This window comes from Rhipicephalus microplus, chromosome 3, assembly GCF_043290135.1.
Source record: "Rhipicephalus microplus isolate Deutch F79 chromosome 3, USDA_Rmic, whole genome shotgun sequence".
In the NCBI taxonomy this organism is placed as follows: domain Eukaryota; kingdom Metazoa; phylum Arthropoda; class Arachnida; order Ixodida; family Ixodidae; genus Rhipicephalus; species Rhipicephalus microplus.
In genome coordinates, this window is record NC_134702.1 from 90,343,619 (window position 1) to 90,630,316 (window position 286,698).

At 46.4% G+C, this 286,698-nt stretch overlaps 1 protein-coding gene across 1 annotated transcript; it reads left to right on the forward strand.

The window, feature by feature from the left end:
• The first annotated feature begins 58,604 nt into the window (after positions 1 to 58,604).
• Positions 58,605 to 235,374, forward strand: LOC119172423 (uncharacterized). Its single transcript, XM_037423527.2, has 7 exons — positions 58,605 to 60,627; positions 137,427 to 137,694; positions 161,038 to 161,184; positions 212,818 to 212,894; positions 213,769 to 213,929; positions 223,748 to 224,865; positions 233,858 to 235,374. Exons 1-6 carry the CDS (start codon positions 60,077 to 60,079, stop codon positions 224,572 to 224,574), a joined length of 2,031 nt encoding a protein of 676 aa, XP_037279424.2. The 5' UTR covers positions 58,605 to 60,076; the 3' UTR covers positions 224,575 to 224,865; positions 233,858 to 235,374.
• Positions 235,375 to 286,698: the final 51,324 nt, after the last annotated feature.

The following is a 286,698-nucleotide window of genomic DNA, read 5'->3' on the forward strand; positions in this document are numbered from 1 at the left end:
GGGGGCAAGCGAACATTGGCATGTTTGAGCTGGACGCAGTAATTTCTCTCTCTCTCGCTTTCCATAGCATTGCGCAATCATCCACGCAGGGAATGGGACCTTCACCCACGTTCTCCGCAGCGCAACGCTTTTGTTTCTACAAGCGACAATGACGGTCCTGCGTGGAACAACGAAGTGCCCCATAGAAACGCATCAATGAAACACGGCAACTCAGTGGAAACGACAGGTCACTTCGAGCGCACGACACACTACTCACCACTGTTGCGAACGACGGACCGATCCCACCGCTGCCACCACTGTTGCGAAGCCACCTCCGAAATCCCACCTTCGAATACCTCACAAGAACTAAAAATTTCTGCTTCCTCTTCCTCTGAAGCATTCAACAGCTGATTTACGACCGTTTGATGTTGAACTTTGGGTTTCATCAAGTTGTAAATTTTCTTCTGCCGCCTTCCTAATTTCACTTCATAATTCGTATCGGGAAGCTTCGATATTACATTGGCAGGCCCTTCCCAATCAACCTCAAGCTTGTTCTTTTTGAACGGCTGCAGCAGCATTACCTGACTTCCTACTTCAAAAGCGCGTTTCTTCACAGATTTCTCGTAGTGCTCCTTCGACAGCACTTTTGCCGCGTTTTTGTGGCTTTCCACTAACGCTTCAATCGAGAGATCCTCACGCTGCTCTCGAATGAGCGTCTCTCGATCAACTCTCGGCAGCTCGCTCCAACTTTCCGCTACAGGCGAGAGCGTTGCAACCCTCTCGCTCTGACTCAATGGCGCCATGTCGTCTCCCCCTACGCATACCTCGCCGGCCGCTTCCGCGACGGGCCGCTCGCGTGACCACTCACATGACTCATGCGGAAAATTTCCTTTCTGGGGTTCCGTCGACCCGCCGACAAGAGGCCCGTGTACATGGACGCGACGGGGGCGGGCTGAGTTGAGTGGCGGGTTCAGCTTACCTCGACGCGCCCGAGTTTATATGAACTCACACGGACGAGTTGAGGTGAGCGGTGATCGCAGCGACGCTTTGCGTCGAGGCGAGCCGAAAGCCCGCCTTCCGGTACCGGTTTCCGTTCCTCCAAGCCGGCGCTCTCGCCGCTGTAGGCTGCGGTTGTTTACGCAGTTGTCGCTCCGCCACAGCGATGGCTGTCTTGGTATTTTTTCTCAGTTTGCACCAGCTGTACTTTATGGTTGTGTTGGTGTCTTGGCTAACACTGCACAACGCGATGGCAGCAGTGGTTCTATTGCGGCACAGCGCTCGCCGCAGGCGTATCCGCAGCCTGACGCACCGTCCCCTGTTCACCCCTGGCTGGTCTCTCCAGGAATTCACCGTGATTCATGGTTTGTAACGCCTTTCATTTGTGTACCTGATGCTGTGGAAAATCCTTTGAAGCCCTACACGCGAGTCATTTTTTGCAATAGTTGTGGCTTGTCGCTAATACGAATCAAGCGGCGCCCTGAACCTCGTTGAAAATTTTAAATTAAAAACAATAAGCAGTTTTTAAATGAAAATGACTAAAGACCCTCATCAATTGTTGGAACAAAGTGTACAGTTCCACCACAATTAAGTGCATCGTGTTCCTCTTGCCTCATACGCTCACCCTGTTTGGCTAATCTGATTTCTGTGGCTTTTGGACTGGACAGTGAGATCCTTATACGATGAATTTTTAATCTGAGGGCTTGTAATTTCAATTGGAATGCAATATACATTTTTGAGTAAAGCTTCTATCGGCTTACGTAAAAATTCATACGGCCGCATACCATTTTGCCGTAATTTTACACCTCTATTTCTATTGTGCCTCGTTTATGCTTGAAAATGAAAGTAATTTGCTATTTTTTTATATTTCCTTGCAGGATTGGAGCAAATCACTCAGTTTTTTCTCGTTGACTAAAGCTAGCAACGTCGTTATTTCATCATCTGTCCACATGGTGCGTGGAGCCCGCGAGGATGTCATCGTGCCTAGCGCGCGCGTACCGGCCGACAGAGAAAGAGCAACGTCGGAGTGATGGGGACAGGGGAAGCGGAGACCGCGACGGGCGGGAGAGGTCACGAGCCGTCAACTCAGCGCGACCGGTTATACATGCCCTTTCTGAGCGCGGCGAGTTGGGTGAACCTACCCCCTGTCTCCGGGTCGACGGGACTCGCCGCGACGACTCTCCGCCCCGACGCGTCCGCTTATACATGGGGAGGGCGAGTCCAGAAAACCTGTTTATTTCGACTCAACGCGCCCTCGTCGGGTCAATGTAAACGGGCCTAAGGTCACTTGAGAGTTCACCGCATTGAACCAGATCAAGCTGCCGCGATAGCTTCCGCGCTTGCGATCGCGTGAGGGCCATGCACGCTAAGTTGGGGAAGAACGATTTGCCCTGCTCTTTGAGAAGCTGCTCTGAGTTGTTGGAGAAAAGATAAGGAAAACGATCGTTCAGCGCGGCAGACACAGCCGCTTCGGTGCGAAGCTTACCGAACGGGCCTTCAATGACAACCGTGGCGACTGGTAAGCAAACACTCTGCTCCTCGGCGACTTGCCTGATCCACGCGCATACTCCTGTAAAGTCATCCGGAGACACCAATGAAGGATGGACAACGTCCATGGTCGCCGCTGAGTCTCTAAGTGCTCGGCACGTTTTCTCATTCACCTTAATTTCTTGGAGATACGGCTCCAACAACCGCATGTTTTTTTCTGACTCTCGGATTGTTGCGAAGGCAAACTTTTCCTGACAGTTTCTCGCGATGTGTCCTTCCTTTTTGCAGTTGTAGCAGATTAGCGGCTTCCGTTTGTTTTCCGATTCAAATGCCTGTGTGGTAGAAACCTCACTCGATTTCTCCGCTTCTGTTTGCCCTTCCCCTACACTGTCCTTCGTAAGACACGGGTCCTTCTTGAAATTACGGTGCGGAGCGGGTCTCCCTTGATCAGGTTTCTTTGAAAAGCCCTCTTTTCTCTCATCCTTTTCAACGCGCACTGCCCTGCTATGCAACTTTCAGCGAGTATAATACTCCTCAGCTAACTCAGCTGCCTTGTTTAACTGTACTTCCCCAAGTCTGTCCTGCAGCCAAAGCCTGACATTATCCTCGACGCAGCGGTAGAATTGCTCCAATGCAACGCATTCCACCACTCTATCGCGGTCGTCATAAACACATTCGCCCTTGAGCCATTCAATTAAATCGGCCTTAAGACGAAACGCGAAGTCAACGTGTGACTCATTCCCCTTTTCAGCATACCGGAACCTTTGCCTGAAAGCCTCGGGTGACAACTTATAACGTCTCAAGAGCACTTCCTTAACCTCGTCATAGCTCTCAAACGCTTCCCTTGACAAGCAAGTTAATGCGTCGGACACTTCGCCGGGAAGAAGAGCTAGCAGGTTCCGCGCCCAAAGAGGCCGCTCCAAAGCGTTTCGCTCACAGACGTGTTCAAACTTGACGAGATACTTCGCCATGTCCTCGCCTACTACGAACGGTGGCAGTTGGTCCCGAATTCTAAAACCGCTGACCTGAATCGTCGGAGAAGGTACGCTAGGCGCCTGCGAACACTGTAGAATTGCCAATTCGCGTTTCAACTCGAGGCGCTCCTGTCTCTAGGCTACCTCACGTTCACGAACTTCTCGCATTTCGGCCTCCTCGCGGCGTGCTTTGATATCCGCCCAGGCCTCATCGACTTCCTCAGCCGACACTCCCTCATCCTTCATGATCTCAAGGATCGCTTGCTTTCGTTTCGCATGGCCCAAAGTAATGCCGAGTTCCTCACAAATTTCGATGAGTTCCTTCACTTTAAGGTTCTCCATCGTTCACACTAGCCTCTTGCTGTTTGCCCCTGTTGAGAATCTACTTGCCGTACCCACTATAAGCCTACTAGCAAGACGCGCAAGCAATTTTTTCACACTCCCGTGTTTACCCCCTCTGCATTAACTTTGGTTTCAAAGCGCTTCGACTTGGCTTGAAACGATCAAAGCTCCCTTCAATGCTTCACACAGCCCTTCTCTAAACTACTACAACCTGAGCTAGAGTAGTCTGGTGAACTGAGGGGAAAACATCAGGCACTCACCGCATCGATGTCGCTGACGCCGGCCGATCCCGCCGCTACCAACCACTGTTGCGAACGACGGACCGATCCCGCCGATGCCACCGCTGTTGCGAAAGACGGCGACGCCAACACGGTCCCGAAGGCGCCACTGCTTCCAACTCCGCCGGGAAGGTCACCAGCCGTTTGGTAGTGTATGTTTATCAGCTCGCGGCTGCTTCTGCGCAGAGCCGATAAGACGAGCGGACGAGACGACGGTGAGTTAAACAAGGTTTATGTACAGCATATATACAGAGGCGTTACAATTTCGGCACTGGGGCCGACAGAGACTCGAAGAGCCGAGCTCTCCTCTCTAATACATAGGTCAACTTTTCGCCTAAGACCGCCGACTCACACACATGTCGGCTCTCCGACATGGGGACTCCTCTCTCATAGGACTGCCGATCGCGACGCACCGCAGGGCTTCTTTTATAGGCACCGGGTCCAACCAAAAATGTCCAATTAGAAGCGCCGTTGGTCGTCAGGGCAGATTCCTCCAATGGGGTCGCCGCGCAATGCGTCAAACCACCAGACACGAGGACGCCGGCTCGCTGTCACGTGCGCAGCTGACTCAATGCACGTGGGCCAGAGGGGCGCCGCGCGTGTTCACGCCGTCGAGTTGATCGCGCCAGGCGGACTGCGGGCTGGCCTTGACCCAGATTGCCTTTTTCAGAGGCACGGACGTTTGACGAGGACTCGCTGGCATAACACCACGTATACAGACATCCTACAATACTACCGACTTGGAAGGTACACCCTCCTGCACACCACGATTTAACAAGGCGCAATGTCGTCCAATGGCGCCAACTATATACAGACTAGCAGCTTCTTACACCCCCTTCTTATACAGTAGAATTTTTCCAGAACAGATAGCACCAAGGTGGAAGCATTGCTCATATCCGGCGGCACTCATACATATATAGTGTGGACGTGCACGCGTTACAAGACAGACAACACAAACACGCCAGTGTCGTGGGAGTTCCTGTCGCGTGCCTCCGAGCCAGAAGAGCAACGCCGGCTCATCCATCGCGCGGTGGAGGCTGCGGTATTCCAAGGGATCCTGGCCGACCTCCTCAGAAATAGCGTAACCAGTCTCTGTACTGGTCGCCTACATTTTTTAAATTGATTTTTTTTCGCGAGAAATAAAGATACCAGCACCTTATCAGGAAGCACTGATTACTGACAAGCCCATTACCGAGAGGGAAATCGGTACCTACAAGCAAGCATTTCAAAGAAGGGTCACATTTTCGATGATTATTGGTTTTTTGTGGCGCAAAGGCCATATTTGGCCATAGAGTGCGATGTCTTTTGAAGGCTCACATTTACACACCCGCATATCTGTTTCCAGATTGATCGCGGGTTTTGGCGAACAATTACGTTCCTGTTACCAGCGGCAAAGCCTGTATTCAAAGAAGATTAGCTTACTAACTGTACACAATCTGAGCGCAGCACTATATACTTGCATATGTTATCGCTATGAAGGCCGTGCTTTCTTGCCGTGTTATTGCTATAAAGGCCGGACTAACCTGCCTGTTAGTCCTGTTAGTCAGCCACACAACAGCCACCTGGCGGAAGTTCAAGCACTTGCTCAACGCCCATGATCGGGTGGCTGTGTTCACATATGAACACAGCCACACAAGTATACTTGTGAACATTGTTGATAAATTAGCAAATATTTCGCATATTTGAGGCGCAACATATTACGTAAGTATTACGTGGTGTGTTCCTTTTCGAGAAAATACAAAGTAATTCCAGAGACTCTAGTGTTTCTTACGCTGCGCTGAAAATGCGACGCTAAGCAAGAAGTGCTCTGCCGACGAAATGGTGCTGCCACCTGCCAATGACCGTGACTTCTGGACAAGCTCCTATTTCCTGGCATTATCCTGCCAGATGGCGCTCATAATTCACGCTGCGCCCACAACTCATGCTGCGCTGCAAATTTCGTCTTTCGACGACATTTGCAGTGAAGCACGCAGATACGCTTCCATTTTTTTTTTTTCCCAAAGAGAATGCCGGCAACTGATCCTTCGTTCATCACAACGTAGCAAGCGAGCGTTATGCTAGCATGCGGATCTGAAGCTCTTCCTGTAAAACAGCTACCATCAATTTTGAGTTTTGTGACAGCGCTAGGACAGTTGCCTGTAGTAAAAACGATGCTACCGAGTTCCACATCCGCTGTTGACGAGACCTCGATCGCTAAAGACGCGATCACAGCGTCCGCGCAGTTTCGGTTGCTCCCAAACGCATTTGCGCTTATTTCTGTCGCACATACGCGAGGCTTCGGGCTATAGGCGTGCTCCTAGGATCGTTCGAATTATCCGGGTCGTTGCCAAACATCACTGAATGAACGAGAGACTGATTCCAATGAAAAACACACATGCTGGCCGGAACCCAAAAGCACATCAGAATTATCAGATTTTCCGTATTAATGGGGGTCAAATTAATGACCTTTTATCGATTGACAGGCTGACGAGCTCGATTTAAGATACGCCTTGCTTTTGTAATAGATGCTGTGAATTTCCGAATGGCAGTCTCTGTCCCTGATTTGTAATATCTCACACACCGGAGGTCTCACTTACCAATGGATCATCGTAATCTTCCTTGTCACTGCAATTACAAATGGAAAGAACGATATGGGTGTCTACTATAAAAATCAGAGCACGTTCTACGTGCACTGCTTCATGAAATATTATGGTTCACCAACTAACCCATCTGAACACACTAAATGCCCTACCGTGTTTCCAGCTTTCACTTGGGGTGAAACTGATTTTTTTTGTTAACGCATTATTATTTCTACTTTTAACGAGATCACCAACCACTACCAGATTAGTCGCAGGGCTTTTCCCGTGCCACATCGAAATATCACGAGGTCCCAGGCCGTGACTCTTTGGCTCCTGCAGATGAAGTCATAGTCAACACTCTCGGCCTTCAGCAGGTAGACGGAGGCCTCCCCTCCATGTCCCGACTGTGGGGCAGTTAGTGATTTTATGCACATTCTTTGGGAGTGCCCCTCTTTGCAGCACCACACGGATTGACGGAGGAAGAATTTCATTCCTTTCTCAACAGCCACAACTGGTTTGACTGACTCCGGGCTGTCCAGCAGGCCCACGACGTGACGGTGAGGCTTGGCCTCCCGGTCCCAGCGTGGGAGTGGCCTGCAGTCTTGCCCCTTTAAAATGGGCTAAAGATTTTTATGAACCAGAATAAACGTTACTGTCTATCTATCTATACGCAATCACCAGTGTACTGTCCTCGCGGCCTCTGTGATCAGCTCCGGCGCGCCGTTGCAACGGCGCCTGCAGGAGCCAATCGCAAATGCGGTGCTGTCAGACACACTGAATGCTCAACGCCCACTTACTGAACTATTCCGCTTGGGCAGGTTGGCACAGTCAGAGACGTTTTATCGGCAATCTTTATTGTATACCTCATTGAACGAGCTATTCACCTCGAGCAGGCTGACACAGTCAGATACGGTTTGTCGGGAAGGTATCATACCTTTTTATATCCGGTTCTACTCGACATATTCTGACCGAGCATGTTTGGGCGTAACTTCTTGGAGTCTTTGTTGCCACTGCTTCCCGTGAGTGGTGACATATTCACGGTCGAACGCAACAAGAGGTGCCCATGCACACGCTGGTGAACGTTCCGAAGCATCTTATTCGCGCGACACCTTCTTCTGCCTTCTTTTGCGAAACGTCCCATATGTATGCGGGCCACGTCGCGCCAGGCATTCCGCTCGCTTCTTCTAAACATCACGTACGCATGTGAAGTCTTTCGGCACCGCAGATAACAAAGGCCGAACGGTCACTTCGGTGACGACGACGGATATGCTTGTTCGCATTCGCGAGACCACCGCGCGATGAGCTTTCTGGCGGTGTCTTAATGGCTTCCTCCACTTAAGAAACAAGCAAGAAATCAAAAGAAGAGGAAACCAGGGGGGAAGGCGTCCATCCGAGGTGCTGCTACCCCACGCTATCAGCCATTCCGCGCGGCGCCGCTACGCTACATACGCACAGCGTCGCTTGTGTTGGCGCCTCCGCGGCATTTCTAATGACGCCAAGGGCGACCGTGGTCGCGGCCTTTCCGCCACTTCTTGCTTCGCACCTTCGTTGGTTTGTTTGTTTGACTCGCTCGTCCGGGCGCGCGAGCGTTATACGCTTTCCCGCTCTTTTTCACTTCTCTGCGCATGCCTGCATTGAGAAATTGCGCAAGGTTCACGAGTTCACATGTATTAGAGGACTATCTAGATAAGCGGGGTGCACGTATGTATATGTATACCGAGATATAAAATGGAGGGGAGATATACAACGGAAACAAGGCGCCGTTGAGACGGCGATGCCACGTCTGCGAACGATAGCCGAATCGAGAGGATGCAGACCGTGGGGAAGACAGGTGCGCGAACGAAGTCTCGGTAATAATAGCGCCAGTTCGCTAGTTGAATGTTCCCATTTGCTGCGGACCTTACGTGCACGGAATATCGAGCTGTTTCTCCGGATTGTCGTTCATTTCAAGAGCCGGAGATGCCATCACTGCGATAGTGTGTAAGTTCGCGCGTTATTTCATTAAAGGGGTCGAGACACCCAATTTTCGACTATAATCTGCGTTGTGTGGGTTGGTCCTTGTACGTTCACAAACAAGCCGGCGAAATTTCAGCACATTCGGTCGTGCCGGAAATTTATAATCGACTATTTTTATAAACGAGTGAGCAGCCTATAGTGGTCGGGCAACACTGGTGCACTCACTAGCCATGACGCAACGAACCGCTTAATCCGCGAGCTTCTGCGTGGTGGGCAGCAAGGTCAATCTAAATAGGTCGTTAAAGTCGGAACGAAAAGTGTTCTCGAACTCATTTCGACAGACATCCACAACCGCGTGACGACTGAAGCACGACTAGGTGCGGGGTGGGGGGGGGGGGCAAATAGCGAGAAAAAGATAACTAAACGTTTATTTTCAATAGTTTTAATTTTATTTGTTACAATTAGTTGTAGATTACTTTAATAAAGCTTTGGTCTGATATGTGGTTGAGCGAACTTTTTTTTTTCGTTTAGTTTCAGAAACAGCGGGCACATGCAGGCAGTCTGGTAACACGAGCCAACGGATTTGGGGGCGTATCCAGGCAATATGCTAACATAACATAAGCAATATACTAACACTAGGACAACAACAACAACAACAACAACAACAACAACAACAACAACAACAACAACAACAACAACAACAACAACAACAACAACAACAACAACAACAACAACTACAACAACAACAACAACAACAACAACAACAACAACAACAACAACAATATGCTATCAGAGCTTGTGTCGGCGTGTTCTTTGGTTCAGCGCATTACCAGGTCAACGAGACATCGCTCACTTTTCCGTGGTGGTTTAGTGCATACCTACCGAAGTTTACTCATTTTTTATGTGCATTTCATAGCTCCACTAGCTCACAGAATGTGTAGATAGCCTCTCCTGTGACTGCCGACTGCTTTCGCTGACGCACGGCTGACGTGCCCTCGACTTTGGTGACTGTAAACGCGACGGGCTAAGCAACAAGAGGCTGCACTCTATGGCTGCAAAAGCTGTATTTTCAAAGCTGCTGTATCGCTGCTGTAGTTTTCAACGGTAGAGCAACGTGAGTTTTCGAACTACTATGCTATTGTGCTCGTGAACAGCTGTCTCACGATTGCCTCTGCGAAGTCTCTTGTGCATATTGCAAGTACGTCATTTGCCCAATAAAACAACTTTGCTTCTTCAATGCTTGTTATTTTTGTTTGTTTTCTCTCTTGCATGCAATAGCGAGACACAATTGAGGCGCAATAATATTGCGTGATAATACAGGCACGTAGGAGGCCAGCAATTAAGAAAAAAATTCAATTTCGTGCCTTGTAGGCGAAATGAGCTAAGTCGCTAGCGCTTCTGGTTATGACGTCATATGTTAATTCTTTTGCTGTTCTCTCCTCATTTAGATGGTGACGGTGGCAACGAGCCACCGACTACTGGATCCATGGGCTTCTATGGAAGTTACGCTACCAGTTTACATATACCTTGGTGTGCAGTATATGAAGGGTGATTGTTTCATGATCAGCTGCGCTTGCAATCGAGTTGGTTCAGCGTTGTGCAACGTTTCGCTGGAACTGAATGACTTGCAGCCGCTGAAGCAATGCCACTGTGTCGCCCATGCTGCACTGTGGGATGCCAGAGTGTACAGAGCAGGGAGAGTACTAGGATCGCACTTAGTACATGTCTTTCGCCTCAGAGAAAGTTTACATACATGCCGCACGTATACCAAAAGATGCGAAATCAACGGTCAGCACGCGCAGCATTGTTACCATGCACGTATTCTAGCAAATAAAAATCTGCACGCTTTAACAATTCCATTGCGCAAAGTGTGCTCGCGAATGCAGCGTCTCCTAATCGTTAAGCTCGCTTGTCAACCTGGAACGCTTGAAATAAAGCTATTTACCATTGCGGAAGGCCGTCACCAACGTGTGCCACAACACAAAGGTCTTGTTCTTGTTCTTGTTGTCCTTCACTTGTGGCTCACACTCACTGTGAAGGATGATGATAATGAACCTTCAGCTTTGCTGGCACTCGCCCACAAAGGGGGATCGGCCAAGAACCGGGCGGCAGGATCATCAAGTGTGTTAAGTCAGGCATTCAGGTAGTCTCGTAGGTAATTGGCATCTAGGTTTGCCTCATCTTCGACGCTTTTTTCGTCGCTCGAGCTGGTGGCAATGGGGTCGAAATCAAAATGTGCAGGGTACACGACATCGTCGCCACTTCTGCTGCTCGATGAATCATTGCCCGAATCTTGAGCTGATGATGGTGCGACGACATGGCGATGGTACCGGTACTACTTCGCAATACTTGCGACACATGCGGACCACACGGCAAGCAACACAGTGAACACACTGACCGAGTGCCGAAGGTGCCGTTTGGTAGCAGACGACGGCCCTGCTCCCATCGGTTTGTGACGTCACGCACGCCACGGCAAAATGGCAATCACTGGCGGTGGGTGGAGTTTACAGCCGAAGACTTGTATGGCTTATTTTGGACTGAAATAATCTTTCACAGTCGAGCTTTCACTCGTGTACAAGCATATTCGACCACAGGGGAACCACATCCATGGGGCTGTGGTCCCATTGTAAACCTGTATATGAATTTACATTTTTATAGCGTCACCTTCGTTTTCAGCGAGTGCGACCGTTTAAGCGAGTGCACTCAACCAATGCCACCTTGAAAAACGGTTCGAGCCAGCTATACTCCGGGAATGCCCTCTGGCGGCACTCAGTTTCAACAATCGCCTCCTGCCGAGTGCACGGGCGTTTGCATGCTTCTGCCGTTCGAGATAGCAAGATTGCTAAGCCTGCCGTTGAGTGCTGGTGTTTCTTCTGGCGACTGCATGAAGATGAACGTGTTTTTCTGTGTCGGTGAAGTGCTGCGGGGTGATGTAGAGTGCTTCGTTCACTGAGTGTTCGCGTAGTGTATACACTTGCAAATGCTCACAATGGGGCAGTACAGCGGGCTCAGCTGCCATCTATATTCACGACGTGCCGAGGGTTCCAGTGTTTTCCTTAGCATTCTCTCCGTGGTCCGAAGGTATGCGTGTGTTTATACTACTACTTGATTTTGATTTGGCGGTGGCTGCGTTTCCGATGGACTGCGGAAATGTTGTAGGCCCGTGTGCTCAGATTTGAATGCACGTTAAAGAACCCCAGGTGGCCGAAATCTCCGGAGCCCTCCACGATACGGCGTCTCTCGTATTCATATCGTGGTTCTGGGACGTTAAACCCCACAAATCAAATCAATAGATATTGAGTTGCTTTAAAGACACCACGTTTAGCACGTCAAGTTATTTTCGTAACATGGTGTCATGTACGCTTCTGAACCGTTAGCGGAAGCCTTGACCTTGAACGCTTTTAGCTGAGCGGCGCTGACGCTCACCCCCGCTATAACGTATCGTCCCGAGATAGTGCTAGGAACTGCTTAGATTTTCCGTTTTTGACGAGCGCATTTGCCGAGAAGCGGGCTGCTTGGTTGAAGATTACTGCGGCGAAATGAAGTAGACGCCCAACGCGCGCTTCTCGCGGCATCTCACTACTGATGACGAAAACGCGCTGAAATCAGTGCTACGTCCTGAGGACCGCCAACGGTACATGGTATGTATAAGTGGCTTGCTGTTGGCATTCTTCACAACGTACGCTCTGTGGTATAGTGGTTGGCACCGCGTGCTGCAATTGAGAGGTCACTGGTTGGACGCCCCGCGACAAAACTTCTCGTTTTCTTTCAATGCAGTCTGTTAAGAGTTATTTTATAATATCATATCCGGGACGGACCTATATATATATATATATATATATATATATATATATATATATATATATATATATATATATATATATATATATATATATATATATATATATATATATATATATATATACGTTAGTGGAGCCGTAGTGGACCCCGGTATAAAACACTTTTGTGTAATGAAAAGTGTATGTTTCTCCACAAAACCTCCTGTTAGTGAGCGTTCTGTCGCCTCTGGGATAAACTTGTCGATGTGTCGGTAGCGCGCAATTTCTCGGTATGCGCGTATGTTCTCTCTGTTTATGGTTTCGTTGACTTGAGACAAAAAAAAAATAATCGGGCAAGAAAAGAGACAGAATCTCTGACGTATATATTGTAAAAACGGCTATAATAACTAAATCAGGAATCGACCTGTAATTTCGAATACTTAACAAGAAAACGTTTTTATGTCACTAGTGGATTTTCGACTCTTCAATGAAAGCATCGCGGTCAAAGAAACCCAGTACCGATGTCACAAGCGAGAGAACTACATCTACAATTACCTTGAAAATTGATTACTTACCTTCGACAATCATTGTAGATGGGTTCTGTCTGCACTTATGGCGTAGTATAAGGTGACCGTCTTAATGTTGAGTCAATTCCTCCACGCAGCTATACGTTGTCACCGCCTGGACGCTTAACTTGATGACACCGTGCATATAGCACGCTGCGGCTGCTTTGTGATTATTATTTTCGTTCAGCGTGAGAGAAGCAAGTTGTGTGGCTGCTAATTATAGCCACATAGATTTACACGCCACACAAGCACAATACGGAGGGGCCTGTTGTTGGAGGCGGTGCCAAATAATCCTCCTTTCTCTCTTCTACGCCGTTCGCAACCAATGGAAGGGCGAAGATGGTGACCTGAGTACACTACAACCTATAGAGGCAGCGTATGCAGTCGATGCAGTGCATCAGCAGAAGAGGTACAATGCAGGCCCAGTAAAACGATGGGGCTCTGGTTCCATTGTAAACATGTATATGTATTTACATCGTTACAGCGTGCCCGCGGTCTTCCCACACAATGCCGGTGCATGATAAATCACAGCCGAGCCTTGGGGGGGCTTCCGGAACACGAGGCATTGTGGAAACCCTCGCGGCCACCGGCAAGAACGCGTAAAGCTCGATTCACGACGCTACACAGCGCAGCGCCATGTGAAGGCTGTTTTCACGGGATCATCAGCGATAGAAATCTGCGCTGCAGCTGCCCGGCGCATTTGGCAACGCGCTCACAGCAACCCTTTCGCACGTGCGGTGGGAGATGCATAATTTGCATGGCTGCTCACTCTGTCGACTCGCATTGTCGTGCACGTGCACAGCGCGTCGATACGGTCGTGCAGCCACCGGCTATAGGCGGCTATACACACAAACAGCAGCACTTTAACAAACCTTTTCTAAGATCCATCGCGCATCTTCGTAACCAGACCTGGACAAAAGCGCGTCCACGACGCTGATGCTGAAGGAAAACAAAAGGGTCCAGTGACAGGTTGGCGTAGGGCCGGCGTGGAGTTGCTAACTAGGTGGATAAATATATGACGCGCGAGACCGTATAAAGACCCATCAAGCTTTGGGGGAGCGGGAAGGAGGGGGGGGGGGAGCTTTCGTGCGTTCATTTAACTGCCCAACAGGCAACCTTCGTAAAGTACTCAGCTTCATGCTCGCATCAATGTATGTATGTAGCGTCCGATGCTGTAATTATAGACGAGGAAACCGGAGGCGGCTCCGGTGATCCCCGAGCAACCCCCTCACTCTCTCTCTCTTTCGCTGCTTTTATACATCGCGTCTCGAACGAACGTGCGCTTTGAGTGCGGTGCACCGTTGTCTCGTGCACACGGACAGCTGCAGCGTCGAATAACGAGCTCGCGCTGGTCTGGCATGCCAATGAGATGGTATGTAAATCGCCGTGCGTGCGTGTGCGGGATGGTTCTCGTTGTTGTTGTTTTTAAGGGGCGCAGGGCGATTCACGTATCACGTGCTCAAATCAGGCATAGAGAGCGCCACTACAATGCGCAAACGTCGGGGGTGGATCGCCGTTGGCAGTTTGTTTTCGTTTTACATTTTTTTTATTCATTCGACGGCAATACAGATAGTATGCCCGGACGTGCCTTCCCGCTTGAGGGGCCTCGCGAGTGTTGAAGCTGTGGGTACTCGTCCGCATAGGTGCGTAGTACCGGAAGGAGTGGCTATTTGTTTACCGAGCAAACAAAAAGGGTTTCGTCCCTACAAGAAGTGCGGGACGCAGGTGGAATGCTTCATGGTTTCAGCCCGGATCCTGAGAACGCTGACCGATCACATTATAGCTGAGAAAACGGACGACTCCATAACATCTTGAGAGCTATAGCCTTGTGGCGCGAGACATCTAGCTTTATGCCGGTGTTTCTATTCTGTTTTATTATTTCACGCAGGTCATAAACGCCCTTTCTTGCGTTCAGCGACAAGCCGCCGCGGGGGTCTAGTGGCTAAGGTACTCAGCTGCTGATCCGCAGGTCGCGGGATCGAATCCCGGCTGTGGCGGCTGCATTTCCGATGGAGGCGGAAATGTTGTAGGCCCGTGTGCTCAGATTTGGGTGCACGTTAAAGAACCCCAGGTGGTCGAAATCTCCAGAGGCCTCCGCTACGGCGTCTCTCATAATTATAAGGTGGTTTTGGGACGTTAAACCCCACATACCATTAAATCAAATAAATCACTGCGTTGAGCGACAACAGCATCGTAATACCTGCCAGAGTGAACGAGGATGAAAGGCAGCGGTGCAGAGGAGAGCGCGAGGAGGAAACGACAGTGACGAGACGGCAGGTTCCGCTGCGACCATGCGCGGCACTACAATAGTGCATAATGAAAGAATTGGAAGCGCAAACCAACGGGACACAAGAGGAGAGACAAACAAGCGCTTCTCTTGTGTCCCGTTGGTTTGCGCTTCCAATTTTTTTCATTATGAATTTGTACCAACTAGCCCGCCTGTCAAACCTTCTACAATAGTGCGCACCGTCGTTCGGTCGCCGATGACGTCATTACTAAGATTTTGACATCGTTTATGGAAAGAAAGTGCTTCCTGGGCGGAGCCCTGTCTGCGGCTGCTGTTGTGGAACGCACCAACGCGCTGACTTCCACGGCCTCCTTATAAGCGAGGAAGCCGCACCTCGACTTACCGCAAAATCAAAGCACCTTAAACAGATTCGATCACAACTAGTACAACGCCGCATGATCAGTAGTGTAATCATAAGTGCTTATCTTTATGACAGTCTTCGTGTAATTGATTTCACCGAAATTCTGTCACTGTGTATATGATGACGTGAAGTGCCCAATTTATGACATAAGTATAAATGTATATGAAAACACAAGACATGAGCAAACAAGTGATGGACTATTGAGGGCTCTGGCCTAACTAATCCTTGAGTAGATATTAAGTACGGTCAATAGCTTGAGGACTTTATTTTCCACAGAGTCATGCCTCCCCCAGTTTGAATATTTCTACTCGGGTATATTATTGTACTATGAACGCTGCTGGCAGCCAACTTGGTCTTCAAGCAGCAAGTCACTGTCCCTCATATTATCACAAAGACATCATGACAGCTGTAGTGCTCCATTTCAAATTGGGAAGAACGGACACTGTCCGCGGTGTAGGCGTAATTGCACACAAAAGATACGTTCAGGTACTCGTAAAGAAAATGTCTCACTAGATTGTCAGTACACAGTATCAGTGCATTCTTCCAACAAGACCGGCGGAAGGCGTGAATCGTTGAGAGGATTTCCGTGGATTTCAATTTTCATGAAGGTATATATAGTACTTGCGCGTCGATTCACTGGACCAATGCTCTTATAGTATAAAAAAGAAATAATATAATACTGGAAGAAAAAAACAAACTCAGAAATAAGATTGATAGAACATGAGTTGAACTACGGGCATTGCATAAGAGCAGTAAATCACAGAAACAGGAGATTCTATTGCATGGGGGAAAATTGGCGATGTTCGGAGGGGGGAGGGGCATGGTGCTCGGCTTCTTAAATTTTTGAAACACCTGTTTTTTGTTTAGAACAGAAGAGATCATCATCGCGGTCACTGTCTTCTTAGCGCCGTATCAAAGACATGGCATTCTTACACCAGAGACCTGCCAATGGGTTTACTTACTTGGCACCTCGCCATTGGAAAACAAGTTGGTCTCCTTAGCATTTCCGGCACAGCTTTCTGCCTCTTACTGTCTCTTGTATCGTAGAATAGCTGCAGGAGACAGTATATAGCTTACAATAATACTCCACAATTTGTACCTTTTAAATGTGAAGCATTTGTTAGCGAACTTCGGCGACTTTGAGCGTATCTATCTATCTATCTATCTATCTATCTATCTATCTATCTATCTATCTATCTATCTATCTATCTATCTATCTATCTATCTATCTATCTATCTATCTATCTATCTATCTATCTATCTATCTATCTATCTATCTATCTATCTATCTATCTATCTATCTATCTATCTATCTATCTATCTATCTATCTATCTATCTATCTATCTATCTATCTATCTATCTATCTGTCTGTCTGTCTGTCTGTCTGTCTGTCTGTCTGTCTGTCTGTCTGTCTGTCTGTCTGTCTGTCTATCTATCTATCTATCTATCTATCTATCTATCTATCTATCTATCTATCTATCTATCTATCTATCTATCTATCTATCTATCTATCTATCTATCTATCTATCTATCTATCTATCTATCTATCTATCTATCTATCTATCTATCTATCTGTCTGTCTGTCTGTCTGTCTGTCTGTCTGTCTGTCTGTCTGTCTATCTATCTATCTATCTATCTATCTATCTATCTATCTATCTATCTATCTATCTATCTATCTATCTATCTATCTATCTATCTATCTATCTATCTGTCTGTCTGTCTGTCTGTCTGTCTGTCTGTCTGTCTGTCTGTCTGTCTGTCTGTCTGTCTGTCTGTCTGTCTGTCTGTCTGTCTGTCTGTCTGTCTGTCTGTCTGTCTGTCTGTCTGTCTGTGACTTTTAGCTCTCCTGGCCGTTTGGATAATGGTATCGATATCAAACTTGGTATGGTATAACAAGACTGTATGAAGAACATATTTACTAGTCATAACATGACCTCTCTTCGTCCTCTTCATCCCTATGATACTGGTATGTAACAATATATAAGATGTATGAGCTCACCACGAAACGAATTCCGTAAGGATATCCTTGTCAGCTTATTTGTAAAGAAAAAAAAACGAGTAAGGGCTATACTTATTCTACTTCGTAGTACAGGTACGGAAGTTAACACTGCTGCTGTTGTTGAATTAACTTCAGCCTGATCCACAAAACACAGTTGGATTGATTGATTCATTGGGTTTCACGTCCCAAAACCACCATGATTATGATAGACGCCGTAGTGGAGGGCTCCGGAAATTTTCGACCACCTGGCGTCATTTAACATGCACCCAAATCTGAACACACGGGCCTACATGATTTCCGCCTCCATCGAAATTGCAGTCGCCGCAGCCGGGATTCGATTCCACGTCCTGCGGGTCAGGAGCCGAGTACTTTAGCCACTAGACCACCGTGGCGGGCCCCAGAAAACACAGTTGATGCTTTTATTTTATTTTTCTCTGTTTCACAATCGTGCCTCTTTACAGACACAGCATGGTTCTTTCACAGTGAATGTTGCTTCGGTGGAATACGACACGACGTGTCAGCCATGGCCGACCCTGTTCTCCGTGTCTGTAATGACAATCTGGGACCGGGCGCTGCTGGAGTGTGCGTGTTCTATATTTGAAGTGAATGCACACCCTAAATAATACGGGCGGGGGGGGGGGGGGGGCTTTCATGTGACATAGGTATTGCGTACAGTCATCATCATCATCATCATATCGACATCATATATCCACCTAAGAACAAAAGCATTTCCGAATTAAATCCCTTTAAATCCCCTTTACGCTATCCTGTACAAGCCGGTATATAGCATTTTTTTCTTTTTCTTGCATTCAAACTTGTAATTTCGTCACTAAATCCGACCCTTCTGCCGTCTTCGGTTGTGTCTCCCATATCTTGGTATCCTTTTCACCGTTCTGTGTGACCATTGATAATTTGTCCTTCGTATTACTTAGCTTCCACATGTCCACTTTTTCTTAAAATGTCAGCTATAATTCCGGCTGCCGCTGCTATATTTATACGGTAAAGGACAGTTACTCCAAACAAACGTAATTTCTGTGAGGAAGTGTCTTTTTGTCCTACTGGGTAGTGCGAAATGGAAATATCATTGTCGTGAACCATTACACGCTCGTTTCAGTTTATGCTGTTCAAAGCGGAGCTCTTTAGGCTTTTTGTCGCGCCGGTTATTGATTGATAGATATATGCGGTCTAACGTTTCGAAAACCATCATATGATTATGAGAGACGCCATAGTGGAGGGCTCCGGAAATTTCGACCACCTGGGGTTTTTTAACGTGCACCCAAATCTGAGCACACGGGCCTACAACATTTCCCCCTCCGTCGGAAATGCAGCAGCCGCAGCCGGGATTCGATCCCGCGACCTGCATGCCAGCAGCCGAGTACCTTAGCCACTAGACCACCGCGGCGGGGCGAAAACAATAACTATATATGACGGGTGGTCCTGTTACGAGACAAAACTTCACGCAAAAACAAGTGACGGGACTAAAATGTCTAAACAATTAATCAAGAAACTAAAAGTTATGTAACTTCATGTGACAATTAGTGGTGTGACGTAAAATCACCTAAAATCTCGCATGCACCAGGTCACGTAAATAACCACGTGTCTAAAACACGTAACATCACGTAACTACTCACATGAATAAAAATTGCGCAACGTCCCGTAAGTATTTGTCACGTGACTAAAATTCATGCGACATATCGTGAGAACTGGTGACGAGACTAAAATTTATGCAACACCGCGTAACTAGAATCTCATAACATTCAGCTGCGTGAATAAAAATCGCGTAGCATCCCGGGACATTCATTCATGTTATTAAAACGAATGTAGCATCAGGTATATATAACAACTATAGTCACATGGCTAAAGATCAGTGCGAGTAATCGACCTAAACCGCAGACGAATAGCGAAGGCTAACCATACTCGGTATCACAATAAAACAAAAGGCCCCGCCGCGGTTTTCTAGTGGCTAAGGTACTCGGCTGCTGACCCGCAGGTCGCGGGTTCGAATCCCGGCTGCGGCGGCTGCATTTCCGGTGGAGGCGGAAATGTTGTAGGCCCGTGTGCTCAGATTTGGGTGCACGTTAAAGAACCCCATGTGGTCGAAATTTCCGGAGTCCTCCACTACGGCGTCTCTGATAATCATATGGTGGTTTTGGGACGTTAAACCCCACATGTCAATCAAATAAAAAAATAGCATGTCAATACCAATGGCTGGGGATCACTATCAAAGCCTATAGCTACGTCGAAGTCTAGCTGCACTGATGGTTCGACCAGCCTTGTGCCGATAGTGCAAGGTATAACTGTCAGTTCTAGCGCACAAATAAACAGAAAGGAAGAGAGGACAAGCGATAGTGGAATATGCGCGCCTTTAGAGTGTTTCCTTTTTTCTCTTTGTATTACAGCGAAAGCTGATATGAGATCAGCAACTCGGGTTAGGCGCAGTTGTCCGCCGTCGCCGCAGCCACCGGTGTCCGTAACCACATCACGCAAAACTACAAAAAAAAAAAAAAAACCTAGCACCAATGACACAGTGAGGTCCGCTGGGTGCCAGCCCAGTATTCTACCACTGAGTTACACTGGTGCTTCTGACTCGTTGCCAAACTTGCCTTAGGCAGGCTTGGTGTCGGGAAAGCAATCGGGTTAATACGACTTATAAAGCGTTTTACAACAGCGAAAGAACAACCAGTCGTCGCACAATGCGAATAGCGTAACGAGTGGGCCGTCTAATGCTCCAAACCATCACAAACGCTTGTTCTTGTTCCCCTATTAACTGTGGCGCATACCCACTTCAGGCATAATTCCTCATCGTCGTCAGCCACTGCATGGACAATTGACACAAAATACCTTGCAAGTGTTTAGCGGATACAACGCTTCTCAGAAGACTGACGAAAAATAGCATAGCGAATGCCGACCTACTACCCCCCAAAAATATTATTAATGCCCTAGTGGGTATCAAGCATGTGTGCTTGCAGCATTTATCCAATGAGTGTTTTGAAAGGTTCTGAAATGCCGCTCTGAAAGGCTGAAAGGCCGCTTTCGCTGTGACCGTGCTGCGCCGTCCGCGCAGGCCTGGTGTTTTTATTGGTTCGTATAGAAGAATATTCCCACAAGTAACGCTCGGAAATAAACAGATAACAAATTCGTTTCTAGAAACGAAACAAGGTATATGTGTGATCACACCCCAGAAAACTAAGTTCGGTTTTTCGTTCTCGCTTTCCTTCGCTACTTGCCCGACGCATGCCCCAAACTTTTGACCGACGCGAGTCCCATCAGACTCACGTACACACGGAAGAAAGCGCTGACAGCACGAACTCTATATACCCGTATAGGAAAACGTGTCCCCAGATCGTTGTGATCGTCACCCCGGGGCGGCGAAAAACATCGCGCGCCGCTCGTTGTCGCGCGGGGATCCATCATTTCCGCTCGGCTTCATCCCCTGGACGAACCGAGACAGACGGATAAGAGGGAAATGTTATGGGCCGTGGGGTGGTAAGGGGCGCCCCCACTCTGAACGTGCATCCATCCATCCATACATACGCACGACCCATCCTATAGAACACCACACTGCCGCAAAAGGATCGAGGCAACAAGCGAAAGCCTCGTTCTTTGTTATCCTGTTTGGTCTTTCGTCTTGCTGTATCGTTCGTCTGCTGAAAGAGTACCGCAGCTGTGGGTGGCCGTGGTCAATGGGAAAGGGGAAAAAATGCCAGCGATGAAAGTGAAATGGTGAGAGGGGAGGTAAACTTGGCCGGGCAGTGCGCCGGCCCATTAGTGTTATTAGATGGGCGGACAGAACTCGCAAAAGTGCATCGAATCTGACGTGTTTGCTGCCGGTTCCCCTTCCGCCATACCTCGCTTAGATGTAAAAATCACGCTTGTGCGCCAACCCTCTTCCCTCTCACTATTCCTTCGTGTCTTTATGGCATCGCGCCTTTCAACCCCCCCCCCCCCCCCCTCTCTTTCAATCTTGTATATTCGTCCAACAAGCGCAGGCAGTGGGGTAAGTTTTCGCGCACGTGTCAGTTCGCGTTTTCCTTGTGGTATGTATGTGCATATTTTACTGGTTTCGTATACATTTTCGGAGAGTTGGCAGGTGATTCTGTCGTTTAATCTCGTATGTGGCACGTGTTCTTCGAAAAACGATTTATTAGTGTCAAGAACAACGAGTGAGACACTATTGCATCTTTTCCAAGCACTTTCAGTCGAGCGCCTATCTTTCCGTTTTCCTAATACTCATAAAATTCCTTACAAAAAAAAACTAACACAAAATGAGTGGTTCTAACTCAAGGTCAGAGTAATATTGAATAAGTATGCTATCAGAGCATGTCTACTTGAAATCATGACAATTATCTGTCAGGATGGTTCATGAAAACTCGATGAGTTAATTCATCAAAAGAACGGTGGTTTTGTTGCGACTACCTGGGATTGCCGCGGCACCTGGCGGAGCAGACCTCTACAACGCGTGTCTCTCTGCATGGTGGCTTCTGAGATCCACTTTGGAATTCCGTGAAAGACAAACTTAATTTTCACTAATACAACTGGGCACACGAATTCGAACGTGCAAAAGTACCAACCAGACACCTAAGTCAATATGTTGGCAACATATCTGCGTGATTCGCTGGAAAAGTCGTCGAAAGACCATACACTCTAAGCCGAAATTCGGCAAAGTTGGACTAACTGCAGTCGTTAAACCAATGGACGAACGATTCGTCCAACAGAGACTAAATGCGTGGCAGTGCGTATCGTGTGCAAACGCCCGACAATGAAGGGACCAACGGGGAGGGCAAGTGCGCCGCGATCGCCTCCTGTCGATGATGCACTGCAATGCTCGGCGTGGTCGGCGATCATGAAAACAAGTTATATAGGCTGTACGCCCCTGTTAAAGAGAAGCACTATGAAACGAATAGAAGGTGTTATGAGAGGCAAGTAGTATACAACACGCAGTCAGTGCACACAGCAAGCGCCCTCGCGTTGCCACCATTTTGGCACGGGCGGGCCGAAACCAAGTGAAAATTTCCGAACACGGGCAATGCAGATAACTCGCTTTAATGGGCTGAATTAGTTCGAACTACGATGAACACTGACAACGCTAATAGAAGTAAGCTGTTCATGAGCGGTTGTGTACCCACACAGTGACCACAACTTCGAAGCGATATATAGGAAAAGTAGGCTTCGTACGTCATCGGTATCAAGCTGGCTGCCAGTGTGAGTGCATTGTTGGCACAGACGAAGGAAACGTCGCGTACGAATTCACAGAAAATGTAGCTCAGACAAACTTGTGTCTTTTTCTCCATACGACAATCGTTATCAAAAATCCAGCGTGTAGGCGATCGCGGATACTAATCGTGCGGCCAGCGGTACACGCTGAGCGACTTACCGGCACGATGAAAGAACCGTGCCTGCGAACGGTCTCGTCGCTGTAAGTATACAGATATCTACATCTCTCGGTAAGACACCGCCTACATGGGACACTAACCTATTGTTCATTTGTGACTACAAAATAAAGACGACGAAAATTCCACGCGAGCCGCGTGTTGCGATCGCCGGTGGTCGTTTAGCCGTACTCGTCGTAAGCCTAGCGACGCCGTCGGAAAGCCGACACGGTATGGCATCGGCGGGGCGCCTGGCAGGTTCGCCGGCTTTCCCGCATAAGTGCCGCTGCTATGTTTGTGTTTGCGGACTCATGCGCCAGCACTCCGAACGCTGGTTCGGCCGACATGATCGAATGCCAGCTGATAATTTGTATTTTCGGGCTGGAGGAATGTTGAAGATTAGATGGATCCATATTAAAAGATCGGTGCGCATCGGTGCTACGAATTAGCCCACGTAAGTTTTCGCGTTACGGTGTCAATGTTTATTGTTTTTTTAAGGCGAGTAAAAGTCGCCCATTGCCACAAGATGGGAGGTCAAAATACTGTGCTATATATACTCGATAGTCTGTTCTCTGTAGTATAGCGTGGGCAGCCAGTGTTCGCGGTGTTTTAATTTGAAGTAATAGTGCGTATGTATATGTATATATATATATATATATATATATATATATATATATATATATATATATATATATATATATATATATATATATATATGTGTGTGTGTGTGTGTGTGTGTGTGTGTGTGTGTTGCATGAGTAACATACTATGTTCTTCAGTGCTGATTAAATTGCAATATAAAATATACTCCACAAACGCAGTGTCGCCATGTTTTTGCCATTGGTTCAGACAGTTCAACTGTTAGTCCCACTGGAGCATTCTACTGGGACCAACATTTAAACCAAGTGGAGTAAGTGTTTGGGTAACAGTTGAACCCTTGCAGTTACTCCCGCAGTTAGTCCAAAATCGGTTCAAAATCTGTGGTAGCGCATTTAGTCCCCTAATGACCAATGGCATAGCCCACTTCAGTCCTTTTAGGCTTAGAGTGTAGGCGTCCGTTTATGTTACAATTGCCTTGCCGCGATGAGCTTCTCCAATATATGAATAATCGGCCACATCTGGCTGGCAGAATCACCAGTGTATTTTCTAGTAAATGAACACACTTCCTAATATTTACGTGCTGATGTTGCACCTCAGATATGCATAATATTTACTTTTTGATCGAATATGTTTACAAGTATGAACGCGGCCACCATGGCAGGTCAAGATGACTGGGCGTTCAGCAATCACTTCACCGGGTGGCTGAATCGTGTGACACAGACAGACAGACAGACAGACAGACAGACAGACAGACAGACAGACAGACAGACAGACAGACAGACGGACGGACGGACGGACGGACGGACGCACACCCACATTCCACGAGCCATGTACGCAAGCATATTCACCGTAAGTTACTGTAGAAAAGAGTTTCATAATGTACGCGGCTGGCATGTCAAGGTATTCTAATCGTAACCCTTCTATCGTGTTCTTCATACACTGATAACCTCCTTTGCCGATTTTGGTATATACCAAGTGAAGGATGCGATGACAAAGGCGCCCTGAGGTCGGCGGACGGACGGACGGACGGACGGACGGACGGACAGACAGACGGACGGACGGACGGACAAACAGACAGACAGACAGGCAGACAGACAGACAGACAGACAGACAATGAATAGATTAGATAGATAGATAGATAGATAGATAGATAGATAGATAGATAGATAGATAGATAGATAGATAGATAGATAGATAGATAGATAGATGGATAGATAGATAGATAGACTGATAGATAGACTGATAGATAGACTGATAGACAGACTGATAGACAGACAGACAGACAGACAGACAGACAGACAGACAGACAGACAGACAGACAGACGGACGGACGGACGGACGGACGGACGGACGGACCATAATTTCTGCGTTAAAGTATTACAAGCAAGACTATCGCATTTGAAAATAAGTGTTGCTGCCAGATTTTTTTTTCTACTTGTCGCGCGCAGGTTGGGATAAAAGCAAGGGATCTAAAGGGGTCGGGATAATGAATCGCCACAGAGAGAAGGTCCTGAAATGAGGAATTTTCACGGGATTATACACGACGCTTTCCTTCGCCACCGGCCGCTCTGTTTTGAAACATCTGCGTCTGTCTATATTGCGCGGAAGGCGCACAAGTTCTCCGCCATGCAAATAACGCCAACGTGACGTTAGTGGTTAGCCAGGCTGCAGCAGCTAACTGAAGTTAAGAGATAGAGGCATGAGCAAACATAGCATTCGGGTGGCGTGCTAACAATCTTACGCAGACGTCCGCAGAGCAACAGAGAGAGAGAGCGTGGACACATCGTTGTTTAACTTGTTTTTAACCTGTGCACATGTGCAAGATCGTGAAAACGGAAGAAGCAAAGTATATACGTATGAAAAATGTAAAAGTTCTAGAACTTGACAGCTAACTATATACACATTTTCTTTTCTTGCTTTCGGTATACAGATGTAAGCGTCTGGTTGGGTGTACAGTCAGCTTGCGCCTGACTGGTCTGTCAGAACACCGGGACAACTGCTTCCCTTCGAAGCCCCTTATTAGCGTCAGAACACGCGCATAGCTGAAGGCGCAGAGTTCTTTGTTGGGCGGGGGCGAAAACAACTGAACTGTCATGGTGCAGCCGCGCATCGTCAGAGTAGTGAACAAGAGTGTATGTTGCACGTATACAAGGGGAACGCAATAAACACCGTTTGACAAGGGTTTGCTTGCCGCCGCACGTGTAAAAAATAAAAAATAAAAAAGTGCGTTCTTTAGGCGTGGGCACATTGCCAAACGTGTATTGCCAAGTCAAGACTTCTATTCTGCGTGCAAACGGCCAGCGCCTTTAACACAGAGGGCCTGCATGCACCGATATACTTGGCAACTGAAGGAAAAGCTACGGAGCCAAATAGCATGCATCCTATACATTAGGGATCGCAAGTGTTACCCATTGCTTCGCGAAACAAGGGTGTTGTACCAACACTGGCATGGGACAGCGAGAGAAGTTGCTGAGGCTTTTAAATGCGAAGCATTTCTTAGCCAACTTCGGCGACTTTGAGCGTATTTATCTATCTATCTATCTATCTATCTATCTATCTATCTATCTATCTATCTATCTATCTATCTATCTATCTATCTATCTATCTATCTATCTATCTATCTATCTATCTATCTATCTATCTATCTATCTATCTATCTATCTGTCTGTCTGTCTGTCTGTCTGTCTGTCTGTCTGTCTGTCTGTCTGTCTGTCTGTCTGTCTGTCTGTCTGTCTGTCTGTCTGTCTGTCCGCTTACGGTTCGGTGATCTCGTGGTCACTGCCCCGCCGCGGTGGTCTAGTGGCTAAGGTACGCGGCTGCTGACCCGCAGGTCGCGGGATCGAATCCCGGCGGTGGCGGCTGCATTTTCGATGGAGGCGGAAATGTTGTAGGCCTGTGTGCTCAGATTTGGGTGCACGTTAAAGAACCTCAGGTGGTCGAACTTTCCGGAGCCCTCCAGTACGGCGTCTCTCATAATCATATGGTGGTATTGGGACGTTAAACCCCACAAATCAATCAGATTGCGTGGTCATCCCCGTAACTTGGCGTGAACTAAAATTAGCATGAGAGGGTAAGATGCTTTGAAGAATGCAACACGCTGGTCAAGACATGAATAAGGTAACAATCCCGTCACGCACGTCGTCAAACACTTCCCACCAGACAGGGGCACATGCCCATGGGCAGGTATGTGCCGCTGGTATGCGGGTATGTGCCACCGTTGATTGACACTTAGTATCTACCCAGGAGCGACGAGAACACACATAGGCAATATTAACGCACGAGCGTCGAGAAATAGCCGACATCCGTAGCGTTAACCCAGCAACAAAGAATAAATGTCAGGGTCCTAGCTGGAATGAAACCCAATCAGTCTGCGCGGCAATGAAGCATTTTACCACAGAGCTATGCCAAGTCTCGGAACTACTTTTCGAATAGACGCTAATCTTCATGAAACGTCAATAGTGGTTGCAGTGCTGCCTACCCAATTTTAAACATTACATATGTACTTCTTTGATACAGCTTTCACGTCGGATCGATTGATTGATATGTGGGGTTAACGTCCCAAAACCACAGTGAGATTATGAGAGACGCCGTAGTGGAGGGTTCCGGAAATTTCGACCGCCTGGGGTTCTTCAAGGTGCACCCAAATCTGAGCACACGGACCTCCAACGATTCCGCCTACATCGGAAATGCAGCCGCCGCAGCCGGGATTCGATCCCGCGATCTGCGGGTCAGCAGCCGAGTACCTTAGCCACTAGACCACTGCGGCGTGGTAGCCATCACGTTGGGTTAAAATGATTCACACATAGAGTTAATATACTGACTGTATATAAACTCTATGGATCCACACGAGAGAACACAGGAGAAATTTTCCGCAGCGAATGGCGCATCACGTCCCGTGCGCGTCATCGAAATCTGTCATTATTGGTTGGATTGGCGTGGCTAGAAACAGGCTGCTGGCTTAAAGGCCACGTGATTTAGTTTCGCGGCTATGACCAAATGTGTTTCGTGTGACAGTGGAAGAGGCGAGTGGTTTTCGGTCGCTCAAGCGCACTGCATATGAGTTGAGAGTATATGCACGAGGATTTTGCGAGTGTAGCTCCGGCTGGGTGCAGGCGACGTTTCCGCTGCTGCGCCGAATTAAACTAATCCCGTGACTATTCGTTCCGCAGAGATTCGCCCTCGCGTGTGAATCTAGCTTTGACATCAATTGTGGTTAGTTGCCATGCGCTGAAGTTGATTTATTTAGCAGTGTCCAGGGCAAGCATCCTCGCGAGCATCAGCGCTTGATATCGGCTTCTGACATTGCTAATTCGCATGTTCCAGTTGGCATCTTTGCGCAGGTGCAAACAACTGGTTATATAAACATCTGTAATTTTTCCAAATATGTCTGTGCGTACAACACTTGTACATGCATATATTTAGCGTCATTTCATGATGTGTCGCTTAATAAAAAAAATCGCAACACGGTCACTTACCCTCCGCATGCTGCGCATAACGTCGATTCCCGGGTGCGTCGTATGTGCCAAGTTTTTATATACACAAGTATGGCGACACGTGTGTTGGGAGCCCTTCGGTGACTTTGCACCAGCCAGAGATAGGTTATCTCACTGTCAACCTCTAATCTGTCACGTAATATTCTTTTTTGCTAGTTATATATGTGTATCCTTCAATAGAGAGAGAGAGAGGTTCAGGAAAGGAAAATATGCAACTTCTGCAGCCCTAAGTGGGAGCATGGCTCAGCGCCTGTAGGGGGGTGGGGGAGGGCATTAAAGTTGCGAAGAACAGAGAAGAAGAGAAATTACCGAAAACGTGGCGGGTGGCTTCTATAGCCGGTTGTCTAGTCCAGTGTTCGGAAGGAAGCGAAGACCTGGATGTGGTGCCGTGAAGGAAAGAGGAGCCTGCCCTCTGCGTAGCCGTGGGCAGTGTTATGCCTGCGAGTCCACAGCGGACGTCCGTGCCTCTGAAAAAGGCAATCTGTGTCAAGGCCAGCCCGCCTGACGCGAACAACTCAACGGCGTAAACACGCGCGGCGCCTTTCTGTCGCCCACGTGCAGTGAGTCAGCGCAGCCAGCGAGCCCGTCGAGTAAACAACCGGCGTCTTCCTGTCTGGGGGGTGACGCAATGCGCGGCGACGTCACTCGTCCTTGGGTGCAGCCACCTGCAGCGCAGCCTCTCCAGATTCGATGAGAAAGAAGGACGCGGCCCAGCGGCGACCTCATTGGAGGATTCTGACCTCGCGACCAGCGGCGCTTCGGGTTGGACATTTGGGTTGGACCCGGGGCATATAAAAGAAGCCCTGCGGCGCGTCGAGAGACCCCTTGGACAGCAGACCCCTTTTTACAGCAGACCTATGTGTTAGAGAAAAGAGCTCGGCTCTTCGGGTCTCTAAGCTGTCGGCCCCAGTGCCGAATTTGTAACGCCTCTGTATATATGCTGTACATAAACCTTGTTTAACTCACCGTCGTCTCGTCCGCTCGTCTATCAGCTCTTCGCAGATGCAGTCGCGAGCTGAGAAACCTACGCTACCAAACGGCTGGTGACCTTCCCTGCGGAGTTCGAAGCAGTGGCGCCTTCGGGACCGTGTTGGCGTCGCCGTCTTTCGAAACAATCGTGGCGTAGCGGTGGGACTTCGGAGGCCGTGCTTCGCAACAGCAGACAGTGGCGACGAAGTGCAACGAGCAAGACGCTGCGTTGTGTGCGAAGCGCTGGGCAAACACACAACAGGTACTCGATGGTTTCATCTGCCCCGCACGCAGTGCACGCTGGGGACGAGGCTCTGCCAAGCCAAGTAGAAGGAACCTCCTAGTGAAACCCCGGTCAGGCAGCCGGGTTGTATACTTCAATAAACTTCTACTCTGCGCTTGTGTGTGTGCCTTCTCTCTTTGTTCTCGCATTTTCGCCTCGTTCTGTAGTTAAGAAATTTACATGTCAACGTACACGTGAGGGAGTATAAACAAAGTGCAGCGCAGCTCACGTCCAAGGGGAGCCCAATTGGTGCCCTTAACATCACCCACAAAGACGGCAAGAAAGTGGGTTGCAACGCACTTGGGTGCACTCATAGAAGTACAATGTTCTTGCCGAGTGGAACTGCGTTATATGTAATGTATTTCAAGGGGACGTGGTAGGGCGAATCCCCCAAAAAGTCGAGCTTCTAATTTTGGCCGCGAAAAATTCCTTGCGCTCAGTAGAACGAACCTACATGAAAGCCCGACGTTGAGCGGCCGCTCCAAGTGGTTTAAAATGCCGTGCCAAGGTGCACCACATGGCCTCTGGCGTAAGCAGTTGGCGCACGTAAAATTTCGTTTTTCTCAAATTGACTTTTTTTTGTAAATTTTTAACTTCAATGTACCTTTTCTCTAAAAGTAATTAATAGATTTTGATAACACTTTGCATGCATCAGCTTCAACAAGTCGGAAAGAATCGGAAAGAATTGCTAATTTTTTTGAGAAGTGAAGCTGTAAAAAAATTACACAGCTCTATGCTCCCTTTGTGGCATTGTTAATGCAGTTATTTTTTACAGTGAATCCCTGAAGGATGCCCTATTTTTTTTAGTTCAGATATACAAGCTACGTGTATAACAACACGACGATAGTTATAGCGCGAGAACAGAACGATGACAAAGAGACAAGAAGGACACGAAGAACACGAGCACGTGTCCTTCTTGTCTCCGTGTCGTCGTTCTGATCTCGCGCTATAACTATCGTCATGTCATACCAACTAGCCCAAGCTGCCACACGTCTAAGTATAACAACACGGCTGAATATCATTACACTCCTCTAAATGGTTGCAGTGAAAAGGTACATTGAATAAGTGAACCCACATTAAAATTTTGGAGTGGGTCATAGGAACGATAGGCAACATAGACATAAAGAAAAGTATCGCGTGGTATCCAGTGGTATTTTTCAGAGCATGTGAAATAGATGCGAATACTTGCAGCTGGTCCCATAAAATATTACGTCGAAACTGGCATGTACAATTTATCCTACCATACCCTCCTAAGTGATCCACATGATATAACATGAAGCTGTTAATGTGCACCTGGTTCTATTACAAGATAAGCAGCCTTGTTCACGCAATGATGGTTTGGGCCTCCCTTTTTTTTCTATTTATTGCCTATATGCTCACGGAAAGAAAAAAATGACAGTGGAGAAATGAAAATATATCAATATAATGTCTAAAATCAAGACTGAAGGTATTTTTAGCAGAGGGAGCCAAAATATACACGATTTAAATGTTCACTTGGTAGGAAAACATGAACTGTAGGCAATGTTAAATTAAAAAAAACCAAGCACGTCTTCAGTACGGTGCATGGTGATCAATCACGCCGGAGCATGCCACGCTGGCTTGTTTACAACAGTATACATAATGCATACAGTATAGAAGGGCAAGAATAGGCGCTAGTTGGTTGTACATGGTTGATACTCACTACGCGCTAGAATTGAACACTAAAAGACACACTGAAGCACAAGACACACATAGGTAGGTATATGCCTATATATACCTGCGCTTCAATGTGTATTTTAGGGTTCAATTCTTCGGCGTTGTGAGTGTCAACGATGCATACAGTATATTATAATGATTGTATTCCCCCTATCGCATATCGCTCGACGCCAGGATATGGATACTGTAGCTTTCACAGAGTATCAGAAGTGGACACATATTTGAGATGGTAACAACGAAAGTGGCAGTTCTCTAATGCGCGTTTCCATATAGTAGAAGTTGGTGTGCGCGCTGCTGAGGGAACGTTGTATGATGCTTATGGCTCGTCTCTCTCTCTCTCTCTCTCTCTCACACACACACACACACACACACACACACACACACACACACACACACACACACACACACACACACACACACACACACACACACACACACACACACACACACACACACACACACACACACACACACACACACACACACACACACACACGCACACACACACACACACACACGGACAGACATACACGCGGACAGACAGAAATAAAAAAAAACCGCAACGACAAATTTTAATGCACAAGGGACCGAAGAACGGGACTTGTAATATCGAAAAATGAAAAGAGGGAAGAAGAAAGCACCTCATGCGGAAAGCATCGTTAATGGTCTTTTGCGCACCGGTGCAATATTCTCGATAAAAGCAGTCGGGAGGTGCGACCGGATATCATCGTTGGCAATTGGCCCGAACAGTCTTATCACGTCTCTGTATTTCCTGCGAATCGCAGAAGGTAGAGTTGCTGCCGCGCTGTGAAGTATAATACAGGGTCACGCATGGATATTGGCAGGGACGCTCCCTATCGTTGCCCAGAGACACTATATCCTGGTATTTATTTTCCATCACAACGTATTCGCCCGCAGAAACCTGGCCTTTTTTCATCTCTCTTGGGCTTGCGAGAAATGTTCAGATTGCGTACGCGCGTGCGATATCACGTCTGCAGCAGTCTGCGTGAAAGAGTTATATATACATTAAGGAAAAAGGTGTACACTTAAGGGCTCGTTTTTTTTATAATTCTGAGATCTAAAAGACAATAATGCCAGGAAGGTTATTAGATCGAATCTTAACGTAAATGGGAATAAAGAAAAGTGGGTGAAGAGGTGACTTGCCTTGGGCAGGAACCGAACCTTCGAACTTAGAATAACGCGTTCGATGCTCTACCAACTGAGCTACCACGGCGGCCATACCCCCAGACATTTCATATAGGCTATACACATGAATTAAACGTGAGAGTGTCAATCAGCCCCACCAGTAGCCATGGCGGCGAGTGTGGCACACTCTTTTATGAGCCTGTTTGGCGTCACGTAGCACGTGAACTTATTACGTGCTGGCAGCTGACCAATAGTCTCTCGTATACAACCTAACGGCACCAAGTCTGTCAGTACGATACCCTCGTTCATGAATTAGGGAAAGAAATGTATACCTAAAAGCTCGTTTTTCCGTGTTTCACACAATAATTTTGTCACAGGTTCAAGTTTCTGCCCACAGCAACTTTGTTATCCTTTCACACACTTTTATTTTTTCACATTAACAATACAACTTGACCTAATAACTTCCTCTGTACTTTCCTTGGCATTGTCTATATATATATATACATATATATATATATATATATATATATATATATATATATATATATATATATATATATATATATATATATATATATTGTACCGAAGCGTAGTGGCGCCAGCTCTGTGCCAGCGTGAAAGACAACGTTGACGTACGTGTGTGGCTCGTGCTTGCCGGGTTCCTGCCTGTACCAGCTTGTTGCGGCTAACGTTTCTGGAATAATAACCTGTGTTTTTACTCAACCTTGCTCGTTGCATTTGGTGGAGGTGCTGGGTAACGTCCTGGAGCTCCGCAGCCGTAAGCTACCATCTCAGTCCGTGATGACCGAGCGCGTCGATTCCCCACAAGGCTCTTCCACGCTGCCACCTGTCATGTGTTCTGGTGTACTTCGTCTGCGTGACCCACCAGTATACAACGGCACTGAAGATCAAGATGTCGAGGACTGGCTGGCAGAGTACGAGCATGCCAGCACGATTAACAAGTGGGATGACCCTGCGAAGCTGACTCACGTCATCTTCTACTTGACGGATTTGGCCAACCTATGGTTCACCAACCACCAAGCCGACATCCCCGCCTGGTCGGTTTTCAAAGAGGCCGTCACCTCGTTTTTCGGTCGTCCAGCCATGCGTAAGCTTCGTGCTGAACTGGGACTGCGGGGACGATTTCAGCGAAATGGTGAGAGCTTTACGAGCTACATTGAGGGTGTGATCAGCCTCTGTAGGCGAGTTGATGCCAGGATGACGGAGGCTGACAGAATTAAGAATATAATGAAAGGCATTGATGACGACGCTTTTCATATGCTTGTGGCCAAAGACCCACAGACCGTCACGGCCTTGATTCAGTTATGTCAAAGTTTCGATGAGCTGCGCAAGCAACGAGTTTCTACACGTCGCGCTAATACGCAGACAGCTGATATTTCGGCCTTGGAGTGCAAAAGCAGTGGCTCCGACTACAGCGTGTTAATGCCTCAAATTCAGCAGTACATCCGGGAGGAAGTTGCTCGACAGCTTTCTCTTGTCGCCACCATCAACGAGACCCCCACAACACTGGACCACTCACTTCGCCGTGCTATTCAGACGCAAGTTGCCGAGGCTCTCCCTTCGCCCACATCCCCAATATCAGTGGCTGCACCGCTGACTTATGCAGAAGCCGTCCGCCGACCTTCTGCCCAACCGCCGCTCCCTTCATACAGTCCAGCCACCAACTACTACAGGTCACCAGTTTCAGTTTATCCGGTAAATCGGCCCATTCCACCACCTCGAGCACCTGTCAACTCTTGGCGTACTCCGGATAACCGGCCCGTCTGCTACAACTGTGGTATTCCAGGACATGTCGCGCGCTACTGTCGTCGCCGTGGATTCTATTTTAATGATGTGCAGCATTCCGGCAACATACCTCGGCCATCAGAATCGCATGTGACACCTGATTCACAAGACCCCCGCTCACGTCGACCAGACTTCAGCCGACGTCGATCTCCTTCACCCCGTCTTCGGTCTCCTTCCCCCATGCTTCGCCGTTCCAACCACGCCCAGGAGGAAAACTAACAGCCGCAGTTCCTGAGGCAAGAGCTGCGCCACCGAAGAAATTTCCAAGGCCTCATCTTTCGCCCCCTAACGAGATTGCCGTGTTTGTGGACGGTTTCGCCACAACTACTCTTGTCGACACAGGTGCCGCTATTTGTATAATCAGTGAAGTGTTATGCCGCAAACTGAACAAAGTGACGACTCCACTGGTTGAAATTTCTTTACGCACAGCGAGTACGCAACACGTGCAACCTTCTGCCACATGCACTGCTCGTGTTGTGATTCAAGGAGTGCTTTACATAGTTGAATTTGTCGTCCTTCCGCATGCGTCTCATGAAATCATCCTGGGATGGAACTTTCTTTCCGCTAATCATGCGGTTGTTGACTGCGCTCGTGCTCAACTCGTTTTGTTTCCATTCAGCACGACATTCATAGATCTCCCTCGCTCACCCAAAAAGGTGATCGTCGCCGCTGACGTCGTCATTTCTGCTTTTTCGGTCGCCGCGGTATCTCTTTTGTGCAACTCCGTTTCCGATTCAACTGCCCTATTTATGCCGTCACAAGAATGCACTCGTCGCCGGAACCTTGTCGTTCCGTTTGCCGTCATAACACTTGCCGATGGCTCCAATCCGTTCCCTTGTCCCGCAACCTTATTGCATGGCGAATGCATTGGGAGTCTTGACACTTATGATGACATCTTTCCTTTCGATGCTCATTCTGATACGACACCGATGTCCGTGGATGCTGTCACAACTGGCACCACGCCCTCACTACCTGACGAAGACGTTCTGTTGCGCAGCGTAGACACCGGCCTTACGCAAGACCAGCGCAATCAGCTCATTCAACTACTTGACCGTTTCCGCGCCTCCTTCGACCACGGACAACCTCCCTTGGGACGCACATCAGTTGTCGCTCACCATATCGACACCGGTCATCATACTACACTTCGTCAACGCCCCTACCGCGTCTCGCAGGCTGAGCGTGACGTCATCACTCAACACGTCGACGAGATGCTGCAACGTGGTGTTATTCAGCACTCACACAGTCCTTGGGCTTCACCAGTGGTCCTCGTGCGAAAAAAGGATGGCTCCATCAGGTTTTGCGTGGATATATCGTGGACTAAACAACATCACACGCAAGGATGTTTATCCCCTGCCACGCATTGATGACGCCTTGGATTGCCTTCAAGGTGCGGAGTTTTTCTCTTCACTGGATCTGCGCTCTGGATATTGGCAAGTGCCAATGGCTGAACCAGACCGTCCAAAAACGGCGTTTGTGACCCCTGACGGCTTATATGAATTTAATGTAATGCCCTTCGGTCTTTGCAATGCGCCTGCGACTTTTGAAAGAACGATGGACAGTGTCCTCAGGGGGCTTAAATGGCACATCTGTCTTTGCTATTTAGACGACATAGTTGTATTCTCGGCGAATTTCGAAACTCATCTTTCCCGTCTGGAACAAGTTCTCCAGTGCCTTACGGCAGCCGGGTTGCAACTAAACTTCAAGAAATGTCGTTTTGGCGCCCGCAAACTCACAATTCTCGGCCACGTCGTTTCAAAAGAAGGAATATCGCCAGACCCTGCCAAACTGCGTGCCGTTGCTGAGTACCCCAAGCCTACTACCCTAAAGGAGCTTCGTAGTTTCGTAGGCTTGTGTTCCTATTTTCGGCGTTTCATTCGCAATTTTGCCTCCATAATTGCCCATAATTGGAGAATACCTTAGTAACCTGCGCTTCGCCGATGACATTGCATTGCTGAGTAACTCGGGGGACGCATTGCAACTCATGATTACGGAGTTAGACAAGGAGAGCAGAAAGGTGGGTCTTAAAATTAATCTGCAGAAAACGAAAGTAATGTACAACAACCTCGGTAAGGAGCAGCGCTTCGAGATAGGTAATAGTGCACTTGAAGTTGTAAAAGACTATGTCTACTTAGATCAGGTAATAACCGCAGAACCGAACCACGAGATTGAAGTAACTAGAAGAATAAGAATGGGGTGGAGCACATTCGGGAAGCACTCTCAAATTATGACAGGTAGATTGCCACTATCCCTCAAGAGGAAGGTATATAACAGCTGTATCTTGCCGGTACTTAGCTACGGAGCAGAAACCTGGAGACTTACAAAGAGGGTTCAGCTTAAATTGAGGACGACGCAACGAGCAATGGAAAGAAAACTGGTCGGTGTAACCTTAAGAGACAAGAAGAGAGCAGAGTGGATTAGGGAACAAACGGGGGTTAAGGATATCATAGCTGAAATCAAGAAGAAATGGACATGGGCAGGGCATGTAGCGCGTAGACAGGATAACCGCTGGTCATTAAGGGTAACTGACTGGATTCCCAGAGAAGGGAAGCGGGTTAGGGGGAGACAGAAGGTTAGGTGGGCAGATGAGATTAAGAAGTTTGCGGGTATAAATTGGCAGCAGCAAGCACAGGACCGGGTTAACTGGCGGAACATGGGAGAGGCCTTTGTCCTGCAGTGGACGTAGTCAGGCTGATGATGATGATGATGAATTGCCCCTCTGACTCAGCTTCTCTCCCGTAGCACGGACCTCTCTGGCTGGAATTCCCACTGCGATGAGGCATTCACGGCGCTACGCCGGCTACTCACGTCTCCGCCAGTTCTCCGCCACTTCGATCCCAATTCACCCACTGAAATTCACACGGATGCAAGCGGTGTCGGCCTCGGGGCCATTCTCGCTCAACGCATGGATGGCTGCGACGAGTACGTTGTCGCCTATGCCAGCCGTTCACTAACGAAGGCAGAGTCTAACTATTCCGTCACGGAAAAGGAGTGCTTGGCTATCATCTGGGCTATAGGAAAATTTCGCACCTACCTTTGCGGACGCCAGTTTGATGTTGTCACAGATCACGATGCCTTATGCTGGTTAGCGTCCATGAAAGATCCTACTGGCCGCCTCGCTCGTTGGGCTTTACGCCTTCAGGAATACGATATCCGTGTTGTTTATCGCTCAGGACGCAGACATTCAGACGCCGATGCACTATCCCGTTCTCCAGTGCCTCCTGACCTTGCCTGCTTATCAACTGCCATTTGCGATTCGTCATCGTTGAGCATTACTGACATGCCATCCGAACAACGCAAGGATCCCTGGATCAATTCTTTGCTCGACGTCCTCTCTCACAGTTCGTCAGAAACGACTTCACGCTCCCTCTCTCGTCAAGCGAGACACTTTGCTGTCCGTGAAGGCTTGTTGTATCGCCGCAATTACGTGACGGACGGCCGTAGGTGGCTCCTTGTCATCCCTCGTCATTTGCGTTCGGACATCTGCGCTGCCTTTCACGATGACCCCCAGTGTGGCCACGCTGGAGTATTTAAGACTTACTCTCGCCTTCGTCTGAGATACTACTGGCGCGGCAGGTATCGCCACGTTCGCCAGTACGTTCGGTCATGCACCACGTGTCAACGACGCAAGACGCCTTCTCACAGCACTGCTGGCCCTTTGCAACCCTTAACCTGCCCAGCGAGACCATTCGACCGCGTCGGAATTGATATTTATGGTCCTCTACCCAACTCTCTTCGAGGCAACCGGTGGATTATCGTCGCCGTGGATCATTTGACACGCTACGCTGAAACATCTGCGCTGCCTGCTACCACTGCGAAAGACGTTGCGTCCTTTCTTCTTCACCATCTCATTTTGCGACACGGTGCACCTCGAGAATTACTGAGTGACCGTGGACGCGTGTTTCTCTCGAACGCCGTCGACGAGCTACTCAAGGCATGTCGCACTCTCCATCGGAAATCCTCGGCATACCATCCTCAAACCAATGGCATGACGGAACGCTTTAACCGTACCCTTGGAGATATGCTTGCCATGTACGCCTCTGACGACCACACTAACTGGGACCAAGTGCTCCCTTTTGTCACGTACGCGTACAACTCTGCGCCACAAACAAACACTGGCTTTTCTCCTTTCTTCCTCCTGTACGGACGTGAGCCATCATGCTCCATGGACACCATTCTCCCTTACAGGCCTGATGTTTCCGAAGCGACGCCTGTTTCCGAAGCAGCTGCTTATGCCGAAGAGTGTCGTCAACTCGCTCGCTCATTTACCGCACAAGACCAATGGCGCCAGAAAACTGAAAACGATTCGTCTGCGTCTACTGTACACTATAACCCAGGAATGCTGGTTTGGCTCTGGGTCCCGTCTACCCCTTCCGGTCTTTCCCCGAAGCTTTCGTCGAAATACCATGGCCCCTACCGTGTGGTGCGGCAAACATCTCCTGTCAACTATGAAGTTGAGCCCATTGATCCACCTTCGGACCAACGCTGCCGAGGGCATTAAACAGTACTCGTATCACGCCTCAAACCGTGCTATGACCCCTTTGTCGTGTCCTTTCCCTAGGTCGCCAGGTTGGCTCCTTTCTGCGCGGGGAGTAATTGTACCGAAGCATAGTGGCGCCAGCTCTGTGCCAGCGTGAAAGAAGACGTTGACGTACGTGTGTGGCTCGTGCTTGCCGGGTTCCTGCCTGTACCAGCTTGTTGCGGCCTAGCGTTTCTGGAATAATAACCTGTGTTTTTACGCAACCTTGCTCGTTGCAAGTTTGCGTATATATATATATATATATATATATATATATATATATATATATATATATATACGCAAGAAGTCAACGCATTTCCACAAAGTGAATGATGGTGAGTGGGCGCAACTCGCCGATTAGAACAAAGAACGGAGAGATGGATGGACGCACAGACGAACTAACGCGCGCATGGCACGACAATCATGAATCGTGCCATTCATACACTTGATGTACATATAAAGTGCGTTTGTTACACAGATGCATTCGTTTTTCATTATGCAGGTGTCGTATTTCGGTTTGGACTGTACACATATAGGCGGATAAAGAAACATTGTTAGGTCGTAGAATGCTTCGACCCTATAAGAAGTGGAAAATAAAGGCCTTAAACAAGTATTCTCTCATTATTGTGGTCTGTATTGCTTGTACGCTCTCGGGGCAAGCACGCACAATCACTTAACGAAGGCAGGCATAACGCGACAAGTTGTCACTAAATATATATATATAGTTACACACATCCGCTGGCGGTAGCTCTAAATATGCATAGGGGTTATGCAGACGATAGCACTTTTACAAAGAAACTATAAATGCATGTAGAGGTCATTTTCGCATCTAGACTAAATCCGGATGTAGCTTTACTAACGGCCGTCCACTGGCGTCATGCATCTGCACAACTTTTTGACACCCTTATGGGTGTAAAGTGGGCTTTTTACACAATTACACCTTTTTCGAATGAATGTAACACCCTTTTCTTTGCTGGTACACCTTCAGAGAAGGGTGTAATTGGCATAAGGGTGCACTCTTAAAAAAATGGAGTTACGTTCTCTCCATTTAGGGAGGAACGGCGATGTCCCCAATGTTCGTCTTTAAACAGAAAAACGTTGCTCCCTCATCCACGGAGAAACATGTTCCTCCTTATGAAAATCAACATGGCTGCCCCCGGGCGAAGCGAGTAGGCTTAGCAAATGCAACGATTCTCGACTGATAAGGAGTACACGGCACTGAAAGTTACAAAAAACAGTCCCGCTGAGCTTCATATTGAACGAAATTATTACAAAAACTAGCAGACGAACCTGTGGCGGTGAACACATCGCGAAAGAGAGCGACGGAGCAAGCAGGTTTCGTTCGGTCAGCGAAGCCACGTTCACTCCGAAAGGCACGGATACTGCAGGGCCTCACCTGAAGAGTGCATGCTAGGCTTGCTGTATTTATTTCTCGCAGATTCACATAATGTAGCGATGTTATCCATGCGCTTACGGGCCCGCAGGTCGCGAGATGTGCCTCCAAACCGTAGACTCGATCACAGCGAAACCATTCCGACTCAGTAGGGCAGCTTTGATAGATAGATGTTCAACGTTATACAAGTAGCTGGAGGTGTGAGAGCGTCATAGCCGTAAAGTAGGTGGTAGCTGGCGCCATCTGGAGGGACTGGAAGGAAAAAGTTACCTGCCGCGACGTACGTTGTCATACCCACTATCACGGCTCCCTTGCGGATTGTTTGCGCCTCAGCCCATTCAGGATTACTCACTGACACCGGAAGCCTAATATGTGATGATGCAATGCATATAGCTACACATGCACACATGGGCACATACTACACATATAGTACGCAACACGTACGCAAACATATACGCAAGGAGAGCACAATCAACCATTCACAGCAATGGCCCACACTTTGACGTGTTTACTCACACCCTACGATGAACGCGCACCAGCTTATATAGCGATGAATTTCGACTGACCATAGTGGCACAAGGTACAAGTAGGTTTTCTTACACTTTTTTTACGTTTTGTATTGATACCACAACATGCGCACACGTAAATATATTATATCTGATGCTTAGACAAACGTAAGTTTATCAATGGTTGCACAATAATGAACGAAATAATTACTAGAGCTTATCAGGTTTTACCCCCAAGCCATGCATAGAATGCCCACGGCATTCCGAACGCTGTGCCAACTCTCGACCACTGCCACAGTTACTTTTCTTTCTTGAAGCCTCCGAGAGTGCAAACACTTACCGCATGTTAGCCATTTCGGAGGTCACGTTTTTTTTTATTCTTCTTCTTGTTACTTCGAGAGGGCGCAGCATGCAGACCAAACTTTGTCGCCATCGTGGTAGGTGTTCTGTGGTCACGTCGACCTCGTTTAGTTGTTTCGTGTTAACGTTTGCTTATATTCTTTTTACGTGCTTACCACAAGTGTGACCGTTAGCCATGGATACAGTACACCACTAGCCCTTCAATGACAATGTTTTTGATGCGGTAACGTTCGTCCTAGCAGTGTATACGTACGTTACAACGCGGGTCTTGCGAGAGAAATAAGCGATGACCTCGCATCCGACGGTATTTTTTCGTGAGCTATGGCAGTGGCTGTTGGCGTCGCGGCAGCTCTAATACTTGAGTGGAGAAACTATCGCTGCAGTGCGCAAATTTACTATAACTTTATGGAATGTTGTGCCTACATACTTTTCTGTTTCAGATGCCTCTCGCGATTCGCCCCGCATGTCAACTTGCAATCATAGTGCGTGCCACAATTTTGTTGTTAGTGATGTGGCTGCATGTGGTGGTCATTACTCTGGATTCGAAATACTCTTTTCACAAAGGTGAGTGAGCGTTAGTACTTACTTGCTGCGCACAGCTGTTAGTAGAAGTGCATTTTGTGTTGAGTTTCTCACGACAAAGGAGAATCATGGACGAGAAAGGCATACTGCACGCGTGCATAATTCTTTCCTACTTCTCAGTGCTGGCATGGGCGATTCAAAACGAATGCGTTTGAGAATTTGGTTTAACCTACAGAAGTCATTGGTTCACTTTTCACGAAAATTTAGTTATGATGATGTTTAAAACGTTTCTGATGGTTGTAACCTAGTCTGGCGAATAAACGCTCGGTGAAACTTCGCAGCCGGTTTCCCTTTGTGCTTTCACCTGCCGTGGTAGCATAGTCTTATTTGGTGTCGTGTGACGATGCTGGAGGACGCAGGTTCGACTTCTGGCCACGGCGGCCGTATTCGTAGGGGGGTAAACTGCAAAGAACATCCATATGGCGGTAGTGGCACGTATAACTCTATCAATTGTATATAATCGTGCTTTCACGCATGGACTGTAGAGTGGTATCAGGTTTCCTAGAATCTTGAAAAATTAAGTGTGATGCTTTTTTACGCGCCTCGTTGAATGCATGAGTGCTGTTGATGCCGTGCGAAACTAAAAATGCGTGGGCTTACCAAGTATGTCGACACCGAAAAAATTCATTATTTTTTTACACTCTATAAGGTAAACGATAAAGCAAGACTGCTTGGGAAGCAGAGCTCCTTGTATTCGTGACAAATTGGTAGTATGAAACAACACGAGACACACATGGAAATGTGCACGAGCATCGTGCGAGTGCCTGACGATAAAAAAAGAGAGGGTTTTACTCTACACCAATGAAACAAAAGAAAACGTCACTCCTGCATTGCTTACAACAATCTTAGGTGAAAGCAATCGCTCGCGACTGGCCGCGGCCGGCTAGGCTTGGCGTGCGCATGCGCGCGCGCAAGAACCCCGTGATTGAGGTGAAACTTGAACGTTGAAGGAGGCACGGAGCTCGTTTCTCCATTCTCGCTCTCCGTTTTTTTTTTAGAGTGTGTTATTATGCCGTTCGTGAGGGTGTTGAAAAACAGAAGGGTGTACACCTACAATTGTTGCAATAAAAATTGTTCCGTTTAACGTCCCAAAGTTGTCATATAATCATTAGAGACGCCGTACCGAAAGGCTCCGAAAATTTAAACCACCTGGGTACTTAAGGTGCACACATGTCTGAAGGTCCGCGTCCACGCGTCCACATCTGCTCTCGCAGCAAAGGTATGTATATGTCAAAGGAGAAAGAAGCAACAAAAGGGAGAAGGCAGGGAGGTTAACCAGAAAGACAACCGGTTGGTATGTCAGAGGTGCTGCATATAGCCAGGGGCTTCATGTCAAATATGCTGTGGTCATTCTGGGCGTCGGTGAAGGGTATAGCAGTTGAGCACTTTAGCCGCTTCGGTTTCGGTTTTGCCGGTATAATATGTCGGATCTCATCATTCGGCAAACATTAACACGGTGGCTCTTCAAGTTTTCTCGTCTGAACGAAGCGTTTCTGTCACCTACCTAAAGGGACACTTATGTAAATATGTTATTTATTACCATATTTAGTGTATTCATGGCGTGTAAGTTTGTCGGCCGCCATAGTAAACAATAATTTCGAAGGTATATCGAGTGAATAGAGAATTTCCCATCGATTTATGAGGCTATAAGACAAATTTTTGAGACACCCGACATTGCTCCTTATGAAACTGAACCGTTAAGATTCGACTATTCAAACCAGGTAGCTATGCCTTATGCCATGGGTCGTGCATCCCCCTTGTATGTAGTAGTAGTACTCGTGGTCGATGTAGTATGAAGTAGCCACCTCTCGTTTAGTCCTTTGAATGTCCGCCAGATGGCGGTATTTCTACATAATGAACATATGATGGAAATATGCGAGATGGTGGTACTTGGAGTGTTCACTAGATGGACGGACAAACGCACGCGCGGACGGACAGACCAGCAAAGAGAGAGACGGATGGATGAACGCGCGGACGGACAGAACGGACAGATGGATGGACGCATGGATGGGCACACGGATTGAAGCACTGACGGAGGCACGGACAGACGCATGAACGGACGGAAGCGCGAACGGACTGACGGATGCTTCGCCCCGCTGATTATCACTCAGTCCGTGGAGGAGGAGGAATAAACTTTATTATCAGAAACCAGCAGGTTTAAGTGGCCGGGCCTAAGCCTCCCATGAGGGGACGTCAACGGCTTGCCTGCTGCGATTTCTTTAACAGTACAGCTGTTGAAGCCGTGAGGCGTTTGCAAAAACAGGGTGGGTAAGCGCCATCTGAAAGCGGGCATGTCCCAGGCAGCTTTTGACATATCATAACCAATTATACTGTAGTAAAGCAAGGGGGGGGGCGAAATGGGAATGAGGGTAAAGAGGGTGCATGGTTGCAGGGGTAAGGAGGAAGAAAATGGTAGGAGGAGTGATGCTAGGAAGGGGTTGGGGAAAGGTTGAAGCTCTGCATAACCTTGTATAGTAAAGCATAGCAAGTTGGTGGGAAAAATAAGTGGTGGTAAGAAAGAGTGACGTGAGGTTGAGGAAGGGAGAGAGGAGGGTGGAAACGCTGCCAGCACCACTGCTTCATTAGGCTTCGCGTTTAACGCCTGTTAAGTAGGGACATCGGAGCCCCGTATAGCGCAGAGACCACGCTAGATGGCGGCTTGCGCAGCCAAGGAATTTTTTTTTAAACCTTCTATGGCGGGGCACTGTTTTTGTTAACTCTTTAGAGATGAACGCAAGAGGTTGCAGAAGGGACGACAAGAGGAACATGTGATCATGCACCGCGTGCGCACGAGCACGTTGGTTGCACGTGCAAGTGATGCGCAACACTTGGATTTGCCGTGTGTCGGTTGGTGTGAGCGTACACGACAGTGCCCTTATTTGTTTTCGTGCTAGTCAAATTAGTAATTTTTAGTGATTCCGGGTCAATGAAACTTTCTATACCGGCACTTACCACTAACGGAAAGAAGTCCTCAATGGCTATACATTGCTGAAAAAATAGTTTAAATAAAACAGGTTTCAATATCACAGTTTTTATACAACAAAGTAAGTTGATTACCTTATGGACTTCGTTATATCGAGCTTTAACTGTGTTCGCGAGAGTGCATCTAAGTATCTGCGAATATCAGCCACCCACCCTAACAAACCCATACACGCAAGCGCACTCTCAGTCTTTCCCTCGTCACTTAGTCCCTCGGCTCATTCAGATACGCAGTTCTCAGAACCGTCGAGGAAGGGAGCCGTAACGAAGCAGTTTAGAAGCAGTGCTAGAAATGCTAGGAGCCAGTCCCTGCCTGCCTGCCGGCCAACCAGCCTGGCTGCTTTGCTTTCCGGAGCCCGCTGTCGCTCAGCGGGAGTCCGGTGAAGCACGGCGTAGGGGAGGAGTGCGACAGGCGCCGTATCACTGCTGCTGCAGGCTCCTGTGTTCTCGGGCAGGCCATTGTTTCCTTATTCATGAGCTGTGCTTGTGCGCGCACGGCGGGAGCTCATTCTCCGCGTGTCGCCTTCGGCGCCGGTCATACCCGCCCAACTATATAGAGCTACAATGCAGCACGCTGTTTCTCGAGAGAAGGCCGATGTGTATGCGTGAGTTTTGTGAGTGTGTACGCGGGACCACCGTGTGTCACTGTATTCGAACGCTTGGTTTTGCGCTCGTCGCGGCCAGTGTTCTATGTGAGTTGACTGAGTCTTCCTGTGGGTGATTAGCGGTAATTCACGGTTCAGCTCTGCAGCAAAGCAGGCAGAACAAGATAAGTTGAAATGGAAAGTTTACGAAGGTTATTTAAATTGCTATAGTGAATGTCGGAAGAAATGATAGATAGATAGATAGATAGATAGATAGATAGATAGATAGATAGATAGATAGATAGATAGATAGATAGATAGATAGATAGATAGATAGATAGATAGATAGATAGATAGATAGATAGATAGATAGATAGATAGATAGATAGATAGATAGATAGATAGATAGATAGATAGATAGATAGGAAATGTGCATGCCTTGGAAGTTGTGATTGGCTGCCACTTTCCACGAAAGCAAATTTTCTCGAATAAGTTCCGATTAATCTGATACTGTTGATTAGTAACATCGATGCCACTTTATCTTTAACAATGTACCTCCGCCTTGACTGTGGGTGAAAAGGAGAGCAGCCTGACTGACATCGAATTTTTATTTAAAAAACTGCGCATTGTCTCCAAAGACTTAAAGGTCACAGCTATAGTTCGGTACGTTGAGTGAAGTCATAGCGTTGAAAACTACGCTCGTGCTGCCCTATCTCTTGGTCCCACTTTTTTGAGCGCCATGGCTTCAGTAAGTTTACTGATTTTCTTGTTTATTCGTTAACTCAGTCAGTTTAGTCTTGCTAACTGTTGATTTCCATGCATTGATTTTGTTTGTAGGCAGTATTTTTTTCCGCAGGAAACAAACGCTTTTTCAATAAAGACCCATCCTCCTCCTTCTCTCTTTTGCTCTCACTGATTCTTCCCGTTCCATTCGTTGTTGTTTTTTTCTTTCTCACCATGCGTACACCTGGATCCGATGCCGGCTCGACAAGGGCGGTTTCCTTTCTGAGACAGAGCGCGCGTGTAATCGTCCGATTAGACTTCCAGATAACGGCTCACTAAGGAAGCAGTCAAAGCTGCTATAGCTTTCCGGTAAACCTACAAAACGGCTCTTATATCGTCTGTTCGCGAACGCGTGAACAGAATCGAATTCTCGTTGCCGATGGCTCCTTGAAGAGAGGGCACTTATATACGCCCCCAATGCCGCCTGTGGAGGTTGCGCTTGCATTATACATTGCCACTCGTAATATTACGTGCAACGAATGGAAATCCTGGTGTAAGTTTATGCAGGTATTCGTTCACGTATATAAATGCGGTTTTGCCAACAGGGCAGCGAATATTTAAGCTTCGCAACATTCCGTCTATAATCGAATTCATTTGCTAGAGTAGCGAGTAAAGTGGGGAAAGACCCTCTCCCCCCCCCCCCCATACGCTACCAATTGATTTTATATTGCGTGAGTTTATATTACTCGTGTAAGCTCTTTATCATGTACTGGTTAGATTGTGACTATAACCAGAAGTAAACTAGACGAAACATATCTTTCATCTGACCATATATAGCACTTCAAGCAGGACCTGATTGAAATTGTATATGCAAGCGCACAGACCAACATACAAAACGGGGTGGGAAACATCCGTCTCCCCCCTCCCCCCTATTTTCTACTCCGAGGATATTCTTTGCTATGACCCTGCATGTATGCGATATAATATCTAACTTCGGTATAGCATCTATCCAAACCCCAGTCTAGCCATATTTCGTTGTAGCGTCACCAAAATTCAACAAGTAACATACTCCCTTAGCACTGCACGCATTCGCCATAAAATTATGCGAAGGCAAATGCCATCTTGTCTTTCTTATCAATCGATTGCGTTGATGCTGCCCTGCTGCCCCTCCGAAATATTTCTGCGTGTTGAGTAAGTTGTTGAGCAAGTCCGTCCCTGCGTTCGTCCATGCAGCCGCCCCTGCGTCCGTTCATGCGTCCATCCATGCATGTGTCTATGTGTCCGTTCGTCCATCTATTCAACACTCCAAGTACCACCATCTCGCATCTTTTCATCATATAATCCCCATATAGAAGCACCGCCATCCAGCGGATATTCCAAGGACTAAATGAGAGGTGGCACGCGCACACTTTCTTACGACTCGCGCTTCTTGTCTACTTCCCACCTTTAACCACCTCGAGTTTATGGTATATACTAGTTCACTGTATTCATGGCACTGCGGCTAAACGCTCGCTAAACCTTTCAAAAACCAAGGAGGTTACGCCCAGTGAGTATGACGTAGCAAACTTTTTCAGTCAGATAGTGCTCAATGTACATGCCAATGGCTGCTAATGGGAAATGAGAGGCGGAGAATTCGGCTTTTACTTTCTTACGGCTTGCGCTTCGTATCTACTTCCATTTTTAACCACCTCGAGTTCATTAATGGTATATACAAGTTCACTGTATTCATGGCACTGCGGCTCAACGCTCGCTAAACCTTTCTAAAGCAAAGGAGGTTACACCCAGCGAGTATAACGTAGCAACCCTTTCTTGTCAGATAGCGCTCAATGTACATGCCAATGGCTGCTAATGGTGATCGCAGCCTGCGCGTTAACTAAAAGCCGAATGCTCCTGTCTCTCATTCCCCATTAACAGCTATTGACATGTACATTGAGCACTACTTTCTATTGTTCAACAACGCACAGAAGAAGTCTCTCACCGGCACCACCTTGGAGGTCAAAATGTTATACTTGTTACATACTACGGAGGACGAACGAGTGCCGCTATAAGGAGCTTCGCCCCTAATAGAAACTGAATGATGAATTGCGGCTGTCCACAGACAATGTTTTGGCTTTACTTGGACGGCGCTATCACGACCTAATTTTGTTTGTCTTTTCACCTTTAGTGCCATCGCAGGCTGTTATTTTTTTAGTTTTTACCATTCTTTTTCCTTTTCCAAGTGCAGAACAGGTAACTAAAGACCTTCTCTGGTTAACTTCCCTGCCTTTCTTTTATCCTTCCCTCTCTTTCTTTCTCTCAAGTGACTTAGAAATATTCTTGTATCAGTGATTTGAACATACATACATACATACATACATACATACATACATACATACATACATACATACATACATACATACATACATACATACATACATACATACATACATACATACATACATACATACATACATACATACATAAATACATACATACATACATACATACATTAAAACAATTTACACCTGCACGGGCATATCAAATAGCGAATCAATTGTACTAGCACAATTTACGACGGAATCAACGTGGAATGAGACTTTTACGTGTTTGTCGATATCGGAGAAGGGTTCATTGCACAGTGCTAAACAATATTTGATCGCTCCCCGCCGAAGCGAGTGAGGACTGGATCCGACGGGTAGTTTTGCGTTTATTACGTGGAAAAGGTGATCCGCTGCTCGATTCGCGAGAAATCCGACTCCAAAAAAAAAAAAGAAAGAGCAGAAGAAACAGACATGAAATTGGAGTTCGAATTTGGAAAAAGGATCGGGCAATATACTACAGTTTACACAAGACGCGTAAGAGACCGGATTTCGAAAGAAAAAAAAAACCCTGGCGCCGCGCGGCCATATAATTTAATATACGCTTCGCGCACGCGAGTCACGTTTCGGGGATCTCCTCCGCGCGCGCATATATACATGCCGCATTCGCGGCGTGTTTGTACGGTGTCCATACCGACGTCACATACTTTGTCTCAGCGGCGCGCCGCGCGGCTTGTCGAGAGCGTAAACGTTCGGCTTCTTCGCGAGGACCGCGAATGCATGTGCGCCCACGGTGTAAGTTACACCCGATGTCAGCGGCAGCGAGGCGGCTGCGCATATATCTAACCGAAGCGGCCGATAAATGACTGGCGGCAACTGGCAAACGGGTATCGACGCCGGGAACGGCGAGAACAGAGGGAAGGGGTCAGTGAGTTGAAGAGAGAGAGCCAGAAACGGACGGCGCCTTCGGATCGCGGAGGAAAGCGACCGTCAATGGCATTTCGGTATGTCCCATGCAACTCCGGGCCGTTTGCTTTCCCAAAGATGGCACCGCCGATAATTTCGCTCTTTCGTCCGGGCTACAAGTGGAAACCATGCGCGTGTTCAGTGGCTTAATCGGCGGGTTGTGAATCCAGAATATCTCGCACGCTTCCTTATGCATTCGCTAATTGGTTCGTTGGTTGGACCCAAGACGAATGGCTCAACGCACTATATATATATATATATATATATATATATATATATATATATATATATATATATATATATATATATATATATATATATATATACGGGTGATCGGCCACGAATCGCGTGGCAGTGGTATTTTGGAAAAAGAAAGAGGGGGGGGGGGATATTGCCTACTTTTTTGTTTTTTAGATAAACGAAAAGCTCAGTTGTGCTAACGGATTATTAAGAATTGTTATAGAAACATTTTTTTTAATCCACCAGATCCCACGTACCTGGGAATCTCCGTTATGCGAAGCACGTAGAGGGAATGTGGTCGTGTTGCAATTTTTTTATTCAGTGGCACGTCATGAAATGACGCTAAATATATGTACAAACGTTGCACGCACATACATACGTTGAAGAGTTTCAGATCTTTATATAATCAGTTTTTTGCACTTGCGCAACGATGCCAACTGCAACATGCGTATTAGCAATACTAGAAGCTGATATGAAGCGATGCTTGCGAGGATTCTAGTCCTGGACACTTCTACATGAATCAACTTCAGCGCACGGCAACTTACCACAATTGATGTTAACCCGACGCGACGGCTGTGCGAAAGGAGTACATATGTAATGTCTATAAAATTGGGTAGGCAGCTCTGCAACTACTATTGAATTTTCACGAAGATTAGTGTCTATTTGAAAGTAGTTCCGAGACCTGGCGTATAGCTCCATGGTAAAATGCTTCACGGCCACTTAGAATGCTTGGGTTCGATTTCAGCTGGGACGCTCACATTTATTCTTTGCATTTGTGGGGATGATGCTAGTGATGTCGGGTATTAACGCTCTCTTGGTAAAACTGCCCATGTGTGTTCTCGTCGTTCCTGGGTAGATACCAAGTGTCATTCACCTGTGGCACATGCCCGCAAGCCAGCGGCACATACCCGCCCATCGGTATGTGCCACTGTCTGGCGGGAAGTGTTTGACGACGTACGCGACGGGATTGTGACATTTTCCGTGTCTTGACCAGCGCATCATATTCGTCAGACCATCTTACCTTTCCATGCTTATTTTGGTTTACGCCAGGGGGTGACCCCAAGAGCACCCAAACGTAAGCGGCTGGATAGATAGATATATAGACAGACAGACAGACAGACAGACAGACAGACAGACAGACAGACAGACAGACAGACAGACAGACAGACAGACAGACAGACAGACAGACAGACAGATAGATAGATAGATAGATAGATAGATAGATAGATAGATAGATAGATAGATAGATAGATAGATAGATAGATAGATAGATAGATAGATAGATAGATAGATAGATAGATAGATAGATAGATAGATAGATAGATAGATAGATAGATACGTTCAAAGTTGCCGAACTTCGCTAAGAAATGCCTCGCATTCAAAATATGAGTAAAAGAATATATAATGCCTGATCGAAGGCGAAATTCTCATTCACTTCCTGCTGGATTGATTGCATTGATCATTTCTCTTTCTACGTGAGGTTTTCTTAGCTTCACGTGGTGTTGTGCGGCCTTCGAGATCGGCCCATCTCTGAAAGAGTGACGATGTTGCGCGATGACGTCATCAAGCAGCGTCATGTATGGTGGCGTCACAGGGACATCAAGATGACGTTACAAGTTTTGGTGATTGCTCACGTCAAGAGCGGCTTTCTATGAGCCCTTTGTAAACTATCTTGGGGCCACTATACTACAAGTACACTTGCATGGCACCCACTATTTCGTAAATAATCATAACATTTGTGAAATATGGAAGGAACGAGAACGTCATTATTCGTTATTATACGGAGAATCAAGGTACCGGCTACACATCTGCAAGGCATTGTGTGCACTTCGTTGGTGGAATGGCTGATAACCATGACGAATTATGACAGAGCCTCTTGTTCCTAATAGGCTGAAAGTATTAAACGACTCGCTAGTTACGTTATTTCTGTTGTGTGACACTCGATCATAAATTTAATCCCATATGTATACGATGGTATATTACACACGTGAGCGTGATTTCTCCGTAGATATTACAAGGGCTTTCGAGGTGCCGACTACGTCAAAAATCCGATTTTATAAACATTGCATATGCACACATATGATACAGCCGTGATTGGGTTAACGTTAATTGTAACTAGGTGCCATGCACTGAAGTATCTATGTAGCAGTGACCAGGGCTAGCAACCTCGTGAGCACCAGCGTCTGCTATCAGCTTATCGCTTCTGGTGTTGTCAATACTGTTGTTTCTGTTGACATGGTTGCGCAAGGGCATACAGCTGTTTGTGTAAACATCCGCAACTCTTCAACATGTGTCTGTGTTTGCAACATTTATACGCATATTCAGTGTCATTTTATCACCTTTGATACACGGTCACCTTTCCTCCGCATGCTTTGCATAACGTCGATTCCCAAGGTATACGAGGGATCTGCGTACTTTAAGGGGCGAAGCTCCTTATATAGGGTGTTGGTCTGTTCTTCCTCCATTGTTGTCGTGCGTAACCACCGGTGGCACGTATCCGCTCCAGAGCGTGTATGTGCCACAGGGGATGTGAGATGGGAAATGGTGGTACTTGAAGTGTTCACTAGATGGACGCACGGATGGACGGACTGACCGACTAGAAGACGGACGGACAGATGGATGGATGTGCGGACATATGGACGTATGAACGCACGAATGGACGGACAGACGGATGGACGGACTCATGGATGGACGCATGGACAGATGGACGGACGCCCGGATAGACGCACGGATGATCGCGCGGATGGATGGAAGCAAGAACAAACGGATGGATGGAAGCACTGATGGGCTGACGGAAATTTGCCCCACTCATCATCATTCACTCCATGGATATGCTGTGATTTTCTTTTGTGCGTGATAACGGTTACGCTGGCGGCGGCTGACAACCACGGCGTTTGATGATGGCTGTTGTTGTGGTCTCATAACAGCTTTCGCTGCAAAAAGGGAAATTTGTAATAATTTAATTTGCGTATAGAACGTTTCAGTCACACAGTTACAGCTTGGTTATTTTTTTGTGAAAGTTTCTGAAAGGTTGTTACGATGTGCGCTCTCATATTTTCATGTATACATCTGTTAGCAGTTGTTCCTCAAGTGTCCTCGTGTGAAGATGAACGCCTGCAGTTCCCTATATATGGGTTCCCCATCTCGTTCCTCGAGTGAGAAAAGCACATTCAGTTCAGAAACACGTGCTTCAGGAGCATCGCCTAGAACCTCGTCACTCACACTGAGCACATCACCCACAATCCTCACGAAGAAATCTTCGGCAACACCAACCTGGAGGTGGTCTTGAGAGAGAGAGTGTTGAATTGATGTCATTGTTGTCGAGTCGAGCCAAGGCCACGCACCGTTCACCATATAAGAGTCAAAGTTCGGCGAGGATTGAGTGATTCGGAAAATTTCTCCCCCCGTTCCATGGTTGCCCAGCTTGTCCAGTCGACGTTGGATTTTTTTTTTTTTTTTGAGACTTCGAGCATTTATGAGGCCATGAATCGAATTAGTGCGCCTGTACCTCCTCTCAGCTCGCCTTCGAGTCAATCGACTTAAGTCGGCATCAAATTTTGTGCGCTTTGATGTGTTTTAATGACGCTTTTAACCTCTTCCATTCTATTTGCCATTGCCTCCTCCAGATAGGTATAGTGCGATTTAGACGAGAATGGGAGACACACACACAGACGAGTTCTGTGTGTCCCGTTTTCGTCAAAATCACGCTGAACCTATCCGAGTATGTACCAAATCTCCCAAGCTAAAGTGCTATCGCAACAAATACCTCCTCCAGTCCGTACGTGGCACCTTCGCATACCTCAGCCACCTCCGTCTTATACAGTGCCCAACTAGTTTTTCTGTGAACTGAACAAGAGGGATTTGCAACACCTGCGACCTTCAAATACGTTGGAAGGAGGTCATTGCCGTGAGTCTTCCCATCAGTAACCATCGCACCTGTCGAGTGAATCGCTGTGACACCAGTGCCGAATTCAAACTATCACTCTAACTCAGTCCACGTATAGGTATGTTGGACTGCCGTCATGCATAATCTGAAGATTGTGGCATGATGCAAATCGAGCAAGTTTCTGGCCCCTGGAATCAGTTTTATATAGTGCTTCCCTCCTCCCCCAAAGAACGTGATGAGCATTAAAATAACCAGCGATATTCCAGGAACCGGGTGTCACCATCAAGATGTCATGCAGTCTTCCACTGTCAAACTGAACTGGTTTAGAGATGTAGGGGCCAAGAGGCGTGAAGGGTATACATTCTACAACGCGAAGTCACACGTATACTGATTTCCGTCGTGGGGTTGCACCAACTGCAGAGTGTAGGTTTGATCTGTGCGGACATATACAATTACTTCGCTGGGAGCTTGATCGGTTCAAATATGTTTGGTTCGCATATTACTGTATATAGGAAATCTATTGCAGAAAACATACAGCCGAAAATAGGAAATCCGTGATTTAAGTCCTCTGGCATCTGACTGTAAAACCGTCGCACTTCGCACTTGTACACATAGTGAAGGCGGTGGACGAGTCATTGTGTCTACGTAAGGTTGGCAACCACTGGACTCATGAAGGGCGTCCAATACTTGCACTGCGCATGGTGCTGTTGGGGTGTTCATGTCACCTACAAGGTTGCGTATATTGCATCGATTATAGAGACTTTATCATTGTCGAAATTTCACGATCATGCTCTTGGAGTTCATCTGGGCGAGATGCGCAGCGTGGTGGTATACCGGTGTGCGTTGCAGCTTGTCTGCAGGAGTTACCCTTGGAAGTGATGGTCATGCTTCTTCCACAGCCTCCTTTTCAGGTGCAGCATTCGCATGCGCATGTTGATTGTGTTCGGCGTTGTTGATTGTGTCGATTGATTCAACCGAAGCAGTCTTTGCAGGAAGCATGCTGCTGCCAGTATAGGCAGACTTTCTTGATGAGCGTCAGTGACGAAAACGATATCGCCTGCCAACAGTAGTAGCTCCTTCCCGGTGAGTCGAATGGTCCCTCAGAATTTTCTCCGAAAGCGAAAGTTTTTGCCTTACTTTCGGACACTCCTTCAGTGAGGCGTCGTGGGGACCTTTTCTATTCGGGCAGTTGTTGGATATGTAGTCTTACACTTCTCGGCAAAATATTGTGCATCGCAAGGAAACATTTTGTGGAATTTCCACAGATGGTGCTCACATGACCAGATTTCTGACATTTTCGGCACTTGAGGGGCTTATAGGAAGAGAGCGCTGCACAGCATGTCGTAAATCACCGACATTTACATGCGACGACAGGCAATCAATCTTCACGCATCGGGACTTTTTTAGACGGCACCCCTGAAAGATTCGTGGTTCATCCTTGACGAGCTTAATGAGAATCGGCAGGTCTTCACTCGAGATGGTCACATCAATGTCATATACGACGCCTGTAGTTCCCGTGGTCTTTCTAACGGAATGATCGTCAGAACGTCATGTCACCGAGAACGGCGACCCTGCTCAGATAATCTATAACGCAGACGCTTGAGTGACGTCCACCGCGACAACATTCTTCAGTGTATTCACTCTGATGTCCTGAATACTGTTCGGTATACAGTGCCTCTAGCTATGAAGATACCACTTGCCTGTTTACCATTCTGATGGTGATGAATGGTTGGCAAGAAGAGGACGGTGTACTTCGGTTGGCTCTGCGGGGTCTTCCCAGCAGCTGCGTCCATGGAGGCCTCGAACATCCTCCGATTCGCTTTCTGGCTCGGTCCCGTATTCGCAATCAGAACTGTCGGTGCTCTCGGTAGTGTCAATGATGGTTGCCTCGCTGTCACTGGAAACGCAGTTCCACTTCCTTGAGTTTGCCAACACTGACAGCTGAGAACCGGGTGGGCGTGTAGGCGAATCCACTTCCATCTTCGATAAGTGCATGGGGTACTGTATGTTTCCCCTATAATGGTGGAAATAACAGAAATATCTGGAGATGAACTGCAAACACTCTGCTACAGAGACACTTCTTATCCATTTTAACTTGCTTAGTATTCGTACTACTACGGCATTTTAACTCACTGATATTGCGTAACGGTGTAACGAAATTGGATTTCATACGTGTGCCTTCTTCTGCGTTTATGTAACATAAAATTGTCTAAATTGTTGTCTGCCTTTTACTGTCCAACATTCTGGCGCTCTCCGCGTAATACGGTTGGTATTGTTAAATTCTGTAGAGATTTCGTTCATGATAAAGACACACGTACGCGTATCAGAGCTTTATTTGCCACCTTCATGGATGCATGTTTTTTAAAGATGCGGGACTTATCGTGTGTTGCATCATGATTGGCTAAACTGATACCTTACGAAAGATTCCATAACGTAAGACGTTTCTGTCACTTTGGGTCCAGTTGCCCCATCACACGCAATGCCACTCGTAACCTGCGAAACGGTTGGCTGCCATTCCGTGCCTATAAACACACACGGACACGTGCGCACTCAGAAAAGGACCAGTGGCACGCCAGGGCAGCTGTCGCATCCCTGCGGAGGGCAGGGCTACCTGGCATAGGTGTGCGTCTGGGCCGGAAGTGATGCGGCGGCTGTCACCCGGCCCGCTTACATGTTGGGACGTCGCGACACACTGCAACAGTCACACGCGCCCACCATCTGCGCGTTTCTCGAGTCCGTCTTTCGATGTGGCGCGGCAGCGACACCAAACTTGTCGTTCGGTGTCAGCCGAAGGAAAAAAGAAAATAGTTTTGGTGACACACGAACCCCTCACAACGAAGTACACGACCGCGATCAGCACTTCCTAGCACGACGTATCAGTGCTGCAGGAAGGGACGATTCACACTCTGTCGTTCGTTTTATTTGCCTTACTTCAAACTATTGCTCGGCAAACTAGAAGGTTCATGGTTTGCACGAGCGGGCTAGCAGTTTCGAGTTACAGGCCTCCATGGCGGGTGGTCCGGCCAGTCGGTGGAGTGTCTTGCGAGCCGTCGAACCATGACAGCGTGGTTCCCGCGTATACATATATGTATGTCGCTTAGATATTGAAGGCCACATGTGCACGGTTTGGATCTCACGTACACACGGCGTCCCGTCTGGTATACGGCGTGCATGTATATACAAACGAAGCGTACGCTCTTTTTTTTTTGTATCGTATCATTTCGACGCTTCTCGAGCCCGTCCACGGCTCCGCACCTTTTGGCAATCAGGAAAGTGCATATATTTAGCGTGTATATATTCAGGATAGTTTGTTATTGACAACACTAGGATGAGTATCTCTTTTTCATGGCTCTACATCGAGGTTGCTTAGAATGACAGTCGCGTTGACGCAAATCGGGAGACTTGGTGGACTCCGAGAAAGTGACCGTGTTCGGTGCATGACCATTACCGATAGGAAGCTTTCGGACCACACACATTATAACTATAGACCTTCTTATTTTTTTATTGCTATCGTGCTGAATCCTTTTGTTATTGCCTTACTAAAAGGGTTGGCCTAATACAGAAAATTCATTGAAGTTCGGAATGGGGAGGAGAGGGGGGGGGGGCACACGATTACGTGGTTGAAACCTATCCTGTTACTTGGTTAGACAGTCAGGGTTCAATAAAGCGTAGGACCGTGGTCCTCTTTACCAATTTTATTCGAAAACTTGAGTTCTGATGCAACGCGGCTTTCCTGTGGGCCTGCCTAGTTCCCAAGCTCGAGTTATGTCACTAACATTAGCCTGGCATTATATTTTTGTCTTTTTCTGGTTAATCTTTGATGCCATATGGAAGGGGGGTGTGGTGATGGACATGCTACATTGCCACACATGTGGCCACAGCCGAAAGCGATTGCGAAAATAGCAATTATTTTTTTTTAGCATTTACTCTGAAGTAAATCATTACTAGCCCACACCATGGAATCATTACCCGCCGCGGTGGTCTGACTGCCGTCACGAAGGTCGCCAAGTTTAATCCCTGCCGCGGCGACTGCGTTTTCGATGGAATAAAAATGCCATAAGGCCCACGAGCTTAGAATTGGAAATACCTTAAAGAACGCTGCGGATGACGGTCCAAATTTCCGGAGCCCTTCACGATGGTGTCTCTCGTAATCATATGATGATTTTAGGACGTCTACAACCTGAACATTTATTGGCAAGCACTTCATTATGTTGCTCGTTCAAGCAAAAAGTAACTCAATTCATGTAATTTCTTTTTGCAAAGTGTGGGGCACATGTGAATTGAGCGAAAGGAACCAAAGACAGTGTAGATACGTGATGCCTTTGTCACCACCACACGTTCGCTATGGTTTTATGTGCTCTTGCGTGTATTACCAGCTTGCCACCGACATGTATACACGAAATCGACCAGACGTTATATGCAGTTCCGGACAAAAAGAAAAAAAAAGCCGAATTTCCAAGAGAAAAAGAAAAGTAGGAAACAAGTGCCGCAAGGCACCCCAGAGTTCTGATATTTCAGGTTTCGAGAATGTTTTTCAATCAAATTGATAACTTCGATCGATAATGCGGAGTTTAACGTCCCAAAGCCACCATGATTATATGATACACGCCGAAGTGCGGGGCTCCGGAAATTTCTACCACCTGGACTTGTTTAACGTGCACCGAAATCTGAGCACACGAGCCTACAGCACTTTCACCTCCATCGAAAATGCAGCCGCCGCAGCTGGGATTTTATACCGTGACCTCAGGTCAGCACTGCAGTCGAGTGCCTTACCCACTACACCACCACGGTGGGGCGGCAGCAGAACTTGCGTAACTTATGTGGGGCCGAAAGAGTACCTCGACGTCACAGCCTACCTATTTTGGCAACGTTTTTTAAGTTTTTGAACATCTTCTGTATAACGTATAAGGTGCTTTCCAGCGTGTTCCTTTATTTTATAATTTGCTTGGTTGTCGCATATGACTAACTTCAGTAGCTTCGGCACAACTTTGCGCAAGACGGACTGTGTGAAACTTGCTGTGCTCAACTTTTGTAACAGAATCGAAAGTTGGGCTAGTAGGATATGCATGGTATAACTCTCAGTTTAAGCACACGAATAAACAGAAAGCGCTTTCTCGCAACTAAACTGTGCGTCAATGTTCGTATCAGAGAGCACGATTCTTCTTTGAAATCTTTGGGTGCATCGCATCTCGCGGCTCATTGCAGAGAGTGCGGTTGTTATCCTCTTTTTAAGGATACTGAAGTGGTTTTTCGATCTAAAAATAAATTAACTCGCGAGTTTACAGAAGCTTTTCACATAAGAAAAAGAGGGGAACAATGCGTCAGCCAGCCTTCGGTTTTGCTGCACGATAAAGAGTTTGGTTTTCTAGATTATGTCTCCGAGATAATCTGTTTTCTTTTACCCTGTGTTCTCGATGTGCCACGGGTGTACTTTTTTGCCTGCACACGCATGCGTTGTTTTTTAATTGCCTGTATATATATTCTGCCCTTTCTAATAAACAGTTTAGTTGCGAGAAAGCGCTTGTCCTCTCTTCCTTTCTGTTTATTCCTGCGCTTGAACTGACAGTTATACCAACCTTTGTAACTGAGCAGCGCTGGTATGACGTAATTAGTAATGTATCCTAATTATTTTTCAGGCAGGACTAATTTCGTTGTCTGTGACAGAAAGCCAGCGCCCACGTGGAATTTCCATCTCGTATTGCTCTACTTTCGTCGTTTTCAGAACTCAAAAACCCAAGTTCTCCAATTTTCCAACGAAATAGAGGGTCAAGCTTGAAGCCTTGAAGCGAAGAGTGTCCCGCCGACGCCGGGCGGTAAGAGCCTGCGAGTTAGCAGCCTCATCGAGAGATGGCGCCAGCCGCTCCAGTCCGACGCTTTCGTTCCGGAGTTTGGAGCGGAGGGGGGCTGCGAAGAGGGGGTCCCGTTTCTCGCCGGCCGTAGGCCACACGCACCATTCATGCCGGCGGCGCGGGCGAGCCCGTGTGTGGGGCCGGCGACGACGGCTTTTGGCGGCTCTCCCGCAGGGCGGATCGCGAGAGGAGGGCTGGTGCGGACAGCGTAGGCCTCCCGCCAATGAACGGGGTCTTCTCGGCGGTGGCCCCCTCATCTGGGCCTCCTTCCCCGCCCGGTCCCTCCCGCTCGAAGCCGCTACGGAGCACAGCCAGCCACCGCCGCCCAGGCTGTGACAACTTGTTTACCGAACTCTCGTCACCTCCACGAGGCGCGATAAGATACCACGGCCAGCGACCTGCCTCCCTCCCCCCTCCCACTGTCCGCCTTGCTTACTTCGCCCCCCCCCCAACCACCCACCCGTTAACCCTCCCCGATTTCCCGCACCCGTTACCCCAGACTGCCAATTCCGTCACTTCTATTGCTAGTGGAGTGCACAACAATCGCTGGACTACTACCACTACCGACGTTCTTGATTGTTCTATCAGCCAACTTGTCAGAAGGAAAGTACTTGAACTGGAGGAGGATTAGCCGACAGGCCCAGGGTGCATCAACCACCGTCTTCGAGAATGATCGCTCTTGCCCCGATGATCAGCACCCAGATGCGCCGCCAACGATGACTACAAGCTCGGAGACGGGACCACCGGCGTGCATCCCACAGCTGTCCACGCCCGCGCGCCCTCTGCAACACGAATCGTCATTTCTCCAGAAGTGTGCTCCGTGGTAGTGGTGGTGTGCGGAACTGGGCTGTCGGAACATCACTCGCGCTTGAGATTTACGCCAGCTGCTTGCCCCGGTGCAGCGTACAGAGTGATCTACACGCTCGGCGGTGTGCACCGCCGGCCTCCGCCATCACGGCAAGGGGAAAGGCGAGGCGAGCGGCAGCACCGCCTCCAGCCGGAGACGACGGCGGCGGCTCGCCGTCGGCCGACCTCCTACCCTCCTCGTGTCTGCTAGTTTACCGAGGTGCTTGTACGGCGTGGTTGTCTCGTCGCGAGACGACGACGTCCCGGCGTCGCGCCCGAGTAGCGGAGCCGCCTCGGCATCCGCATTGAAGCATCACCGTCGCGAAGTGTGGGCCGGGCGCGGCGAAGTGCGCGTACTTACATCTCATAGCCGAGGGGCCACCTAGCCCTGGGGCCGCCGTGGCCTCGCAGCAGCGCCGAGGATATGCGCTTCGAGCACTCGGACCTATCGTGCCAGAGCGCCATGGCGTTCCATCCCTTCTTCCTGCCCAGTGCTCCCGGGGGACCGCCGGCCGCGGCTCCAGGGTCGTCGGCGGCACCCGCGACCAGAAACACGGACTTCAGCATGCACTCCATCCTGAGCCAGCCGGCGACGGCACCAACGACCACGGGTCCCTTCCTACCGCTGGAGTGTTTTTCCACCGGACCCCCTCCGCCTCCCGTCCCACCTCCTCCTCCGCATCACCTGTTTGCGGGACTCGGTCCAGGTCTGAGCCACGGGCTGAGTACCGCCGCCGCGGCACTGGCGGCTTCTGGTCTGGCACCTCCTCCGGGACTCGCAATGCCCAGGGTACCGGGCGCCGCCATGACGCCCGAGGAGATGCTCACGGTGCAGTTCAGGCCCCCGCTATTGAGACCCGTCGAACCCGAAGACGACGGCGTCCGCGACGACCCCAAGGTGACCCTTGAGGGTATGGAACTGTGGCAGAAGTTTCATGCCTGCGGAACAGAGATGGTCGTTACCAAGTCCGGAAGGTGCGTATATTGTTCTCTTTGCGCATCTATACTATGTCTGTATCGACGAGTGATATACACAGGTACTTGCGCACCCTTCGAATTACATCCGCCTGATCGTATATACTGTCTGCATGAGGTAGTCTTCTGGCATATGGTGCTGATCTCTATAGCACCTCGTGGCAATACGTCAACTAAAGCCGTGGCCATGTTGTGGCCTAAACAGAATGCATGTCGAAGAAGTCGTCACGAAAATCGGCACACTGCAACGACTTATCTGGAGCCGACGATCGACGATACTGTCCAACTGCAGAGTTGTATTGGGCTAATATTTATGTGTCTAGGTCCAGAGGTCACGTGGTTCCTGATTTAGGGTTATTAAGGACACACTTTAAAAGTATATACGCTACTCGCTATCTTAACCTCCGAAAAGTCGTTGGCTGTGCGATGCCATATAGCTGAAGTTTACTAAAGAGTGTTCGCCATGTCCTTGGAGGGCAAACATGGTTTTAATCGTGAAAGCTGCGAGACATCGTTATAAAAACATTTGATGACGCAGGCCGCACCAACTTAAGTTGAATTTTGTGCAGTAGATCTATGCACATCAGTACAGTGTGCCGCGAACAGTTTTTTTTTTTCGCCGATGCATCATAATTGTTTTGGTCATGGCACACATTCACAACAGGCACTTATATTCATCGAAGCAGCACGTCTGATATGGCCACATTATGTATGCATTGGTTATAACTTCACGATTGGGATACCCACGTCCTTCTTTGTAATGCCACCCTATAAAGATGTCATGCAATCTCATATGGGTGTATTGTGTGTCCCCGCATATACATATCTTCGCAAGAAGAAAATACGAACTATATGTACTTCAAATTTTGTGATTCTCTTCTCCTTCTGTGTAGCTTGCTTCGGCCTTCAGGGAACACGTCATAGTACCGAAACAGGTCATATATAGTATGACGTGTAGGTGCGTTGGTATGTTCGAGGTCACCGTCGATGGCTACAATAGCGAATTCAATAGCTTCGAGCTTGACGGCGTGTGAAAAGAGCCTACGTGAAGTCGACGACAAAGGTTTACGGACCAGGCGACCGTGTGCCTAACTGCCTGTCCACGCCACCTCGCTGTGCGCCATCTACCGTCGACCGCAGCGCTTTGCCGAAAGAGGGTCTTGTTACTCTCTGCGGCATATCACTTTTCCGGTGTCGCTGAGAACACTGTTCATTACTTTGTTGCAATAAGTTTTACCGTGTGAGTGTGCTTCAAATGTCTACTTTGATAGCAGAATCAAAGCTACCACGACTTGCTTCTAATCGTGTATTGGGTAGATACCTATTTGACATAACAGTTCTGCTTCTCGAGACTGAAGAACCTAACCACGCGTCTGCCGCAGAGAGCGTTGTGATGTTAAAAAGTGAAATGTGGTGAATATTCGTGCCCATTGGGAATAGCCAGGCCATGGAGGGATGAGTCTTGGGCGTATATGGTGTATATAGCGCTGCAGTCCATGGCCGCTTACGGAAATGCCACGAAGAGACTCATGCAAGCGCTCGCAACGTGCGCAAACGTTTGTGATTGACGCGCGCGATATCTATCAGTACATATGCTTTTAGCTTCCGTTCATGCAACAGCTCAACGTTTCTACAAGTGCGCGTATGCATGTCGACAACTGAGAAAGTGTCCCTTCCACGCAACGTCTTCTGTCCAGTGAGATCTCGAGATCGACCCCTGTTCGATTTTTTTTTCCAATCTCCATCTTTCGGCAACCATTTCCCTATAGCACGCCGCTCCGTCACATCTCTCGTTTCAACGGCGAACGATATATATATATATTTTTTTTGATAAGGCGCGCAAGAATACTGTAAATGGCATGTTTTAAAAGCGGTATCATGCTTCGTGTGGCTTCCTTCTGTTACGTTTTCATACAACGAACTTTATTGAATTCCACTTGCACTCTCTGGCATCGGCGTCTCTGCGCAGAACGAATGGATGGATTTTATTTTCGCACTTCAGTGAAACAGAAAAGTATATCGCTTCGTTCATACACATTATTAAACTTATATGACAGCCAACTACACTTAATTAGTACTTATTCGTGATAAAGGATGTATAGGCAAGCAAACACGGTGCACAACAGTAAAGTCAACGCAAATGGCGTTTGTGTTGTCCCGACTTCTGTCTTGCGTCCGTGCTTGTGCGCTTAAGGTCTTTTATCATGAATGCGAACGTTATGCTGTGATTATTGAGCTCGAAGTGCAGAGAGGACGGCACCTGAGGATATATCCGGTCCATTCATAATTAAGAGCGATGATACAGCAGTGTGTTCGACTGAAAGCGTTGGTTTTCTCGTATATAGTTAACGTGGAAATTGTTAACTATGATACGAGGTATCACGTTCTTCTTTAATGTCCGTTGACGTTACACCGTTTTATAGCTTATCATCCTAATGACACATAATAACATCTCTGACCACTTACGAAGCGGAGAAGAGAAATATCGTTGTAAAAGAAATTCTAAAGTGTCCCCGCCAATTTTCATATTTATTTTACGTAGAAAAGGCGAAAGAAATTTCTGAATGGAAAGCACCTTCAGCCGTTTTCCTGATTAATTTATTCGTGTTAGAAAAACAAGTGCTAGATGCGACAAAGATATATATATTCCAACCAAATAATCAGAAGAATGATAGTAGAAACAAAGGAATTGGGGGATGGATTGTGGAGGAAAAGTTGTAGGCTAAGTACGAGACTCAGAAGAGAAGTATGAAAGCTGCTGTCCACGGTGGTATATACAAAAGCTTTGAAGTTATCGTTTAATGCATATATAGAAACGAGTAGTTCTTTTGTAATTTTTACAACTAACAGTTCACTTTAAATTACACAGCTCGATGAAAATTGTGTAAGTATATAGGTATAGTTCAGTAACGTGAACTTTAAGAAATGCAGAATTATCTTCCCCTCGAAAAAGAAAATTGTTTCGCGCTATTTCATGAAGTTTACGTTACGTTTATGAAAGCTGGTGTAGAGCAATTCACAAAAAAAAAAAAGGTATGTTAATTATGTACGTAAAGGGAAACACGACTATGGCATCATCGAGAGAAGTCCCGACTATGGTTGTCACAGTGATCTGGTTGTTACAAGAGTGCATAGAATGAGTGTACATGTATTTATTGGTGTATATATACCGCTCGCCTAAAAGCCACATCTGTGAGATATATGCCAGATATATGTCACTTTATGCTCTCAGTGACTTATATACCTATATTTTAATTTGATAGTGATTCTGCTCCTGAATGTTGTGCATTATCTGACTGCTACACGAGCCAAGTAAAAGGCTCTGTAAACATAAAAAAATGAATAAACAAGATCAATGAGTAGTTGGGCGTGGAATCATGGCACAAGCTATGGCTAATGCATTCTTCATAGTTAAATAAAAACAGAAGCGTATAACGCATTCTCTACTCTCTTATGGTTTCTATGTTATTCACTTATTCGTTTATAGCTTTATCCTACTCATAGAAATCACTATATGGGAGCGTATTCCGCAGGGGAGAAGCGAGGATGAGCGCTGAAAGTTAAAAAGTTAGAACTAAAATAGATATTATATAGCACAGCGTACAAGATGGAAATATATACAGAGCAACATATAAAGATATATTTGTACAGCAGTTAATACTACTGTGAGGAGCAATATAACTCATAAATAAATGCACAAGTTCACGCAACAATGCGTTGCTTTGACGCATGCACGTTTCGATCAGCGCGTCCAGCGTCCCTCCGCCAGGAAAAGAGGGAGACGCATTGTTGTCTGGTTTACACATCGGTGCGAAATGCAGCATGTCGCATTTCGCGCCGGTTGCCGTCCGACCGCGCCGACGGACTCTGGTCGCGCCTGGCGTCAGGCTATAGATTGCTCGCGTTTTGCTAACGTTGCGTCGCTGTGCCCAGCGGGCGCGTGCGTCGACGCTATATTGGAGTGCCTTCATGATGCACTCGCGGCCGTTTTTCTAGCTCTACATATACCCAGTTTGGTGTTACGTGACGTCAATGGATGACTAAATATATGACTGGTGCAAACATATTAATCCTGATACGCGTGTCATGTAACAACATGACAACATGTCACGCTCATAACGTGCACGCGGTCGTTTCACTAGCTCCGCATGTACTGAATTTGGTATCACGTGACGTGAATAGATGACGAAAGTAAACGACACATCCAAATTTGATAATCATGACACGGAAGTCACGTGTGGCATCATTTACCTCCACCTCATATTGTGCTGATTTTAAAGTGACATATCAACCTTTCTCATTAGTGATTCGCCTATCATCAATTGCCACTGTGTACGTGAGATATGCCTTTTTTTTCCTAAGATGTGTATACCCACAACGTATCGTCCCCAGTCCATCTCCCAATTCCTTCGTATCCTGTATCGTTTTTCGCATTAATTAGCGGTGGTAGTGTAGTTGTGTCGTATGTGTCGGGAACACGAATCAACTAATTAGAAAAACGTCTGCAGATGTGATTTTCATTGAGGAATTTTTTTCGCTTTAGCTGCGTACGATTAAGTATGGAAAGTGGCGCGTATATTTTCGCAATTTCTTTTTTCAGTGCTTTTTTTCATTTTGCCGCCTTTCCGCTTCATAAGTGGTCAGAGAGACTATTCCGGGTCATCAAGCTGATGAGCCAACCGTGAATGGTGACTGATAATAGCGACATATATACAAAATTGAGTGGAAGGCATTGCTACGCAAAATAGATGCCATGGACGCCCATGCTATAAATCTAGCATATATAGCGATTTTGTGGGGAGGACTGTACAAGAATACGTATGTATACTGTTTTCGATACATAAACCAAGACGAAATATGCACTTCCGATCGTGCGAGCATTGGCTCGCTGTGCAAGCATGTGTGGATGATAATTTCCAAGTGAACGTTAAATCAGGCGTGGCGTTATACATAAGTGCGATGCTCCAAAATGCAAAATAACATATTTATATTTGCGCAAAGTCCGTTCCGCAAGGACTATATCGTACCAGAAACTCCAATAAGAGTGCGTGTTTCCGGAATTATTTCCCGAGGGCTGACGTAAGTTATGTAATGATGTAGGCTCTGCCCTAAAGCGTATACTCTAAAGTACGGCACAGTTCAAAAGAGAAGTACAGTTCTCCCGGATGACATATATGGGCGTGGTGGACAGTCGCACTGACTATATATAGCTCAAATTCGGTCTCCAAGACCACCTTTGAGCGATCCAGCTAGCCAGGAACGCTACCGATAAACAGAGTTTTCTTATGCTGCCCCGCATGCAGCCCAGACCAATGACATTAATTTACAGCACATTTAGCGATGTTGTCACAGCCAATAACTTCTTATAAAGTATAAAATCCGTCGAAAAATACATCGTATAATCCAGATTCCGGGCCCACACAACTATAGCGTGAACGACTGGCCAGCGTAAAAGAAAAAACGCTCATTATAGCATGGCTATTGGCAGATTTAGTTCCGAAATCTTTCACGCTCGTGCGTCCGTCCGTCTGTCGTAGTTCCGATAACTCTCGCGCGTCTATACGGACCTGCCAGCGCGCCTCACGCAAAGGTTACAGATTCCATGGCGGGATGCATCGGCGGACGAAGCCACTATACAAGCGAGAGATGGCAGCAGGCACGCGATAAAAACTGGCTGAGCCGTTATCACGCTCTTTCTTTTCCCTGCTGGCCCCGCTGTCTTCATGCGTCTATATGCAAGTGGAACAAATCTTGTATGAATAGAATATAAGCAGTATATTTGATGTACCCATAAGTATATCGGCTATGCTGCAGTTATCAAAAAGGCGATCGATCACTTCTCACAAACAAAAAAAAAGAACAATGAATCGAAAGTCTCTGTTTCCATCCATGCTCAAAGTCGACTGTGGGTATAGTCGTTATGTAGAAATTGACGCCTTATTTTCATTCATCGATTCAATACAAAGAATCAAACTAACATGTATGCACGACTCGATAATCGCACAAAATCTTCTAATGAAAGCTGCATGTGCTCAAAGCCCTCAGGCAGCTGGTCGAACCAGACACCTGAAACCGTGTATTTTGATACGAAATCTAAACATCGGTGTATTTGTGTATATCGATGAGTTCAACTACAAAACCACCTCATTTGCCAGGAACAACTACGTGGGCTGCGCTTTTTATCGAGCTCGCAGCGTTGACAGAGAGCGATCACCTGCCGCGAACCATGCAGGTGTTTTTTTAGAGGCCAGAGAGAATCGATACGTTTTTAATTTCCCTCCCATCTGTCACTGTCTGTGGTGATGCGTGCGTGTGCGATAGGATAAAGGTGGAATCGTGAACTTCCATTACACAATTGAATTTGCGAAAGTGTACGTGAGGCCTTTTGACATGGAACTGCACCGTATATGGAGCAAGCGCCCCAGTCGGCTGTTTGAACATTTTATACGCGCAGCCACCATCGTATCTTTAGGGTTTTGTTTGTTTGCACGCAAGCCCACGTGCACACGTGGACCTGCTCAAACAAGTGGGCGCGCACTCACGACTTCGTGATGCGCGTGGAGCTAAAACTGGTGAAATAATGCAAGGTTTATGTGAAATAATGCATGCATGCCCGATCGTGAGGCTAGATCCCTTTGTTGAAAAAAAAGCTTAGATCAATCTTATATAGCATGTTCTTATCATACCGCGAAGAGGCGGGTACCCTCCTTGCGTCTAGATAAACACTCCACGAAATTGAATTGATACATGAAATGTGTACATGGTACTATCAGAAAATGAGGAAAGGGCGTGTTGTTCGCGCATGTGTGTGTGTGTGTGTGTGTGTGTGTGTGTGTATTTTTTGTTTCGAAATGTTTGCTTATTTTCTTAGTGTGTTTGTTTAATTGATTCCTGAGCGTTTAAATGCGAATGTATATATAGTTGTTGGGAGGAAACTGCGCAAAAGCGCGCGTATACTGACACACAGACACAAATACACTCATACACTCACTCCCCCCCCCCCCCTTCACAGTGTTTTTCCTTCCTCTCCGCCTGTTCTCATGATGATGATGATGATGATGATGATGTATGATGATCCCGACAAAATGATCATAAGTGGTGCTTTATGACACAGGGAATATGGACAGCCTTGCTTGAGCCTTGTTTGAACAAGAAGGTTCTGATTTAATTTCGTTGGCTGTGCAAGAACTGCCTCTCATATCCTCATGGATTTATTGCATCACATACGATTAAAGTCGTACTTACTTTACACTTGTTTGCTATATACAAACGTCAGTCGTGTTTACTAACAACTTCTGGCGCCCAAGGGGCAGTGATAGCCATGAAGCGGGGCGTTCATTGTAGTATCCAACATGCAAGTTTAGTATATACGCTCTCTATACCATTCATCCTTTGTTTTATACTCTCTATCTTTGTCTCTTGTTGTCACGTATGAATGTAGTGTTCATTAGTGAAGAATGATTCCTTCATATGTTCTTTAGGGAACATGAATGAACACTATTTTCCTGGAGACCCTCTGGCTGGGTATCATTTTTAACAAGGCATGCAGATGTGGTCGCTATACTCGGTATGGCTTCATCGGATAATGCACTGCCACCTATTGACAGGACCGCTGGAACATCGTGCCAAGGGAAGCATGGTCATAACTGATGTCTCTCGCATGAAATAACGCATCAGTTTCAACGCCAGCAATGCAGCATATTCGAGCATGCAGCTCTTCCAAAAACCTTTGGACGGCCTGATCGGCCCTTTCAAACTTGTAGGCACGTTCAAACTTCTTTCGTGTGTCGTATTTTAGTACGAGGAACTGTCCGGGACTGTAAAGAACAGCCTTGGATGGTCGGGGAGTGTGATATTCGTAAAGGCTATATAGGGGGCCCACTGCTGCGAATGTCTTGAGACTATATGCATTCGCGTGGGACTCTTGAGTGCACCGAGAGCTGTGCTATCTGCACTATACACGCGCTGTGCGTTGTGTTATGTAACATACTCTCCCCTTGCCGAGATAAATCACACTTATAGCTGCTCGCGCGAAACACCGCGCGGTCTTTCTTATCCCCGCGACAAGCGCCGGTATAATTAGCGCCTCTCGACGTATACAGTGCATAGCGCGCTGAGCAGATGATGCGGTTCGAGGAAGCGCAGTGCGGGTCGCACGTTTCGCGCGGAACAGCGGGGTCGGGTTGCGTCTCAATTCTCCGTAACAGGGTTACTAACCGCGGCGCGAGCCACTATATAGTCGCGACACCGCATGCATAGAGCAGAACGACGACTGATCGAGTTGGAAGTCGGGAAATGCGCCGCGGTTGAATGGACACTGGGATAATATACGTGCACCGCAGTCTAACAACAACAACAACAACAACAACAACAACAACAACAACAACAACAACAACAACAACAACAACAACAACAACAACAACAACAACAACGACGACGACGACGACGACGACGACGACGACGACAACAACAACAGCAACGACGACGACAACAACAACAGCAACGACGACGACAACGACGACAACAACGACGACAACGACAACAACAAGAACAACAAGTACAACAATAACAATAAAAACAATAATAATAATAATAATAATAATAAGGAGGAGGAAGAGGAGTAGGGGGGAGGAGGAGGGTAGAAGGAGACGAGGAAGGAGAATATAAACAAAAACAAGCGAGGAAATGATGAACACAGTCGCTGATATTAGTTCGTTCACGCTGTTGATTCTTTTGTCTTTTCTGTCATCCGCCGCGTAGGAGTAGTGTTTGCGATGCTGGGCTACTCAAACGGAGGTCGCGGGTTGGATCCCGGACACAGCAATCACATAATGATGGAGGCGAAATGATCGAGGTGTAGAGGCCCGTGTGCGTGCGTTATGTCAGTGAACGTTATAACCACGAGATGGTGAAAAGTGCCGAAACCTTCCACTATATACGTCGTCCCTAATATTCATGCATATATGGTAGTTTCGCGATGTCAAACCCCAGTTGTTATTGCATTCCTTTCTCCTATCAAAGACTAGTAAGCATCAACTCGTTTAGCAATCAGTAAGTTTGCAATTAATATTTGTGGAGTGATTGAATGAGTTAGTTAACATTGCAGACTCTTTGCTTGTGTGCAGGTGTGATTGCTGCGGCACACCTGCACACACTGAGCGTGAATTATGAGATCCTTTTCGGTAGTGAGATAGAACACAAGGATAATAATTCTTAATTGAAAGAACAGACCAATACACTCATGCTGATGTGCAAGTGTAACTATACCGGACAGCTGTTGCAAGTGAAAAAAAAAGAGGTGTCGTCTTCATATCTTAATGTTGCTTCAAAATTAATATGGCGTTTACATAACGCAAAAAAAAGAGAGTTCAGAAGAGCCTTGCCATCGCTACTTTATGAATTTAAGTGTTTGTTGGGGGGTTACATAGGAAAACATGGGCACTTAATGTACGGTGGGAACCGTCATCACAAATTATCGCTCGATTTTGTAGGTTTACTTAATTGACTCCGATGGGAGCGCGGTGACTGAGTGGATGCCTAAGTGTCCGCTTTGTGAGCGTGTGAAGCAGCTAATTCGAGTACACGGGCAGAAGACGTCTTTGCTGAGGGCAGGGTGCAGAGGTCAACTGCATTGCAGACGCGATTTCGGGTGATCCTTCAACGCTGAGTCGTGCGCGAAGAAAGCAGTTTCGAAGGGCTATTGTGTCGGGAAATTTGTGCTCTACAGCTTCTCAAGGTAGCCTTGTATACGATGTTAATGATTAAAAGAATTAGCGGACCCTAATTCAACCGTGGGACAGCGGTGTATTGGGGCGACTTTCTGACGGCCCTTCTGGTCTAACGCTGAGTGTGACGAACGAGCAAGCGAGTGCGATGTTCCAACTCTACTGTATGTACAGCCTCCGTAAATATGTTATGGACAGTGCCAATACATTAGAAATGGTGTCGTGGGGCTAAGGTGAGTCACTGGTAAACTAAGGTAAATAAAATTTATGGTAAATTAGTATAGAATGGGCACGCAAACGAATGAAATGTGAATTAACTGTGAACCGAATGTCGGAGGATATTGAAGGTGAATAAAATGTGAATTGCCATCTAGGCGACCGCGGCTCAGCTCATAGAAACCGTAATGACGTGCAGGTGATTGAAATAGAACAATAGAAAGTAATCTAATTTACTTGGAAAGTAAAAAAAATATGAATAATTGTCTTGTCAGGGCGCAAGATATCGCATAGCGTTACCTTATATAAGGCCGGGTAACCCTAAGACGTTAAGCTAAGGACGGTGTGATATAGACTTCAGCTGTGTTTGTGGTTATAGGGCGTCCGGCGCACATCTTCGTGGACCGAAAGATCACGGGTTCAACTCCGAGGTCATTCAATTCCTCGAAACTTTTCGCATTGTTTTTCTTTGTCATCCTTCTGTGTGCATTTGACCGACGTCGGACACGCGATGAGAACAGCGTCAGCGAAGTCTTGGTGTACGCTGGTAAGAAACACCTCTGCGTCAAAAACATCGTACGTTGTTCCCATGAGTAAAATATTTAGTTATGAATATCCATCGCACGTTAACACTTGCACGCGTGGATTTAACGAAACTTCTTTTACATAGAAGGCTGAGAAAATGATAACGATGTGGTGATCGGCGTCGTCAAAAGAGGACTGATATGATTTCAAGATTTTTTTCTTTGATAAGCATATATACAACATCGTCAACAATCTCCACACTCCGGAGTGACGCAGCACGTATATAAAATGTATTATTTCGATTTTGAAGTTTTCATTCCTGGGCAACTGTAAGCCAGCTCAATGGAGCTGGTTAGCAGATGCTCAGGAATGATGTCCCTTGAAGTGCACTGCAATGGGCATCATCCTTATACAAGTGAAGACAGTTCGCGAAATTGGAAGTGATGCGTCCTGCGCGCTGCGAAAATCGCAAAAGTCACTGTCAGGATCACTGGACGACAATTCACTAATCCTCGTTTGCATGCACCACGAGCAGATGACAATTTTTTTGCTATTATGTCACCACATGCAGTTGCTGCCTTCCCGTGACGTCACGCTGCTTTGACACGTCACGGAGAACACAGAGAAGCCACCTTTCGATACCGAAACCGAAAGCGTGTTTTTTTTTTTTTAAAGTAGCGGTAGAGAGACAAAGGAAGAGACGTTTATTATAGGCGGCCAATGAGTTAATGTAGGAGGGTTCCTTATCCCAGGCACCCTCTGGTCTAGACCACAAGTCGGGTTTGCACGACGAGTTGGCGCTGGTCGACCAGGCCCCGACTTGGAGATAGCAGCTTCTCCCCGCTTCACTGAGGAGCTTATAAAAACACATTCGATGCATTCTCAAGCACCACAACACTCGTTTTGAGGTTTCTCGACGCCAGTACTTTTATTTCGAGCAAGAATCCGAAAATTTTTAAAATTTGTGGCAGTGCCCCTCTAAAGAAAGTGGCAGTGGCCCAGTTTATAACGAATTGACCAAGAGCAAACTTATATGTATATTTTATGCTTTTACTAGTAATATACTGGATCGTAATATTGTCACCATGCAAAAACAGCAGCAGTTAAATACAGGAAACTCACTTTAATTGTACCAGAACACTGGCAAACTGATCGGAAGAGAACCTCTTCTTTTTTCTCCCGCTGCGCGTGTTCTTCGTTGTTCTCTTGGTGCTGCATATTCAATGCGGCAATATTGCGAAACACATCGACTGCTTTTTCTGTGTTTAGCAAGTGTATATGGTCTTGTTAAGAATATATAACGGCTGTGTTTTTATATATAAGTTTGCCGCAGGCCACCTGTAACACCTTAAAAAAACGTAAACCGTATTGCTCACAAGAGCAGGTGACGGTGCCTTTACATACCGTACACTCTGCGTATAAAGCATAACTCGTGCTGCGAATTAACATATATGGCCAGATTAAGAAGCCACACAGATATGTGCCATGCAGGGATCCGCGAAAATAAAGGCGCCACGGGAGGCCGGGAGGTATACACTGACGTACATTGAACGTGCTTTCCAAGACAGCGCTTTGCACGAACGAATGATTGCGATGCGTGTGTGCATCGTGTATAGTACATACACGATGCACACACGCACCCATTTATGATCGGCACGACGCTTGCGTGAGAGGGAAGTGCGATGCGCCCTAATGGCTTCCGAGAACCGAGTGAAACTGAGCGCCATATAGTCGGCACCATGCGGAGTGAGCGGCTTGCGCGTCTATGTCCGCATGCCTCCATCTCCTCAAGGCGACCCCTTTCTACACGCTCGCACGTCAAGTGGCGCCTGTCGCGACGATTAGTTATGCGGATTATACGAGTGTGTGAATGGTATACATATAGATATCCGTATCTCTGTGTCTGCGCATGCGCTCTACATACGCGCGTCGCCCGTCTCGAAGGGGGTTATTAAACCCGCAACTATGCTCTCATATACGTCTGGTGTGTGGCTTTGTGGGCATGCGAGTTTGCATATGTATCGCACGCACATGTCTCCCGTCCGTTGCCGTTCCTGCATCGAAGACGGGCGTTCGAAGAGAGATATGCTCGTTCTCGGCGCCATATCGTGCCTTCCAACTGTTCTATAAACACTGGACCTATGCTATCCGTATAGTTCCCTCCACCACTACTTGTACTTTTTGCTATTCAGTACGTCTATTCATAAGGCGCAGATTTCTTCCAATATGTGTTCAATCTCTGACCCGGCGAGTATATAATGTATGACTTTAACGCACGTGACCCTAATAACTACAGCGTCGCGGCCCCAAGCGCCGACGCACGCGATAATGGAAGAAGTTGAGATGTTTAAGTCTAATCCGGTTCTAAACTGTCTCGGCCGTCCGGTGGCGCTTCGCGTGGCATACAGCAAAAACAAAAAAGCGATATAACAGTGATGGAGTGGGGTGTTTTTTACGCTTTTCCTTGTACCCTTTCTTAATCGTTTCACGCAGTGAGCTCTGCTGTTCTGCGGGTGTAGCCGTGAATAAATTAAAGGATTAGTCGCGATTGAAAGGAAGACTCGACCGACTTATCCCGCGCCCGATTGCGAGAAATGTCTCTCCTCTATGAAAACACCGCGATAGCCAAGAAGCGTGCAGGCGGCAGCTGAAGAATGAAGGAGATACACCGAACGTGGTTATGGATGTGCATTACTCACGCAACCAATTGTGTGTCTTGCAATAAACGATGTATGTGTGTTATCACTGCATGGTACATCCGCTCTGTGTAGATTAAATAGACCCCCTGTATAGAGGTGATTATAAGGAAGCTCTACCTTCACAACTTAACCTGACCCAAGCCACTATTTTTTTTCTGAATTCCTGTAGCGCGCTGCTCCTGCAGTGGAACTGCCTCAACCGCATAGTGCTCTCTTAGTAATATTCACGTTTGGGATCGCTAACAGTTCGCAAAGAACCAGCTAAATCGGGTCTTAGCAATGCAGGATATACTGCGAAGATTATTCGATATGGAGCGATCTGAATAGAAGAAAGATACGGCGACTCGGTATATATGCTCTTAATTGTTATATCTATGCGCCAATACATGGACGAAACGTTGTTCTATCTTTGATAAAACGTGTTGTTGGACTATAGTTGGTTCATGCTGAGCAAGAGGTAAACACGCAAACCAGATGTGCACCGTGGATTGCGTGTTTATCACTTCCTCCACTATCTTTCTCAGTTCGAAAAACAAAGGGAGAAAGCGAGAATACGCGAGATTGACAAGCCTGCGCATTTCTATACTCACCACATTTCGTGATTTACAAGTGTCCAATGTATTTTATTATCTATTCTACTTCCTGTCATGTTTCTAACAGCGCTGTATATGGATAGAATTCTCATTCATGTTTTGTGTATGTGTACGCGTTATCATGGCGGCTATATGAGCGTTGAGTAACGATAATTTGTCATCACCACTACCATCTCTATCCAGCCCACAGAAACTAATTATCGTGGTTATATATGACTACCCCGTACGTGTTTTTTCTAATGTAATTTTCTTTTCTTTTCTTTCAACAGAGAGCGAGAATGAATAAACTGAATGATTGCGAGTTCGCCTTATTCGAATGTCCACACGAAACAACGGATTGCTAAGCTTGTCCTGCAGAAGGAAATCGACTTAATACGAATGTCATAAAATGATATGGTATGAAAAACTTTATTATATAGTGTCCTGCAGAGCATATCTCAATACCCAGCGGGCTACTCGCAAATTTCGTACTTTAAATAATTTGTAACTGTTAGAACAACCTTTTCCTTGAGCAGTGGTCGGGACTACACCATATATGCACAACTCATCTCCGGGATGACACGTATGGCATACGCACGCGCACACTATCTATAGCTACGGTATTTAATTACTCGAATGTTGCAGGGTAGCGAACCGCGGACATGCATCTTCCTGAACTCGCTCTCTGTATCTGCTCCTGTCTCATGTCTTCTTGCGTACGTATCACGTATACGATGTTGATGACTTATCAACGCAACGGTTGCGTCCGCGATGGTGCAACGATACATGCCATTACATCGCTGTCTTCTTCTTTTCTTTCTCGAAGAATAAATACGCGTGCTCTTACGGAAGAACTTTAGGGTGAGCCGCCCTCTACACAGAGAATCGATGAAAATCCTCAGGACGAAACTTCGCAACTACTCTGTCGCACTGCACGAGCGACAGCCGTCATCTTTCATTGATCATTGATTGATATGTCTATATGTCTGGTTTAACGTTCCAAAAACCACCATATGATTATGAGAAGCGGCGTAGTGGAGGGCTCCGGAAATTTGGCCACCTGGGGTTCTTTACGTCATCATTCATGGATTGCCCTTTCTGACGAAATGAGATACATTATAGAGATTAACACGTTTATTTGGTGACTATTTGAGTCTCCCTTATATATATATATATATATATATATATATATATATATATATATATATATATATATATATATATATATATATATATATTGCTGTTGTGATCACAATTACTACGTCTGATAATAGGAGCACATCCAACCAGCGCACCACACGCACACACAGGCACCAACGTTTTAAATACGGTTAATAGCGATTATAAAGGAGGGAGCATCGTGGTGGGTCTCCGAAACACGATCATTCGCTCGCACGCTTGTATACGTCGCAGTGTCGTAACTCTCGCATGTAATAAGTTAACGTCCGCGCGCCCGGGCTGCCGCCAGCGTCGTGCACACAGAAAGAATCATGCGGAGGGTCCCGCGCGGAGCGGCCGCAGTTTTTCGGGTTTCGCGGCGGTGACATCGTGGTCGCCGTGTGCATCGAATACACCCCTCCTCCTCCTTCTGATGCTCTCTCTCGGCCTCCTCGTCTCGTTCTATCTAGATTCTTGCTTTTTAGAAAGAGAGAGAGAGAGCCAGAGGCCAATGCGTCACCGCAATGGTCCCATCCGAATCGATTTTGTCATTACGCACGTCCCCCACCGACGTTATTTATGGTCCCGTAATTTGGGGGAGGAGGGAGAGAGTTCCCCACTACGGAAAGCGGAGCTCACTCTCTCGCCTTTCTTCTGCCTCTTTTCCTGTAAGCGCCGCTGAAAGAATGAGCAGAGGAAACCCACCACCACCAGCCCGACTCCGCAGCGCGCAACTCCCGCGGGTCGTCGCCTGATCGTGCTCCTTTTGTGTTTGACGTGGTTCCCTTTTCAACGCCCGAACCAATCTGTCTCTCCTCCTTCTCGTACCCGCGACCTCCTCTCGGCTCTCATCAGTTTCCGTTTGCGTGCGCCACAATGTTTCGTCTTTCCTGTTCGCCCACTTCTTCGTATATATATACGTACACTTGATGCTCGATCGGTTATAACGTTCTCGAGTTTTGTGCGCCAGTTGTCTCTATTGTTTATTATTTTTTTTTGTTTTTTTCCTAGTTGAATATCTTCGCTTTGAAAGTTTTTCATTACTCTTTAACTCGCTCTTTAGGGTCGCTCACGAAATCGCTCACCAGTGGTCGTCCCCTGTACCGTTGGCTTCTCGTCATCGGCGACGTGGTCGTTCGTGTAGTGATTATTGCCGAGTCGTTAGCGCGAAAAGGGTGGAGCCCATCGCCACTTTTCTTTCTTTCTTTCTTTCTTTCTTTCTTTCTTTCTTTCTTTCTTTCTTTCTTTCTTTCTTTCTTTCTTTCTTTCTTTCTTTCTTTCTTTCTTTCTTCTTCTCTTTCTTTCTTTCTTTCTTTCTTTCTTCTTCTCTTTCTTTCTCATCTTTTCTCCTTCCATTAGGGCGGATGTGAAAATTTATCTGAGCAATGCCAAGCAAACAAAGAAGCAAAATAATGCAAAAAGGATATTTTGGAGGTTTTAAACCCTCTAACCACTACAGAAAAATGTCAACTTTGCTTGCGTATGTATACGCGCACACATACATAATACAAACGCATGCACGTACATACATAAAATATGGGTGAACACCACCCTCCCTCCTCCGAAAAACATTTCTGGCTACGCCCCTGCTATGCGTAGTCCCATGAAAACACGCCTAGACAAATGTGGCGAAGCAAATTCGTTTTGGGATGAGAAATAAAAGCAAAAGCTTATAGTCTCACAGGCTCCGAGAGCCTAGGCTTCGCTTGATGGGGTCTGTTCAGTCACATCTGTTCGTCTGCAGCCCTCATGTGCCGTTGCGTTATGTGATATTGCCGCGGGACTTTAGGGCGGGAAAGACAACGTGGTACCTGTTTTCAGAGGATGCGGAAGAATGAAACTAAAAAGAGCACTCATATATGATGCGATGCCGGCTCATGTAGCTTCTAGGTTCGCCGGTCTGTTTCTGGACTGAATCTTGCAAATTGTTTGTATGCGTAGACATTTTTCTTGTAATATATATATATATATATATATATATATATATATATATATATATATATATATATATATATATATATATATATATATACGACGGCTGAAACAATGGCCAAGTCGAATGCTTTCTCTAACTTAAGTTCACTAATAAATGCCAAGTTTTCCTGACTCACTACCACCTTTCCTTATTTTCACTTTTTCGTTACATGTCGTCAATGACTGTAATATTTAGAAGTAATGAACGCCTATTGTCAGCACAAGTGTTTTGCAGAAGAGCGAAACACAAATTTTTCGCTATGCAGCCCGAGAATGCTGGCGGAAATCGAGTGGCGCAGCCTAAGTAGACGTTTAGCCAATTTAATGCATTCAAGGAACCCGGAGAACTGTCTATTTATTTATTTATTTATTTATTTATTTATTTATTTATTTTGTTTGTTTGTTTGTTTGTTTGTTTGTTTGTTTGTTTGTTTAAGTGATTGCTGGTGCCTCGATCACGCAATTTTCGCTAACGATTGCACGTGTTCGAATCTGACCGGCTTCGCGCAGTACCTATACCTGATGTGACGCAACATATGCACACTTATGATGCAAAAATCTGATATAGCACTTGATCTGAAAAATCTCATGAATTAAAGTAAATATTTATTATCTGTACCAAAGCAATTAAATCACGTCATAGTCTTAATCACAAATATTATGGTCTGACTTTTCTGCCCTCTCTTAGGTTTCCTCTCTGATTTATTGGTCAGCCAACAGGCTCACCACCAGATCGCCTTCTCTAAATTATAGTTACCCCCAGCCCACCCACAACGGGGCACAAGCTGCTAGCGTAGATGCCCGAACAAATTTTGTGAGATAAACGTATAAGCTTGGCTACGAACCCTTCCGTAAATGTCAATGCCAGGGCTCTGTGTGAAAATTTCAGTGGGGAGGGGTCTAGACTTTTCTGCCACGGTAAAAATGCTGTGAAATCTCGTTGGTCTGATCCCTGTTCCACCAAACATTTGTCAGCTGGTTTTTCTCGCAATATTATGCTTATCGATTTCTCGATCCTTCATTATAGTGTCCCCTAATTAAGCTATCGCTGAGTGCACACAGCCTACGGCATCGCTACCGCGGCGGCCTCTTTAATTCTTGGCATCGACATCCGTTTTCTTATCCAACCCCGTTAAAACAAGCATCAATCGCGAAGAGCGCGGGGCGGCCGGCAATTTTTCGTAATTGACAACCCTCGGGGGTGTCAAGTGAATCTGGTGTACATGTGTATAATACACCCGCGGCGAACAAGTGTCAAACATCGTATAGCCTAAAGGCGCGTCAGGTACAAGTCCTTCGGATCGCCTGCCAGAAGGGCGTGGCATCAGCACCGCTGCTTTCCCTTGACCACCGCCGATCTGTGTGTAACAAACGTAGTACAAGTGTGTAGACACGCCGCTCGCCAAGAATTGTGTATAGGCCACCCCAGGCATTAAGCGCGAGAAAGAAGGCGTGAAGCGGCAATCGCTCGATACATGCGCCAATGATCGGCAATCAGACCGCGTCAACCGCCTTGTCAGCAGCGTTCCTCCAACTACAACGGCTGTGTTCGTGCGTGCGTGTGCGCCACTCGCTCACGTTCGCTAGCCACGCAGACGTGGACACACCCCGCGCATATTCGCGTCGTGCGTAAGCGCGTGGACCACACATCACTCAGTCGAATCGGACATCCTGCGTGCCCCCCCTACGGCGGCAGCCGCCGTGCTCTCGCATACTGCACGCTTGTCGTTCTTGTCGAACGGGCGTCGCTTAGTGGCACTTTGTAGTCTTGCTGATTCAGTTGCGTGCAGCTCGGTAAATGCTTTCCGCGTGGTTCGTGACTGAGGCTGTTTCACGCATGCATCCGACGTGGTGCGCTTGTGGTCGTGGCGCTTGAGTGCTGATGCGAAGGTCGCGCGATTGAATTCCGGTGGTGGCGACTGCATTTGGATGGAAGCAAGGAATACAGAAGCCCGCGCGGTTAAATTTAGGTGCACGTTAAGGAACTCCGAGTTTTCGACATTTTTGTAATCCTCCACAATACGGTGTCTTTCACAAGAATATCGTTTGTAGACCTGAAACCCAAACATTTATATCAGTTATGTTTAATGCCTGCTGCCGTTTGATGCACATACAGGGTTACAACGATACCTTGATACAGGGCGTATGCTGTATATACTGTCTGTCTTCTGCGAAGACAACAGGCAAGCATAAATCCAAGGTAGAATTAACGTAAGCTAACTGTTCTCTCGAACTGTCACGTTCTTTTTTCCATCTGGAGCGAATATGAAGTCGTATACTCGCATGCTGAAACAGAGGGTGTGGGGGTGGTTCTTGTTCGAGCGCAGTGGTTTACTGTACATGCGTGCACTCCGCACACATGAGCCGCAGCTCGACTTGTTCCATTGGCGGCCGTGACGGCAGAGCCGTTTTGTAGTGATTGCGATAGCAATTATATGGACACTCTGGGCTGGATTTCGCCGCCGGCGTCAGTGTCGCCGTCACTCACCGTATATATAAGTGTGCCTCTGTATGTGAAAACGCAAGAAAGAAAGATTATCCAGAAAAAAATCACAGCATATCCATGGACTGAATTATGATGAGTGGGGCGAAGCGTCCATCAGTCCGTCCATGCTTTTGTCTATCTGTACGTCCGTCCTTGCGCCCGTCCATCCGTCCTTTCGTGCGTCCGTTCGTGCATCCGTCCGCATGTGTGTTCGTCTGTGCGTCCGCGCCTCCATTTGTGCCACCGTTCGTGCATCTATCTATCTGTTTGTCCGTCCGTCCGTGCGTCTCTCCATCCGTCCATTCATCTGGTGAACACTCAAGTACCGCCTTCTCCCATCTTTTCATCATATATTCATCAAATATAAGTACCTCCACCCGACGGACATTGCAAGGACAAAACGAGAGGTAGCTCGGCCGGACTAGAGGAGCGGCATGCGTGCTCTACGACCTGCGCTTCGTGTCTAGTTCCCTCCTTTCACCGCTGCTAGTTCATGGCACTGCGGCCCAACCCTCGCTAAACCTTGCTAAAGCCAAGAAGGTTACACCCAGTGAGCTTAACGGGGCTACCGTTTCTGGTCAGATAGTTCTGAAAGTGCGTCCTTCTGTTACTAATTTTTCAGTAAGTACGAATTCAAGGAAAATTTTATTGTAGATTAGGTCACAGATACTCGTCTCTGCAGGTTATTTCCTCGGAAACAACTATCTTTTTATCAATGATTTACGTGTGCGGGCTTCCTCCTCAGCTCAAAAGAATGCGCTCGTGCCGCTCCTCTAGTCCGGCTCTGGAGGTGGCTGCCTACTACTGCGACGGCTACTAGTATACATGCTTCGTAGATGCACGACCCACGGCTTCACGAGCTTCGCCCCTAAAGGACTCCGGCCCACGGAATCGAACGTGGGACCTTTGAAACGTGAGTGCGAGGCGTTAACCATTGAGCCACCGAAGAGCGCTTTATTCACTGTTCAAACGGCAAGCTATTTATATCTGCCACTTACCGCTGTCGACGGGCATCTCGAGGGAAACTGTCGTGTTTTCAGCATTACCAGCAAGATGGCGCAATGAGCGTGCGTCGCCACATTGTCACGACGCGGCGGCGCGCGCTTCCATCTCCCACGCGTACTTTGCCCTGCCGAGAGGGAGCAGGGTGGACTCTCACGCATGCGCTTATCTCGCGGTGGTGACAATCGTACGTCTTGGCTGGCTTTGGGCTTCCACCGGAGCGATCCTGTTGTATATAGTTACCGGACGCACAAAGGTCACTGCAATCGTTGCACAGTCTCTGTTTGAGAAAAGAGCGTGCTTTTCAGGCACAGCGAAGTAACAACTGAGACGCTTATTCGCATTCATATGTACCTGTGAGTACGTTTCGTGCGCCATTTGTGCGTGAGAAACGTGGCGCACGTTTCGATATGCTTGCCAATCTGCGCGTGGCCTTCCAATTTGTTGCTATCGCTGTGATTGCTCCGCCCTTGCGGCAACGCTGTGATTTTTTTTCTCACCCTGCTACTCCTTTTACGTCGTAAGCAGCACATAATTGAGCAGGGCGGGATAATATACCTACTCAAATTTTGAGGACGCACGCACGACATCATCAGACTACGCTGCCACGTTCAGCAAAGTGATCGCGACTCCAGATTCTATAATCCTGCTTCAAGATTCCTCTGCTAGGATTCATGCGAAACAAAACGGTTTTGATCATTTTAAGCATGATTTAGTGATATGAATCCTAGGCACAACGCCAAAGGAATGCTGATATGTGCCACTATATTTCATGCTCTTTTCATATCTACTACTACGTAATGAATCACCGGTTATGGCTAGTTGTCGGTCTTTTTAAGCTCTGCATTGCAGACGGTGGGACCTATTTAATTTGCACATCGCGTAGACGATTACAGCGGCTTCCATTGCAAGTTCTCAAACGGATAGGAAGATGTGCTTTAATCCAAAGACACAGTACCGACGACGTTTTCACGGAAAGGTGAAAGACGCTTCTCTGCAACAAGTAAACAAAGATAGAGAAAAAAGAGCGCGAAAGTACACGCGTAACTACAAGAGTGCCAAAGGAAGAGGCTGAAGGCGAATACAAGGTTTCATAAGAGACTCACGAGAGAGCGCTGAAACGCACACCTAGTCCACCTCGGGGCATGCAGTGGCTAGGGTGCTCGGCTGCTGACCCGAAGGTCGTGAATTCTATCTTAGCCGCTGCGGTCGCATTTTGATGGAGACGAAATGGTAGATGCCGGTGTACTGTGCGATGTTAGCGGCCTAAAATTTCTGGAGCCCTCCACTTCGACGTCTGTGATAATAGTATTTTTTTTTTGTTTTGGGACGTAAAATCTTAGATCATAGCACCGAGAAAACATTTACGTGTGTGACATGGGTCTATAGCGTTACGTTAGTTCATTCTAAAAACATGTATGACATTAAACCTGACTATTTCATTATTGTTATTGGCCTACAGTGGACACACTACCACTAAATAATGTGATGTGTTTGAAACTCAGTCACAGAACTAAAAGTACAGAAAATCGGAGAGGGTCCGCTATGTTGATGGGAGGAGGTGAATAGTAACCCAAGCAAGCACCGTTTATCAACGCACTGCAATAAAAACTATGGAAACGCATCGCAGTGCACCGCGTTGGATACCCTGTTTCTCCTCCTCTCATTCACTGCCAAACGTCAAACCGCAGGAGCCGCGCCGTCCACGCAATACACGGGCTTGCAAGGCGCTCCTTGGGCCGCCCGAAATCGCCGAGCTCAATGGGGATTCGGGCCGGGCCCGGTTGGTCGGTCCACGCATGCAGCGTGTGTGTGTGTGCGTGTGCGTGTGCGTGTGTGCGTGTGTGTGTGTGTGTGTGCGTGTGTGTGTGTGTGTGTGTGTGTGTGTGTGTGTGTGTGTGTGTGTGTGTGTGTGTCTAATAGAAACGAGGCAAGCAACGAGAGACGTGCCAAGGAAAACGAAAGAAATAAAAGTAAACACAGAGAGAGATTCAAGAAGGGGGCGGCTGTAAATTACGCTGTATATGCGGACCGGTAATTACAGCTGGCGCGCAGCGAGAGGTTGCTGCCGCTGCTTCGATCGCTGCTGCCGCTCGCTGACTGCCTTGTGGCATGTTCGAGGGCGATGCTGACCTTCTCTGTCTGTGCGTGTGTCGTTGGTGTGCACACACAAAGAGGAACTCGTTGAATGCGCGTGTATCGGGAAAGAGGGGGTAGCAGGTATACGCACGCTGGCGAGTTCGGCGAAAGAGCTGGTCGAGAACGGCGTGAGCTTGACGTGAGGAGGAGGCTAGAGGGGAGGGGATTGGGCTATAACTCACGGTCGATAAGCGAGATAGCCGGCCCCGGCTGGCAAAACGCTTAATCAATCGGTGTGTGGCGAAGAAGCAGAAGAAGGGGAAAAAAGAAAACGAGATCAGGCGCCCGCTGGGTGGTCTGCAGCGTGCGCTGCGCAGGTTGCTCGTTCGCTTGTTCGACGGCTCTGGCTTCGGCTTCGCTCGGCTGGCGCGCGCGCCAGCGAGAGCGTGAGTTAGCCGCACGGGTGATGGCTCCGGAGCACGTCTCTATACATCCACACGAGCTTGAGGTGATAGCGCGCGCTAGGACCTCCGTGGCATGCGGTTTGTACAAAGTGTGTGTGTGTGTGTGTGTGTGTGTGTGTGTGTGTGTGCGTGTGTGTGTGTGTGTTGTTTATCAGGCACGGGCTCTGCGGCCTTTAAGGACTCTCGACTCTTTCCCCGCGGATTTTATGGACAAGTTCATGAGCTGCCGGGCGGACTTGTCTGAACAGCGCGCGTTGGTCAGTGCAACTGGAAGTGAGCTCGCCTCACTGTCAGCGTGGGTGCGAGGAATTCATTAACATGGCAGTGCTGTCGATAAGCACGCAACAGCGATGTGCAGCCGGGCCATGAGAAAATCGCACGACCCGTGCTATCTAGACGGCGTGTATTTTATAAGAGGCGCGGCTTACGTTGAGCGGGCCGGACGATTGGGCCACGAGGGCGTGTTTAATTGCGGGCGAGTACAATCAGGCTTCGGAGCGTGTACTTATCGATAGCCTTGAAGCAAAACCTTGTGTACGCTCCCTGTCAAAGGCCGGGCTCGTGGAAGCGCACCGCGTGGAAGTAATCAATAATTGTTCCCGCTCAGACAAAGCCGTGGCTACTGAGAAAAAACTTGTGAACCGAATACAGCGGCAATTCAAAGCGAAAGAATGGGATACCAACGCGTCAATAGTGATTTAGCACACAGTTGCTGTCAACGGCAATAGCTTAAGGGGAGATGCGGGTCGAAAAACGCGATTTTTTTTCCAAAATTACTTATTTTTTTTTATTTTTGCCTGTTCTCATAAGATTAATATATACCTCTACTGTTATGAAAAAAAATAATACAGGTCGAGACCTAACTGGAAATGCTTTAAATTTTATCTAAAGAGCACAAGGTGCCTGTTAAAAGGTCGAGTTTGTGCAGTCTTCGAGCACCTTGCCGCCGATAATGCGCCGCCGCTCGTCATTGTTGATCGCATGAGTCGAAGTGTGGAGCCTCACTCTTCAAATACCAACAGTTTCTCTGGCTGATTCGGCGCAAGAAATAACAAAAAGAAGCACTCTTCTGCATGTTTTTCGAACGCCGCGCCTGGCTTATCACATGGTACGAATCGGGGACCGCCATTGGCCGCTGCGCGCCTGCATGTGCTGTGAAACCTATTTGCGGGGTCCATGCCTTGTCGAGCAGGGCAGCTGAACAATGCTTTTCTCGTGTAATTATCTCCGTTATGAATGGAAAAAAGCATTGCTCGCAAGTGAAAGCCGTTGTGCGGCGCGCTCTGTAGGAATAGGATACGAGCAGCTGGTCCGATTTGCGGCAGTTGTTGGCTTCCAAAAGCCAATGCACCAAAAGTCATTCACACCCGTCAGCCGGAAATTTCGTGATGCGGCAAAGGATGACCTCATCGCCAATTTTGAGAAGTCGAAAGAGCTCACAGTGAGAGAACTGAGCAGGGACGACATGTTGCCATTATGTACGATGGTAGGTGGCACAAGCACGGCTGCAAAATGGCATGACACTGGACTTAGTTTGGATTTCGCAGTCCTGTCGAACTCCTTCCTAGCTTGCAATTGGCACAAGGCTCTGCCAGATGGAGCGGAAGTTTGGCAAGCGTTTCATGGCCCTGTCTGTGAGTGAAATGTCTGTGAGGAGTAGGCTCGAAAAAGCCGAGAGGGACAAACGTGTGTGTGCGTTTTTTTGGGTGCTGGCGTATTTTTGTCGCAGTGGCCACTACAAGAAGGATTGTTCTTTTTGGTGTGCGAATTTCATCTGATTTAATGATACTTTGCATAAGTAAAAACTCAATTTTAACTTTAAAACATATTTTTCTCAAAACACAAATTTGCCATTTTTTTTCCAATGTGCCCCTTCTTTTTCGGGCACTTTCAGTGCTCGGATTTGCATGAAATTTTGCCCAATTTTTTTCCAAAGTATGAAAAATGCAATTATCTAGTTTAAATTTCAATATTTTATTGTATATTAAAAAATTGTATGTATACCTTTGCTAGGGTAGGTGAAATATGAACTTTTGCGTCCATTATTTTTGACGCGTATTACATAATTTGTATGTGCTTCCTAATTAGTTATTTGCACTCTACACTTTATTTTAAGCATTATGAGCTTTGAATGGTAAAATATTACAGAAATTTAAGAATGAAAAGAGGGGGGCAAAAGGGTTAAGGTTTTCACTTTGTCATGTTGCAGAGCTAAAAGTGTGTAACTTGCAAGAAAACTAATTATATATTTGGAATCAGCATAAAAAGTTCCATAAACAGCTCAAGTTTCATTGCTCTATGGTGAATATGAAAAAAAAAAGTGTCTTCGAGTAGCATCTCTCCTTAAGTGTAAAATTTGTGTCGTGAGACAATATAGCTCGGTTGGCAAGTTTTATGATGAACGCTCGCTGGAGGTTCGTCTCTGCTTGCGATATTTTCGTCATGAATCAATGGCCAATGGTCGCAACTAGTCTCTATTTTTACAAACAGACTTACAACCAGAATCCACCTAGGCCACACCTATATAAGATGCAGTTCCGAACGAATATGACTATATTTGAGACCAACGTTCACTACGGCGCGGATGGATTTCGGACGGACGGACGTTATGAGGTCTAGAGGTGCTTCGATCACTCCTAATGAGGATAGCTTTCACCTTCTAATCGTCTTAATAAAATGCTAAAACAGACCACGCGAGGGTGTTCTGATTTTTAAAAAAAATCGAGCCAGAAGTTTTTATTTGGCTTGACATTCTTGCGTATATATAGATTTTATAGTAGCGTGCAGATTGCACTGGCTACACTGGCGCCTACACGGTCACTTATGCTCGTTCCTGTCAGTGCACAAATGTCTGTTTTATTTAAACGGAGTTTGCGCTGCGTTTCAATAATATGCATGTCGTAAGTAAGCCGTCGTAGGTGTATTCATTGGGCGTCAAGGAACGCTTCAATATATAGTTCGCTAAGTAATTGCAGTACTAGTGTTGTTGATTACATTGTTATGAACGCGGATAGCCAGCGCTGCAACCAACAATCGTAATAACCCTATATGAGACATGTATGCTATTTTTTATGCTTTTTTTTTCGAAGTACATAGCTTCAAGCACTGGCATACTTGATTACCACGCAAAATTCATTGGTTTCATTCCAGATCGAGGCATGATTTTTGTTCTTTACGTATACGTCGGGATTCCCGCAAACTGACAAAACTGCCAACCCTGCACTGGAACTTCTGCGACACGCCGTACTCCTTAAAGCACTCGCGTCAAAATTTTCCAACTCCACTCTCGCCGTTCCAAGCCGTTCCAAGCCGTTCCAAGACAGACAGACACTGAACCACGTCTGGCGCACGCCTACATTCCACGAGCCATGTACGCAAGCATATTCACCGTAAGTTACTGTAGAAAAGAGTTTCATAATGTTCGCGGCTGGCATGTCAAGTTATTCTAATCGTAACCCTTCCATCGTGTTCTTCACACACTGGTAACCTCCTTTGCCAATTTTGGTATATACCAAGTGAAGGTCAGTAGGGTTGAGAGCTGGGCTAGTTGGTGAGACATCATTTAACCATATGGTGTAGTAGCGCAAATTCACGGGGACGAAGAGGACAAGAAAACACGACACACGACAGAACCAAGTGAAGGAAGCGATGACAAAGGCGCCCTGAGGTCGGCGGACGGACGGACGGACCGACAGACAGACAGACAGACAGACAGACAGACAGACAGACAGACAATGAATAGATAGATAGATAGATAGATAGATAGATAGATAGGTAGATAGATAGATAGATAGATAGATAGATAGATAGATAGATAGATAGATAGATAGATAGATAGATAGATAGATAGATAGATAGATAGATAGATAGATAGATAGATAGATAGATAGATAGATAGATAGATAGATAGATAGATAGATAGATAGATAGATAGATAGATAGATAGATAGATAGATAGATAGATAGATAGATAGATAGATAGATAGATAGAAACGCTCAAACTCGCCGAAGTTTCCTAAGAAAGGGATTTAAAAATATGCGACGAAGTGAGTGAGTTGTCTGCCGCGAAAGGCTATATATATAGTGAGGCCATGCGGCCTCGCTAGCCTTTTTGTTGTCCATTAGAGGTACCCGGTCCTCTTACCGATTTAAAAGGTTGGTGAATGCGGCGGTCATCTGTGAAACACTTGAAGAAGCACATCGAAGAAAAAAAAAATACGAAGCGATTCTTCGTTGTTGAGCTAACGCGCACGTGCACGATAGCTCCTTAAGTGAGGCAATCACGTCGTAAATTTTCCGCAACAACGGCTCATGCATGCGCGCACTAGAGGAGCCCCGCACACAGAGTGTTTCCGCGGGGAAAAGTTTCAGAACGAGCCCGATATTTCACTGGAGAGGCGAGGGTTTATTATTAAGACGTTTGGACCGCGCACGCGTCGACAGGCGGGGAAAACGTTCGCAGTAAGAAGAGGTATAATTACGGTGTGAGTTTTGCACTGTGGGCCGTAGATATATTGCGGAGGACAAGATTGTGGGCGTGTATACCTGGTGAAGAAGAGGAGCTCCCACCTTTTACGTCTATCTCGCTCTCGCCACGCCATCTCGGAGGCGAGCGGGAGTATATAAGCAGGAATCGTGACGAGATACACGACGTTGTTATCGGGTCCTGGGTGGATAGCTGGCTGTGCCCAGTATGCAGCAGCGTACTTACTTTGGTGCTGACTTTGCATGCGGGTTACTTGTGGGGCGAGTTTTGGGTTTTATGGGAGGCCACCAGACTCGGTTATCGCGGCGTACGTAAATTGAACGTCACTCCTCTCTGAGCGCCGTGCTTGCGTGGAATGTACTGTACAGCTTGTAGTATGTTCTTTAAGCACGATGTATAGTATTTGGTGCGCTACAAGCCATTACACAGTCCAACCAAGAACACATCACTTTGGAAGTACGCAAGGTTTTCTTGTCCCTCTCTATAACCGTGGGATTGAAGGTATATTTAGTTATCCCATTTTATAACTTTCATGCTAGACTGATATATTCATTTTAAAATATTGCTTCTTCTGCCGTGCAGCCTATTTTTAAACAAAACACATACGTCCGTTAAACACGGCTATACATAGCTGTATAATGCTGAGGCTCCTTTGACTTTCATGAATGAACGTCTAAAGTTCGCGCTAAAAGCTTACGTGTAGGGTGGCATGTCGGCAAATCTTGAATTTCTGCGCAGTCTATGGCCGTAAAGCTGCCACTGTATACCAAGTTGTTCGCAGGTAACGTATAGTCCAGCCCATTCAAAGCTAATTGCGCGCGGCATGCCTTGTTTAGGATACAAAAGTACTCCACTTTCTTACATCCCGTTGTCCGTGAACTACGGCTATATATGGCGTCCTCTGCACATCTTCCAAGGGTTGTGTACGTTGGGTGAGTACTACTTCAGTTTGTGAAGTAAGCAGGCAAAAATGTTTTCGTTATTGTGATATAAATTTATCTATGAATATCGCAAAGATCTCGCCACTTATTGTGTTAAGTAATTATCATCTGAGCCCATGTACACACACACACACACAAAGCGAATCCAACTGTAAGGGCAGTGGCTAAAGCAGTTACGAATAAAAAGATATATGAATATAATGCCAGCTTTTGGTTACGTTTGCTCTAACTTTACTAGCGTAAGAATGCGCCGTTACTTTATGGAAGCCCTGGTAATATTGGTTGGCTCGACGTCATTTTTTGGGAATCCCCACATTCGTGGCACCATTCTAGCTGCTGACGTCACTTTAGCCCCTCATAACGTGTCAACAGTGGTGAATATGACGTCATCTCTCCCGGCAAGGGCAAAACCTACAACGAGGGAAAGAGGCATGCAGGCTGCATCATAGAGTTTCCCAAAATTAACTAAAGGGCACTCTGGCGCTGCGATCGTTCAGCGACCATGGGAATGATGGGTAGTGCACACATTTGCCTAGTCTCCGTACTTGCAGGTGGCGAATCGTACTTGCGGCTTCGTTTATTGCTGTGTTTCAGTTTTGTTTTGAAAGAAAAAACAAACCCTTTTCAACTTAGTGACTTGATTCGAAATGGTAAGCCTAAAAGAATATGGTAGTGAAGCGGAAAGGGTGAACATTTGCTAATTTATATTTTCGTGAAAAAACAGCTTCAAGCAACACGAACACACACGGAGCCAAAAGCAGGCCAGAGGTACAAAAATTAGGCAAATGTGTGTACTACCCATCATTCCCATGCTTGCTGAAGCGCCGTGTGTTGCAGCTCCCATAGACACTAGCGCCAGAGTTCCCTCTAGTGTATATTGAGAAACTCTATGAGCTGCATGTATAAGTTGCCCAGTTTTTTTCGTCGACCGATATATGCATACGTGATAACACAGAGGCAAGCCACATTTTAGATTTTTCTGTGCAGTCCTCTATCGTATTGTTAAGGTTTTGGTAGGGACCGGAAGTGTATGCCCCGCGGCAACGTGAAAAAGGCGGTTTGGCATCACGAGTAGCTGCAGGTAGGGCTTGTCTTCTTGGAAATCAGAGCCTTATTAGTGACCTCGCTTGCGTTGCGGAAGCCTATCAGACTTGTGTCCAACTATATTACATTCTTTCGTTCCCGCTCCACTATGAACATGGCCACCAACACCGGGAATCGACTCCGGACACGAAACACCGTATACAAACTGATCGATGTTTGGCCTTTAGTGTGTTGAATGACTAAATAAGCCGAGCGGGTGGGTGAACTGACAACCCCGATAAGGGTTAATGAGAAGTTACAGACAATGATGCCATAGAAAGTACGTTCCTTGGCATCATTGTCTGTTAATTCTCACTGATGCTGTGTCTAACAAAGGGATTGAATACTTCAATATACACTTCGTTTCTTCAACCTCTTTTCCCGCCGCGGTGGTCTAGTGGCTAAGGTACTCGGCTGCTGACCCGCGTGGGTTCGAATCCAGGCTGCGGCGGCTGCATTTCCGATGGAGGCGGAAATGTTGTAGGCCCGTGTGCTCAGATTTGGGTGCATGTTAAAGAACCCCAGGTGGTCTAAATTTCCGGAGCCCTCCACTACGGCGTCTCTCATAATTATATAGTGGTTTTGGGACGTTAAACCCCACATATCAATCAATTTCTTTAACCTCGTTAGGTGGAGAAAAAAAACTATTTAAAGTCAACTTTATAATCAATTGATATGTGGGGTTTAACGTCCCAAAACCGCCATATCATTATGAGAGACGCCGTAGTGAAGGGTTCCGGAGATTTCGACCACCTGGATTTCTTTAACGTGCACCCAAATGTCGGCACACGGGCCTACAACATTTCCGCCTGCATTGGAAATGCAGCCGCCGCAACCGGAATTCGAACCCGCGACCTGCTGGCCAGCAGCCGAGTTCCTTTGCCGCTAGACCACCGCGGTGGGGCTAAAGTCAACTTTGTAACCAGCCCTGTTTAATTTTATTTATTTATTTATTCATACCGTTACCATACATAACAAAACCGGAGTTTCTCAAATGGGCACAAAACAGAACTTTCCAAAATCAATTCAATAGGGAAAGAAAACCTCGCAACTTGACCCAATAAAAAAAAAACATCAAACAAGGAAAAACTGCTACATTCAATACGCGCATTGCTGTCAACTCAGCAGAACGTTGGCGTAAAAAAATCACAGCACACCCACGGAGTGAATGATGATGAGTGGGGTGAAGCTTCGGACGGTGTTATTGGTAAACCCTGAATCTTCGTCCGCCGACCGCTGCTGTCTGTCTGTCTGTCTGTCTGTCTGTCTGTCTGTCTGTCTGTCTGTCTGTCTGTCTGTCTGTCTGTCTGTCTGTCTGTCCGTTCGTCCGTTCATCCGTTCATCCGTCCGTCAATCTACCAAACACTCCAAGTACCGCCATCTCACATCTTTTCATCATATATTTATCATGTACAACTACCGTCATCTAGCGGACATTCCAAGAACTAATCGAGCAGTAGCTACCAACAACTACATACATCGAGGACGCACGACCCACGGCTTAAGGAGCTTCACCCCTAAACGTTGGGAAGATGGAAGTAAATTGCGATGAAGACTTCATAGCAGAGGCCATACATCTTTCACGAGCGACTTACCACGTGTGCGCCAGCTTTCGGTGATTAGTTTTCCAAGAGCCGCGCGCACAGCGGTGGAAGAACATAGAATAAGTTGACGAGAAAATTAAAATAGAAGTGCCCTAAAAGAATGACGGTCAAGCTGTCCGAGCCGCCCTTCTACATAGAAGCACCCCGGACGAAGCACTTCTATCCATATAAAAGCGCATAAAGTGAGATTCATGCATGGTCATTACGATCAGCGAAAAAAAAAAGCGCGCACCACGCACACCGACGGGCGTTTCTGAACCAACCTGCAGTGTCCGTCGGTGGCACCGCAAAATTTTTCACGGCACCGCGGCGCGTCACGGCCCGGCCTCCGTCACGGTCGCACGCACCCTTCATGCGCCGCCTTTCGGTCGCTGAGAAAAATACGTGCTCTCGGCGCGATTCGGCGAGAGAGTTCGCTTATGCTGGCGGTGGTCAAACCGACACGTGGGCGCGAACCTAAACGAAACGCGTAGAAAAATAAAAAAAAAAAAAGAACCCGAGAGAGCAACCGTCGACGCGCCGCCGCCGACGAGACGCGACATGCGCTCCTCCTCTTTCACCGACGCCGAGGCGTCGGCCGACGCTCCATGTAGTTGGCCACTACTGGTCACGCCGTCGCCTGTGCGGTGTGTAGAGTATGTACACTCCCCCCCGCGCACGTCCCGTCCCTCTTGCTCGCTATATACCATAATAATTTGTGTGCGCCAAGCCAAGCCAAGTCAACGTGCGCGGCGGCTCGCTTGTGCGAAGACAGGTAGAAGACACATAATCGCTGTTCTCCTGGGCGCTCTCGCCACCATTTCCGTCACCATTATGAACAGCCATGCAGCGCCCAATGGCTGGGGCACCTTTCCCGCGGTGTGAAAGGTGTTTGGAGAAGCGCCCCGTGTAAAGAAAGGAGTGAAAGAGAGCACACTTTTCATCCGCACGAGGTCCCTCTCCTTTCATCGTACTCTGTCTCTTTGCTTAATTAGGTGACGGCAACTAGATGGCAGGACGAACGCTAACAGCTCTCTCTCTCCTCTCTCGCCCTGGTATTGCGCGCACTTTCTGACGCGCAAAGTCCATTTCCCACGTCGACCTCTGCGTACTGTGTACGAGCGCGCATGCGCGGCTAATTTTTGGATTGAATGCGCAGTGTTCTTCGCTCCGAAGCTTCGAGACGACACGAAAGCCATTAGTTTACCCTCTTTTCTTTTGCCGGTGGCTGTAGCCCTCCGTTTAGGTCTTGCTATAAAGCCGAAGCTCTCAGAGCTGAGAGGAAGAAGAGAATATAGTGCAGTGTGCTCGCATGCCTCGTAAAGCAGCGCTAAATGTCCACACTTAAATCACTCTCCCACGGCTAGGAGAGATAAGCGTGGGAGGGAAAGAGGCGACGGCTGGCACACTATAAAGTGCACGCCGACAGCAGTGTGGCATAGAGTCGGCCATGGTCTCGAGGCACCGATACGTGAAGCGTAGCGTATAGCGTGGTGACAGCATGCGGGCTTTAAAGAGCGTCTCGTCCATTTTGGTTCTTTGAGGTCCTGCCGCTCGCGGTATGACGTAAAGCCCTAAAGCTACATGACGGTGTTGATGAAGCACACAATGGCGCAGGCAGCAAACTGTACAGTGCATGTACGTGTATATACGCGTCGGCTGGTTTGCTGGCCAGGGTATGCGAACAACGAAACGCTTGCTTGCCTGCTTCCCGAATAACGAAGCGATCGGTCATTTACCTGCGTGCGTGCTTGTTTGCTCAATAGTTGCGTGAAAAAGGCCTCTTTTGTGAAAAGAGTGTTATTGTGGCGCAATGTTGGAAATGACTGCGGTATTAAGCTTTTCTAGAGTAATTAGTATGTCTGTAACTCATTCGGCAGGAGCGGTGCCGCCTTTTCTTTTTTATATTTACGCTATATGATTTCCTTTTTCTTTACCCTACAGAAAGGTATATGTGGCCATTAGCACTTGCTATCTTGTTAACGACGTGTTCTCGGGTTTGTGTGGAAACTAAATTTCCGCAGCCTTATAGTGCCTTACCCTTAGTAAAGTCTCGGTTAAAGCACCAGCTGTATCCAGGAAACTAGACAATGTTTGGTGTCCTGGCTATAACTAGCGCCTTAAGGAAGACCCCACTAAGCGTGTATAGCATAGTGGAAATCATAAAGGAACTCCATCATCGAAAAAGGTCGCTGGCTTCCAACGCCTTTATTTTAAAATTCAACGCTTGTGTAAACTGTACTTCTTTTGACTCCCGGCTATTTTCACGGTATAAACTGGTTTTTCTAGACAGGCACTGTTACTCAAGCTGAACACAACCTATACTTAAAGATAAACAGACAGTCAAACCAATGATGGTAAAGGGGGCATTGTTTGAAGTCTCTAACTGTAAAGCAGTAATTATCATCTAAGTGGAAAGGAATAATTTAAGTGGCCGAAAAGTCAACTTAGCGGTGACAGGGACTAAACCTAGAGCACTTATATAGCGCCTGCGATGTTCTATCAATTGAGCAACCGTGGCGGTCCACGTGTTATTGGGTATTTTTGTGCATGTAATCCCGTGAATGTCAGCTAGCACCACTTGTGACTATACGAGCAGATACGAGCGTCCCTGACGCTGGAGTAGTTCTAAACTTACAGTCGACAACCCGGTAGGATTCAGCCCGGCTGGAAAAAGCGATATTGGCATCGATCGCAAGGACGGTGCAGGTGGAATTAACAAAAGTTTCAGTTCGTGAATAATATTTGTCATTGACAAACCGGCTTCGCTAATCTTATGCCGAGCACCACGATTGGCTGAAATTCTTTTCACGAAAGAAATTTTGCCTAAGCTGTTTCTGCGACTACTGTAGTCGCATTCATTAGAATATGGCGGCGTTCACTGCCAAGCCACCTGTGTTGTAAGACTTCTGAAGCAACTGCAGCAATCGGTGAAGCCTGCTTATTCCAATTGATGCACATTAAGGGTGTGCTACAGGATAAAAAGAAACAAACGGCAAAACCGCTTTGCCCGGGGCGTGTCTAATCTCAAACCGACACTATAAATACCGGTGTGCGCAACCCATAAGCTGCCAAAGTCACGATCCGAAGTGTCGAGTGTGCGTATTCAAGTCAGCGTGCACACCACACCCTGCGTAACGTACGCCTTAGCGACAAGTGTTACCGCAGTGAATAGAGACATGAAGGAACCGACGGACGTGTGTGCGTCAGCTTTGGAGTGCCCATGCTCTTACGCGCGCACCCTCCCGCGGCAGTTCACCGCCTGGTGCCCCCATCGGTCTTGACAGAATACGACGAGCACCGCGCCCTTAAGCCTATCTGTAAGCTAGACGGTGCCACCTTTAAACGTGCCACGAGTAATCTCCTTACGGCGTCGGGGTTCGACAGTCCTTTCTCTTTCGCGCGAAGGGGTCGCGTGAGCACGCAACCGCGTAGCTTACGTGCGACTCGATGACTTTTGGGTGTAGACAGACAGCGTTTCGTACTTCCCTGCTTTGTAGGGAACGCAAGAGGAAGATGTGTCTATTTGGCACGGTTGGGTGTGTGGCGTTTGGATGACGTGTAACGTGCGCGTCTTGTACCGAGGACAGAAACTAATCGACGTTTGTGCTTGCTATGTAACTCGGGCGCCATAAAAGGCTTAGCAGAGAAGTGGGAAAGGAGGGTGAGAAGTCGTTGCATGACGATGCACTGCCCTGTATAAAAGAGCAGAGTCTTTGACAGATGTTCTTTATCACATCAATTATAGGCAAGAATATGAGTGACCGAACGACTCTTGCTTTCTTTTATTTACTGGCGCCTGAGCCAACAGACAACGAAACCAGGGAAATGAGCGAAACAATAGCTAGACTTAATCGGCGTATAAAAGTGATAAGGAGAAGTGTATGGGAACGGGAAGGCAACTTGCCTCTTTGATGTCCAACAACCTGAATCCCGCATCACACATTCCTCAGCTGAACCTCACATGCCTCATAACCTCCGATTTATTGTGTATTTGCTGATATGAACGATCGATAGTTCACTAGCACCACTCGCGGCAATGGTGGCGAATTTGAAACGGTCTTACAACCGCAGGCATACCTAAAGTACGACAATTTGCGTGCTTTCTTGTGACAGCCGTAACTTGAGTGATTACGTGATATGTAGCCTTATGTTCTTAGTTACAAGTGCCTTCAAATATGGCCTCATGACGCCGATTTAGGCGAGATACGGCGAGATGCATGCGTGAAGAAGTTTGGCCTGGACGCAGTAAGGTTTTTCTTTTGAATCTCACACGTGTAAATAAATCCTGCGAAGACATTGTTGAAAGTGCATACGGTATAAATTATCCCCGGCGTGGACTACCTATATATCTGGACGGTTAACGTCGTGTGCATAGCGGCCTGCCTATTTCCACGCGTACCATTTCCCGGACAATTATTGCGCCTTCCGGGCTCGACATCACACGCATTCAAGCAGTAGGCCACCTGCGACGCGCATCACGTGTGTGGCCGTGACGACGAGAACAAGGAACGAGACGACAATCTCGGGAATAGCGTCCTCTCACGCAACTCACGCGCTTAAAAATGTACCGAAAGAAACGCAGACTAACACCTCCCACGTCGATGCAAGCTGCACGCATGCGCGACAGTATATACGGCTCTCTATCACGCACGTCTATATACACATGCCACGCGCTGAAGCATCATACAGACGGGCATCACACAAGTGGCCCAGGCGCACGGACAATTGCTCCCGACATCGCGGGACGGCGACAACGACTGCGCGCAGCGCCGCTCGCGGTCAAATCGGCCGAATCCTGTCAGCTGCTGCAGAGTGTGCGCGTACTATACCCTTTTATGCGCCGTGTGCACGCTATCATACTGTGTATACGTTCGTTGTGCGACACGCTCGATTCGCGCGTTCGCGCTAACAACAAGCGTTCGCACGTTATCGCCTGCTGTCGATGGTGCGCTTCTCTCCTCTCATCCGTCCCTGGCGCTAAATGAAAAGGGTTTTCTCTACTTCGCGAGGTGCGCCGGCGTGCTCTCTCGGGCGCGACAATGGCGCATGTGCGTGCCACAAGCCTCTCTTTTTTTGTAAAGGGTGAGAGCAACGCCACCGAGATGTCGGTGGTGATGCCCTGTCCGGCGAATGGAGGCTCGCGCAATCGTCGAAGCTCGACGGACAACACCCTCCGATGAAAAGAAAAAAAAAACACGTTACGCGAAGAAAGAAACTTCTTTTCCGGTTGAACCGGCGAGCATTGCCGCTGCCCGCCACGCAGCGTTGTGTCATCGCGCTCTGCCAGCCGGCAAGCAAGCAAGCTCGCGGGCAAGGCAGGGCAGGTGGGTTGCGTGGACAGCCCTGTCTTTCACGCGCGTGCTCAGAAACCATTGTGCGTGGTGGAGCTGAGGTGAAACTGATGGCTCTTGAATGGTGGGGGCGGAGCGGCTTCAATAGGCACCGCGGACAGGCAGCGATTACACGTCCTATCGCGCCAAGTTGCGGTTTGCACGGCGTGTCATGAAAGGACCGTGCTTCGGCCGGTTGGCTGGCGTGGAGTAGGGCAGTAAAGTACGTGTAGCGCTGGCTCACGAAGGCTTCGGACATTCAATGTGGATCACTTTCGCCGCGATTCTCCCGGGTTTCGGGTTACTGCATCACGTGGTCACTGGCACGAGGATATTACGCAACGTAGTATACACAATGCAGAACTTCTATAGCCATTGTGTATCGAGATGCAGCTTTCGTGGTGCTGGCGTGAGGCTCCATATGTGTGCGCATACGCACGCAGAGCGTCGATATATATTGCGCCAAGAAAATCTAATGGGACAAAGATAACGGTGTGAAGAATACACGCTTGGAAGTGTGTGCTTTTTGGTCTTTCTGGTGCTCGGGCCAAGGTTTCAGTACTGTTGAGTAGAAACGGCCAAGACTCTACAGTCCTCGAATTTATCGCTTACGTGCATTCGGACATTCTGGCTAACTCTCGCCATCCTGTACAATATTTTGGGTGGGTTCATTCAAGTATACAGCGTTTAGCCAGGTATAGACCAGCCTGGTATTTTCAGGCGTATTTGGGGCCATATATAATTTTCTGTCCGTCGATTGAACTCAGCCATACTTTCTAGTCTTCGTTTAGAATTTATTTGGATGAAGTGGCTTGCGACGCATGCGAAGAACTCTGCGGTGTCGACGCTGAATCCCCTGCCGTGTTTCTGGCGCTGAATGTGGTGTGAAGTTAAGTGGCTGTATTGCGCAGCTTTACCTTTCGACAAGAGGATGGTGAATGGAAAGTGCTTCTACCGGGATTTTGGTACACGTTAGAGACACTTTTGTGGTAAAGGTTATTCGCCAGCCACACTGCCGTACGCTTATAGCGCTGCGTACGTATGTCCCGGGCTATTGAGTTATATCATATGTCTTATCGTGCGTTGTAATGCTAACCTTGGTAGCCTACACAAAAGACCCGCTGGACATGAATAATTGGCCGCACATTTGTGTGTTTCGCTACAAATGTCTCGCAAATGCCGGTCCTGGTCTCATCCGCGGCCATCCATGATGCTTCTCTCGTACCATTTCCCTCCTGGCTTGATAAATGCAATGGAGGTTTGTTTGATCAGATTTCATTTTACCACACTATCGCTGCTAATATATTGTCTGTTCGTACCTCCGCGACATGTCTTAGTAATGTTTTGTTCGCTTGTAGTACTGTATCGGCCTCGAGGACATACCTTAGCGCCACCTACGTGATGACGTCACTCGTCATGACGGATGCCGTGATGGCGCCACCTACTTGATGACGGATGCCGGGTTGTGGTGTCTGCTAGAACACCGGATTTCCTGCGCCTTTGCTGTGGACACCATGCGGGCTTCTCTTTGTTTTGAAGCTCGGTGTGTGAAGAAGCGTTAGGACCTGGTAATGAGGGCAAGTAAACTATGAATCGATGTCCCCGGTGCCACTTTCGTGTATATTTTCCATCGTAAAATTGCGACTAAGAACCGGTGCAGCCATGGGGGACGATGCAAGTGGTGTCGCGAAAGCAAAGCTACCGTATTCAGCAACTATACTATCCTATCTGTGACGCCGATATGCAGCGCTGACCTCTCTGTGGAGGCCCTCGCGGCGAGTAACATAAAAAATGTGTAAAGCAGAACAATTTGCGATACATGAATGTGTATTATTGCGTGAAAGGTTCAGTGGCTGTGCGCATGTACTTCTGGTGCGCCGAAGTAGACGCCAGCTGAAGCCCAGCGCCGTCGTCGGCAGATGGCTTTTTCGTGCACGAAAATAGGACATTATGCATGCATAGCGTCGTATTTTCAGCGCAGCCTAAGGAAAAACTAGGATCTTTAGAATTACGTTTATATGCACGTTCTAGTAAACGAGCACTTGACCTAATACTTACGTATTGATGTTGCGACTCATATGGGATTAATATTTCACCCCAAAACTGATTTGTTTAAGTATAGTTTTTTTCCCTTCACTATTGAGCTCTGGAACTTGCTACCCGGCGATACCCGCGGGCTCCCTTTGGAGCAGTTTCTGAGTGCAATATCACGTGCGTGTTAAGTAGATATTTCCATGTTCTTTTGCTTTGTGTGCTCTTGCTCTGTTCATTCTGTATCTTGTGTAGTACTATGAACCACAAATTTGTGCCATATGCTTATGTTTTTGTTTCTGCTTGTTATCACCTGATCATTTGTATGTCCACTCCTGCAATAGCCCTAATAGGGGCTGCAGTATGTATAAATAAATAAATAAAATAAATATTTGCTTTTTAATCGACAATGTTCACAAGTATGAATGCAGCCACCTGTTCAAGATGGCTGGGCGTTCAGACTTTGTCCGAGTGGCTTAATCGTGTGACAAGCACACAGGCAGAAGCACAGACAGACCAAATTGCGGCGTTGGGATATGTCAAGAAAGACTATCGTCACTAAATTAGATCAAACGAAAGTTATAACGAGCGTTTTGTGATCGACTGTTAATATTCGCAACTCAAATGAACATGAGAGGGCGCTGCAGAGTTGCAGCATGGCGGATTCACGGAGGTCACCGCGTCCCCTGTCGCTAACACAAATATTGAGTTTTCTGCAGTGTGACTGCAGTTCAAGCTGATTTGTAGAAGGGGAGCGGGTTGTGGACGTGGAGCATTTTATTTTAGTCGGCACCAGCGGCGCCGCAAGCGCGAGCGGCGTTCTTGATTTGATTGATTGATTGATATGTGGGGTTTAACGTCCCAAAACCACCATATGATTATGAGAGACGCCGTAGTGGAGGGCTCCGGAAATTTCGACCACCTAGGGTTCTTTAACGTGCACCCAAATCTGAGCACACGGGCCTACAACATTTCCGCCTCCATCGGAAATGCAGCCGCCGCAGCCGGGATTTGAACCCGCGACCTGCGGGTCAGCAGCCGAGTGCCTTAGCCACTAGACCACCGCGGCGGGGGCAGCGGCGTTCTTGAAGTGGTCGCGTTGTGTGTGTAATGCACATGGCGCACCGCGTCTCTGCGAAATTTGTTTACATACTTAGGACGCCGCAGCGACATGTAGTCACTGGATACAAAGGCCATGTAATAGGTTCGAGTTAACAAGTGAACACGGTTGCTTCACCTGGAAAGAAGAAATCTGCTTGGCCGTTCCTTTTTTTTCTCCACCACATGCTCTGGAGGTGCCCCTCTTTACAAATAAAAATGAAGAATTTTCCGAAAACGCCTTCCATTTAATGCTCACGAGTCCGGTTCTCATACAACAACTCAAGGCTGTCCAGAAGGCCCACGATGCGGCGGTGAGGCTGGGCCTCCCCGTCCCAACGTGGGAGCGGCCCGCGATCCTACCCCTATAAAACGCGGGTAGAATCCTTCAGGACCCCAATCAAAGTTTTTCATCCATCCATCCACGGGCGGTATCATCCTACCGTGTCCCTACCGTATACGACTGGCGCTTAGACGGTTTGGACCTCAGTACGCAGCTTCCCTATATTGCCGCTAGGTGCCGCATGAATTGCTGGAGTCGTGAATAGTAGTTTGGTGTGCACTGTAAAAAATATCCGTGTTTTAACGTCGGAGCAGACCGTAGAAACTACAGAGTAACATCTGTTTCCTGAAAAATAGCGAGACTGGACGTTTAAAGCACAAACTGTGCTGCGGTTTATGGGAAACAGCAGGAGTTGCCGTAAAGCAGCAGTCGATGTTTCCGTTCTTTCGCTCCTTCCGTAAAACACCAGAAAAACGTATGTCTTCTGTACTTCAAGAACACGCTTCCGTGATTTGTGTGCACGGCGACATACTGGCTGAACTTTGACCATTCCCCCCGTTCGACAATGATACAGTGAACTAGAACAGAAAGTTAAGCGACAGCCATGGGCAATGCCTTGAGAGAGCTGTCGGCGACATACTGGCTGAACTTTGACCATTCCCCCCGTTCGACAATGATACAGTGAACTAGAACAGAAAATTAAGCGATAGCCATGGACAATGCCTTGAGAGAGCTATCGTGGCGGGTGGCTAACGTATACATACAGCGGCAACGCTGCAGTCGCCGACTAAGATGAGGCGTCCCACAGTGTGTAAGGAATGCGCAGATTCGCATTGTACGCTCATGGAAAGTCAGAAAACGAAGACGGAAAGTGTGATAACTGGGCAGGCTTTGATGAGGAAATTAAGCTTAGAGCAACATTGGGTTCGAAGATAGACTAAGAAATACGAGAGAATGAGGAAGAGAAACTGTTCATTAACTCACAATGGAGAAAAAGAGCTGCATGCAGGATCACTGGAAAGTGCCAGTATGGATACATATATATATTCGGAGAGGCGGAGAAGGATAGCAGCGGTAAAAAAGAAAAAGAGAACGTTTCAGAGTTTTTACCGATTAAGGAAGAGGATAATTACAGCATTATGATACTTCACCGCAAGGGAAGCTAAATTTACTATTAGTAGCGAAGTCGGGTTGCCATAAAAAGTTATAAAGCGAGACGATATGGTGGGCCAGCCTTCGTTAGTGTGGTCACACTGACGAAGGCTGGCCCATCAGCCGAAACATTTGTAATTAGTAAAGGTGTTTCGGCGTACGTCGTGCTTTTTCGCTTCCGATATATATATATATATATATATATATATATATATATATATATATATATATATATATATATATATATATATATATATATATATATATATATATATATCGTCGAAAGGCGCTGCACTTCGTTTTCAATCTTGCAAGATTGAAAGCGAACAGGTACTTGTACTGCGTCTATGAGACTTTATTGACAAAAGATAGTGAAAAAAAAACATACCCGTCCAAGAATCCCTGCATATATGTGAATCTTGATGGTGTGCATAATAGTTTACGTTTTTTTTTTTTTCGTCACATCGTGAGAATGCACGACACACAGAAGAAGAGACAGTGTACATGTTCTCCTATTTTCGTTCCTTTTTTTTTTCGTGCTTGCAAGCCTTGACTTGTTTAGTGAGAGCAATCCTATAATCGTAGCTGCGTTGTATAGTTGGCACACCAATTAACACGCAGTCAATGAAACACAGTAATGAAGTGTATTTTAAAAGGGTGCGGTTTGCTGTTTCTTTGTATGAACTCGTTGTTTTCACGCTGTTTCGCACCGTCAAGCCTACCATGCAAGCTCAAGCCCAATAATAAAATTTGGAAGGCTCGGGGAAACGTTTGTTCTTTTTATGAATTCATGAGTCTACTCGGTGAACACCGACGGCGACTTCACTTCGTCACCGAAGAATTCATCGGTTGTTGAATGGTTCTCACTACCTGCGACGAGAACATCGATTCTTCAGAACTATTTCCCTTTACACCACTTTTCCTGAATAACCGATAAATTTTTTGCACCACCATAGCTCTTCCCAACCACAACAGGCCAAAAGAAAAAAAAAAAATGCGTTGATGGTCACACAAAATAACACGACTGCTGCGGTGTGTCCGGCCATCACTGCCCAATAGAATGGGTGCAAGATAGCATCGGTGCATCGTGGTGTCGGCTAGAATACAAAAACAAATTGTAGGCAGGCGCTAAAGTAGTCAGTTTGCCCCAAAGGGAGCGTCGCGAGTTCGATTAAAAGCCGCACCACCCGCCGGTGCCGTTTCAGCTGAGCGCCTCCCTTCGTAGCCTAAGAGGGCGCTACGAGCGTCGTGTACATCAGTCACGGCTGCATCTGCTCCCACAAAAACGCCGGATTGCCCCGGAACTTCTCTTCCTGCCTCCAAGATTCCTGTGCGCAAGGTCAGTAAAGCTGCTAAGACTCTTTTGCAACCAAAATCTTCGGGACTTAAAGCACAGAAGCGAAAAAAACCCCACAACGAGGACGCGCCCGGGGTACGTTCAAGGCTAGGCCTAACAAAGCACCCGCGCCGACCCAACACTGGCGCGGGCGCAACGCCGGCTACTAGTGACCCCAATGCCGAAGTGCCCATGATGCTGTCCGCGTTCGACATGGACACCACACCACCTTTGAGTGCAACAGACAAAGCACACGTGTTTTCCATGCCTGCACCGCTTGCAAGTCATACGTTCATTACTACAAAAATAGGTGTAGGAGACGACAGGGGCAGGAACTATCACTTGGCTGTGTGTAAACTTATTTTGCCATATTTGGCGGAATCTGAGTGACAGCCGTGAGGTACGATTGGTGCTCGCATTTTGCATGCAGGTTGTGTTGCATCTTGTTATTGATTTACGTGCTCAGGACCAAGTAGTGCTAGCAGTTCATTTGTTTGGTTCCTCACTTGTCAAGTTTTTTGGCGCACTCTTCACTTGTTCAGCTCAGTGGTCTCTGGCACCCTACGTGGTCAAGGCAGGCGGCTATTGTCAGAGCTCTCTCACCTTCCTGCGAAGTCCATCACCTGGCACACATCACAATCAGGTAGGCATTTATTTCACCGTTATCGATCATTACCTATCTTATAAACAGTTATAAGGTGCACTCGCATGCCACAGCTCATACGAGCTAGGCATGTAACATGTCTGTCGCTATTATAAGGTGAATAATGAAACACGTGTTTGCCATGCTTGCATCGCTCATACATACCTTATTACTAAATTAGGCACAGAAAACAGTAGGGGTAGCAACGGTAACATTACTGTGCGTAGGCATATTTCAGTGCATTTTGTGGATTTTTAGTGTCGGCTATGAGGTACGACCATAGTGCTCGCACGCTGTGTTGCACCTTTATTGAGTTGCGCATGCAGGAAGCAGTACAGTGAACAGTTTAATTCTTCGGAATTATATGAAGCATTGCTTGCACTCAGCAATAACGGCATTTTTCCTTTGTTAGTGTCACTTAATTGTATTATTGTGGTGAAGCCTGCTGTTGAGTTGCATCTTTGTAGTTTGAGGATGTCACAGGTCAGTTTGTGCACGCACTCATTAGTGATCTCCTCGGTGCCCATGCACATGGCTGTTATAAGGTGCACTTGTAAGCCGGATCAGCAGGAGTCTGCTGTCACGTACACACCAGGCGTGTACGTGTCTTTGTCGTCTTATCGAGCGCAGACAAAGCACTCGTGTTTTCCATGCCTGCATCGCTTGCAAGTCATACGTCCATTACTACAAAAATAGGTGTAGGAGACGACAGGGGCAGCAACTGTCACTTGGCTGTGTGTAAACTTATTTTGCCGTACTTGGCGGAATTTGAGTGACAGCCGTGAGGTACGATTGGCGCTCGCATTTCGCATGCATGTTCTGTTGTGTCTATTGATTTGCGTGCTCAGCAGTTCATTTCTTTGGAATTGCACGACACATTGCTTACACCCGACAACATTGCGAATTTGCACGTCACTTAGCCATACTACTGCTTAACTGCAGCTAATCCAGCATGGGAGTCCTTGTGTGTACCCAAGAAGTTGGTGTATGGCAACAGAATCAAGCGATCGCATATGCGAAGTTTTGGGTGCCCTATCTTGAAGCCACCCATTTCCATCTCTTGCGCGTACTACTGGCAGGCTACGGTGCAATTCATACTTGGTATCAACTGTTTGATTAGTCAATATATCACAAAAAGCTTTAAGTAATTGTTTAAAGTAATTATGTTTCAAGCTAAAATTTTAAAGTAATTGTATTCAATATTGGACCTGGCTGCACTTGAGAGGCTGAAGCTGCTTTCACATATGTGCAAGATATGAACATCTGTTGTCAACATTAGCGATATAATGGATAGCATTACTTAAGTTGTGAACATGTGTAATGTTGGAGCATATGCTAAGCTCACTTTTGACTGCACATTCAGGAATAGCCTTTTAAGAGACCCAAGTTGCGCAAGTATGGGTGCAGTTTTCTGTAGAATTTGTGCAGTTAATGTTACAGTCTCCGTCATTATTTCTTTTCCTTGCGCCGCCTGCTTCAACTTAGTTTAAACATTTGTAGCAGGTCAAGAATATTTATATTCACTGTGCTCTTATATAGAGGACTGCTTAAAAAGCATTGGCTAATGTTCATATGAAATTGAACATAACCTGACATGCTAACCAGATATTGGAATGATTCTACTATTGTAGACTGTAAGGTATTATTACCATTGTAGCAGTGTTTTTATTATAAAATTGGGCGGTCTGAAAAAGTGCACAAGCCAGTGAATGTAATTTAGCAAAATAAGTGCTCTACCTTCATTGCAGCCATAACATCAATGAAGAATGCCCACTTGCCGGCATTGCGCACAGACATTTTCAACATTGACCGACTACTTCGAGCACTACCACTATCACAGCAGTGTGTTGGGCGGTGCCCTTTGCCCTTGTGAGCCTTGTGGAGCTTTGTTTAAAAACTATCAGAGCCTAAGAAGTCACGTCTTCAGACATCACAAGAAGCGATGCAGCAAACAGACTGATGATGCGTTTGTCTGCTCTGTGTTGTCATGCGGGGCGAGTGTGCCTACTCGCACGGAGCTTCTTGGTCACATAGCTGCCCATCTGGAGAGTGGAATTGATGCTGTTATGTGTCCTTTTGTGGGTTGTGGTAGTGTGCTGAGGTCAGCAGGTTCCTTCAGAACACATGTTTCAAGGTATCACCGGGGCAAAACTGCAACACAGTGCACGGAAGTACCTGAAATTGAATCCAGTTCAGATCAAGAGCACAGTAGCACACCCCCTGCTGATGTTGGAGATAACTGTGAAAGGGAGTCTGGTTGTGACAGCGATTTGCCGCTGAACCCCTTTTTTTTTTTATAGTGATGTCATAATCGTGGAGTGCACGCCATTTTCCTGCTCATATGCTTTGGTGTTTACAAAAACAAAAGGAGCCTTTTTTATTTTGCAAACAAAATCTGTTGCAATCAATGCTCTATCTCGTCCACTTCTTTTTTTCTTGTCTATGTGGTTTACGTCCCTACCTTTCTTCAGCCTGAACCTACTAGCCAACAACATGTTCTAGTAAGCTGGTGCAGTAGTTTCAGGGTGGTATTCCCCACCAGTCTGTTTTTTGTCTTCTTTTTTTGGCGTGTCACAGCTGTTGCACTCAATTGTAGGGTGGTAATATAGTTCTACATTTCAATCAGTTTTCACTTTAATATCTCTACAGATGAATTCATCTATTATCAAGTAACTGTTATTTACTTTGATTTTTGGAATAATTGCAGGAAATCTTCCAGGAGAGGATGGCGGCCTGTGCGCCTGCATTATTTCAGATGATGGAGGAGGCGCCGACGAAACATACTATGGAACTGGTGGTGCGCGTGAGAGACGAAGGACAAAGAGAAAAAGCAGTCCAGGTAGCTGTGCTACCATTCCTCTGCGCGCATTTTAAGGAAGACAAGAACTACCTTTACCAAGTATTTGAAGTAAGTTTCACTTTGTTGCATTATGTTAGTACAAAACTGGACAGTAACATCTTTTCAGAAAGTGATGTATTGGTTTGTTGAGAACAGCTTTAGGTTCTAGATTTTATAGAATACAGTCGATCCCGGGTATATCAAACTATGATATATCGAATTATTGGCTATATCAAAAAGTTGAGAGATCCCCTTGAATTTCCCATGCAAAAATACGGGACTGCTGTACACATCTATCGAACTCACGCACAGCAGAACATCCGCTAAATTGAACTCTGAGCCACGCTAAAGCCCACAAATTGCATTTTTCCTAACAAATAATGATCATTTATAGCCACAATTCGACAAGTTCCGATCCCTTTTCGCGTGCAAGTGACTAAAAGGGGGTGCTGAAAAGTGAAACATTGAAACTCCATCTTGCTGATCTAGCTCGTTGCACAGCACTTGTGAGTGCACCGGTATGCTTGATGTGCGATCTGCAGGTTTTAACGTGGGGGCATGGTGATGACCGAGGGCACCAAAACGAAGTGGAATGACTTAAGGAAGTTTAGTGATCTCATTGCGATGTTCGCATTCAATCGTGTATGATGGCATGTGGGACTGAAAAGCGTGGCCTTCGAGATGTGCAACTTCATGAGGTATTTTGGTGCTTCCGGTTTTAGAACGCTCATTTCGGAGGCTACGCTTTTTTCTAGCTTTCCGCACCAAAGCAACAGCTGTCGGTTACAAAATGACAAAGCCACAAGTGACATCGCTATCACCAACATGCTGACGGTGGGAGCTTGCTCGTTTGTGGGCAGCATCGCCTTTTGTGGCTTGTGGACCTGTGTACTTCTCGCCTCGTTACTGATAAATCATCATTTGGAAGTCGGCGCTACACATTGATACGCTCGTAGCGATAAAAATCATAGCTGGTGCTAGGAGCGACCTCAAGTAAAGCACAGTCGTGAACTGTTTCTTTGCGGGCTTTGTGCCAGGTGACGACTTTGAGTGCGTCATGACTGCTGTCAAGGGCGTACAATGCCTCAGTAAATTCTATGCCTTGTTAGTGTTTTCGGGCACCATCTCGGACAGCGAGCGGCTTCATTGGAGCAGAAGACGACGTCGCTGGTTCTGACTGCATGGATGCCGAGATGATGCCCAATGTTGACGGTGCCGTGGAATTATTGCTTTCGCCACCAACGCTCTACGGAGCTTACATTGGCATTCAGTGCCACTCAGCGCTGTTGTGGCCGAATGAGCTGAATTTGCTTACTTGGAAGGGTCCAGTGATATTGAGGACAACTGAAACTTGGTGGCACGCAAAAAGAGAGAAAAGTTTACAGACTATTTTCAAGTGAAATGAAGTGCGATAACTTGCAAAAGTAGATGTTCAGGCCTTGTTCTTTATCATATTGTGAGAGAATCATTCTTTAAGTGCTTGTTAGGATTTCAAAAAACTGTTTTTAGGTCTGAGATGCTCTAATTTATGCCTTAAATACACATATTTTGTGTTTCGACTCATCGATATATTGAACTACATATATCGCGATCCCCTTCGAGTTCAATATATCTGGGATCGACTGAATGCTGTGCAGGTTTTTAGCACAAAACAATAGCTTTTTCAGTTGAATTTTGTGAAAAAAGCTGCTTTTGTATAAAGGAAAATTAAACTTTGACTGCTGAAATCAGTTTTCTTCTAATTTCACAATTTCTGAACTTTGAGCAGACTTAACTTTTTTACACTTCTTAATCGATGTATTTTCTTCCCATAAAGAACAAGTGCAATGCTACCGTATGAGAATTTAGTGACCGCTGCAGCAAAATTTTTTGACAGAACAAATATGCTAAACATCCAAAAATACCTAATTCATGAATTGCTGGACACAAGTTAAAAGGAGGATAGTGTAGCTTTGCATATCTTTTGCCTTTGTGCTTCATTTTAAGGTAATTTTGGTGGCTTTGTACAGCAGCATTATTCATTAAAATTACACCGGAACACGCGCTTTGTCACAAGTATCAGCATTTGAAGATAGTGTAAAAAAAAGGCAATTTTCAATTTTTTTGTGGAACTTACTTTGGTTATCCGCATTGTGTCGTAGTCACAAAAATGTTCTGAAAAAAAAAATACACTGCCCTTGAGCCAACAGTTAGTGCGGGCAGGTGCCATTGTTTCATCAGAGCCACTAGGATAGGGAGTGAAGTCCCCAAGCATCCGACTATAAAGTTCACAGAGTGAATGAGAAGGAACGTAGCGCTGTGAAAAGTGAGACTTCATGCAACAAAAACTGTGTTGGGGCATGGTGCACGCATGGTGAACCACAGTGCACAAACTTGGTTTACTAGCCTTTTTCAGGCTCAATGGGAAAAAAAGTGTTTGTGTGCAATCAGAGTGCTCCACATGCACAAAGCATTAGTTTTTTGCAATGCACTGCAGAACAATGTTTCTCGTCACTTTGGCTGTAGTGCCTCATTACGACGCAGTGAGGAGGGCACTAAGAATGGGAATAGGCCAGAGTTGTTGCAAGATGTTGCTCACTTTGTCCCTTGCTGTCGCACATGCAAAATAATTTTAAGCAATACTATCACCACTAACATTGATATATTGACCTGCAATCATTCAGAGTTGTCTATGATGTTGCTGTAATCCAAAGAGAAAAATGAATCAAAATGTGAGCAGGTTTTTTTGCGTGCTCGCTATCCATTCTACTTTGCTCTAAAATTGTTCCAAGTTTCAAGGCTCCTAGGTAGGTAATTTGTACTTGGTGCACACAGCCTGCAATAGACCAGGAACCATGGTGGAAAACGGAATTGCAGGGATCGCATCTCTGATTTATATATTGGAATGGCCGCAACTGTACATATCTCTTTGTGCTTTTGTGTACATGGGATATTTTTGCTCATCCAGGAGGGAACAAGCATCACTGAAAAGCTTGCCGAGTTGCCATCAACGCCTACAATCATTGCACTGGGTGAGTTCCCTTGTCGATATCATTATGTGTTGATTGTTGTGCGAGGAGGTCAAGTAAATTGATGACATTTTACAACATGAGTGTGAGCCTAACTCCAGCTACAAGGTGCAGTAGATACTTATACACTTAAATAACAGATGTTGTCGGAGGAGAAGAGTGGAAGATGAGGGCAGACCTGCAACTGGGTTTTATTCAGTACACTCATGCAGGGAACCTGCGTTCATTCTGATAGTCTGAGTGAAGTATCACAGACACAATCATTGCTTTTGTTCATTAGGAAAAAAGCCTAGGCAAGCTCAAGTGCCATTGGGTCACAACTGCATCTCAATTCTTGTCTTTGCCAGTAAAGTCTGCCATGGTTTACTAAAAGTAAACAATTCGTATGCATTTAAGTTGGGCAGGTGAGAACCTTGTCTGGTCTTTATCAAGGGCTGGTGTTCCCTACATCATTCATTTATACATTGACCTGTATGACCAATGTTAACATTCCTCCATGTCTGAGTGACTTCGTTATCCTACTTGACGAGCGCACGTCGAACTCAGTGGGGTGGCACTTAGTGCAATCTTGCACACCTCATAGAGGCAATGCGGGGTCTTAGCATTTACCTTGAACGGCACAGAAGAGTAACCTTCACCCACAAACTAGCTCACCAGACAAAATGCTGTGCTTTAATATTAACCCAACTTTAACATCAGATCATACATTCTGAACATATTTACCACGAGCATGTGAAGACTTATTTTATGATTGTGCGTATTCGAAGACTGAAAAAGGCCATTGCACATTTTTTCAAAGGAAGCCTTGGAAAAATTTTGGGAGCGTACAAACCACTAGTAGGGTGTGTAAAATTGCACTAAGTGCCACACCTTTTAGTTTGTTAGTTGCTTATCAAACCAGGAGGAATGTTTACATCAATCAAACAGGCCAATATATATATGAACGGCGCAGGGAACACAAGTTGTTGATTCCTGACAAGGGTCTTATCTGCCTCTGACTTCAGTGAAAGTCCATTGATTACTTGTCAGAAACTATGACAGCCATTACTGGCAAGAATGAAATTCGGAGATGCAGCCTTGACCAATTGGCTCCTAAGCTTGCTGAGGTCTTCTTTTTTTTTTTCAGGAGGAAAATGATTGGGCCAGCGTATTTGGCTCAGATTGTACAAGAATTAATGCAAGTCTATGATGCATAGATGAGGAATTTGCAGACTGTAGCGTGTAACCATACGTGTTCTAAATGAAGCCCATTGACGAGTCTGTACCCATCCTTGTGCTCTTCTCATATGTTTCATTTGAACCACACCTTGATAACCTTAAAGGGCTCCAACACGAAAAAGGGCAGCAGGTGCGAAGGTGGCCAGAAGTCTCGCACAAGTGTGCACACAAAGATAATGAAGTTGGCCCAGAAGCTGCGTTTCAATCAGTGAAAGTGTGAGCATGAATCATACACATTTTCTGATGATATCCGGTTATTAGAGCTGAATATTATCTTGATTGTGGCTTTGCATTTTCAATTTAATTTGTTTGTAAGTATTATGAGCCTGGCGTTTTCTTTTTTTTTGTCCTTCGGAGTGTAGTCAAAATATACTGCTATTATTTCACAAGAGCCAGCACATGAAAATGCACTCTCAATTGAGATTTCTATATACTGTGAATTGTGCCAAGGACATATAGTATGTTGTGAAAAGAGAAAAATGGAAGGTTTGGCCTTAATTTTATCCTAGTTATCAATCTCACTGATGCTTCGTTAAAGAACCCCAGGTGGTCGAAATTTCCGGAGCCCTCCACTACAGCGTTTCTCATAACCATATGTGGTTTTAGGACATTAAACCCCATATATCTATCTAATCTCACTGATGCTTATGTTAAACAGGGTTTGGAAATTCATTCATCTAAACCAAGGGCATACACAGAACTTTTTAGGGGGAGGGGGCCCTTTTTGATCTGAACCAGAGGTCTGGGCAGGCAAATGGTAATTTTGCGCTAAGTATTTCATGGAGAAAAAAGTTTGGGGGGAAGGAGGGGAGAGGCACGGGCCCGGTGTGCCACCGCCTGGCTACGAATAAGTGTAGTGTATATTCACATGATGTTTCTTAGTTCAGGTCAAGCTCTTTCAGTTTTTTTACAGGATCCTCAACCCCCCCCCCCTCCCACCTCAGCATAGTGAAAAAAAACATTCTGTGATCAATAAACAGTGCTTAAAAAATTTCACTAAAGCTGCTGCTTGGGCGAGTTGGTTCATGATTAAAATATGTGCCGTCTTTTTTTGCGCTGGTAAATCTATATTAAGAAAGTTCAGCCATAATTTGTAGCTATATGTGGCACATAGAGCTTAACAGCAGAATGCAAAGTTGAAAATCAGTATAGGTATTCACCCGTGCATTCTGCTATACAATAGCAACAAATATTTCTGAAAATGTAACTGCTCATTCTGAGCATGATCAGAGCCAGTGGGAAACTTCTCAGGAGCGCCGGGCAGGCCCTATACATCCTGTGCATTTTTGCTGATTTTAGGTAGTTTTCTCAGTGACTAAAAGGGATATTCATATAATCCATACATCATTTTCTTCCAAACTTTTTGCTCTTTTAACTTCATAATATAGAATTTTTGTGAATTTTTTACCACTAGAGCTTGACTTTTGAGTTAATTGGCATCTATGAAAATTTGTAACACAATAACGGTAAAGTGCATAGCTTCTATTTTGCTTCAGTAGCTGTATACAAAAAAAATAATCAACTGGTTATCTTAAAATACATGGGAAATAATGGTAGCTAAGTAATAAAAAACTGTTTTGAGATATGGAATAAAGTTCAAAAACAGGTGAAAAGTGATCGCACTGTCAGAAACACTGTTCAATTATTTTGTTTAGTAGTTACAAGCTTGGTAATCACTGCCAAAGTCAATTTTTCGCCGTGGAGCCTCTCGCAATGCTTGTCTTGTTTTTTTTTTTTTGTGAGATGTCATTCAGCTCTATCTGCAACGTATCGTCAAGTGTGGTCAACGATTTCCAGCAAATTCATTGTAGTTTGGCCAAGCTTCAATCCTATCTCAGAATAGAGGCTCGTGTGATACTACCATTATTAAATGCAAAAAAAATATTCAATGTCGCCATTTCTAGGACTCTCACCCTAAACAAAGAAAGGAAAGATTCTGTGACTCAATTCCCATTAACTCAACACTTACACTGAGTCGTTCTCACACATTGTTATTCAGTTGCATCAGAAATATTAGTCCATGTCCATTAGAGCATACCCGTTGTCCCCATGTATATACGTGATTCACCTCGAAAGATGCTGAAAAGGCTGGGAGGTTTAACAATAAAGAGCTTGCTGGTTCAGCACCTCAGTACGTCACAGGGATTTATTCACATTAACAAGAAAACTGTACGGGCTTCAACGAAATTTACACTTCCTCAGAACCTTCTTTACCCCCAGCATCTAAGGTTATCGACAAGCACGGCAAATGCAAGGTGTAATGATGCTAGGAGCTGAAAGTGTTCCAACCTATGTATTCTGAAGGCGGATTGTGAATACAAAGGTGCACAGTGTCTTCGGACTGCTTTAGAAGTTACCCGACAATCTTCTATACACAGCTGACTCTAGACAAGCATTTTGACTTTTGTACGTCAGAAAATTAGGCCGTAAGCATAGAGCGAATGCAAGGGGCTTGCACTAGAGTGTGTTTTCACTGGCTACTTCCTTTTGGAAAAACTGGTTTTGAGCCACCAAAAATGCTGTTTATGAAAAGCACGAATGTGGATGCACAAAGGGACACCCCTCCCCAAATTGCAAAGAAAACAAAGCGATTTTTTTTTTCACATTTTGCTCTACCACGTGCCCCTACTTTTTGTATCAAGGGCCATATACATACACAGAGAAGGCATTATAAAGTGTGTGTAAGTTGCTTCTTGCATTCATTTGATCACTTGTTTTTCACATTCTTTTCAGGCATAAACATGCTGAAGTGATGAAGAATGGTGATGTAGCAAGCTACAGCACATGTATTATATGTAAATAAATTCATCTGTGTTTTGTTAATGTTGCATTATTATTTATATGGTATGCAGCAGCAGGGGTGGTTTACACACACACAGTACATAAAGACTGCATTAGTGTAGGTTGAAACAGTACATAAAATTGGACATAAAACTCAATCATGAGAATCTACAGGCAGCCACATAAACATTCCATTCCATCCCGTAAAACATCGGCTTTTCGACAGTACTGGTCAACAAAAGCTTGTGTTAGTTTTTCACAAATTAAGTTACTACCAAAACTAAGTTTATTTTATGCTCAGTGAAACAACTCTTTCCTTCAAGGCAAAGAAACTACACAAAACCTTAGTCAAGCACAGAAAAGCCATTAAACGAAACCAGGTGTTTTACTGAAGCTTCTGTTTTCATTAATAATAACGGAATAATTTACAGCCAGACTGCTCTACAGCGATCTCCGTTTATTCCTCCTCTAAATACAGCAAATTCTGTATTCCTACAAACAGAGTCATGATGTGTTTGAGATAACAGATTTGCTGTGTTTGGGATAACAGATTTGCTGTGTTTGGAATAACAGATCTGCTGTGTTTGGAATAACAGATTTGCTGTGTTTGGGTTAACAGATTTGCTGTGTTTGGGTTGACAGATTTGCTGTGTTTGGGTTGACAGATTTGCTGTGTTTGGGTTAACAGATTTGCTGTGTTTGAAATAACAGATCTGCTGTGTTCAGGAATACAGATATGATGTGAAAGAGAATACGGAAAAATGTATAACAGAGACTTCGTGATACGGAGCCTGCTGTTACTCATTTACAGAATGCCTCCGGCAACGATTTACCAGCAGCTTTTGCTGTGTACCGAGACATTTTTTTTTACAGTGTGGGCGGAAGACGCTTATTTGTGCAAGTATTAGGGGAGTAATGTTCGGGGAGGTGTCGAGCTATAAGTGAGCTGAAAATAATCTCGACGCCGCTGTCTACAGATTAGAGTGACCACGCCATCCTATAAAGCACACAAATTAAATTTCTTACGCTGTGCCATACACCTATCAATGTACGTCAAGTGCAGCAACAGGTCTGGGCATACCACTTTTCTTAATGTAACCTCTGGGTATACGCGGCGGCACGGGTAATCGAAATCATAACCTCCCGCATCGGAGCTGGATGCTCGACCGCTTGACCACCGCCGTGGTTCATATAAGGACTGTTGTTGAAATCACCTCTGTAAGCCTTCTCACTATCATTTCTTACGTTTCTTAAGCGTTCGTGTAGCTTAACTTTGCCACTAAAATCAATGGCTGAAACTAGATTCATACGTGGCTACAGTCTTAATACACGTCGAAGTTAGAATAAAGTAAAGCAGAAAAAATCGAATTCACCTGCAGCACGAAACCTTCAAAAGCAAACAACATAGGAGCTCAGAGGAAAGTATACATGATGCCTAATGAATTCAGGAATCGGCGAAGAAAGAAAGTCATGCATGTGCACTGTGTGGGGTACATTTCGAAATGGAGGCTTGTCTTTGTGCGGCCTCTGACAATCACGAGTCCATTCGAAAACGTGGTCTACAGCCAAATTTGCAGAACATTTGCTGAACAGCCACGTTTGCATTTCTCGTTGCAAAGCGTTCGTATACAAAAAGTTCATATAATCGCACCTTTCCGTATACAATGCACCTTTTCATATATGTTCCTGCGCGAACCCAGAGCGCATTTTGACCGGGCACGTAGGCTATATAAAGGGAGGCACTTGCGCACACGTGCTCGGGTCACTTTTTGTATATCCATGAAGAGACGTGCACGTGAAATGGATTTGTAGCACAATACGCGCGTCGCGGAATGGCGCTCCCCAGGCTACCAGCACATATCGCAAGCGCTTCATACTTCTCGCACGTATACACTCGCTCATAACATACACTCGTTTAACGGTGTTCTATAGTGGCTAATGTACTCGGCTGCTATGGTCGTGGGACCGAATCCCGGCCGCGGCGGCTGCATGGCGAAAATTCTGTATGCCCGTGTGCTCAGATTTGGGTGCACGTTAAAGAACCACTGGTGGTCGAAATTGCCGAGGCCCTCGACTATACGGCATCTCTCATATTCATATGGTGGTTTTGGTTTTGGGACGTTAAACTAATTAGGCGAACATTGTGCCTTTGAGTGGTGACATTGCATATATATATATATATATATATATATATATATATATATATATATATATATATATATATATATATATATATATATATATATATATATATATATATATATAGAGGGAGAGAAATATATAGGGTGAGTAACATAGGAACCGAGACTAGTGCGTGTTGAATGATCCAATCATGGATCCAATCATGGTCTGTATAACATAAGAAGGTACAGTCATACCAAGTGAAGGACAGAGAGAGCGAAAGAGTTCAGGTGAAGGCGAGCATATTACGCGGGGGGAGCTTGCAGATGTGCCAAACGCGTTCAGCTCATACACCTGGTATGGTGGCTCAAGTGGACCAATGTATGAACGTCAACGCATGAGAATTCACGGTGGAGGAGGGGCCAGCTTCGTTCGAGTTGGGCGCTCGTGCTGCTCCGCTTGGCTTCGCAGAGTCAACTCTGCGTATGGCAGGCGGGTTTGCCTATGTGGCTCGGGTGGGCACAAATCTGGTGCCCTATATCGGCATTTGGAATCCCGGTACGGGATGGAACAGAGATAATTTGTACAACTGAAATATTTTTTTACGAAGTGTGAGAGATGAGAAAACTGCACCGCGACTCCCGAAGGAGGCTGCCATAAGAGCCATTGCCCCTTTCTCACTTTTGCGCTACTTTCCTAAAAGGTAATCGGTAAAGTAACGACTACAGATGTTCAGAGGACAGCTGCAGGACGTCGGTAGCTCTAAATTAATAAATAAAAAATAAAAACATCAACGCGTGTCTTTGTGCTTCGCTTCGAACCCGTAAAAAGACGATATTCTTCTGTCTGGAGGCACTGCGCCATGTATGGTCGCCATCTGGCAATAATGTAGGGAAATAGAAGCTCGTGTAGAAAGCAGAGTCACTGGTAGGTGGCAGCACCGTATCGTTTTAGCAAAGTGTAGAAAACTTCTGCTTTTTTGGACATGGCGTCGCATTGTCGGTGCACCGAATTACTGGGGCCCTTAACATTGCGTATCTGTTGTGCATTTTACGTATCTGTTGTGCATTTTACATAAAAAAATCACATACCCGTAATACTTACATTGTCATGTTGCACGTCGGATATGCGTAATATTTGCGTTTTCGTCAACAATGCTCACAAGTATGAACGGTGCTGCCATATCGAGATGGTTGGGCGTTAAAAAAGTGCTTAAACTTTGGCCGTGTGCCTGTATCACTTCGAGTGACAGACAGACAGACAGACAGACAGACAGACAGACAGACAGACAGCCAGACAGACAGACAGACAGACAGACAGACAGACAGACAGACAGACAGACAGACAGACAGACAGTTTCTGCGTTGAAGTTTCCCAAGAAAGACTGTAGTCTTTAAAACGATAGAGTGAAGGCGGACTTGTATGTAGTCGAAGCATGTCAGCGTTCTATACATGCGTGGGACCCGCGCCCATACTATAATTAGACTTTATACTTTAAGTACTTAGTGCTCACCTCGTGCTTTGATGTTACTAAAGTTTGGGAATTCGAGCACACTCGAATTCAGGGGTGCGGAATAAAATGGCAGTACTTGATTTTTAATAACGATCAACAGAAAAGAAAAAAAAAAGAACATGTAACTTTGTATGGATGTGCGTGCAGGCACGATTCTGGTAATTTTAAACGCTAGATTTTGCACCTATATGCATCCGTCCGCGCACTCGTTTGTAGACGTGAGGCCAGGGAGTCAAGTCAATAAAGAAAGAAGGAAATGGAGAAAAATAATTTAGTAAAGGTGTACTACTGGCCTTGTTGGTACGACTTCTCTGAAGGGATTTAGCAGCGCCGATATTTCTAGATGGGGTAAGACTTCAGAAAGAAAAAAGAAAGCAAGAATGAAATAAATAAATAAATAAATAAATAAATAAATAAATAAATAAATAAATAAATAAATAAATAAAGCATTGTGTAGCAGATGAAAGAAGCAGGGCCGGCACAAGCGTTCGTGACGCCAGATGGCTCGAAAGTGAGAGAGAGAGAGAGAGAGACAATGAAGAGTTGCCCACGCCTCCTATGGGCAAGTATTGTCGATGCATGGCTGCCGACCACGGGTGCGGAAGCCCCTCCACCCCCGCCGCGTCCACCCTGCCGTTTCGACGCTTGTTTTCACAAGGTGATGACGACGTTTGCCGAGCCTTCCATCCTGCACCCGTTGCGTGTTCTCGTTGCTTGTTCGCCTAGTGTATTCAGGGAACGAGGGAGGGAGAGAATTGTCAACACGTGCCAGCCAGTGGGAAGCGAGCTTTTCGCGCCTGTTGACTCGCGCGGTGAAGCAAGCCTTGTTCGCGCGCGAGTATACGCGGAAGCGCTCCCCGCGTATCGTCTATAAATTGCTGCCAAGCCTTTGTTCTTCTCATCGTTCGTTTGTTACCCTTCGCAAGCTTGCCGGCTTTGTGGTAATTGTTGGTTTAGCGTTTTTAGAGAGGCTCTCAGACGCGGCTTCGCAGCGCAATCCGTTTCGCCCAATGAAGCGCTGGACTAATGCTAAGCGGAATTAGTTGCCTCAACCTAATTCTTAATAATGAATACCAATAGAGTGGTCGTTCTGACAAGCTTGGTGATAAAGAGGCAACAATAAGAGCCACGATGTTCTCCTAACGCTCTAATACAGTTTGTGAGGCATTGCCTGCTCATGCGAGTATACTAATCAGGTTAAGGCGCAACACAACACAGGGAGATTGTGTATAAATTAGGTTTCACTCGATCCGCTGATTAGTAACAAGGAGTGCAAGTACTATAGAGTACGAAAATTCACATACACAAAACGTGATTTATCCGACGTTTCGACCGGCGACAGTTCTTTATAAATACCGGTACCCGGTCAAAACGTCGAAGATATGTCCTTTCTTTTGTCTTTGCGCACGTGCCTGCAGTTCAGACGACACAGCGGGCAGCGTAAATAGGTAATAATATTTTACGCATAATACATAAAATACCACTTGAACAAACGTTAATTAAACGAACTTTTCAGTCGTACGAACTTTTTAAAATCCCTCTTTAATGTGCCATTCGATCGACTGCTAAGGCAGTTCGGTTGAACGAAATGAGTCTACAGAGAGTTTCAGTTCTACCGATATATTTTGCGACACCATTCGTTTTTCTCAGGTAATGTTCAAAGGAAATTATTTGAAAGACCGGATACAGACAGCGCTTTGCTTTCCGAGGGCTCAACCACCTGTGACTCTCCTGTTCAGACATCCGCCCCTATGTCTACAGAATAGATTGTAGCGGCGTCTCACTTGAGGAAGAAGAAGACCAAGAATGAACCCTTGTAAAGCAAGCACCAATAATTTCAGCTATAGAAACACCGATGAACCTCGAGAAAGTGAAGGGCCTTCGTTCCTTAGCAGAGTGTTATGCCGGAGAAGGTATATGAGCGCGTGGGCGCAGTGACTCAATTCACGACCAGTGCACAAGTGCCGGAAAAGAATAATGAAGTTTTAAAAACACGCTGAATCAACAGAAGTTGACGAATATATACAAAAGGAATGGCAAATACGAAGGACCGAATTTCGTTTGAACCGCTGAATTTTTCTTTATCTTCGTATAAGAAGCTGCAACATGGCAACTTCGTTTCTGCAAATATTTACTTTAACAAACGCTTTTCAAAGGCCGCTAAAAGTTCGTTCAAGCGAAGTTTCACTATATATAATCCCATAGCACCGAAAACATGTTTCTGAGTTTATTCGCGGATATCTTGTTTAAAGTGCTCCATGAATCGTAACTTTTGCGCGATTAAAATACGCAGATTCTCACAATCCGGTTGACCTGTGTACCATGGAGCCTGCCTATCTATCTATCTATCTATCTATCTATCTATCTATCTATCTATCTATCTATCTATCTATCTATCTATCTATCTATCTATCTATCTATCTATCTATCTATCTATCTATCTATCTATCTATCTATCTATCTATCTATCTATCTATCTATCTATCTATCTATCTATCTATCTATCTATCTATCTATCTATCTATCTATCTATCTATCTATCTATCTATCTATCTATCTATCTATCTATCTATCTATCTATCTATCTATCTATCTATCTATCTATCTATCTATCTATCTATCTATCTGTCTGTCTGTCTGTCTGTCTGTCTGTCTGTCTGTCTGTCTGTCTGTCTGTCTGTCTGTCTGTCTGTCTGTCTGTCTGTCTGTCTGTCTGTCTGTCTGTCTGTCTGTCTGTCTGTCTGTCTGTCTGTCTGTCTGTCTGTCTGTCTGTCTGTCTGTCTGTCTGTCTGTCTGTCTGTCTGTCTGTCTGTCTGTCTGTCTGTCTGTCTGTCTGTCTGTCTGTCTGTCTGTCTGTCTGTCTGTCTGTCACAATATTAAAACGAAACCACGTTTAACGAAACTGTTGAAAAACGCCGACTGCTGAAAGCGGATATTAGTTATGCAAGTGCATAAAATGCCCGCATAATGAATATACGGGTTCCGTACTTCACATATTCTCTCATAAATACACGCCACCAAACAAAGAAAAACCACGCAGAAAATGCAACTACACCAACAAATTTTTTCCCCAAAGAAAGTGCTCTACATGTCGTGTCATGCAATCACTTTTTTTGTTGAACGCTCCACTGTGCTCTCTTTTGTTGGAACTGAATAACGCGCGGGAGCGGCGTGGTACAGGGAAATGAACCGAAACCAGCGCACCATCGGAGTTTCATATTTTACGCTATTAATAATGATAACGTGTCGTATTGTCCAGTTGGGAGCCACCCTAGGGAGGAGGGGCGTCCTTGCCATGCAAGCATGACTGTGCTCCCACGCCGTGTTATTCCCTGTCCCCTATTGCGCGCGCGCGCATGGGACGCTTGCCGGGCAAAGGCGTTATTCGATTTGGTCCCCATTGTAGCACGCAACACGATACATCTCCCACTGTGCTCGGCGTGCGGCGGGTTTCTCCCCATCGTCTCAACGTTGCGCACACAAAGGAGCGGTTTCCGATTCCTCCCCTGCGCTGCCGGATTTCCAACCCCGACCTAGGTTCGCCCAGCTCAGACTGACGAGCAGCAGCTGAGCGTCCTCTTTCAATCTGAACGAGAATGGAACCATTGGAGGATCCCCCCCTCCCCTTTCTTTTTTTTTTCGTTGGTGGTTACTGCGAGGTGAAGGACAGGGCGTGTTTCCATATCACAGTAGCCGAAGTTGTTGATATTACAAGAGCTATAGTCACGTGACGCAAGAACGTCACGTGTGACGTCACTTTTTAGTGGAATGTCACTGTCTCAGCATGGTTGTAATAGCACTGATGATAGAAAAGTGGTGAGAGCAGCGAAGCATGATGGCGTGGTGGTAACTGAAGTCGTGACGCATTTCGTCGGATCGTAATTTATTGCAATGCAAGATATAGTAGAGAAATGGAAGAGATAGGAGCTTATAGTGGCAATTGCTTCTAGACTCCAAGACTCTTCGTGTCCATCTAATAATTCGTCTAAGCATGCGCCCATTCGTAATTCACCTATGTAGTAATGAACACATCCACCGGAACATAAAAAAAAATTACGTACGTACGTATGCTGGTACATATGTATGAATTTACGTACGCAACCCATCCTTGCACCCATCGACGATTGTCGATCATTCGGTCGCGTCTCATCATTTATTCGTCAAATTGAAGGTGACGCTGGTCACGCCACTGTTATATTATGTACCTACGTAGAGGTTGGCTAACGATAGCATGCGACAATACAGCAGCGGGTGTGCTTGCTCATGAAAACACAGAGGGGTATCAGGCCCCTTCACTCGCAACAACAGCCCGAGGATCAAGTCCTCGTTCCTGCTCTGAAATAAAGTCTACATAGACCCGGTGTTCAAAACTTTCCTCAGCTAGTGAGCCGTAGTCACAAAATTTATTGCCCGATTTGAGGAGACCGCGCTTAATGTTAGAGAGGTTGAGTTGGGGGGGGGGGGGGCAGATTTAGGACAAAATGTCAGCAGCTCACATTTCCCTTTGAAGAAGACCTTTCCCATATCTCATACATGGATCATTTCTGAATAGAATTTGGCATCAGGTCTCGTGACACATATCGATAATAACAAACAAACTGAAGGCGATTTGTGTCGCCAATGTGAAACAGCATACGCCTTTTGTTATATGGTCACGCTTTAACACAAGGGTACAACATGGAGTAGCCCACGAGGAAAATGGTTGAGTTCCATGGAGGAAGGTATAAACTGAGGAGAGGCCGTTGCGTAAAAATTTTTGAAGCCGGAAGTAGGGAAGAGTAGAGGACTCGTGCATGCGCAATGGGCTCCAGCGAGAGGTAGGCGCCGGTGTGCCCGGTGGCTCGCCGTTGTAAACTCGCTGCTCTGCGTCTCTCTTTCGCTGGCGCACGAGACGCCGGCGGGCCCACATTTTCCCACAAACCCCTCCAAAAGCACGTGACTTTCGTCACACTTTTTGCTCTGCAGCGCGCATTGCGAGGGCCTCTGCTCAGTTTTCATTCCTTCGTGCTGAGTTTTGTCACTTACGTGCAGCACATGAACATACTTAAAGTGGTGGAGGGACGAACAATGTCAAGCGTGGGCCGGAATATGTGTTTGAGTCCTCTTAAGTAGACGTGCTCGCTGAGAGATCCCTACTGTCGAGCGTGCTCGCTGACCCTGCAGATGGCTAGTGTGCCCTCTCTGCGGCGTCGCCGAAATCGTTTCTAAAGGCCGCCGGTAGGCACCGCCAGGGGACAGGCGAACGCTTTTCCCACTCGGCCGTCATCTTGGAAGGGTACTGTGAGTGGGTCGTTTGCGAGGAAGTGTCCGCGGTCGATACGGTATACCACCGAAGAGTGTGGGAAAGTAAAGATGGAACGAGAGAGAAGGCAGACTTCAGGCCCGGACAAAGGTTCTGAGCTTTAACCGGCGTAATCGCTGAAATCCAAATATGGAGCACGGTTCGTTTTTAACAGGTTTCCAAGAAAAAGAATTAAAGAAGGAAGGGAACACCGGTCGGTGCCTTGCATGTCGAGAAGTTCTGATTAAGAGAAGCTGTGATGTCGAAAACGCTGACGATGGGGATGTTCATTTTTCCGTTGGCCGGAGTAGCAGCTGCTTGTCGGCGTTGTCACTTTGCCGCTGCTTCCAGCACTCTCGCCTCCGGGCTAGCTTGTTTTCTTTGTCGCTGTTGCCTTTCGCGGCCGAGAGCATGTTCATGTTTGTTTTCATCCATGACAGAAAGAGAATGTGTGGTCTGCGACGCGCTCACTCTTCATCGTCATAAGCCACAGCACAAAGTGACCGCAATGTCTTATAGATGTGCAGTGGTTATCTCGCTGATCAGACTGGCAAATGGCATTGTGCGTGCTTACGCTTCACTAAAGTTACGGCGTTCGTATAGTGAACACCTTGCGTGGCCTGTGCCGTGAAAAACATACGGCACATGGCGTATAGTGCATACCTTACATGTACTGTGACGGACAACACACAACGTAAAATTCTAGACCCTAAGGTGCTTCGCCCCTAAAGAAAGAGTGAATTTGCTTTAGGCCTCTCTATAGTACCTCTGACGAAAACGTTTCTTTTGCGTGCAGACTAGTGCAAAGACTTAGCATGGCACGCACCTGCTAAAACTGCTTCATGTTTTACAGTGTTGCTCCTTAAGTATCTGAGTAAATGCACATCTTGTGAAAAATCTATCTATCTATCTATCTATCTATCTATCTATCTATCTATCTATCTATCTATCTATCTATCTATCTATCTATCTATCTATCTATCTATCGATCGATCGATCGATCGAACTAACCACTGCGCGTTCATAAGTACGTAAGTCTATACGCGAAGCTGCACATTTTCTTCGTTTACTGCTGCTGGAATTCGACCTTTCTATCACATGTGTTGAGATTCCTAGCTTGTACTTCACTTTGCCGACAATAGGTGTCTTCTTTTTCTTTTCTTTTGCCGAACACTTTCAAAGGGGCCCTGAAACACTTTTTCGAGTAACCATGGAATGAAGTCTCTGGAAGAACTTATTGCCTCACGAACTAAACGGTGCGAAAGTTTTAAAAAATCCGCCCAATGCGAGTGGAGTTACAGAGATTCGTCACATGCTGCGATTGCATTCTTTCTTCTCTCGTCCCGACGAAAGCGCTGGAAACTAAGCAGGGAAGGATGGCAGGCGCAAAGAAAAGCGTCACGCGCACCTTTTGGCATTGAGCACTTTTTTCTTTTTTTTTTGTCTTCGAATACGCGGCTTTGTCAGTGTGATCATGTGCGCACGCGCGGACAAGTCGCGGCCTCTTGCGGCAATCTCTATAACGACCGAGCGCGCCATGTTCAAATCGGCCAATGGCTGATAGATTGGCTCACCACGAGCGGTATTTGGGCTTATTCCGTGATTTGTCGAAGGACGAGACAGCAACGTTTCGCTGACTTTGATAATTTACTGTGAGTTCCAGGCCGTGTGCTGCGCTACAATATTTGGCTCGCGTGTTTTCGCGAGCCTTTACGACCGATCGGCAGTGCTTTCTGACCATTATAAAAAAGTGTTGCAGAGCCCCTTTAAGGTATGCCATGACGAAGACCTATAGGAGCTCTTCCTACTCCTACCCAAGATTTTATTATTTTATTTTCGTCTATTTCAGTCTTTCGCGCTCAACGACGTGACTGACAGTGCAGGTTGTGCCACGCATGCTATTTAACGTTGTAGAGTGGTTGCGTTGAACGTTAATTTATAATCACATCCAATAATGCACCTAACGTACGTTGATTAAAGCCCCTCCCTTCGATTTCTATAGATACTTCCAATATCAGCACTCCTGCGTCAATGCGCCGTTGTCCATTCTATATGCCTTAAACTTTCACAGCCAAGATGCAAGATCTCTGAGATCGAATGAGAAAGACGCTCCAGACTCTCTGTGTACCCGTACAAGCTCCGGAGAAAGTCGTATATGTGCAAGCAAAGGTGGGAAATTCCGGCTGCGTCGCAAACACACACGCAGCCCCCGATGCCGCCGTAAATCTTAATCTAGGTTCCTTTAATCCCGAGGAGTGTAAGAAAAGGTCGCGTGTACAAACAAGTTCGCGGCTTTTATACCCTCGTTGCCACTTTTCCGCGCCTCGCAGAGCGTACATATGTGACAGGTGTTTGTACACTTTACGGCGACACCTCGGCGGGGGCCGCCACCTCTACGTTGAGACAAGATTATCCGCGCCTTTACAGTCGCCTCGTCGCGTCGATAAGAACACACTCGGATGCGCGTAAAAGACACAGGCGTTTGCTTTGTGTGCCCGAGGAGTGCACTTCGAGTCAAGCGGGTTCGCGCATCACTTGGACTTAGCGTCGCCGTCTTTTTACAAAACGCCTGGACATACACGTGCGCATGCGCGTACCCGCGAACCAACCGGTCGGTGAAATGTCCCACGGTGAGGAGCATCTGCGGAGTCACCTGTCGAGTGGCATGTCACGCGGTGAATAGCTGAGAGACGGTGCATTCCTCCGCTCGATAGGGCGCGACATCGGTCCGGAAGAAGGCATCTGATTTACGAGGATAGCGAGCACGGCTGTCGTGGCGGGAGGCCGTAAATGTCATCTTGGCTTGGTTCGAGAAAGACAACAAAACGGAATGCAACGATGTCGTTGCGCTGTTTTAAACGTCGTTGTATATTCTTCAACTTGACTAAGAAATTGGAAAGCAAAGACAGACAGACAGACAGACAGACAGACAGACAGACAGACAGACAGACAGACAGACAGACAGACAGGCAGGCAGGCAGGCAGGCAGACAGGCAGGCAGACAGAGAGAGAGACAGACAGACAGACAGACAGACAAAGACAGACAAAGACAGACAGACACAGACAGACAGACAGACAGCCAGACAGACAGACAGACAGACAGACAGACAGACAGACAGACAGACAGACAGACAGACGGACGGAGACAGACAGACAGAAAGACAGTCATATGGACGGACGAATGCATGGATAGGCGAACGGACGGGTGGAAGGATGGATGGACACACTGTAAGGACGGATGGACACACATGAGCGTGTACCATTCTGCTGTAGTACGCGTGGCATTGATACTGCACACTGACGTTCATTTCAGTACTTTTACTCTCCTTCTCAACCTTATAGTGTCATTTACTATGCTTAGCCTCTGCCAGATATATGAGAATGCGTATGCTATTTTTTGAGCGCACAGCAAGACAACTGGACACACAGATAGACATGAATTGGCGCGGTAAATATGCGCCACTTGAGAACACGATAAGTTAACTTCATTTTACGGTATTTTTTTATATATTTAATACGATTACTTTGTAGAGTATTCAAGTGGAAAGCGAGTCGGTTGAGTGTATGCGGTGACACCTGTCAGGGTTGCCTTTGGGTGGAATTGATAAGGTGCCAGAACTCAAGCCTAATGTACCCAGAGTATGTAGCCATGTCAATAATTATTAACGGCAGATTTGTACACGAATAGAACAGGTGCGATTACTGAATATGGTCTTTACTATTGATGAACGAATAAAACTATTTTGAATGAGTTAGAACAGAAATTTAAAAGTAGCCTGTAAATAGCCATGGCGGAAACTGTCGTCGCTGAGCAGGTTCGAAAATAGTAAATTTGACGCAAAAAAGCCACCAATCGCGGCCCTGACACCTGCAGTGGTTTCGTAATGCAAGATGACGTTCGACTCCTGTGAGCTCATGAGTTATTTGGTGGCGCCGTGACAGTTGGCATTCGCGAGAATGGAGCGGTCAATCCATGTCAATATACGGACGTGCCTCTATCTCGTCATGACAAGCATGGCGCCAGCAGGTCGCCCGATGGGCACAAGCGTCTTGTGCATGAAGTGATTCACGTGAAATGTCATGTATGAACGTTTACATCCGTCGTCCCAACCAAGTAGGTGGAAGCTTGTAAAACGCCTCACTGGTGAAAGTGATGCCAGCTTTCGCCCACCGATTATCTTGGGACATAGTGTGCTTTTGTCCGGGTAGTTCCCTTTAGAGATGGAATGATTTGGCTCTTATGTAAACTCCAGCTGTGGAATTATAAAAAATCCAGGTTTTGCGTGCGAAAGGATAGAAGAATAGTATACTGCTTTCCAGTCGTATAGTAACAAATTGTACTCTGAAGCACTCTACCTTTTAGAACGTCCTTGCAGAAGTGCGTTAGGGTGTATATCTATCTATCTATCTATCTATCTATCTATCTATCTATCTATCTATCTATCTATCTATCTATCTATCTATCTATCTATCTATCTATCTATCTATCTATCTATCTATCTATCTATCTATCTATCTATTTATCTATTTATCTATCTATCTATTTATCTATCTATCTATCTATCTATCTATCTATCTATCTATCTATCTATCTATCTATCAATCTATCTATCTATCTATCTGTCTATCTATCTATCTATCTATCTATCTATCTATCTATCTATCTATCTATCTATCTATCTATCTATCTATCAGCGAGGTACTCACCACTGGTCCATAAGTTCGTAAGTCTGTACGCGTAGCCGCACACTTAGTTCATTCTTGCGGCACTTCTACTCTTCCACTGCAATATTACTTGCGTTAGGACTCCTCGCACTCCACTTCGCCAGTATAATGGGCTTCCTTCATTTTTTTTTTCGTCAGACAGTTTTAAGTACTGTGAACATTTTGCCATGACAAACATCCATAGGTGCTCTTACCACTCGGACCTTAGATTTTAGATAAGAAGCAGCTTGTGGCAGGAGCTGTGTTCGTCCCTCACTCTGTCTCGCGGCGTCCGACCCCTCCTGCACCAGCGCGTTCTCTCTCCCGAGTCGACGGCGAAAACAATTAAGTGGTTCCTCATGCGGTATACAGTGTGGCGTCCACACCCCAACTGCGCATGCGCATCTCTTGTTCACATCTTCGACGCTCTCCCCTCGTTCTCCTCAGTCGGCGGCGACGGCAACGAAACAGTTCCCCAGTACACACGATCACTTCGTAGCCGTTGATTGTCGGCCTTGCAACGTTCCGCATTTCCGTGAGACAGAGCGCATCTACATTGGTTAGCACGAGATCACGTTCGATATCTCTGGTGTACGCGTTGAGGGAACGGCTATTAAAGTTCTAAGCCTGGGGTCACCGGCAGCGTTGGTCACCGGCAGTGTTCACGGTAGCAGTCGCTGGCTTCAGCGATAGTCGCCGGCCGAGTTAATGAGGTAGAGGTTCTGAACGTTGGTGCACCTGCTTAAGGCGACCTAGACGAGTTTCTGTGGGCATCGTGCAGTATCTTCCCGCTGCTTTTCGCATCCAAGCATGGATCGCTTTAGAGAGAATCGGTGTAACTTCATCACTTATTTTAATCTACCGCAAACTTTTGCTTATAATGCTGACTCCGACAGTGCAAGTTCTGCGACAGCGGCTATTTAGCGTTGTCGTGTGGGTGCGTTGTACGTTGATTCATAGTCACCTGCAATGAAGCGCCAAATATACGCTGATTTGTCCCAACAATATGGGCACTTCGCGAACCAGCAATCGGCATTTGACTCACGCACGCCGCCACCGCCGCCACTGGCGCCACCATCCCGCTTTCGTATACGCCGGACGCACGCCTTGGCACGCACGGGTAGACGCTCCCGTCAGTCTATTTGTCTTTGGAAATATGCGGATAGAGGACCGTTCATAACGCTTGCATGGAGGGAAACCGAACGCCCCGTAATCGCGGAGTCGTTTCTTTTTTCGCCGTGCTAATCCTGGGAACGCATGGCCCTACATATATATCTTCTCCTCGCCCGGTCTTCCTGCAGCACACTGGAATGTCTCGACTCCGGATCTGCATTTGTGTGGACAACCACGCGTATACACGGAGTGAACGTAGTTGGATTTAAGGTGCAATAAAATCTCCACACATGGCTTCGCGTACGTGGTCTCTCGAAGATAAACAACCGGAGAACATTACACTTTATTTTACTAACAACTCACACACACAAAAAATAAGTGGTTGTTAGCCTGGGGACGACAATCTTCGCCAGTTCTTCATTTGAAAAGCAGTGTCTCAGTGGTGCGTGTGTATGTTGGCACCGGTGCGATTCTCCGGCATGATTATAGAGTCATGAGCGTTTACAGTAATCGTTTATGCTATCTAGCGATCGAACTGTTAATCAATTATTAAAAACACTCCGTTAATGAAAAACACAAAACATTCGGGAAAGAAAATGCATAAATAGGGGCCTTTAGCTTGTACGTATACTTTTTCACGTTAACGTGTACAGATACCGGTTTGCCTTTACCGTCTTACCGGAACGCATGTTTTTCAACGTTTTAGCTCCCCATACGCAAACGTTTGCCTACGCACGTAAACGTATACCTTTACTTTTCCCAAAACATAAATGGTGATGCTAACTGCATTTAAACTATATTTAACATAGGACTGAATTACCACTGCGGCGAAATCACGAGATGTTTTATTTATCGTGTACAGTATCCTCGTATGCGCAAAAGGGTGAAGAAATACTAGGTTACTGACTCGCTGGTGTCGACATCTTTTGATACGTTGTGAAGCTACAGTCATGAACACGTTGGCTTACGTCTATTGATTTTTTTAGGTGAAAACGATTAGAGAACTAACTCATTCGTGAAAACACCACTGTGAGGTTTTTACATTAGACGTGCAATGTACGATGTCTCTGCAATATAAATTTTGTGATTGCCTGGTTCATTTCCCACCGCTATAGATGGCGCCACCTGTCCGGCCTTTCCGGGGCTAACGTTTATGGTTCCGATGTTTCATAAGCGATGATAGCTTTGGTAATCCGGTGAAATAATACAATCGCTATTAGCGCCGCACTTCGGCTTCTTTGACTCGGCGGCTGGAGTCTCCGCAATGCGGATATCGAGACTTCCTACGAACCAAGGGGTATTCGCGAGATAAGGCTGCAAATGTAGAGCCTACCTGGCGGGTTGTTTTTGTTACGTAAAGGTTTACGTTCCGTAAAGACCCGCGCATGCACCCTCGCAGTCATCCCTGGAATGTAAGGCACTGCGTAACTGCCTGTATAGTCGAGTGAAACTTCAAGAATGCAGAGAAGCTTAAGGCAGACGACTGCAGCGCAGCTGCCGATTGCCTGCACAACTAAATAGTCCCACTCAGCAGTGGGAAGGTGGCAAGCCTGACGTGCAATGTACGATGTCTCTGCAATATAAATTTTGTGATTGCCTGGTTCATTTCCCACCGCTATAGATGGCGCCACCTGTCCGGCCTTTCCGGGGCTAACGTTTATGGTTCCGATGTTTCATAAGCGATGATAGCTTTGGTAATCCGGTGAAATAATACAATCGCTATTAGCGCCGCACTTCGGCTTCTTTGACTCGGCGGCTGGAGTCTCCGCAATGCGGATATCGAGACTTCCTACGAACCAAGGGGTATTCGCGAGATAAGGCTGCAAATGTAGAGCCTACCTGGCGGGTTGTTTTTGTTACGTAAAGGTTTACGTTCCGTAAAGACCCGCGCATGCACCCTCGCAGTCATCCCTGGAATGTAAGGCACTGCGTAACTGCCTGTATAGTCGAGTGAAACTTCAAGAATGCAGAGAAGCTTAAGGCAGACGACTGCAGCGCAGCTGCCGATTGCCTGCACAACTAAATAGTCCCACTCAGCAGTGGGAAGGTGGCAAGCCTGTGCTGAGAAATGATGGCCACGTCACCGGTGACGCCTCTCAACGCTGGAACGAGCCCCTAATAACTCTGTTCTAAGAAAAGTAATAAATAAAAAAGAAGTAAAGGCGTGCATAGTTCGACTAGAGGATTACAATCAACACGACCGGAAATCATGACAAGGGCTTTTCATTTGTGTTGCTGCTGATTGCATTCCAATGAAGTCGAAGACTTGTGCTGTTTCTGGCGGACAATTTAGGTCTGCCTGCATTACATTGGTATTATCATGCCAAAAATTTAGCGGGCGTGCAGCAGGCATACAGGGGTGTTTAAATGTTCCCATGTCGTTATAAGAAGTAATGCCATGGCTACACAGATTTGAAATGTCCGATCACCCTTGTGCATACCTATATGGCAGCACCGGCGAGTATGTGTGGGGGTGCTTCGAGGTGCATTCTGAATCGACAAAGCGGCAGGCACGTTTAAACAGGTACACTCTGCATTCATCAAACATGTCGCGGCCAGTACCCTTAAGCCCCATCTCGAGATGTTTTTATTCTTGGCACGGCTTTTTGCTCTCCCATATAGTAGAGTATGTAGTACTCTGAATCGTTGAACACCTTTTTCTAAACACGCGCCTAAAGGTTCACTGGAGCAGAGTCTGGGATAGTACAGTGTAGTGGTTTTTATATTTCGGTTTGGAACTCAACTTTGCAAGGTGGTGCACCTACACATTGTCTTCGGAATTAGGTTAGTCGAAATGGGAATAAAATGTCATGACTACAATGGTCCGTGAACAAGAAATGCGACTTGTATACATTGTTTTAAATCCAAGAAAGAAGAAATTTCGAGTCACACGAAGTTTATTCGTATGTATGGTTGCTGCCGCGTCTGTCTGCCGCTATTCTAGAAAGAGGTAGTATTTCCAGTTACAAGCTATGCAACATTATGTAATGCTATGGAATGCAACGTATAGAGTATGAAGTAGCGCTGCTAGAAAATTAAAGACCGATGAAAATACCAGCTGCGTTTTTTACAACAACAACAACAACAACAACAACAACAACAACAACAACAACAACAACAACAACAACAACAACAACAACAACAACAACAACAATTTTATTTATAAATGTATAGATAACTATATTTATAATAATACCTTTTATTTCTTCAAATAAAGCAGTAAAGCAGGTAAGCCAAAGCCAACTGGAGGCTTGAGCGGCAGAGTCTGGCAGGCAGAAAACAAAATCGAACGCGTTACATGATTGTGGTTAATCGCACAATAGAGAATATAGGACTAATTAACGTGAACATTAGATTAGAGCACAGGGCATATAAACTGTAATCATTCCCATTATACAGTAGTTAACAACTTGAAGCGAACAAAAAGCAGCAAAACAGCGATGTTTCACAAGCAAAGTGCCACGCTGAATGATTGCTCCGTATGCTTGCAAGTGAGGGCATATAGAAGAACAGCAAATGCACATTACACGTATAAAGAAATACGCCGTAGCAGTTTCTTCAATTTGTATTTTGTTTTTATGCGAAAAATTTCTAAGGGACAGTACATTCAAATAAGTAGGATCATAACGTGCTCGCGTCTTAGTTTCATACGTTGTTGAACATCTCGGTCTCCAATTACGTATTTTGGGCCTTAATGAACGACAACCAGGAACGACCAGAAATGTTTTATGACAACCGTTGGTAGTTATAGATCATTGTAATTAGTCATTCTCAGCAATTTTAAAATGTCTTTCACAGAAATAATGTTGATGTCACAAGATATATATATATATATATATATATATATATATATATATATATATATATATATATATATATATATATATATATATATATATATATATATATATATATATATATGAGATCGAACTTAGTTCACTACCTAATCCTCTGTGCCATAGGAAAACACAGTGTCCGTGAAAAGCCCCGCCGCGGTGGTCTAGTGGCTAAGGTACTCGGCTGCTGACCCGCAGGTCGCGGGTTCGAATCCCGGCTGCAGCGGCTGCATTTCCGATGGAGGCGGAAATGTTGTAGGCCCGTGTGCTCAGATTTGGGTGCACGTTAAAGAACCCCAGGTGGTCGAAATTTCCGGAGCCCTCCACTACGGCGTCTCTCATAATCATATAGTGGTTTTGGGACGTTAACCCCCACATATCAATCAAAATCAGTGCCCGTGATTAGTTGCTCAAAAACGCAGTGCACTGTAGCCTAGAGCGTGTCCTATAATATTTTATACTGAAAATGGCATACAGTAGTTTATAATAAATAGCAAACGTGACACTGCGTGAAGTCTTTTGCCAACATAAGCTAAATGGCTATTCAAAAAAAGTTCGCTATCAATGTATAAGCCGAAGTACTTCATCACAGCTCAATACTGCAATGGTTTACAAAAGCAGGATGAACAATCAGAAAAATGTAAATACAACAGGTAGTCAATGACTTCTTTCTTCAATGGATTGTGAAATCAGATTAGATTGGTTTAGACACATTTATGTCAATAAGATTGTCTGTAATTAAGTCCAAGGTTTTATGACAGTGGACTGCAGAAGAGTAATGGCCTCATAAAAGTTGATGGTAGACGTCAAGATTACCGCATTATCGGCATATTGATATAGGGAAACCGGTATCGTGTTGTGAAGGTCATTTACAAAAATATTGAACAACAATAGATTCAGAATCGATCCCTGAGGAACACCGGTGTTGATGGCTTGAAAAGCACTATAAGATTTCCCATGGGACGTCTGTATTGCAGAAAATTAGCCAGGAAACACCAGAAGGTACTTTTAAGACCTGATTGAAAATGTTTATCCAATAACAATGTGTGATATACACCATAAAACGCCTTGATGCAATCAAGAAGGAGCGCACACGCAACCTTGTTATTATCGAACACGGCATTCAACTGATCAGACAAGTCTTCCAAGAGTGTTTGAGTGCTTTTACCCGGCCGGAAACCATACTGATAGGGCGATAAATTGTTGTGGCTGTCGAGAAAGCTTCCTGTAATTCTGTACGCATGCGCGCACTATTCGCGTATATATTATTCACCATTTTCCATAGCGGAACAACTTACGGCAATGCTTAATATATTTCTGTAAGCTTTGTCTCATCCTTATCGTAGCCATTTCTGTCCAATCAGAAGCCGCACTGATATTCTGAAGCCCACAAAGAACTGCATTGGCTTCACTTTCTTACATTACATCGTTTCAAGATTATACGCTTATCTCACGTTACTGCTCCTCAAAACAGCATCGCGAAGGAGGTTTGCAAATGTGGAACGCGATTCGAGCGCCAGCTGGCGCCGTTCGATTGTGCGCACGCGCACACTTCCGCTCCGCCGCCGGCTGGCGCCACCGAACCGCGCCGTCCTCCTCGGAGAGTTTCCATTGGCCGCCACAAAAGCGCGCGCGTCGGCGCGCGCCACCACAGGAGGTCCCCCGCGACGCAAAAGCGAACGCCGCTCGCTCAGTCGAGCCGCCGCCGTCGCTTGAGTGTCGTTTGCGCTCGACTTGAGCTAATGTGGCCTGAAAGCACGCCGCGCCGTGGTTTCTCCCTTTTTTACGTAGTTATTATTCTGGAGAGCCGTCTCATAAAGGATCCGCCCCTAGTTTTATTTTGCCCCGTTTCCGCCGATCTTTGTCGTTTCCTTTCGGTTTGTTCCTTTCCTGCGCCTTCTCGCCAAAAGGCGTACGCCACGAAAGGTGCATGCCGCGGACACACACACACACACAGACACACACACACACACACAGACACACACACACACACACACACACACACACACACACACACACACACACACACACACACACACACACACACACACACACACACAGGACGAGAAACCCGGTCTCCTCGTTCTTCGAAGATCAAATATAAAGAGCCCGTGGACGTAAAACCCAAGAAATAAAGGAGATTGCTAGCCTCGCGAGCGTTCGTTACTTGTCCAGCCTTTCTCTAGCTTGTCCTTCTTCTTCTATATCTTTCGCTGGAAGTATACTGAAAGAGAATCGCAAGAGCAGTGAAACAATAATAAGAGGAGGAGGAGCGCCGTGATGGAGCGAAGCTGTGCCACAGAGCCATCGCTCGGCTGCCAACCACGCGTGTACATACAGATATGCGCCTCGCTTAAGGAGGCGCGCACGCTCGGATAAGCCGGGCCGCAGGATTATACGCGCGTGCTCGTTGCGAAGCAGCGGAAGCGGAGAGAAACGCGAGTATGTGGGCGATCAAGCTGGGATGGCTGAGCGCGCGCGAGAACGATTTACTTCTCGCTCACTGGAACTGCGTGCCTCTCGGATATATCCGCTCCTGATCCTCCTGGACGATCTGCCTTCTTTCTTTCTTTCTTTCTTTCTTTCTTTCTTTCTTTCTTTCTTTCTTTCTTTCTTTCTTTCTTTCTTTCTTTCTTTCTTTCTTTCTTTCTTTCTATCTTTCTTTCTTTCTTTTTTCTTTCTTTTTTTATCATGTGAAGATGTGCCGCGATTTCTAAAGATGTTTAGTTGTGCTTGCGGAGCACAGTAAGAACTGGCTCGCAGTGGGCTGACAGTCTGCGGCTCGTTCGTGAAGTGTTGTAATCTCATGTTTCTTGAAACACTTGTGAGAAGAAAAAAAAAAAACTTTGAATCGAGTACAGTGGGCCACTGTGATGCGGATAATGTAACGCGTTGCAAGGAGTGAAGCGTACGGTTTTCAAGTCACACCACAGCCGTGGCGGTGTGTGGCTTGTATACTTTTGCGTTCTCGCGGCTACTGTAATGCGCTTTTTTTTTTTGTTTATCGGGATATCTTATGGTAATAGCCTCAAAAGGAAAGATATGGACTGATATATAGAGAGAGGGAGAAATAGAGCAGCAATAAAAGTGGGAAAAGCAGGTTTGGTAGATGCCACGCAGAAGGGGGGGGGGGGTGTAGGTTTCATGCGAAGCAGTCAGCGAGAAGCTGTCTATGGCGCATTTTTTTTTTTTAATTTTGGCTTTGAGCCAAGCGTTACGAATCTGTGTGGCCGTGTTCTCTCTCTCTCTCTCTTTTTGTGGAGAAGCTGTGTTCAGATCGTGGCTTCACGAAACACGTGTGCGTCGGTGCTTAAAGGTTAACCTGGGGTTTAGCTTAACGTCTACAGTCACGTTAGGCCCCATACCTCAGTTTTATCGAAACGAAGTGCGCGATACGATGTGATATCAATATATTTTACGTAGTATTGGGCAGCGTACTCCTCCTGGGTCGCACAACGCTCGAATTTCGTAGCTTGCGGGTCACCTGAGCCTAAACGAAATAGCCCACGACCGCGCGCGAGGTTTTACATGCCGCGACGGGCTGGTCTCTCGCGTGAGTTCGGGAGAGCTCGTCCACAGCGATCCTCTCGTTACCTATCGCGAAATAACATCTCATTACAGAGGAGAGCAACAGACATTCCCCTCTCCTCATTATAAGCTCCATGGATCACAGGCAAGCATGCTTCGCATGCTCCAGACGGTGTCTTACCGTTCCAAGGGCTTTCTGAACATGCTTCATCGAAAAGTTAATCCACTTTGCCAAGGTTTTGGTGAATATTGTTCTCTGAGTCACATGCTCTGGCAGTGCCCTGCGTTACAGGACTTTAACCGAGAAATAGACTGAACGACGGCAATCGTAGACCCCAGACAAGACGTCCCGCTTCAGGCTGTCCAGAGGGTTTGTGAACGTGCTGAGAGGCATAACCTCGCTGTTGCGACATGGGACTAGCCGACAGCTGGGTGGGGACCTACTCAATTGGCCCACTTCGTGACCTTTTAGTACGAAAATAAAGATGTTTGTCTGGCTGTTGTCTGTAGCTTCCTGAGTCACAGACGTTCATATATACTGTTCAATACACTGTTGCAGGAGCGCAGACAATATCGGAAGCCCGATAGACGTTTACCCGACAAGACCCTTCTATTACACGAGTGTATGTTTTATTCCCCTGTTATAAAATTACTTCGCCAACGCTGCATCCACAATCGACGCTGCACTGGCGTGCCTACCTGGAGTCTTTTTCGTGAGCCGTTTCAAGACGTGGAGTCACTTGGTCACATAATGTGTGCTTACCACGCAGAATATCTGGGTTCTACATTCCTCCTGGGATTATGATTTGCATTAAGCGCATTCGTTTGGTCAACATTAGCAATGCCAGATTTTCTTCACGTTGTCGCGTTTGAATTTTAACTATTTCTGTTCTCGCGGTTATTGGGTAGATATTAACTGTGAAACACCCACTGTGCAGTTCCGCATGACGCGTGTCTTGTTATAGGGGTATGCGCAACACATGAATGTAAAAAAAAAAAAAGGTTTCACGACACGCGCGACAGAATTTAGGCATTTTTCGTGCTAAGATCATACAGTCGTGTTCGTAATGCCATCGTGCCCTCCTGTGCCAATTTTGATAGTGGCTGATCACGAGAGCACCCAGAGAAAGACGGCTAGATAGACAGACAGAAACGCTCAAAGTGCTTTTGGTTCGCATGTAATACGGGTACTTTACTACTCTTAGTAAGCCGCCACTTCTGCTAGCCGCGCTCTCGCACGAAGGGGGCGTGTATGTTTCATGCGCTGGTCGAGATTATAGCTTGAAAGGCTGAATAGATCAATCGCTAAATAAATAAATAAATAAATAAACAAATAAAAAATAAGTAAATAAATAAATAAATAAATAAATAAATCTTCGATCAAGCCGTACATTGATCAATCGCTCACTTGATCGATCATAAATCAATCAATAAAACGAGACAGTGTTACAGTGTTTAAGTTACATTCTATGCATTTCCTGAGGCATTACGATGCTTGAACTCCGTCAGTCAATCAGTGGAGTAGTTAATCAATGGCATGCAAGTACAACAAAGTGCGAAAGTTACGTAGCCAGTGAATAGTATTTCTTCGTTTATTTGTTTTATTTGACATATAAATTGTAAGCCCTTAACGGTTTTATGGAGGAATGAACATACATGAGGTATACTCTGCAATCACAGCATTAGTTCGTTGAAAACTATACGGGAATACGCTGATTGTTCTGCTTCTGCATATTCAGTTTGTCTCTACAATCTTGGTATCGATATATTTGCATAAAGAACGGGGATATTTGATGGCAAGGATATATGAAGGCGTGGTTCTGCAATAGTCGGTGAATACAGTCGGGCTCCGTCTGAAATCGATGACAGCTGTCTTTGCTGGTCGCGCAAGCCACCATATCCGGCCCCTTGTGTGTGCGTCTGCGATTTGTCACGCCAATGACAGTGTCACGCATTGAGCTCGTCCACTCTTGCTTTTTTTTCGTGCAGGAGGATGTTCCCCGCCTACAAGGTCCGAGTGTCCGGCTTGGACAAGAAGGCCAAGTACATCATGCTCATGGACATCGTGGCCGCGGACGACTGCCGGTACAAGTTCCAGAACCGGAGGTGGGTTGTGGCCGGCAAGGCTGACCCCGAGATGCCCAAGCGGATGTACATACACCCGGACTCTCCAGCGACGGGTGAACAGTGGATGCAGAAGGTGGTCTCCTTCCACAAACTCAAGCTCACCAACAACATCTCCGACAAGCACGGCTTTGTGAGTATATATACGCAATCTTGGCGTGTTCGCCATATACGCGATATAGTTTGCGGTATACCGGCCTATGCGCTGAACGCTGCTCTACACGATATTTTTTTTGGCACTTTCCGTTGCCATGGCGGTGTTCTACACATACACCTTTTTGTTCCTGCAAGAGTTCTTGAAGATAAGCAAGTGAGGCATGCATGATTGGATGTTGGCGCAAGGGACGAGAACAATGTTATAAAATTTCGAGGTACACCTTGTGTTGTAAAGAGGCGTCCTACATCTACGACGTCACTTCCCTTCTGTTACTTTGTTTGTTGCCGAAACTCTGGAATGGCCTTTCCTCAGTCACCAAAACGGTGACTTGCCTGTTTAACTCGCGCGCCTCGTGGCCGGGGTTCTGCAGTAGTCCTGTCATCAGCGTTTTAGTTTTGTGAGACGGTCGCCCTGACCGTTCCACGCACCTTCCCAAGACACTCTGCGGAAGTCATTCTGGTCCAGGAATGACCGCTTCCGGTATTCTGTACCCTCAACATCATCATCAGCCTGACTACGTCCACTGCAGGACAAAGGCCTCTCCCATGTTCCGCCAGTTAACCCGGTCCTGTGCTTGCTGCTGCCAATTTATACCCGCAAACTTCTTAATCTCATCTGCCCACCTAACCTTCTGTCTCTCCCTAACCCGCTTCCCTTCTCTGGGAGTCCAGTTAGTTACCCTTAATGACCAGCGATTATCCTGTCTACGCGCTACATGCCCGCCCCATGTCCATTTCCTCTTCTTTATTTCAACTATGATATCCTTAACCCCCGTTTGTCCCCTAATCAACTCTGCTCTTTTCTTGTCTCTTAAGGTTACATCTACCATTTTTCTTACCACTGCTCGTTGCGTCGTCCTCAATTTAAGCTGAACCCTCTTTGTAAGTCTCCAGGTTTCTTCTCCGTAGCTAAGTACCGGCAAGGTACAGCTGTTATATACCTTCCTCTTGAGGGATAATGGCAATCTACCTGTCATAATTTGAGAGTGCTTGCCGAATGTGCTCCACCCCATTCTTATTCTTCTAGTTACTTCAATCTCGTGGTTCGGCTCTGCGGTTATTACCTGCCCGAAGTAGACATAGTCTTTTACAACTTCAAGTGCACTATTACCTATCTCGAAGCGCTGCTCCTTTCCGAGGTTGTTGTACATTACTTTCGTTTTCTGCAGATTAATTTTAAGACCCACCTTTCTGCTCTCCTTGTCTAACTCCGTAATCATGAGTTGCAATTCGTCCCCTGAGTTACTCAGCAATGCAATGTCGTCGGCGAAGCGCAGGTTACTAAGGTATTCTCCATTAACTCTTATCCCTAACTGTTTCCATTCTAGGCTTCTGAAAACCTCCTGTAAGTACGCGGTAAATAGCATTGGGGAGATTGTGCCCCCTGCCTTACACCCTTCTTGATTGGTATTCTGTTGCTTTCATTATGAAGCACTATGGTAGCACAATAATCAAATCACAATAATATACAATATACAGCACAATAATCAAAGAGCCGTGTTCGCATCTGTAGCGTCTATAACCGCACCAAGGCTATATCTCCGAATTTCTTCTTCGTTCGTGTATACCTTGCTTTCTTTCAGCCCATGCCTCACTACTTTATTTTCCACAGGTCTTATTGTTGAAACTAGAAAACACGTGAAAGAGGCGATGTCCTTACAACCACGTTGTTGCCGCCATCGTTATATATCTAGGAAGCTACAGACAACACACTTTCGTTTATTTGGATAACTTGTCATTGAGCGTAATAAGACGCACGTCCTCGACATTGTGAAATGTGGTGTCAAAGATGCACGAACAAATTTGATTCGTACGGTAAAGTTTCGCAGGGAACAATGAAATGGCCTATTGATCTAGCGATCAAGGTCTTGTGGGGAAGTGCAGGTCTCAAGCGTGTTACAGGTGTACAGGTGACAGACAGCTTAATTGCTCAAGGGCAAGTCCACAGCAAAACTGTATTACTCTCACATTGCAGATTGCGACGTGATAGTATATCTGGTTAACGCAATCACAGCACTTTGGCGGTCAGGTTGATTTATGGGCTGTCAGGCGGCGCCACTCTTCCTGCACCTCACGTTTTCGCCCCCGATAATATATGAAACTTGCACGTTAGGAGTTTGCAAAACAAACTGAAAATTTCTATTGCCATGTTCACGTTTTCTTACTTTAGCTGATGTCAAGTTAACGCTTTCACTCTAACGTCGCAAAAGACGCGGCTACCTATAAGTTAAGTCTTGCCGGAGCTTTGGCGGTCTATTCAAATAAGACCGCATACACATTGTGAGAGCGGCAGCGCACACATTCAGCCATCCGACACGAACTTTCCATGATACGCACGGCTATGAACCGCTGACTAAAGCGAGCATATTATTTGTGTTCCACCAGTCGTGCATTTCACCACCTAAATGTGCTCATCTATTTTCCTACCACACATTTGCAATGTAAAACAAACTGTTATAATCATTTTTCCCGCTTCTGTTTCTGCTTGAGCGGAGCCGCTCAACCTGATTAAGAGTAAATAATACCGGCAACACCTTCCGGGCCTTTGATTTAGACTCAGCAAAAGCTTTTTGTGTGTGTGCGTGTGTGTGTGTGTGTGTGCGTGTGTGTGTGTGTGTGTGTGTGTGTGTGTGTGCGCGCGTGTATGTGTGTATGTGTGCACCTCGATGTTATACTATACGAACCAAGCTCTCCATGCGTTCCAGCCGTTAACAAACAAAATTTCGTCGAAAACATTCCAATGCATTCATAAACGCACCTGTTGTAAATACTCTTCTACTTCATGCAGTGATCTCTTCTTAGAATGGAACTCTCAGCGCGTAACGGCATAGTATACCCCGCTGATCACCATATCTAATGAACAGTTGCTTCGGAGCCACACGATAATGGAACCACAGGTGGAAGTGTAATAGTTACAGCAGAGAAAGGTCCTATCACTCTCCATTCTCTCTATTGGCCGAACATTTTAACACCGCCAGTTAGTACAGTAGAACTACTTCTCGACATGCATATAGTATACTCCTAGAAAGGAACTGAAATAATTCATAATTAGTAACGACAGTAAGTTTCCATGCATCTATGAACGGACGACTTCTTCCATCACTCGGTATACGGCATTAACTTTTCCCCTTTCTGGCCTGCCACCCTTTCATGTACAACGGGAAAAATGGGGATGCTAATCGAAGGCAAACATTGGTTGAAATTAAAGCCACATGGATCGATATATAGGGGTATACCTTCTAATGGTTTGCCAGCAAAGCTCTGCGTGGGACACACATGTTTGGCTTAAGCCGCAGGTTTAGTCATAGTGGTTTGGCGCACTCGTCAAAAATCTGCATGCATATACGCAATAAATGACTTCCTACCGGTGCGTATTGCGCACTCACATGATGAGTTAGTGAGTGAGCGAGCGGAACAACGTTATCAAGTCCTGCAAAGCACGTCAGATGGCATACTTGGCCACTCCGTACCGCAAAGGTATGTCCGGCCTGCCGCGCACATCGCGGACTTGCTGGACCGCCATAATTTGGTCAATCATGTTGTACTTGTAACAGATTGACGCAATATCTCGAAAAGTCGCGTGGTCAAAGACTTAACAGGCAGTAATTAACGTGCATTGCGGTTAGATGCAGCCAAATATAGCTGACGAGTGCAGAGTTTCGAGTATCTTAATTACGTCACATTATTACTGCGGAGCTTAAAATTTTTTTGAAGATGCTTCCATGTGATTTTCAGCGTCACGCGGGCATGACTTCTCGACGCCACTGCGCGGCTTCTCCTTCCACGAACTGCGCGTGCCACTGACCGCAGCTTCATTGCGTCCATGGGAAAGCTTCCTCTCTCGCGTATATAGTCTTTCTCGTTAGCATGGGTGTCGGCGAGAGAACCTCCAACGAAGCGAACATAGACGAAGTGAGACAGACGAAAGCAAAGTTAACTTGCGCTTCGAAAAACAAAATACACGAATCGTTTTCGCCGACTGGCCTATAGACCAAGCATTCGCTCTCTCTTTCTCTCTCACTCGCCCAGCAGCAGCAGTCTTATCCCCGGTGACGTGTATTACGCGTCCTAATGGGAGACGGACTTCGGGACCGGACGTCGTCCGCGCGTCCGAGGCTCGTGCGCGTGCGGTCATTAATAACGTCCCCGCCGGAGTCGCCTGTCAAAAAATGGAATTCATTAGCGAAGCCCCCCTGCGGCCACATTGCGAGCGTCCGGGAGCGTCTATACGGGCGTGCGTGGGCCGACCGCTTAAAAGTGTATGACCAGGAGGCGAGGCATATCTCAGCTGCTCGCTGCGGTTGGCGCCATGTTTGCTTTTCCCCTCTCTCTGCATTTGTAGCATACAGTATCTGTGTAAATAGCCGAGGCGAGGAACCATTTCCTTCTCAGTGAGCGTACGAAATAATTTCGCGCGGACACCCCGCCATGCTCGCCGTCTCATTACAAAGCTCTTGCGAAACTTCACTGTCCAGCGGGGTTTATATATATATATATATATATATATATATATATATATATATATATATATATATATATATATATATATATATATATATATATATATATATATATAGAGAGAGAGAGAGAGAGGGGGAGGGAGAGATACATACAAAAGGAACAATTGGCTTGTACGTCCGGTGCAATATTAGCAGAAAAATGCGAATAGATCTGCGTGCGAACCAGTTTTATTGGCTTCTAAAAACTTTCTTTGAGTGAAAAACACACGACACACTCACGCACACACACCCAGGCATCAAACGCGCACAGCGCTGGTGCATGAGTGTGTGCGTGGGTGTCGGTCATGTGTTTGGCACTGAAATTTAGTTTTAGGGGCGAAGCTCCTTGAGGCGTGGCTTGTGCGTCCCTCGTAGTACGTAACCACCAGTGGCACATACCCGAAATAGGTATAACATTGGACCTCCAAGGTGGTGCCGGTGAGAGATTTCTTCTGTGCGTTGTTTAACAATAAAAAAATAGTGCTCAATGTACATGCCAATGGCTGCTAATGGGGAATGAGAGACAGGAGCATTCGGCTTTTAGTCAACGCGCACGCTGCGATCCCCATTAGCAGCCATTGGCATGTACATTGAGCACTATCGGACAAGAAAGGGTTGCTACATTATACTCGCTGGGAGTAACCTCCTTAGTTTTAGAAAGGTTTAGCGAGCGTTGAGCCGCAGGGCCATGAATACAATGAACTAGTATAACCATGAATGAATTCGAGGTGGTTAAAGGGGGGAAGCAGATACGAAGCGCAAGCCGTAAGAAATTAAAAGCTGAATCCTCCTGTCTCTCATTTCACATTAGCAGCCACTGGCATATACATTGAGCACTATCTGACAGGAAAAGGTTGCTACGTTATACTCGCTGGGCGTAACCTCCTTGGTTTAGAAAGGTTTAGCGAGCATTGGGCCGCAGTGCCATGAATACAGTGAACTAGTATATACCATGAACTCAAGGTGGTTGAAGGTGGGAAGTAGACCCGAAGCGCAAGCCGTGAGAAAGTGTGCGTGTGCCACCTCTCGTTTAGTCCTTGGAATGTCCACTGAATGGCGGTGCTTCTATATGGGGAATATATGATAAAAAGATGCGAGATGGTGGGACTTGGAGTGTTGAATAAATGGACGAACGGACACACAGACAGATGCATGGATGGACGCATGAACGGACGCAGGCGCGGATGCATGAACGAACGCAGGGACGGGCGCACGAACAGACGCATGGACGGTCACACAGACGGACGCATGGATGGACGAATGCTTCGCCCACTCTCCATCATTCACTCCGTGGATATGCTGCCATTTTTTTAGAGCGAAAGCTGTTATGAGATTAGGACACGTGTCACGCCCAGGGCCGTAGTTGTCCGCCGCCGCCGGTGTCCGTAACCGCTATCGTTTGAAATAAAAAACTCAAATAAAAAAACACGAAGAACATGTGGTGTCATATTGAGATTGAACCCGGGCTCACTGCGTGCCAGCCCTGTGTTCCACTGCTAAGCTACGCCGCTGCTTGGGACTCGTTCACAAACTCGCCTTATAGGCAGGCTTTATGTCGGAAAAGGAATCGACTTAATATGAGAAATAAAGCGTTTTAGAACAGCAAAGGAACTATACTATGTTTCACACAATGTGAATCACTTCACAAGTGGGTCGTTCAATGCTCCAGCACATTATAAAAGCTTGTTCTTCATAACCTGTTAACTGTGGACTTCATGCGTATTTCTTCATCGTAGTCAGCCACTGAATGCAACACAAAATTGGTTACAAGTGTTTAGCGGATACCACGCTTCTCCGAAGAATGACGAAGGATATAGCATAGTGAATGCTGGCCTACCATGCAGAAATTACGAAAATTCATGGTGTAGTGCGTGTCCAGCAAGTGGGCTTCTATAGCATTTAGCCAAAGAGCGTTTAGAAAGGGCTCTGAAAGTCCGTTCCTCATGCTTTCTTTGTGACCGTGCTGCAGCTTCCGCGCAGGCCTGGCGTTTTTTTTGTTTGTTTTTTTGCGCGGGAATATGTACGAGCACACATACAAACGAAAAAAAAACATAAATCCAGAAAATTTAGGGCGAACGCCGCAGATTCATCATCAAGCGGAAATATTTGGCGTCTGTCTGCAGTCAGCGTCCACACGTGTAGGAACGCCGACGGGAGACGGACGGTTTTTTCCGTTTGATGATACATCTGCGGCTTTCGCCTTTCTACATGGCTACTCGTTGCGATAGCTTCAACACTCACATTTCTTTTACAACGTGTGTTTAGAGAAATTTTTGTGCTTAGAATAAGTGTTCAAGACTTTCGAGTACTTCGTGCTCAACTTTGGGAGAGCAGTGAACTGTCCCATGCGCCTTCAGCTGGAGAAGTCGACCAGGGGTTGCTTAGAAAATGTTAACGATTTAGAGTACTCGGTATACTCTACTTTGGGAGAGCTGAAATCCATCCCTTGGGTGAGGCCGCATCGACTCAAATAACACTCGCTTGCAAGAGTAGTCAACCAAATTAAGTTTTGTGTTTGAAAAGTGTTCAACGATTTCGAGTACTTTGCATTGCACTATGGGAGAGCGGTGAGCCGTCCCGATTAAGATACGCTATATATATTGACCAGCGCAAGGAGACGGAACGCGAAGACGTGTAGTAGCTACGCTCTATGGCCAATGGAGCCCGCTTCCCTTAGCCACTGCTAAATAACTTCACATAGAACATGCTGAGTGTCTTCTCTGGTTCAGCTGCAAATATTATGGTTCGCATTTCATCACCATTTTAGGCAACAAATACCGAATAGGTATAGCGTCAAGTTACTTTACGAATCCTTCGTGTCCTTTGAGTTAATGTCGCTCGAACTTAATCTAAGCTTGTTAAAACATTGTTCACAGGCTAGCGAAAGCGAAGTAGATGAATGAATGCAACTTCGAGGATGTTCGAATGCTTGCTACAGCCGGCCACCAAAGTCAAACTATTCTGAGTCCACTGCAACGCAAACAGCTCCCCCAACGATCTCGCGATTCACGGTTTACTAGGAGTTTGCCAATATTCTAAAATTTCAAATAAGCAGTCGGATAGTGTTCTATTTGATTCTGTACTCGAACCTGATTGTGAATATTAGAAACGCTAAACGTTTTTCGAATATCTTTCCGAACAATAAGCCCCGATAAGAGAAAAAAAAAAAAAAAACTCACGACAACGAAACGCCAGGGAAGGCGTAGCGTTTCTTGTTTTAATCGTAAAATCACCGCGATGCATGTGGCCAAAGATTTCCGGGACTGCTGACACTATAGGTTGATCGCAGGATGAATGCGGTGTTTTCTATACCTAAAACTGCTGGGTCGCCGAAGCGACGGGGTCGTCAATCTGCTATCACGGTGACAATAATGAGGACACCCGTTCATTATTAATGCTGATATGTATGAGTCTTACTTATAATATGCTGATAAAGGGCCATATTGAATACTGTAGATAATAGGTGTACATTTAAGGGCTCGTTTTCTTTTTAAGACACAGTAATAATGAGATCGAACCGACAATAATACCAAGGGAAGAATAGGGGATGTTATTTGAAGTAGTTGTAATGTAAATGTGAAGAAAGCAAAGTGGACGAAAATATAACTTGGCGCGTACAGGGGCCAAACATGCGACTTTCGAATAACGAGTGCGATTCTCTACCAACCGAGCTAAGCACGGCAGCTATATCCCGCCCCGCCCCCCGTCTTTCCGTACACAATGTGAGGCATATATGTGCACTGAACGTGGGAGCGTTAGTCAGCGCCGCCACGACGGCGAGCTTTGTCTGCCTGTATATGACACCACGTATAGCACGCGAACGTATTACGAACTGGCTGGTAACCAATAACCTCTGGTATACTTCCCGCCATCTACAGTATTAGCAGCGCCATTTCGCCTCGTGGTGTTGCAGTTCAGTACGCCACGGCTTGTACTTGAACGTCCGCTACACTTATTTTGATGCTACAGTCAAATGTAGCTTCCGTTCTCTAGAGTATTGGGTGTTATCTGGAGGGGTTGTGTGATTTAGCCGACATTTCAACCAGCGGATTCAAATGTCTTGCTCAAGGTAGAGTCGAGGCCCTGTTTACGCATATTTTCATCGCAAGCATCTATCTTCCCCTTCCTGCTGTTTTTCGTGCTTAATTCGCGTTTCGTCAAACTGCCGGAGTTAATTATCTCAGATTGGTAAAGTAAGCGCTTGATTGAGGTCTGCTCAGCCACGTGCCGCAACAATCCCAGCTTATCATGAGAAAGCCGTCTGCTTTTCCAGTGTGTGTTTAGAAAAAGTGTTTAACGATTTTTTGCACTTGGTGCTCTAATGTGCGAAAGCAGAAAGCCGCCCTAGATCCTCTATGCCGTGCTAAGTATTTAGAAAAAAACTTACTCTCAGCCTATCCACGGAGTGAATGATGATGAGTGGAGCGAAGCTTTGGAGGGTTTTATTGGTAAACTGTAAATCGTCCGTTCATCTGTCTGCCTGCCTGCCTGTCTGTCTGTCTGTCTGTCTGTCTGTCTGTCTGTCTGTCTGTCTGTCTGTCTGTCTGTCTGTCTGTCTGTCTGTCTGTCTGTCTGTCTGTCTGTCTGTCTGGCTGGCTGGCTGGCTGTCTGTCTGTGCGTCCACCTGTCTGTCTGTCTGTCTGTCTGTCTGTCTGTCTGTCTGTCTGTCTGTCTGTCTGTCTGTCTGTCTGTGTCTGTATGGCTGGCTGTCCATCCATCTGTCTGTCTGTCTGTCTGTCTGTCTGTCTGTCTGTCTGTCTGTCTGTCTGTGTCTGTATGGCTGGCTGTCCATCCACCTGTCTGTCTGTCCATCCACCTGTCTGTCTGTCTGTCTGTCTGTATGTCTGTCTGTCTGCCTGTCTGTCTGTCTGTGTCTGTATGGCTGGCTGTCCATCCATCTGTCTGTCTGTCTGTCTGTCTGTCTGTCTGTCTGTCTGTCTGTCTGTCTGTCTGTCTGTCTGTCTGTCTGTATGGCTGGCTGTCCATCCACCTGTCTGTCTGTCTGTCTGTCTGTCTGTCTGTCTGTCTGTCTGTCTGTCTGTCGCTGGTCGCCTTCTCATTTTGTAAACTTCATCGTCGTGGTAAACTTCGTTCATTGTTCTGATATAGGTACTGTTACGACCGGCCCTAGGGAACCAAGCAAGAGGAGTTTGGGGAAGAACCGGTTCTTGACCGACTGGGTCGTCCACCCCCACCTCTCCATTCAGGCTCCTCCTCTCGCCGGGAGAACTCCGGAATCTGCTGTGCGTTCGCGACCATGTTTGGGCATATTTTAGGGCGCCGTGACCATATATGGACATCGTGTTAGGTTGTGCCACTCCATGTGTTGTGAGGCGTGTTTCCCCCTCTCTCATGGCCGAGGTGCCGGAGCCACCGTATTGGCTGACGATGCGGACAGTGCGCCCAGTGTCGGCAACGCGGCGCTATAAAATGCCGAAGACGTTTTGTATCTCTCTCTCTTCTCTCTTTGGATCAGTTGATCACTTCTCCACATGTAAATAAATCTCTGTCGTTTGTTCGGGCGCTTCTTTCTCGCTGAATTGTTGGACGATGGATCCTGCGACGGGGCCAGCTACCGAACACGAGACCGGCAGGACCCGGAGTCCCAACAACTGGATGGCAGCGGCGGGATGCCGATAACCCCGAAAGCGACCACTGGACGGAGTGAGCCCGAATTCCAACAACGGGACGACAGGAGAAGGATGACACGAGCTCATCGACTTCCAGAGGGAATCGAACGGCACTTCTGAGAGGCACGACGCCGGAGACATGACTGCGAACTGGGTGAGTGCCGGCTTTCTCTGTTAAATTTTACCAGGCATTTACTCTATGTGTTAAGTAAAAGCTGGTAGAGAGGGGATGTCTTGGTCATTGGGTTAACAGGTAACTTGCGTCAGGCAGAAATTGTGTGATAGCTTGGTTAAGCTCTTTCTGTCAGTGGCGTCAAGGTTAACAGTGACAGGGCAGGATTCCGTGTAAGAGCTTTTTGAAGCTTTATTTGTAGACTAAGTTAACGGAAAACTTGAGGCAAGGCAGGTATCTAGAGCTGTCGTTGCCGTCAAGGTTAATTAGTTGCAGGACAGGAATCTTTGTGGAACAGAGACAGCGGTACTGGAAGCAGCCATGAATCTGAAATCCCTGCGAAAGTCCATGTTGTTGCTACTTGCAAGGGAGTTGAATCTGGAGGTGTCGGACTCTCAAAGAAAGCCAGAGCTGATAGAGGCGATTCTCGCATTGGGGGCGGAGGATGACGAGCTGTCAGAATGTGTCGAGGAGATTCAGGAGAGGCAAGCGGCAGAGGCCGAAAGAAAGGCGGCCGCGGCCGAGGCCGAAAGAAAGGCGGCCGCGGCCGAGGCCGAAGGAAAGGCGGCGGAGGCCGAAAGGAAAGCGGCAGAAGCCGAGGCAGATAAGATGCGAAAGCACGAGCTTGAAATGAAGCGCCTCGAGCTAGAGATTAGCCATAATAGTAGAGCAAGAGGCAGCGAGGCATCCGGTACCACAGATCGGGTCAGGTTCAAAATGACGGACCTAATGAGATCGTACAAGCTAGGGGAGGACATTGGGCTGTTCCTCGTCAACTTTGAGAGAACTTGTGAAAGGCAAGGTTTCAGCCAGGATACATGGCCTCAACGCTTGTTGTCCCTACTTCCGGGGGAGGCCTCAGAAGTAATCGCGTGCCTCACGAAAGAGGAGGCTGACGAGTACAGTGAGGTAAAGTCGAGCCTTCTCAAGAAATACAGGTTGTCAGCGGAAGGTTTCAGACAAAAATTTCGCAATGCCGTAAAAGAGAACAATGATTCATACCCGGAGTTTGCTTACAAGTTAATGGCCAACATGGGGGAGTGGCTCAAAGAGGCAAAGGCGTATGGGAATCATGACAAGGTGCTGGAGTGTATCGGTCTGGAACAATTCTATCAAAGGTTACCAGAAAAGGTGAGGTTCTGGGTGCAGGATAGACCGGACGTGAACACCGTAACAAAAGCCGCAGAGCTCGCTGAAGAATTCGTTACGCGCCGCGCCCTCGGGGCAAGCAGCGAGCCAAAAAGGGAAAAATTCCTACGACCGAATAAGGCGCCGTTTAGAAAACAACCGACAAGTCTCGCACAAAAGGGTGAGGAAAACAAGGCATCTAACCATGAGGCGTTGGCAGAGGCAAGCAAAAGGAAATTTGAGGCAAAAAAACCGGCGGCTTGTTTCAATTGCCACGAAACAGGGCACTTCGCGAAACATTGCCCGAAAGAAAAGGTGGCCTTTTTATCTATAAATGAAGCCGACGAGAACATGAAGTTGTTAGAGCCCTATATGTACGACCTTACCGTGAACGGCAAGCAGTGTCGGGTTCTTAGAGACTCCGCAGCCACTATGGACGTAGTTCATCCGTCCTTTGTTCAGTCCGGACAGTATTCAGGAGACTGTGCCTGGATTAGACAAGCCGTAGAAGCAAACAGTCAGTGCCTTCCCGTAGCTAAAGTTGTCCTTAAAGGCGCATTTGGTACGTTGGAAACGGAAGCCGCGGTATCGCCATATCTACCCCCTCAGTATCCTTACTTATTTTCAAATAAGTCAGATCAAATGCTGAAGGAGAAAGGTCTAACGTTGGGAGAAGGCATAGTGCAGGCACTGACTAGATCGAAGGCACGTGCACTGGCTGCGAGAGCAACATTCACTGAGGCAAACAAGCCTCAAATCGACAACGGGCCTGGTTGCGAGTTGGACACCGCGGTAGCAAATCGACTTGTGCGAGAACAGGCTGCAGAAGCCGTAGTCGCGGAGGCAACCATTCCTAAAGGCGACGATGAACCTCCTCCCGAATTGGAAGGGGTCAATTACGCCTCGTTGACCGAGCAAATAGAAAATGCCGTTGCTCCCAAGCCGATTCCTGGTAGTACAGAGGATAGCACAGAGGGTGACACATTCCAGGTACTAGGAAATACAAAAGAGTTGTGTGTCATGCCAACTTCGGATAATTTCAGTCGGCTGCTGCAGGTGAGCCCCGCTTCATTAATAACCGAACAAAAGTGGGACCCGACGCTTAAGCAATTCCAGGACAGCTCGAAAGAGGGAATCGCCAAACGAAATGTGAGATTCCAAGAGAGGAGCGGCATACTCTATCGAAAATATCTAGATAGGCGAGGAGTAGAGTTTGACCAGGTAGTCGTACCTCAGGCGTATCGTCAGGATTTGCTTAGTTTGGTGCGTGGAGGATCATGGTCAGGCCACTTAGGCGTAAAGAAGACAAAAAATCGTCTTTTACAGGAATACTACTGGCCTGGATGCTTTAAAGATGTAGAGAGGTTTGTAAAATCTTGCGATGTGTGTCAGCGAGTGGGTAAGCCGGGAGATAAGGCGAAATTTCCAATGAAGCTGGTACCCGTAATCACGGAGCCCTTTCGTCGGTTGGTAATTGACACAGTAGGTCCTTTGCCCAAGACAACTTCAGGCTACCGTCACATCCTGACCTTAATCTGCCCAGCTACTAAATTTCCAGAGGCGGTCCCGCTAAAAGAGCTAAGTTCCGTGGAAGTAGTGAACGCACTTCTGTCCGTGTTTGCTCGGGTAGGCTTTCCTGCCGAGATAGAATCAGACCAGGGCACCATTTTCACGAGTGCCTTAACGACAACCTTTCTAGAGCGGTGTGGCGTGAAATTATTGCATAGTTCAGTCTACCATCCGCAGTCGAACTCGATAGAAAAGCTTCACTCCGTGATGAAGCGAGTGTTAAGAGCCTTATGTTTTGAACGAAAAACTGACTGGGAAATGTGCTTACCTGCAACGATGTTTGCACTAAGAACTGCACCACATGAGACAACAGGGTTTACGCCAGCGGAACTTGTTTACGGCCGCAGACTGCGGTCTCCTCTTCGTATGCTGAGAGAGTCGTGGGAAGGTCAGGGTGATGATCCTGTAGTAGTGGAATATGTCCTCACCTTATTGGATCGTCTAACAAAAGCCCAAGAACTGACCGAGAGGGCGATGACCAAAGCACAGCAGAAGGCTAAGCTTTACTACGATCGGACAGCTAAAGCGCGACACTTTGCTGTAGGAGAGAGGGTCATGTTGTTGAGGCCCTCCCAAAAGAATAAGCTTGAAGTGCAATGGGTCGGCCCGGCCGAGATTACTCGAAAATTGTCTGACACCAACTATGTGGTGCCCCGCCGCGGTGGTCTAGTGGCTAAGGTACTCGGCTGCTGACCCGCAGGTCGCGGGTTCGATTCCCGGCTGCGGCGGCTGCATTTCCGATGGAGGCGGAAATGTTGTAGGCCCGTGTACTCAGATTTGGGTGCACGTTAAAGAACCCCAGGTGGTCAAAATTTCCGGAGCCCTCCACTACGGCGTCTCTCATAATCAAATGGTGGTTTTGGGACGTTAAACCCCACAAATCAATCAATCAACTATGTGGTAAAATTACCAGGAAGTCGTAAGGTACACCAGGTGTATCATAGCAACTTACTCAAACCCTATAAAGAGAGGGAAGCCATCGTGAACATGACTTTAAATGTTCCGGAAGAGGTTCCGGCAGAAATTCCTGAATTAGCTCCCGAATCGGACGAAGTCCCGATCGAGAAAAGAGTTGAGGATTTAGTATCAAAGTCACAGCTGACAATGAAGCAGAAGCAGGAATTGCGTGGTCTTTTGACCGAGTTTCAGGACAGATTTGTAAGCGAGCCAGGCCGGACATCCATCCTCACTCATGACATAGAGCTTACCTCGTCGGAACCGGTAAGATCTAAGACGTATCGGGTGTCACCTCGCCGGCTTGAGCTAATAAAAGCAGAGGTTAACAGGATGCTGGAATTGGGCGTGATTGAGCCGTGTGAAAGTGATTACACTTCCCCGTTAATTCTTGTGGAGGTACCCGGCAAAGATCCGCGTCCTTGCGTAGACTATCGTAAGTTAAACCTCATCACCAAGGATCAGACATACCCAATTCCCCACATTGAGGAACGCGTCGAGAGGGTAAGCAGCGCGGAATTTATCTCAACGCTAGACCTAGTGAGAGGTTACTGGCAGGTGCCGCTCACCGAGAGGGTGAGCCGGTATGCTGCATTTATTTCACCATTGGGGACATTCCGCCCTAAAGTGTTGAGTTTCGGCCTAAAGAACGCGCCTTACTGTTTTTCAAACTTAATGGATAAGGTTTTGCGGGGTCAAGAGGACTTCGCATTGCCTTACTTGGACGACGTCGCCGTGTTTTCCTCGTCCTGGCCAGAACACTTGGCGCATTTGAGAGCAGTACTGGCACGCCTACGCGAAGCAGGTTTAACGGTAAAGGCGCCCAAGTGTCAGCTAGCACAAGCAGAGGTACTCTATCTCGGGCATGTTATCGGTCGAGGGCATCGCCGTCCCTCTGAAATGAAAGTGGCAGCTATCCGAGACTTTCCCCAGCCCCGAACGAAAACCGATATTCGGGCTTTTCTTGGAATGGCTGGTTACTATCGTAAGTACATCCCTAGATATTCCGACATTGCCAGCACTCTTACTGACGCGTTGCGCAAGACCGAGCCCCAAACGGTCGACTGGGATGGGGCGAAAGAAAAGGCTTTCCGCGTTTTGAAAGCGGCCTTGTCGAGCCAACCTTTGCTTAGTTCACCAGACTACTCGAGGCCTTTCATAGTCCAATGCGACGCTAGTGATAGAGGCATGGGGGCAGTTCTTAGTCAAAGGGATGAGGGGGATGAAGAGCATCCCGTCCTCTATGTTAGCCGGAAACTCACCCTTCGCGAGCAGGTTTACAGCGCTAGCGAAAAGGAATGTGCGTGCTTGGTTTGGGCAGTCCAGAAACTGGCTTGTTATATTGCCGGAAGCAAGTTCATTGTGGAAGTGGACCATTGTCCTCTCACCTGGCTACAGACCATGTCCTCTAAGAACGGCCGCCTGCTGCGTTGGAGCCTCGTTTTGCAACAATATATGTACGTTTGAAATACGCTACAAAAAGGGTGTACTCCATGGCAACGCTGATGGCTTAAGTCGATGCCCCTGACGCGCGAGGATGTCTCGAGAACTCTGGCAATTTTTTTTCCTGACCTAGACAAGGGCTAGTGATTGTTTTTTTTTTACTCTTTTAGGTGTACTTGTTTGAAAACGTTGAAGACACGGCTATCCAGGGTTTCGGGTTCGGTGCTTCCAGTGTTGTTGTTTTGTGTCACCTTAACGTATGAGTAACATTTTGAATAAATTGTGTATTTCCTTTAATATCAGTTAAAGGGGAAAATTGCCTGGTGGAGTTTGGCGGAATTGTCCGGCGCTCACCGGCTGAGTAGTTGTGTTTTCATGTGCGTATGTGATGTCTGTTGAGCCCACAATGAAGCAGGTGGTGCCCTCTACTTCATCAAAGACGGTCGTCACCAAACCGACTGCCGGCGCTGATCTCTCCGGACAGTGGCTGCAAACCTCAGCCCATCGAGATCTTTACCCCCCCGCGCGAGAGACTGTTACGACCGGCCCTAGGGAACCAAGCAAGAGGAGTTGCGGGGAGAACCGGTTCTTGACCGACTGTGTCGTCGACCCCCACCTCCCCATTCAGGCTCCCCCCTCTCGCCGGGAGAATTCCGGAATCTGCGGTGCGTTCGTGACCATGTTTGGGCATTTTTTAGGGCGCCGTGACCATATATGGACATCGTGTTAGGTTGTGCCACTCCATGTGCTGTGAGGTGTGTTTCGCCCTCCCTCGTGGCCGAGGTGCCGGGGCCACCGTATTGGCTGACGATGCGGACAGTGCGCCCAGTGTCGGCAACGCGGCGCTATAAAATGCCGAAGACGTTTTGTATCTCTCTCTCTTCTCTCTTTGGATCAGTTGATCACTTCTCCACATGTAAATAAATCTCTGTCGTTTGTTCGGGCGCTTCTTTCTCGCTGAATTGTTGGACGATGGATCCTGCGACGGGGCCAGCTACCGAACACGAGACCGGCAGGACCCGGAGTCCCAACAGTACTCAGTCAAGAGAAATATTATGGACGGTAACGACGAACCCTTTATTGAAAATGGACACAGTGCTTACATTTCCCTTAAACGGTAGTTGTGGTTTGAGCAGAAACTAACAATAGCGCTGCTGTCTTTCACAGAAGAAAGGTATGCGCGTGCCGGCAAGAGATTCTACGGCAAGCGTTTCGGGGAAGAGCCCCAATAATGTGGATTCCATGTATACCAGACGAATGCAATACGTGCACAAAACAACAACAATGGAAATGGCGTAGTCGGTAGAGTGACCACTGACTTCCGCCGAACACACTTTAGAATTTAGAAAGTGTCCTTCAATTTTTTTTTTGTTCACTCTGACAGTTGATTTGTCTTTGCCATAAGTGCCCGCTTGCCCCAGCATTGTATGCATCCAACCAGTTTTATTTTCTTTACAAAAGCTTTTCTGAATGTTCAGGAAACCGGAAGTAAGTGCTCGACCACTTGTGCCTCGAAGAGAAACGATATTATCACTCAATGCTCATACCACAAAAAAAAAATCTATGCCGAATAGTTTTCCGCTTGAAACCTTTGATAGTTAGAGACACACAAGCATGGCCAACACAAGGAACTTGTGAGGATTAGGTAGCCACAAGTATATGAAGCAGCCATAAAACGTATAAACAGCCACCTGATACACGGCCGTGCAGTACAAGGTGCGGATGATCATGAATTCAGGGAGGCAGGGAACACGAGCTAGCTGATGTATGACGTCGTGGCGCCGCGACCTGCAGGTTGCAGCACATCTGAAACGGTTATGCCGCACAGATCTCGCTATAGGCACCCGACAGTGGACCAGAGACGCGACGAAGCTCTTTGAGCTGCCTCAGCATTGTTGGTACCGACCACCAGGGATACTAAGAAAATGGAACGCTCGCTGAACACAGTGACACGCTGAAGTGTCAGTGCCCTTTCTGGCACGTTTTCAAAGAACGCTTCCTGGGCACTTACATGATCAGCCGTGACCTCCTTTCTCACAAGTAAAAAAGAAACAAACGGCAGCACATCCGCGGAGTGAATGATTGATAGTGGGGCGAAGCATCCGTCCGCCCATTCGTTCTTGCTTTCCTCCGTCCATGCTTCCGTCTGTGTGACCGTCCGTGCGTCCGTTCGCCCGTCCGTGCGTGCGTCTGTTCGTGCGTCCGCACGCCCATCTGTGCGTTCGTCCCTGCGTTTGTCCATGCATCCGCTCCTGCGTCCGTCCATGCATCCATCCGTCCGTGCAGCCATCCCTGCGTCCGTCTATGCATCTGTCTGTGTGTCCGTTCGTCCACCTATTCAACACTTCAAGTACCACCATCTCGCATCTTTTCATCATATATTCCTCATATAGAAGCACCGCCATCCAGAGGACAATCCAACGACTGAACGAGAGGAGGCACACGCACACTTCCTTGCGGCTTGCGCTTCGTATCTACATCCCACCTTTAACAATCTCGAGTTCATGGCGTATACTAGTTCACTGTATTCGTGGCACTGCGGCGCAACGCTCGCTAAACCTTTCTAAAACCTAGGAGGTTACGCCCAGCGAGTATAACGTAGCAACCCTTTCTTGTTTTCTGTGCGTTGTTGAACAATGAAAAATTCGCAGCGTGCGCGTTAACTGAAAGCCGAATTCTCCTGTATCTCGTTCCCCCTTAGCAGCCATTGGCATGTACATCGAGCACTATCTTTTATTGTTCAACAACGCACAGAAGAAATCTCTCACCGGCAACCTTGGAGGTCAAAATGTTGTACTTGTTACACACTACTACAACGGCTACGAGGGACGAACGGGTGCCGCTAAACGAGCTTCGCCCCTAAAATGATATGCTTGTGCAAGTTCGGTTTCGCTGCGTCTACTCGCTAGACAATGCATTGGAAGACTCGATTTTGTTGCGCCTACTTGCTAGGCTGTGTGCTCGGGCGCTACCATCAGATATCATAAACTGCATTGCCGGGTGCCTATAGAGTATATCATATCCCTGCCGGTGGGACTGCGGGCCTGTTTGAATGCCTCATGAATGTTTTGTAGGGCTGTAGCTATGCAATGGATTAGCTGTCCGGAGATGCGCAACAACGTCCCAATTGGCAAGATTACACGATTTTGCTAGGTTCTTCGAATATGTGGCTAAGTTCAATATAAAAGGTCCGTACTCCCGACAATATGCGTCAAATTGTCTTGAGCATTGTTCAGGTTATCAGTTGGGAAGCCTCTCTTGACACTCAACGCTTTCTATTTAAACCAGGAGTACAGAGACGGGCGTATGGTAGCTCCTCTGTGATGAGTGTCCCTTGTGCACGTGAACTTCCCATGCGGAGTAAAACCTTCATGTTCACTGTTCCTGATAATAATTTTTCTAAACACATGATATTGCAGAGCACGGCATTGTAAGCATGGTCGGGGACAGCTCAATGCTCTCCCATCGCAGAGTACTCTAAATCGTTGAACATTTCCTCTAAACGCAGAGCATGATATTACGCTTGTGAGCTTCCGATAACTATGGCGCCAAGTGTGAAGATATCGTGAACTCGTTCACGGCCTCAATTTTGTCAACAGGGCCTCATCAAGGTTGAGGCGCATGGAACGGCTTTATGATCTTCCATAGTAGAGTATACCCAGTACTCTGAATCGTTAAGCACTCAGAAACGGAGAAAATAGAGAGTGCGTATAAAGCGCCGTTCACAATTTTTCTAAACCGTAGGAACAGCTGCTCTCCCTTAGTAGAGCACATCGTACTCAATATCGTCCAACATTTATTCTAAACACACGTCAACTACTCTAAATCGTTAAACACTATTCATAAACACAGGTCATAGGTTCACTTTCCTCCCATAGTTGAGTACAAAGTACTCAAAATTGTCAAACACTTTTATGGGCGAAGCTCCTTCAGCCGTGGGTCGGGCGTCCCCGATGTATGTATCTAGTAGTAGTAGTAGTAGTAGTAGTAGTAGTAGTAGTAGTAGTAGTAGTAGTAGTAGTAGTAGTAGGTAGCCACCTCTTGTTTAGTCCTTGGAATGTCAGCTGGATGGCGGTAGTTGTATGTGATGAAAAGATGCGAGATGGCGGTACTTAGAGTTTTCAATAGATGGACGGACGGATGGATGGATGCAAGCACGGACGCACAGACAGACGAATGGATGGACAGACAGACAGACAGACAGACAGACAGACAGACAGACAGACAGACAGACAGACAGACAGACAGACAGACAGACGCACGCGGATGGACGGACGGTCGCACGGACGCACGGACGGTCGCATGAATGGACGCGCGGATGGACGGAAGCAAGAACAAACGGACAGATGGACAGACGGACGGACTGATGGACGCTTCGCCCCACTGATCATCATTGAATCTGTGGACATGCCGGGATTTTTTTTTCTAAACACACATGTAATGATCGTAGCAGGGAAAGCTTATTCCTCTCCCGCAGTATACAGTATACCGCGTACTCTATATTGTCTAACATTTGTTCTTAAACGCACCCTCCCTTGAATTTGCACGTTGTATTACAGGAGTGTTTAGACTAGAGTTCCCATAGTAGAGCACATAATGACCTTACTCATGAACAATTTCCTCTATACACACAGATGATTTCTCGAGTTACAAGCACGTGACATACTTCACCACTTTACCGAATGTACAAACATATATTTACGAGATAAAAGGAGAAGAACAAGAATGAACATGGCCTTTTTTTTTCAAACAGGCATTGCGTGTTTTGTTTTTTTCGAAATCCTTTGTTAGGGAGAGCCTGCAGTGGTCCTGAATCGTCCCTGCAGTCTTCAAGCGAACCTTCTATGGCGGGATCTTAACGTTGCCCTCCACTTTACTCTAGCAGCCCGCAACTCGGATGAGAATATTCATGTCATATTTCCTATATGACTTTGATCGTGACATTGCTAAATAGGTGCTCGCAATATTTTTTTCGCCTGTGGTGATTGATAGCGCCTTGTTCAAATGAGCTACACAGACGTGAATATTATTGACAATTTTTTTTTTCGCGAGGCGTTCACTGTGTGTCGAAACACAACCGCGCAAAAAAGACTGCATATATAGTTGAGAATATGCATCCATATCTTAGTCATTGTAGAGATAAGAATCGATGTTCCTATAAACTTGACGCCATGTCTCCATCAAAAACGACCCATATAGCAGACAGAGAGAATACCATCTTTCAAATAGCAAGGTTTCTTCTAGACCCATTAAGGCGGAAATGTTGTAGGCCCGTGTGCTCAGATTTGGGTGCACGTTAAAGAACCCCAGGTGGTCGAAATTTCCGGAGCCCTCCACTACGGCGTCTCTCATAAAATGGTGGTTTTGGGACGTTAAACCCCACATATCAATCAGTCTTCTAGACTAGACCCCCCCCCCCCCCCACAGACACACACAACTTTTTCAGTAAACCTGCCCTTCGTGGAACCAAGATTTTTCAAGGTGGCCCGGTAGCTGATCTGAGGACTTCTGTTCAATGGGTTACTTATGTAAGTGGCGGCGGTGACTTAATTCGCGATAACCCCAACCTGAAGAATGGGCACAAATGCGGCTCTCGTGCTGTCTTATCGTGCGCCTTACTTTCTTCCAATCTATATCATAATTACTACAAACAACATCGCCCACACTTTCTTTGCTATACTGCCTCTTCTCATTAAACTTTTATATCTAATTAAGTAAAATGGGCCCTTGAATGTGCACTTCTTTCGTTCGTTCACAGCGACGATATTCTTCTGGCAGACTAAGGAGGAGGAGGAGGAGGACAATAACAACAAGAGAGAAGGCAGGGAGGTTAACCTGGCACATGTCCGGTTTGCTACCCCACGCTGGGGGAATTGGAAGGGGGAGTGTAAAGATGAGAGAGAGAGATAGGGAAAGAGAACAGAAAGAGACCAAAAATATTGGCCCCGTTTCTGCATGTTACACTGCAAATGTCGTCGAAGAGTGAACAAAACGTTTACTTGATGTTCTGCGCAAGCAAATTGGTGAATGGTATTCTGGAGGCCCTGCGTTAGAGTGCCTTGAGCGTGCAGCGGAGCCGAACGAGCGCATCAAGTCACGTCACACTTGTGACATGAGCGCTATCTGGCAGTTGTCTTGAAAAACAAAGCGCGCGGCGTGCGCACCCGTCTCGGGGGTGAAAAGGTGTAGAACGCAAGATGACGGGTAGGTGCCACCACCATGTCGTCTTTGCAAAGCGTTGGAAACGCTTGCCTTTTCGTGCAAGCGTTGTATGGTCAGCGCAGCGTGATAAGCGCTACGTTCCTTAAAATTACTTATGTATGCCTTTTCTAGTAAAAGACACACACACAGAATATTGACGTGTTGTTGCGGTGCTTCAGATAGGCCCAAATAATGCTTTTATTTGACAATGGCACAAGTATGAACGATGAATGTTGAGCAATATTGGTGGGCGCTGCAGATGGGATCGGCAGTTTGGAGCATCGTCTGGTGCCTCTTAGGGTACCGTTAAAGGCGGACAAACAGACAAATGTACAGACAGACCGACAGACCAAAATTTTTGCGTCGAAGGTCCCCAAGAAAGACTATCGTCTTTAAAAGAAAGGATTGTCAGTCAATGGGCTGGCGCGTATGCAGTGGTGGATCTACACAAAAGTTAAAGGTGTCCGCATAGGCCTGTAGTACTCAAAAAGCACAAGACCGCCTTTACTGCTTTTTGAGCCGACCACGGTGTAAGAAAAAAATTATTTTTCTTACACCGTGGAACCGACGAATGACGAGGACGGTGCTTCATTAGCATCTGCATAGAGAGTGGCCGATCGTCCAATTGTCGCGATGCGTCGGAATGCTTCTGTCTTTCAGAGGCAAATCGAGGGCAACGGCATAGCAGATGGTCAATGTCTTCTTCGCTGCCGAAGACGTCGCATTCCGCATTGTCGGTCAAACCAATGAGGGTTGTATATGCTTCTGGCAAACTAGATGCCACCATGTATGTAGTATGCGAGGAATCATTGATGAGCTGCTGTTGTATTTTCGACGCAGTGGCTGTCGTATTTTCGATAAAAGCGAAAATGCTTGAGGCCAGTGTATTCTGCGATGTTAGTCCACGTTAAAAAACACCAGATGGTCTAAAATACCGGAATCCTCCACAGCGGCGTCTGTCACAATCATATAGTGCTTTTGTGACGTTAAATCTTAACAATTATTATTATTATTATTATTATTATTATTATTATTATTATTATTATTATTATTATTATTATTATGCGCTGACAATGCGGCACTGGGAACGAAAAAAGCGGGTGTTTCTCACGCTTCCCTAAGAAGACACTGGTGTATGCTTCTGTTTCCCGACATTGCTGCCAGATGGCGTCTCACGCAGCGCCTCCAAACAGACGACTATCGTCTTTCGGCGACATTTGCAGCGAAGCATGTACATTCGCAGTCAATTGTTTTATTTTAGCATATTTCGGCGATGGCATAGATTGACCTCATTGGACGTATTTCACTTCACGGTCATTTCGAGCCCTTAAAGGGCCACCTTACATTATGATTGGTCATTATCTACAAGTGTTCTGTCCATGATTGGCCCTCGCGCCATTAACCATTCTGGTCATCACTTGCGCAATTAACCACCTCACATCATTACCATCAGGGTCTGTCGACCGCAATTAGCGCATGCCTGTGAGTGCAGTATACTAACAGTTGTCTTGTTATCAATACCTTTATGTAGTGCATTGCTCAAACGTTAATGACTCTACGTCACGTTGGCCTGGCGGATCACGTGATATACCAAAGTGGAGAACCAGCTCCTGAGTGTGGATAGGAGCCTTGTTCTTTGTTTCTGGCGGCTCTAATGTTGTGAGCGCTTACCTATGTATATTGATGAGCATGCTCACCCCTTTTTCTTCTTCTTCTTGATGCAGACCATCCTGAACTCGATGCACAAGTACCAGCCGCGTTTCCACCTCGTTCGGGCCAATGACATCCTCAAGTTGCCATACAGCACGTTCAGGACGTTCGCTTTCAAGGAGACGGGATTCATCGCAGTCACGGCATACCAAAACGAAAAGGTGAGTAAACAGCTCATTACGTGTATAAAGTCGAGCCGCCTTATAACGAAACCTAACAGGGACCACGATTTAGTTCGCTATATCCGATATTCGATGTAGCAGTAAATATGAGATTCGTTCTAACAAATCGACATAGTGACTTGCGCGAACAACATAAATAAAAAAGCGCTTTATTCTAGCATTCAGGCCTCGTATAAAAATGGAAATCCTTACTTTTTTTAATTGTAGAGTTCCAAACTGAATAGACTGGATCATCAGGAAGTTAAACTGTAAAACAACAAGGTTTAACAAAACAGGCTTGTGTTGATACTTACAACGAGAATGTGGTTCTAAATTATATATATATATATATATATATATATATATATATAATGACATGACAACGCTGGTGTAGTAATAACGACGAGATACGGAGAAGATACCGGCGGAATGCAGCTTTTCATTCATGGAAATGGAATTCATCGCGATGTACTCGCACTGCTACAGCAGAGCTCGATCTACACATGTGGCACACGTGTCAGATAAAGAGATAAATAGACGAGAAAAATCTTAATGAGACGGTAACACAGGTTGGACACATGTAATAGGCACACAGATTTAAGCGTGATATTGCATAGACGCCATGCACACGAGCATGAGAAACGAGCGGCGCTCGAGTTACAAGTACGCGATACGAATGTGTACACGAGCAACTCCGTAATATATGTAAATGCATACTTACAAGATAAATATATAAGTGAGATGAAACGAGCAAGGATGAAAACGTTGATATTTATTCCATTTCATTTCGTTAGTTAAATCTTTAAAAAAATAAGAGAGAGAAACTATACTGCTCGCGGGACCACATGAACGACTTCATTTTGTCTAATGATAAAAAAAAACAGCAAAAAATGTAGGAAAAATGCAACAAGTGATAATAGACGAGTTTCTGAACGTTTGCCCCGAGGATATGCACCGTCCGTGTATGCAAGCAGGCAGACAGGCACGAAAACACTCCTGCATCGATCGTGCGGATAGCCGCGGAAAGATAAATTGGCTGGGACCGAAAACTTCGTACCTCGGTGATCGAAAATACGGCAATTAACGTTTTACCGCTGATGACCTGCTTCGGGGCACTCACGCCAAGAAAGAAAGAAAGAAAGAAAAGAAGAAAGAAAGAAAGAAAGAAAGAAAGAAGGAAAGAAAGAAAGAAAGAAAGAAACAAAGAAAGAAGGAAGGAAAGAATGAATCACGGGATAAAGCTCGCCAAGTCAGCTATGGTATATCAATCTATATAGGCAAGAACCAGGGAACTCGTGCTAGCGGGACGCGGTGGCACGCTGCAAAGCACGAACAATGCGCTTTTCGCACGCCGTTAATGCCGCCTGGGACAAGCGAAACGTGCTTGCCCTGAGGGTATAGGAGCAGTCGCGACTTATCTTATAACTAAGCGGTGCTTCGAGACGGGCGACACACTTCATCATGCGTGGCTTCCCGGCGCTTATCGCGGTCTTTAGTCGTTGCTGCATCCTGATTGCGTCTGGCGACGAAGACGACCAGGCCTCTTGCACGCTCCGGCACGAAGTACATGGATGCGTGACGAAGTGCAGACGTGCTCCTTTCTGAAATTGAACATGACCGCGAAGTGGCATACACTGCGTATTTGCCTATATAATGCATTACGTAACGGGCGTTATTATTGGACCTGTACTCTATTTTATTTCTTGAGACGAGGGTGACGACGAGCTAAAGAACATGTACATTCAGCTTCTACCTTATTTTATTTTATTCTTTTTGTTCATTCGAAATATATTTACTACTTCCTGGCAGTGGGCGGAATTTACAGGCTTAAGCATTGAAGAAAGGCTGATAATTTGTATATATAAAGCATCTTATTTGTTTTTATATTTCACTCAGTTTTTTGTACGCTTCTGAACATTTTCTTGTATTTTCCTATAGCTGTTTGTTACGTCAAATAGGTATTCTGATGTTGCAGCTATACGCGTGGAGTATTCTTGATTGGTCGATTGATTGTATGATTAAATATAATGAACTTTAACCAAATGTAAAGGTGGAAAACGTTTAAACTTGTAAATCTTTCTTGTGGAATTTATTTTGCTTAGGGATAATTCATATGCTTAGGGATAATTCATAAATGAAGGTTAATCACATGCATGCACCAAAGACGCTTTCCGTGACCTTTGTCACAACGAGTCGCGCATTTCTATATGTAGAAAGCGGAATTACAATCAGGGGTTTCACCGCCTCGCTTCTATAGCATCCACAATGCACGTGAATTTTTCAGTGAATTCAGAAAAAAATAACTGCTCGGTGTCATTAAAAATGTCGAACTTTCGTCGTCCAGGGTGTCCTTTACCCACACTCGAAGAGTGAGCTGCGAAAGTGGACTATATAGCAACTGTTGTGCAATAATGGTATTTATTAGGGTTCAAGGTTCAAAAACCATAATATGATTCGGAGAATCGTTCCGAAAGTTTCGGCCACCAGGGATTCTTTAACCATGCAGCAGTCAAATTTAAGCTCACGAGTCTCAAGCACTGTCGCTTCCATCGAAAAAAGCGGCCGCCACAGCCAGGATTCGATCCCGCAACCTCCATGTACATGTGCAGTAGAGCACCGTATACTCGCTAACCCATGCTGCGGATGTGTGAGCTGTGCGAACGATAAAAGAGAGTGATGGACAGATATAAACCTAAGTATACACCTAAGCAGCGCACGGCTGCTTGGGTGTATACGCGCTTGAAGTTTTGCGGTCGATGTTTATTATGCATGGAAACTATAGTGTGAGCAAAGATTAACCTCTTTTTCTCTGAATATCCGTTGAAAAAGTATGGGAAGCTGTAAAAGCCACAATTCGCTACTCATCGGGGGTGCTTGTTTGTTGTGTTTGAAACTCAAAAAGTACCCGATAATACTTTTTCAGGATGGTCAGAGAAAGCTGCTGATTCGGTAGATAAGGCCCCAGAGAGCGAGTCAGCCAAGCGTTATAGCGATGCACGCTGCTGGACTCTACAGTTTTTTGTCAAGGACAGCTAGAAATCGTTCCCTCGCTTTTAAACAAAATATCCCACGAATTCGAATAATCGCGCTATTAACCTAACGACCACGGTCATTGGCTGAATTGAGCATCGTGAGCTGCACATTTGTTGCGGCCGCCGGGAGATGGCTCCACATGCCTTGGCCACACTCGCAAAAGCCACGCGCTCGAAGAAAAATAAAAGACGGGAGGAGGAGCTTTGGGTGACGACGCCCGCTAACGAACGCACGCGTCTTCTTGTTTCTTTACATGCATGCCCCTCTCCCCTTGCATAGATCTCTGCGCGATCGCTGGCTCAAAAGGAGAGAGAAAGCGTCTGAAGCATTCGAGAAATTTCTGTAAATCCACTCCCACTTGACGGATTCTCAACGTTGTAATCGGTTCGCGAAGCAGTGACTACAGGGAAAAGTGTAGCCCGACTCCTCCCTTCCTCCGTTTTCGGGCGATGCGTTTTAATCTTCTGAAATTCAAAACGTGCTTTTTTTTTAGTTTACACTTGTGGAACTTTGTGAAATAAGCGTTTGGGGACTGCATCTCTTTCTTTTTCATACATCTCAGTCCGGAAGGGAAGAGGTTAAAAACCTTCTTGCGAAACACAGTTTGATTTCACGCACCACCAACCAAAAAAAAAGTGCACGTTGAAAAAAAAACTGAAAAACACATTGTAAGTTCCCTAGTTGGTTCGGCGAAAGCCTGTGGCTCTTAGACTGGTTTGGCATGTCCCTTGTTTGTTGTTTTTAGGGGCGAAGCTCCTTATGGCGTGGCTTGTGCGTCCCTCGTTGTACGTAACCACCAGTGGCACATACCCGAAATAGGTATAACATTTGACCTCCAAGGTGGTGCCGGTGAGAGATTTCTTCTGTGCGTTGTTTAACAATAAAAATTGGTGCTCAATGTACATGCCTATGGCTGCTAATGGGGAATAAGAGACAGGAGCATTCGGCTTTTAGTCAACGCGCACGCTGCGATCCCCATTAGCAGCCATTGGCATGTACATTGAGCACTATCGGACAAGAAAGGGTTGCTACATTATACTCGCTGAGTGTAACCTCCTTAGTTTTAGAAAGGTCTAGCGAGCGTTGAGCCGCAGTGCCTTGAATACAGTGAACTAGTATATACCATGAACTCAAGGTGGTTGAAGGTGGGAAGTAGACCCGAAGCGCAAGCCGTAAGAAAGTGTGCGTGTGCCACCTCTCGTTTAGTCCTTGGAATGTCCACTGAATGGCGGTGCTTCTATATGGGGAATATATGATAAAAAGATGCGAGATGGTGGGACTTGGAGTCTTGAATGGATGGACGAACGGACACACAGACAGATGCATGGATGGACGCATGAACGGACGCAGGGGCGGATGCATGAACGAACGCAGGGACGGGCGCACGAACAGACGCATGGACGGTCACACAGACGGACGCATGGAAGGATGAATGCTTCGCCCCACTCTCCATCATTCACTCCGTGGATATGCTGCCATTTTTTTCTTCTTTCTTTCTATCTTTTCTTTTTTTACACTCTTCAGCAATGACGTGATTGACGACAGAGCGTAAGGGGAAGAGGCCAGAGCTGTGGCGGTGCAACTGTTGCTATGCGCCTCTATGCCATCACGTGATTGTTGAGAGAAGAGGAGGTGGACAGGCCACGGCTGACCATGCCAGGGCAGGGACGGGCAGACGCGAATATGAGCCAGTAATTGCTTTCACCTTAAAATAAATACAAGCTTTGCCTCTAGAAGATCGGTGTGCCTGCCATCAATAGCCTGCCATCCATATGTGTAAAAAAAGTTGTGCTTGTGGATTCTTTTCTGACCGTAAGCACTTGCATCGGTGCAATTGCAATACTACGTGTCTCAATAAATAAATGTTCGTCGTCTCTGCCTAACATATTGTTTTTCACTGAGCTGTGCCACCGTAATCTTGGCTGAAACTCGCTAGGAAATTCAAGTTCTTGACCGAAGACCATCGACATCAGGATGTATGAATGGCAGTATCATCCATAGTCCGGCATAGTGAGGCGTCCGCGTTGAAAGTCGTTTAGTATGTCCACTTTCGCCGGTGACGTGGCGTTGTGCGCCGTATAGTGTATGGCCTAAGGGGCGGCGTTCAGCTCTCCCATGCTAGAGTAGTCTAGTACTCTTATTCGTTGAGCACTTATTTTAAACACTCTGAAATTTTTGCAAGGACCAGCTTGGACGTGGCCTCACTTAACTTGCCACTAACCGGACTCATTGAGGCTCACGGCTTGATCTGAGTGAGTCAACTCATGAGTTCGTTAGCGTCGAATTTAAATGCATGTCGATATAAGACTGATATAAATGTAGAAGATGAGTAAATAGGAGGGTAAAGTTGCTTCACATCACGGAAACGGGCAAATGTTATTGGATTGGTCGCCCATGTAAATTCATCTTATGTGGATCAGGGACAGCAGTGCGGTGCTTATACATTTATTCTTAGTTTATTAACGACTACACATGGTCGAACTCAATTCCGAGTCTCTGGCTGTGGTGTGTGTTGCAATCATATGTAGCTGCTATGGCCAGTAAAATCCGTGAATTCACATTTTTTTCTATATAATTCGGCAGTTCTTCCCCAATCGGGAAGATGCGCCAAAGTGAAGCCTGATGTAGTGCTTTTATTTATTTATTATATATATATATATATATATATATATATATATATATATATATATATATATATATATATATATATATATATATATATATATATATATATATATCTTCTTCATATTAAATATATATCTATTTATATTATATTTATATATCTCCGATGCCAGTGTAGCTCTCGCCGATCGGTGCATCCTCCGCGGACCCCTTCGATCGACCGTGTCCCCCATCTTTCCTATCTATTCTCTCTACATTCTTCTTGTCGCTCTTGCGCGGCGAGTGCTACCTACTGTTTATCCTACTATTATCATTTTAATTCCCTTTCCCTTCCCCTACATATACAGCTTAGCGGTGTCGCCAAATCAGGCAGACAGAAGATAGCTTCTTTTAGGGGCGAGGCTTTTTATAGCGGTACTCGTTTGTCCCTCGTAGCCGTTGTAGTAGTGTGTAACAAGTATAGCATTTTGACCTCCATGGTGGTACAGGTGGGAGATTTCTTCTGTGCGTTGTTGAACAATAAGAGATAGTGCTCAATGTGCATGCCAATGGCTGCTAAGGGGAAATGAGAGACAGGGAAATTCGGCTTTTAGTTAACGCGCACGCTGCGAATTTTTTATTGTTCAACAACGCACAGAAGACAAGAAAGGGTTGCTACGTTATACTCGCTGGGCATAACCTCCTTGGTTTTAGAAAGGTTTAGCGAGCGTTGGGCCGCAGTGCCATGAATACAGTGAACTAGTATATACCATGAACTCGAGGTGGTTAAAGGTTGGAAGTAGACACGAAGCGCAAGCCGTAAGAAAGTGTGCGTGTGCCTCCTCTCGTTCAGTCCTTGGAATGTCCGCTGGATGGCGGTGCTTCTGTATGAGGAATATATGTTGAAAAGATGCGAGATGGTGGTACTTGGAGTGTTGAATAGGTGGACGAACGGACACACAGGCAGATGCATGGACGGACGCACGGATGGCTGCACGGACGGATGGACGCATGGACGGACGCAGGAGGGGATGCATGGACGAAAGCAGGGACGTACGCACAGATGAACGTGCGGACGCATCAACAGACGCACGCACGGGCGGGTGGATGGACGCACGGGCGGCCACACAGACGCACGCATGGATGGACGGAAGCAAGAACGAATGGACGGACGGATGCTTCGCACCACTATCCATCATTCACTCCGTGGATATGCTGCCATTATTTTTTTGTTTCCTTCAAGAACTATACCACGGGTCAAAAAGGTATCAGCTCAGCACAGACAAACTGACTAAGATTCTTCGTGCTAAGTTTTCTCGCTCCTCTGCGTTAATTCGGCCTTTTGTCACCTTTTCTATCGAACTCTATTTACTGCGACGCTGTCCGAGTGTGTCGTTGGAACTTTAGACGTAGAAGATCAACGTCTTGAAAAGAAAAAGAGAAATCAATTGGCCTGAGGGACATCTATCGCGACAAGCTCGACGTATACATGAAAATGGAGAGGAAGAAACAAGCCTGAGAAACGTGTTGGGTACGTCAGTTAGTGGTTTGCGGAGAGATTCTCTGGAGTTCCTCTATTATAAACTGTGTCAGGCTGTAGTGCTAGTTTCACGTTGAGCTTAGCGGGAAGGCTCGGCTCAGTGCTCTCCCATAGTACAGTACCAAGTACTGTAAATCGTTAACCACTTCTTCTAAACACAATGCTCTCCCATAGTTGAGTACGAAGTACACTGTAAACAGAAATAAGCCGAGATGGGAGTAAATGACCTTGTCCTCTAGCGCACGCCCCGACGGGAGTTTTATAAACACCTCCGTTGGGAGTAAAAAATTTACTCCCCATCAGTAGGGGGTTTTTGCATGGTGCCAGGGGGGTTTTTATTTACATCCATTGGGGAACTTTTTCAGGTCAGTATGGGAGTAAATTTTTTGCATCGACAAAGAAAAAAATTACGTCAGCAGCCGTACCATGCGCAAGCGTAACTTTAATTACATAACATTTAATAGTCACAAAAATGATTACAGTACACAAACATTACCACAATGTTCACGTTATATCACAACACTCGCACTCACCACAGCTTGCCACACGCAGTACACACCTACCATATAGTCACCGGGTATATATATGCACCACATTTTTACCTCTCATGTAGCCCTGGTGAAAGCCTTTTTTCGCTATTAGTTAGGCAATATATACGCACGGCGTAAGTATGAACTTGCAGTGGTCTGATATAAGCACTTCAACACACATGCCTTTTATCCTAAACCTTCCTAATATTTATTATTTTTTTACTATAGCGAAAAAGTTTCATCAGTTGACGCTCTGTCGTACGGGCTGAATTTGCATTAGCAGTACTGTTTGAGGACCCGTAAAATGCACGGAATCATACACAAAGTGCGCGTGGCCTTGAATAAACACATTAACGAGGCACATTTAGCAGCTCCAGCGATGAACCGAGGTAGACCGCCGCTACCGCGTTCGACGACTAGGCCTCACTCACGAGTACGGCACGGTGATTCGATGAATGACAGCTGCCGATCACAAAATGCTTGCTGATGTGCAGTTTACGTCTCGTTTTTCCCATGCACAGAAATAGGTGTCCGCTATCCACGCAGTTTAAGTTACGGAGCGATAGACTTAAACGAATGAGACGGTTCGTAGTCGCTGTTCCCGTTGCTCGCATGCATTGCATGTATAGCTCGCAGAGCTCGCCACGGCGGCCGGTGCGCAGTGCGAGCTCGATACGATGCCGGCTTGATACCGACGCCATAGCGAGGCCTACCTACCGCTTAGATGTTACAGCCGGTGAAATACCGGTGACACTCCGAGAAGCCACTATCGGCGGAGACGGGGCGAGCGCGTCGCCGGCGCAACTCTCAGACCGGTTGCCGGCCAGCCTGCCGTAGTCGAGCGAAGCCTACTTCGAACCGCTTCGAAGTTTTACGGTGCAATCGCTGACGATCGTACTTCGCCTCGTTCGGCGCTCGCCTTGTAGTTAGTCATTGACAGTTGCGGTCGCAAGGCGCAGAAGACTGTTATACATCCCAGCAGCCTTCATTTTTTGTGAAACACATTCTTTGCATCGCCGGTGGTCGGTACTAGCTCGTAGCGCTTGCCGCGGTGGCCGGCGCGCAGTGCGAGCTCGATACGATGCCGGCTTGATACCGACGGCTAAGCGAGGCCTTCTTACCACTTAGATGTTACAGCCGGTGAAATACCGGTGAGACTCCGAAAAGCCACTATCGGCGGAGACGGGGCGAGCGCGTCGCCGGCGCAACTCTCAGACCGGTTGCCGGCCAGCCTGCCGTAGTCGAGCGAAGCCTACTTCAGACCACTTCGGTTTCTGATGGTGAAACACCAGGAGCAGCCGCTGACGATCGTAACAGCTTACTTTTGCTACCATTAATTTATTCTTCGAAGTTTTTTGTTACTCGGCCCTTTGAAGCGCGGCATTCACGACGTTTCGTTGAGGAATCGGACCGATGTGCAGCGTGGTTTAACAGTGTGAAATATATTGAAATGTTTCCAGTAAATACCAACCGGTCGTTGCTATTCTTCGCTGCACTTATAATTTCGTTGCCTGTTGACAGATGCTTACACGGTTAGCCACACAAAGCACATGTGTTTCACACCGACGTGCAAACATATGCCCGTACACACACACACACACACACACACACACACACGCACGTCACGCCCAAAGAGGGTTTTTAAAGCTCTTATAGGGAGTTTGTAACCACGTGACCTGAAACTCCCTGGGGAGTTTAACAAGGTCATGTCGTTCATAAACTCTGTGATTAAGGAGGGGGCGTTTTACGATGACATGTGCCGAGTTCACTCCCTAGCAGGGAGTAAATAATTGGGGCAGGGGAGTTTTGTGGGCTCATGTGCTGGAGAAACTGCCATCTCGGCTAACTTTTGCTTACAGTGTACTCGAAATCGTTAAACATTTTTTTCTAAACAGTTTCACACTCGTTAAGTGTGAGGCCCACGGGACAGCGTTAAGCTTTCCCATAGTAGAGTTCCAAGCACTCTCTTCTCCTTTAATCTCCTCACCCCTTCCCCCAGAGCAGGGTAGCAAACCAGACCTGCGTCTGGTTGACCTCCCTGCCTTTCATTTCTTCCCTTCTTCCTCCTCCTCCTAAATCGTTAACCTCTTTTTTCTAAACACATTCTTTTCTCAGTTTCTGGTATTTGTATGTCCGCTGCATTGCGCTCAATGCATACGCTATCAACTCGCTCATGGCGTAATTTTTGTCAACATGGCCTCATCGATTCTGACGTCCACGGGACGGCTTTATGCTATCCTATAGTAAGGTATCAAGTACTATAAATCGTTAAACACTTTTTCTACACCCTATACTGGCAGAACATTTTGTTATACTTTTTACGAACTGCAGGGACGGCTTTACGCTCTCTCTTAATAGAGTAGCAAGTATATACTCTGTATCATTAAACTTTTTGTCTAAACACTATACTGGCTGTTGATCCACTGTAGATTTCTTCCAGTAAGTTTATGTAGGCTTCGTCGATGTCCTGATTCCGTAGTGCCAGCATTACCGCTGATGTCTCGACTGAGTCGAACGCCTTTGAAAGTTGTGTGTATCGGGGTTAGTTGTATTCCGCGCATTTCTCTATTGCCTGATTGGAAGTACGAATATGGTCTATTGTGGAGTAGCCTATACGGGATCCTGCTTAGTCCTCCGGTTGATCGAACTCCAATGTTGCCTTAATTAGCTATTATTTTTGTAAATATTTTGTGGAGAACGAACAGTAAGCTTATCAGTCTGTAATTTTTCAAGTCCTTGAAGTCTCCTTTCCTATGGAATAATCTTATGTTGGCGTTTTTCCAACATTCTGGTACCCTTGCATCCAAGAGACACTCCGTATTTGAGGTTGCCAGTTTTTCTAACACAATTCCTGTGCCATCTTACCGCAGGTCCGTTGTTACCTTATCCTCACCAGCGGCTTTGCCTCTTTGCATTCCTTCTAGGGCTTTTCTTGCACTGTCGTTACTGATAGGATGCCGAATTCCTCTGGGCTATTATTGCTTCTTACGATATTACCTAGCTTGTTTCGGCTTCTGTACAGCCACGTGGTAGGCGCGGTGAAGTCGGCGGTTTTCTAAAGGGTCTCCTGTACTCGGCGTCTCAGCCAGTTGCTTAACGCAGAGACTGCTTGCTGCTGCAACTGCAGCTGTTGTTGGCGTTTGGGTGGTGTTGTGCTGGCACTTCGGCTCTCGATGGGCTGGCACTGCTGGTGGTGGTTGCAACTTGAGTAGCTGCCTCTTCAGATGCCTGAGGGGATGCCTGCGTTTTTAAGGGCGAAGCTCCTTAGGCATTGAGTCGTTCCCTCTTCTGTATGCAGTATGTAGCCGCCTCTAGTTTATTATTTGCTCAATAGATGGCGTAGTGTGTATATGTCCTTGGGAATAATATAACTAGATGGCGTTAGGGGTTTTCACAGCATATGCACGAGTGAATGATGATAAATGAGGCGGAGCGTTCGTCCGTCCACCCGTATGTCCAACCGTCCGTGCCTTCGTTCATTCGCCCGTCCGTGCATCCGTCCGTGCTTCAATCCGTCCGTGCGTCCATCCATGCTTGCATCAGTCCGTCTGTGCTTTCGTTCGTCCGCCCGTACGTCTATGCCTATTTCTGTGTGTCCATCCGTCTGTGCGTGTGAATGAATGGACGGACAGAGGCACGGAAGCATGGACGGAAGCATGGACGTGCGTCCTACTCCTCCGTTTTGTCAAATAGAGGAAGAAAGGTGTAGAAAATCATCGGGGTATTTTCTAAAGCTATTCTCGTCCACCGATGACATTAAGGTACATCGGTAAACTTATCCGGATGTCAACAAGAGAGCATGTTTGTAAACACTATTTCTTGTGTTGTTGTTTTTTTTGTGCGTAAAACCCCGCCCCTTCTCATCGGCAATATTAATGGTGTATTCATTGTAAGTCATTTATTAAGGATCACAGCACCGCGATGGGGGCTTATATAATGTGCATGAGTGTGTCCTGCACGCTTCAAGAACCTCGCAATGTGCTATATGTATCCAGGAAACTAGACGTTTTTCAGTATAGTCTCCTGGGTATAGATATCATCTTTATCCGGGATCTATTCAAGAGCGTAGGCCGGACATGAGGAAGACTGCACGGTATATGGAACAAATACCACGACGCCCTCACACTCGATGTAAGACACTCTGCTCATGTACGACACTCTGCTGATCGACAAGCCAACTTATGCACACGGGCAGTCAAATGACGCTGCAGTATACCGCGAGGGCTACAGAGAATAGTGCAAAACGCGGCGCCTTCCCTAATCGTGGAGGCGTGGTCAACGCGACACGACGAAGCCTCTGTATATACCACGATATATCCATGCTTCGACACCGATCACGTTTCATCGTTGCTGCTGGTTCGAAAGAAAGAGAAAGAGGGTAGTAATGGGGCGCCTCGTGCATGCACGTGCCCATAACGCGTCACGATAAACAGAGGAGAAGAGCGCCTGGTGGTCGCTGTGGCCGACCCGGAAACCGTGCACCATGCGGTCGCGACACGTCCGACCCGACGCCCTGGCGTTCAACACGCACAGGTGTGCCCGCGAGCACAAACGGCGTGCATGGCCCCGCGCGCAACACTCTCGGACTCCCTTTCTACGCGCAGCACGCCGGGGGCGACGATTTGCGCACGCGTACAATAACGCTGATGGCGACAACGACACGCGCCCATACGCCACGCCCGCGTCCCGCAATGTGAACTGCCGGGATCGCTGCTGTGGTGTCCTGCTCGATACTTAAACGCACGCGCACGCGTGGACCACACACAAGCACACGTTTATAGGCGCCTCGCGGTGTCGCAAAATCTCTCTTGCTCACGCTTCTTCATTTGCCATTCCCCTCTGTACTCGTTTTTTTTTCTTCTTTTTGTGTTTTGATTTGTGGAAACTCTAGTTGAAGCTTTTGTGCGACTTCTACTTCTTCGCGCTGGTTTCGTTTCACGCGTGCGTGCGTGTTTTAGTGCGCGCCGTGTCAACCTGGCGTTCCGCCAGTGCTGACACGACTACGCGCTTCCCAGATTAGGCCCTTCCTTTCTTCCTCTTCATGTCCACACTTCCGAGAACCGGGACGAAGCCTGCAGTGTTTTGTCGCCTCGCAGTTCCTTCTCTTTCACTCTCTTCGATCTCCTCGCCTTTACAGCGCAGCGGCTCGTCAACGCTATGGTTGCCGGAGTCTCTCATTTCAGTTAATCGAGTAAACGTGTAAGCGGCGCGCCGGCAAACCGTCGAGTCGACGTGGTAAGCGACGACACGGTGTGGCTGTCTCGAGGGGGAAGTGGGGTGTGCGTGAGGGTAGCTCGTATGCTGCAGCGTCCGCCTGCAGTGCCCCTCTGTTTTGTTGCTTCCGCGCAGGCGTAAAGTGCGGGAGCAACGGTACACTAAAAACGGCAGCAGTGGCAAAGCGACAAGAACCGGCTTGCTTCGTTAGCCTAATTAACCGCCTCGTTGTGATTGCTGCTTTGGCGCTGTGCAGACTCTTATACAGACCACACTATACGCAACGATGCTCCTCTATAAAAGAGCAGTGCTGTAAGGAGTACGTGTGTGTGTGTGTGTGTGTGTGTGTGTGTGTGTGTGTGTGTGTGTGTGTGTGTGTGTGTGTGTGTGTGTGTGTGTGTGTCGTGCTGAAAAAAAAATTGTGGAGGCCACGGTTAGCAGCAGAGCGAATCGTCCTGATTGTGAACCAAGATTGCTGTGCCATCTTGGCATGCATGGAGGCACGTTATCCCCGCGTACACATTCATGGGCACCTTTATTTCGCGTGGAAGAGGTGGAAGGGATGTCATTGTTTATGAAGTCATCTTTTCACTACGAGAACTGGTTATTAAAGTCGCGAACCCACTTTTTCAACTCATCGCCTCTGATCACTTCTCTATGTCTCTCTCGCTTCTTATTTTTCTTCAATCAAACATCTTCTAATCTTTGCCCTCGTCTACAAAAGAGCATGTTCTAAAACGATGATGCACTTGGTGTCGCAGAGCCAATCATTTTTTGCAAATAGGAGGTGCCGATATGGTATAACACTCTATGTACGCATGCTGCTATAGATGAGAGTACCTGTATCCATTCGGCTATATATCCTTGTGCGCAAGGTTAGCGCGGAGTTGTTGCTGAACTGGTACATAACGCAGTGGAATGATTGCTAGGCTTTTACGTGTGCAGGTTTGTCGATATGTCACCTGCAGACGTGAATTGAAATATCCTTTATTTAATCTAATGGAAATAGCTTGCGCAAACCGACTCAAGCGGTATCTCAGAGCGAAAACGTTCTGATGCGTTAGTGTGACCATGACGTCTTCGTACCGAGTTCATGCCACTGATTGGTTGGTTTGTTAACGTCCCTATGCAACCCGGTCTGTGAGAGACGCCATGGTTTGGCGGCTTCGGATAATATCGACCACCTGGTGTCATTTTAGGTGCTCTGGCATCGCCCAGTATAAGAGCCTTTATAGCGTTTCGTCTCCACCTAAATGCGACCGCGGCAGCTGGAACCAAACCCGAGTGTTTCGGGAGACCAGCCGAATATGCACTATAGCCTACGCGGCGAATCTGCTGTTAATTCCATGATGACGTGAGCTGGCGCTGCTGTACCACACGAACGATGCGTGGGACTGATCGGTGCCTCTGAAACGCTTAGCACTCGCCATGAAGGCGCCGCCAGGGCGTCTAGACACGTCTTAATCGCAAATCTTCTGTTCCCCACCGCGGGTGGCGCTTTCGGCGGCACCGCACAAGTGCGGAGCGCAGGGGGCGCTGTGCACTCACTCTAGTGCTTCAGGACATGCCCTCAAAGAGGAGCCCCATGCATGTGTGTTTGAGGGAGGTGGCATGGATGCTTATCTATAGCAAGAGGTGCTTTCTCGAGAAAGGTGTGAAAAGACGACGACTGTTCGTCCCAGGCGGTTGGAGAGACGACCTCGGCGGTGCGTACTAGCAGGCACGGATGGACAGTAAAGTCGGTTCTCTGTTGGAATCCAGTCTATTCGGGCCGTGGGCTTCCTCCCAAGAAAAGTAACCCGCGGTGGCCTCCCACAAGGAAGAGGGAAGATGATATCCGTTTTAAAGAGAAGAAGGCGGAAGCGGGTGGTGTTTGTGTTGGTGCGCCGTAGGAATGAGATAATTGACCAGAGCCTGTGTGGCGCGACGCCGAAATCTCTTGCCCCCCTTGTTCCCAGACTTGTGCGTGCCTTCCCAACAACCTTCGCCCTGGTTTTGAGCTTGTAACTCGGCTCATTTCGCAGATCCTGAGCAACGGCGTCAAAATGCTACGTACTGCCCCGCCTTCTTCGTCGTCTTAGCACGAGTCTTTCGTCGGTGTGAGCAAGACTAGCAAGACGGCTTGTTGGTGGAGCCAGAAGCCCGGGCCCGGCTGTTATCAGCACTCGGCATCGGTAGCGTGCACACGCCGTCTGAAAAAACAGTCCGTGCCTTGCGGCTATTTACCGGCAAGCGTCGCCTAGTTGGTTGTAACGAGGAGTACGCTAGTCCGAAGGAAGAAAATAGCGGGGCGGTTGCTGTCCGTTGTATGCGTCTGGGGGTGGAGGGAGATCAAAGGCGGTCTGCTAAGGAATGTCTGTCACAATGTGAGCTCGGCACCAAAACGCTGACTTCGTGCACGGACGAGGCGACCGTTTTGGCCTGTTGAAAGCGATGCTCCGCGCGCTGACAAAAAGCGCGTGCCAGCCGATGGGGCTCGCAGGGAAGAAGCTAGCTGTATCCTTTCTCACAGCACGAAAGAAGAGAGCAGAACTGTTCGAACCTTGTCTTGGCCTTGGCCTGGCGATCTTGTTCGATAATTGTTTCAAAGAAGTTCTTTGCGAGCTCGCGTTGCAAGGTGCCTCAGATCGCATCTAGCATGAACCTCTCTGTTGCGATTTTTAACGGTGCAGTAGTTAAGGGGACCAACTTGTCATGATAGTCTTGCGTTTGTGTCGCGCAGTCGCATGGCTAACGTTGTCGTCGCGTAGATGCCACGTACACAAAAGCCGAACAAGCTACGCGTTTGCAACGCCAGCGCGTGCTTTCCAGGGAACTTCAAAGTGTCATCTGTTTGATCCAGCGAAGAGACAGCGAAGCATTTTAGCTCGGTTTCAAGATTACAGAAGCAGCAGCACGTGTTGCCTTTCAAGAAACCTCCTATCACTTCAGTTATTGTTCCCTAACACCGAAGCGGAAAGCTGGTTTTTTGTGTTGTGGCAAAGTAACAAAAACCTCCTACTCCGTTTTCAGCTAAAAATAATACGCGTAAAGTGAAGGGCTATCTCTTACAATGCTGTGTGTAGCCTTGAAAAAAATTGAGATATTTGGCCAGTCAGAAGGAGGAAAGTATTGAACGTGAGTGGGCTACTCTCTAAGGCTTTTGACCCCCCCACCAATGCTATTAGGGTGCGTTAGAGCACGAAACCGAAAGCCATCCAGCAGCTGTATAAGAGGGTCCTACGGAAAAGAAGTGGTGGTTGAAACGATAACGTTAGGAGTTTGACTCATCGCGATTGGTGCAGTGAACACTGCGAAAGCAGCAACAAAGAGACCATACGATATAAAATGGATAATCGAATAAAGAAATGTCCAATAATACTGAAAAAAGAGCAGAAAAATACATTGCTATATAACCGCACGAGAAGAACAGGAAAGAGCATATATAAGCTCACGAAAAGATCACAATAGAACACAACAGGGTGCATAAACTCAAGGGAAACACAGGTAGCTCATCGCTCCGTATGCCGTCGTAAAGCTTTCGCGTGGGGTGGAACCTGGTTTTGTTTGTCCTTCTTTGGTCTCCTTTTCGCTGAAGCAATCGGCCGACCTTCAGGGTGTCACTCACTCTTTCTTGTTGAACCAAGTGTCAAACGCTGCGTGGACGGGCTTTCCGCGGTGACATCGCCGTAGTACATGTCTACGGGGAGGCGACTACGCCCAGGCTCAGCTTCGATGTTGACTAGCAAAGCGCGGAAGCCTTGGTCTGTGGAACCGCATCGAATTTGCTGGTACCGCGTCGAATCGTATAGTGGCGCCATGCGTTTTCTTATACCGCGTCGAATCGTATAGTGGCGCCAGCTAGACGTCTGTTCTGTTTGGTTCTGTTTTGCTGTAGAGAGATCGAGGTCCGTGTTACCTCGGCTACTTCATACGATAAGTTCTGCAGCGTAAGTGACGAGTGCAACGAATGGAGTCAGGATGCCTGCGGTGGCACGCTAGAATGTTGCGATGCATTTATAAGACTTGGAATAGAGTTGACATGTACAAATCCCCTGCAATGTTGCAGCGGTTAAGAGACGAGACAACTTGTTCTTGCGGTCAACTCAGCTCGACTTCCCAAGAAACTTTAAACCTTGCAAAAACGTTAGCTCCTCTTTTTTTTCTTCAGAGAAATGTCAAGCTTTAGAATATCTTTATTTTCTTTGAATACGGAAGCTTAAGTAATCGACTTTCACCTATCTACTATGTCACAACCGACTACGTGTACTCACACCCCGTTAACATCTTTCTAAGCTTTTGTTCTTTTTTTCTCATTTTTTATGCAGTAGTCCTCATCCGTATATGTAAGGCAGCCGTAGGCGCTTGTAAAACCGGCAAAACCTTTTGCATCGAAATAAAAAGGTTTATCTTATCTTTTGCTCTTGAGATTATTACACAGTGAATCTATCGCCACAGGCAGGGTTTAGTAGCCGCAAAACAAGGATGATCCACAGGAGTGAGAAAGGACAGTACTGGGATTGTATGTCGCGCAAATATACAGTCGAGCCTGACTCTGTCGAAGTCTAGTTAATCGAATTATCCTTTATATTGAACAATTTTTCACGATGACAATGCTTTAACGTCATTGCATAGAAAAGATATGCCGTGAATTAGAACAAAACTACCCGCAAATATTGATACGAATGGCTTGCACGGACTTTACTCAAAAAGCCGTGTTGGAGCATCAACATGGCGGCAAATGAACTTTTTGATGCCGCTTTAATGTGATGAGTGCATCACGTGTGGTTTTCTTCATTATTCATGCGCAATGGCCCAATAACCTTCCAGTGACGTCGTTATCACGTCGAAGTAGGTTGATTGTCACGTGATTAGTACTGCCTTAACTTCATGAAAGCCGCCTTGTCGGAGCCGTGTTGTGCGTCCATGACGTTACCTGCAAGTTGTTAATATCGAACACCGGGCAGTGCGAAAGGGTCTAATAAGGGCGTACCACTAGTCTAGGCTGTACCTGTACCAGCATAGAGACAGTGCAGCAGACACATAACATTTGAATGGCCCGCGTACCTCAACGAGACACACTTATTTGAACGACAAATGGATATGATTTGCCACGAGCAGCTAAGGTTGCGCAACATATTAGACCCAGCGCCCGGATCTTTAAACAGCGTCAGGTTGTACAGTCATTAATCAATTGCCCGCCCGAAATTGGCCTTGGGGAACGTTCTAATTATAGAAAACATAGAAAAATCTTAAATTACCTGCAAGAAAAGGCTGCGCTGTATAGTTAAGGCAGCGCTGCAAAGTTGTGGACGAAAAACTGGACTGGCACAGAGAAAGCGCTTTCCCTGTGTTAGTCGAACCTTTTTCTGCATATATGTTCCAACTAGCCCCCCACGAACTTTTCTGAAATTACCTGACACCCTAAATGTAAATACTTTTATCAGGTTCACTTGCACTTTCCATATTTATTTTGTTTTATCATTCTTTTCTTCCCATTCTTCTGAAATCTTTTAATCTCCTTCTCCATATCCCTATACAGAGCATGCCAGTGGTACACATATACAACCCCGCAACAATCTGTTATTATAATAAGGAATCTCTCTTTTTCATAAGAAGGTGGCTTTCTCTGAACAATTTCCGACTTTTCCTCACGGAAAGAGACTTTTCGAAAAGCAATTCACTGTGCAGCGAAGGGTACGGGGATACGACTTCCACAGTTTCGAGTTGCTCCTACGGCATGCTTGCGGCTGATTTCGGTTTGGCTTGCTCGCATTGTTAACATGTTTAAAAAATGGCGTGCACGAAAAATGTGAGTGAAAGAAACATGTACATTATTCAGTGTACATTTTAGTGTAATGTTAGAATTCCATTTTTTCTTGCAGAAATAAACAGCGCGTTTGCAACCGCACTCTCCACGTCACGAGTGGTGTTTTTACATTGAAAAACGGGCATGCTGAAAAAATGGCGCTGTCTAAGAAGTGGAAAGAAAACGAGGGCATTTTGCAAAGCGAACAATAACGGTATTTCACCTTCGACTTCCCGCGAGTGTCTGACTCTCAAAATAAATAAAGCAGCATTTATTTCAGCAAAGCGAATCAGAAAATTATCACTAAACTCAAGAACATTTTTTTTTTTGGCGTGGTGGCAGGCGTGCGTTTCGGTTCAGTAGATTCCACAGATTATTGTGAAGAAACGTTTTCGGAGCGAGTACGTGCTATCGGTCGCCATACTTTCCTACATGATTGGCGTGTGCAGATAAAAAAAAAAGCAGAGTCGTTGTTTATCTGAGCAATGACTTTACGTTATCTGTGCTTTTTCTAAATATTTCGAAGTTTTTTTTTTCTGAAGAAGAGCTCGTTTAGAGAGGAGTTCCTGCTCATCCACGTCATTCTTTGTTCCTGTTGAAAGTTCTCGGAGCGAGTACGTGGTATCGCCCGCCACACTTTCCCACATGATTTCTCGCGTCCGCGGGCCCTTCGTGGAGGGTGACGGTTTGCCTTTCGGTTCCGTTTTGTTAACACGATGGAGGCCGTGAAACACGAGACCCTGCTGCTATACGCAAAGCTGCCAATAATAATCACGGTAGCCGAGCGTGGAAAAAGATGTCTAGTCACCGCTGTGTACAGCGTATCGAGAGGCGGGCTCAATGCGATATATTGAAAAGCGGAATCGACAAAACGCTTCGGACGCAACGCTAGTACGCACATCTGCGTATTAAGATTTCGACTCGCCGTTTACGTTGATGTCGCATTTTCTCACAGGTAGCCCGTTCCTGCGTATAATGCAGTATTCATAACTACAGAAAGAAATTTAAGTTTTGAATTAGATATATCATAAAAGTCATTAAAAGTTGTATAGCGAGTTTTCGGATACATAGAACTAATCATCGTTCTTTTGCAAGTTCTATTTTTGCAGGTTAGACAGTATAGAAAGTTTAAATGGCTTCGTGCTGACTGCCCTCTTTCCATTTGTACGTGTGATCATTAAGCTGCCAAGGTTTGCCCAAGGCAACGCTAAAATCTGGCTATATACCATATTATGACTGCGATGACTATATACTGTGACTGTCGCGCTGCGCCTCTACTGGGATTCAGCGTTCGTACAGCTCGTGGGTCGAGGGGAGCGAGTTCGCCTAGCTAATAGATTGTACCAAACATTTAACTTCCTGATGACTACGCTCGCGATGACTGAAACGAACAGGCGACGCAACGCACTCGATCCACAGGCGCACAAAATATTTCATCTCGAACGAGCTTTGATACGGTATTTGCCACTTTCATTACGCAGATTCATGTCGATATTACCACGATTTCGAAGCTGAGTTAAATAAAAAAAGCTTCAGTAACGATAGTTGTAATATTTCTGTAGCGTGCCTTTACCACTTAAATTGCTCTTAATATACACCATCAAATACGTAGTTTACGATGTTTAACAATACATGAAAAACTCTGTGTGACAGTGATATAACATTAGGAAAAACCTGTTGCTTAACATGCTACAGCAGATATTACTTACGACATTTCGTTATTTAAAAGATTAAAAGAAAGAAGGTATACAAAAAGCGGATTATTAATACAACCGCGAAAATTGTGTCATGTAATCACGTATTGGTGAAACATCATCGTCGTCTCCGTGAGCATATATATTTACACACTGCAGGACGAACATTCTCCCTAATAATCAACAACACACCCTTTCAGGTTCACTCTTATATAGGTCGGCCAATTTCCCACTCGTGAGTCGACTCCCTGAACGTCAGATCAGACCATGGACCTGATTAGGTCCGGCTGAGTAAAGTGTTGACGAGGTGGAATCCTAGTCAGTCCGGCTGAAAAAAAAAAAATTGAGTGAGCCCGAGTCCGAGTGAGTCCGCTTGATGGGAACGTCGGCGACCGCCACTTAGAGTGAACCCTAAGCACAACACACATTTCTTTAAGTGAGTCTGTGTAAACTCCACCTTTTGTTGCCGACCCATCGTCATGTATACTCGCCTTCAGCATCACCATCAGGCTTACGTGTTTGTATTGAAGCCTATTCACACATATCTCAATGCACTAGCCTTTGTGCGCCATCTCCGTGTTTATCGATTCGAGGCGGGAGTTTAAGGAGAGGGTTTTCCAAACCTCCCCTTGCAAGTTCCTTTACGGAATGTTTTCCATGAGGAGGTCTCACGATCGCGTATTTTATTAAGAAATGTGCTTACTAAGATTGAAAGCACTGACAACTCGTATACGAAGACACGGGATTAAAACACGTCTCGTATTTACGATTTTGTTTGTTCAGGGACATTCACACCGTGATCAAAAAAGCTGGAGTAACGCTAACCGACTCATGAGACGATTCATTCAGGTGACTCAAGTGAAGTCATGAGTTGAAGTCTGAGTGAGTCGGGTTGTGTCATACGTTGGTGAGTTTAAATCCGAGCGAGTCTGGTTGACAAATTCAGTGAGTCTTAGTCAGACTTATTCCAGTTAGTACGCTGGGTCAGTCTGACTTAACCCTCAGAGTAAGATTTATTTCTTGAGTAACTAGATCTATGCAGCTGGAATTTTTTTTTTCGCCGATTAGTGCATTCACTGAAAGCTAAATATCATCTAACGGTGAAATCGGTTTCAGAAAGTACTTGCATTTTCGCCGATATAAGAGTCTATCAAGTCAGTGGACCCACGAAATGCGTTGACTCTCCCGATTGGTCAAAACTCCACAAATACCTAAGCTGAATCTAGCGTTCAGTGATTCAGGCGTCACCTCATGCCATCTCTGCAAGGAAGGTAAAAGACCAGATGACGACTCTTTTCACATCGTGCGCTCACCGCGTCCAGCGCAGATGCTTGTAAACGTCCCCGTATCTGGAACAAATATGAACACCAGGCGCCTCGGCCAACCACTCCCTGGGAAACTACACGAGTACAACTTGTGTGGTCTGCATGGGATACATATTTTTACAGTCGCGGTTAAAGAGAAGAAGACAAAGGAAACGTTTGCCATCGTTATTTCTCACGCAAACGAGCAGCAGTTCACCGGTTATGAGCTATGGGAGGCTGTGAACAGACACGCACACACAAGAAAAAACAAAGACGGCGATGGGACAATGTCCAGCAGAGTTGTACACATGTACACACACGCCTGGCGAGGCGGCTCACGGGTTCGCGACATGTGTTGCCTTCGCGACAAGATCGCCAAGCGAAATGCGACGCGATGGATGCTCTCTGTGGCGACCATCCGTAAAGCGACTCACGTTCCGATATATAGCACTGCTCTTCGGTGTCGCGCAGATGTCGCCGCCGATTGCCACGGCGTGGAGCGGCGGTCACCAATCAAAACGCGAACTGGTGTATGGAGGGATAACGTCGGGGCATGCGACAGCGGTTGTGTACAATATATGTCGGGAAAGCAGATGAGTAGGTCTCGGCGTATAGCTGAGGGAAGAAGGCGGCTTGGAGCAGCTGTGTTCCTCGCGGTGGTGCGAAAGGACGCTAGAAATTTGCAAGCCACCACTTATCAAAAGAGCGCCCTCGACCATCCGACCAGGCCTGTCCTTGTCAGGTTCGGTGATCGAAAGTGATAAAGAAAGAAAGAAAGAAAGAAAGAAAGAACAAAAAAAATATGAAAGGATGAACTGGAATACTAGTCGCGGCACAGGCTTCCATGAAAAGGGGCGAAGGACACTTTTCAAGGTTGCATCTACAACTAGTGCGGGACAAATCGTTTTTGTGTTTCCCGTTGGCACGACGAGGAACTCCTCGTTAATTTCAACGATTCGTGCTCATTCTATTGGTGGCATAATGGCACGTGGAGTATTTATGTTACAAGCGTGTTCACGCTGTTCTCAAAGAAAAATGAGCCCATTAGCTGACGTTGTTCGCGAGGAAAGAAGGATTTCAAAGGCATCATTTAAACGGTTTGGGAGCTGTATGACCCCGCACCGTGTGTGTGTGTTAGTGAACTGCGTGTAATAGCTGTAAGGGCTTAATTGTACTATGTCGCTGTTATTATTCCAACACTTTTAACGTTGCATAGACCGAGTCGTGAGTGTAGCTTGGTGGATCTAGCAATTGGGATAGGCATCCTGAAAGGAACCTCAGGGTTAACTGACAGCCGAACCTGACGGCCGCATTTCTACGAAGAAAGAACCTAAATCGCTCATTCGGTGAGCCTTGCATAAAAAAATCCTAAGGGGTCGATGTTAACCCATAGGTTCATGTAGAGAATAGATATCACGACTTGCGTCACATAATAGCACTTGTCCTGATACTCAAACCTCAAAAATTGTGGTTTGTATAGTGTAGAATTGCTGCTTACACATTTCTTCAGGATTGCGCGGACACCAAAATAGGTTTTTAAACTATACTCTGTCAAACTAAAGGAAACATCGAACTTTGGAAGTGGACCCGGGAGTACCAATACAGTGTGAAGTCAAACTGTGTGTAACAATGCATGCACTCACCTCCGAGTAGTCTTAGGTGAAAGAGCTCGTGTGAGATTATTTATTTATTAGTTTGTTTATGCGTTGATAATACGCTGCTAACGTGTTTCATGCTTGTTTTACCGGACCGTCCACTATAGCCAGTGCAAGCTACAGATCCAGATTGTTTGTATTAATTTGTTATGATTGACTCATGAAAAGGGAGGTGACGATGAATGCTATGATTTGTCTTACATATGAAGGCCGAACTTCCTACCGCTTTTACACATATCTAGTGAACCTGCTCAGTTCAGTATTGAATTCTGGAGCCGAAACAAAACTTAAGTAAATATCCTCAGCTCAATGAATATGAACCCGCAAGCGCACAATTTTTTTTTTACTAAATGAAGCACTCGTTGCTATCTCACGCATTTAACCTAATACATAGGAAAACACGCACACACAAGTTCAGCGTTGAGCAACGCATGCTTTTTATGTATGCGTATGTCTGGCTTAAGCTCTATGGAGGTCGCATGAACGTTCTCCCATTCCGAAGCCCTCCTAAATAAATGCTATAGCTTATCAAGATATATGTAGTAGCGCATTGCTAGCTTGATCGCGTTCTTTTGCACGGCCAGAGGCAGGTGTACAAATATCAAGAGTTATTCCATAGCGGGAATGAACATAAAAATGGGGGCTTCTCTGTGTTGCAGTGTAATCGACCTGTCGTGTAGGTTACATGAGGGCCGTGTGTTGTTTCTTTTGCCGGGCAACAATTGTTATCGTTTGCTGCGAAACTGCAAAAGGCGTGGAACATAATACATGTTATCAGCCACCAGGCCACAATGAATTTCGAGGTAGATAGAGGAGCGTAAATAATTCCTGGTGCGTGCTTGCGTGTGTCAGATGAATTTTCACGCATAGTAGGGTGTACAGGTCCATCGCAGGACTAAATCATGTCAAGACATTTTGGCTTAACGATGATCGAAAGAAAACGAACACCTTAGGTGAGTGGTCACATTTATTTCATGTATTTGTTTCACGTCCTAAATTTGGACTGGCAGATGGGTTGGCAGTCATTTACAAAGCTAATATTATGATTTCCGTGTCATAAAGCACATGACAACTTAACGATATTCAACTGGAAAACAAAATAAGTGGTGGTAAAAGAAAATACGTAAAAGAATTGGCCCAGTATCTGCATTTATTCTGCAAATGTCGTCGAAAGACGATAATATAGCCTTGCGTGTGGAGAGAGTGAACAAGACATTTATTTGATGTTCTGCGCAAGAAAATCGGTGAATGGTATTCTGGAGGCGCTGCGTTAGAGTGCCTCGAGCGTGCAGCGAAGGCGAAAAAGCGCATCAAGTCACGTCACACGTGAGACATGAGCGCCATCTGGCAGTTTTTTTTTTAATCAAAGCGCGTGACTCTGAGACGGGTGTGTGCGCCCATCTCAGAGGTGATAAGGTTTAGAACGCAAGGTGACGGGTAGGTACCGCCCCTATCTCCTCTTAGCAAAGCGTTGGAAACACTCGCCTTTCCGTGCAACCGTGTCATGGTCAGCGCAGCGTGATAAGCACTACAGTTCTTAAAATTACTTACGTATGGCTTTTGTAGCAAAAGACGCACATGCAGAATATATACGCGTTGTTATGGTGCCCCATACATGCGCAATAATTGCTTTTTAAATGACAATCACACAAGCATGAACTATCAACCCTGAGCAACAATGGTGGGCGCTGCGGATGAGGTCGGCCGTTTCAAATACCCGATGCTGTCAAGAGTGGACAAACAAACAAATGTACATACATACAGACAGACAGGCCAAAATTTTCGCGTAGAAGGTGCCCAAGAAAGACTATCGTCTTTGAAAGTGGTGGTGTACAAGTTCCCGAGGCGGGCGACAGATGCCGCCTGCTACGGCGGTGTTTGCCGGTCGGACTGGCAGTCGAGCGTAGTATTCATGCCGGACAGTCGTGACGGAGGGGAACGAGGACGGACGAGAAAGCACGGCCGCATGCTGCGGTGTGGTAGGAGAAAGAGCTGTCGCTCGTTGACCACCGTGCGAAGTTTTATATCGCTAGTGCCGGGGATCACAACAGAGCCGTGCGCTTGGGCTGCCAAATGTACCGGGATCAGTTGACATATCTGAAATATTAGTATGCGAACGAGAGATCGTTCGGCGCTCAATAATTTCAGCTGTAGATGGTCTGGGCAGCCATAAATTATGCCGTCGACGTTAGCCAAACCCACATGCAGCAATATCCACATGTGGTCTTATATAAAATTGGGAATTTAAAGCAGGATATGGCGCGTATCCAAATATAGACGCCGTACATATTGTCACATCAGAAATCTGGCAGCCAAGCTCATATGTAGCAAATATTCATGCATAGCCATATTTACCAAATTCCTGGTAGAGTCACATATGACATTTTACGTCGGTATAAGGCAATTCTGTAAGTGGCGGAAAGTAACCAGAATGTTGTTCCACTGTGATTGCACTGAACAATGCAAGTTTCCATGTCGCAACATCGTCCCCGTGATGTTCTCTTTTCGATGCTTCCTCAATACCTTTTTACAGGACATTAGAAAAAGAAATGTTAAGCAGTAATGCGGAATGACACCTCTACACTGATAGCCTATTTGCCACTGTTGTGCGTAGTATATATTGTTGTGGCAGACTTTCTCATTCTAGGGCACCACCACTTGAGACATGAAATAGCTGATGAACTTCCAGTTCATGTCCCAAGTGCCGGCGCACCAGAAGGAAAAGAAACATCTGCCTCAGGCTTCATGGTGCTACACTGTAAAAGGGGAGAATCCGAAAGCAAGAAAACACGCAGAAATAAAAGACTGGTGGTGCCTCCTCTCAGAAGTATGCTCTTCAGAGCTTCCTAAGCTTGACATCGTAGATGTACTGCTTAACAAATGTAAGAACAGCGCGAGAAACATGACTAGCAAAAAATACTCGCGCATGAAGACATACAATGTGTGCGTGTTCGCTAGTCCTCGTTTCTTTTGTATTTGTATTTATTTTAACCTCAATCGCGCATAGCTTTAGAGAGGGGAGTGGGGTACAAAAAAAAACTATAACCAAGAGCAAACATAGTAATATCGAAATAATAAAGATTACAAGACATGAAATTTTGATGTAAGGCAATACACTGAATGTACGTGCAACTATCATCAGGAATATGGGGGAAACAGAGTGCGAAAATATATATGTACAATATACACTTCACGCGTCATCACGTAAGCGATTCTGTATTGTAGATGAAAACAAGTCGTGATTTGAGATGGAAACCATGTCCGAGGGAAGCTGGTTTCAGTCGTTGGATGTGCGTGTGATGAAGGACTGATGGAAAGTGTTAGTGTTAGTTCATTATGACCTGCAACAGGCTTACGTTGCCACCTGTCCCAGATGTAGTGGCAGCGTTTACAGATACTGCTATTGGATTGATGCTTTGAGAAATTAAGTAGAAAAGAAAGAAAGAAAAGTTAAATAAACGAGGTAACCTATTGAAGCAAGAGTATGAACCCAACCAAGTTCCGAGAGCTTATTAGAACATTCTAGAATTGTGCCGGTCGTCGACTCGCGTACAACAGGGCTTGTGATTTTAATATTTTTTTTTATCGTATCAGTAATTTCTACCTTTCAAAACTCGGTTGTGTGCCGGCAATTGTTCGTCCTTAGAGGCGGGACGTGTGCATCTAGCTCGCGTGCTCGAAATTATTGCGCCAGGACCGGCGACCACTGCGCGCATCAGACGACGCCCCCGCCACGAGCGACGTCGACGGCGAAAGCTGGCAGCTTGGAGGAGAGGGGGATGGGCACGGGGGCTATCGGCGGGATTCCCTCCTGATAGATGGCGACGCGGTAGCAGCGACGGCCGCATGCGGAGGACTTATACGGTGGGAGGGGGGTCAGGCAAGGGTCCACGATAACATCTCGCGCGCGCATGGAGCAGCATGATTTATGTGGCGCTCATGATGGCTATTAGAAGCGCCCCGCTGCGTCGTCTCGTCTCGTCGTCTGGTCGCCGCCACCGTGGTCTGCTTCTTTCCCTCCGCGTTGTCCCTCGCTGCCGCTTGGTGGCATGTATGTACACTATGCGTGTTCACGCACGAACAAGCGAACGCTTATACGTAGAGCGTGTGCGTGTGTTACCTTGATCGCCATTCGCGAACCATGCGAACGCTGTTGCGGTTCCTGTGTACATCGATCACGCTGCAGACGACGCGGCGTCATTATGCACGCCAGCGCCCTCGCCTGGACCTTCCTTGCACACTGATGCTTTGCGTGGGCCGCTGCGTGTACAGTGTGCTGCTGTACTGCATGTTCGAGCCGCTTCGGCACGACGCATAAAACCGCTTTTATGGCTTTTTCGAAGCTTGATGTGACCGATGGAGCGGTCGTCGTTGACTTGACGAGCGCTTCGCTGGCCCTCGCGCGGATATGTATACGGCCTCACCGGCCGGCACCGATGCGATGCGAGGGAAGTCGTTGCGTTTCCTTCGGGGCGAGAGTGGAGCTAGCAAAAAAACGGCACGCCGCGCTCTGCGGAGGTGCGCACTTCCAGTGTGGCCGTTCACCGTGCGTTTCTAATCGTTTCTAATCGTTTATTCGTCAGGGTTGCGCGATCGCGCTGCCACCGTTTCCGTGCGCCGCACGCGCCGATATCGAAGCTTATATACAGTTTTTTTTTTTTGTCCCTTCATGCGTTTGCACTTGCTTTCTTTTTGTTGAGAGCGCATGAGCGTGAGGCTACATCATCGATTTGCGTGGTGAAAGGGAACTTAAAGACGGAGAGGTATTCCGCGCGACAACAGCGGGTTGCTCAGGGCTGCTGCTTGATGGTATGCACTTCCATAAAACAAAGATGTTGTGGCCATGTCCCACTTTTTTTTGGTCGGCCCAGAAGAGAGGAAAACAGGCAGCAAATGGTACAATGCAAAGCGCTCGTATGTTTGCCGGGAAAGCCTCCTTTCTGCCATGGATCTATACGAGTGCTCATATCAAAAAAAACTCTTGGTTACCTCCCAAAAACGGTGCAACTTAGCAATTTGTTTCGGTGTACCCTTGACATAATGTTTTGGCCCTGAAGTTGTACACGCAATTCTCATTTTACTTGGTTAAGAATACGGTCGCTTGACGAGCAATGCATGTTCGAGCTGCGCAGTCCCTCGTAGTATATAACTTGTTCGTACAGCGCCAAGGGCGTCTGAGCGCCTGTATTGTTGGTGCCTGCTTGTTTTTGTCGTCTAAAAGCTATAGCTGCACGAAACAATGGATTCGCCTGGCGTTTGGTCACTTATACTTCAAAGCAACAACTCTATCGGCGTGCTCGAAAGCAGTGCCGTGAGGTGTCTTTGTAGTGAGCGTCACCTGTGAAGTGTTTCTATATACCCAGTGCATCATTCGGGACATTTACGTGAATCACTCTGCTTTGTAAAATGTCGCCACGTTGGAGCTTTCAGCAAATTAGAGCAGGGTTGGGTGTCCTGTGAACCAATTTAATTGAATACGATAGGGATATCTACATCAGCGTGGAATTTCGCAAGAAGCTGTGTAGCGCATAGCTGTGTGAAAACAGACGGTATTCTATCGATAGGTAACCCCTGAGTCTTGTCATTGACATATTATACCCTCAACTAAATATAGTTTAGACCACTATATCTAAAACTGAAGCAGATAGAGTGAAACGCGAGGATATCAGGGGTAATCGTGACTTAACTGGCTTTCTATATAGTACACGCTGTTGTAATGCGAGCTAGTCGTACAGCATCGGGCCATCGAATTCTATGTTGTGGTCGTAGAGAGACTGGGACACCACAAAGGGTACGTGCAGTATAGCGAATCAAGCGAGTACACATCATAGAGTTTCCTAAAATTAACTAGAGGGAACTCTGGCGCTGCGATCGTTCAGCGACCATGAGAATGACGAGTATAGTACACGGATTTGCCTAGTCTTCGTACTTGCGGGTCTTGAATCACACTCGTGGCTTCGTTTATTGCTATGTTTCGGTTTTGTTTTGAAAAAAAGGGACGAACGGTTTTCAACTAAAAGAATGTCAGTTTCACCAATATAAAAAAAAAAGATGAGTTAGGACGGTAATTACTCTCGTCGCATCGAAAGAAACTACGGCTAATGCTCTTGTAACAAATATTTAATGGTAAAACCAGCTTTCGAAACGAAAATTATTTTCGCAGTCCTCATTATATTTCTTCTCGAAATGATCATTGTTTCAAAATAATAGAGTAGCGTAGCAGATATAATTTGTATGCTAATTCGTTTTTTGTTCGTTCTGTTTAAGAATAAAGTCGCCTATCTAATGAACAAGTCTGCTGTGTATTTGATGATGTGTTTTTCTCAAAATTGTAACCCTATGCTGCAGCGCCTTCGGGCTAAGCGGGGTAATCATTGAATAAAGAATAAAGAAACTTCGCGACTCAGTTCTAAACGGCACGTAAGCCTGAAAGGTTGAGGCAGTGAAGTGGAATCGCTGATTACTTGCTGATTCTTGTTTCATAAAGAACACTCTCTAAGCCAAGCGAAGTCTACCGGAGCTGAAAGTACGGACATTAGACAAATGTGTATACTACCCATCATTCCCACGCCCGCTGAAGCGCCGTGCGTTACAGCTGCCATAGACACTAGCGCCAGAGTTCCCTCTAGTGTATACTTATAGAGAACTCTACGGCACGCATGAGAGCCCGTGTTAACACACTTGTCGCCTTGCGGTCACAGAGGTAAGAGAGTGCTATAGCAACTCCCCTCGTGGGAGCAAACGCTCGGCCCGTGTTTCACTCCCTTTTTAGGAGTCACTTGGTACTCTATGCTGCGCATAGTATACGCACACTCCCTCGACAGACTTTTCGTACTCCGGCTGAACGCGAGTGAAGGGATTCCCTCTCCGGAGTGAAGTCACGATTCACAAACGGAGTATCTACACACACTGTCTACAAGAGTTAAATAGCGCCTTCCTGATGTATGGTGCCGCTATTCTTTCCTCTCAGTTTTGCAATGATACTTGGGTTACAGTGCATAAACTCGAACCAATGGTCGAAAAACTCTTGCTTCGAGTGCTAATGGGGAAACAAAAAGAGGAAAAGAAATTGGTCAAGCGTTGCATATTGGTGGGCGTACCAACTGAGCATGACTGAGGTCTAAAACACTATTCTCATACACTGTATACAACACAGCCACATTCAACATACGAAGAGTAAGTATGTTCAGCTGCTAACGCAGCAATAATCTTTCACGAAGCTGAATTCTTGCGAATGTAATAGAGTTGCTCTCTTCTTGTGGTAATCCCTCTGCGTCCGGAAATGTATAGAACGGTAGTGCGAGAGACTGAGATGTTCTGGCGAGTGTAATACTATTCCTCTGATCTCGCAACACTCTCCCTATATCTCTAAGCGTATACCTAAGTATAGACTCATATGTTCACGCCGCTCTGGGGAACTCTACGTGGTGTTTATCTCCAAGCATTCACAAGTTTGAGCGGGCACATTCTTCGCCGCTTTCCTCGCTGCTTCTGCTTCCTCCATTCCGGAAGCAAAAAGGCTGAAACGGTGCATGCGTGCCTTCCTTTTATGCAGGCCAGCCCCGCGCGAGCGCAAACACATTAGGCTCCAGCTGCCGCCGCCGAATGAATATGCACAATGAGGCCCACAGGACGACGCGTCATTTGCACAGGTGGAGCTTATCGTCGGCGACAATCGGGCACGCGGTGGCGCTCTCGCGCTCTCGAAGTTCCACGCCCTAGCGCGCCGCAGCAGCATCTACCAATCACAACTTCGGGAGCGCTTTCAGAGTTTCATTCGTCGCTGGCGGGTTAGTTGCGTTCAGCGTTAAATACGCTACAGTGGCTGAAATGTAATGATTCTTTTCTCCCAATAAATCCCTTCTATCTCCCTCACACGACCGGCAGCGATAGCTACCAGTCGTGGACAGGACATGTTCCACTATACTATATGCTGAACTGTATACAGGGGTTCACCACGTTGGGCCGATGCCTTCCATTCTATGCTATGCCATTTTTAGTATCCACGGCTCGCGATCGATTGAACGCGTTGTTAGCTTTGACCATGGCCTCCGAGACGGCGGGCGTGTGGCGGGTTTGGCCATTGAGTTTCCTAAAATTAACTAGAGGGGATGTTTTGCTGGTTACGGCTTTGTTTTGAAGGAAAGAACGAACCCTTTTGAACTTTGTGACCCGATTCGAAATGGTAAGCCTAAAGGAATAAGGTTGTGAAGCGCAAACGTCGAACATTTGCTAATTTTCGTTTCCTGAAAAAACAGCTCCAAGCCACACGAACGCACGTGGAGCCAGAAGCAGGCCAGAAGTACGAAAATTAGACAAATGTGTGTACTACCCATCATTACCGGGCCCGCTGAAGCGCCGTGCGTTGCAGCTCCCGCAGACACTAGCACCAGAGTTCCCTCTAGTGTATATTAGGAAACTCTATGTGGGTTCGGCGGGCGCACCACGGTGCCCGCCCGCAATCTTGGAGGCCATGCTTTGACAAACCGTCGGCTCTCACCACCGACGAAGAGCTCAAAGCGAAAACGTATATTTAATATCGAAGAAGACCTCGCTTACACGTATTGTGGTCCGTATGATAGCTGTCACCATAGGCGTGTCACTTTAAGGCGTGCATGGGGGCTGCGCCTCTATCGTCATCTGAGAAGGGGGGGGTTCAAAATCTACGCCATACACGTTCACCTGATGAGAAGGCGGGAGCGCAAGGTCTGTCTCGCCCATAGACGTATTAAGGAGGGGGGGGGGGGGGCGCTGCGAGGAACCTTCGCCGCCCTTGAAGGCGAATCCTGCACACGCTTAAGCGTGTCACCTCTTCAGAAGTCCCACAAGGCAATCGTCGCATCATCAAAGTCATGTACGATTAACTTCTGGTGTTTTAGGTTCTGAAAGCATGAGGTGATACTGGAGCACGCATCCTTGGCGGCTCCGGAAGTTTCGACCATCTTTAAACGCGCACCTGAATCTAAGCGTATACGGGCCTGTGGCATTTTGCACCCATCGAAATGCGATTGCCGTGGTCGGAATATAAACCACGACTCACGTGTCAGTAGCCGAGCACAGTATAAACGCTGTGCCACCACATCGGCTAAGGTCATGTGCAGTGACAGCGTGGTGGACACGATCGGATCTTTCGAAAGGAGGTTTGAAACCAGCGCTACTAAACAGCTTCGGCGATTTTCGTGAAGGTACTTACAAAACGGAACGAAACACCGGGTGGCTTTACGCCATTGTGTCGCTAGACACCATGACAGGTACACTGTAAGCAAAAACTATCCGAGTTTAGGGTTTTTGCGGCTCATGACCTCCGAAAACTCTCTCGCGTTTAAAATTACTACCTCGTGTAGGAGTAAAAGGTGGTACATGACATAGTTTTAACACCACCTCTCAGGCAAGTAGTAAAAGGATATCAAAATCCAGTTTTACCACGTAGGGAGTTTTCTATCACGTGATTTTTAACCTGCGTTTCAGAGTTTATTACCACGTGAGTGCAAGGTGCAGCTGCTTCGGTGGCTTTTGCCCCATGCCCCCCATTGTGACGCTCTCAGTGAATCATGAAGGTACGCGAAGACTACAGATATTTTTTTTTATCGCCGTGCCTCAGGACTGACCTCGAGTCAACGCACTTTCACTGGAACTGGGGGCAGCATAAGCACAACAAGCGAGAACAGCATTCTGTGAACGAAAAAGAAAAGAATACGGGGGGGGGGGGGGGGAATCTCAAAAGAAGAAAAAAAGAAAGAAAACTTGCTGTGGAAAGTTGTCCTGCATATTTTAGCAAATTGTTGGCTTTTGCTCAGCGGTGGCCTTGGAGACAGACGGTGCAAGAAGCTCGGTATCTGTGTGTCTGGTTGGGCTGATGGATCTCACGTGTTTCCTACATCACGAGCGACCGTGCTCTTCCGAGCGCCTCCGAACCTGCACGTCGCGGATATCTCACTTCCGAGCCGAATCGTGAAGATCTGCCAGTGGCAACAAAATCAATCTGGTGTCATCGTCCGTGCTTGCCTACTGGAGAAGCAATAAGCAAAGTGCTTCACTCTGTCGTCGGCACCGAGCCGCGGTCGCCAGTGACCAGTGGGAGTGTGTCACCGGGGCAGGTGAACGAAGCATCACATATATTTTGTTCCACAGTAGGCGATGTCTGCATGAGTAAAGTGCTGCCCGAATTGCCCATCTCATGCACCAACTGTTCTCAAACATGTAGCGCGAAGTCGATACGAGGCAGACGGAACCAACAAGCGGCTGCCGGTGAGCACGAAGAAAACCCGGACGGTGGCCTTTCGTTGGAAGTATGCATACACCGCCCCGTCCCCATAAGATAGCGGTCACGTGTTCATTTGTGTCTGAAATGACGACGAAATTCGCACAGGATATGTGTTCTGTGATCGCCAGCTGTGTTTCATCGGATAGCCGTGCTCCTCGAAAAGGCCTAGTACGCCGTCGGTAAGAAGCTTGTGTGCAGGCGTGCACCGCTCCTCTACGCCCGTTGTGATGAATACGTGCTGCTACTGCGTTTGTGCACCGTCGCTCAATGAAAATCATTGAGCTACCATGGTTTGTGCGTACTTAGGTATATATTATGGACTTGTGCATCAGCAGTGCTAACACGCGTGGGGCCATGAGCCCGGTGTGCCAAGTAATTATTGGATACTCAAAAAGGTGAGACCGGGTAGATTTAAAATAAAAGGTCAGTGTGACATTTAGTGCCCTGCAGCCCACCTTAAGTTTACGCTTGCACCTTCAACCGTTGTTGTTAATCAATGCAAAAAAAGAGCTCTTCTACCGGTACTACAGGGCCGGTCAAAAAGTCGTGCCTATATATACCGGATTGTCAAAGTGTAGTTGATCAACGCGTGCAGTCTGTTTTAGTGTATTATTCTGCATTTGTTGTGTGTGCGTGTTTGTCTGTATGTGAATCTATGTGTCACCAATTCTGCCGTTTAATAAATTCAATCAATTCTGCTATCTGATAAATTTGTCGACTCTAAGCGAATTCACCCGTCAATTTTTATTTTCTTTACTAACGGAAATAACTCCCGGAAATCACCTCAAAAACCTTGTGAAGGCAGTAAAAAGTTACTCTCTCTATACTCGCTCAAAACCTCACTGGGGTAAATACTTACTACTCTCGCTACGTTCAAAAACTCAGCACGAGAGTAAATTTTTACCTCGATAGTAGGTGGTAAAAAAAACTCAGGAAAGGTAGTGCGCTAGAGGACAAATGGTTTACCCAGTTTTTGAGCTTATTTCAGGTCATTTTCGTTTAGTGTGTAAGTTCACACCAGTAAAAACCTCGTTGGTACGAAACTTAGGTGTCATGAAACTCTTGTCAACCGTCTAAAGGCAGTTGCGTTACAAGGCCGCGTGGGGGCAACGTAATGCTCCGTGTTACATGAGTGAATTCGCAGCCTTCCAACGCAGCCGCTATGTCGAAAACATGGCTGCTATGGCGTCACCGGACGACTAAATTCTGATCGGTTGCAATTCGGTGAAACACGGCCTTTTAGAGTGACTTCAGCTTTATACTTCGTAGAAATTTTGATGTGCACCATCGCGTGAGGCATTGACATAGACAACCCGATATTTTTTTTACAATCCATTTAATCAAAGTGCCCAATCAAATACGTTATTATCAGCGACCAGTGCCATAAAATGTCGCTTCAGTGTCTTTCCAGAAATTTTCGTGTTACCCAAAGTGCTGTTGCGCTCAGTTTTTCCAAATCTTAATTGTGCAGTGGCAGATAAAACGAAAGTGGCTGTGCACGGGAAAACGTCTTCAATTAAGACACCGAAAAGGCTCGCAGGAATATATAAACGTGATGCTTTTATTTACACAGTTCACTGAAAGTTATTAATCAAAGCAACAAGGTCTGCCTCATGGAGAACACGCCTCGAGCACAGAAATGCGCGAATGCGAGATTCAGGAGTGCGTCTGCCACGCTGAACGGAACTATAACCGAGCTTGGTACGGATGCACAGCATTGGCGACATCTTGCGGCATCAGCACCGACTCAACTTCGCTGCAGGAAGCCATAGGTTTCCTACAGATGCACTAGAAGAAACTATGGCGCTATAGTGTCTATGAGAATTGCCACGCACGGTGCTTCAGCGAGCATGGGTATGATGGCTTGTGCAGATATTTGCATATTCAGTGCCTATAGTTTTCGTTCTTTTGGCTCCATTTGGCTGCATTTTCCCTGAACCTGCTTTGCCGCAATGTCAAGTTCACAAGAGGTTTAGCACTCACGCTTCACTACCTTGAACTTTTTTAGGCCCATGAATTCAAATCGGGTCACGATTTCACAACGGTCCGTTCTTTTATTGGACACAATACCAAAACACAGCAATAAAAAAGCCACAAGTGCTTTCAAATCCCTCACGTACGAAGACTAGGCTAGACTATAGGCATATTTATGCCGTCATTAGTGTGGTCCCTGAACGATCGCAGCGCCAGAGACCCCCGGTTAATTTTAGGAAATTCTATGCTGGCAGCAACGAAAACCTTTCCAAGCGTAGTACGCATCAGATGTGCTGTGCAAGGGAACGCAGGAAGTCGGCCTGTCTCTTTTTCCTTTTCTTTTTCAAAAGCGTCAGGTATGACTATATAAAGGCGCCTTTGAAAGCGAATGGGTGTTGCCTGTGTGCATGCCTTTTGCTTGATGGCTTCCGACAGCGGGGTGACGCCCATGGATGATGATCGGCGCAGCGAATAGCAGCAAGGGAGGATGCTTCGCGTCCGGCTCACAAAGCGTTAACGATGCCGCACTATGCGTGCCAGTCAAAAACGTTGGGTGCCAGTGTATACTCTACGGAGGACTGAACTGCCGCGGACCAATACTGCTATTGGTTTGTGAATTCTGGGCCAATGGCCACAAAAAGATCGCCCCCTTTCTAACTGTCGCTAGACGTCAGAAAGGTGCGTTAGAAAGTCACGCCAAGTGCGAAAAGCTTACAGCGATTTTTTTTTTTTTGATCCTGCAGGGATGATGCGAAAGAAAGCTTTTGCATAAGTAACTGTGGGACTTGATTGTGAAGTGAAAGAAATCAGGGGACTTAAGGGCACTTGTTTTCTTTGTTATACAAAACCATTATTACAACTAACAAACAAGAAAGCCAATGAAGGTAGGAAGAATGTTATTCATTCTAATTATGACGTAAATGGTAAGAACACTCACGCAGCTGCTCGTGAAAAAGGCACGTGCTTTGTCACGCCAGCGGGCAGAAAAAATTGGGCGGCTCTTTTAAAAGTGTTGAACGCGACTATCGCGATATTCTGTTCGTTGTGTATGAAATCTTTTCGATTGTATCATGCTAGGACGCCCGATAGTAATGTGTGCTTGTACCACACATTATGACGGCAATATTTTATGTTGTGTTAGGAAGCATGTGTACAGGACTCGTCTGCTTGTAAAGCATGAAAGTTGCTTTCACTGCATTTTCAAGCAGAGAAAGTTATTTTCACTGTACTCGCATAAGTAAGCATTTGCCTGCTTCTTCGGTATTTATGCAATTATTGTCGCTGAGTGAATGTATCACTACGTCAGAACAAATGTTATAATTTCACATACACATTATTATAAATACCAATATTTGATTATTTTTCGCTTACAAATAACCAACGACGGCTATAGCGCCAACACCAGAATTTCTGCGAAACGAGCTCTTTTAGGCTATCGCGTTTAAAGTGTTTCCACACTCACTCGCTGTCATGGCTATATATACTAGCAGCGCTGACTATCACTCTGAAGTTCGAATGCACACATATACCTCATAAAGTGTAGGGGGCGATGACCGCCGCTGCATCTCAGTCGGTATAGAGCATATCGGGCGCGTTACTCCATGTTGACAGGTTGGGTTCCTGCCATCGGCAAGTTAACGTTTCGTACTCTTTTGCATTCTTGATATTTACGCCACAATTACAACAAATCACGTATACTTTCCGTTGCTTTTTTTTCTCTCTGTTAGTTCTAAGTACTCTCTGTGCTATGTAATTCTTTTCGAAAAACATTATGTTGACGCTTGGCTCATGCAGCGAAGCCGGCGCATGCGCAGCTCGCATACTCGAGACAGTATTTCGGTGATCGTTTGCGGCTCGCAATTCAAAAGGCAGCACCTCGGGCTTCTCTTGGCGTTGGCCTATATACGAACTCGACGCTGCAGCAGCGCTACGCGGTGGAGGACTCCGTATGTGCGCGCATTATTTGAATATAGGCTACGGTGTGCCACGATTAACGATGCACCAGGGCAATGAATGACAGCGTTTCTGTTATAACTCAAGCTTTATTGGTTCGACTTGCCTGCCTGTCTGTTGATATCTCTGGCGTATCGATAGCAGCAGGTGAATAATTGTGGTTACTATCACCTTCACAGCTATGATACAGTTAAGCGAGCGCCAAGGCCTTTTCGGAGGCGTCCCTCTCTCAAAATATGCAGGAAATACAACGCATTCTTTCCTATTTGCTTTGCGTTCGCATACCGGAAGAGCTTAACAAAAAAGGAAGGACGCCTTGTAAGCTTTAGGCTTCATCTCTCAGGTGACATTACTGCGTGGACAAGGTGGCCGGAGCACTCATGAACTGGGTAATTGGAAGAAACACGTGAAATTCTTCTAAAATTCAGTAATCGCAGTCAGACCAATTATTATTATATACGCGAAGCATTTCTTAGCGTACTGTAAGCACTTTTGGTGTCTATCTGCGTATATATGTATCTATCGCGTTAAAAGTGTTCCACACTGACTGTCATGGCTATCTATCTATCTAGCCGCTTACGTCTGGATGCTCTCGTAATCACCCGCTTAACCATGGAGTGAACCAAAATTAGTATGGGCGGGAAAGACGGTATGATTAATTTGACGCGCTTGTCAACGCATCCCGTCGCGTACACGTCGTCAAACACTTCCCGCCAGACAGTGGAACATACACACGGGCGGGTATGTGCCACTGATACGCGGGTATGTGCCACAGGTTATTGATATCTATCTACCCAGGAACAACGAGAATACACGTGGGCAATTATAACGTGCGAGCGTTAATATAGAGTTATAATTTACGGTTAACGTGATAGCGGAGGTTAAGGGAATGGCGTGGCCGTGCAGCAAACGTTCGTTTACGTGGTTTATGTGCCCCATCTGGGAGGGTGGCGCCGCCTATCGGATGGTTAATAAGTTAGACAGTGAAAAGGAAAATGAAACGAGAGTGTTTGCCTATGCCACCGCGCGAAGCATTGTTACAAGTTCATTTTACTACTAATAAAAACAAATAAATATGAACCACGCACCAAACGCGAAAAAAAATGTTGATTTGTTTACATCGGTCTTGAGTTAGGCCCAGACGCGTTCGAAATTGGAAGCTATCTCAAAAACTACGCCAACTTACCCGTAATACTCGGTCGTCGAAGCTAACTGAAGGCAAGCAAAGTCACTTTATACAGTCGTTTGCTGCGAACAAGGTGAATCTTTCAACAACTACGCCAAAATCACTTCGATGTGGGCGTCCGAGAGCACTGCCATGTTTACGTACACTAAGTACACCTACCACGGTAGCGTAAAATCTGAAAAATACCGCGCGTATGGTAATCGGTACGGATAACGTACGTATCTGCGCATGCGCACTTCGATTGCGGTATCACGGTACGCCCGGTATTCCGGTAAGCCCGGCATACTATAACTGTCTAGTACCCGACATCAGCGTCGACTTAACGAATGCAAAGAATAAATGTCAGGGTTCCACCTGATATCAAACCAAAGCATTCTGCGTGGCAATGAAGCATTTTACCACAGAGCTATATGCCAGGTCTCGGAACTTCTTTTCGAACAGACGGTAATCTTCGTGAAACGCCAGCTGTGGTTGCAGTGCTGGTGGCCATATGATTTTATATAGCTTACATATGTACTCTCTCGAGGCAGCCGTCACGTCGAGTCACGTCAATTGTAGTTGGGCGCCGTGCGCTCGAGTTGATTTGCGTAGCAGTGTCCAGCGCTGCCATGCTCCCGAGCAGCAGTGCTTCACATCAGCTTACCGCTTCTGAGGTTGCTAATACTCGTGTTCCTGTTGACATCTTTGTGCAAGTGCAAACTAGTTATATAAACGTCTTCGGTTGTTCAACATGTGTCTGTTCGTGTAACATCTATACATGTATTTAGCGTCATTTGGTGACCTGTCGCTCAGTAGAAAAATTACAACACGGTTTTCTTCCATCCCCGCATGTGTCGCATAACGTTGATTCCCATGGTACGTGGAATCCACCTACTTTATTATTATTATTATTATTATTATTATTATTAGCTAGGACTCACCATAGCGCTTCAGGTCGCCGATATTGTTTAGTCAATATACCAGAAAACTGTCGCGTATATTTGTAAAATATCAGTTGTTTCATTTCTGAATAGTGTAACACACACACACACACACACACACACACACACACACACACACACACACACACACACACACACACACACACACACACACACACACACACACACACACACACACACACACACACACACACACACACACACACACACACACACACACACACACACACACACACACACACACACACACACACACACACACACACACACACACACACACACACACACACACACACACACACACACACACACACACACACACACACACACACACACACACACACACACACACACACACACACACACACACACACACACACACACACACACACACACACACACACACACACACACACACACACACACACACACACACACACACACACACACACACACACACACACACACACACACACACACACACACACACACACACACACACACACACACAATTTTTGCTGACTTTGTGTGCGTGCCATTTGCGATTGCGCTCAAACAACAGGGAAAAGAAGTGAGAGCACCGGGAAAGAAAAAAAGAATACAACAGAAAGTGATAGTTTCCGGGAGTCCGCACTTTTTTTTTTTACGTGCCGCCATTCATTTCTAAGTAAGGCCCCGCTTTATCCATCCCCGCATTACTGGACTCTGATACGCCCGAAGCACCGTAAACAAGGGCGTTTGTGGTGCCGCATTGATGAATGTCGGGTGCTTGTGACGTGCACATGTTTTTCAAAATACACCACACGCCTCCGTCTATAGAAAGGTAAACACGCGAAGGAGCGGGAATTGGTGCCGTGGTGATTAAGGTGCTTATGCATACAAGGCCTTCGCACGCGTGACGCTTTTCGTCGTGGCTTACGCGAGGTTTACGACTTCGAAGAAAGGCGTCTTATGTGAAGTGCGTATGCAGTTCTCCACCTACTTGTGCACACTGGCACACGAGGCGTCACAAATGCCTAACAACACGATTATCCATTAGGTGTCATTTGTTATGCTTGCTTCTCACGCGCAGCTTATGCGCTAGGGCCGTGGCCGACTTTCGTCCCTTTTTTTTTTCCGGCTTCCACTGAATACAGACTGGGTACCGCCTTTTGTCGCGTCGCCCTTTAACGCACTTTTACGTGGGCGTTGACGCCTTTGCCGCGCCCGCGCCGAGTATGCATGCGCGGCCCTCGAATAGGGATGAAACGTGAAAGTTTCCATTCATCCGGGCGGCTCGTCAAGACCTGCTGCCACAGTGTGCATCCGCTGGAGTGTTTTTCGTCGCCGTCGTCGTGCCTCGAGTGGGGCGAGCTGATGTTACGAATGCTGCCTTCCCCCCACCCTTGTTTTCCCACTGTTGTCGCATTAGGTGCGCTTCGCGTTCAAAGGTATACGCGAGAACTTCCTGGTTTGCTTGTACGTCTGCACGTCTGTGTGTGGTAGGTGTATTGAAAGTAATGCATTACTCCGAAAGTTGCGAAAGTCGTTAGGATTTTTTTTTTAGCGAAGGCTTCGAAAAGCCTCGCTGCTATTGTTGCGCATGTGCGTCACGAGGGGAAAAGTGTTACGCTGCATAGCGTCACCGGAAAATGTGAGAGCACCGCAATGGTAGTCTGCATGTGGGCAACGTTGAACAGTGGCGGCAATTTCTCTTTCAGGCCTTCCGCGGGGCGTTGCAAGGCGTGCGTTGATTTGATTGATTGATATGTGGGGTTTAACGTCCCAAAACCCTCTCTCATGATTATGAGAGACGCCGTAGTGGAGGGCTCCGGAAATTTGGACCACCTGGGGTTCTTTAACGTGCACCCAAATCTGAGTACACGGGCCTACAACATTTCCGCCTCCATCGGAAATGCAGCCGCCGCAGCCGGGATTCGAACCCGCGCCCTGCGGGTCAGCAGCCGAGTACCTTAGCCACTAGACCACCACGGCGGGGCTGCAAGGCGTGCGTGCATATGAGACTGGTCATTCAGCATGAATGTGTAAAGCTCGCCTCAGTAGCAACGTATGTGTTGTTTTTTCTTTTTCGGAAGGATCAGAGGTGCTTTTGAGCCATCGATGCTTATAAATGAACTGCTTGGTGAGCGGAGTGATTGTGAATGCAGTGTGCGAGGAATGTTGCTATCTTCTATAATGATTCGTTCAACATGAGTATTGGCTGAAACATTTTCTCACGAACACTTTTAGCCTACAAAGGCCTTGAGAACATGATCCCTCATTCATATATCGCATTTGAGTCGCATACATGACAGCGGGGTATATTAACATTGCATGTAATGCTATTTGCGCAGGCCACTGATCAGTGCGATTTGTTCAAATTGTATTCCTTCGCGAGCTTCGTCATTGCTGAGAATGACGCTCGAACCACTTTTATTAACGAGGTCAATCTGCCACGAACGCACGCTGGTAAGAGTGACGTCTATGTGGAATCGAATGGAATGGATTGCACCAACATATTGGCCACACTTATCCAGAGATACATGTGTGTGTGTGTGTGTCTGTGGGGGGGGGGGTGACAACGGGTTCTGGCTTGCAATTATTCCAGCTGTGTTCTGTCAGCAATGACGAGGAGTGCTGACTTACGAGCCCTGTCCAATCAGCGACGACAATTGGCAGATCAATTTGCCAGCTTTTCAGCTCTGTCCAGTCAGAGGTCTGAAGAGCTCATGTTATAGCGCTGATAGTGATCGTTGACCCTCGACCTTTACCGATTCGTGCCCGTTGAAATAAACAGTTCATGTGGTAAAAAAGAAAAAAAAAATTGGCAAATCCCATGTACCTCGGAATTGACGTTGTGCGAAGCATGCGGAGGGAAGGTGACCATGTTGCAATTTTTTAATGAGCGACACGTCATAAAATGACGCTAATATATATACAAATGTTGCACACACAGACATATGCTGAAGGGTTACAGATGTTTATATAACCAGTTGTTCGCACTTCACGCCTCACGGGATATAGGTCCTTCTAAAGATCACCACACATGTCACGGTCACAGCCACGGGGTCAGCGCCATCTGATTGCTTCTGCAAGCATAATGCCACGTTCCTTTCTTCAAAATTTTGTTATCGCCATGTTACACTTTGTTTAGTGCGAACCACGCCTACGGCGTTAGAGAAGCTTCGAAGCTGTAGTATATCGTTTTTTTTTTAAGATTACGCCCACTTCGTGAATCTTTCAGATTATTCTGGAACTAACGTCGCCGCTTACGATAACGCTGGAATGTTCGATGGCAAGTGTTTAAATGCCGACACGATTCACCGTTTGTCAGTTGATCGACGGTCGACGCTGCATTCGCTTCTATCAGTGCAAGTGTGCTACTGTTACTAGACTTTCTGTTTACCGGGCACAGGTTAGCCCCAATAAACAGTTTGATTTGGCTATCCAGTCTCTTGCCTTCAGCCATGTCACGACCACGTCACAATATGCAACAGGGCACGTCGCGCACGACCAGCCCATATGCCACCCGCCTGCCCTGAATAGAACTGAGTTGAATATTTCATCACTCTGCTGGTACGCTCCACCATATCTGCTCGCTAAAAGGACGATGCAGAACTATCATCATAAGGGTCTTGGAGAACGGGGCAAGACTATAGATTACGTGAGGCGACAGAGTCGATAGCATTGACCAACGATCGAAACAAACGAAAGTATTGCGAATGAGAAGCCACGCACACAGAAAAAAAAAATGACCGAGAAGAAAAGGAAACTCAATACACAGGACAGCAGTCGTCGGGATACACCTGCAAAAGGTGTGACAAATTTTTTGCCTGCTTCTGAGGCTCTGACTCAGTATTTTGCTATTTTTCTGTGCCATGAGTCCCATTAACCACGGCGCATTTTTTTTTTTTTCGTATGAGGAGGTGATTCAGAAATCCCAGTTTTTTTTCGCAGCTGCAAGGTGGTTCAGAATTCGTGAGGATAATCTCCCTCGACTCACTGCTCTTAGGGGTACGTCGTCTCGGTGCTGTTTTCTGCTAGAATGTCGGGCTACGCATGTCAGCTCTGGGACACGTGTCTTGACATCTTGTTGCTAAGCAGCAGCGTGCCACCGACGCACTGAACAAGTATTCGTATAGCGTACACCCGCTTACAAGAAGCAGTCATCGCAAAAACGATGGACGCTAGTAATCTTTCTTGTTATTTTTTCTTTCTCATTACATTGTCATTCCCTTCGTGGATGGCATTTCGCGCAGAAAACCACGATCAAGAAAGAAAAGAGCACAGACAGGGGCACTCCTGGCTCTCTTCCTTCTCGTTTGTTGGCTTTTCTTTTCTTTTCTCGCAAAATCCCATCCACAATGCAGCACCAACTCGCTCGATGCTCGCTTCTCCATGCCCTTCGCTTCGTCCACACAGTGCACCTTTCTGGCAACAGCACTGCGACTGCCTTTGAGAAAGGGTTAAAACGGCGTGCACGTGCGTATGTATGCTTTACTGTACTGCCATGGGCGATCTATTGTCGTTCCGACTGTCCGTCCATCCATTGTTTTCGCCGGTGTCAGATTGACGGATGTTCATGTTGCCAACATAAGCTGACAGACAACGCCAAGGGGATAAAGTTGAGAAGGAATGTCAGTTGAGGAACGTCAGAAAGAGCTAGAAAACCGATAAAGCGCAAGAAAAACAGGCTCGTGCTTCCGAAGTCTGGGAAGCAACACAGACGGCCGCCTCCACAGTGAAATGCAAGGAGCCGCGTCGTGTTCAGTGCGTGACGGATGAGGCGTATACCCGCTACCTTTTGCAAACACAATGATGTGTGGCAGACGGTGGACCGTTTCGAAAGGTGACAAGGGTAAGGTACTAGTGTATTCTACAGTAAGGCGGTCTATACAAAGTGGTCTTCTCGGTGTATTCCTGTAATTCCTGTATAGTAGCCACACAGCCCTAGTGTCGTCTCGAACAAAAAGAAAGCAGCCAACAGAAGACGTGGCTTGTCCTGAAGAACCGCTGCCCGGTGTGTCGCACCTCCTCACCTCTGCGATTTGGACAGAACTAGAGGGTACTAGAAGCTTCTAGACGTTAAACATAACACAGAAGCGTGGTGGTTTGGCTCACTACAGGGATTCCACAAGAACGAAAAAAAAAAGACACTCGCCTGTGCGCGTGTGACACATTGACTTCGAGTGGTGGCTCCGTGTTGGAAGAGCCGTCGGAACTGCTTGGATGTGTGTGTGTGTGTGTGTGTGTGTGTGTGTGTGTGTGTGTGTGTGTGTGTGTGTGTGTGTGTGTGTGTGTGTGTGTGTGTGTGTGCGTGCCACGGCACACTTAGCTGCACGGGTGTGTCAGCTTATGTGCAATCTTCTCACTAGTCTTGCGAAAAAGTAATTCTCAATTACGGTTAATTTCTGGTTTCGTTGCGAAAAAATTCAGGAATGGTGCTTTACTTACCCACTTATAATAATTTTCAGGGAACAGCTTTTAGACCAATGACGGGGAATGGAAATGAACAGAAATGGGGCAGTAGGACCGACGCGTTATCGTGGTCTTCTCCTGCAGCACAGTATAGTTATTTATTTATTTATTTATTTTTTATTTATTTATGATACCTCAAAGGCCCCTAAAAGAAGGGGTTTTACATGAGGGGTGGGCATATCTACAAAAACAGCTCTTCTATGATGCGTTTGAAGATGGCTTGGTCGGAATGAAGCACTGCCTTGGTGAGAATGTCATTCCAGTCCCTTGATGTCTGGTTGAAGAATGAGGAGGCATAGAAGACAGTGTGGGCTTGAGGGGGGTATACGGTCTTTTCGTGGTTGGTCCGGCTTGAGTGGCGGTGTGCGGGAGCAATGAGATCGGCTTGGGGTGACTTGTGAAAGAACTTATGAAAGAGAGAAAGGCGGGCGACTCGACGGCGTGATACAAGGCTGGGAAGGTTGGCTTGGGATTTGAGTTTCGATGAGCTAGAGTTGTAGGAATAGTCAGGAAAACTGAAACGTACGGCACGATTCTGTACTGATTCAAGCATGGTAATGTGATTATTTTGGTATGGGTCCCACAGGGCGCATGCATATTCGAGCTTCGGCCTTACTAAGCAGCAGTACGTTAGAAGTTTGACTGAGGGGGGGTGCTAATCGGATATTACGCCGCAGGAAAGCAAGAACGCGATTAGCAGAATTTGTTATGCTGGTTATGTGGGTGTACCATGATATATAGGTCATAAGAGAGGTTAATTCATAAGTACTTGTAGGTGTTAACAGGGGATATTAAAGAACCACTTAATATATAACTGCGAGCCGGATATGACTTCTTTCGATGAAAAGTGAGACCCAGGTTTTTGATGCGTTTAATGACATAAGCCACATGCGGCACCAATCTTCAATTTGTCTGAGGTCAGATTGTAGGGATAAAACATCGTTATTATTGTTAATAGGGCGGTATAACACGCAGTCGTCTGTAAACAATCGTATCCCGGAAGAAATGTTAGTTGGAAGATCGTTAATGTATATGAGAAAGAGCAGGGATCCGAGGACGGTTCCCTGAGGAACCCCGGATGTAACGGGTGTGAGAGAAGAGGAGCGTTCGTTAACGGAGAAAAATTGCTGACGTTACACAGAAAATCACGCATCCAGTGAAAAACAAGATGATGAAGGTTTAGGCGAGACAGCTTTAGGAATATATCGGTTATGGGGTACTTTATCAAAAGCTTTTTCGAAGTCTTAAAATAGTGCGTCAACGGGAGTGTTAGTATCAAGGCTAGAACTCATGTCATTAATGAAGAGAGCCAGTTGAGTGTCGCAAGAAAGGCCCTTCTGGAAGCCATGCTGACTGGGATGAAAGAAATTAACCGAGCTAAGAAACTTCACAATATGTGAATGAAGAATGTGCTCCATTAATTTGGAGCATACACTCGTTAGTGAGATGGGACGATAGTTTCTCGGTGACGCTGGGTTACCTTTTTTGGACACTGGGATGACCTTTTCCACCTTCCAGTCATGTGGTAGGGTACTAGTGGAAAGCGATTGCGGAAGTATGCAAGAGAGAATGACACTGGTGATTTGCTTTGTACATTTTAGTATTTTGGTGTTGACGCCGTCTATGCCAGCTGATGATGTCATCTTTAGGCTGTCGATTAAGGCAGCGATACCAGCAGCCTCAAAAGCGATTACCTGCATTACCGGATATTCAATCGGGGACAAGTAGGGCAATTTGCTATCAGGCCCTTCGGTGAATACCGAGCATAAAACGTTGTTCAACACGCGTGCGGTATCATGTAGTGGAATGGTTTGACCATTTTCGTCACAGAGTGATAACGGTTTAGATGCGCTTGGGTTGATAAATTTCCAGAACTGCTTCGGGTTAGTATTTAGCATGTTCAGTAACGTTGAAGCAAAAAAAGTTGCGTTTGGATTTCACGGCAAATGAATGGGACAGTTTTTCAGTGGCACGGTACTTTTCCCATGCTTGCACTGTGTTTGATAACTTTGCAGACCGGTAATGTCGCTTCTTTTTGTTTTTTAGGCGCTTTAGTGCCACACTAAACCTTGGTGTCTGTGGTCGCTCTGTAACTATTACGGTGGGGATGTAAGAACGAATGAGATCGTGCAATTTGTTTTTGAAAAGACACCAGTTTGTTTCAACTGGGCGTTGTGAAAAGTCTTCACAAAACCAGCCATAGAATGCTGCGAGTTCCTCGTTAATGGCCACGTAGTTGCCTTTATCGTAAAGTGTTAGTTTTTTCTTTACGCTTTTCGATCTTGGGCAGTGAAATTGTAGTGTAGCATTTATTATAACATGGTCACTCAGCCCAGCCAGGTACGAGACGGATAAAACAGTTTCTGGGTGCGATGTTAGCAAAAGGTAGAGGATACTTGATGACTGAGCAGTTTCTCTCGTAGGGGTGTAAACGAGTTGTGAAAGTCCGAATGTTAGGCAGGAATTCGCGAAACCACTTTCCGCCCTACATTCGGACAATGTTAACGACAAATCAGACCAGGTTATTCCGGGAAAGTTGAAGTCTCCAAGTAGTATAATTGGGACATTGGGATAAGAGCCACAAAGTGAATTCAAAACATCATGATATTCAGCAACAAACGACCGCTCTGCGTCAGGTGGGCAGTAGCACACACCGATAATGGCGGGGGGATAAAGTGGTTTGCAGGATACAAACAGTACTTCTAAGTTACTGGAAATTTTTATAAAACAACCTGCTGTGAGCAGCTATGAGCAGACCACCTCCCCGCCTACCGATGTGCTCGCAACGAAAGACATAAAAACCAGGGAAATAGAGTGCCAACTCAGCATCAGAAGTTGAATAATTCAACCAAGTTTCGGTTAGTATGACGAAACTATGTGTAGTAATTGGTCTCGTTTAGGTATGAGACTTCTTACATTGGTGTAAATGAGTTGTTAGCAGCAGGACGTAAGGGAGTGCAAGGCCTCCGTGATTCCGAAACGTGCCCAGAACACTGCAGAGTGACTTGAACTCGGTGTTAGCTACGATGGTCGCGGGATGACGCTTTCCGAGATTTCGCCGTACACGTACGTGACGCCATCGATGACTAGCTTGCTGTAACGAAGTTTTATCGGTTTATTTTTTGCTTTGGCAAGCTCGGCCAAATTTTTTCGCGCGAGGCGTGTGCCCGGTGAAAAATCTTCGCTGATGCTGTATAGATACCCTCGGAGGTTTTTGGAGCATGATAGTACACGATCTTTGTCTTTCCAATTTGCAAAGCGTACGATTATGGGTCTGGTCTTGGCAGGTTTGAAACGGCCTATTCTGTGAGCCATTTCAATGTCTTTTGGTGCTAACGGAACGCCAAGGTTTTCACTGCATACGACAATTGCTAATTGTTCTGACTGAGCCCATGTTTCATTAGCGCTGTCCTTCAGACCAAAGAATACAAGATTGGATCTGCCGGTGCGATCCTCAGAATCATTTACTCCAGCTGTAAGGCTACTAATTTCATGCGAGTTTTGCATCGCGATTGCCTGTACTTCCTTAATGTCATTCTTAAGGGTAAGGAGGGATGCGCAGTCTATTTCAACTTTTCCAAGTCTTTCAGTGATAGTGCCGAGCGTTTCGTCATTTTGTGTCAGTTTGGTAAGGAGATACTTCATCTCGGTTAAAAGCGCAGCTTGACCTGTTTGCAGATCTCGCAAGACTTGTAAAATGTCGGACGTTGCTTCCGAAGGAGACGAACGGGTAGGAGGACCAGGCTTTTCCTCAATGTCGCCAGCTGAAAGCAACAGTTCTAAGACAACAGACGCACATTCATAGGCAATTCTCGCACAACAAGTGGGGCTTGGCAGCACAATCAATGCCATTTAACGAGTATGCGATGCATACAAGGAATAGCGATTGTTTACCTGCACAAGAAACAGGCGGGGCGTGTAAGCGTTGGCCATCGCAGCGTTGCTGCCAAGCCCACTGGTGCGCGCGCGGTCGATGCAAGACTTTTTAGCGCTGGTCGGTGACGTCAGGATCAGCTGGGTGCCACGAGCTGGTGGACGGTGCGCAAAACGTTGATAAGGTGGCTCGATTACGCTCGTCGTGTTGTCGTGATGACTGTGGAAGGGTGCGGAATCCGGGAAATGTGAAATGGCCAGGTCCGTGGCGGGTTTGTCGACGCTGCGTGGCATTTCCAAAGACGGCAGCACCACACTTTTCGCCAGCAGCACACGGTTGACCAGCAAAACAGGCGAGGAGATAGGCCATGTTCAGAATCTGCACAAGAAACAGGCGGGGCGTGTAAGCGTTGGCCATCGAAGCTTTGCTGCATGCAGCACAGTATACGACTTCATCGCCTCGCTGCCTTGCACATGCTGTTCTGAAAGCGTGTCGAAATGCTTTCCCATGTCTGAAATGTAAAGCTCACGGGTCGCTTAAGATTTCGACGGTGACGACTCGAAGGTGAACGACATCCTGTGTAAACCATCATCTTCATCGTCGTTATCGGAGACTGAGAGGCCACGCGAATAGCTGCACACTTTGTTCATAATGTGGAGGCTGCTGCTTATTGGCGAATAATGGATCAGCCCTCGGTAATGGGTTGGCAGCTTGCAATCACTCGCTCGTTACATGGTTGACACGGTGTGACGCCTGGTGTTATTCTACGCTTCTGCTAACAACAATACGACTCTTCACGTGACTGCCTGCTGGACGTGGCTGCAGGGTGATTTTCCAACTCAGTTTCATGCATTGATGCCGCTTTATATATGGTAGAATACAAAATTGCCACTCAGAATGTTTTTTTTTTTCTGAGGTCATTTCGGTGTTTAACTGCACGCCACGTTTTTCAAGGGCAGCGTTTGATGAAGCACATAAGGCTTTAACTTAATAAACATACGAGAATCTACTGTTTACAGCTACACGTGTTTACAATGCAGTGATCGTGACGTTAAAGATAATTCGTTACACAGATCATTTCCCTGTAGAGGTCGCGCGCGGGAACGCTCCCAATAAACGCTGCACATAATTGGATTGCGAAATCATTGCTTTAACCTTCACGTAAGGTATCCTTTGTTATATCGGTTCTTCAATTGTTGAAGTTTTCGTTGTAGAAGGGTTCAAATCTTGCCACACAGCCTGGCGTCTCCGTGACATATTGCAAAAAAAAAGCAATAAATGCATACTGCACGTGATGTTTCCCGCAAACTGGCGCGTGCGACTCTTCGTCGCAGACCTGGCACCCATCTAGCAGTCTGAATATGCATACGAGTGCTTGGAGCTCTCTATTTTTCTGTTTCGTTTTGAGGCGACAGTCGCGGCCTCGTCACAGTGCAGTCGGTGCGAAGAAGAGAATATGTATGTCGACGTCTTCTTGAAGAGCGTCTAAAAACAGTAAAAAAGCACAGCTAGAGAGACCCGGGAGAACCACCGCGGGATCATTAGCAGTCAACCCTTCGCAAGGTGAGAAGCTGGCGAAGAACAATGGCCGTCACCCCTGTTTTTCTCGAGTGAGCGGTGGCGCCGGCGTGGCTCTTTGGAGACGTGGAGACACTGCGCACGTCTTCTTTTTCTCCCCGCGTCGCGTCCGTGGGAGGCGGGTGTGACGGGTGTCACCTCGTTCACGGGTCGCGACGCCCGCGCCTGGCGTCATGCGCGCGACAGCTCTGCCGTGTGTGTACGGCGTCTTCGAGAACTCTCGGCGGGCGCACGCTCACACGTATACAGTTTCGCCGGGGGTCTCAACGAGAAACGACAACGCTAGGAAGATACTTCTGGAAGGTGCGTTTCCGCAGCCCCTTTGGAACGTGGGAGTGAAGTTTTACGTGCAAAGCAAGTCTACGTTACGCGTCGTTGCATAACCGAAAATAAACCAGGTTGTTTACCAGTGAAATAAGTACTTATACACGTATAATATGGGCTGTAGATTCGGTGAGGAAAGCGCTGGTGTCATGCTCAATTAACAGTGTAAAACACTACAAATATTTATCACAACACACACGATGTTGTATCAATGTGTATGGAACAGACATTTCTCTTTTAGCGTTTTTATGTTATGCCCTTACTTTTCTGAAATCTATCTCTACGCCTTAACAGTTATTGTGCTTGTATTCTTCCTTTTAAATAATTTATATAAGGAAACAATTGAACTAAACAATAACAAATGCATAGATAGATAGATAGATAGATAGATAGATAGATAGATGACAATGCCACCCAGGACGTATCTCTATCTATCTATCTATCTATCTATCTATCTATCTATCTATCTATCTATCTATCTATCTATCTATCTATCTATCTATCTATCTATCTATCTATCTATCTATCTATCTATCTATCTATCTATCTATCTATCTATCTATCTATCTATCTATCTATCTATCTATCTATCTATCCGTCCGTCCGTCCGTCCGTCCGTCTGTCTGTCTGTCTGTCTGTCTACTTTTTTGGCGAGCTGTCTTGTATACATACCCTTGACGTCAATGTTTCGTTCTTCACGTTCCGTGTTCCTTCACTCTGCAGATTACGCAACTGAAGATCGACAACAACCCGTTCGCCAAGGGCTTCAGAGACACCGGGGCTGGAAGGAGGGAGAAAAAGTGAGTATTCACTCTATCTAGTCCAAGTTGTCATAGTGTCGTTCATCGATCATGCATGTATATTATAGTGATTTTAGTAAGAAAACTGTGAGGACCTCTGATTTAGGAAGGAAAGACAGAAATATTGTCATTATTATTTCTATTTTTATATTTTAGTAGTAGTAGTAGTAGTAGTAGTAGTAGTAGTAGTAGTAGTAGTAGTAGTAGTAGTAGTAGTACCATATGTAGCATCTCATGCGTGAACAAAATTATACAAGAACACAGCGGAAAATACCAAAAGAGCAAGCTGAAGCTGAAGACAGATGACTGTAGGAACAAGGCAACCTAGAAGTAGGTACTGCGTAACTATATACGGAAGCGAAAAAACAAGGACAGAAAACAGGCGCGGCGGAGGCTGTCCTTTCTGTCGCTGGGCGCTCTTTTCTGTCCTTGTTTTTTCGCTTCCGTATATAGTTACGCAGTACCTACTTCTAGGTTGCCTTGTTCCTACATTCAGCTATGTCCTACCAACTTGCCCAAGTTTCCACGCTGAAGACAGATGTTTGCCGTAAGACAGGCTTTGCGTATGAAGTGAGCCAGTGTCACGAGGAAGCTGTTGTTATGTGTCTAGCGGCCATAGCTGGAGCTATACGGCTATACAGTGGTGCCTATTGCATATTAAATACATTGAGCTATAAGATGTAGTCATGCAACGCTAGTTCCATTCGACATTCTTAATTTGAATTGCACGTAATCGTATGCATGTCTTGTAGCAGCCAGGAAGGACAGGAAGTTGAGCAGGTGGCCCCATGCTTGATATGGATACTTGCACTGTACCTGTATACCAGATATCGGTGAGTTGGCGCGTGCCTTTAACGTGGCGCCCTCTGTGCAGAAGGCTGGGCGAGTCGTCGTCGCACCCGCTGGGTGGCGACCCCCTAGCACGGTCGCTGCAGGACGGCGACTCGAGCGACGACGACGAGCAGCTGGACGTCGGGGGCGCAGACGACCTCAGGGGCCTCAACGGTTCCTGTCCGCCGACGCACGACCACGACGGTACATACTCCATCTTTCCTTATGTCGTGCAAGATCTTATATCGGGCAAGATCTTCTTCATTCTGTTTTGTATATTTTGCTTCTACGATTCTAACAGCTGCTTGTGCTTTTATTATTTGTAATGATCACCGAGGGTCCCGTTGCAGTCTTGTACTTTGGGACCCTCGTCTGTATATTTTACTCCCTGTAACATCCTTTTATGACATGATAATAAACTGATTGATTGATTGAAGAAATTATATTACCTTTCTCCGGGTGTGCAACGCGTCGCTCAGGTACACTTGAGAAAAATTGGTCTGGGTAATAAGTTCTAGGAATGATGGCACGTTGCATCGAGCTATGCAGTGCGTTCACCTTTCACTCTTTTGTTTTTTTTCTTTTCTTCTGCTTCCATTACCTTTCATTGAAAGCACAATCATTCCGAGCAATGGACGTTAAAAAACCAAATATGAAATAGTTGACGAATACTTTATTAGAAAATTGGTTGATAACTGCGTCAATTTTCCGCGTTTGTATTTAAAACAACAACAACAGCAACAAAAAACACAAAAACAACAACCAAAAAAGCGGCATTTTCTTTCCATTTAAACGTGGTTGACTTTGACATTATCGCGCATTTCAGTCAATTTTTCTTATTACGTGAGCTTATATGATATTTGATGCGCAGAGTATATCTTATTCTGTCTTTGTAAATGAACGACAGATGTGAGTTCAGCCAGTCCCATCGCGCGCATTTCCGTCGTTCTTGTAGTTTCTCTGTTTATACTTAACGTATACCTCTTATTCCATACGCACACACAAACGGTGGCCGCTTTCAGCAAAAGACCCCCTGTGTTGCTTTTCTTCATCTTACCCTCCACCTCCTCTTGCTATTCCGCATCCTCGATGAAGCCGGACAGTATGCACACGTGACATCTCCAACGCACTGTAAAGGTTTTTTTTTTGCTGCCCCTGCTCCCTCCGCTTTCCCCCATTCGCCTTGCGCACTCGACTTCCTACACGATGGCGTGGCCGACTTCAACCGGTTCTCATTATACCGCTATAACGTTAACCGTCGTGAAACCTCGCCACAGGATGGAGCCCTAAATTGAAGTTGAGAAACCAGGGGTGATCTTAAATTAGCCACAAGAATTTCTCGCTACGGGTTTCCTTATGTATACAACGCAGGTGTCTCATGTAATATTCCATCGTTTGTTATTATGAAGAACGTCACACCATCTGCGTGTCGTTAAATACGATTCGACGCACTGCGAGGGCTCGCCACGCACGTGAAGTGATTTGTATTTATCTTTGTTTAGGTGAACTTTATTGATAGATAGACCTGTAAAGGAATAATGACAAGCAGTAGAAGCGTGCATGGATGTGCTGACCAATTAAACATGTGAGAAAGGGTTTCGTTTCAACGGGGAAGCTGTTCTCAATCGAGGCTTTCTTTCACGGCCGGATACCGTCGTATACATAGACCGTAGAGCGCAGTGGGATTTATAATAGTAGGATTTACCATAGCGGAACTTACCGTGGTTGGATTTACCCTCAGAAAGCGGGTAAATCCCACTACAGATTTGTGCAAAGCCTCATCAGTCCCAGGACTCACCACTACGACCACTACTGCTCCCGCCACTTCTGTCTCCTCACTCACCCGCTTCATGCCACCTCATTCGACCCAGTGCACTCAACCCCGTTCAACCCCACCGCACGCCAACAGCTTCGATCTTTCAGGAATGTTGGCCAAGCGGAGCAGCCAAAGATTTTCTTTAAGAGGGGTAGCTTTAGTGCTTCAGAAGGAAGGGAAGGCGGAAGAGAATACAGGAATGACGTAGTGTTGAGATGTGGCCTATGTCCAGTTTTCTGTATACCCGAAGAGGGGTGACTGGAACGAGGGGTAAAAATGAGAGTATTAATGCAACCACCCACAATGGGCATGTACACAATTGGGTGTACTCTGCAGGTGAGAACCTCAGCAACCTGCCTTCAAGAACAGCAACAGGGCTCGCATGGTTTTGTGAGTTGATGTGCTGAGAAACTCCCAATATATATCATTTAGTGAAGGGTCTATGATCCAGCCTCCTCAAGACGCACTACACACCGAATAACGAGATTGAACACTTAGCCGCTCCTGTATATGAAACTCTTCAGTCATTATACGCCAACCCTAATGCCGCCCTGCAGCACAGTGCCTGCTTTAAAAACTGAATGGTAACTTCTTTTTAACGGGGAATTCACGGGGCGGGGCCAATCGAGGCTCCACACAGTTCACATATCACAAAGAAGATCCCGCGGTAAATCATTCATGCAGACACTGCATGAACATATAAGACCGGCTACATATGCGACCTTATAGGTTAATGTGCCCTGCTCCCAATAAACATGGCGCCGATTGCGACAATTGCCAGCTCTAGATCGTATAGGTCGCGGCACCTCGCCCCTATGCCCGCCACAGTGTGGCGCTGCTGGGGCGTAGTAATTACGAGAGTGGTGCGAACGTGGCGCCGCGGCGCGGAGCACATTGACGTGACGGTAAAGGAAAACACGAGGCACATATGAATAAACGAAAGCCATTTTTCTGGCCCACTCACTCACTCGCAAGGAGTCGCATATACACGAGAGGCTAGAGGGCGTGTCCGAGGAATAATGAGAGCGGCGTGAATGCGCTATACGTGGCACATTCATGAATGCGCGCGCCTATTTAGGTGTATGCGGTGCGTTTTGTATATATGCTGGGAAGCGTATATCAATCCTATTGCATGTGCAGGCGTACATGCAGCAACGCGCCAGTGCTTTCCGAGCATATAGATGCGACACGGACGCGCGGGTCGTATATTATACAGCGCACATCTGCAGGGCCGCCCACGCAGTCGGCAGCACATTTGCAAGCAGCGCGATCCTTTTTAATGGACTCGTAATGGGCAGTGGCGTCTCGTGTCGCCCCAACGGAACAGGGCAGTTTTTCTCAGTAATGGGAGCTGGACAGGGAAACGCGCACGTGTATTCGCCAATGTGCAATGTACTGCCCCATCTCCTAACGACTTACTTCTCGTCTTTTTCCTTTTTTATTTACTTCTTGCTTACTTTAGTACATTATGTTTTAGATCAACAGGAGAACGGGCTACTTATTCAACCGTAAATTCGAAGCGTAAAACTGAGAACGATACATTGACAGCGAATGAGCTGCCAACTTGCGTTCGGTTTTGTGTCCAATATGAACGTTAATCAACTTTGGGTGTTTCAACTTTAGGTATTTGAATTTAGGTATTTCGTCATTTTAGGTATCATCAATTTTAGGTTTAATGGAATACTTAATAATGGAATACTTAATAATGGAATACTTAATAATGGTTTAATGGAATGGATTTACGGAATACTACACGCCCAAAACAGGACACAGCCAGTAGGGGCGAGTGTGCGTAGAAATCTATTTAGACAACGCTAACAAACATTAGAGTGTGTCAGAAACACATATCGAACAAAAAATAACACTAATAAATGCAAAAAACACAAACGTAAAAAAAATGAGCACAAACCGTAAATTTTTTAAAATAATTAACATTGCGAAGTGTAAACAGCAAAAGTAACAAGACAGCCCAATGTGAATTTTTCACACGCTTCTAATTAAGACCATATTGTCAAAAGCGCGACATACTTAGATACGCACATACACATTATAAGTTCGCATAAAGTTTTGCTGAAATTTGTGTAAACTTGCCCTATATTTTATGCTCTCGTCTACAGTTTCGTTTCTTGCCGTGTGTGTCTCTCTAGTATCTTTACATGTCTTTTGCATATTTTTTTTTAGGCTCTGCGTTCCTCTTCTACCTCATCTTTCTGGGCTTCTGTGCTTTCGGCTTAAAATTTTACGACCCACGTGTAGCTGCGAACATTTCGTTCAACGGTCTATATAGTTTCGGCTGTCTGTACACCGCCAGTCCCGGCCAAAGCTCGTAGAGGAGAAAAACAGCATTTTCTAGGTGTTTGTAATAAATTTTCGACGATTTAGAGTTGACATTAGTATTAGGAGAGCGGTAAACTCTCCCAATACTAATAGATTACCGTTGGGTGCACGTTAAAGAACCCCAGGTGGTCTAAATTTCCGGAGCCCTCCACTACGGCGTCTCTCATAATCATATAGTGGTTTTGGGACGTTAAACCGCACATATCAATCAAATAATAGATTACCGTTGTACGAGGATTATAGAAAAACGGAGAGTGGGCTTAAAAAAGTGTTTAACGATATCGAGCACTCCGTACTCAGCTATGAGAAAGCAGTAATCCGTCCCCATACTCTTAGTTTAGAATAAATTGTGAACGTTCCAGAGAACTACGCGCACTCTACAATGGAAGAGCCATAAGCTCTCTTTGTCTACAGACACTTGACGCTTTCTATCGCTAAACTCTGCTTTAAGAGAACTTTATTTCCAGATATTTCTTACATAGCTTATGTGCACACAGAAAGATGGACAATGATAATCACGTGTATGTACAGTGCAAGCTGTTATATACAGCGAAAATAACTTATTTGTGTATGCAGTGATGTACACTGCGAAAATTGTACAAGGACAGAACATTCCTGAACATCGAGATGAGTAAACTTATATAAACAGTATATGCACAAATAAGGTGGGGGGGGGGGGGCATTCACAGTGCAAGGTGACGTTTTTGCATTCACCTGTGAGGACGATTTGCTCTCGTGCTTAAGAACAATATTGCACAAAAAAGACATGTTTTTAAAGAAGAAAAGGAAAATACGCACTGCAATTTCACAGTGGTACAAGCTCTAGCCCACTTCTTCAGTAGAAAAGGAAAGGTGATTAGTGCCGTTGATAGCGCATTGGAAAGACTTAACGACTTAAGGTCACTTGAACAAGACGTATCAACCTCTTCTTAGCAGCACAGTGTATGTTCAATGTATATACCTGTCCAGCACGTGGTATATGATATATTCAGTACCTTACAAAGATGTATGTGACTTCATAATTGGCTTTTAGAGATAGCTTTTAGCATCTCCAGTACTTCAGATGAAAGGTGTACAATATAAAGCAGATTCGCACGCATAAAATTGGCTACAAGGTTCTACAATATTGAATGAATCCCGTGTTTCGTAATCGCCTAAACTTCGAATCACGATTTCCAGGACTGAGAAAGTCAATTGTGGAAAAGGCCAAGATACGTGATGGCGCCCACGAATGAGAATTAATATCCTGTGCATACATTACCCGCCACGCTTGCTAAAGAGGTCGGGAAGTTCTAAGTAAACGTCTGCCTTACTTTACAGCGCCTTTCATTCGTTTTCTTAAAAAAGCAGTGATAAGTATAATCGCTCGAGTGGACTCGCGAAAGAACTGCTAACGATCCTTCGTCACCGTATGCCGCAGCTCGAGCACTGAGGGCTTCGCAGTGCCCCCTACAGTGTACGGAGAGAAACAAAAGTGACGAAATGTAAGACAAAAACCGTGTCTATATTGCAGGAAAGTGATGATTCATAGCAATGTCACCTAAAAAAGTACAGGTGCTGACGCAGTACGCGAAAACAAAAACGACTGCAGCTTCTTGGAAGGAACGCTTATCTTAAACACACGCGCCTGTGTACACAGACTGCCAGCATGCGCTGTGTTTCATCGTTAAAACCTAAGGTTGAATGAAAGGAAGAGAAAAAAAAAAGAAAAACACAAAACACACTCTAGAGTGATCCATCAATTTGTAAAGAGTAACCAGCCAGCAAAAGCTTTTTTTTTTTTGCTTCCTCTGCTATTTACCAGCCATTTTGTTTTCCTGGGAGTTCTCTGTTTCACACTCGTCGCCCCCCTTTATCTTTATTGCATCGCATTGTCTGTTTATTGTTTTTAGTTTTTGTTTTGTCGCCGCCGCTGTGTTCTCGCTATCCGTGCCCTTCGGGAGGGGTATGCATTCCCAGAAGTCGTCAGAACCGAGGGTAGAAACTGTGCACAACATCTTACCACGCAGTCACCTCCGCGGCAAGCGGTAGAGGCACAGCAGTTCGACTGTGCCCGTACTGGGAAGAACTCGGTTAAGATAAGGCCCGCTGAGGCATCTGGCAAAAAGGAAACAGGCTAGTTGCTGAAGAGTGGAGACGCGTGGTCCCAAGAAAGCCTACTGCACACATTGGTGTCAAAAGATAGGGACTCTGTTAACGAGGTACGCGAACCACACCACACTATATGTGCCTCCGTGTAGTGTTTTGTTTTCGTTCTATTTTACTACCGTAGCTTTCTTTTCCTGAACTCTATTTTCTCTTTCCTCTATTCGAATACCTATATGCTTGGAATGCAATGATTCAATACCCCACATGCATTGAGAAATTCGGTGTCGTAGTTCTTATATACTTTGAAGATCACAGTACCCTACGCACACTTAGAAGGCTCAAAGTTCGAACTCCTGTGTATACTTGGACGATACACAGATAGTCAACACACTTTGGCGTGATCGGAGATCAAGTCCATACGTACTTTAAACTGTAAAGTTGTTTGGGAAATCTGTATGGATACCCCGCCGTAGAGGTCTAGTGGCTAAGGTATACTCGGCTGCTCACCCGCATGTCGCGGGATGGAATCCCGGCTGTGGCGGCTGCCTTTTCGATGGAGGCGGAAATGCTCTCGGCCCGTGTGCTCAGATGAGGATGTACGTTAAACAACCCTAGGTGTAGAAAATTTACGGAGCCCTCCGCTACGGCGTCTCTCATGATCATATAATCGTTTGGGACGTTAAACCCCACATGTAACAATCAATCTCTACGGAGTTCGCTTTCATTTATTCGAACTATTTTCTGATGAAAGACAGTTATTCTGTATTGTTGAACGCTCTTGGAAAACAAGGACGCAGTGAAGAACAAATGAAACTTAAACAAAATTGCCCTACCAAATTAATGTAACCATGTACGTCCAAAATACGTGCATCATATTTTTCTCACTAGCGCGAGAATCAGCACTCCCGAAGACAGTTATTCCATTTTGCCACAAACTCGTCAATTTTACCTCGCAGAAGAACACGTCTGCCACAGGAAAAGTCCAAGACCATTCCTACGTACGTTCGATCATATTTATCTATATATGCTTGTATACTCAACTCGCAGTGAGTGGCAGCACACACTATTATGATGACTTCATTAGCTCATGGTCAACTCGTGTCACGCGTTTTATTTATCTCGGCTGCATCGTCTTCGTCCTCGTATACAAGACTTCATTTTAGTGAACTGTAATTACCCAGCAAGACCAAATCAAAGCTACACATAATGTCCCCTCTCGAAGGGTCATATAAGCAACGCTAGAGCTAGAAAGAGCTCAAGGAAGAGTCGGTAGCAATCGCGTATCAGCTTTCACTGACGGCGAACGAAGCAAAAATGAAAAGATGCAGGAGTCGAGGTGTCGTCGGGTGGTCGGTTGTGGTCCCGTCACCTCTTAAGTGGCGCACCGTGGCAGAGGCTGGCAGGCAGCTCGTGTTTCTGACGCCTGCGCGCCCGCTATCGACACCGCCATCATCGGACACCCCATAGTTCCCGGTCTTTCTTTCTTTCTTTTGCAAAAGCACATCTTCCCGCTACCGAAGGAACTGAATTGTGCTGCTTCCTGGAGGAACTCGGCGTTGCCTTTCTGGCGGGCGTCCGAGCGTGGACTTTTCCCAGCAGTGAACTGCGGCCGCCGATACTGTCCCTCTTTCCGTATCTGTCTGTCTTCTCTGGATTCTCATCGTGTCTGCTCTGTGTGTGTGTGAACATATCGCTCTTCGAAATCTCTCCAAAGCCAAGCAAGTGTGTCGCATGTTGTTCGCGCTGTTTACTTTCCCCGCATAAGTGCAGGCGTGCACGGGAGGCGACAAAGACGTGATGGATGGGTCACAGGACTGCGCAGTTTAAACTCCCCGTACGTAGACCCACGGGAAGGATAATGAAGAGCCCGCATGGTGGTAGATGTATACGCCTATTTTTTGGGAAAGAAACGTTCCAGGGAAGCTATGTGCATACGTGTAAATATTTTCGCCACTCAAACCGTTTATAAATGCAAAAGCGAGACGAAAATTACGGTGATTTATGCGCCAAATTTGCCAAACCGTGGAGGCAAACATTTCGTCGCCAATGCATGTTGACGAGTCCACTACGACACCAAAGATGCAGATGCATACGATGCGAGATGTACTTCAGTTAGTGCTTCTAAGAGACACGAAGTCGGTCACCACAGCAGGTGAGCTCATAGGTCGAAGCCGTTCGTTCGGCTTCTGTCGTGTAACTCTTCTCTGCCAAACGAATCTTCAATACTCCAGCCGTGTCGAGTTTGATTAAGATTCCACAGGCCCCAATTTTCATGATCTTCTATTGGTGACTGCATTGAGGCAGTGGGCCCTTGGATATGCACTTAGAGTCAAACTGAGGGCCATAAATCTTTGTCTGCGAATACTTTATAGCTCGACAGGCTTCTGGACAGGCTTAGCTTCCTGCAAGGCACGGGCGGCGTCTTATCATCTAGCACTTTGAGACAACTCTCATTTAGACATCATTCATTTGTTAGTGCGCACACTCAAACGTACTGTCTCTCTCTCTCACCACGTTCTCACCCAACTTCCGTCGTCATTCCTTCCGCACTCGAGTGTGACGGCATTTTTCGCGGCAGTGAAATATTTGTAGGGCACACATAAGGTGGACACGCGCTTTCGCTGACGTCATATAGGTCCTAAACTTGGGACCTCATTCTATGTCGTGGAGGCGCGCTGTCCCGAGAAAGCCTACTATACACATAGGTGTCAAAAGATAGGGACTCAGTTAATGAGGTACGCGCGCCACAGCGCGCTATATGTCCCCTTGTGTGGTGTTTTCTTTTCGTTCACTTTTACTAACGTAGTTTCTCTCACCTAAACTAACCCTCCTTGATTGGTTAACCTTAAATCATTTCATTATCGTTAAAGCACTTGATGACGCTAATCCAATATGCGCCAATACATTTCTATAGAGAAGCGCGTTCACATCTGCCCGTGGTGAAATCTACATTTTCAAGGCTGTTTAGTACTACAGCACATGCGCAAATAACACTCAAGCATACAAAGAAAATAGAGGCGAACGAGGTTCAGGCTGACTGGCTACCTTGTAGTAGAGAAGGAGATGTAGCTGGTTTGTAGAATGGAAAACAAGTTACGCACTGTGAACGTTCGTGTGCACATCCATGGCTCAATACGCCATAAGTGGTCATGCAGGCTTCGTGATGCTTCTCGAATCCAAAGAAAAGAACCAGCGATCGTGTGGCCTTCTCATGTATATACATGAAATCACATTGAATGCACGGAACCTTCTCTTGCGTTCAGCTGAACAGGCATTTGGGTAAATCGGTTATGATCAATTTTTAAAATGACCCAGAAACGCAAGGACAAAGGCAGATACAGTCGGACTCTCCCCGAAGTGGTTAGAATGCAAAGTCCCTGATGTTCGTGTAATAGAGAGAACCACGCTTTGTAATTTCTTTCTTGTCAAGAAGCACCCCTCGACAGTCTCATCAGTCAAGTTTATAAGAGCGTTATTAAAAGAAACGCCTCGCGGTACTCAGTGTTTATGTCCTGGCTATTGGCTGAAGACAGGCTTCTCTTTCTCATTCTATTAAAGTTTGTTCATTTGATCATGAACAAAGCTTTAAAGTTTGTTCGTGATCAGAAGCAACAGCTGCATGAAGTGGTAACCGTCACCTGAGACGCAACTGTCTATTATAACACTAGTTGTTCGATGTATTTTGCCTCGTATATATAGGCGCGATGACGTCCTGCTTCAGCCATCGCTGCTTGTCAGGAGTGTGAACCAATTGATAATATCTCACCATTATTTGCCGCAGCGGTCCACGAGCGGAGCGGCGGCAGGCACGATGACGGCGCCAACGGCGACCGGAGATGCTCTCCGAGTCCCAACAACCTCGCCGCCGCGGCAGCCGCGGCGGCTGCTGAAATGTCCCTACACAGCCTTCAGGGCCTCAGCCTGGCTGCAGCGCATCCCCAGGCTGCTGCCCTGTTTCCCTACTTCTATCCCGCGGCGTCATTTTACCACCCGTCTATGGGTCTGCCACCAGCAGCCATGTTCCTGCCACGGGGCGGTCAACCAACGTCGTCCCTGGTCGGCGGCCCTCATCCGGCAAGCCTTCCGCTCCTAATGGCCGCCAGCCAGCACTTCTTCAATGGCCAGAATCACCACTTGGGACAACCGCAACAGCCACAGCAGCAGCAACCACTTGCGGGCAGTGGTTCTCTCATCCCTGGCGACTCCGTAGGGTCCAGGTTCCTGAAACAGGCCGCAGGTCCCCAGCAGGGCCGCTTCGCCCCGTATCCCGTTCCCGTGGCATCTTCGCCGTCCTCGGCTTCTTCTTCGTCGGGGCCCCAGCAGCACATCGTGGCGCCCACTCCGACGTATCCGGACTCTGTTCTCCAGGAGGCATCTACAACGACGGCGACCAGGACTCTGTACGGCCCTCCTCCCGCAGGTGTTGTGCTGGACAAGTGCCTCAGTTCGCCTTCCTCCGAGACAGGCGGCAACAGCTCGGACAACTCGCTCGCCTCGTCATCCATGGTGTCGAGCGAACTCAAGAACATGGAGAACATGGTGAACGGACTCGAGAGGCGCCAGGAACAGTTGGCCATGCTCTCACTCTCCAGGCTGAGTGACAAGTAGAGCACGTGCAGGCGTTAATGATGTGCTTCTCTCTCTCCTCCTCGTATTATACGTGTACAAAGGTGGTGCGTCGCATGTGCGTTAAGACTGTGGTGAACGTGGGCCACCTTCGACGGACTGTGGTGAGACGCCCTGTGACCATTTTGTGTCCAAACACGGTGAAAGAGAGAGGGAGAGAAAATAATTTTGTGCAATCTGTGTGTGCCATCGTAGTGAGCGGAAAACAGTCAGTGAAGGAGCAGCGCAGTCATGGATAACATGAACGAGACAACGAAGGGGAGCCGTTGAAAGGTGCGTGGACTTTTAATGATGCTATTACAATCGCGTTACCTTTTTTTTTTCATGGTTTATTATGTGTTATGTGCAATCAATTTCTAGAACATAGCAGGCGTAGTTCAGAAGCGGACATTACACGTGGGAGATTTTTACGCAATTTTTTAGAGGGAAAGACTGCATGTTGAAATAAAAGTGTGCCACGACATCCCTAAAACTTTGAAATTTTGGAAGATTGATCGGACTTAACGAATACTTTGGTTTAGCATGGTCCTCAGGTCAGTCAGTGGTTACGCACATTCAAATAGCCGCAGTGCACAGTTTTTAAGCTTCGTAATGTATCGTGTTTTTTTTTTGTCCTTCACACACTTTTGAAATATCCTGTATACTTTATTACTTTTACTTATTACGCATAAGTTGGTGTTTAACTGCATGCTTTATACTAAAGCAAGCTTCGCCACAATAAAAAATTTTAGGTGGATAAGCCAACTTCAGTGATACCACTTGCTGAACGCGCGTTCACGTGGATTGCTTGTCGGATGGGGCCATGTGTGCCTGTGTAAGCGCTGATATCGACATAATAGCGATAAGGATCGCACGCATAAACCTGGAAGCAACAAAACTTCATCTCAGTCGATGTGTAAAAGAGAGCGGGGAACACGTACCTTGGCTTCGCGTGCCAAGCACCGTGTTCATTCTCTTCTCTTGAAGCCGCTTGCTCTCCGGTTTTGTTGGCCGCTCAAAGAAGTGTGCTGCGACGGCATCGTGTGACGTTACGTCACATCACATCACATCATAATGTGCGACATCATACGGTGACGTCATCACGTGATGACGATTTTTCGCATCACTATATGGTCGGAATTACCGCTTGATGAGACACCTAAGGGCCTCAGCGGTCAGCTGGCGTTTGACGACCAACTCCGCTATAGATGTCAAAGGGTGAAGGTGTGGGGGCTTCAGGAGGGAGACATATGCCAGAGAGGTAGGGCGGAGGTACTCATAACGTCATTACATAACCTCGTCCTTTCATAAGCACCATGGTCTCGTCCGCCGAGTGGTCGCACTGATGAAGACTGTAGCCGCTATCCCTCCCCAGAAAACTTTTGTGGTGCAATCGCGTACTAACACTCCCCGCGGGTGCTGTGGAGAGAACTCAGAGGGCCGGCCCCACTTGACGACGACGATGCAAAGTATATACTCACGTGGCGTGCCCTGCTTACAGTGGACAGGCGCAGCTTTTGAAATAACTCGCGCGTACCCAGCGGGATGTTTACACTTTGTTTCCATGCGAATACGCCTTCTTTAAAACGTTTGATGAGGCTGAAAAGGGGGAAACAAAAGCTTGCGTTTCGTGACACGTCGCAGCATGCATGTGCTGAACCACGTATGCGTGACTGCGCTACCCTGGCGTTAGTTACAAAACCGTACCAGTTAGAATATGCATTTAGAGCTTTAGTCCCGCTCGCTTTGTGCACTCCAGTTATGTATAGCGCTCGAAAGACGGGCATTCTTTGCAAGCTGCCTCGTTCTTCGTGCTTTCAGCATTGCTGAAGTCTAGAGGGGTATACGATACATCGATTTTACGTTATGGCAGAAATGGGATGCTTTAGGTTGCAGGTGGAACTTCTAGCCTTGCGAGATGTGAAAACAGTTGCCTCGTCAAGTTTCCTTTTTTTTTGACGTTAGGTTGAAATAATACCACTTTTTAAAAAGTTAGGTGCTGCCAAAAAGACGAGCAGCGCGATGCAGCAATGCACATGTCAGTGTTTTATGAGCTATCCCCCAGTCACCGCACCACACCCCAATAAAAGTGTCGCGATCAACTAGAGGTTAAAAATACAGTGTCTCCAACTACGAGTCAAGTATACTAGATCTTTGAACTGCACAAATGGTGTTTGGTGTGTTCATTATACCAACTTTCATTCAGCAGATGTGCCTTGTAACAACCCCTCATTGCTGCTCTTTTTTTATCTTCGCCCTCAAGTCGGTCAAAGTTTCAGTATTTCAATCATGTTATTTCGTAGAAGACGTACACGCAAGTCTGTATACAAGTATATTTGTATGGACATGCGCTGCACCCTCTTTGAACAATATGGAGCCTCGGTTCAGAGGCTGTATTCTCAAACCTGGGCGTGTGTGTTTTTTCTCAGTGGCTCTGGCTGGTAGGTTTCGGGCTTCAGAAGAAGTCGTATCGCTCTGAAAACTGTGATAATATACGCACACCAAAATACGCAAATCCTAGCAACAATAACCTAAATAATTAAACATTATATTTGTACTCTCTTTTGACCTGAACGCATCATTGCCATTTTATGCATGGAACAAAAGTCCTTGATGCGCCCTCACTAAATCGCATTTGAGTTGTTGTGTTTCTTTTTTTTCTGAACAAACAGTGATCTTTTCGCAAGATAAGACCTTGTTACCGGGTGAGTTTGTGAACACCTGACAAAATCTTCTATTTAGCGCTGACACAAACGTGATGCCCAATACTTTCGCCAGTTGAAATCCGATCAGCATGTCATAGAAAAGGCAGCCTGAGGAGCTGAGCATCCTTGTGGCGCCAAACTTCTCATGCGGACGCCCGAGAAGTTAGACAAGATATGCTTCCAGTGCCGCGTTCTTTCGGTCGCGCTTGAATTCCCCTATAAGCTGTCTCTCCCGCATTGCACGTCACAACGACGGCGTCGAAATAGCGCTTATTTTCGCAGTAGTATAGACATTCACACACACGGAGTCGCGGGTCATTCAAGCGCATGCAGCGAAGCGCGCATCGGGCGTATTATACGAACGCGCCCTCTCACAACGCCGGGAGAGACTGGGACAGCGGAACGTTCTCGAATCTCATTAAAAGGCATTTGCGCACCGTGATGACCAGCGGGGCGTGTGCCTAGTGCAAATGACGCGTGCGCGAGTGGCGCAGATGGCACGCTATGTGTACGCAGTTATAGCCGGCGCGGGCGGATCCCCCGTTTGTTCCTCACACGCAACCCGTTTCTCCCGTTTTGAATCCGCAATGGGAAAAGAAATCGGGAAAAAGCGAGGCAAGCCTGTAGGGTGTACACACGGAGCACAAAGAAGCAGCAAAGGCATGCAGGCTTTTCATCTAGCCACTCCCCGTATATGACGACGTCATCAGATGAGATTCCCTATACTTGTTTTTACTTCTACATCCGCTGGCGTTTTGCCCGACGTGCTGCACAATGATTCCTTTTGTGCCCGCGCGGTTCGCCCCAAAGCGGCGAGATTTGTTCGTGGGAAGTCTCTGGAATCGCCTTTTATTTATTTTTTTCGGCAGCGAGCGGATAATTTTCGAACCGCTCGCGCTGTGCCACGGGGGGCGATTATACACTCCCGAGAGCAGGCGAGCCTTGTATACGCACGCTTAGTTTTACAACCCAGCGAGGCGGGCGCGATGGAGTTCTATTCGCGCGAACGAAGGCGTACACATCGCTTTCGTTCCGGGCGCGCGCTCCGGTTTAATAATACGGCGCTGATACAAAGACGGCGCGGGCTCCGCACATTGTTCTGTTTTGCGCTGTTGGGGAAGAGTGGGGAAAGAGTTTCCCTCTGATTTCGTCGAAGAGAAGGAGAGGACAGCTTAAAGAGGCGCACAGAGAATAATAGGGAACGGAGAGTTTATGCAATATGGGAAAAAAAGGAATGCTTGGGAAAGAGGGATGGATGAGGCACACGTATAAATGCAAAAGCTTGCGTGCGTGTAGCAACGCATATGTATATACGGTTCGCGGTTTTGCGCTGGATTGATGATGACGCTGTTTCGCGGGCGGCATTTACTCTTGTTGCTGAGAGTACGCAAGTTTTGGAGCAGTGGAGGATGGTGAGGATGGATTTAAACGCTTCTCGGAGTGAAAACGCGAGCTGCTCTTGGCACGCTAGCTGCTGAGAAGGGCATGCAGGGCATCGAAAGGGAATCGCGCTCGAACTAGACTCGCTATTGGCCACGCGACGAAAAGACGCGGGTGCGTGGAACGAGTTTTTTTTTTTTTTTGAAATGTTTTGAATCTTCAATCTGATGAGGGCGTTTGAAACTGATTTTGCGTGTGTTACAGAGAGACTCGGCGATTAAAAAAAAAGAACGGCTGGAGGAAATGACACGAGAAGAGAAAGGACAAAGAATGGCGCATTGGCGTTGAGGTGCAACTGTGGCGTGGAGCTAGCTATGCAACGCGTTGCGCCGTTGATAAGTCACGTAGCGAGAAAAGAAAAAAGGCTGGGCGGGATTTTGCGTACAAGCTCTTGTCGAAGGAAGGAATTGAGAAACACACCAAAAGAAGAACATTCCAACCGTTTTAGTACGGCTGGAATGGCGACATCTTTTTTCTTCTTGGTGTTTGTATATCCCCGCGAAAACCTTCTACGCTTAACGTGGTCTTGCGTGCGCTGTCTCCAAAATTTGAAGCATGGCAACCCTTATGCGCCTCTCCGGCCCGTATGCATCGTATTCAATAATCTCGTACGAACGCATATGGATCACACGTGTTCTCGTGTGATCATACGAGATTACTGGATATTTGGCGTGTCATATGATAAACTTCTATGGGGTTGTCTTGCACTTCCTCTGTGATCTGCCAGTCTTCGACCAAGTCCTGTCGATCTGTGACGTCAACACGTGATGATGATTCTTCGCACCACTCGTGTTGGCGCCGCCGAAGGTCAATTTACGCGTTTGGGCAGCATCTGAGATTTTAGCCTTTGAGAAAATCCGACCACATATGTACACTATATCCTCATGATAACAAAGCTGCATGTTACAAAACATTATGTTCTTTATATCCGAGAATTTGTTACAAAAGTATATTTTAACACTATCTCATTGCAAGAATATTCTTCATTTACTTCGTTATAACAAATATTTCGTTATATGCGGGCTAGTTATATCGAGGTACGAGTATACAAGTGGATCAATAAAAGAAAAGAACACACAGAAGCGATCGGATGGCTACTTCAGCGCAGTGTGGTACGTGTTACGAAGAGATGCTTTACATGAAAAAAAATGAGCGAATAGTGAGAAGGCAGATGGTAGAGGGAAACATAAGAATTTCCTGCGAAGATTTTCCTCGCGTGCTGAAATAATGAGAGGAGGCTGAAGGGGGGAGTGCGTCGCGGAAGTGCAAGCTGTTTTAACCAATGGCGTGGCGCGAATGGTGTACCGCTTTTGGAAGGGGGGTTGGGGATGGTGGGACACGAAATGGAGGAGCACTTCGTGGTGGGGTAGGTGGGAATTACGATGCAACTTTACTGTGAGGTATGACAGAATGTACAAAAAAAGGGAAAACAAAAGTGAGAGAGAGAAACAGAGAAGGAAGAGCTCGTAGCGAAAGCGTGCGAAAGCTCCCCGCTTTCTCTCATGCACGTTCGCCACCTAACATTACTATGTACACGCACTCACAAAAAAATGAAAATGCCCGCGCACAAACCTTTCCAAGGTGGGGAGGCAAATGGGCGGGAAGACGGGAGAATAAAAAGGGAGGCGCTCAGCGCGAATGGCCACTTCGCGTGTGAAGAGGCACTTGGTGCCACGCGAGCTCATATTTGAGAAAGACGGCAAAGATGGAGAAAAGCAGAAGAAAGCTTCACACTGATGGAGTTAAGGGACGTTGAGGCTGACGTCGTTTCTTTCTTGCATCCCTCTCTTTCCTCCTAATTCTTCCATCCGTTCCCTTATTCTCGTCCCCTCATCCTCTAACTTCTCTCTCTCTCGTTTTCGTTTTGCGAAAAGAAAATGCGTTCTTTCCTCGTCACTCGGGAAAATGGGGGAGAAGATGAGGAAACGGGGAACCAGGAATGGGCGTATCTGCGGCGGCTTCTTCCCGAGAGCGTGCACACCACGGACTGCTGGTGTCTTGATGGCGCGGGTGCCGCGCTCTATGGTAGTGCCGGATGAGAAATGAGTTGATGAGGGACGGACCGGGGCTCAGCTACGTTAGAGGGCCTCGAGCGCTAGATATCGCACTGGGGTCCCTGCTTTTTTTTGCTTTTTTCTTTCGTTTCTTTTACATCTTCCTCGTCATTTCCTATCGCCGTTCTCATCCCAAACTCCCTCTTCCAAACTTTGATGCCCTTTGGTGCACCCAAGGTGAAACTGTGGTGGCGCGTTTTCTTTTTGCGAGCGCAACAACTATAACGACTCGATTTAGAGAGATCTCGCACTGTTCTTTTTCTGTCCCAGTGCATAGTTCCTTTCGGTTAGTGTTTCCTGCGGTAGTCGTCATCTTTCACGGCATAGTCGCGCTAAAGTGCAGATGATATGAAAGGAAGCAGAACAAAAACAAATCGGTTCTGCGATGGGATCTTTAACGAAAGCGTACAGATTGCGACGCGACAAAGTGGGACGCGTTTATGGCGGAATAAAATTATTTTGCTCGTTTGTTTGCTCGCTCATGAAGGTACGCCTGTGTTTCGCGCCGACTTGCTGGTCTAAACAACATGACTAAGCAAAGGGCCTCCTCACGACGTATTCTACGCTGGTATGCATGCATTTTGTAGTTTGAAATTTTGCTGGGTACTGGAAGGTGATGTAACGCGACGGCGTTATAGAGGTTGTTTCGCAGAAACTCCGGTGCCGGTGTCCTTCAGTGTGGCCTTCAGCGTGGCAAGCAGGTATTTCGTTACAGAGCCGTGCCATTGGTTGGAGCGGAATAAGAAAAAAAAAACTGAAGCAATATTATGCATGCATGCAAGATTGCGTGGCAGAAGTGTAGAATCGCGTCGGGTGCCAAAACATGTGAACTACGCCCCCTATAGTGAATATTTTAAAAGCCCATTCCCTTAAAAGTGCTCAGAAATTCGCGTCGGACTCGTTCTGGCCCCTTCGCTAATTCGCGAAAGGAGCAACTATGGTGTATCGGTATATCTCCAGTAGGCATTCTAGAACAATTTTGAACGACCACAGATGTTACTTTCCTTGTGGTACGCTTGAGGCGTACATCGAGAGCCGAAGGCAGACCTGTGATTGAGATGGCGTTGCGTACGGAGCCCGATTACGCTATCGCATTCTACTCTTTAAGGCGAAGCTCAAGGGTCCTCCAAGGTTTTGGAGCGCAGCTCTCAGACGTCCGTTCCTGCGTTAAGCGTGGTCGCCGTCGCCTTCAGTGACGCAAACAGTAGATATAAAACAGTAATGCCCGCTGCTTTTTCTTTTCTCTAGGGGAAGCCCCATGCACAGCAAAAATACTGCATTTTAAAAAGAACAAATAGATAATAAATCAGACGTCATTATGTTATTAGAAAGTTCTCGCATGCTCAGGCAAACACATGAGCGAACCATATGCTGCAGTGTTCTAAACCGAAGTTCACACGAAGTTCGAGTAGGCATTTGGCACAAGTGATCACGCACAATATTTGCAATGGAGCAGTTACTCACACTTGACCGCTACTTCGAAGAAGTTACCCCTAAATGACAAAATCAATAAGGCCGTGCCTAGTTTTAAATAGACGGCGTTTTATAGTGGACACTTTTCCAAACCTGTCTTTTAACGAACACTTGTGACATCTTAGCTTTCCTGCCATAATAACCGTATATACGGATACATCACTTGTTATTTTTTACTCTATACGTGGGAAATCAAAAGTTGTCTCGCTTTAACCGATGGTGACAGTTTCAAGTATGCCTGTATAATAACATATATTCAAGATAGTACATTTGGGACACTACTTGTGTTCATGAGGTGTGAACTCGATTTTCCAATTAAAAAAAATGGGGGCCATGACGTTGCCATGTGATATGTAAGCATATCACTATCAGTTTTGCGTACTTTTAGTGTTGTTGTTGTTGTTGATGTTGTTGATGATGATGATGATGATGATGTTGTTGTTGTTGTTGTTGTTGTTGTTGTTGTTGTTGTTGTTGTTGTTGTTGTTGTTGTTGTTGTTGTTGTTGTTGTTGTTGCTTACTATAATCCCTAACCGCTTTCGCTACGTCGCGATATCTCAAGAGACAGCAGTATTTGTGAATAAAAATAAGCCACTGTGGGGCTATATATTTTTTGACGCGTGTATTCCGTTTAACACTTTGGGAAATCACGTAGTGCTTTTGATGCGGCCAGCTCGGGAGTCGCGCGCCGGCAGCAGCTTGCGCGTACGCAAACGCTTGACGGGCGTACAGTATAGAGAGTTTTAGTACTGCGGAATGGTGCTACGTACGCATCACGCAAGCGCCTTGCGTTACGTGGCGTCGTTTGCCACTAATCGGCTTTTAGTACGCCGTAGTACCCGCGTACGTAACGAGCGTGAAGCGTGTTGCGTCATCTGGTAGATCAAAATAGAAGCACGTGTTGTTGACAGCCAATGTGAGCCAATTTAAGTGTTATAGCCAGATTTTGGCCATATTTTAAGCCACAGAGCCGGTCGGTGCTTGCCTTCGATGCCGCCATTTTGCAAAACGAAGTCTCGCGCTGTCGCGAACTTGTTCGAGAGCGGCGCGATCAGCTCATACGTACGCACGCACGCATCTCATGCGTGCGTACGTAGCGGCTGCGTACGTAACGCGATACGTGCGCTTTGCGGTCTGCGCATGCGCACTACGCAGAACGTGGCGTTCTTACGTACGCAACGCCGCCACGTACGCAGCGTACGCAGTACTAAAACTCTCTAGTGTTGAACGCTTGAACCGCGGCAAGCGCGCAACGCCGTCGCAGCCGATGCGGTTCAATAGCACGCTTCTAGAGCGTTTGCGCACGCGCGAGCTGTTGCCGGCATGCGACTGCATCGCTGGCCGCATCGCGGCGCCATGTGCTCCGAGATTTCCCCTAATTGTGAAACAGACTGTACATTGGTGATGACCAAGGAGACTGAGTGTAATCCCTTGAAAGCCGCCGAAGGCGATTCCCTGCATACGCAAAGCTCTGGGCTATGGTATATATCTTAAATTTTTCACTGGGTGCGCAATTCCGAAACTCTCTGTATTTGCCGCTCATTTCTATACCTGTATAACGCCATGTGCTGACACGTCGCTCAATGCCCGTTTCTTTGATCTTTCTCGTTTCAGACTGGCTCTCAACGCTACGCAGCCGGGTGACGCTCCTGTCCAAGTCTTTGCATGTCTACTCTGTGTACGCCCTACACAAACTTTGCAAGAACCATACGCAGAGAAGCTGAGCTAGGCGTTAGTGGTGTAGTACTGTATAAAAACGAATTCTGTGGCTGTCAGGTCATGCGTAGCCTTTCTTCTTTTTTTTATCTTTTCCCAGGTGAATTTACTTTGCTTTGGTGTTGTACATATGTAGAGTTTCGGTTTTTAAGAGTCGTCGTCATTGCACGCACGTATACCGTGTATGTGGGTGACTGCGCGTTCCTTTATTTATGTATGAAAGAAGACGAAAGTGTGCTTGATAACGACGCTTCGTTATGCCTATGCGTACAGTAGGGTAGAATACGCATTCAGAAACTGGGAAACCCATCCTTCAATAAGATAGGAAAGTGTTGTAATAATAATGCAGAACGCCGTAAGTTACGATGTTTAGGTGGCAGAAGGAATGACTCGTTTGCTGACTTTTTTTGTCACGTCCCAGGCGGCCGCCATCTTGGCTCTTATTACTACTTCGCAGCCTTTCTTCAGAGTATTAAGGTCGAATTACGCTGCTCGTGAAGCGGCTCGTTTACAGCTCCGCACAACCGCGTTCATACGCACGAATCAACCGCCATTAATTACGTACCTTTTAACGAAAGAATATCCGTGTGTAGTGCTTTCGTAAAAAAGTGCATTGCGCAATAAAGATTCTTTTTTTCTTGCCTTCTTACATCGCCCGCGCATCAGTACATGAGTTGATGGGTGCTCAAGGTGACTGATGTGAAAAATATTCCGCAGGGAAAAACCGTGACATCACCCTTCGTGATCAATTCTTTGACCGACGTTTTAAAGTGAATCCTGATGTCACCTCTATAGTCGCACATAAACGTAGCAAGAAAAAAAAGGTTAGTTTTTTTTTTCTAAGGGAGTGAACTGTGTGCGGCAGCAAACATATTCTGAAGGCATACGACAGGTTTGTCTCGTTTTAACATGTTGTCATGGAAAATTTTTTTTCTCCTGCATGGTGGTGGATGATGTCCGAGCGATGACGGTCGCAAATGAAAAGAAGATCGACAAATTGGAACGAGAAAGAAAAAAAGTACAATTAGGATTAAAAGAATATTCTTTCAATATATAATTCTATCCACCTATTTGTTAGATTCTCGGTCACAATACACGCAGATGAGAATACAAGCCACGGCATCAGAAAAATCTTGAATCACATCACTGCAGCCTCCAAACGTAAGATATCATTAGAAGGGTTTAAGTGCCGCGTTATATATCTACCTGCTTTTCAGATCTATACGAAAGACACATATAGTATGACTTCTGCAATCTTGATAAACCTGTTGCTCGCAAGCGTATCTCATCGCTACTTCGGAAATGGAAATGACCACACTTAGTTCCATATATAGTGTGATGAAATGTGTTGTGTGGGCGTCAATGCAAAACTGTTTTGGTGAATCAGCAATAAATAAAAAATGAACACACGAGAATCGGCGTGAACTCATTATTAGGACCAATGCTTTTGGCCGCCTTCGCGGCTCTCAAACCTGTGGCGTAGCCAAGAGAGGGAGGCGTGTTTCGAAAATTTTAAATTTCGCATGCGTCAATACAAGGCGTCCAAATTATCACGCATCAGGATTTCAAAAAAAAAAAAAGAGAGAAACGCGTTACACGAAGCAAATATGGTGCATATTGTTCTCAATACACTGAAGTAGCCACTACTAATTTTGTTAATGATTAATAACTAATTAGTTTATTTATTTTTCTAACTCAAACAGTACTCAATTTATTATCAAAATGTCAATGGGGCTGCTGTGCATATGTTGAAATGACATCTGTTTGTGCTACTTCCAGTAACATATTGATTGCGTGTTTATTTTTTCATGAATAAAGAAAGCCCGCGAAATATAAAAAAATAACTCGTGACTGCGCTCACACCCGCAAAAGAGAGCAGCGCCTTAAAACATTCTAACTAGAAGCAACATGCTTTGCCTCTTTTCCGTTGCCAGAGACAGCGTTTTGCACATAGGCAAGCGTATGCAGGTCGCGTGGCAGCAACACACATAAGTCGCAGATTTGCAGAAATTCCTTGATTAGTTGCGGTAGCAGACGACGGTCAAACAAGAAATATCGGCCAGTAAAAAAAAAATGTTATCTAAAAGTATAGCTTCTTCGGTGAAAAGTAGTGAGCAAATCAATCTTGTCAGCCCGCTAAGAAATATCAAGAAACCTAAAGGTTGAAGTTTCGCAAAGATCTTACCGTTTTGACGCGAAATCGTAAATAGATCAACTTTGACAACACACTAAGAAATTCCATAAGAATCACACAACTGAAGATTTCCGACAGTATATATATCTCCCTCTTCATGCAAGGAGGCCAGAAAACTTTGTGTGCACCAAGGCTCGGACACCAAAATGCAGCATTTAATAATGAGAAAGGGCCGCGTACTGTACACACGAACTTTTAAACCATGTGATTAAGTTCATGGCAGTAGCCGAGTCGGTAAATTGTTCAGATATAAACCGAAAAGGTGCTGGCTTGAACCATGGTACCGGTAGTGTTAAAAGAAGAAAAAGCCAGAAGGCGATGCGGGTATAAGGAAGCTGAACCGAATGCCGAAGTTCGTTCTTTATTTTTAATCGTGGCTTGTAGTACTGAGCAGACCTGTTTTTAAACATTGCACCCTGTGTCGTGCTGGTAGCCGAGTACGTACAGTGTTCAATTCATAACCTAAAACTTGGTGGTTCGAATGACAGAGCTGAGATTGCTGGAGCACTGCAGGAAGTCGTCCAGTCAACTATTCTCTGGACGAGATTTGAGTTCTGGCAGTTATATCTGCCAGAACTCAAATGTACTTGCTGTCACATAATTTGCGAAACTGGACAGAAGTAAGGTGGAGAACGAAATTTCTAGTGGGCCTCAGGCCATAAAATTGTGGTGGGCATGTTTTTTTTTTTTTTACAAAAAGTTGTTTTTACAAAAAAAATAGGGGACACACACTATACCGTGGAATGAGACCATGAGGTCCAGGGGTCCCCATTCCACCAAGTTGCCTCTATAGTTGCAGTGTCCCCCCGAGCGATTTGAGCATCGTAACACCGTATATAGCACCACCACACACCTTAACCGAGCTACCACGTGGAGTAAACACGGACAACTGAGCCATGCCCAGGTACTCCATCTCTTTGCCTTTTAACCCAGTGGCCTCCAGCCGGCAGTGGGAATCGAACCTAGTACCTCTCATATCGGAAACAGACGCTCATTCATTTGGCCGCTGCTGTGGCGGGGATGTCGGTGACAAATGATAAATGCCAGTCTGAGCAACAGTGCGACAAAATAAAATAAAATTTTGAAAGCTATAACAAATTGATGTCCAAAATGGCGGTGACAGTGGGCTTAAAACCACCGAAGTTACTGTTAAGAAACGAATGGTTAATATCTCAGCCACTGGAATGTGGTTGAGGGAACGTGGCAATTATTTTATTTTACTTTTATAGTTCAACTGCCGTTGCAACCACGAAAAACGACAACAGTGCCAGTGAAGGCTCGTAACTATCCTGTTATAGGAACAATTAAAAAATATGACAGCCATACTAAGGAATGTGGGCACGAAAGGGTCCTGTATAAAGCAGAGTGCACCAGCAATAAACGCCACCGCAAGACCACCTATGCATGCACATGTCACGCTTTTCCACATGACAAAAAAAAAAAAACGGAAAGCTAAAGGAAAACCAATCTACTGAATTCACACGCCTCTGTTTGTGCCGCACAGGACGGTGTTAATGGCAGAGATCTAGCCTAATAGGCACGCCAGATGACTATCACCGCGTATCATCGTCTGCTTGAGTAGAGCAGACGGTGAGAAAATTATACCGTGCAGACGACGCATGAACGTGTTTTTTTTTTTTTGTTGTAATTAGGACTTCGTGAAATGCTAGTGTAATTGGCAACTGCAGCGCCAGCAGCAAAGCTCCCCTCTTTCCCTATAAATCCCGAGGGGGTTATACGCATAGACTGCAGCCCCGGTTACCACGATTACCCCTACGCCGAAGACAGGTGTGTCAACTGCAGCGCCGTTATAGCCTGGCGAGCAGATTAGCAATTTTGTTACACATAGAAAAAACTTCGCGCGAGCGGAATTCGCTTAGCTTTCGCACGAACCGCAGTCGCTGTTTTTACTCTATAAATGCACACCGTTATCGTGTATGTTGGACCTGGATGACGCGTCATCGTGATGACGTTGAGTGCTGCGCCCTCGAGGGGTGTCACATTTTGTTTATCCAGTATTATGCAGCTGTCACGACCATCCCATAACGGCTAGCTTTATCAAGAAATGTGCCGCTCAGGTGATTCCGCAGCTACTTTTCATGTCGTAAAACGGCGCTTCTGTCGGGGCATCTACTCGAACTGAATTACAAGGTTAACCTCAATTCTCCCCCTCGACGAAAGAATTGCTTTGTTGCTTGTTTTGATTTCTTTGTGTGTGTGTAAGTGTGTGTGTGTGTGTGTGTGTGTGTGTGTGTGTGTGTGTGTGTGTGTGTGTGTGTGTGTGTGTGTGTGTGTGTGTAGCGTACGCAGGGGCATATGCATAATATAAAAGGAAGCATTCAAGGAGAATGAGCAGGGAAACAATACCAAACAATAATTGAGAACGATTTTCGATTGCGAAGACTGAACCGTCAATATACCGTTATGATAACACTGGCTGCTATACAGTACAGCGGCGGTATACGTTTAGTTCGTTTTGGCTGTTTTTTTTTTGTTTTCACATAGTTATTTTAATTTTGAAATAAAGATGAGCAGTCCACAAATCCAATGTTCGAAATGCAATCTGCGTATACCGAAGGCTTGTCAACAAATGCATAGGATAATCCTATAAGCTTGTTTCGTTATGGAACTTGGGGCTGAGTGCGACCAAGCGTTTCGTCACAAACCGCTGTAGGCAGGTCTTCCGTGCTTTCGACGTGGGAGAGAATAAATTATGCCCATATGAAATGCACACAACGCGCCTCACGCCCACAAGCGTTGTGAATAAGAAGGCGATACCAGATGAACGCTTTTTTCGTCTTTTGGAGTGCGGACGTAAGTTCCGGAATCCCATTAAGTCCTCGTTCGTGTTCACTTTATATGCTGTGGCTCACACACACTGTCCTGGATTGGCCAAGAATTAAGCGGTTTCATGAAATCTTGTGGAATTTTAATTTATTCATTTCTTTTTCATTTTTTCGCAATACAATAAGAGGTCTTACATGAAGCCACTTCGTTCTAAAATCTTCGCAGTGTTTTTTTTTCTTCTGGCTGTTGAGTGCGTGCGTATGTTGTTGACTTTTCCCAAATTTCTTCAAACTTTCGAGCTAGAAGAAAAACACATCTAGGTGGTACGACATCTTATTATTTGAAACAGCGCGAGACCATTAAACATTTGCTGCAATTTGTGACTTCATTGTCTGTGGCTATCATCTTATGCCGTTCTATTTTTCGTTTCTGCCGACAAGAATGAAATCACATCGCTGTAAATGTAGTCGCGTTAAAACTGATCGACGTTTGTATATTTAATTTCTTCCATGTAACCCAACCAATGTGTCTGTGATTGACCGAACTTGAAATGTACAAGGCGCGAATTCAAGTCAATTGAAACAGTTGTGGAGAGATGGAGAGTGGGGGGGGGGGGGGGGCAAAACGAGAAGAGGAAGGTGAGGTCACATGACACCTCATTATGTACGCACCTCGTACTCACGCAGTGGTTCATCGTTCTCACATCACTAAAATAACCTTGAACATTCCTTTCACGATATGCACACCTGAAGGCCAATATTAAATTTCCAGAGCACTTAGAACTGCGCTAACAAACCAAAGTGTCGCACCAAGTTAGCGTACAAAATTCCGTCGCATATTTTCGTTTTAGTTTCGCGTATTGAATCTTTCAGCGATAAACACTCAGACGAGAGTCCGCCATTATTTATTTGTTCTTCTTGCTCAGCTTTCGCAGCGTAGTCACATGTTCAGGCCCTGAATGGTCTTACATGGCATCATAACTTCATGTTTGTTCAGGCCGTGAGGTACAAGTGAATGCGCCACCGATAAAAGCCCTGAAGAGTATAATGAGTCTAGGAAAGTCATGCTTTCCTGGCGTCGTAGCAACCGTTGGTTTCTACATTCGCTATGCTGAGAGTATTGGAAGAAGACAAGCTCTCATTTTCTTTTGATAAACCCAGTGAGTGGTGGCAATAAAGGTATTGAATTATACCCGCACCATAAAGTGTCATTTAGACGCAAACTTTGTGAAATATCAACGCTACCGTAATGCTAGATGATTTGTCCTTCATATGAAAAGTTTTCGAAGAAGTCAGGTTCGAAATACATAGTTTGTAAGAGACAAGGTTACCGCCGTCGCCGTGATGTCATGGAAATCGCTTAACGCAGTTGGCCGATGAATCTCAGTGGATAATCTCTGTGGAAAGGGACATGCGCATCGGAAATACTTTTTTTCGAAGTATGGTCGAACTGTTGCGTGCAAGTTCTGGGGGTTTTAACACACTGGTGTGGACTTGCAAATTGATTTACAGGTTCTCGCTATGTGTTTTGTCTTCACACACAATAGGTCGTTTTTTTTTTGTTCTTCTTTACCACTTACCACCATTGAACAGGTGCTTGAAAATGCGTAATAAAAGAGCACATTGTGGATTAAAAAAGGCGTGAGACCAATGCTCTCAGTTGTGGTTGAACAAGTGCTCTTTGTTTGAAAGCGAGTATAAAACTAAAATAAAGCTGATTGAACAAGCTTTGTGGTGTGTCTTTTTTCTACGCCCATGTCTCCATTGCGTTAGAAATAGAAACGCACGCCAGTCTGTGTCACAACATCAAACATAAAAGAGAGAATTCTTATATTTCACCAATGCGAATGCTTAATTTACAAAGTATAGTAGCGTTGAAATTGCGGGTGTGTCATAATTAAGAGCGTGCCACTCGTCAATTCGTTTATCATTTGAACAGTTACTAAATCTGCATGGAATTGAATCTTCCGCGATACGGAAGCATGCCCCAGTTTATATTCTAATAATTAATTTCACTCTCACAAGAAAATATAAACCAATATCAGGAAATGCTTTCAGATTAATGAAGTGACGATGATTAAAAATTTATGTAAAACAGTAATACGTTGACAAAATTCCATACCCATGTAAATAAGTTCTCGTTGCTCAATGCGAGATGCGAACATCTACGCAAAATGATCCGTATTTGCTGCAGTCGACAGGTATAATAACAATGGATACAGTGTCATCGACGATTATATGTGTCAGTGAGAAACACTGGAAGGAAGACCATGACAGACCCACTTTCCTGCATTGAACTGGAGAGAGATAGAGATAGAATTATTTTATTGGGGAGCTGGAGAGGTTTGCCTGGTTTTTCACCTGACAGACTGCTTTGCAGGAGCCGGGTGATGACTATCATATATACAATAATAAACACACAACACATACAGTTACATACATGCATAACAGTCACATAACACATGCAGTCACTGATAACATAACGTTATATAGTCTAACTAAGTGGCCTAGAGTGTTATTCATCCTGTTACTTGCAAGCAAACCCAAGTTTGTTGATGATGCACTCTGCATATATTACCAGGAAATCAAAATCGGTGAAATGCAACCAGAGATGCATCCGGTGTCAAGGCATTTTCAACGGAGATGGCGAGTGCCTTCTTCCTGCGCTCTTACGTATAGGTACCGGGTAAAGTTGTATTTATATTAGGGAAATATAACTACAGAGGGTGCAATGTCCTGGTTATATCCAGCATTTTACGTGGGACATAATTAGGTGTGTGGTATAGTGAGCAGTAGCACAAAGGCTCACGTAAGTCTAACGTCTCTGCCTTCGCAATGCATTTTTGAGCGCCACGCGTATATCTACAATAACCGTGAGGGTATTCGGGCGGCGCCCTCACTAAAGCGGTGCACACATGGACTTGCTCTTACATTGGCGAAAACGTATGCCGCAGTAATTCTTCGTTGTAGAGAAATTTTTGGGGTCTGAATTCCGGTAACTCTTTCTTCGTGAATGTCTACGTTCATTTCATAAGCTGAATTTTTTTCTCTCACTGTCAATTCAGTTTTAAAATGATTTTCATTTTAAGGTGGAAGAGGAGGAAGAAAGTTTAAGCGGAAAGACAGGAAGGTTAGCCAGTCCTTAGACCGGCTGGCTACCATGGGCTGGGGAAAGGAGTGAGGGGAATAAAAGATGTTAAAAAGAAAAGATTTATGTAAAAACAAATGTTGCGAAGAGAGAGAGAAATTGCAAAAAACTGCGACAGAGGAAAGGCAACATCAAAGAGTACTAGACACTAAAGTCTGTCTCTGAGGCCAGTTGTCCGCAAAAAGCGCAACAACGCTTTCAAAGCCTTCTGGGCTGAGGATGGGCTCGGCCAATGACCCAGAATCCTTTGTTCCGACTAAGGCCGATCGTCCAGTCTATCCAGAGCTGCAGTGAGTTCTTGTCTTTGCGTGTTGAAATGGGTGCCCTCACACAGAAGGTGCGCGATGGTTTCTCCGCAGCTGCAGTAAGTGTATGTAGAAAAGCTGGCCATTCCAATGAGATAAGAGTCTGCGTTCGTGAAGGCCACTCCAAGCCACAGGCGGCATAGAAGTGTCTCCTCAGCTCGAGATATCCTTTGGGGGAAGACGAAGCTGCAGATCGGGATCCAAGTTATGCAGGCGCGCGTTTGTGAAGTCTGTTGAGTCTATTGAGTACCAGTGTGAGGTCACGTGCAAGTGAACAAAGTCTGGTGAAGCGTCGGTTCTTGAGAACGGGATGGCTGTGTAATGGGTACCGTCGTGCGCAGATCTAGTGGCCTCATCTGCGCGTTCATTGCCATATATACCGTAGTGACCTGGTATCCACTGATACGCACTATGCTGTGCTGTTTCTCGATTGCTTGGTGATGAAGCTACTTATTTCAGCTACTAACTGTTCATTAGGTCCATGGCGAAAGGGTGACATAAGACATTGAAGAGCTGCCTTCGAATCTGACAAGATAGACCAAGTTCCCGAATGTTCTTCAACTATAAACTCCAGAGCTGCACGTATATGACGGCGAGTTCTGCAGCTGTCAACGACGTCAAATGCGATGTCTGGAATTTAATTGTGATGTGCCTCGCGGCAATAACCACCGCCCCTGAAGGGCTTACGGAAGACACTGAGCCATCCGTGTAAATGTGAAGGCATACGTTGTGCTTCACTTGCAGGAAGAGTAATGTGGCCTGCTTCAGGGCTAGATGCGACGACTTTTTCTTGTTTTGAATGCCAGGAATTGTAAAAAGGGCTTTGAGTGGGTGTAGGGACCATAATGGTATTGGCGGCCGTGCTGCATGCGTGAAGTGTAATGGAAGCACTGCGCAATGCTGAGCTACTGTTGCGCGGAACACTGCGTGGGGCCTAGAAGTTCGAAGTGAGGCGACGTGATGAGATGGAAGCCGAGCGAAATGTCTTATGTTCATTCTCAAAGCGTCTACGCGGATGTATGCATCGGCTGGATAATCAGGCACAATTATGACTCTCGCTGCTGTAGACGCGCATCTCCGGAGACCAAGGCATATTCTCAGTGCTTGGGCTTGGATAGACTGGAGGACGCGCAAGTTTGTTCTTCGGATCCCGCAAAGCACGGGTAAGCTGTATCGCATATATCCGAGGAACAGAACAGTAGAATTAAAGCATTGCTCGTACCGATGCACCCCACGTTTTTTCAGCAAGAAACCTCAGCATGTGGGTGATCATGGTGAGTTTAGTTTTCATGTGGGTGATGTGAGGGCTCCAGGAGAGGTCGCGATCAACTATGACTCCGAGGAATCGGTGGGTCTTCACGTAGTCGATCGTGTGTCCGTTGATTTTAATAACATATGGGCTCATCACCTTATGCGTGAATGCTGTAAGCGAGAACTTCTCTGATGACAGCTCTAGTCCCCGTTCTTCCAGGTACTTTGTCGCTATAGTGTAGCCGCTCGCTGAAGCCGGGCGCACAAATGAAGGCGTGTTACGCCTGACGCCCAGATGCAGATGTCATCTGCATATATTTATAGATGGACAGATTCTTGAAGTGCGTCAACCAGGCCGAGGAGCGCTAGATTAAAAAGTGTGGGGCTAAGAACACCACCTTGAGGCACACCACGACGGATGCAATGATGCGTTGTTGTGCAATTCTCCGTCTGTACAAAGAAAGTTCTGCCTTTCAGATAACTGTGGGTCCATTGGTAAACCCGACCCCCTAATCCAACATTTTTCCATGACATCCAGAATGGCTTCTATCGTATGCACCTTTCACGTCCAAGAACAACGCCGCAGATAAACGTTTCAGTCTTTTTTGATGCTGAACAGATGAGACCAGGTCTATAACGTTATCAATTGCGGGCCTCCCACGCCGAAAGCCCGTCATAGCATTAGGGTATACTTCGTGGTGCTCCAGGTACGACTCTAGGCGAGTCAAAATCATCCTCTCCATCACTTTCCCGTAACAGCTGGTAAGCGTGATGGGGCGATAAGAGGTCAAGTTCAGAGGAGATATACCTGGTTTAAGCACAGGGACGAGGCGGCTGGATTTCCACGAATGAGGGGCAAATCCGCTGCTCCACGAGTCGTTGTACACGGATAGAAGGGCCCGTCGAGCTGCTTCACCGTGGTTGCAAAGAGCCATGTACGTGATCCCATCCGGACCAGGCGATGAAGATCGTTTGCATGCCGTCAAGGCCGCTTGTACTTCCCCAAGAGAGAAAAAGGTGTCCATTCTTGATTCTCTGGAGACTGGGCCATTTTCTAGGTGACGCGTGGTACACACGGACGCCTGACCGGCAACTTTCATGCAGAAATTTTCGGCTACTCCAATTTCGGCTCGGCCTTGGTGGAGAGAAAGACACTTGAAAGGGCGATGTTGATGGGGCGATGTTCGTAGGCCACGAACAATCCTCCATGTCTGCGTCAAAGGCTTGTGTGGATCTAACGATTCGTTCAGAGATTTCCACCGAAAGGACTCAAGTGAATTGATTCGCCGCTGAATGTTTTTCTGTAGGCGCCTTGCCTCTCTCAAGTCGTGAATGGAATTTGTGCGCCTATATCATCGTTCTGCACAACGAGGGATCGCTCTGAGCCGTTCCAATTCCGCTTCATGTTGACAATATCCTGAAGTATGTTGAATATGATAAGTCGCTTCTTGAGTAGCACCTCTAATTATATCCTCGAGGATGTCAAGAGGAGGCGCTTCATTTTCTTGACACCTCTTTTCCGTCAGTGACCTGAACTTTGTCCAGTCGATGCGAGTCGAAGTGTCGTAGTTAGGCGAGTTTTCCAGGCCCTTGATCTTCAAATAAGATGGTATGTGGTCGCTTCCATGAGTTTCATAGTCTGTGAACCACTTAAGCTTTCCACTTAGGCTTCGTGACACTAATGTCAACTCAAGGCAGCTGCTGCATGTTGTTCCCCGTAGAAACTTCCGTCGTTTACACAAAGCAGCTGCTGCTCCAGAGCGAAGGAGAATACTTCTCTTCCGCGACGGTCTGTCTTCTGACTTCTCCATAGTGGGTGTTGAGTGCTGAAATCTCTGGTGGTGATCCGTGGCCCAGGTGTGGCTGTTAGCGATGCACGTAGTCTTTCAGGTTCAGAACGGCTCGAAGGTGATATATATGCGCCTACCAGGGTGAATTTGAGGTCTCTACGTTTTACTGTCAAGCAGATATACTGGTTGTCGTCGTGAGGTGCTACACGGTGCTCGATATAGGTAAGGCCGCATCTGATATATACAATGATTTTAATCTGTTCGTTGCAGTTAGCGGACTTGAAGGCTTCGTACCTGGATAGTCGTATTGCATTGTGTAGCCATGGCTCACAGATAACAATAATTGGAAACTGGTTTTTAAACACAAATGGTTGGATATCAGAAATACGGGGCTTGAGTCCTCGGGCATTCCACTGAAATATCGAAGCTCTTTTGACCTCTTTACGAAAGGCTTGCAGAGGCGAAGCCATGGTGCCTTTTCAGACTTGGTAGCACCGGCTTCAGCGCATCCACTAACTGAAGTGCACTCTTAGCAGCCGGACTGTCCATGCTAGTAAGGAGCACACAAATGGTACTCATAAAGGCCTTTACCATGGCTATGGTTTCTTTATCGCGACTATAACCGCATTCTCGTTCTGAAGTGATTGTAGACGAGCGATGCGGTGGCTCAAACGGCGGGTCTATTGTTGGCAGTGCTGGCCATGCTTCAGGCGAGCCGGTGATGCTTTTGTCTTGCTTGGAGGACTTGTTGTCGGCGTGTCTAGACGCTTGAGGTGGTATGCCGGCGATCATTTGGCGAGGTGCAGTCCTTGCTTCGGCAATGGGTCTCCTCGGGGGCCTCCGGCGACGAGACCGCCGGCGTCGTACTTGGGCAGCGGCCTCCATGTGAGTTGAGCCGTCACGGACCACTTGCCTCAACACTTGCCTCAACACTTGCATTTCCTTTTTCTTGATTGGGCAGTCTTTTGACGATGCTTCGTGAGGGCCTGACAGTTTCGACATTTTCGAAGTTCTGCCTGGCAAGCGTCTGCACTATGCGACTCTGAGCATAGCGAGCACATGGCCAGGTTTGTACAAACAGCCCTGACATGTCCCAATCTATAACACTTCCGGCATTGAAGGGGCTTCGGTACAAAGGGTCGCACTGTGTGTCAAAAATGGCCGACCTTGACTTGCGATGGAAGGCTGTCTCCCTTGAACACGAGCTTCACGCAGCGTGATTTGCCAAGGCGACGAGCTTGCAGTATGGTAAGTTCTGCCGACACCGGTTTGATGAGAGCAGCAAAGTCGCTTTCACTGATGGAGATGTCGACATCGTGAATGACGCCTGCAGTAGAGTCGCGACCATCAGGTATGTATGAGCGAACATTGATGTTATCCAACATCTTGACGTTGCTCAGCACTTCCGATGTGCTTCGTTGAGTGACGTCTATGGCGAGGATATTCTTACGGACATTGATCCGCACGTCCGCGATCTGTCCCTTGGCGAGTTCCTCAAGAGACCTAGACGTGGCTTGACGATTGAGCCGATTGAGACTATGAGCCGCATCGACCGGCACAAACAGAATTGTGAATATCGCGGGCTCTCGCGTTTTCGTCGCATTCTTACTTGTTGATGGAAACGGCATCACTAGTCTTTTTTTTTCGCTGCCGCCTTGTCACAGGCACGAAGTCGCCTTCATCGGAGCTTTCGTCGCTGGCCGTAGAGTAAATCAGCGTGTCCTCGCTGTCGGCATCACTTGGTTGGCCCGTACGCTTTCTCGTGGTAGCTGCAGACGACGTCGATGGTTGCGGTGGAAGCCCACGCGAATCCACGTCCATCGCCGCAGTCAGTGGAGCAGTGTCTTCCACAGAGCCACAGAAACACTTTGAAAAATTACAGATACTGACAGCAGTGTTCTACGCCGGAATCACTTCGTCGTCGTCTCACCAGAGTGATAGAGAACACACTGATCTTCATTTTATGAATTCACTTTAAAATTAGCAGCACATAGGCTTTCGCGCGGGTAGCCGTATGTTGAGGATTATAAGGAGGACTACGAAGGCTGTGCTTTTAATGTGGTCTCGCTTAATCTGCTAGCTGAAAGAAAAAAAAATCTAGTCTAATTTCTATGAGCAGCACAATGCCGGACATGATTAATAGTTTGTGGTGCGTTTAACAGTTTTCCGCGTCCATCGTACCTGTCACCTAAAGAGATCGGTTGCGGATTCTCCCACACTCTCTGCTATTATTACAAATGCAGGTAATAGTAATGCATATACTATGTACATACGCTAAAACAAAGGAAGCAGGTCATAAATGGCGAATCGAATTTGAGGCGCAGAGTGATTGCGCAGTCGCTATGAACGTCCCCGTTGTTACCGAACGCATTGCTGCTGAGATCCGCATAAATTAACGACAAGAAGAACGCTCTCCTCACATTCCATGCATCTTAAGCAGCGGGCGTATAAAGTATGCTTACCCGCGGCTGTTGTTTCCCCCTGTCCTTCGTTTCGAAGAATACCGCCACGTGACCAGGTCTGGTGGCCTGACCTGTGTACACGCGTGACCTGGGAGGGGTGCCGTCCTAGTAATGAAAAATAAAATAAAGTATGAACGAAAAGGAAGCAGTAGAAAATACCCAGTAGAGAATGTAAATGGCGATTGCTGGCCAAAAAAAGAAAATATCGGCAAAGGAAAGCGTCCGGGCGCCACCTGCACCGCAGGGGTTCGGGCACGTCTGCTGGCGGCGGCCTTCCCGTGCCTTGCCGTTCTGGCGCCACCGTTGCCGCCGCGTTGCTTGCCGTTGTTGCCGCTGCCAACGTCGTGGTTCGGGGCTGCCCATTTGTCTTTTGCCGAAAAGCCGTTCGTCTATGAAAAAAAACTCGAAAGGATGGGAGAGAGTGTAAGATAGGCAGGGCGCGAATGGCTGCGCTTCGTGCATATAATGTGCGCGCTTTCGAAAAGCGGTGGTGGTAGTGGTTAGAAGATGAGAAAAGGCACCTAATTTCTGCAACCCGGTCGGGAGCACGGCGCAGTGCCTAAATTCGAAAAGCGCGCTCTTGTACGCGCGCAATGTTCACGCGGATAGACCAGGAGAGAGAAAGAGAGGACGCGTGTATGCCACATTTTCGCGCTCATTGCATACGCTGGAAAGTTCTTGATGGATGAGTGTAAACGCTTGCGCAGGCGTACATACGAAGGCCCGTTGTGGCCGTGTTTACAGTTGAGACAACCTATACCGCGCTTCACAGGAATATAAGTGGCAGCTTGCTGGCCTTGCACGCATCTTAATACCTAATTAGCCTTACTCCTTGTCGACTCATCACCAGTGCCTGGAGAGGGCCAGTTTTAAAAAAACGAACATTTCGAAATGAGTAAACATGGTTTTCACATTATAGGAAACCATTTTTCCGTGACAACCTCTGGGAATGGAAAAAGTGGCATTTAAGGTGTAAGACAGACGTGATGTAATTATGACGTGTAAATATGGGCCGTATTGCATATATGCATAGATTTCGGCATGACCTTTATGCGCAAAGCTGCAGTCCTTACACACTCACAACGGGGGGGGGGGGGAGTGCACATATTTTCTCATAACAGGCAGCAGTTACTCAAACTGAGGCTGGCGTATACAAACCAAGGCACTGTTTTTAAGTCACGCAGCTATAACGCCATCTAAGTTATAGCAGCACGCCTTACTAAAAGGAAATGGCCTGCTCGACACCAGTCAGCGACAAATGAGTCGCAATGTTTGTTTACGTATGCTGACCAACATGGCACACAAGGTACTGCAACACAACACATGACATCGTAGAAGATACATTGGGTTCAATGTGCGAAATTGCGGTATGGTAGGCGTGTCGAGAGAGGGGATGCAAGAGAGAGCAACTCTCTGCACCGTCCGCAGAGGCGTCGCGGCAAGCTCCTCGCGATCACAGAACTCTGCGCGCGACGTGGTCGAGCGTGTACATGCATACACATATACAAGACGCGGCGCCACGCTGCGGGAGGCGGGCGCAACTGTGGGTAGTGCAGTGAGCGAGCAGCAGCCTAGTCCCGGCGGCGCCACCGGCGCGTCGTCGTCGCCGAGCGATCGGGGAGCGAGACGATGTCGCTCCATCTTCGCGGCCGACAGGGCGAGACCGCGAGCGACGGAACACGGATAATCCGGCGTCAATTTCTTTCGGCCGGTGTACATGCCAAGGTTCCTGCAGGAGGAGGAAGAAGAAGACGAAGAAGGGCGGAGCAATGAAGCGCAAGCTCACCCGCGCCACTGACCAGGCCAGCATCGCGCTTGTCACTGCTGGTCATTCCAGCGTCGCGCGTGTCCGTTTTCTTCAAGGACAAAAAAGGCGTGTAAACGATTGTCCGGGAGAGAACTCGAAGCGTGCCAGGTCGCTCTCCTGCAAAGACCACCTGCCAACGGTGTGACTCTGTCGTGTACGGACACAAATGTCTGTTTGCTTACAGCTGGCCGGATCTTGAGCCACTACACGCTTCTTGTTATTCGTGTCATACGCAGCGTGTGACGTGTCGTTTGCGTCAGTCTCAGACGTTATCACCAGAAATCGTGGGCATGAAGTTTCAGGCCAAAGGAAATACAAGTGGGAGCCGGGTTCGGTCTGTTAACTTAGGGGCGCGTCGGGCCTTAGGGAGCCCCACCCGGTCACTTGCACTTCGCGAAGACCCGCTTATGAACGCAAGAAGATTATCATGCCACGCCCTAAGCCGTTGCTGCTGGTACAACCATAAGGGACCCATGCTGGCAACTGCAGCGTGATTTGCGAGGGGCACAGCCTTGGTTTGTTTGCTTTTCCAAATCCTATACAGGTCGCTTAGACTCCGAACTGTGTCACTCGGACCGCGGCTTTGTTGTGTAAAGGGCGTGTGGATGCTAATAGCTCGCTGCATGCAAGCCTCTCTTCCAGCATCACGTTAACCTTGAAGCGACTTCCGAGGCAAACGGTGCGGTGAAGTCCGAATGAATCAACGATTAGTACAGCCAAACAATGCTTCTCGTCGTTTCCTTCCACTTTGCCTTTGTTTTAACAAAGGCGACCCGCCACAGATTTGCGTAAGTATACGGCACGCCTACGCTTTCGCAACCGGGTTCGACTCGTATGCAGCGCGTTCCAACAGTATAACCACAACTGTCCCGTTTCGTTCAAGAAGAAAGCGCAACATGCTCGGGTGGTGCGCGACAGACACGCGGCACACCTACGGCGTCATTTCTTCGAGCGATCGTTTTGTGGAACGTCTTAATTACATGCAGGGCTTCTCGCAATTCTCCTGCCAGAATTCGTTCTCGTCAAAGGGCCTCAGTTGTCAATGTATTCGCGCATGTCGGAGCGAAGCACTCGACTCTACGCATTTGTTCTGAGAGTGATCCGGGTGTGTTGATGAATGATGGAAAGGGAACAACCAAAGGACTCGAGAGGTGATGAAGACAGCGGTAAAGCGAGGTAGCCGAAGGACGCAATTCAGTCGTGTAGGAAAGTGTGTGGAGAGAGCGTATGAAGATGAGGGGACCGCAGTCGTACAGCTCATCTCGTTAACGTTCTCAAAGAGGATCGACTGAGGGTAATCAAGCGTGTAAAAGACAGCGACCACGCCTGAAAATAAACAAAGACGACTCGGGCGGCCGGTACGTATGACAGGAAGGCAAGAAAGCGTGTGCCCGCGTGGTGTCCGGTTCACGCCTCAAGGACTCTTGTTTCGAAGCCTCTCCGTAGCGGAGGCACGCACGCATACATAAGTCGTTGCACGGGCGTATACACACTATTAGCATTTTCATCTTCTTTGCCCCTGCAGCACAAAGCGAAGGCTTTTCAGACTGGAAATTGCACGCGTGCACGCGTATGAGACGCCGCACGCTGATGTACAACTCGGTGCGCGTGTGCCGCCACACGTATAATTCCCGTCACCCCAGCAGCGACAAAGACAATCGTCGAACGCGAGTGAGCATCCACGCTTGTGCGCGCACCATCGAGTTGAGAGAAAGCCGATGGTCACGACTTCGGAGGGAGTGGTTCGGGCCCATTTTTCTCTTGTAAGTATGTACGTGCATGACGCGCCCTCTGGAGCCCGCAAATGCTTATTGACGTTTCCTTTTACTTTAGTTGCTTTTTTCCCCTTGTTACGCCTTTCTTCTTTCATCCTCCGAGTTTCTTGTCTGCGAGGCTGTTTGTTGAGACACCTTCGCGGAACACGCTTGCACATACAGGGAACGGCGAATACATGACTTTGTCGAAAGCGAAAGGATGCTCGAGTTCCCAGCTTGCTTGTCTCATCTGCAAGGTATTCCTTTTGAGTGGGCCACAGACTGGCATACATTCGCCTGACAGAACTGCCTGACTAGCAACTTCATGTCTTAGAGGGGTACTGACACGAACGTTATAAGTTCTTTTGCGTGAAATGACAAACTCAAGTCCTCAAGAGTCTATAAAATAGGCTGCTAGTTAGCCGTAATTGCACACATAAAAATAAGGTGTAAAACAGCTTTAGAGATAGTTTCGATTCTTACTGTACCCTGGTGTCATGGCCATAGGTCGCCTAAACCTGGGGAGCTCACGGCGGCTATTTGACGAAATACGTTTGGTGCTTTGAACTCACTCGGACTAAGACTTATTGAAATTTTCGTTAGCCAGACTCACTCTGACTACATCCACGAAAATGTTCTTAAACAAGACTCAGTCGGACTCGAGATCCCCAAAATATTGCTCACCCGAACCTACTCAGGCTCACACTCATTAGCCGACCTGACACGGTCCGAGTGAGTCGATTCACGAGCCCATTTGCTTAAAATTAGCTATATCGACCAAGGCTTTGTTGCTGTTTAACACACATATCTCACGTAATCTGTGATCGTCTTAGCTGCATTTGAAACAGTACCTTTGAATACGAGGCTCGAAAACCAGTTAGTTCATTTTTCTTGAAAGAGATGACTACGTAGGATATATTTATGAAGAACTTTCATGAAAGAAGTGGAGGTGGGGGAACGTCAAGGCACACCCCTTCATAATTCACACCTCTGATCAATAAATATTGAAATGGTGTTGGAACAGATCTGCCTTGCAATGGGTACGTGCGAATAGACGTGAGTATAAGTGTTACTCCAGGTAAGGCTGATAGCAATGCTGAAGATGAATAAACAGGACCGTATAGGTCGGTGAAAGAAAGTGAAACTCTGTGAGACTTCCTCAAGAAATATATCTTGCGCTTCGAACTCACTCAGACTCAGACTTGCCAAAATTTTCCTGGGCCAAACTGAATCAAAGTCACACTCGCGAAAAGATTCTTCAAGCGGACTGACTCGGACTCCGACTCACCGAAATATTACACACCCGGCATCACTCAGACTCACGGCCTGATCTAAGTCTGAGTGAATTCAATAAGTCGACTCATAAGTGACTTCGCTTGCGCAAGGTATTATGACGTTCTGACGGACGCACAAGCGGTAATTTTGTATTTTCTGGTACTTGAGGTTATTACTATACTACTGGTACTGGTGCGTAACGGCACCAGAATTGACGCTGTAGCCCGGCGTACGTCACGCTGGTTTTTATGTCGATATTGATGCGTCATGCGAAACCTGACTTCAATGTGAGAATAAACAGCCTTATCAGCCTTTAGTGAGCTTCACACTTGCTGAGAGCCGTCCTGGTATACAGGAGATTTTATGGGCGAAATAAATGCAACTACGAAAAAATCACAGCATGTCCACAAAGTGAAGTATGATGAGTGGGACGATGCGCTGGAGGGTTTCATCGCTAAACCGTGAACAATCCACGAATATTGCCCCCTACATGATCATAGACGTCAAAAGCACTGTATATATTTGTACAAGAAATTTTATTATTCGTCGCTTCAGTTCCCCCTTCATTATTACGGCTTTATGGTCGGTGAAGTGGTGGATCGATGATGGTGCGTATAGGAATGTTTGCTAGGCCGAAGTAGTGAGCAGTTTGCAAAGAGGAACTATAGGCGGTCACGTACAAACAAGGAATGTATACAAGGAATGTATACAGGGCAGGAAAGAGTAAGATTCTTTTCGCCGTGACAGATAACCTGGAAAATTTCGTAAGAAATTTCGATAATGCCATGAATGCAACAAATTACTCTTATTACAAATATAGATTACCATACACCCAAAGTCGCTACACAATCTCTAACTTATTGAATAACAGTATGCAGAAGTGCCATTCATATACTTTTACGTCGTGGCAGAGAAGGCTTTACAACATGTCTCGTGGAAATGTGGCAAGCTAAGATGGTATAACTATCAGGTTGGTAATAATTTGTTTATATAGGCCACCTAAAAAGTATGCGACTCCTTAGCCTAAGGCTAACGTCAAACTACATCTGGAGCCCCACCGCGGTGGACTAGTGGCTAAGGTACACGGCTGCTGACTCGCAGGTCGCGGGATGGAATCCCGGCTGCGGCGGCTGCATTTTCGATGGAGGCGCGAATGCTGTAGGCCCGTGTGCTCAGATCTGGGGGCAGGTTAAGGGGGCGGTTCCACTCCCTCCATCTTGCAAATAGTTCGAAAAGCGACACCAGATGACGCCAGTACGCACGTTTGCAAAAAGCGAGAAAATTGCACGCGCAAGTGTGGTCAGCGACGCCTCTCGCGTGTCTTGTATATCTAACGAAGCGACGGAAATTGGTCGACGAAAAGCAAGGAGCACAAACGCGGACGGCGCCTTTCACCTATGATCGCCCAACAGTTGCCGTCATTTCAACGACACGATGAAAAGTGCCCCAGTGACAGCTGACAGACTGAAACCGGCGTTGTCTCGCTCAAGTGTAAACTCTCGCGTATACGCACATACATTAACACACGCTCTCTCTGTCTCTCTCACTTACTCAACTTAATGGAATAACTATTGAACATAACATGAACCAATCGCTTAGAAACGTTTCAGTGCACTCGCATAGCCGCTAACCTTTCTTTTTTTTTGATATGGTGGCATTGGCACTGGCTTGATGTAGCGTTACCCGAGCGCACCTTCTATTAAATGCGAAGCATTTCTCAGCGAACTTCGGCGACTTTGAGAGTATCCATCTCTATCTATCTATCTATCTATGCACTCGCGTTTGGGTGTTCTCATGACCACCCCCTTAATTTGGCGTGAACCAAAATTAACATGGGAGGGTGAGATGGTTTGACGAATATGACGTGCTGGTCAAGACATCAATATTATCACAATCCTGTCACGTACGTAATCAAAAACTTCCCGCCAGACAGTGGCACATACCAGCGGGCGGGTATGTGCCATTGGTATGCGGGTATGTGCCACAGGTGATTGACACATGGTATATCTACCCAGGAACGACGAGATTACACATCGGCAATGTTGACGTGCGAGCGCTAAGAAATACCCGACATCGGTGGCGTCAACCTGACGAATGCAAAGAATAAATGTCAGGGTCCCAGCGGGAATCGAACTCAGGCATTCTGTGCAGCAATCAAGCATTTTACCGCAGAGCTACGCCAGGCCTCGGAAATACTTTTCAAATACACGCTATAATCTTCGTGAAACGTCAATAGTGGTTGCAGCGCTGCCTACCCAATTTTATAAACATTACATATGTACTCATTTGGTAGAGTCGTCACGTCGAGTTAAGGTGGACTCGAGTGAACGGAGGAGAAATTTTCGCAGTGGATGGCGCATCACGTGATGGCGCGTCATCAAAATTGCCGTCCTCGCTTCATCCGCTCTTCTCCGCTCGCGGCACGGATGGAAATGCGTCGCCGCTGTTTTGATCTGTCCATTTGACGGTCGTCTGCCCTCGATCAAGATTCAGCGTCAAATCTGTCAACACTGGTCGGATTGGTGTGGTTAGGAAGAAGGCTGCCGGCTTAAAAGCCACGTGATTTAGTTATGCGGCAAGGACCGAATGTGTTTCGTGTGACAGTGGAAGAGGCGAAGGGTTTTCGGTCGCTCAAGCGCGCTACATAAGCATAGGAGTTAAGAGTATGCACGAGGATTCCGTGAGTGTAAGCCGGAATCCGGCTGCAGGTTCACACGATGTCTCCGCTGCTGTGCCGGATTAAACTAATCCCGGGACCATTCGGTCCATGGAGCAGCGGGATTTTGCCCTTGCGTGTGAATCGAGCTTTAACGTCAATCGGGGGTGATTGTCATGCAGTGTACAGGGCCAGCATCCTCGCGAGCATCAGCGCTTCATATCAGCTTCTGGTGTTGCTAATGCGCATGTTCCAGTTGGCTTCGTTGCCTTGCAAACAACTGTTTACATAAAGATCTGCAACTATTCAACATATGTCTGTGCGTACGACATTTCCACATATATTTAGCGTCGTTTCATGACGAGTCACTCAAAAAAAAAATATATATTACAACACGGTCAGCTTCTTTCCGCTTGCTTCGCATAACGTTGATTCCAAGGTACGTGGGATCTACCGAATTAATTTTTTTATTCGGGCATTATACTCGGTGGCAACTTTCTGTGGCAGCACAGCCAAGTCTACGAAGCCCAAGCACGGCCTGTTTTTACTTTGCTGCTGCATGTGATTCCCAAACGCTATCTTTTGTATACTGCGTAGTATATTAAACAATATAAAAAGAAAAGATGTAATGATTGTGTTCAAGATTGCTCGCATTAATTAGGAAGCATCACTCGTGCAGGTTTTTAGTTCATTGCTGTTTCTAGTTTTCTGGTTTTCTCGTACCATTGCACCTCTTCCCTGCCCCGGTAAACAACGATGGCGTCACTCGGTTGCTGCAAGTTCACATTGAAGCTTGAGAGCGAGAATGAGTGCGTGTTAATCAGGTGATCTGTATTCATCGAGCAGGTAGAAACGAAGACAGCGGTGTGTTTTCAAATATTTTGTTTGCCGCACATGCGATAAGAGAGAATTCGTTTGTGAGTAACATCATCAGTGAAAGTGACACCAGCGACCTGCCAGTCTTCAGCAACACCACCTGCTTGAAAGAAAAAGTGCGATAGGAAACTGTACGTAAAACCAGGTACACCTTTTTCCTAAATTATGTTGCGTACGTGTTCGGTGTTTCGGCTGCCTAATATTGTTGATACGAAAACGCTGAAGATCGCGTACTGTAACACAACTCCCACCGGCGTCTACGGAGGGAATGGTTCTTTGCGCTTTGCTTGGGCGAGTTTATGTATTGACTGTTCACTGCTGTACAAATACAGCGTTTTCGGCCGGGTAAATATTGCGTTTCACCCACTTGGATTTACAAGCGTCAGACGCTCGCTCATAACCGATTGGTGCCTAGATTTCTGCCTCTCATGATTGCCTTCGCGTTCCCTAAAAAGATAACGTGAGCGCCATTAGAAAATTCTTGCGTCTCTGAAAAAAAGAATGACGCTGACCAAGTATGCACTGAAATTTAAGAAATAACTTTTTGACATGCATTCTTGCCAACGCCCATACCTGGTCGGCCGTACCTTTTTTTTTCTGAAATAAATTTCAGCACTTTAAAGAAGCTTCGTAATCTTCCCCTGAGAAATGAATACTGAATTATTTGCCCTCAAATAAATGTAAGATTTATTGCATGGTGGTCATACGAAAAAGTACAGGCGTGAGCGCAAATGTGCAGACCACGATATCGCGTGGCCGGAGGGAGGCATCGATGCGCTATCTGGTGACGAGACGCCTGCTGCGGAGTAACGTGTGCAGTAGGGCTAATGGCTTGTAGCTTTGTAGAACATCGTTGGCGCTAACTTGAAAGAAGACAAAAGAAGAGACTCGGAAAAGCGCACACTCACAACTGAATTTTATTGAACCGAAGCTCATCTTATGAAACCCTCACGCATGCGAACACCCTCGCGAAAAGCCCAACCAACTATAATCACAACCTATCAGATAGAAAAAGCAAATTCATTATCATACAAAGACAAGGACGGCACACTGATACATTGTTCGCCAAATTGCCTAATATACATCACTTCTGCCAATTCCAATGCCACTTTGTCTTTGCTTTTTAGCAGGATTATCGGGCAGTGCAGTAGCTGTTGACACGAGCACTCCTTACAATGATACGGCAAATGCGAACCCGTGTCGTTTCTCATTGACAGCGCATGTTCCCTTAGGCGATCGTTTATACATCGACCGGCCAATGTGCACCTTGCCACAACTGAGCAGGATCAAGTAGACAACACCTACCAAACATTTCAAAAACTTCCTTTCGTGCTTCTTTACACAATCAGCACTTGGTATACACCCCTCGAACGATCACAAATACGCGAAAGCCTCCGAGGTGCCGAGAACACGACAGAGACCTCAAAGCGAGAGGCGACGTTCTTCAATGAATGAGCCACTCTGTGTACATACGGAATGACAACAGGCCGCTTCTTCTGTGTCTTTTTCCTTTGTGCCTGAATTGCCGGTGGCGTCATGTCGAATTGGTACATTTGAAGCTTGGTCTATGTGAAGGGAGCGAAATGGCCGCGAGTGCATCGTGAGCGTAGCATGTAGTCATGTTGTTAACACGCATCTCACATTTATCATGTTTGCACCAGTATATATCATACCTCCGTCATCCATTCACGTCCCATAACACCGAAATCGGTATAAGTGAAGCTAGAGAAACGGCCGTCACTGCATCATGGGCGTGGCATGCAGTCATGTTGTTACACGACACGCATCTCATGATTATCATGTTTGCACCAGTCACATACTTTCATCATCCATTCACGTACTCTAATACCAAATTTGATATATGTGACGCTAGCGAAATGGCTGCGACCGCATTATGAGCGTGGCATGTAGTCACGTTGTTATATGACACGCATGTCATGATTTTTATGTTAGGGTCTGTCACTTGTGTTCGCCATGCAATCATGACATATCATACCAGTTTTGCAACATGCCGTGTGAACGAAACCACCGCAAGAGCTGCAGGACCATTAAATGTAAATCATGACATTCGTGACATACATGTCATGATTTTCATGTTATGACAAATCAAATATGTTCTTCATACAGTCTTGTTATGCCATGCCAAGCTTGGCATTGATACCATTAACGAAACGGCGAGGGGAGCTAAAAGTCGTGGGCAGCTAGATAGATAGAAAGATAGATAGATAGATAGATAGATAGATAGATAGATAGATAGATAGATAGATAGATAGATAGATAGATAGATAGATAGATAGATACGCTCAAAGTCGCTGAAGTTCGCTAAGAAATGCTTCGCATTTAATACATTGGCACTCGGCCAACATTGACGCTTAGCTGAGTGGTCAACGCACTCGCCTTTGAACCTTTACGCCCGAGGTGCGAAACCCGACCCCACTAACGTATCTTCCTTTTTACTATTTCCCTACAAAAGTTTATTACATTTTAAACCCTATAGTATTCAATTTATTATACATATGCCCAGTTTGAAATGATCTCAAATTTGTGCTAGTCACTCATGCTGTAGACGTACAACTATGAAGTGACGCGACAAACCTTACTTGAATGTCCTCGGGGTAACGAATATGTGTGGTTATGAGCGCACTTAGACGGCGAAGGTATTTACATTGATGAAGGGAGCGATCTCTATTTCTTCTTTCTTTTTGTTACTGATTTGGTGAGCCCGCTTCCCTCGCTCCCTTTCCCAGCACAGGGTGGCCAGTGAGTTTACTGGCTAACCTTCCTGTCCTTCCGCTTCTTCCTTCTTCCCTTTCTTTTTCCCGAGCTCAAGCTTCCCCTGATGCGTTGGCTTTCCCGCAGCGTATGTCGAAAAGCAGTCGAAAAATTTGAAGCGCTTGTCACCCCTGATAAGGCTGAACTTTTGTCCGACGTCATACCGTGCAACGAAGGTTATACTGTATACGTTTATATTAGAGTCTCCCTAGCTGAAGCTTCCTCTGATGCGTTGGCTTTCTTGCAATGCAGGTCAAAAAAACAACCGAAAAAATTGAGGCCCTTTTCACCCCCGATAAGGCTCAACCTTTGTCTGACGTCACAGCATGCAACGAAGGATATACTGTACGCAAAGTCAATAAAAATAGGTCGCGAAAGTCGGCACGAAAAGTGGTGCGAAACCTATTGCGACAGTCATCAACAACCACGTGACGTTTGAAGCGCGACTAGGTAAGGAGGAGAAAAATATTCAAAACAAAAAAATAATTAGGCGTTTATTTTCGCCTATGTTTGTAATTTTATTTATTACACAAAAAATAGTAGATTACTTTAGGAGAACTTTAGTGTTTGGTATGGGTTTGAGCGCCCGATTTTGTTCGTTTAGTTTCAGAAACAGCGGACACAGGCAGACAGTCTGGCAACATGAGCCAATGGTTTTGCCTTGGTGCGTGTGTTTAGTTCGGCTAGCTCAGCTCATTTCCAGGCTAACGAGGCATCACTCACTTTTCCGTAGTGGTTTCAATTGTGCGTACCTTCAGTAATGTACTCATTTTTATGCGCTGTTTACTTTTGTGTCATTTTAGGGCTCAACTGGCCCACAGAATGTGCCCAGAGCCGCTTCTGTGACTGCCGACTGCTTTCTCTGGCGAACGGCCAGTGTGCCTTCGCCTCTGCTGACAGTGAACACCACACGCTAAGCAGCGAGAAGCTGTACTCTACGGCTGCCAAAGCTACATTTTCAAACCTGCTTTTTCGCTGCAGTGGTTTTCGACGATTAGGTAACATAAGTTTTTGAACTGTTATGCTATTGTGTTAGTGAACAGATGCACACTTGCCTCTGTGAAGTTTCTCGTACATACTGTAAGTACGTCATTTGGCTAATAAAATGAATTGGCTTCCACAATCTTTGTGTTTTTGTTTCTCTCTCTCGCTTGCAAATAGCGGGGCACAATTAAGGTGCAGTAAAATTGCGTTTTAATAACAGCACGTAAAAGGTAAGCAGTTAACAGAAATATCTGTTTCGCGCCACGTAGAGCAAATGCACGACGTCACTACCACTCCCGGCCGTGACGTGATATTTAATTATTAATTTTTCGTTTGCTGTTCGTTTTCTTCTCCTCACGTAGATGGCGACTGTGGCGACGAGCCGCGGACTATACTGGATCGATGGGCTTCTAAGAAAGTTAAGCTACCAGTTTACACTGTGCTGTACGTTTATATTAGAGTCTCCCGAGCTGATGCTTTATCTGAAGCATTGGCTTTTTCTCAATGCATGTCAAAAAAGCAGCCGAAAAAGTTCAGGCTCTTATCACCCCTGATAAGGCTAAACTTTTGTCGGACGTCACAACACGCAGCGAAGGATATATTGTACGTTTATATTAGAGCCTCCCGAGCTAAAGCTTCCCCTGGTGCGTTGGCTTTCCGCCGATGCATGGAAAAAAAGCAGCCGATAAAGTTGAGGCTCTTATCACCCCTGATAAGGCTCAACTTTAGCTTGACGTCACACTTTGAAGCGGTGGACCTAATATTGCATCTTTTCGTTTCACCTATGTCGGAAACGGCTAGACAATCTGATGAGTCAGGCAAAAGTTGGGCCTTATCAGGGGCGATAAGGGCCCAAAATTTTTCGACTGCTTTTCGAGATGTATCGCTGAAAAGCAAATGCATCAGGGGAAGCTACAGCTCGGGATGCTTCAATATAAACGCGCAATATATCCTTCGTTGCGAGTTGTGACGTCAGACAGAACTTGAGCCTTATCAAGTTTTATAAGAGTCACGACGTTTTCGACTGCTTTTCAACACTCATTGCGGGAAAACCAAAGCATCAGGGGAAGCTTCTTCTCGGGAGGCTCCTACGCACAAAGGAACCTGACGTCCCACTTAAGTTCAGCCGCTATCACAGAGTTTCTCAAAACAAATTTCACGCTTTTCAATCACATCCAGCCTGCAGTTTGTAACCTTGGGACGTCTCCTGCATATTAACCTGCACTGTATTACCGTTATTCTTATTTCTTACTCGACTGATAAAGATTGATTGATGACTTGATTTACTTACACTACTCGAAAAGGAAACTGAGCGGAGCTTCGATATACGTCGATGACATAAAGGTGTCTGTCCATCCATCCATCTCTATTTCATTTTATACAAATTGTACCGAAGAAACTTATATAGAAAGCAAAATAAAACTTGTGGGCTGCGTTGAGTTTCGGAACTACTGGCTCACGCTCCAAAGGAAAGTGCCTTACCCATTGGGCTAAAGACCCAGGCTTGCAGGACTTGTGCATCTTTCTACCTTATTAACGCGCTAAAGATAAATAGACGTAGAAGAAAACTTTGAGGCTGTGTTGAGTTTCGAACCCATGGTGCCACACTCCCATGTCGAATGTCTCAGCCACTGGGCGGAAAAGCACGCTTGTAGAAGTAAGGCCGATCTTCTTTTAAATGCGAAGCGTTTCTTAGCGAACTTCGGCGACTTTCAGCGTCTATCTATCTATCTATCTAGCCGCTTATGTTTGGGTGCTCTCGTGGTGACCCCCTTAACCTTGCTTGAAGCAAAATTAGCATGGGAGGGTAAGATGGTTTGACGAATATCACGCACTGGCCAAGACGTAAATAATAGAGAGCTTTAGTACTGCGAAATGGTGCTACGTACGCATCACGCAAGCGCCTTGCGTTACGTGGCGTCGTTTGCCACTAATCGGCTTTTAGTACGCCGTAGTACCCGCGTACGTAACGAGCGTGAAGCGTGTTGCGCCATCTGGTAGATCAAAATAGAAGCACGTATTGTTGACAGCCAATGTGAGCCAATCCAAGTGTTATAGCCACATTATGGCCATATTTTAAGCCACAGAGCCAGTCGGTGCTTGCCTTCGATGCCGCCATTTTGCAAAACGAAGTCTCGCGCTTTCGCGAACTTGTTCGAGAGCGGCGCGATCACCTCATACGTACGCACGCACGCATCTCATGCGTGCGTACGTAGCGGCTGCGCACGTAACGCGATGCGTACGCGTTGCGGTCTGCGCATGCGCACTACGCAGAACGTGGCGTCCTTACGTACGCAACGCCGCCACGTACGCAGCGTACGCAGTACTAAGACTCTCTAATGTCACGATCCCGTCGCGTACGTCGTCAATGATTGTTTGATTGATATGTTGGCTTTAACGTCCCAAACCACTATGATTATGAGAGACGCTGTTGTGGAGGGCTGCGGAAATTTAGGCCCCCTGGGGTTCTTTAACATGCGCCCAAATCTGAGCACACGGGCCTACAACATTTCCGCCTCCATCGGAAATGCAACCGCCGCAGCCGGGATTTGATCCCGCGACCTGCGGGTTAGCAGCCGAGTACCTTAGCCACTAGACCACCGGGGCTGGGCGCGTACTTACCGCAAAACAGTGGCACATACTCATCAGCTGGTATGTGCCACATGTAATAGACACTTATTTTGTACCCAGGAACGACGAGAACACACATGGGCAATTTTAACGCATGAGCATTAAGCAATACCCGACATCGGTAGCGTAGATTCAACGAAGGCATAGAATAAATGTCACTGTTAAGAAAAATCTGACATAGGCAGCGTTGACCCACCCGACGAATGCAAATAATAAAATTCAGGGTCTCAGCAGGAATCAAGCCCTCTGCGTGGCACTCAAGCATTCTATACCCCACAGCTGCACCAAGTCTCGGAGCTACTTTTCAAATGGTCACTAATCTTCGTGAAGCGTAAATAGTTATTGCAGTGCTGCCTACCCAGTTTTATAAACATTACATATTTACTCCTTTGACACAGCCGTCACATCGTGTAACGTCAATTGTGGTTAGTTCCCAAGCGCTGAAGTTGATTTATGTAGCAGTGTGAAGGGCCAGCATCTTCGCGAGCATTGTAGCGCTTCGTATCCCCTTCTGGTGTTGCTAACACGCATGTTCCAGTTGACATCGTTGCGAAAGTGCAAACAACTAGGTATATAAATATCTGCAACTCTTCAACATATGTCTGTGCGAGCAACATTTGTACATATATTTAGCGTCATTTCATGACGTGTCGCTCAATAAAAAAAAATTGGAACACGGTCACCTTCTCTCCGCATGCTTCGCATAACGTCGATTTCCAAGTGCGTGAGATCTGCCGAATTTCCTAGTGATGAAGTTTTACCATGTCAGCTGCCATGGATTTTTGGTTTAGTAGGGTAGCCTAATAACCGAAGTCCTAGCTTGATTAACCTCTTTGCCCCTCTCCTTCGTTTATATCTTTCTCCCGCATTAACAAAAGAATAAGAATACGTAGACAAAATTGTTCTAGAATTTTTCTTCAACTAGGAGATCTTTGTTCCGAGAAATCTTAGTGGATTTCCTCGTCGGCTCATGCTACGAATGTGTGGCTGTAATTTATTCCTTTCATAAGCCTTCACTACCTCGCGGGATTCTGCAGTACTATCTGGCTGTTACAAGGCTCACCGATAACCGCACCGATTGTGAAAGTATCACCCTTGGTTACCTTCGTAGCGCACTGTTCTACGTGAACATTTTGCAATGAAGTTTCAAATGCCCAAACCATCGCTAAGTAGAATGCTTCAAATTGGGGTCATGTGTTACCTGTGTGATAAGTACTCGAAAGTTAGGCTCATTAGAAACAGCCTACTTTTTTTGTCACATAATTTCTCGTCGCAGAGCTCGCGCAAACTAACGACCCTCCAATGGCACAATCGTATACAACAGACCCATTCCATGTTTGTAAACACAGGTAGGCTGATGTCGACATTATGGGTAAAATTATAGCGACGTCCGCACCTAACGTCCACCATAAGCGCCGAGGGCTGCGATGTGTGCCAACAAAGAAAACTAAGTTGTGAGTCACAAGAGTGGAAGCTTGGGCTAGTTGGTGCGTAGTCATATTTGCAAGATGTTTCAGCGCGCGAACAAAGGAAAAAGGGACAGGGTAGACAGAAAGAGTGCTGTGTATACTGCTAAAAAGGATGATAACAGAGCATGAAGGTAAAATGCAAGCCTAATCTACACATCAGTAACAAAACACGTGTGACAGGTCCTCTATTGCCTCAAAGCCCAGCTAGGTAATCACGTTCAGCCTGTGATAAAGCAATCGATGATGTGCTCACACATTTATCTCCTAGCAAGTGTATCTTTTCGGCTTCGATAATTTCTCGGGTAAGCTGGTCCCTGTGCCTTGCCAATATTGAGCACTGATCAAAGAGAGGGGTGCACCCACAATCTCGGCAATGAATGCCAAGATGCCCTTGTACCACATTGTGCACATTGTTTTGGTGTTCTCGGCAGCGCTCTTTCTGCCTACCCTGTCCTTTTTCCTTTGTTCGCGTGCTGAAACATCTTCCAAATATAAGTTGTGAGACGCGACTCACAACCAACCGAGACGCAGTTCGTCGGCATACCGTTTTTTTTTTCTCGTTGCTCGACTGAGAATACCATATGCACCATTGAAAACCCAGCAGAAACTGCGGTAGGCAGAGCGTCTTTTGCCTACCAAGACAGCGCCACCGCATTTTCGTGACGTAAGTCTGGTGGATTTTGTCTGTACAAGAATAAAGACAACAGCAACAAACATGTCATAATTCTTCAAACATATGTATTTTGAACAGGAGAAAGCGAATAGCTTTAATACAATAGGCCATGGATCGATAATATCGCGACCTCATGTAATTACCTTGATCTTGACGCAAATAATCGCATGTTTGGTTCTTCATTTTACGAGCAAACTTGCCATGAGTTTTCTTCATATACACCATAGAATATCATTGCGCTATTTTTTATTATAACACCGTCGCAACGGATGGTTATGGTGATTACAGAATCATCGCTCAACTTAGTTGGCTGCATATCTCCATGTGCTTGTGGAAGTTATGACACGAACAAAGCCTTCACGATTGTCGCTAAGATCATCGGGATTAAAACACAACGTGATTCAAGCACACCATACAAAGTTTTACACAACGTGACTCGGACTATTGCCCAGTTCTAACTTTATTTACCTTTGCCGCAAGTATACATAATAGACACTTTCACTGTTTGTAAACACAGCCCCTTGATGGCCTCCGGTTTCGTCCATTGATGGGCGAAAATAGCATCGGTGGGTAAGAAGAGCTTTTGAAAATAGCCCGCCGATTTTCTACACTTTCTTCCCCTTATTTGGCAAAATATATTCAAATAAATGTTCTCTTGAGCTCCATAAGAATGATAAAACATTCTCTTTTACTTAACGCATGTTTGTGTTACCTGAAGAACTAAAGAGAGGCATTTCTTACATTGGAAAAGAACTTGAAAACGTTCTTTCAGTTTCGACGTTAGAAGCATGGTAAATGAGGTGACAGGAAGTTGTCTGGGGTACAACAGTTGTAACCTTGAAACCATCTATATAGAGTGGTGTTTCGGTATATTCCGTGGTATCGCAGCTCACACCATGTCGCCAACACGGCTGCGACGACTAGAACTATCGAATATGACATGATGTGTCTACAGAATGGTACCTCTATCACTTCCAACTGCGTGTCAGCCAAAGCCCCCATCATATCACGGGCCTTTGAGGGATCACAGTATGGGCATCGGCTGACGCTTTGCAATGAGACTACACAGAAACGAGGTAAATCAGGCAATTGTTCTGTCTGTTTTGTGAAAACTGTGCAATTCCTTTAAGATCCTTCATTCCGATTGCAAGTGATCTCTACCACTGCCAGTGTAGTGCTTCATCGCAGGGTTCCTTAGTTAATCTTTTTCTTAGAACTGCGATTCCGAATGTGTGCCTTTACGCATTCAGGGGAAGCGCTGCAAGGTATAGAGCCACTTCGCAAGCATCTTACCGATGCTTGCGAAGTGGCTGTATGGCATGATCCCACGACAATCTGTGGACAGGTAAATAATGGAGCACAATCGACATAGCTGTATAAAAGCAGAACTCGCTGTTATAACAGAGGAAGCCTGAATAATAAAACCAGCGCTGTAAGACAAGCACGCCACTTTGTTTACCGCGAACCACGCAGGAAGACATGGACGTAAGTTCCTTGAAACGTGTTCTGCTGGGCTTGGTCTTTACCGAAGCGTGAGTTGAAGTTATGTGCGGTAACGTACACACACTTTGGAGTGAATGCAGACTAGATGCGATATCTTAGCACGAGCGTCCATAGATGCTGTATTCTTTTCTGTTCAATGCGAGAAAGGGTTCGTGAGAGGTCTGCGTAAACAGGAGGGCGAACGGGTGCTTCAAAGCATGGGCCACTGCATGCCACTGAAGTACCCCGGTCCACCAAGTCCAGGGTGCGCTTCCAGCGAGCTCATGATGACTGCCATGGCCGCCTCGTCGTGTCCTTCACTGTTGCCCTGACTTCCAGCAGTCACGATGTCCCGACTCACGAAGCTGTTCATCAGGTCCACATCTAGGATGAAGAGCATAGCCATTGTCACTTTTCCGCGATAACACTTGTTTAACTGTACTATACTACATCATAACTGTCTTTGCTACAAAGATGAACTAAGAAAGCTTGTAGCTGACGAGAGCACTTCCAATGGTTGAAAACAGCTGGCGAGTCACAGTACAACGCGTGGCTTATCGGTCACGCATTTAGCTGCGTGCAATGATAAAGTCAAAGCTCATTAATTTTTGCCAGTGTGAGAGGTTTGTAAAGAGGGATCCAAAATATATTATCAATAACTCATTATCTGAGCAATACAGTTACGGCCTAAGCCGCAGAAGAGAAGCTAATGTACATCTATAGCCACCACTTGCCCTAACAAGACCTGTCTGTAGCAGTACACCGCATGCCCATGAAATCATAGGCAAAAGGTGATTTTTTTTTATGTAATTGCTGCATACTCATGAGCGCGTTGGTGGCAACTAGGCACTCGAGTTGTTTGGTCCATGGGTTCTTGAAGGCCTTTCATTGAGCTTGGAGGAAGACGAAAGAATCTTTCTTGAGGCGGAAATTGAATGGCTGCGTGCACACTACGTCGTTCGTTTGAAGAACTGTAATGAAGAATGGCACATCAGACACTGTTGATTTTCTATGCATTTCAGGCAACAAGGAAACTGCAAAACTTCACGTGTTATCACAGTGGCGTTTTAATATTGTAATATGGGTCTAGTGTTATTATTCTCTAAATGGCGTTGTTCAGACATGTCTCACAACTGAAATTTGTTAAACACTAGGTCGATAACAGTGTGAAGTGCCCCAAAAATGTCTCTATATATAACGTTCAAATGTATGTATCGCAAAAAGATAATGTCCACCAATGTCACTAATAAAATTAGTCAATGATGTGTATACTATATAGCTTATTTATTTTGAGTACAGATACATAGTGCCGAACAATGTTGAACCATGTGCAGAGGCGTGCCGGTGAACGCACAGTTTTCATGCTTTAGCGTCAATTTGAAGCACACCAGGGAAGAGCTGCTCTGGCCGAAGTAGTATAATCAAACATTATTTCTTGCACCTCCTGAAGGGTGCACGATCCACCACGCGTCATTATCAAGCACCTTTGGAAACGCCTGGGCACTTAACTTTTTTGTGGCATTCGGACAATCTAAAGACGCCATCCCGGCAGTATAGCACTCGTAGCATACGAAAATGCGCAAATGAAAATGCGACTGCACATGCGCATGCCAAAATGCGTATGCGCGTGCGCATGCGAAAAAGCGTATGCGCGTGCGCCACGTGAGACTAATACGGAAACTGAAAACGTATGGTCAAAAAGTGGATAGAGGCGTAGTTGTGTAATCGGCGCCAGTTTGTGGAAATCGCTGACGAATATTTGGCTTGCTTGCCCTTCCCCTCTGGAGTGCCCCAAGATTCTGTGGTAGGACACCTGTTATTCTTGCTTTATACCAATGATATTGCTGCTAATGTGTATCCACAGATTTAGGTTCGCCTCTTTGCAGACGACTGTTGGTGTGTAGCATATGACATGCAAATTAACTTCGAAAAACCAGTCTGCATGGGTGTCACAATAAAGCTGTCACCGTCACAATTTACTTCAAAAATCTGGAGTACGGAAATTCAGCGAGCAATGAAGGTGAAGTACTTAGGTGTCTCCATCACGCATAACTTAAGTTAGAGTGAGCATGTTGCCAACATTTGTGGATAAGCTCAGCGAAAGCTGGGAATGCTATGATGTAAATTAAAACAAGCATCTCGTGATGTAAAGCTTAAGGCTTACACTGTGGTTGTTCGACCTACCCTTGAATACGCGGGTATAGTGTGGGATCCGTAGTGACTAACTCTAAATAAATCAGATCGAACGAGTGCAGCGCCTTGTAGCATGCTTTATTTTTTCCAAGTACGGAAGGACTGAATCCGTCACTGCATTGATTAATAAGGCAAACCTTCCAAGTTTAGCCTCTCGCAGAAAAACAGCAATACTAAAGTTTTTTTTATCAACTGTATCATGGTATGCTATACATCGATCCCAGACTCCCCTTGCGGCCTCCAGGCAGAGTATCACCTCGATCCTCCCGTCCTTATGTTGTGTGACCTTACGTATCCAGAGTTGATGTCTGCAAGCATTCTTTCTTGCAGAAGACAATTGAGAACTCAAATAAACTAAGCACGGAAATATTTGATGGTGTAAATTTGCTCGAGAGTTTTGACGAAAACCTGCAGTCACCGGGTGTATAATATTGATATTCTTAAGTATAAATGCAGTGCTGTTGTTTTGTATAAATGTTTTTCACGCCGTGTATACCGGAGTTTTTAGTCTGCACTGAGCTGTTTGTGCTATGCTGTTTGTATATTCTTATGCTGTTTTTGTTTACTTTTCCTGCATTTTAAACTGTCCCATTCTGTAACAGTCCGATAGGGCTAACAGTATTCAAAGTAAATTAGTAAAAGTGATCGAGAAATAGTGTTAAATTACACTATTATCTAATCGGAAGCCTAATGCTCATTCTCATTTTATTCTTTGTGTACAAAACGCTGTGAGTCAGACTTGTTGATTAAGTACTGCCGTTATAACGAGGCGCAACATAGTTAAGGGAATGAGTACGTACTTTTTGCATCAATGAGTCTTTCCTTCGGACACAGGTCTGACGAGGGGAGTTGTTCTTTGGCTTTGTCCTTTGTCCTTTGTCCTTTGTCCTTTGTTCTTTGACTTTGACTTTGCCCGAGGAGATCTCCCTGGGGATGCCGAAAAGAGGGATGAAAAATTAACCTGGACGTTGGTGAATGAATAATCCCACGTAACACATCATCATGCACAAAAAGCACTTTGCTTTACAACGACGGAGAGGTTTCGATCCAGTTAGGTTACGTGAAATTGTATGTGTATGAGAGGGGTTTTTTTTTGGTTCTGGTCATTTGTAAGGACTTGCTTGTTTACCTTTTTTTACAGCACTAGTAACACCTGCTATGGTATATATAGTGAAACGATACTCATACCTCACACACGCGAGCGCACACCGCCATCACTGTAACTTTATCTAATTTCGGGGAAAATCCAAAATCTTTCAGTAATTCAAGTGAGCACAAGACCTGTCTTGGCTCAGGGGGTGCTCACTTGAATTACTGAATCAGTGCGGCACATAAGAAAAAAAGGAAAAGACGACATAGCCGTCAAGAAAAGTAAGCGCTAAACGCAAACCCGTGAACAGAACAGCCGGAAGAGACGCACTTGAAGGTACAGCTCAGAACGTAGGATCTTACATATCCTAGACGTGTGTCCTGGTGATCGAGTGAAGCCTCCTGTGAGGTGATATGCAGGATCCTACGTTCTGAGCTGTACCGCCATGTGCGTCGCTACCGGCAATTTCTGTTCACGAGTTTATCGCCTATACTTTTCTTGACGTCTGTGTCATTTTTTTATTCGTGCCGCACTAGTACAAGCTATCTTCGTGGGTAACCAACTCGCCCGAGCTACCGTACACTCTTGAGCCAAGATTCGCCTTGCTACCACTTGTGCGAAGCGTGAGGGTTGGGTTGTTTTTAATCTGACGGGAAGGTGGCGATTCTCGTCGGGAAGTAGTGATACTTTATTGACTAGTTTATTTGTATATGAACATCTATATTATTGCATCCTTTTGTTTGTCCCCTTTACTGTTCATAATTATTCCTTTCTTCCTATTGAAACTACACAACATGATTGTGCTCATTCATCTATTTATCACTGTTCACCTTTTATCCTTTCCTGTCTATCATTACTGCTCTTCTCCAATCCCAAGTCTAGCGTATAGAGTACCGAGCCGAAGCTTGGTTAACCTCCCTGCTTTTCTTCTCCGGTTCCCTCTCTCCTTTCTTTCTCTAGCCTACCCACCGCCATGGTGGTCTACTGGCTAAGGTACTCGGCTGCTGACCCGCAGGCCGCGGGGTCGAATCCCGGCTGCAGCGGCTGCATATCTGATGAAGGCGTAAATGTTTTAGGCCCGTGCGCTCAGATTTGGGCGCACTTTAAGGAACCCCAGGTGGTCGAAATTTCCGGAGCCCTTCACTACGGCGCCTCTCATAATCATATGGAGGTGTTGGGACGTTAAACCCCACATGTCAGTCAATCAGCGGCTGCCGATGAATTAGAGACGGAAACGTGCCGTTATGCCTCTTTCGTTGCTTGTCGAGCTCCTTCTGCCGTTACATACTTCTTCAGCCTACCACACAGTCTACTATATAGGCTCTGAATCAGCGTCTTCCGCGGTGCGCCCTTTCAACGTTGAACTATAGCCGTCTATAAGCCAAGCCGGCCGCTGTTCGGAGCCTTTCTATGACGTCTACGACACCCGCGAATCGTCGTCTTTGTGTTCTTCATTACCACCTCCGTTTAAAGCCTGACAAAAGAAAAAAGAAGCGCTCGGCTGGCGTCCTTACTTTGTCGGCTCGGGGCATGAATACAAGACTCAAAATCATACGTTGATTTCGTTGAAACAGCGCCTTATAGTAGACAAGCGACAAGAAGAGGAGTGCGCAAGTCCAGTGCACTCTTCTTGTCCCTTGTCGACTAGCGCGCTGCTTCAACGACATGGGCATGATCTATAAATGTCTCTAATTCACGTTTAATACGCCCTACGTGCGTTATGCGCTATCTCTCTGAACAATCGTCGTCACGACTTAACAATACATCATACAGGTTCCCCAGTGACCGACTGTCGAGCAGGTCTTCCATAAGGCACGCAATATATATATATATATATATATATATATATATATATATATATATATATATATATATATATATATATATATATATATATATATATATATATATATATATATATATATATATATATATATATATATATATATATATACGTGTATACCCAAGGCACTGCTTATGGTGGCCGCCATGCGTGCGTGTGTGCATTGTTTGCCCAGAACGACACTAGAGCCCGCTGCAGTACTGACTGGACAGCGCATGAACGCGAACACTGCTATCTACGGCCAGGATCAGCGCTGCTCAGGCTTCCACGTGGTCAGCCGTGATGCACAGCACCGTTTTTGGCGAAGCGATGAACGCGGGCGAGAGAGAGATACAAATGGCTCTGTCCCGAGGCATAAATCATAGGCGATGCACCACCGCCCGTGCCGCCCAAAACGGCGCCGTTATCTCATTTTTCTTTCTTTCTCTTTAGTCTGCCTCGTTTCGACTACCATTGTTGCCGCCTCGTGCCTTGCGCCGTGTGTACAGTCGTCTTCGTACACCAGTCGCCTTCCACTGGTGTGCACAGTACTCAGGGAATAAAACGCGACATATATATTTGATTTTTAACGCGGCATCGTGATAAAACTAGTTTCACAGAAATTCTGGTGTCGGCATCGGCGCCAATGTCAGCGTCGTTGGTCTTGAGCGATTGATTGATTTGTGGGGTTTAACGCCCCAAAACTACCATATGATTATGAGAGACGCCGTAGTGGAGGGCTCCGGAAATTTTAACCACCTGGGGTTCTTTAACATTGGTCTTGAGTGAACAATAATTTTTTTTGTGCGCGATCGATAAATCGGGAAATCCTGAAGTAAAATAACGAAAAGATCGGTTTGCGTGAGCATCGAACCAGGGTTGTGTGCGTGGCAAGCGAGTGTCCTACCGGAGATCTACGCGTCAGCTTGGAAATAGCGAAAAAAAAACAAACTTTCATCTGCTTGTAAATGCAGGGAAAGTAACTTGCATGCTTTACAAACACAGGCGTCCTAAATACACGCCTCGCAATGCAACATGTATTATCGCAGCAATAATGCGTCGTACGAACGTACCACGATCCACAGTGCAAGTGGACCGCAATGTAGCTTACATTGCGATCGAGCGTCAGAGCATGTGATTATAATGACTTCATGGTTTAAAGCGGGCCACACACTACAACAAGCACACACGTTACTGCGCATTTTCTTTAAAGGCCACGTAGTGGGTGCACAGCAACTTCTGAAACATTTCACGCGCACAATCGCCCGTGGTTTAAAGCATCCTACCATTTACACAGAATGCAGCCGTATGCGAAAGCTTCAGTTACACAAGCCATTTAAACTCAATACGCGCTATAGGAACCGGACATCGCTATAGCGTTCAAGTCTTAAAGGTGAAGTTAAGGATCCCGATTTTTTTTCTTTAGCATATCATAAGGACAGTAAACAGTCGCTCATGATATTCGCGTTATGTGCATGCTGCAAATCTGCCAGCTAAAGGTAATGTTGGCCCTCAAGTATTCAAGTAAACCCAACACTCACACGAATTGTAGACGCTCGAAACGAAAGTACGTGCCCTACTAAGCCGTTAATCTTCCCGTTTGAATTCATAGCGCCTTCCTGAACGCGCGCCTTCCGCAGCTCTTGCTAATATCGGATTATATTAACGCCTATTCGTAAGAAACTTCATGGTATGAAGGAACCTCTCTGTAAGTGCTCTGTGCTTCTTTTCATGATTACTCGGGTTTTGTAATGCATTCGTACACCATACAAATGCGCACCTACAGTGTCACCATTTGCAGTGATCGAGTGATCGAGTGATTGCAGTGATGACGAACGGCTCTGGCAGCCCAGGACGACGAAATAGAGAAAAAATACAGGAGATTTTCGCTGGTTCATCGTTGGCACTCGCAGATTTCATGTGGAGCGCTTATCAGTTTTGGAGACCGGGCACAGGTTGACCGTAAAACTTCTTCTAAAACATAGTAAATGCTGAGGTTTTACTTCTCCAAAGCCCGATTTAATTGTGAGGGACGCTGTAACGGAGGGGTCTGAAAGTGTCAATCTCTTAGGGCTTTTTAACGTGCGCATAATAAAGTTTTGGATAAAGTTTTGGTCGCAGTCAGCCAGCGTCTCTGTCATTTATATTTCTTCATTGTCTGCTTTCAATATATGTACATCATTGAAGTTCATCCTTAAAGGGTGTTTTCTTATACTTCTATAACCAGCATCAGTCTTCCTATAGAGAAAACAGCAGCTGCCTGCATGTTTCGTCATACCTTGAGCCTCGGTATCATTTCGATTCTCTTAACCAGTTCGCCCTCACGGGATGCTGCAAGCCCTGGGCAACTTGAGTGAATAAATTAAGTCTTTTACCTTATCGAAACGCTGCTGTTTGCTTTGTTGTCATTCTGATAGATACCGAAAGAGCCGAATCGAAGTATGGCGCTGTGTGCCCACAGGTATACGCTTCTTATGTGCGTTTATACGTGAGTACGAAGTGCACACTCGATTCCGCGCTGCGCTGGTAACGATAAAGTCTTGCGTTTGTGCTCCCTTGTATACATACGCCTCACAGTACGCACACGACTACCCCCCCCCCCTCTTTCCTTTTTACGTTTGTTCTTGTGTGTGTCTCTCCCTTACTCGAGCACCATGGCCTGCGGACCAGTCGAGACGCCTCGTCGATCAGAGCTTCGGCGCGAATCATCATTCGCCACCACCGCGGGCGGCGCTGCGGCTGGCCGTCATATCGCGAGCGTACTTCACTTTGTTTGCACTGTTCGACGCTCCTTTCCACTGCAGAACGCTGATCGCTGTCGACTACATCGCTACGGCTGCGAAGGCGGCTCACTGTAATCAGAAGCTCGATCTCTCGCTTATGCGACCGACAGCGACCACGGCTGGCTTCTCTTTATTTTTCACAGATAAGAACAAGAGCATCCTGCGCAAACAGTGCGAGTCCCATGATAGGGTCGCGAATTCTGTGCTCGCGCTGGCGCATTCAAAAACACACACACCGCCCCCGCATTTCGAGTGGCTCGATTGTCGACGCTCCCCCCGAGTCCCCCTTCCCTCCTTCGCACAGTTGATCGTTGTATAGACTGCTTCAAACGGCCGTAGGACAACACCGCATTTGCTTTTACGTGTGCGCACGCGGAGGACCGCAAGAAACTGAGGCGATCGAGCCGACTTATCAGCACCGGGGCGCCTCGCATAATACAAGCGGACCGCGTCCAAATGGCTGCTGCTCGCCGTACGCAAAAGCGCCACTGCCGCTATCAAGCGGACCGATCGTGCACTATACATTATGATGCGGCTCGAAGAAGAGAGAGTGGCAGAGGTGTGTGTACTAAGCGTGTGCGACTCGTATCAGCTATCCACGAAGTCGCGCGATGCCACGGCAGCAACGATGTCAACGAATGGAGTTGTCGCAGAGCGCCGAGTGGTCTCTCGATTTCATTTTTTTTTCCTTGTCTCGCTTTCTTCTCTAGAGTGCATGCAGATATTTATCGAACGTGACGGGGTCGATTTGTATATGTACACAACGCACGGTGGCGTGGATTCCTCGATGGAGTTGTTCCGCAACGAGAAAAGACCTCGAGACGTTCTCAGCGACGTGAGCCCACGGAAAGATTCCCCCCGCGATGTTCGCGCTCGATGCGCCTCTAGGCGGCCGGGCAATAAACCTTTCTTTCTTTCTTTCTTTCTTTCTTTCTTTCTTTCTTTCTTTCTTTCTTTCTTTCTTTCTTTCTTTCTTTCTTTCTTTCTCTCTTTCTTTCTTTCTTTCTTTCTTTCTTTCTTTCTTTCTTTCTTTCTTTCTTTCTGTTCGAGTTTACCCGCGTTGCGGTATACAGTCGTGCGTTATAATACACGCTGCGCTCCACGCGGGCGCCTCAAATATGCATACGTGGCGAAGGTGCAGCTCTCGGCGCTAAGCATCATTAGGAGCAGAGATGGGCCGGTCCTGTCATTACGGAGAGGACGTCGATTTCGAGGGCGGACGCAGAGGGGAGGGGGGGGGTCTCTCTGAAATGAGGTGGTTGGGTGTAGGGAAAGGGTAAATTGAAGGCGCCAATGTAAGAAAAAGAAGATCAGAGTCGTGGATAGCAAGAGAATAAGTGGATGGCCATGGAGAGTGCGTAGTGAAGGCTGTAATAGGTGGCGTAAGAAAAAAAGAAAGAAAGAAAAAGAACGAAGCAAAGCGTGGTGTATACGCGAAGCCTTTCGTGCCTGCTGGAACTGTTCGCGATTGGACGACGGCCGTTCTGCTATCTCTCCTTTTTCTTAGCAGCGACCAATGGCGAACGGTTCTGGCAGCCCAGGACGACGAAATAGAGAAAAAAGACAGGAGTGTTTGGTTGGTTCACATGTTGCAGGTCTTTGTGTCACGGAGGGTGCAATTCACGAAGGGGCTTTTCGTTCGGGAGAAGCAACTATATGGCACGATTGGCCGGAATCTCAGGCTGTCATCAACGCCGTATGCGAAGTCTCGCTCACCCCAGTCGGTATACCATAACATGGGCGATTCTCGCGGGAAAACAGCTTTAATACGGGTGAACGAATTTCCCACCGCGAAAATCGCTCATCGTCGGCACTCTCAGATTTCATGTGGAGCGCTTATCTGCTTTGGAGAACAGGCACAGGTTGACCATAAAACTTCTTCTAAAAACATAGTAAATGCTGGGGTTTTACGTACCGAAACCACGATATAATTCTGATGGACGCTGTAACGGAGGGATCTGAAAGGGTCAATCTCTTAGGGTTTTTTAACGTGCGCATATAGCTAAATCAAAGCACACGGGACTCTAACGTTTCACCTGAGTCGAAATGCGACCGATACAATGGGCGCTGCCACTGTTTTAAAGCCACTAACCTGCACCCCAAAGACACTGTCTCACATACTCACGTGAGTAAACTAAAGAGCTGGTGGAATGAAGATTTGGGTCGTAGCCCAAATGCTTACGCATAGCCGATGCAGAGTGCATAATCAACGCGATAACGGAGAGGTCACCTCTTTTTGCTCTTCAAGTTTTCACTAAAATGGACTATTGAACAGCTGTTATATAGCGCACAGTTTATTGACAATAACTACATGCGCTTGTTGAAGGCTTTAGACGTCCAGATTTGCTCATTTAGTTGTTTTTTTGCCATAAGGCAGAAAACCTACAAAACACATATGATGTTTTGAAGTCGATGCTGAACTTGATTGTTCGGCAAGGGGGTGACCCAATAACCACGCCGATAGTCGGTGCAGCATTGTAAATGGCGCTGGAACGTTTTCACAGCGCCCCGCCGTGGTGGTCTAGTACTCGGCTGCTGATCCCGCAGGTCGCGGGATCGAATCCCGGCTGCGGCGGCTGCATTTCCGATGAAGGAAGAAATGTTGTAGGCACATGTGCTCAGATTTGGGTGCACGTTAGAGAACCCCAGGTGGTCGAAATTTCCGCAGCCCTCCACTACGGCGTCTTTCATAATCATATGCTGGTTTGGGGACGTTAAAACCCACATACCAATCAATCAATCAACGTTTTTGCAGCCAGAGCTATGGAAAGAGCATATTTTCCTCACCTAGTTATTATTATATTACAAGAATTTCAGACGAATGCTTATGTTTTGTCTGCATATTTTTCTCCTCGTACAGGCCAGCACCTAAAGAAACCTGCGATCATTGATCTTTCCGACGAGGACGCTGTCGTCAAGGTGCCTACCAGCAATGCACTTGGTGCTATTCTTGTTGAAGAGCGGAAAGACACTGATTCAGTCAACGCTTGCGCTAGCCGCACTTTTCCCTTATTTTTTATTGGGCTAAGGCTTGCCCTTAAGGTGTAGTACTCCGTGCTTGTGCATGTAGTATTTGTATATATGTGCTTGATGTGTGCTGTAATTCCTGTGTTGTGCGTTAAGTTAAACAGTATCTTTTGGAATCTATCATCACTTATCGAGTAATCATAGCTGATGACGGTATAGCGAAGGCCGGTCTGTAGTGATAGACGGGGCACTTTACGCGCTGCAATCCACCGCATGCTCCAACGCCAAGAAAGAATGCTTAGAGGTTATTGTACACGATATTATGATAACCTGCACTTATTTCTTTACAGTCGGCCGTTAAAAGCACTTGAAAGCTATTCCCCGTCAACAATTGAAGCTTACAACTGGTTACCTGGGAACATCAATTCACCACCTTTGAAAAAAATCATGAAAGGTTGTCTATAATTGAGCCAGTGTTTGGTGTGCTCTGCAATTACCTCACTGATGCTATATTATATATATGTATAAAATATAATAAATAGGTTTAAGTAAAGTGGTAGTATACCTTCTTTTGATATGCCCGTTGACAAACCTGGGTGACCAAAATATGATTCTTTGCAAGGAGTCCTCTTTTGAAGGAGTCTGATGCCATCACTTAACATTTGGCACAAAGTTTTGGTGCGAACTAATCTTGTGAGAACGTTTTTGTTCGAATCAATCGAACTTGATGTATGCAATGGTGACTTTGATGAATGCGGCGTATTCATTGGAATTCCCAGGGCATCCGACTTGACATTATGGCGTATGTAGCACGATAGCACTAAACTACGGCCTCTGGTTGATCAATCAAACGGCGAGAATACCACCATACCTCGGCAACTTTCTCGCAATCTCTCGACCTTCCACATGTGGTGTGGTGTCTTCTACAGGGGTGTCGCACTCCATATATGAATATGTGGAGTGCGAACGACACCACCTGCATATTAATTGTGTCTGCCTGCCGACCACAGTGAGCCCCAATCGGGACAGATGGGAGTTACGCGCACCTCATTGTATCAACTGTATGCCAAGCCCGCCTCTGTGATGCTGCTCTTAGAACAGCATTTGATCGAATGGACATGAATCTACCGGGACTACTTTTCTTGCAAACCATCAGGAATCGCAATCGCCACCGACGATTATTATAATATTCTTATGTGCAATTCATATAATATATATTATTCATATAGGCCAATGCGATAGCTGCACAACGTGATACAGCCTACGAAAATTTTCCGGTTTACGTAAATCTCATTGATCTCCGCCACGGTGCCTCAACCATACGTTGTCAACGACAGAGGAACTATAGCGTCAGAGCGATATAGATGGTGGACATCTTCAAGTTTAGTTGCACGTATAAGCATAAGGTGGTTACATGTAACCCTCAAAAATGCGTTGATTAAACTTTCAATAAGGCCACCACCAACACCATTTTGTGTTGGTCGTCAAGCACAAGCACTATAGCGCGCCGCGGTGGTCTAGTGGCTAAGGTACTCGGCTGCTGACCCGCAGGTCGTGGGCTCGAATCCCGGCTTCGGCGGCTGCATTTCCGATGGAGGCGGAAATGTTATAGGCCCGTGTGCTCAGGTTTGGGTGCACGTTAAAGAACACCAGGTGGTCGAAATTTCCGGAGCCCTTCACTACGGTGTCTCTCTGAATCATATGTTGGTTTTGGGACGTTAAACCCCACATATCAATGAATCAATCGATCAATCACGCACTACGCATGAAACGTAGCGTCTATCAGGTGATTCTATGCGTTAAGTTCTCGTTGTCGACGGTTGTTCAAGAAAAGACATAATTCGCACCTTTGGGTCTTATCCTTATACGCCAGGGCGAAGCCACGATATTGTCACCCCTTCTATGAATTCCAACGGCTAGTAACTTACTACGCTTGAGGAAGCTAGTCGACTGGATTGCGTATGCAAAGGGGGAATGGGGGGGGGGGGGGGTTACGAAGACCACTATACCTTAGCTTACGGCTGGCCGCGTGCTATAGCGATATGCCTGCGCCCGGGTTGCAGCATGCATGCGCTATGGTTCATCTCTCTTTCTCTTCATATATATATATATATATATATATATATATATATATATATATATATATATATATATATATATATATATATATATATATATATATATATATATATATATATATATATATATATATATATATATACATATATATACATATATATATATATATATATATATATATATATATATATATATATATATATATATATATATATATATATATATATATATATATATATATATGTCTGTGGATGAATGATTTCGTGTAGTCTTCGAAGTGAAATTGAGTTCTTTGTATTTTGTGAAGTACGCCCGCACACGATTATCTATCTTGTCCTCGTCCACCATCATCGCCCCACTTTGTAAAACAACAGAAAAAATACCCTTACCTCGGCACCACGCCCCTGCACGGAGCACGCGCTAATTAACGCCAACACGTTCCTACACGGACGACGGGCGCGCGTACACCATGCATCTCGAAAGATGAACGAAGCTGATTGCTCTCACCTACACACGGAGCGCAGCAGAGCCACTCTATATACGCAGGCCTCACGCCTCGCGCGAAAACCTGTTATTCGCTCGTTCGCGCTCCATTGCAGCCAGGAGACGCCTCTCAACTGCGAAACGCAGCTACACCTCCTTTGTCTTACGGCCAGCTGTGCGAACACGCAGTGTATACGGGATGTCGAACACAATGCAAGGGCCCCATGCATCTGCCGATTTGTGTGCGCGTTACGAAGCCCGACGAAGAGCGCGCATGCGCTAGCAGAGGCGTTTCGGACATTCCTGTCGATTGCGTTGTTTTGTTCTGACAAGGTTCCCACGATCGATAACGCGTGCAGCGCACCCTAGGTGCACATGTATACAATCCACGCGCTCTTTCTCACCGATTCACTCGTGTTTTAACGTTTCTTGACCGAAGAGTGGCGTGTATGCCTCGAGGTTGCCGCTTCATCTCTTGTTTCGTTCTGATCGTCGTCTGGTCTTGCACATAACAGCCACTAAAGTACGTTGTTTAGCGAGTCGTAGCCCGTGGAGCTCTCGCGGTACTGCACGCGACGAGCGAGTACTGGCGGAGCACGCGGGAACAACAACAACACCGAGAACAACAGCAACAACTCATCACCCACTGTCTTATTCTTCCTTCGGGCATGAAGGCAGTCTTACGAACGCCTACCCCTCGCAACGACGATGCCCGCGCTTCGCCACAGTGTCGAGGTTCTCGCATGCCCGAGTCATGTGGGAGATACGGCGAGCAGCAGAAGGAGAGGGTTGGCTGCGTGGTGGCCTCGAAGAACTATATACGCCGAGGCCAGTTAGCAGCAGCAGAAGCAGCATCAACGGCCGTGGGGACCTCCGCGGACCTCGCAGGGGGACCCCGCACGCCCTATCCCTCTCTTCTCCATAGATGATCTCTTTTAATAAGGGCAGCACGCCTGAGGCCCATGTTTGCTTAAGGTTGACAGCTCGGGTCCCGCCCCTCTGGCATGCCCCGGCCGCGCCCACCGGCGATAACCCGGGTACTCCCCCCCCCCCTTTCCTTCCAACCTCTACCCTGAAGCACACCCTTCCTTCTTCTTCTCCTCCTTGTTTGTCTTCTCTTCTACGTGAGCACGGGTTTTGGCCGAGATGGGCAGGCAGGGAGGGCTTATCAGACGCGTGCACCGCACAACGCGTGGTCCCGTGGTTGGTTCCACGCGGTTTTTTTTTTTTTTTTGCTTGTCTCCCTCGTCGCTTCTACCGCCTTCCTTTTGTTTTGTCGCCTCCTCCTCCCCTTTCAAGCCGAGTTGGAGGAGAAGCAGGGCAAGTAAGAACGGACAAAATGAGCGGGCGTGCAGATGATGACTGAGCTGCTCGCTACACGCACGCTTTCCAGGCGCTGCTCATCTGCTGCTACTTATTAAAGTAGAATAAAAAAAAAACTGAAATTAAAAGAAGAGGGCAAACTGGCGCCACTGAGGCGTTCGCGACCAGTCCCGTTTGGCAGGACTGGCCATGTAGAGTGAGGCGCCATCGTTGTCACGCACGTTGCGCCGTGGGATGCAGATGCAAGGAGGTATACAAACTGGTGATTGTAGATACGTCTAAAACTGAGAAGCCGAGAAACACGAACAGGGCTTGGAAGAAATCACATGTTGAACTGAATGGGGATCGGTTTGTAAAAAAACACAGAGCCGGGAACAGGTATAGAGGTATCCCCTTATTGAAGTCGAATGAACATTTTGCTACTCGTGCAACAGTTGTTGACCAGTGCCCCCGACACTATCAAACATTCGTCACCATACAGATATATAACGCTGGCTGATAGATAGGCACTTTTACATGCTAGCGGTCGCGCGCTAATCCGACGCTAAGTGCGAAGAGCGTAACTGTGTCGTCTCCGAGTCGAATCGCCAATTTCTCGACGTTGCCCCGGCAGCCTCCGCAACACTGAGGCAACTGAAGCGCTCCCTATTGGCAGCTCCTTGGTGTAACTTTTGCAGAATTCATATGCACGATGTTTCGAAAGACTACAGGTTTGCCTTGTCGGTCGGAGATGCATGTATACAATGAATATTTAGAAATTACATTAACGGTTTAAGAATGAATATGCACAAGATTTCCAAACAAAATAGGCTTACATTGTTGATCTAACATGACACCACGACATAGTTTATGAAAGTAGAATGACTCATATACGAGAGTTTCCAACGACTATGGTTTTGCTTGCTTGTCAGACGTGCATCCATATTTTCTTTTTCTCTACAATGGGATGAGACTTTTATAAAATGATATATGCGACATTTGCAAAAGCTACAGGCTTGTATTGTTTATGCACTTGCTCCCACAATCAATCTTATTTATAGGAGATGGCTTCGAAAGTCCCTGTCCATGAGGTTTCCAAAAGTGTACCTTGTTGGTCCATCTTGGTGGCTTAACGTACACCCTTATACAATTTTATTCCACTAATTTCTAAAGGTCATGTCTTCCTGGTTCAACATGCACCTACCATCAATATAAAAAAAATCCACCTTTCGAAAATCTGTTAATACGAGGTTTCCAAAAGCTTGCTTTGTTTGTAGAACATGCACACACAACCAGTATTATTTTAGTAGAGTGTACCATTTTAAGTTCCACGTAGACGATATTTTGAAAGGCTACAGGCTTGCCTTGTTGGTGAGAGATGAAGATACCATCAGCTTTGTATGAACGGAATGAAACCCTCAATGATTGATATATACCCGAGATCTTGGAAGGATATAGATAGTTGGCCGTAGATGTAAACACAAGAAACTTTATTGGAATAGGATAAAACATTCACAAATAAACATGCACAAGCTTCCTAAACGCCTTGTTGGTCAAACATGCGCCCCAGTCAACTTTATCAAAATTGAATGAATCTTTCAGAATTCAACGCACATGTGCATTCTAAATTCTTTCCTTGCTTGTCAGACATGCACAAAGTATCAACTTTGTTAAAATGAATCGAAACATTTAGGAGTCCATATAAAAGAGATTTCAAACTGCTACAATTCAACCTGGATGATCGGACAGGCGCTCATAGTCACTTTTATTACAACGAAGTAAAACGTTCATAAATCATTATACACAAGATTTCCAAAGGATATAAAGCTTGTCTTGTTGTTCGATTGATTGATATGTGGGGTTTAACGTCACAAAACCACTATATGATTATGAGAGACGCCGTAGTGGAGGGCTCCGGAAATTTAGACCACCTGGGGTTCTTTAATGTGCTCTGTCTTGTTGTTCGGAGATGTCCTCACAACCAATTTTCTTTCATTGGGATAGAGCAGAAGAAGAAGAAGAAGAAGAAGAAGAAGAAGAAGAAGAAGAAGAAGAAGAAGAAGAAGAAGAAGAAGAAGAAGAAGAAGAAGAAGAAGAAGAAGAAGAAGAAGAAGAAGAAGAAGAAGAAGAAAAAGAAAAAGAAAAAGAAGAAGAAAAAGAAAAAGAAAAAGAAAAAGAAAAAGAAAAAGAAGAAGAAGAAGAAGAAGAAGAAGAAGAAGAAGAAGAAGAAGAAGAAGAAGAAGAAGAAGAAGAAGAAGAAGAAGAAGAAGAAGAAGAAGAAGAAGAAGAAGAAGAAGAAGAAGAAGAAGAAGAAGAAGAAGAAGAAGAAGAAGAAAGAAAGAAAAAGAAGAAGAAGAAGAAAAAAAGAAAAAGAAGAAGAAGAAGAAGAAGAAGAAGAAGAAGAAGAAGAAGAAGAAGAAGAAGAAGAAGAAGAAGAAGAAGAAGAAGAAGAAGAAGAAGAAGAAGAAGAAGAAGAAGAAGAAGAAGAAGAAGAAGAAGAAGAAGAAGAAGAAATTAAACGGGAGGACTGGGAGGTTAGCTAGTTCTTAGACCGGCTGGCTACCCTGTACTGGAGAAAGAGGTGAGGGCCGTAAAAGATGGTAGAAAAGAAATATTGCAGTGAGAGAGAGAAAATACATAAAATATAGTCACAGGGGAAAGGCACCATCAAAGAGAATAGGACACTAAAGTCTGTCTCAAAGGTCAGTTGTCCGCAAAAAGCGTAGCAAAACTTTCGAAGCCTTCTGGGCTGAGGATGGGCTCGGACAATTACCCAGAATCCTTGATTCCGACCAAGGCCGATCATCCAGTCTATCCAGAGCTGCAGTAAGCTCTTGTCTTGGCCCGTTGAAATGAGTGCACTCACATAGAATGTGCGCGACGGTTTCTTCGCAGCTGCAGTACGTGCATGTAGAAGAGCTGGCCATTCCAATAACATATATGCGTTCGCGAAGGCCACTCCAAGCCACAGGCGGCATAGAAGCGTCTCGTCAGCTCGAGATATCCCTGATGGAAGATGAAGCTGCAGAACGGGATCCAAGTTATGCAGGCACGCGTTTGTGAATTCTGTCGAGTTCCACTGTACCAGAGTGAGAAACCTGCGATACAGTAGTGGTGCAGGCTCTTCTCACATTCTGTACCAGAGTGAGATCACGCGCGAGCGAACGAAGTCTTGTAGCTGCGTCGGTTCTTGAGAGCGAGATCGAACTTTCATAATGAATAAAACTAGGTTTCAATATATTCGTTCGTCTTGTTGCTCGGAAATGCTGGTACAATAGGTTTGATTGAAGTATATAGAATTAAAGATTAAAAAATCAATACACACAAGATTTCTAAATGGTATAGGCTTACTCGTTTACCGAACAAACACACACAATTTGTTCGAATAGGCTGAAAACTAAATGTTCTTATAGATGAAATTTCCAGACTTGTAGGACATCTATCCACAATAGGTATTAATAAATGAGGATTAAACTTCCGAAAATTTATACACACGAGGTTTGCAAAAGTGTCAGGCTTTATTGTTGGTCGCGCATTTGGACACAATCGATTCTATTAAGATAAGGTTAAACTAAAGAAAGCAATGCACGCCGTACTTATAAAGCCTTTGAAGGTGCATGAACAATCACTTTATTCTGGATAGGATGCATGTAACTCTCAAAGTTATATATATTCTCATCATACTTGCAAAACCTCTCGGCTTGTCATACTGGTCGGTAGTGCAAGCATAACCAATTTTACTGCAATTGAATATGATTCCCAATAATAAACATACGCCAGATTTGCAAGAGATATATTCTTAACTTGCAAGACCGGCACAGAGCCAGGGTATTTTTTTATCTTATAGGCTGAAACATTCAATAATCCGTACAAAAGAGATATGCAAAGGCTTTCCTTGTTGTTTGGACATGCGCCGACCATAAATTTCATTGAAATGTGATGAAACCTTTTAAATACATACACGACAGCTTTCTGAAGTCTATAGGCGGACCATTTTGGCCGAACATGAACCCACAATCAATTGTATTAAAATTACAGGAAAGGTTAGAAAATCAATAAACATGACATTTCTGAAGGTTATAAGCTTGCTTTGTTGGTCTGAGATGCGTGCACGATCAGTTTCATGAATTGAGATGAAACTTTCGAAAATTCATATGCACAATTTTTTTAAAGCTTCTCTATTGTTGCTTGTAAGATACGATCCCACACAAGAGGTTCCCAAAGGCTTGCATTGCTGGCAGAGCGTGCACACACAGACAAAGCACTAAATATAAATGTGTGCGAGATTTTTCACGGCTAGACGCCTCCCTTGTTCGTGAAAGATGCACCCGCACACACCTTTGTTAGAAGTGGTTGAGAAATTTGAAAATCAATTTATACGAGATTTTCATAGACTATCGGTTTGTCTACCTGTTAACAGATGGATCCCCAACCAATTTTATTAAAACGGCTTGAAACTTTCTGAAATCATTGTCTGTAGATGTTGGTCGAACATGCACACACCAATAATTTGATTCAACTGGGGTAAAACATTAAAAATTGCACGGATAGGAGTTTTTCGTGGAACCACCTTGCCGGTCCAACATGCACGCACAATAAATTTTATAATCATGGGATAGAGCTTAAGAAATGAATATACTGAAGATGTCCGAAAGGGGTTGGTTTCGCTTGTTGATCACATGGACGTACAGTCAATTTATAAAACGGGATTAAGCTTTCGAAAATGAACATTAGCAAAATTTACAAAATGCTTACTTTTTCGACTCCCAGCATTCACCAACGATTAGTTTGATTGAAATGAGTGAAAACTCTAAATTCATATACGAGAGATTTCCAAAGACTGATCAGGCAACAAATTTTGTTATAAGAACTCGCAAGTCTTAAAATTCAACGCAAGTGAGATTTTCAAAGAGTATACAGGCTCGCACTTTATGTAAAATGTGTACCTGCAATCACTTTTATTGAAGGAAATGAACCTTTGAAAAATTCTTATGCACGTGGTTTCCAATGTAGAGTTTGTAGATTTAACTCAGCGGTCGACAATGCACCCTTATTAATATTCATTGTGGAAATCCGAGTGACTTCAAAAGGCCATACCTTGCAGGTCCAACATGCATCTAAAATGAATTATGTTAAAAATATGAAACTCTCAAAATTTCATTTACAGGACACTTCCAAACGATTGCTTTTTTTTTAGTAGAACATGTATACACAAACGATTTATTCAAATTACATGAAACATTAAAGGTCCGTACACAGGAGGTGCCCAAAAGATAGGCTCATCATGCTGGTCTCATAAGCAGGCACAATCTATTTTATTACAATGGGATGAAGCGTTCAAAAAACACACAAGAAATTTCGAAAGGTTTGCCTAGCTGTTTGGATATTTACTCCATTTTCTTGAAGAGAAATGAAACATTCAAAAATGCTTGTATGAGACATTTATAAAGCTATACTAACAGTGCTAGTCAAACATGCACCCACAATCAATTTTATTAAAGTGGGATAAATATTTCCAAAATCAATATAGTCTAGACCTTCTAAGGCTACAGGCTTGAAAATATACTGAGCGCTAACAGTTTTCGAGTTCCATTTAACAAACACCCAAAAAATGGCAATGCTACACTCTCCTTGATTGTCGGACATGCATTCGCAATCAATTTGTTATTGGTATGAAATTTTAGGAAATCAGTATGCATGAGATT

Coding starts and splice junctions, on each gene's coding strand:
- LOC119172423 (XM_037423527.2), top strand. CDS start 60,077: ATGCGCTTCGAGCACTCGGACCTATCGTGCCAGAGCGCCATGGCGTTC. Junction 137,695..161,037: donor TCTCCGACAAGCACGGCTTT/GTGAGTATATAT, acceptor TTCTTGATGCAG/ACCATCCTGAACTCGATGCA. Junction 213,930..223,747: donor GCCGACGCACGACCACGACG/GTACATACTCCA, acceptor TATTTGCCGCAG/CGGTCCACGAGCGGAGCGGC.